We start from the raw sequence: 247,078 nt of genomic DNA, 5'->3' as shown, positions 1-247,078 counted from the left end.
TGATTCGTAAATTTTTCTATAGCATACGAACTATTTGAATTAATCTTTCTTGAGTTATGTCGAATTTGTAGGCTGAATCTTTTTGGTGGGTATACTTTTCTTTGACACTGATTCGTAAATTTTTCTATAGCATACGAACTATTTGAATTAATCTTTCTTGAGTTATGTCGAATTTGTAGGCTGAATCTTTTTGGTGGGTATACTTTTCTTTGACACTGTATATCGATGCATATACAAAATTAAATTATTTCAAACACAGTACTATAAAAACAATGTATTATTTTTTTTAATACCTTTTTTTTAAGTAGATATTCTTACATTACACGTTATTCTCCATCAACATATTTTGACATTTCCCGTTCAATTTTAAAGGACTAAACTTAAAAGAAATAAACTAAGGAGAAGGGAACATATAATATATCATATGATTGATCTAGTGGAACTTAACAATATTGATTTTATTTTCTGTCAGGTGCTACAGGCTTATAGGTTACAATATAGGCTCATGCATAGCCAAATAAATCAACAAGTATCAGGAGCCATTTCCAGAAGGCTGCCAAAAAGCCTCCAAGTCGATTTTATTCCAGTATAACTAAGCAGTAGTTATACTAAAGACAACACTATATTAAATAATATTATTTTTTATTTCTCGCTTTTATTAAAAATACTTCAAATAATTATTCTAATATTATTGCTGCTGTATATATATTTCTATTTCTTTTTGTGTCGTTATGATTAGGTGACATCACCAATAAAGTGTTTGTTATTTCTACAAACTTTCATCCCTATAACTTTTATCTAAATAGTGCCTTAGTGCTTGTCTTCCTCAGAGTTGTCACCCTCTCATGTTTTGATTTCAAGCTCAACGATGTTGTGGTTGAGTTCGTCGTATTTTTCTACTTAAAATAATTTGAAAAAGTTTTCTGCCACATTTAAGATATAATAGTTTTGTACTCATTTACAGTTGGTCTATTTAGTTTCTGTATATAATTAAAAATTGGATTGGTTATCTTTGTCGGTTAATGTCAGTTGCTATTTCTTACTTTTTGACTCTAGGTAAGTAGTACAAACGTATACGCAACTGTTTTTGTAAAACTTGTAATAGTTCAATAATTGAGTAATGATATAAATAGTCCGTTCTATATTATGCTAATATATCAGCACGGCAATATTAGAGTCATATATATAAGACTAACTTAACACCAAAACAGTTTAACTGTAGAGTACAAAATGTTATGCTCAGAAACTTTAATGTTATGATAGAGACAAAATAGATTTACAATACATACTACATATAGTCAGTAAATTATTATAAATATATTACGTAGATAGCCTCTGAAGTTTATTGGAGAGGAGAGTTGAGGTTACATCATTTTATTATTAATATTTAATAGTGATTGCCAGCACAATTATTTAATCAAGGTTTGAGAAGCAATAACTTGACTTCTACTTTCACTTTCTAACTCGATTTCTAATTTCCAAGTTTAACTAGAATTACCAAAATTTTATGTATTTTGAAGTTATTAGTAAGCGTAAGGAAAGATCGAATTGCAATATTCCGGAATGCCGGATTGTGCCTTCTTCATGCATTCCGTTTATTTTTTTTGGTCCAACTAGTCAATTAGTTGTCAAACCTATCAAACCTATTTTAACAGGCATTATAATTTTTTGCTAAAGACGCTCTTTACAAGTGGTTTGCGTGTCTATTCTCTTTTATATAAAACCCACAAATACGATCAAAATTAAATTCCAGTTTTGTTGGCTGTTAGTTCAAATGTTATAATTATCAACATTTTCATACAGTAACTAAATCGATTTTGATTGAGGTCTCCATAATCGATTTCATTAGCTTTGATAAGTCGTCCCAGTTATAGCTTTCTTTGTTTTTCATCTGCTTCCAGAATTCATGAAAATAACTTCTCCAGCTATAGAATATTCCCGGTTTTACAAACAGTGAGATTTTTTTTTTTTCAAGTTTGTTTTCTATTCATGTTTGCTAATTTGCCTGTGATTATGTGACCAGAAATTGCAAGGTAATCTGTAATTTATAAGATCTATTATTATTTTGATCAAGAGTACATAGGTTTTCAAGACCGCTTCATCATCAATCCTGCTGATATATAATTAGAATTAAATGCGTCGACTGTTTTCTGCCTATCAGCTAGAAACTATCAAATGCTGATAGTTTCATTTGAAGATACAGTAGATATTTGTATATCGTTGAAATTTTTACTGGAAAAATACTTAGCCCTGCCCTGATTTTTTTTCAAGTAGCCATTCATGTACTTTAGTACATGAATATTCAGCTTTATCTCTTTTTTTTAAGATAAACTAAAACAATTTTTTTAGTATTTATTCTTATTATTATATATTCATTTATTTATTTAAAAGATTGGGTACATCATATATATCCCATCGCAGCAAAATTTCAGGAAGTGGTTTTACAAGAATATTAAATCTTTGGATATTATTTAAATTTTGGACTAAATATTGGTCTTAATATAGTTTTAAATAAAATATTGGTATTTTGGAATTGGAATTTTAAATTTGTTAAAAATAATGTAAAAAATTTTCAGAAAATAATATTTAACTTTGATTATTTTATAATCATATTAATTTATAAAATATGGTCTAATATCACTAATAGTCTAATGTGTTAATTTGAAAAATGGACCTTGGAATTGGATGACCAGACTATATTTATCTAAAAGTAAGAAACGTATTATTTCATTCAAATTTTTTGTTTTTATTTATTATAAATTTATTCATAATTTTTAAAAAGTAACTGAGCAATAAAATATGATTCTACTATTAAAAGATAAAAAGTTATAGAAAATATGATTTAAACTATATTTACGATTTTATAAAAGATGACATATGAAACGTATATATTTGTTATATATAAGTAATAAAAGCTAAAATTTATAGGTATCCGTCTATACGTAACGTTGGCTGGTTATTAACAAAAATAAAGAAATAAGTTTACTATATATATATATACTATGTAAATATTCATTGCATATATAAGAATTAACAATTTATTTTTAATTTTCTTGTTTGAAAATTTTTTATTGATTAATATTTATTAAAATTGAATAATATTAATCAATTTGTTTTTTTAAAATTTCTTAAGCCTATTTTATTAAGTAATAAATTAGGGTCCTCAATATGTTATAAACTTTAATAGAGTAATAGTTATATGTATAATAGATAAATTGATATGTTAAACAATAATTAGTTATAAAATATGATGCTGAATGCTTATTTTGGGTCTGCTTTTTCCAATGGGTGGATATTTATGTATATCTCAAAGATGCATGCATTTTGAGGATCTATCCATGTAGATAGATATTCATGTATCTGTTATAAATGTCCTTATTCGACGTCTCTTTCTTCGTTGACTGGATTTCTCAGATTAGTGGTATTATACATATAGAGACTTAGTACTTATCTATGTAAATAATATTGGATTATGCAAATCTAATGGATTATTAACAATAACGATTATGATATAGATAAATGTTGTGGTTTTCTTAGCAAAAAAAATTGAGTCCGGCGGAGTTGAAAAGGTTTCTGATTTTCATTTTATGTTTGATTATCAAGTTCTGAATAGTTATTTAATATTTATATTAATATAAGTCTAATTGAAATAAGTATTATTTAATAAGTAGCCAACTAATAGCATAAATAGTTACATTTGAAGACCGTGTGTTTATATATCGATTAGGCTACTAAACATATAATTAGCGGTATGTATTGGGTTGGGCAATTCTCATGCAGTATTTTTTAGTTTAAACTGGAAACTTTTTTTTTAATTAAAAAAAATAATTTCAGTGATCCAGATATTGGCGAATTTTTTGTACTGTTTTTTGTAATTTTTTTTTTTGTTAGAACTATTATTCAATAACTGTGTACCCGACATAGATTCTTTTCACAATTCTCCATTAAGAAAAATTTTACTTCATGTTGTTGTAGATATTAAAATATGATTTAATTTTAAAATGTTGAACATCGGCATACAATGGATATATCAAAATAATTTAGTTTTGACTAAAACTTTTTCCAACTATTGCTATGGCACGTAATATGTGTGCAGGCTACCGTTGTCATTATGAAAAAGGTCATATTTTTCGATTGCAGCCTCTTATAGGAATTACTAAGTTAAGCTTAGAAAATACACTCAAATTTGAACCAATCTAGTATTACCATATTATTTATTATTAAATAATAGGCTGTGAATATACTCCTACTTAAAAGATCTAGTGTGCGCCTAAAAGAGCAACTACAACAATTTTAGACTATTTATAAATGTCGTAATTGCTGTGGGTTTAATTTTACCTATTGATTTGGGACTAAGATTCCGTTTCTAAAATAATTTAGTCCATATTTTGCCGTCACTGGGCAGTCGCATAGAATATGTTCTGATGTTCCTTCTTATCATGAAAGAGTTGACAGGAATCACTTTCTACTGCATCCATACTTTCATGTGGTAACTGAGTCTACATTGTCCAGTGAGAAATTTAGTGTATATTTTAATAACTGCTAAAGTTGAGGATAGAGGTTAATTTGATATGTTCAGGATCAATGAATTTCCTTAACTGTCGCATGCCTGTATGGGCTTTCCAGTGCTCAAATAGATTTTGTTTTAACTGTTCACATGTTTATGAAGCTATTTGTTATCCCGAGGAAGGACTCTGGACCAATGAAAGGAGTACATACACTCTTCTTTGCTACGAAATCTGCTACTCCATTGCCTTCATGCCCTTCATGTCCCGATACCTACATAAGAGTCACATAGTTCCTCGATGAGTGTTAAAAAGTTGAAAGCATTCCTAGACCAACTTGGATTGGAATGAAGAGTTTAGTAAAGATTTAAGAGTTATTACGCTGCCTAAAAGAATGCATATTTTTTTGTACCTCGGGTTCCTCTACATAGACACTCTCTCGCACATAGCTCTACGTACAGGCATGGACAAGCATGGATGTGGTTTTTCCCGTTGCAATTGCTTTGCGGAATTTTGGTGCCATAATTCCTGCTCATGCACTGACATCTTCCATGTTGGACCGAACATCATACCGTAATTGTTAGCCTTGTTTTAAGATAATTTAATTATTTCTCCATGTTGATTGGTTACTGATGACCACTTTGAATTCCCTGGAGAAAGCTGATCTTCACAGAGAGTTCCGGACTTCATCCAGAATATTAGCATGCCCTGTTAGATTGCTCTATTTAAGATTACGTAGACAAGGAAGCCTTAGTGCGACACAAGTCGCAGTCATTTTAATCGTGAGATGTAAGATAGTGAGTCCAGTAAGCATTGCTAGGGTTTCTGTGGGGCACGTACTCATAGCTCCCGTTATGCTCAGATAGGCTGTTTCAAAGTTTTATTTTTGTGTATGAAACTTCATCTTATTTGATCATTACTGCCGTTTTACGATATTAAAATATTAAATTTACATCCTATCATTTGTTAATAAATACTTCAAAAATTTTTAAAACAATTCTTCGCATTCAAACTTTCAATTCTGGTAGTTGATTGCGACAAAGCACAGGTTTGACAAAAAATCTATTTCTGATTTAAATAAATTAAATAACAAAACTTTGTTTATAGATTTTGTTTTACTTTTATTGATTAATTTAAAAAAAAACACGGAATCAATATGTCTGTTTCAAATCAAAACTAGACATATGGATGCATTCCAAAAGTTATACGTGAATCCTCTTGGAACTCTAACATAAAGCCTTTTCAGTGATGTCGTAGTACAGCTTTTAAAAAAATACTTAACATTCTTAATAGTGATTTAAGATTCCTTTTAATAAAAGAGATTAAAAAGATTCACCATAACAGAGCAAACAAAAAGTATTTTATGTATTTTAAGAAACGTTCGGTCGTAAATTGCCATTAAATTATGTATCAGATACTTTATAGACGATACTTTATATGTATAGATACTTTATATGTAAAGATACTTTATATTCGTAAGATAGTGACTAATTTCGAGTAATATGGAAATGATATGTTATATGTTCTAAATGTCAGTTGTGATATGTGAAAATATCGAGTACATTAAGCAAACTGTTTCAAATAATACTGAAATATCAATACAACAATGTTCAATACTATAAAGTTGATTACACCATGTTGCAATATTCTTCAGATTTACACTCTATTCCTGAAATATTCCTTTAGTCCAACAGCTGTCTTTTGATAACCTTGTACTGCACGTGCATAAGGATTGTTTTAGGTTAATAATTTGGACATCTTCCATTTTGGACCCAACAGTATGTAATACCGTAATTGATAGCCCTCTTTTAAGATAATTTAATTTAATTTAGTTCAATTCGAAAGGTTGCTTAAGATATGAAATATGAAAGTAAATTCAGTTCAAGCCACTCTAAAATTATAGATATATTTATATTGTAAATTTGTTTTATATAGCTGCTTCAATCTAGACTTGAATATTATTAAAAAAAGTCTCGCATGGACTATATTAGCTACAAAGAAAGTAAGTTAAATTAAATTAAATCTGTGGTCCCTTTTTAAAAAAAAGTTTTCATATACAAAATCATGTAAAATCTATCCGCACCTCTGCTATACAGAAAAACTCCCAGTTGATAATCACATATTAAAAAAAGTCATATATTCGGAGATTGATAGTCAGTGCTCCCTTGTTTCTACCAAATAATTCTCCTAACATTATAGATGTATACTCATATTAAATGAAATAGCATATAAAACATTTAAAAGCAATATATAAATGTAGTTTGTAAAATTATTGTTACACGTCTATAGTAGAAATATGGTAGTGAAACTAGAATATATAAATACATTGAATCCTCACATTCTTTGGGTTTATAACCCACATAATTGCTTGCTTCCGTACCAGATTTTTTTTGAGAGGAAATGCCAACCTTCCGTTTAACAATGTTTCTGCGGACAAGTATTTCGACCTAATTTTCTTCTGTAGTAATTTTTCTCATTAGTACAATAGATCTATTTAGCAAATTCGTAATATTTTTATTTTTCGAGATATTAAATTACGAATTGTTAAACGTTATCTTAAGTGAATTGAAATTAAATAGAAATATATCAAGTATTAATTGTAATATAAAAAACCTATCAGTTTTTACATATTTTTCATAAATTATTTATTTCTAAGTAATAACATCAGCTGACAAAGTGTTAACAGGTTTTCAAGAGTAGTCGTATCATCAATATCGAAGATCAAGCATTGCAGACCGTTCTCATTGGAATGGGCAACAATCACAATAACAACTGGTGGAAAAAGTGAAAAACAAAGAATATAATAATTTTTAAAATATCCCTTTTTAGCCTCACAGCCGTTTTTCAGACAAATGCTTTCTAAACCCTTTGTCTTTATAAAGTTTTAACCGCCGCCTATTTCCTTCAATCCTCTATTTATATATTCTGTATTTATATTTTTTATAAACATGCATTCTGTGCATGTAGACATCCATAGGCGAGGAAGAGTTTAATTAGGGACTTATATACATATACATATTATTTTATCGTGTATTATTTTATCGTACTCTATTTAACCTTCTTAGGTATATCTTTTCCCCTGATTACTGGAATGAGATCTCATCCAGGTGTCTTTCACACACAAGTCTGATAGCAGAATTCTACTCTGAGCTTAGCACTACCTTGTGGTATTTAAATTCGTCTATCGTATCGAAGTAGGTATTTCCTATATCGAATGTACTCTGAGTTATTACGTTACGGATGCCTTATTTAGTTTTATAATTATTTATTTTAAGTTAAACGTGAACAATTATGTTCATTAGTTTTTTTATCCGCAGTTTTTACTATGTTTTATTTTATCAATATAATCACAGATTTTTATAGTACGAACAAAAAAATGTTTTCTATAATAAATACAATAGGTAATGGATCTATTTACGACATGGTGTCTTTGAAGCATTCGCTTCATTTGTTAAATATCTTTATAATCTAATGTGTATCATAGTTGGATCTCTGCATTTGCTCCTGTTAATCAGTATATCTCAAAAATGGGATTAAATATGCTGACACCTATATATTATGTAAAAGATAGACCCCTAATCTGAATCAAACGGGAATGGGAGTTTTTTTTCTTATTCCCATTTCCCTTATTCTGAATCGAATGGGAAAGGCATTTTTTGCCATATTTTGTACCAAATTTTTCTCAAGTAAGTTTTGTTGGAGATAAGGAAGAGATAAAAATAGTTAAAAAGAATTTTAATTAATACATAAGTAACTAATAATGATCAGATTTTCAAATATATTTTAATAAAATTATTATTATAATAAAATTATTTAAATTAAATTAAAATTTTTATTTATTTATTTTATCCAAAAGAGTTGTTCTGTTTTTCGAATATATTTTAATAAAGGGGTATATAAAGGTGTATATAATAGAATATTGATAGAGTCGAACCCATTTTATCTGTTCGTTTCGTGTGATAGTCATGATATGAGTCTAGTATCTTCATACGACTTTTATGGAAACTAATAACATTTTGGATCTAATAATCTCAAGACATATATACAATATTTTTCAATAATAATAAACAATAAATTATCCATACTTTTTAAGGATTACCATATTGCTGCAGGAATAGTAGAATAGAATAGATTTGTAGGTCGCTGTGTACAACTGTTCGACTATTCCATTAATAAATAAGTTGAGCGATTGAATGCCTTGGAAACTTTAAAAGATACTATTTGACACTTTTGTTTACACTACAGCCAAAATATAATATTAAAGGCAATATAATGACATATGAAACATTTTGTTAGAATTAATTGACAGTTAAATGCAATAATAAGAACCACATAAACAATTTATGTACACCAGCCACAAGAGACAAGCAGGTGAATTATTGTATCCATTTGAGTATAACATATATAATTTTTTAGCCTGTGTGACTTGGGCCAATTTAGCATATGGCATTATTTATTTTTGTACTTTAATAAAAAAAGTGTTAATTACATCATAAAACGTCATTGCGTTGAAAACGAAACGAAATTATACACTTAAGATATACTCAACTTTCATTATCTTAAATTAACTTACACGTGAAAAACAATTCGCTGATACACACATGACCAAATCATTTCATATTTTAAGGACGCATGTATATATATTTATATATATGGTATATGATATTTGAATCTGAAAAGTATTGACTTTGCAATATTTTGCAATTAAGACGATAGATACAGAATTCGTACATAAATGTGGTGTTTACAATATATATAAAATTATCTTATCGGTACAAAATCAAGTACATTTATTACGCAGTAAAAGTAAATACATTTAATAATTTTTTTAAAAGTGATTTATTTTTTAAAATTTTTTTAATTATTTATCGTACACTTTTCATTTTTAAACTTAATTTTAAAAAAAAAAAATAACTATATTTTTTGTTATTAACTCTAACACTCTCATTTGGGATACAAACTATTATTCTATACACTACACAACAAAACTAGTATATATTTATATAAGCTATGTAATTTATGTTTGTGTTCAGTTTTCTTGTGTAAACTAAGTGTCAGTTTATGCTTCTTTATATGTGTCTATCTATATACGTTATTAATTATCATAAATCAGAAATACTGAAAACTTTAGTTTGCGTAATGCTATATTTTGTTTAGTCAGGTTTAACCCTAAAAGGTTAGATGAAAACCTTATTTAGGAATATCTTTCCCAGTTAAAAATTAAAAATGAACAACGCACAACTGCAGTTTTTTTTTGTTTGCTACTATTGGGTTGAAATTGGCAGTTTACTTAAAAATTAAAATTATTTAGGAGTTATCTGTAATAATAATATATATTAGCATATAAGATGCTTTGTGTCAACCAGAACGAAAAATAAATCTAGATTTGCATTTAAAAACTACATTTACAAAAGAACAGCAAATACTAAGACGTTAAAGTGCTAAATATTATAGATTATTCTTATATGAATTTTTTTTGTATAGAATATTATGGATTATTAGAATTTCCAGTGCTTCTAAGGTGGTATATATAACCGATATTGTATGCCTTATTATTTTATTACGCTTGTAATGATTTATTTGTAGAGAAGATTATAAATATCAGAAGTTTTAGTGCTTCGAAGATATTATATATTACCGATATAAGTTGCTTTATTGTTTTCATATATATGAAATAATTATGAATACAATTTTTAGTGCTTGCAGATATTAAATATTAATTTTATATTGGATTGATTTGTGTGCTTTACATATATATAATAAAATCTTTAAGCTTAAATATGAGATTCAATTAATCTATTATATACATAATATTTATATATATTTAATTATATAAATATATACGTTATATTTATAAAGTTATAAATAGGTACACAATAAAAGTGTACCTATATACATAAATTCAATGCAATATAATATAATATATATTCAAGCGTTTATAAATTAATTTTAAAAAAAAATTTATTAATTCTATTTCTAGAAAAATGTTTTTGCCCAGAAAAACAAATCCTACAAGTGCTATTTAAATTAAAATTTAATCTGTAGGGTTTTGAGTACATATATTTTGCATAAATAAATTTTAATATAAAAAACCATGCAGGAAAAAATAATAAATAATATATTCAAATATAAAATATTTCACTTTTTTAAGACAATATTTAGGTTAGATTGTACCGGCGATCCTAATGGCCAATTGTGAAGACCATATTTTCGCTTCATTTGTTATATATCTTTATAATCTAATATGTATCATAGTTGGATCTCTGCATTTACTTCTGTTAATCAGTATATCTCCAAAATAAGATTAAATATGCTGACACTTATATATTATGTAAAAGATGGACCCCTAATCTGAATCAAACGGGAATGTGAGTTTTTTTTTTCTATTCCCATTTCTCTTATTCTGAATCGAATGGGAAAGGGATTTTTTGCGATATTTTGTACCAAATTTTTCTCAAGTAAGTTTTGTGGGAGATAAGGAAGAGATAAAAATAGTTAAAAAGAATTTTAATTAATACATAAGTAACTAATAATGATCAGATTTGTAAATATGTTGTAATAAAATTATTATTATAATAAAATTATTTAAATTAAATTAAAATTTTTATTTATTTATTTTATCCACAAGAGTTGTTCTGTTTTTCGAATATGTTTTAATAAAGGGGTATATAAAGGTGTATATAATAGAATATTGATAGAACCCATTTTATCTGTTCGTTTCGTGCGATAGTCATGATTTGAGTCCAGTATCTTCATACGACTTTTATGGAAACTAATAACATTTTGAATCTAATAAACTCACGATATATATATCTCTTGTGGCATATTTTATATTTTACTATGTTTAAATATTAACTATTATAATATTTATTACTTTTACATCACTCTTATATGATAATAGTCGTATGCTAGCACCAAAAATTTGTTTTCATGCAAAATAAAACCAAAGATCCTACTATGGTAGTATATTTTGAGGCCAAGACCTAGTTAATTTTAATTGTTTGCGATGAATTTTTAAGAACTAAATCAATAAATAGACGGGAAGGGATGACTATAATCCTATTCCCGTCAAAATGTGTTTCTGAAGTGATATTTCATAAGAGAAACTATTAGGCAATGACACCCCACCTTCCAAACTTTGATTTGACTAAGATATTGCCACAAAAGCAAGCAATGTTGTGCAATAATTGAAACCAGATTTCAAGCCAATTATTTTCCGATTTTAATCTAATAACCTGTTTTAGAGCTTGTAAATATACTTATCTTATTCTTTTATTAGATAACATTTATTCTTCGTAAAGTTGAGAGGCTTAGCTCTTTCTTCGTATCTTGGCAATGAGAGCATGATGACATAATATATTTGTATATAAAAGTCCTAATATGCATTCGCTAAAATATGATACATATATATCTCTTAGAAGCATATGTACCGACATACGGTTATCATGTGTGGTCATGGTTAATATGATACTACAATATATGTAAATTAATTATATATATCTCTTAGAAGCATATGTACCGACATGCGGTTATTATGTGACACACAGTGCATTGTGTATGGTTATGGTTAATATGATTCTACAATATATATATTTTTATACCTTTAGGTATTCAAATATAGGTAATATCAACTGTATTTATATAAGAGTTTTGAAATGATTCTGAATTTCGATGTTCGACCGGGTCGTGTATACTCGAATTTAAACATTTCAATCGAACACTATATATATTCAAAGATATTCGAACTGTTAGAAGACGTTTAAGCTGTTAGAACATCTGATCTGTTCTATATATCTTTTTATCTTGGCTTTTTTTTATGCCAACACATATAACAGCAAATGCTTAAATTAAAATTTTTCGAACAGTGCGAATTATATTTAAAACGAACGATTTTTTTATAAATTTACCAAAAAAAATATTTCACATTTTTAAGTCAGGAACGAATATTATTAGAAAAGATTTTTTTGCTTGAATATATATTATGACAATTACAAATATTGATTTTTCGATATATATATGTTAAACTATTATTAAGATGCATATAATATTTGTTAATAAAAGTTTGTTTCATATATCAACAAAAAAAAAAAAATTAAATAAACAAGTCATTAAAAAATATAACATATATAATGTATATAATAAATATACAAACAAAATAGATAAAACATTAAATAATGTACATAAACTTAAAAATTAAATAAGTAAATTTTTTGTATATGAAATAATAATTATTTTATCAATTTTATTTTAGTAATAATATATAATAATTGAAGCACTAAAAGCACTGATTTTTTGGGGACAACGTACATATATACCAGATAATAGATAAACGTATAGTCTATAGCAGTGTATGGGTGTTGGAAGATATTTTGCAATTAATTAATAAATAATTCGATTTTAAAAGATTTTAATAAATAAGTTAGATATTTTGGAAAAACATTGCGTAATTAGTTTCCTGTTCGTTTTCATATTTGTGCACAGATTTTTTTTAATTATAAATAATTTTTTCTTTTTTTTTTTTGAAAAAAAAAACAATTTTGCTGTTAATCGATCAGTAATTCGAAATGTACTGAACCTATTCTTTCTTTGCGATCGTGGACTATATTGCGTGCCCAAGCTTTGCATTCAATGTTTATGATAATGCCATCTGTTAAAATGAGAAAAATATTTATTTTATTATTATAATTATTATAATTGTAGTAAATTATATTTACTTTTTGGGCGTTGAAAATGTACAGCAACAAGTGGACTTAAATAGCCTTCAGAGTTTTGATATGGATAGAAATAGCCAGGGAAACCTCGTATGGGTAAATAATCAACTGGTCCAATATTTTCTTGATCAGCTGGATTTTCACCTTCGCACGATACCCAAATAGTATTCATCTATCAAAAATAAATGAAAATTAATAATATTACTATTAAATATTATTGTACATATATGCATATATATTTTTACTTACTTTATGATTTTCAGTGGTCTCAACGTTTGAAATATATTCTTTCAAATTTTTCGGCATTTCCTTGGGCAAAGTTCTAGAATCATTATAATATTCTGGTATCCATCCATAAATTTTGTTTAATTTTAAGAAAACGCACGGTGAACTTTTATGATAGCTGTAGTTATTTTCTTTCACGCAAGGCAACCACGATTTGATATCGACATCACATACTTGACCCTTTGGTGGTGGTTGATTGTAATCGCAGTTATAAATGTTTTGACCACGACCAGGAGTTAAACCGGGCACTTTATATACTGTTTTAATATAAAATAATATTAAAAATATTATTATAGCAAAAACAAAAAAAATTGTTTACTTCCTATAAATTTAAAAATAAAAAGAAATCAAATAAACTTTTACAAACAATTACGACTGAGTCAGATTATAATAGATATTTAACAACATCGACAAGTTATATAGCGAACAAATTAGATATGTTTTATCAATATAACAGCTAATAAGAAACGTATGCATATATATATAATGCGGAGACGCAAAGGATCAAATGCGAGCATATAGCCATATGATCCTATTTTTACAAACAAGACTCTGATGATTCTTTGTATCAATAGCATATGGTTATTTAAAAACAAGACCCCAAACTGCTTATTTTAAAATAACATAAGCAGTTCTAATACCAAATTATTTAGTTAAAGGCCCTACCCTATAAAGAAATACATTTCTGAGATATCTATGGCTAATATTCAACAATATGTAGAATAATTTACTAATAGATTATTATTTTTATTAAAAGAAGATATCTTACACTGCGGCCTAAAATACCTATTTAGCCCCTTACTCGGGTTATAGTGTTTCTCCAATTCCAATTTCTTTAATGAAAGACAGTATAGAGCCCATATTTCCTAGTCTTGAATTCTTATGATATATGAAATACCCTCCTATGTGTTACTTTTCTTGTGCATTTGTGCCGGGCACTCTCCAAGCACATGGTATGCAGTTTCTCTCTCTTTTCTGCAGTATCTGCAGTCTGAGTTGGATTCAATTGCTAACATCGATAAGTGATTATTCAAGCTACAGTGACTGGTCAATAATCCTGCAATAGTTCTTAGGTTATTTTTTGATTGTGCTATACAATGTTTGAAGCGTTTTGCGTTACTCCTTACTAATGGAGTACTGAAGAAATAATTAATTATAATTATTTTAAGATATTTTTAAAAATAATTATAATTTATTTAAATAGATATGAAAAAAATATATGCAAAAAAGTTTTATTACAAGGACGTTTTTATAGTCCCCATTTTTAAGCAGTGTTGCTTATCCCATCGGTGTCCATTTAAAAGAGCTTTCACTGTATATTTTTATTTGTTTGTGTGTTTTATTAATTATTGTATTAAGGTATTTGCCTGAAGTGTTGTTAATGAAGCTAAATAAATAAGATTTATTGATCTAGGCTAAGAATTGATAATATTATCTATGACGTCAGAATACATTTTTGATAACGGTTTTGATGTCACATTGATAACATCAAAATTTTAATAAAAATATAAAATTAAAATTTTAAGACCACAGTAAGAAAAATATGTTCTATTTTGAAAGTACTTAAGAAACTTCAATGATAACAAAAAGTTATTTAATAATTTATTAAGTATCGTTATATGTGATGTACGTAATTGAAAATAACGTAGGTCAGATATGAATACGTAATAAAATATATGCCAGAAATAGAATAAAATTTTGGTAATATAAGAACCTAAATGGAAGTATTAGCAAATGTTTAAAATTGCGCGAAATTATTTTAAAATATTTATTTGCTGATATTTAAATATGACATAAACTTAAATACATATATCGTATCTGTATAGTCCGTTAATAATACAAATCTCTCACCAAATTGTCAAAATATTCAGTAATTACTTGATGCAGATACGTAAAATGTGAGATTTGAAACTGAATTACACTTGTTAATATTACTTTGGGCTAAGCAAGATATTGAGATTACATCTCTCTCTTGACATATGATAATCATGTTCTATAATCATGTTCTATAAGTCTCTTATTATTCCTGTACTTCCTGTGTGATGTATGGGTTTAAACAATAACCGACATAATATGAAGGGATTAGGAGCATTTCTAAGTAAATTTTTTAGGAAGATCTATGGATCTGTACGCGTTGGCTCTCTCTCTTGACATACGATAATCATGTTCTATAAGTCTCTTATTATTCCTGTACTTCCTGTGTGATGTATGGGTTTAAACAATAACCGACATAATATGAAGGGATTAGGAGCATTTCTAAGTAAATTTTTTAGGAAGATCTATGGATCTGTACGCGTTGGCTCTCTCTCTTGACATACGATAATCATGTTCTATAAGTCTCTTATTATTCCTGTACTTCCTGTGTGATGTATGGGTTTAAACAATAACCGACATAATATGAAGGGATTAGGAGCATTTCTAAGTAAATTTTTTAGGAAGATCTATGGATCTGCACGCGTTGGCAATGTATATGAAATTGGCGTAGTTGAACGTATTAATATCTTGCAGTTGCACTAAAATTTTGATAATGATTTGTTGGTCAAATCAGAGCTAAAATTTTCTATTCTATAAAAAACTATTCAGCATTTTTATCATTTTGAAAAAAAAGTAACAAAGTATGTAATTTTCACAATTAAGTCAATCACAACTTGTCAAAAACTTTGGCAATATTAAGTAAAACCATTATTGTGGACCTAACCTCGTTCCACATTTTCAAATTTATTTGAGAAATTCTTTGTAGATGTGGTCCTGTAAAATACTTCTCTTAAATACTACATTTCTGATTGAATTTAATACCCGCCAATTTTACGAATCTTGGAGTTTTTTTATTTATTACTTTTTTTCATTTGTTGTGGTTCAGTTAGTTCACATTATCCACCAGTATTAATGATTTTATCTATTCTGGTATCGTTGTCGATATCAAATCATTAAATTTGAATTGTTCTTTTAAAGAGTCTACATATGGTTCTACTTAATCTTATTGTGAATAGAACCAACAATTTAGACCAAATATTTGAGAATTTTGATGCATCCATAAAGAAGTTTATAATCTTTTACATGATTCTTTGTACCAGAATAGATGATGCAATTAATAAAGTGCTGCAATTTAACGCAATAATGCTACAAGAAAAACTAATAAAACACATTTTTATACTGTTCGTATAAATATTCCCTCAAAATAAGGGATACAGGTTAAACAGGTATTTGTAGAAGTTTGTGCGTTGATATAAAAGATAAGAATATCAACTTCATTTACATTTATCATATCCAACGTAATTTTATTGGTAATATAAGAATAAGATATATATATATATTATATAGTGTTATATAAACATATAAATTAAGTAGCCCATATTATATTATTTACATAATGAAAAGAAACTAATTACTAATAAAATCATTAATGAATATAAAGGTTATTAGGTGTTGTATATATTCAGATATAACAACGTAATCTAAATTCAGTATTTTGTTCTTTTCGGCTTTCTTTTATTATCAAATCGTCTAGGGATATTTGTTTTAAGAGTTCAAAACCACAAAACGTATAGAGAAAGAAATGTATTGTTTAAGATCTAAGAGCTTTAGTATGTGGTATGCTCTATGCATACAATTCCTGGACCTTCTCAAATGGCACACATATATCTGACCTTAACACATAAGTTTACATATATTCAAGTTTAAATATAGAATAATATGAACATGATAATTTGTGTTTAATACTACGCTATACCTTCTGCTCAAAAAGTATCCGGACTTTGTTGTTTGTTAACTACTTTTTAAGTAATAGACCTTTTTCAAAAATTTTTGTTATGTTGGTACACCCTTTCTTGACACATGGTTCTTGATATGGTATTTGAGCGCCATCCGTCAATTAGTTTGTTTACAGCAGCTGTTAATGTGAGACTACTTCAAATGCACTTAGCGATTTTTACTATGGAAAATTCTTATTGTACGCGAGTTTTTAATCAAACACAACACCACTGTCATCGCTCAGGCACCATATTCGCCAGATCTGGTTCTGTGCGACTTTTTCCTGTTCCCGAAACTAAAATTGCCCCTTCGTGGTAAGCGTTTTGAGTCGATTGAATCGGTAAAAGAGAATTTGCCGAAGGAACTTAAAGCCATACCTTCACAGGCCTACAAAAAGTGAATGGAAGATTGGGTTAAGCGTTGGCATATGTGTATCGCTTCAGAAGGAGCATATTTTGAAGGAGATAAAAAAAATTTGGAATAAAATTTAAATTCTTGTGTTTTATTTACAAAATCTGAGTACTTTTTGAGCAGAAGGTACGTATAACTGACAAACGAACAAAAAAAGAAGTTAAGTCGGCTTGTCTCTAGTCAAACGAAAATTTTGTAATGTCTGTCGTACTGAATGGTGTAGAAACATGAAAAAAACTAACAGCGACGTGAAAAAACCAGGATCGAACCGAGACTGTTATAATTAAGCTTGTTAGATCTCCAGCAAACTATATGCGTTTAAATGCGATTAGAAAAGTTGTTGATTAAGTATTTGGTGGTGAAGAAAAATGATGTGTCCCCTTAATGGAAGAGGTAGTAGACAAACATTTGTACAAATGGACATTTGTAAATGCTCTAACTAGAAAATGATTTGATTTGGTATCGTCTAGTGGAAAATGTAGTTGAGGACGGTAAAAAGACCAAGTGACGAAGGATCTGAAGACACTCAGCATTACCAACTGGTGACAGATAGCTACTGATCGAGCAAGCTGTAGGAGGCTATAGATGCGCCCAAGGACGATAAATTTGTAATGGCCAACTAAGTAAGTGAATAATCATATTAGTTGTAAAGCCTAAAGATTATAGTTAAAAGTTGTACAATTATACAACTTTATTAGGTTCGTAGACTTAAAACTTTCAAGTGTATAAGCGAAGAAGTTACGATATAATTTTTTTTTTGTATATAGTTATGGTTAGTAACTAATGGAACGTTACTAATCAAATATTTAACAGAAGTCGTTCCTAAGTTTATATAATCTTTATCTATCTTTAACAATAAAAAAGAATATTTCAAACAAATTCTGAAGAAATTAATATGGAAACCATTTTTTAATGATATATCAATGTGATATCTAAATAGGCATTGTCCTACTATGCCAAATTATCCCCCTGTGGGGGTGGGGAAGGGGTACTATTTTGAGGTCTGATTAACATTATGTGCCTCTAAATACAAATGCTGTTTTTTCATTATTTCATCCCAATTTTTACTAATATATTCGAGTTTAGCATCACATAAATGCAGCAAAATGATTCCTTTCAACGTCTATTTAAGTTTTACATGGCAAAGAAATTTTGATTTGGTGCTAATAAAACCAAATGAAGATTTTTCTTAAATGAAGTTGGACATTATTCTTTTTGTTCCTAATCATATTGTATGGAATATATATAAATGGATATTTCAGTGTACTACATTGTAGTAATTTAAATATGTCGTGTTTTTATTTTACCATCTAAGAATTTATCAAGAGAATCCGTCCAGTGTTTGTAGTTTTCATGCTGTGTGCCCTTGTACCAAATTAGAGTACTTTCAACATTGTCCTCTGGGGGTAGTGGCCTAAAACCAAGACCTGAAATTTATTAAAAAAAATATTCAATTAATTCAAATATATAATTGCATATAACAAACAAGTAAACATGCCTGGATTTGTGCCAATAATGGAGCTCTCCAACGTCCATTTTGGTATACGTGGATCCAATGTTTGGAAGAATGCCCACATACAAATTGCAACCAGCGCTGCTAAGACACCATAAAATGCAGTATAGAAAACACCAATTTTTGCTAAAATAGATATTTAAAAAAATTTTTATATTATTAAATTGTATTTCATAAGCATGCACATGGTCATGCACAATAAATAGATATACAAAAAACTAATATATATAGTTATTGTTCACTTAACTTTCACAATTTAAAAATTAAAAAAAATTGAATAAAACTGTAGTGTGAAGAATAAAATCTATTATGATACTCTGACACAAGACACAACATTTTTATGAATTTTATTTAATCATCAAAACATGAACAAGAATAGTTCAACAAAGGAAACGATTTACAGTCACTTGAAGAAATCTTTCGAATTCGCTTCCATGCTCCACAATTGGTTCTATTGAATTAACCAATTTACTTATTTGTGGAATAATGCGCGATGTTGAGCAGTTTTATTTTTTTATTGGATGAAATATGCTCAAAGTCAAGCCAGAATGGCAAAAAGTCATCTGGGTTAAATGCTTAATTGATTATACTGGGGGAATACTAGTTAAGTGGTTAATAAAAGAAGTTCGCTTTACCCGAGAACAAAAAATGAGTTAAAAAGCACATAATTAATTATACTTTTAATGCTCAAAATATGCTTCACGAGCTTAAAGGGTAATAAGCACATAATTAGAGAGGATTACTTCTAAATTTTGTAAATCAATGTAAAATCGGTTAAGAGTTGAAACACCTTCCGTTACAGCTTGTAATGCGTGTAATTGCATTACACATATAAATACAGGCGCCCAGTAACATAACGCAGAGGTTGTCGAGTTGTCGTACATTGGGGTGCGGGTTCTTTGTGACAAAAAGGCAAAAGATAAGATCGGAGTGGGTGAATGAAATAATAGCACTATTCCAAATATAAAAAAATCAAAGGAGAATACTGATACGCAAAGAGAAGAAACTGAAATATAACAACATACTGGGTTACACACTTTGTGATTCTAAAAGTGATGACATTATGGTTGCAGAATACCTTTAAATACCCTACATATGGTACCTTTAGGAGTAACTTTTGTTGACTTACCTATCGGTACTTAGCTGCGATATTGATAAAGCTACTTTTCGTCTGGCCTAAGCTGACAAAGTGTAGCTTAATTAAGCAATCAGATTTCCATTTGGCCTTTACTGATGAAAAAATAAATAACGAATCGCCAACACTGTGTTAGGAGTTGCTAGAGACAACAGTGGGAACTTGGATTAGTTGATCTAGACACATGATGGTTCGTTAGAGTTATGCTGACGACCACCATGTGAATGAGTGAACTGGTCTGCGTGAAGTGGCAGTGCTTGAGTTGTCTTCTGTTTGGCATATGTTGGCGAAGGGAATTTTAACCAGTCATCCAGACTTTTTTTTGGCCAAAAGCTGATGAAGGAATGCATGACGAGGAATGCATGACGTTTGCTCCAGTCGTCGCAACTCATTTATATGTCGAGCTAAAAGGAGCAACATATATTCAAGCAAAAAATACAATTTTCGAACAAAAATACGTTTTTAGACCGGGTATTTATCAATCCACCTAGTATGGCTGTATCACACTACTTCGGAGACAAATCGATAGTCATCTGATATGACATTATAAGCTCTTTAGATTTTTATTCTTTATATATTATATTAGACATTAGAAGCTCAATAAAATATTTCGTTAGTGCATAGTTAAATGTGGTGTCATTATATATACGTATATAGGTGTGCCTGATCACGAAAACCACACAAATTATTGTAGAAGACGGAAATAAACCTTGACATATGAATAAGTATATTCATATGAAGTTTTGAATGGAATTGCTTCTATAGACAAAATATATTCAAAAATAATTAACCACTGGAATATTCCATTATTTTATGTATGTTAGGGCTCTGACAATGGTGTCCAAAGTAAAGGGAAATATTCAAGAAGAGATGAACCCCATTTTATATATATGTATATATTTTTACCTTATTTTTACCTAAAGTGAAAAAAATTGAAAAAATTTTTGCAAGATATACCATATACAATCTTCGAAGAAAAGTGTTATCAGTGATATAGAGGCTCCCTACCATTTATAATATAGTTCTGTAGTTTCATTGTAATTTAATCTAAGTTTCATTTGCATAGACATAGTAATAACAAAATCAAAGAATTACAAATATTATAAACAAACAAAAAAATAATTGGAGAGAGCATGGATGTGAGATATTCTTCGTCTTTAAAGAAAAAACACATACATAGTTAAGATAGATATACTTTTTCACTCAAAGCGGAATCTCAAGATCATATTTATTTTTTTCTTATAATATCTCAACGATGGTGTATAAGAGGTCATTGTGACAATTTTCTATGAAAACACAAATACAAGTAATTAACTCTTTGAGTGAAACATTTAATTATCAACTCCAACTGGCTCTCCTTTACTCTTTTGCTCTTTTGCTCTTCACTTTAGACTTTGAGAGAGTCTTTTAACATATGATGTTAGTTTTGTATGCAGCTTCAAATAAAAAAATAGTACAGCACAGGTAAAAAATAAAAAATGGTTTATGAATGCCACAATTTTTGTGTAAAGAAGGGAGGACTACAAAGTGCCGTATTGGAATTGTGTATTAGATGCACAATGAGAATAAAACAAGAAATTATTTCCCTAAAGTAAGATTAAGCATTATTATTTATAATAAAGAACAATTATACTATATAAAATATATCATTATATATAATGAATTAGTGTGAGTTCCCAAATATTGCTTCAAGAAGTGTTCCTATCCATGCTTTTCCTTAAGCGCTTTCAATTAGTGGCTACTACTTGATTTACACGATAGTTTTATTTGTAATTTGAGCTGTCAAAAATTTTAAATTGACAACTGAAATCAAAAAGCATAAATGTTGATTCACACGGCGAATCATTATAATTTGATTGTCAGATTCATCGTATGTTACACTTTTTAACTACTTTCACAAAATTTGATGTCGAAATCAAGAATAATTTGATATGACAGCTTAAATTACAAATAAAACTCTCGTGTGAATCCAGTATTAAGGGTCAATTTTATAATGCTCACTTAAGTATTGATTTGCGTCGAAATTTCAAGTATTACTTTTAGAAACCAATATCGACCACTTAACAGTTATTTCAACTAAGCGTGCATTGTGAAATGTACAATGATCGAAAAAGTCAATTCTTATAATTAAAATTAAATTAAAAAAATTAAAAAATTAGAATTAAAAAATTAACATCCAATTACACACTAGTAACGTCAGATTTTATACTGTCTTAAATTATGCTTAAGTCATCAATTTTATTGACTTAATTCTTAAGTGAGTTTTGAAATCAAAGTTTGGACTGTGTAATCGGACTTAAAACTATTTAAATTATAATAGACCGTTTAAATTGATTTTATTCCATGCGTAAATTTAGTTAGAAGCTTGAGTCTTTATATGAACTTTTTATTAAACAAAGTTAAGATGTAAAATTGTTAGTAAGGTTTTGAGAAGGTGGTTGATAAAATGTAGTTTTCTTAAGGCTTTCACCAAAATGGGGATGAAGTTGTGAAATTTCTTGAATAAATATATATTAACAGGGTTGGTATTTAGGGCTAAAGAACAAGTACTCAACGTTCGTGTGACTTGGCCGTGTTATGAATTTGAAATGGTTAGCAATAACTAGCACATTTTTTTTATTTGACTGATGCCGAATTATTTTAAGACTGGTGAATATTTTACTCGAACTGGTAGTACAAGTTAAAATTAATGGCACATCAAAGACAAAGAAAATTTCAGTAAAAATTTGCTAGATTTTATAAATCTACTATGATAAAGTAAATAATACGTCAGAAGCATGAGCAAATACATATACGTACCGCTTATTAGTAAAAATGATAGTTGCTGGGTGAAAATGGATCAATCATTAAAACATCTTAAAAGCATGGGAATATAACATTTCTTCAACAATATATGTCTTATGTTTATAACCTTTATTTCATATATTCTTAAATAGCTTTTATGTAGTTTAATTAATATGGAGTGCATAGTTCTTTGCCTTGTAAGGCAAGCTAGTTATACGGACGGTATGCTCCGTTGGTCTTAGAAATAATATAAACAAAAATCAATTGGGCAACTGGCAAATTGTAGATAGAGATGAAAATACGTTAAGTGGAAAATTATCCCATTTACTTAGACCCTAAAAAGGGAGTTCTGAGAAGAACTAGCAATCCTACAATAGAAATGTGATTTTTTAGATAAGAAATGATTGAAAACCTGGGCACCATTTAGATCAATAAAATTGTTTGAAAAAATCTTTTCTGTTTGCCCAACTCTTTTTCCCCAACCCATTGTAAAACGCAAGATTTAGTAAGCCCATGATATGATGATACGCATTAACACTTGAGAACGGTTTTTAAAGGCAAACAAAAATAACAATGCAAAACCACCATTCCATCTACTTAAAGATTCCTAAATGAAGTAAAAGGTGTGTGCATTGTAGGAAATTATACATTACTTCCACTTCCACTTCTTTGCTTCACTACATACAATACTCCAGGGAAATGGATGTATTTATTTTACATTCCCAATGCAGGACGATAGTCTGCAATTTATTTAAAACAACACATTTTTGGCTGAAGGGATTTATCCCCTTCACCAGCAGCATTGTTGAGAAATAAACTAGGCCAGTCTTTTTCGTAAAATTCCTCATTGCAGGAATGAGTGTGTTTTACTTTAATGAGCTACGTTAAGTGCATATATTTCAGTTCCCTAGGCATTATATGGAAAAGTTATGATGCTATAGTGTCAGAAAAAAATAAGAGTTTATCGCTATAACAGTTTAGGTATATATTGATAGCATTCTTAGGATTTTAGTTATAGATATAAATTATTTTCAAAGGTTTGATGCTATGGTGTAAGGAAAAAAATATATAATAAATTGTTTTAATATTTTAGATAAATCTTTATTACACTACTGAATACCATTATTTCATTGTATAAAAAAGTTAGACTACATCACTATAACATTTAAGATCGATACTTACTACTTTAGATAATGCTATTATTTTAAAAGGCAAAATATTGTAATATATAGAAATCAAATTATATCGCTATAATATTCTAGGTAAATTTAGATTAGATTTTGAGAAGTTAGTTCTACTTTACTTAGTAGATTGGCAATAATTTAAGAGATATAATATTATAGTGCAAATAGAAAATATTATGCCTATCATTACGCAATTCTCAGTAGATCCTTAGTGTTAAGTGAATACCATTGTTTCGAAAGAGTGTATAAGAGAGTCTATAAGAGTACAAACAGAATTCGTGTGATTTTCAATAAGTTATTCAAGTTAAGCGCACTGACAGAATTTTTGAACTATTAAATAAATGATCAATAAATTGAGAATTTAGTTCTGTAGTTCCTTAAAGTGAACTAACTCAATGATCCTAAAAGTTCGTTTGCTAAATTATCCACTAAACTCAAAAATCGTTTTTTAATTATCTAATTCCGTAGATCTTCGAAGAAAACTATCTCAATGATCCAAATAGTTTGTTTGCTTAGTTATTCACTAAACTCAAATATAGTTCTTTAGTTCCTCGAAGTAAAGTACTTTAATGATTCTAGTAGTTCATTTGCTATATTAATCACTTAATTAATAATTCAGTTCTGAGGATCTTCGAAGTGAATTACCTAAATGATCCTAATAGTCTGTTCGCTACAGAATACAAAACTTAACGTTTTCAATTAACTATTTATATTTTTATTTCTATTTAAAACTTTTCTATAATAGAAAGAGGAAAGAGGAACTTAAGCAATTAAAAAAAAAATTCTATGTATATCAAAAAAAGTAAAAATGTATATTTACGTATAAGTAGTGTACATTAAAAATATTATTTGAATGTAGAGAGATTAGTTTTTGGCGACATTGACAGAAATTATTTTGTAAATTTAGAAATGAAAAAAAGATTAAAAAAATTTATAAAATTATATATTAGTACATAAGTTTCTACATAGGAAATTCGAAAGCACTTATCGGTTGCGATTTTAGATTTTATAAAAATAATTTATTAACATGTCGTGTGATGTGGAGACTTCTATGTAGTGTTCTTTTCTGAAACTACGTAAAAGGTTTGCATATACGAAACACATGCTTACACCATAAATATAATTTGTCATAGACTGAGGTAAATACTTATTAAAAATAAAAGTGGATAAAAATAAAAACACATAATGAAAAAATAAAATAAAAGCTGCAAACAAATTAATGGTCCCATTTTTGCTAGGTCAGAGTATGCCATATCAGCGCGACTAATGCATTGAATGAACTCCATAACTGCATCGTCCAATACATGTCAAAAAATGAGGTGTGGTTTGTGCATTCCACTCATCTGAACTTGTAATGATCACAATTTTTTAAAACTTTTTTTTTGCCAATGCAAGTTTAATTTAATTTTGCCTTCCGGATTTCGATATAAGCCCATATTTCTCTAATTTCTCTTTCCATTGTATCTTATTTCCACAAGTAATTAAAGCAATTTGTCGATTATTTCATTCTTAAGCGCAATTAAAAATTTTGGTTCACAACGAGAAACGATCGTGAAAACTGTGTGAACCGCGGTTGATATTTTTTTTCATGGACTGAAACGATTTAAATTTCGACGGCAGATCGCGCTTATCAAGAGAAGGGAGTGGTGTGAGGCACATTATGCAAGAATTGAAAGTATGATCATTAATTGTGGGTCATTTAAGTGCATATCCGATTTTTAACTTTTGAATTTAATAACAAAAAAGGATGATATATAAAAACAGTAAAGTAATTTTGATTTTAAGAGACGTCAAAAATATAACGAAGTTTAAATTTTTCCTTACTAGATTTAATTCAGAGCAAGGTTCAAAATAATAATTGAATTCGATGTATTTGAAAAACATATACGTATAGTTTTTATAAATCTAATATTAGATTAGATTATTTATCTAGATTAGTAAAAAATTTAAGGCATAAAATAAGCTATATATAAATAACATTTGAAAAAGTAGAACGCCTGGCTACCCTAGGCTTAAATGATAATTCTGGCGAAATTAGATTTTTTTATGTGTAGAAATTGAATTTATAAAATAAATGCAGTGAACTTTATATTTTTCTAATTATTAGTTAAATAATAATAAATTATCGTTAATAGATTTACAAACCTTGTATTACCTTGTTCGAGCAGTTTAACTATACTCAAGTTCAAACAATTGCATCAAACACTTTAAATAATTTAATAAGATCGATTTACTTGAAGATCTTTTAAATAAAAGACTAACCTATCTGCTTCATGTTCTATTCTATATTCGAATATATTTGATGGACAGAATGTCAGGTCATTTTGTTTGAATAAACAAAAGCATACTCGAGCATCTAGACGGTGGCAGCTTCGAATAAATCGAAATATGTAGTAGGTTCAATATATAAACATTATAATCATAACAATAATAGACCAAATATCCGAAATTCACAAAAGCTTGAGTTTCAGGTGCTCTGAGCTCGAATTTCAACATAAGCAATGCTTTTCAAACTGTCTACGATAAGTTAAAAAAAATTGTTATTACCTAGACCCTGAAAATTGACACTATTTATACATATGCTCTATCCTTTTCTGGGTATTTATTTTTTTTACGAGTTTTATATTTATTACGTGTTGATAAATATGACGAATAATATTGTTTTTGAATAAATGTTAATCAGTTTAGTGTCCAACGTCCACAAGTTAATTTGCCATTAAATGTATAAATATTTAAATATACGAACATACTTTCGAAAAGATATATTTGTTATCTCCAAACATAATTTAACAATACGTCAGAGAAGTTTTTTGATATTCTCAATAATTTCAACAAGTACTACAAATATGACATGTCAGGAAGACTATGGAGCATGTAAAGAGTGACTTGAGAAATATGTATATAGTATTCATGAACATATATATATATATATATATATATATATAAATACATAAATACATAAATATATAGATATAAAAACGATAGCGAAGGCTAAAGTTAGTTGTACTGCTATAGGGTAAGAAGAAGAAAATAAGAAAAAGTGGAGCAATTAAACATATGGACGAGTATATATAGTAAAGCTGAAGTTTAAGTTCACGTCAAGATTACATATGGTAGATTAATGCTTACCAAATTCAAGATCATACGGACTATATATTATGAAACTAGTTCCCTATAAGTTTTCAATTTTTCACTTTAGCAAAAACAAAAAAACTGATAGTGTTTCTTAAGTTTTTCTATGTATTGCAGTTGTATATTATATATAATATATAGAAAAGAATCTTTTTATGGCAGTATTACCAACTTTTATAGATATGTACGTTATATAAATATTTTAATGTGAATATGATGATGTTTGGTACAAAAAAAAGTCTTTGAAATCTTTAAATCTATTTATTCTTTAAAAGATTTCATATTTAGAAATTACAAATTCATATTTCAATTAATTAAAAAATAAAAGTTTTAGTGCCCAGAAGAATATTTAACTAAATATACTATTAAATAAATGCTTTAGGTTGTTTCTGGAAAGATGATTTCTGAACGAGAATAGTTTAATCAGTTGATAATATCACTATTACATATACATTAATATGCGTATAAAATTATTTTAGATACTATTTGTTGACTCGAAGAATATTTTCATCAATAAATGTGTTACTTTATTTTAATGAGTAATTTATATAGATAATTTATAGTGAAGTACAAATAAAAAATATCTTGAAATACTAAGAAAGCTAATGACTCAGTGATGCTTTCATAAGATACAATATATTATATATGTATAAGAGGAAAATAACTAAATTCCGTTTGTGTACCAAAAAGTTATCTAATGTTAATATTAAATTAAAATAAAAATTTTTTTTCATCATAAACAATTATATTTACATAGTAATTTGTCATTTTCAGTATTTTCCAACTTGGGATGTACTTTAAGCTTCTTTCGGAACTTCCACGTTAAAATTTCTGGTTAATGCTTGATTTATTGCATTAATTGTATTTGCTTTTTTAAAACCAATTAAAGCAATTACCTGATTATTCTAATAATTATTATAAGGGGGGTATAACAGCTGAAGTAAAGTACAGGGAGAATATAAAAAAATGTTCAAGAGAAACTAATTTACATAATTTCATTCAGCTTTAAATATAAAATAAACAGAATAACCTTAGATATAAACTAATAACGAACTAGTTAGTTATGGATGTAAAAATGATATGCTTAGTTAGTATAGTTAATAGACAATGATAATTGAATCTAAGCTATTTCCAGATAATATTATTCTAATACTGATATTCTTTTTTATTTATAACTTCTATAATAATTTGTAATCTCAACAAGTTTCTATTAAGGCTTTTGGAGTATCGGCGAAATTAGAGCTAATTATTCTATTGAATTAAGGGTTGTTAAGGTTATATACGATGAAAATTGAAGCGGTTATAAGTTCATGTAATTGATATATCATTGAGTATCTTGTTGTCTATATATAATTAACTTTATTTCATGTAATTTGTATAAACAATTTTAGCATAGTGATTATAATAATAATATGGCCTATATAAAATAAATCTGATTGCACCAACTCTAAAATGACCATAGTGTAGTTTTTATATTAAATGTCTGCATCTAAAATAGGCTGGGTATATTATATTCGATGAGACGAAGACAACACCTTTAGAGGAATATTATGGTCGAAACAGTTTGGTATGTGAGAACATCTATAGATGCGGTGGATAGTTAACGTTGATAAAAACATGAAGAAAATAAATCCATCCAAATAAAAAATAATGGTTAAAGACTGTAATCAGTTGAGACAAAAACTTGAGGTGATTTTGATCCGATGTAGGCTGTTAAAATTACTGATGAAAATAATACAGCGAAAAATAAATTTCCAATAAACAAAATATCTGATGTTTGGAAGGGTTAACTAGCACTTGCTCGTTTCAGTAAATGAGTTCCTCTAAATTCATTGAACATCGCATGATACACATCTACCTAAGTGGCCCAATAAAATACTTGGTCTTTTTGAATGACCCAACCAACAGACGAACTTAAGTTATTTTATCTCTTAAAACAGACTAAATTCAAATAACACCTTAAATTCATCCAAATTGTTTTTTCTAATCTCACGTACATACACGCATTCGATCCCAACCAACATTTTATATTTTCTGTTCTATTTGTTTTTTGAGGTCATCATAATATTAGTAACATAATATAGTGAAAAATTCCGTAATTCAAATTCCCGTTGAACAAACATTTCTCTTGGGTGAATAATTTTTTCTAAAGCTATATTTTTTTCAATTATTTGGAACAATTTAATTTCTTTTATTTTATCACCTCTTTTGAGGTGAGTAAGGATGCGAGGTGATTAACGATGTGTGTTTGCTTGAGAGAGTTTTTACTGTAAGAATGTTGTCATTATATAGTTCCATATTTAGAAAAAAAATAACAGTATTTTCCTAATATTTGTAGGTGCAGAAAATTTGCTTATTTTTAGAAAATAGTTAAATTTAAATTAAACATACTTTGTTCATGAAATGTTAGCATTATATTTTTAAAATATAATCCGTTTGTCGAAAATAGAAACAACTAATTATATTACTTTTTAAGTCGCTTTTCAATATTTAAAAATAAATTAAAATAAATTAGTTTAAATATAAATAGCTAGAAAAGAAGACAAGAATTACAATAATTACAATTTTAACACATATTTTATTACAATTATATATGTACACTACAATTTTAACATATGAAAAATTGTTAAATTTAGGCAATTTTAACATATGCCTAACTTAAATTACATTATAAAAAAAATTGATAATGATTGATAATGTCACACCTTTCTCTTTTTCAAAACACGGAAAAAAGTACGAACCTGTCATACATCCAGAACTAAACTATCACACTAGAAATTAATTTTTTTTGAATGCAATCGTCTTTTGATAGTTACTTATAGAGTCAAATATTAAGCTAGAACATTGATTATACCTAGAATGCCTTTTACCGCAGATATGAAACAGACGAAGAGAATACTTGACATCAACTATGTTGTTGTACAAACACATGTTTTGTGATTTAAACATGCTTGAAACCTAGTTTGTAGAAGATCTAAAGATAATGTTATCTGTAAGACCTAAAGAGCATATAAAGAGCTTCATAAGTGGTAGCTTCCGATTTTAATAGTTTAATATACTTTCAATATATCTTCACAGTTATATATCACAGTATATATATATCACAGTAATATGTTTTTAATTTTATATAATAAAATCTTAAAAAAGAATAGTTCCCCACAAGAAATGTAACTATCCTATAATTTGTAAACTGTTATGTCTGAAATATTTTTGCAATAAATTCTAAAATGTCAAAATTATATTGACTTATTACATAGCAAATTTGAAATAAAAAATATAAATGTTTTTTTAATTACAAATTAATGATTTTTTTCTTACTCACCCCACGATTCACTGTCGCGGGCCATAACTGTGCCATTGTCGGAGTTATATAGAAACTTGCCCAGCTTGAAGGGCTCCGCTTTTCTTGGATAGAATTCTGCATCCATATTCAGGTTTGACATGGGCTTTGGCTTAGACATTTTTGTGTTTAATTATAACTTTTACTTTTTGCTTAAGATTAATTAACTAAATTAAAGCTTTGAGTTTTGGCGCGCTTTTTATGTCTGTTGAATTTGTTTTTTAACGTTTTTATTTAATATTTAAATTTAAAATCTGTTTTTGTTTTTCAACTAATAATATAACATTTTTGTTATATAATAATACCTTCTCTATGGAAAAGCACTAAAAATACAAATAGTTTAAAAGAATATAAAAAAAGAATTTTTTTTGGTTTTTTTGACTTTAATTAAATTTTTGTTATAACACTTAAGCACATAAAATCACTAGGAGGATTCTTTAAGTACTTGCATAGGCAACGAACTATTTTGTTGTAAGAAAAGATTTTGTGTATTTTTTTTGTGTAAAATATTGTTCAATAATTCCGTAGATTTGGCAAGACGCGACAAAATTTGGCCAAAAGCACAAAATACAATTGCGGCAAAATGGTCAATGGCATGAACTTTAAGCAATATTGCAAAATTCTATATACTATATGGCTTATTTATTTATTTATAAATATATTTGTTTTTATCCGTACTTAATGTGTAAATATTGTTAAATATTTACACACAATTATATATACACATTTTTAACTGAAAGATGCAAATCAGCAAATATTTTGCTTAATATGGTTAAAAATACTTCTTATGTTCAAGTGAGGATATTTGTGAGAATGCAAAATAATTAAAAAATAATTTTATAAATAAATGCATAAATATTTAATTATGTACAATTCTTTTCATAAATAATTTTTTTTTTCCACCATAAATTTTAATAATAACTTTTGAATATTTTTTGGCCAAATTATGTGGCGTTGCGTTCATTCCGATTTTGACGTCATAAAGAGCTAAACAACCACACCTTATTCTTGTATTTAACTTGAAACTGATGTTTTCAAGTGTGACAAGGAAGACACTAAATCGACTTAGAGAGCGAGTTTTAGTTTACTAATTTTTTTGCGGCAGTCAATATCAGTTTTGTACTCTGAAGTTAGCGCAAATGATCTAACGAAATTATTAATGAAGTTTAATATTTTTATATAGTTAAATAATTAAAATTTTTTTAACACACTTTTATACAATTATTAAATTTTAATAATATTTAATTCAAGGCACAAACAACACTGCAATCTGTTTAATTTTAAACACACAATTTAAGCCTAGTTAACGTCTCAAAACAAACACAAGACTGAAAACTGGTATTTCCATACAAAACAATTCACATAAAAAACTGAAAAAATGCTAAATTTCTTTTCAAGAGAGATCGAGTGAAATGTGTTTCAAAACAAGAAAACACATACTGTGTAGCAAAAACAAAAACCTAAACATGCCCAACAAAATAAGCACACAGCAGAAACGTGCTTCTGAGTCAGAAATCAAGCCGTGGTAACAAAATGAGTAGAAATGCGCATGAGAGCAAGAGTTTGAGCAAGAGTTCGCATTCAAATTGTTTGTTCTTGCATTTCATTAAATGTGGTAGGCACAAGTAGTGAAAAGGTTTGGCTTTAGTATTAAAATTGTTGTTGCATTTGAACTTGTTTGTGGCTTTCCTTTCGTTGCTGAACGATCAAAATCATTAACACAGCGCTTTATTCACGTACGTTGAAAATTTTCATAAACAAAATTTTAAATCATTTCTCACCGCACCCTTTGTGCGTTTGATATCATAAACAGTACATAAGCAGCGATTAACAAAAGCCACTCAATCTATTCTGCAACCACCAAATGTAGTTTTTGTTTTGGTTAAGAGTAAACATAAAAGTAAAATTTCAAATAATAACTGAATGCGTCATTCACTATGAGCAGGCAAAACACTAAAAAACAATTGTCAATGAAGTGTGGTTTAGAAACAACAAAATTGAGGCAATTTTATGAGTAATGTTGGGAGCGTAGCGCTATATTCGTCAAAAAAAAAACTCATTCCTTATTATATTGTATATTTAAGTAAAATAATTATTATTAATTTTTACTTTGATAACAAAACATTTTATATAAATAAAATAGTTTTTATATAATATGTAAAAACATATTTCTACAGGTTTTATATGAAAAATTAAACTAATTATTATAGACCCAGTTAAGTGGAGTATGTGGTAGAGTTCCCCAAAAAAGTGTTCTCAATATATTCATATTCATATAAATAGTCATAACATATATCACAATGAAATAGGAGCAATAAGATAAGGTATTTATCTTAAACTATCGTACTATATAATCACAATCGAATCGAAACGTTCTTGTTAAAGTGTTAATTCTAGTTTCGGAAATAGATAAAAGTCAGAGAGTACCACGTAAGTGCGGTTTATATGGAAAATTGCAAAATTATATGTAAAGGAAAATAACATTATTATTATTAATAGCATGTTCTGTTAAATTTATTTACATTGAACTCAATTTATTCACAAAGATTTGCAATAAAATTTTTCCAAAGTTGATGATTTCTAGCTATAAATCTTAATTTGATTATAGTTTTGTTAGTTTTACTAGCAATTGCCCTGCGCCATGTTGTTCTAGGTCGACCTCTGTTTCTCTGTTCTTGGGGGTTCCAACTGAGCGCACTGTGCGTTGTTTCTTCAGATGCTTTACGTAATATATGTCGTAGCCATCCATACTTGTGTAGCCTGATATACATTTCTATGGGCCTCTGCGCTGTCACTTGCCAGAGACAATTGTTCGTGATAATACTGTGGTGCCATATTCTAAAAATGGTACGCAAGCATCTATTTAAAAAGGTCTGCATTTTTGACATAACAGCCATAACGACGCACTCTAAATTTCGCAGCCATGTAGCAGCACTGAGTTAACACACTTAACATAATCGACTCGAAACGTCTTTTTCAAAGTGATAATTTTATAGTTTCGGAAATGGAAAAAAGTCAGAGAGGACCACGTAAGTGCAGGTTATATGGTAAATAATAAAAGTATGTCAAAAGCAGAAAAGTATATAATTTCAATAAAAATAGTACTTGTATGATGCTTAATGATACTGTACTAAAGCAATAAGAATTGCGCTAAGGAAAGAATTATTATACATATGTGCATTGTAATTTGAACCAAAGTGGCTATTGTTTTAATACATTGATTGCTTTCAATATTGGCTTTTATAAGTTGAACTTTTGCTTCATGAATATATAAAATGGTTATATATAGGTATGACATTTTTATAGAAAATTGGAAACGAAATAATTTTTATATACTATTTAAAAAATAAGTACATATTTGTAAAGTTTTTGTATGAAAAATGACGCATTACTATAACATAGGTATACTCAAAAGTCATATTTAGAAAGAGCTTTACCAAAATGTGTTCCAAATATTTACATTTTATAAGAAAAAATGGGTTTATTAGATAATGGTCCCTACTTAAATTGAGGAGCAGTATTTGAGTATGTGTTCATATACAACAAATAAACAAGAATATTTTTATTAAATGTTAAGTTGTTCAATATGTTTTTACTCCTATATGTTTTTTCTTAAAATTTTTGCCAACAACACGTTTTTCAATTACGAGTTTTAATGAATGTAATGTTTAGTAATCCTTTTATTTTTTGTAATAAAAAAATGTTAAATTATGAAATTTTTTTCTTGTTTGATATATTAATAATTCCAAAAATTTGGAGTCTTAATACTTATCAACCTGCCCCGGTATGTTAAGTTCGTTTTAATTGTTATCGGTGTTTAACAAAGCTCTTAATACTCTTCATCAATTGCATGTATGTCTGAGTACAATTTTGCAGAGAGAATGTGAGTTGCATATTTTTATTGTACAAATTTGAGCTTAGCTTACAAGTAATAGGGTTACCAGTCCATTCGTATAATAAACATAAAAATAGTTTTTATTTTATATTTAATATGTATATATACAAACGTTTATTTTATATATGTTAAGAAATAAGTAAATTTTGATATTTCCTTTTGCAACAAAATTAATAATAAAATAATAAATAATAATACATTAAGACCGAAAAGTTTTCGGAAATTCTCATTTAAAATTCGCGCGCTGTATATTTTTCGATATTTTAAGTTTATGTAGTTTGGCAGCACTGTCCTTAATTACTATGCCAAAAATGAGCGCGATCTGTCAGACAGTTCGTTTACGGCAGCTGTTGAAACCAGTTCACCTCAGTAGGGCGTTGCGAAAAAAACAATGGAAAAAAATATTGAACAAAGAGTTTGCATCAAATTTTGTGTTTCGAACGAAATTTCGTGTGCAGAATCGTTGCGAATGCTACAAAAGGCTTATGGGGAATCAGTTTTATCGAAAACTCAAGTTTATGAGTGGTACAAAGCCTTCCAGGACGGTCGTACGACCGTCGAAGACATTTCGCAACGCACTACTGAGGTGAACTGGTTTCAACAGCTGCCGTAAACGAACTGTCTGACAGATCGAGCTCATTTTTGGCATAGTAATTAAGGACAGTGCTGCCAAACTACATAAACTTAAAATATCGAAAAATATACAGCGCGCGAATTTTAAATGAGAATTTCCGAAAACTTTTCAGTCTTAATGTATAATAGTAAAATTAAATTAAATAAAATTAAATATTATATTTATGCAACTAATAAGTTAAAAAAATTTAAATAATGTTCAATTACATTTTCTTCATATACCTGTATAAATTTTTCTATATATTTATTATGTACATATTTTTGAAATATTTAATTTCCACTATTTTCAAATTTGTGAAACATTTTAATTTTATTTGAACTTTTAAACTTTTGACATATGATTGCAATATTCCTTGGAATTTCTAATGAAGGTTTAGAATAGTTCGCTTATTGCGTTGGTAACACTTTTTTCTTTACTGGCCAAAGTGTTTGGTCACTTTACAACTACTTGCCTAGATTGAGAAAATAATGTTGTTGTTTTACAAATATTTAAGCGAGTATAGGTCAATAAGTTGCTGTTTTTTCCTACACTAGCAAGCCACCAAAAGCACCTATTGTAAGGTTTTCTCCAATTTCTGTGCCACACTTGCCATTATAAAAATATTAGTCGTGATTTTCCGTCTGTCAGCAGAGTGTTCATTTTCACATTCCTAGAAACGTTTCCACCTTTTTCAGCTTAATGTTGTGACTACTTCATTTTTGTCTCTAGAATGTAGTAGTACCGTCAGGTTTCATCAGTTATGAGTTTGCATAAAAAGCTTACATTGTTTGCTTTGGAACAATTGAAACGGGGGTTCTAAAAGTGTTTAAGCAATTAGGTATGTCTTTGATATGAGGAAAAATTTATCAATTGTTTTTTAATATGCAATCAACTAATTTAATTATTTTATTTTAACATTTATCTAAATATTCATATATACAAATTTAGAGTAATTTAAAGTACACTCTTAACTTTTGTTCAACTAAAGTCATACTCAATAAAATGTATTTAGCTGTCCTATGCTTTTAAAATTTAAGAAACTCTTAGATAAGTAAGCATGTTTAACATTATTGACATGAAATATATTGTATTCATTTAAGCTAGTATCTTCCCTTAACACAGCGAAGAACAAATCTCTGTAAAGGCAAAATAACAAATAAATTCAGTAAAAAACGTGCTTGTATGAAGCTTAATAGTGTTATATTAAAGCAATAAAAAACTACCGGAAAATTTGTACATAAACGTTCGTTGTACTTATAATTAAAGTGAATGTGATTTTAATATATCTTTGTAATTTTTCAATACGACATAAAATTATCAACACTCTCATAATAGTTAAAAAGGTTATATATATTGTCAAAATGATAACGACTTTGTATCTTAAATGTGTAAAGTCATCAACATTATTTACTACTCAAATTAAGTTGGACATTGGAAGAATCTTTAAATCTAGATAAAACAATTCGCATGTTTTCAAAAGTTGGTTTAAAAACGCATTAAAATTTAATTATTTCTGTTTTTCAGTATATTTGATTTGTTCTAAATAAATTAAAATCAAATTGCATTAATTATTAAAATTAAACAAACAATATTTAAATTTTTTGTTTCCATGACAAGTCATTAATTTTGGGAAAAAAATTCTATCAACGCAAAACAAGTACGACTTTGACTTAGTGGTCTAGAACGTCAGTAATCATTTTAAAATTGCAGATCTCAAATTGAATTCAATAAATATTTTTGAAGGCTTCCGGTAACGGGTTTTCGGCTATATCCAAAATAGCGGTAAGTTAAGTCAAAAAAAAAAAAAAAATAATAAGTTCCGTTGTCTCTCTTTTAAATAAAAAATAATATAATAAATGAAGTTTCATAGTCAAATTTAATTTGATAGAAGTAATAATGAAACTCATTTATACAATTACTAAAGCGAGATTGCATTTTTGCTCCAAGGTTAGTTAATGAAATATCAAATATGTGTGGAAATTTTCCATGCCTAAATTTTTATTCCAAGATTTTTAAGATATATTCAAAGAAATGCTAGTAGCATTAGCAAATCGACAAAAATCCGAGTGTATACGAAAAACACAAAACAATTTTGTGAAAAAATTAAAATATTTTAATTTTCATCCAACTTTTTTGTCAAACCTTTAGATGTTGTCAAATTTTGCACAAAAAAGTTTGACAAAAAAATCTGATGTGTAAAACGCGCTTAAGGCGACAGCTTAAATTTAGTTTAATTTTTTATATTAAAAGCATTTGTTTTTTTTTTCCGACATAATTTAAATATTTTACTGTAATTTAAGTATTGACAACCTAGAATCTAAAATAAAAAATTTTCAGTTTATTAAACTGTAAATAAGGGTAAAACTGACCATCAATATAATAAGATATGTGGTTTATATGATTATACTATAATCATGTATGATCCAATATATATTTTCAGACATAATACATAGAATATAATACTGATTTCATTTTATCTTGAAACATGATATATAATGTTTGGACACAAAAAGAAAATAAATATTTTTTAAAGAATAACGATAAAATTATATATAATATATTATAAATAGACAAAAAATAAATAAACAAAAAGCACGAAGTATTCTAATCTGTAAGGGAATGTTTACACTATCACATTTAACTTGACATATGTGCGGTAATATGCGTCATTCAAAATCTATACAAAATCCATACAAAAATTAACAAATGTTTGGACAACAATAGCGTAAAAGTTTATTATTTTCGATGTTGTTGCAAAAATCAAAATATAAGTTTTGTAATGCAGAACTAGGGGAATCCAAGAGAGTTCATTGCTCGTTAAGAATATACAACAACACTTATGTGGACTAATATTTTAAGTAAACATAAAAACAAGTTTATAACAATAAAATGGTATAAGGGTGTAAAATTTCATTACAATGAAGGAAACCACTGATCACCCCTTGTGTAACACAATTTTAAGTTAAACTTGTTTCACTTAATTATAACTGGGGTATGCTATTTCATTCAAGGGTCGAAGAAGATCCTATTATTTGTTATTGTGTTCCACAACTGTTTAAATACAATCCAATAAACAAGACAAGGATATACTTGTATGACGTCATATGCTTTCATATGATAAAAAGAAAGATATGAATGAAAGAACATATCAGTAAGAATACGATTTTTGGGAATAACTACATACGTCAGGATACCTTTGTATTTTTAATAGGCTTTTGTTACCTGTATTTTAATATTATAGCTCATAGCCCACTTATGCTATGTTAATAATGCTTTAATAACTATTTATTTTCACAATAAAATAAATTTAAAATTAATTTGATTGTCGCTTGGAAGAGTAATTAAACATAATAACAATAAATAATAAATTTAATGCATTTATTATAAGGACATACAGTGCATATATTATAGTCGAATACATAAGATATAAGATGTATGTAGATAATTGCAATATATATAAATGAAAACGATTTAATTCCAAATTAAGCATTTTTTCTATAAAATTTTTTGTTAAGATAAATGAAAGAGACAGAGAGAGAGCGAGAGAGGGAAAACAGAGAGAGAGGGAAAGAGAGAAAGGCAGGGAGAGAGGAAGATATTGAGCCCCTCTCTCTACCGTTACACAGGATGTCACAAAAAACTTACCCAACAAGTCCAAGATTATTTGACATCTCAATAATGGCTTACTTAAGACGTTGGAAAAAGCTAACTTCAACAAACTATTATACAAAACCAACACATAAAATCAGAACAGTTTTTTTTTAAATTATACGTTTAGAAAATAATCAGGTATGGATAAAAAAATATATACAAAATTTGTGGAAATTTTGAGAGATATAAGATTTTTCGGAATGATGATTAAAAATGATCCAAATAAATTAATTTCAAGCCTTCATAATATCTGATAACATTTCATAACTAAAGCATTATTAATATAACTAAATTGAAATATAAAATAACATGTTTAAAAAACCGTTTATTAATAGAGATATATATTAAAGATAATAAAGATATTTTTATGGAGATTCTTATTATAGATTTTGAATTATTTTAGAGATAATAAGTTAGGACATACACTTAGCAGAAAAACTCTGCGTACAGAAAGTAAATTTTGTTTCAACATATAAAAAATTATTAAATAAATAAATTTTTAAAATCAATTTTATTTTTTATTAGTACTTTTATTTGTTATCTTCATTTTAAGCTAAAAATTATTTCTAATAGATTAGTAGAAAAATTATAATAATTAAAAATGTAAAAAATTAGCGCTTTCGGCGGCAGAAAAAGTCTGCGTACAATAGTTTAAAAAGCGTCGAAATATATTATTTTTTAAAATGTTTTATATTTTCAGTAACTTGTTGGATAACCTTTCCTTTTTATGATCTCCATAAGTCGTTTTGGTACCAAATTGACCATCGCTGCTATTTTTACCCCATTCCGCGTCGCTCACCTTCTTCAGCCTTTCTTTGGAGGTTATATTGTATTCATGTACCCGACGCTTCAGTAAATCCTATAAATGTTCTATAGGATTCAAATATGGCAATTATGATGACGTTTTGATTTGCTTGGGGGCATTTTAAAGCAACCAAAGCTTTAACTTTGGCGTGTGCTTTGGGTCGTTATCTTGTTAAAGTAAGTAATTATTCTGTAACCCCAACTTCTTGGCACTATTCTTTAAATTACATTTTAAAACATTTAAATGATCATCTTTATTCATTATCGACTCAATGAATTCCATTTTTCTCACTCTATTACTCGCCATACACCCCCGCACTATTACCCCTCCAGTACCGTGTTTTATTGTTGGATACAAATCTTCATTATTAAAGGCAGTACCCGGGATTCGCCATATAATCGTTCGACCTTTGATGCTAAAGAGACAAAATTTGCTTTCGTCGAAAATTCTGGAGACTTATTTAAATACTCCCTTGCGAATGCTAAACGCTTCATTCTAATATCTTTGGAAATAATCGGCTTGCTTCGTGCAAACCGGACATGGTAGTGGTATTTTTTTAATATGTTGTGTACAGTATCCACGTGAATTTACTTCTGGAATGTCTGGTCAATATATTTCTATAACAAAAGTCCAGTTCACCTTCTAAAGTGAAAAATCTATTATAAAGCTCAACATTCGATCCAGTTCACCTTCTAAAGTGAAAAATCTATTATAAAGCTCAACATTCGATCCTTCTTTGTTTAACGATTTATCTTTGATTTCATATTAGTTTTCTCTGGGGGACTATTTTTCGATCTGCAAAAATTTGCTTAGTATCTGAGAACCAGATTTGGAGGATTTAAAGTTGAATTAATAAAGTTTTGTCATTGCTTTGATCGACTTGTGATATGGTGAATTTTTGTTGCTCGTTGGATCCCCTATCATTTAATAAAATCTCAAAAAGATGCTCGTGTCGATTATTGCACGTAAATGCTGAAGAAGTACAATGGGTGTGCTTCAAAAGACGTATATAAGATTGTAGTAGGTGACGAATCATGGATATATGCGTATGAGTCGGAACTTAAGAAGTAGTCCACTATACGATTAAGGATGTTTCAAGATGAATCAAATACAACAAAAGTTGTTCACGCTCAGAGCACTTTGAAACAAATGGTCGTTTGTTTTTTCGGGAAAACTGGTTATGTGACAACTAAACCATTACAGGAACGAAAAACGGTCAATTTCGAATGGTATACAATCGGAACATTTATTTACCGAAAGTGAAATACTGACAACAAACAATTGCCGTTGGATCATTCTCCATCTTCATCAAGACGATGTGAGTCCTCAAACATCTCGTCTAACAATTGAATATGAGTATTTGAATATTCAAAAAATTGAATTGATGGGTCATACGCCGTACAGTCCTGATTTGGCACCTTCTTCTTGTTCCCGAATGTTAAGAAAAAATTGCGTCGGCATCGATATTTGTTGGCGGAAGCAAGAACGAAGCCATTGTTGCATTTAAAACCCGTTCTTGCATGTTTTCGAGGTGTCTGACGAAGAATGGAAAAAATCCTTTAACAAATAGTTCGAATGCATGCAAAAGTGTATTAATTATAAGGTGAATACTTCGAGAAACAATATAGCAATTTTCAACGACAAGCAAGTATATTTTCATTATTAGACTCAAAATGTAAATAGTAACTCTCGCGTACTACATATTCCAAATTCATATTCTATATCGTTTCTAGTTCTACGTGGTTTACTGTAAGAATAAATGAAACCAATTTTAAGAACAGGTACTGATTTCAGTATTTACCATAAACCACTTTTGATATTTTGATGACTTTTAAACAAAAATCTTTTCGTGCTAAACTTTTCTTTGACACTCTTCATTTCTATTACGAAGTTGGACACTCTATTAAGTGTGGAGCCCTTCTTTAATGGTAGTTTTTATGTACCTTCGATATAATCTATTCTCGGAGCTAATGCACTTTTTCTTTTTTCTAGATTTCCATAATCAAATCATTGTTTTATTCTTGATTCTTGATTCTTCTTCTTGAGTTAGTGCTATTACGCACTTTTACTCTATAATGGCTGGGGGGCTTATCTCTACCCCACACTAGGCTAAGAAATCATATCATTTATTTGTCTTTTAATTGATGACGGACCTTAAATCAGCATATCTTCCTGAGAGTCCAAAAGTGGACTTGAGGATTGTTAGGGCGGGGTTAAGTAGCGTATCAACTTTAGTGAATAATTTTAGAGCTCTGTCTCTGATATATTTTTTCACTGAGTCAATCCTAAGATCTCTATGTATGTCTGCTGATCATTGTTTTATATGCATACTATAGCATATAATCAAAGCAATCGTTGTAAAGAGATTCTAATAGATCAAATTAACTATTTTAATATATTTATTTCTGTTTATTATATTTTAAAATTTTTATTAGATTTTTACTGATATTTTTTATGATATATTTGTGATAAGATTTTTCATTGCAAGACTTTTTTATCATTTTAAACATTTTTAGGTCATTCGTGTGGATTTTAAATCAGTGAAAATGCCACGTATTAAGCCTACAGAAAATATTGACATCATAGGTCCTCTAGACAAGAAAATTCGAGAATGCCATAAAGACTATTATGAGTCAAAAGCAAGCAGCCAGAGTATTGGGTAAATAAGAGGAACTATTAAAATATTTTATTCTACATAACTTTACTAATTTTATGTCTTAGTATAAGTTATTTTGTTGTATTATATTAAAGTTTTATTTGTTTAATATAAATGACATTATATTCCAATAAAGCAAATTGCCAAATATTAAAGGATTGAATGATAGTACCGAAGCAGTTTTTGTTCAATGTGCTAAAGAGCACAATTCATTGTTGGAGATACAACGGGTTATCATTACCGATAGTAAATGGAATGTCGTTTTGAATAAAAGACAGGAAGCCCTTATGTACAGCAGTCAATATGAACTACGTAATCGATTTATTGATATGTCCAGAAAGTTGAAAGAATTAAAAGATAAGTACAATGAGGCTTTCAGTACTATCTCATCTGAAACTGAAGAGCAGAATTTTTATAAAAAGCGCATTCAAGAGAGAAATATTGAGTACGAAACATTATTCCAGTTTCGCGAAGAGTTTTATAAAACTGTTATGGACTATGAGTGCTATGAGAAGTTACTTCAGTCTTTCGTGAAAGAAAACAAACTATACAGCTCCGTGGACGATTTCATATCACGTACTGATGCAATAAGTATAAATGACCTTCTTTGATTGTACTGACATACATTGTAAAGCCTAAATTGTATATTGTAGTGTATGCAAATACTGAAATCGTCAATATGAACTTGCATTTATCGAAGAAAATCGAAGCGTTGCAAAAGATGTTAGTAACTATAACTCGAGATATTGCTGCTACTGTTGTACATATGAAAAATGAATTAGATTTTTTCGCCCGCGCCTATAGTTTGCTGATAGCGGAGTGCAAGGAGTTAGAGGATAATCTACATAAGATAAAAGAGTTGGTTCGGATACACGGTGTGGACAGATTTCGCTTGCTTGAAGGCATTTATAATGTGTATTCACTATTATGCAAACGGATACGTAAGTTTAAATTTGGATTTAATAAGAGATTTTTAATATTTTAATGTTTTTTTTTTTTTTTTTTTTTGAAGATAAACCGAATTCTTTTAAATCAAATGAAATTGATCAAATTTGTTTATTTATAAGTGAGGAAAGCGATACAATTAAAAAACTTTTAAAAGTTTTGGAAAAAAAGCAGTCAAGAAAAAGTATTGCAAAAAAGAAAATTCAAAAATAAATAGTATTTATTGTTTTGTAAAAAATTTTGATCACAAAAAAAAATTATAGTTTTTATACAATAAATTCAAATTGAATTTTTTTAATAATTTCGTTTATAAAAAAAGATAACTACTCCATAAAATTTCCACTGGAGTTTCCATGGACAAGCATAATTGCTATAAGCTAAGATTTTTTTGTAATTCAAATTGAAAGGATTTATAGAGTTTTTCGCCTCAAAGAATAATAATAGTTATTTACCAAAAATAATAATTATTTTTAAAAATTTTACAAAAAAAAGTAGCAACAAAAAGTTATCTAAATTTTTCTTTAAAAATATAGTTATCATTCTAATGGCGTTTTTGATTGGTATATCTGAGGTAATTTTTTCCATCTAAATGCTGTTTTAACGCACTTTTAGTGCAAATTTATTTTTGATTCTAGATTCGAGATATTTTGTCAGAGTAATAAGATTATCTTAAAATTTACAGCTGTTTAATATAACTTGGCAGATAAAGTGTGATATTTTCCATATATCTATGGAAAATACAACTGTCTGCCAACATTACTATACACGACATTTCAGGTAACTGTCACGCTAATGAGCTGGTTTGTCCCTATTGTTGCGGTAAGGTGTCGTTCCTCAGCAGAACAGAGTTGAGTTTGCTGGTGATATTTAACGGGTCACTACGGACTACATTATAACAAAATGAACTAAATGAGTCCGTTTGAAGAGATAGATTGTTGACTCTGCTTAGAAGCAGATGAGACTTCCAGTCACACTCTCTGTGATTGTCCAACCTTGATCTGAGCCAGGAGGAAGTCAATGTTATTTATTTTAGATAATCATTTTTCCCTTCTGACATTAGAAGGTCTCTACACACTTGCACACTTGCACTTTCATTCGAAGTGCGGAATGTCTTCTGTTCGGTTAGAGTCTGTAGCACAAGAGACATGAAGAAGAAAAAAAAGACTATAGTGGCGGTGCTCTACTTCGCCAGGAACCGGTACCCAGTATATTTGTATTCTATTCCAACAGTAATACAAAAATATAAGATTACTCTAAAAATGTGTGTTTGGGGAACAAAGTTTGACATATGGCGAGTAAATGTAGATTGAATCCAGATTTACCAATTGAAAATTTAAATTGAGATTTACCAATGATAAGAGTTATTAGTTGATTTTTAAGTCCTAGAACAAATGATTTAAGTCCTAGAACTATTTATTAGTGCATTAGAAAATTATATTAAATATGAACAATAAAAAGTTGACAATATTTCTTTTTCTTTGTCTGATAACAAACGAAAGCGATATGCTCTGTGAACAGATGGATTTTGGGATTATATAGTTTTTAAAATATAAAAGATACTAGAATAACGAGAACTTTAATATTTCGATTATATATTAAGGCACCCATTATTATTTAAAAGGGTACTTCGGCGCTTGTAGAATATTGTGGCTTAACATTTCAGGATAGTGGTTCAATAAAGATGGTTCCTTGGAGACGTGATGGACAAAACAATAAATGACTAATCAATCATGATAAGTCATTTAGAAGAAGACAAAGATTGTCTTGCACAATAAAAGATTTCATTATTAGATTAAATTTCATTTAAAAAAATACCATAAATTAACTATAATATACAATGCTTATTCTATGGACCTCTATATAGGTGGTTTCGCATAGAAAAAAGTATAAGAACAAAATAGAAAAAGTAAAGTGAGTTTATAGGTTACTATGGTAATGTGGTTCAATCTTTTTAGAAGTAACTGTGTACTCATAAAGGTAGATTTCTGGCTATGTAGTTAACAAGTGTACTTAGCTCTGTAATTTACTTTGGTATAACTCTAACTTTATTATACTTCATGGTTATTATGAACTTTTCATTCCTAATATACCATGGTGCTTTTGCGATTATCTGTAACATTTTTGGCTGTGTTCTTTGCAGGATTTCAAACTCATAATTGCATTGTTTTCTTATTAACTCATATTCCTAATTTTTTTTTCATTTCATCTAAAATATATACTTTATGTACACACATACATACCTTTTGTATATATCTGTTCCACATTATATAAAATATATTTAACAGTATTATGAAGGCTTAAGTGATTATAACAAAATAAATTTTTTAGGTTTAACCGCAATATTAACATAGATATATGACAGTAGGAAAATATACACGGCAAAATATACCTTAATTTTATTAAGTATCTTTAATATATCATTGTAAGAAGTCGTAACTGAAAAAACAAAAAAAAAAACACCGTCTGTTTATCCAAAAGGCTGGAGGTTAGTTACTTAAAGGGTCTATTGAAAATAGGTATCTTATCCAATATAAAAGCACTTATTTTAAAAGTAAGGCTTTATTGTAACTAACTTTTGCCTGAGAAATTATCATACAAAACTTACTCCCGAACAGAGTTGCACATAACTGATATATAAATGTGTATATCTCAAAAAGGGCGCTTCGTTAAAAAGTTTATAGAGTGCTCCATTAAAAGATCATGGAGTTCTCCTTTACCTCAAAAGCATTGTATAAAAGAAAAATCGTCATTTTTAATGTAAAAGAGATCAAATTTCCGATTTAACAACAACCAATACGCCCTGAGAAATGCATTACTTAGGTCTTGTTCATGTTCTGTTGGATGAACAGTACATGCTGCTTTTATTTCGATATGAAGAATATTTTCGTCAGTGGTCCGAAATAAAACCATGCATATATTTCCATTAATGAGGAAACATACTTTGGACGGATTTGATATTCCCACTTATATTTATAATAGAACATTGAGTATGTTGTTTATAAAATATAATACTATTAAGTGATGCAAAATCGAACTTCTAGGCAGTAGTTCTGAAATGTTTGACATTTTGTTCATTGGTTAATATTTAAAAGGCTGCTTTGGGACAGACAATATTTTTTGTTTGTATTTCTTTAATTCTCATTATTCAAATGACTTACTTTCTTGTTTCATATAAATGGCTATATATCAAATAAGTCAAAATTTTACTTTCCGCTAATATTAGTAGTGCATTGCTTAGTTAAATGAGTTGTGTGTATACGAACAGACCTCAATCGCATACAAGACAACATCATTGTTATTGCAAATTTTATTGTTAGTTTTTTTTTCACTTTTTTGCTGCAAAGACCTAATTTTCTAGTGTCAGCGTAATAATATGTATTTTACTTTAATAATATAAACACAGTACTAGTAAAATAAAAAAAACAAAAACAGAAAAATTGGCGAATAAATATGTTGTTATGCTAAACATTTTTTTAAAAAAACACTATGTAAAAATTTAAAAAAATTAAAGTAATGACAAACCAATGCTATTGAAACGAAAAAAATAATATATTTTAGGAAACATTAACCATTTATAGCTTATTGGAAACCTAACGTGCGCCGTTACGCCCAGGACTGTAGAGCACGTTACACTCATCCTCTTGAGCCAACCATTGTACACAAAGCGGCCTTAATATCTTGAAGACTAGGCTAGGAGAATTAACGAAAGTAGACCTATCAGATCTTATCGTCATTTGAAAAACTCAATGGTTAAGCCAAAATAACACATAGAGTTATGGTAATATCTCTCTGTCAACTTAAAATTTGCTACAATGGTTAGTAGATGCCTTCCAAGTGAAAGTACTGATGTTTGAATCAACATGCGCTTTTTAATCGTAAGCCAGTGTTACATTGGTTACATATTATAAAAATAAATTTTATTATATCTCTACCAGATATATACACATACTTTTAATTTATAACAAAAAATTAATTAATTTTGAAAACTACTATTATTAACAATTTATATTAACTGTAATAATGTTAACTGTAAAAAATACTCGTAGTTTTTATTCAACCAGTTATTTGAGAATTAGACAAATTGAATTATAGTTTTAGATCCAAAGTTAAGTTTAGATCGATATAACTGTTATTTTTCGGATTCAGAAAATTTGTGCGAGTGAAATGTACTCAACTTAACTATTCTCAATTGTAAAATTACCACCAATGGAAATGAATATCTTCATTTGTTTGTTAATTTTATAATTTTAAGGTAATGTAATAGATCTTGTAGTTTCCTATTTGCTATTTGAAACCCTGCTCAATGAGTCAAGTTCATTTAACACTGTCTGTTTGTCGTTTCCAGTTTAAACTGGCCCCCAGTTTTTGAGCTATTCCAAAGAAACTTTGAACACATAATTATTGGACTGACTTGATTTTAAGCTTGAATTCAATTTACTATATTTTTTATTTCTTATTTTATTTTTAATAAAGATATAGAAATAAAGTTTGGCTCCGAGTATTCCTATATTTATACAAAAGAATGAACATAGCTTTATTCATGTCGGTTCAGATTTAGATAAGGTTTCGATTTCAGCACTTAAGTATAACTTATAGAATACAACCTGCGTAATAAATAAGGTTGAACAGTTTAGATTTGGATATAGCTCGCATATATAAACATATATAAATATATTGAATATGCTTTTATTATTTTCAGTAAAAATGATGTCGATCCGTTCAGATTTGAACAGAGTTGTCTTAGAAACTGCTTCCACATATTAAATTTCATCGATGCAAACGTTTTGTTATTGGTTATGTGTTTATTTAAATACTACTTAGTTTTATTATAAATTATATATGTAATTATATAGTATGTTATGAATATATTATCATGGAAATGAAACCTCATTGTGGGTTCAAAATTCTATGCAAAGTTCATCTAAGCTTCGGCAAAGCTAAGGGTAACATCTTCATTTGTTTCATTCTGACACTTTAAAGTTTTGACATACATATACAATATAGGGTTAGATATTTTTTTTGCCACTTTGTTTTAAAAGATTACTATAGATAAGATATATACCATTAAAATTTAATAAAAAGTTGTATAATAATACTTAAGTCTATTATTTATTACTAATTATTGTTATACGTATTGAGTACAATACTTTCACACAGCTCTTCTTGATCCGAATAAGATCTTTTGGACTTGAACCAACAGATTGTTATATTTACGTTTAAGAGATAGTATTATGTATTAGATTCACATAAGCCGCGCGGTAACATTGTTAAAAAAAAACAAAAAACTATAATAGTTTGAGTGGTAGCACTAGAGAAGTACATAGAAGTTACCATGTTGATGGCGTATAGACAACATTTCTTCTGTCACAAGGTAACTCTCTCTGATTAGTTAACTTACTAGTAGTTTTCTACTCGGATAATGTAACTGTTTAAAAAAAAGGATGGTATTTATTTCTGAATGCTCAATATTTAATATGAGTGGGTGGTAAGTTCTTAGTACAGCAGTTATAAAGGGCCTTGGGTCTATTTCTAGGCTTGTCATTATAACAATAAATGTGAGACGCCTATGTACCATATTTCAGAACTTTAAAACTTTATGTTTCTCATCTCTAAAAACATATTTGTATATAGTTATTACCTATTTCGATTAATGGAGGACTTTAAATAAACAATTTTTTTAAGTTAAGATAAAGGAATACCAATTTAATATTGTTATATATTAAAATATATTGATAAGCATCAGCACAAAAGATCAATCTGATCGCAGTGCTCTGCTCCGCTGGAAGCTAGTACCCCGTTTTATTTCTATTTCTATTGAGAAGCATAAGTCAAAATTATTTTTTGCAACTTACAGTATAATGAATTAGCTGAAGTTTTATTAGTCAGTACTCAAACGGTGTTTTAGATAATTTCAAAATTAAAGGAATATCCTTGATTTGTTATTAAAGTAAGTCAATAATATTATATTATATTTTATATTTTAAAATATAATTTGAAAGAACTTGAAATGCTGTATCAATCTTCTTAAATTTCCTTACAACGAAACTTCTTCGTTACTTCAAAATAGCGACACATGTCCTTACGGCACTTGATTCAATTAATCTTACTTATAATCCAATTTTCCAATTTTCCAATTTTACTTACCCCAACTTTCCACTGTTCGCCCGCAATATGTTTTCTCCTCTGGATCATATATCATTTGCTTAAATGAGCGTTTTTTGGGTCGCTCCGGTGGTCGAGCATAATATTGTTGGAATGCATCGATAGATTCTTCGGCTACGGTAGGCATTTTGCTAGCTTTAGTTTAATAAAACTTAGTAATAATTATATTTATTTATTTTTTTTTTGCGTTAACACTACTATTTGGTTTATTAATGAATATATTTTTATTTTCTTCTTATTTTTACAATAAAAGAAAATTTTAAGGATATCAATTTTATGTATTGAAGATATACTATATTTCGTTTTTAAATAAGCACAGATTAATTAAAATGAATTATCACTGCCTTAGCAACTGAATACAAAGAACGTTATTTTAAATAATATCACTCATTTGCTTAAGTAACCGAATTAGCGCTTGAAGACGCGACCGCCGAGTTTCGTGTGTGTCTTATAAGTCTGCAATCCGACGAATGATTACCGCTTCTCCATTAAGTATAGCTATACGTCTCTGAATAGAAATTCGTAAATGATCACTTTTGCTTATTTATGCTTAGCCTAAGTAGACGTTGCCGTAAATGCCTTTGTAGGCATAATATACATAAATTAATCTTTTATCTTGGCATACAGTCATTATAATAGTTAAAGTTGTACTAAATAAACAAAATTCTGGAGTCGTTTCAACTGGCATAACGTCAGCCGTCAGCCGTCAGCTGCTGTTAGCTCTGTCATCGTGATCATCACTACAGTAGCTTTGCTTTTTTCAATCTTCGTAACGTACTTGTGTTATATGTTATGATGTTGGTGATCACCTCCATGACATGTATATGGATTACTAGTGCTATAAGTGCGAATACCCAGTGTTGTATATACTTATACGTATATACTATGTTATCACTGCGATGTCACTCTTAATAAAATATAATTTTTTCCATTTAGTAAGCGCTTCTCGGTTACAGCGCTCAATTTCCAGGGGCAAAGCTTTGCTACACACGAGTATCATAGCGTTTTTGTTTAATAGAAACAAATTCGGAAATTAAAACTACAAACTACAAAATACAAATAATAATATTAATAAAATAATAATAATAACAATAATAATCATGGTACTTTTTGTATGTAAAAGTTAAGTACAGCTTGTATTACGGGCAGCCGGGGGAACTCAGTTCCATTATTATCCATACGATTTCTGTGCGGTGGCTGCGTAGGCGCATAATAATTATCATCTTTAGAACGATGAGAAGAAAACATGTAAATGTAAACAGTAAAAAATCTTAAGATTCACACACCGAAGGTCGACGTAGTTAGCTGGACCATTAAATATGTGACATAATTTTCTTTAATTGATTACCCAAAGTATGGCCTGTGTAGATGTGTAGGGTTGTAGGGTAAATTCCTTAAATCCATTAAGTCGACTAATAAGTTGACTAATAAATCTGGTGAACGAAATACTGAAGACTAAGACTAATTAAAGACATTAAAAGGATAGGACATATTTATATGTACTAATGTAATAAATAATTTAGCGTTGTATAAAAAGTATCTACAAATTTATATACTGCATGACTAATTACTTAGTAAACTACAGCAAGCTTGTGCGCGGGCATATCATTTGCAATACCAGTAGATATGTGTTCCTCAGTCAGTTCGACTTTAATTGATATGAAATATAGTTTCCTCTGGCAATGAAATCGACTAGACTCACAATGGAATTGTTTAGGAAAAAGCGGCACAGATATTTGACATTTAATAAAGTTAAATCTTTTTTACAAAATAATCAAAAAAAAAAAAATTATATTTCATTTAAACTAATAAATTTCTCAGCTACTTGAACTGTTGACTTCTCTTCGCACAAAGTAAGAAGTAGTGACATATAAGCTGAAAAGATTTAATATCTTTGCACACATTTAGCTTTTGCTTTAAATATCAATACAATTTGTATCTTTATAGTAAAAGATTTTCAGCTTGAAATTCTTATTAAACAGATTGAGTTTAATATAAAATCTGCAGAATAACTTCAAAAAAATTGAAAGTTGGATAGAAATATTAAGTGGTTTTCGTTTTTTTTATTTTTTTTTAAATTTGAAATATATTCTATTATAAATAATTTTAACTACTTCCTTTTGGTTATATTTGAACCTTTACTTATAAGTAAGAAATCATATGAATTATTCTACGTAACTTATTTTTACTACAAATTATTAATATCATTTTTAGTTTTATCAGTTTTATCAAAAGAAACTAAATTCTTAATTCTTTTCAAAAGAGAGCTTTTTATCGAACAGTAGAGAAATGACAACAACATCATTTTTTTATTACTTTTGTTGTTGCAATTTCACTACAAGTTGTATAATTTATAAATAAAATGCGCTTACAAGCCGATTAAGTGATATACATTTTATATAAAAACTACCTGTAGTTAATAGGTAGGATAAGTGAAGTCTTTCGTATCAACGAGTACGTTCTAACACTTGCCCGACGGTACCTTACCCGGTAGTACAACTTTTTCCCCGACGTCTTTATGCCCAACGCCCTCCGTACAAATTTCCACCAATCCCTTCGCTACAAACTTCTCCAGTAACTTACGCTATACTTCATCATCCCACTCTATAACTCCTGACCTCGGTTACAGAGTCTATCACTAGCCCAACCCCTCGCGATAGTGCAATAACCTCGCTCCCTTCACCAACTTTCCTTCTACTTGCGCAACGTCCATACTTTCTGGCTTAGTTAAACTTTATCCACTAGGTATTAAGCCCCTTGCTCATATCTCTCTCTCCTAATTACTGAAATGAAGTATCCATATTGCTGTGAAAATCTTTTCCATTTATTTGGTGGTTTTAGTGGGTTGAAGTCTCACACCGTAGGTTTTGAAGTTTTCCACCTACTGTAAAGAAAAAAGGGTGGGATATGTAGGTGAACGTGGCCGCCGACTCCTTCAGTTGACTGTTTACATACTTATGTCAAATTTGATTATTGTACTATCAGACATCTCCTAGTAGGACTAGTAAATCATTCAACCCCCATTGAATCATTGTGTTGATTTCAATAATCTGATCAGATTTGGTAAATAAACGTTGACAATACATGAGTTTAGCACAGTACTACCAATGTACAGATATAATTCGCGCAATATATTTTATGAATGTTCTTCAAAATATAAATAATAATAATTATTACACATTATACATCAATTCTATAATAAACAAATTCGTAGTGCAGCAATATCTATAAGGGAGTGATGGTGGTCGAATAAACTACCATGAATAGATAAATTATTTATTTTTAAATTTGAGCGAATTTGTTCAATATTTTGCTCTTAGCTGATATTTTGCACTCTGTAATGTCACTTTGTATAGGTACATAGAAAAAATACATAGAAACATAGATTAAGTACGGAATATTAAATTGTCAATCGATAACTGGAGCAGATCATCCGTTGATTTGGTCGAGTTTCTGATATTTGGTGAGAAAGTTAAAAATTGTCTTCAAGCGATTGTTGTCTATAAGACTTATTGAAGACGAAATTGCGATATCAAGAAGCACAACTTTTAAATTTTTGTCTGAGGACTTGTACAAACGAAGAGTCGGTGTGTTCTTCATGCCGCACACTCTGATGGATGACTAACAATACTGATGAGTTTAGTATTGCCAAAATGTGATTAAAATGTGTCGAAGAAATCAGTCAAGTATGTCAATCATTTTTACAAATGATTAAGCTTGGTGTTTCTAACAAATGCCGAAAACAAGACGTTAGAGTGCGGAATAGATGTCATCGGAAGTGCTGACAAAGAAGAATGTGAACCATCTGCAAAACAATAATTAAATTAACTTTCACTTAGAGGTCTGGGACAGCACCCAATGTCTGGTGACAGCAACCAATGGCTGGTGACAGTAACCAATGTTAGTGCTTGAAAATCTACTAGATTTCAGAATCTACTAGTACTAAAGAAAAAGAAGCACTTTGCAAAGAAATGTTCTCTCTGAATTGTCAACACCATTACAATTGGATATATATATTATTAAGTCCGAATTTATTGAAGAAAACTTTAAAAATGTTATAAAATTAAGATTTTAGAAGACTGAAATCAAAAAAATGCAAATTATATAGTTTTTGTATTCATACCAAATTTATCTTATAAGGTCAAACAGTGTACACAAATAATTATTTAACACTGGATCTAAGCTTAATGCGTTCGACCAGAATATTGAAAACCAGACAGTTGGTTCTTATTGTATGGTATTGCACTATTGAACAAAGTCACCATGGTAACTAAGTCCTTGTTTAAAATCTGGATCATTATTATTGATCATTCAGAAACGAAAATTGACGAAGAAGAAATTTTATTTCAATATCAGTCCAGTAAACCATATATGTTGACCTTCAGTGAGACACGAAAGACAATTCCATTCGATAAATAAAGAATATGTTACGCAAAATTTTTTGAACGTTGCTCGGGATGTTGTTGTTCCACCACTCTATGGGCAGATAGTTTAATTCACTTTGTATAAACTTCAACAAGGATATTGAACGACGATGGAAAACGCGGCGGACACATAGTGTTATTTCTGAACAATTTTGGAGCTAGAAATTTATGAGGCAAAGAAGCCTATTTAAATAAAATTATTTTATAAGTGTAAGTGTTTGTATTGAACAATACTCGTAATATAGAGACATTAACTGCTGAGCTGCATCTTTCCCTGGATATAACTTTTTTTCTTTATTTGTATGTGTACATATCAAATGATAATTAAAATGGAACCTAGTTTTAAATGCATATATAATTTTCTTATTGCAAAAAGTATTAATTAGATTAAATTTGCAATAAGACATAATTTTAGTGCTGCAAACCATTTACATTAAACTCAAAGTAAGGATAGAATTATATTGAATATATTTTTTATCACCAAACAAAGATATTACTTCTTCATTAAAAACATAATAAGTAAAAAATGTTGACATTTGTATTTTAGATATAGTAGAAATGAGTGAATATAGTGAAACGTTTTTTATTATTAAAAGACACAAGACTAGCACGATTTGTTCTCTGGTGTCATGCTCCCAAAACCTCCAAAACCTTTAGTCTCTATCTCTAGCCTAAAAAGCTTCCTCCTAGATGATACTTAATACGAAGCTTAACTTTTGCAGAAGCTTAACTTCTGCTGATCAACAGGTCACACAAATCTGTTTTGAATAGAACATCCATTTTCTTCTTATAGTGGATTATATGAACAATTTAAGTAAAAATGTTTCCTTTGATTGTATATGTCGATTGCATACGTATACAGAAATACTTTCTAAAGGATAATGAATATAAAATAATAGAGCCTCTAGGAGAATATTTAATATCTCCACCTATTTAATGAATATTTAAATTTTAGAAGAAACTGTATCAACGGTCTCTTCTTCTTGTAGGACTTCAATGACAAATGCGATTTAATGTGATTCCTGTTATGTTCGAGCAGTAGTTTTCAATATAAAATCAAACTTTTACTATTTTACAGAACTTTTTAAAAAATGTTTTAATCTTCTTCTAGTACTCGATGTAGTTAGCAAGGTTAGATATTAACAAGAATTGTGACATCAGATTACCCCTTTTTTGAAGGGGTAATATAAGTAACTATTATATAAAGATTTGGAATCAGATTTATTGTCATCAACGGCCGATGATAACCACGAGGAAGATATTGAAGAATGTGGCCCTGCAAAACTATAAATTAAAACTACTTCTATTATGTTAAGAGTGTGGTGAATCTGGTGATGGCAAATATTGGTACAATTAGAAAAGTAGCAGCAATTGGCGTTAATTTTTCGAGATCTTCACAATCTGGTATATATAAAGCCATTATAAAAACATTAGAACTTGAACAATGAACAATGAAGTTTGTGCACACTACTTCACAAGTTTTTCCCTGATGACTGGTTGTCCAAACGACATTACTTTGTCAATCGTCTAACTCACTTATACTTAATGGCCCATAATTGAAGAGATCTTATAGATGCCTGGAATATATAATAATATTGTCGTTTTATGTATTCTATAGCACAAATTTCAATGGCACGTACTTTTGCTTAGTAAACTGTGAATTCCCACTGAATGGGATTTGTAAAATCTAGGTTCATATAAGCGAAAGTTATATAAGATATATATGGGCCATATTAGGTAAAGACATAGTATTTAAGTGGAAAATATAGAATATGGATTTCTTTTGTTGAATTAGAATATATAAAGTGTTTTTCTTGTATGGAAAACATGGAATTTATGTTTAATTTCATCGATTTTCATTGTCTTCATTGTCAATGACAAATTCTAATCCTTAAATATTTACTTTAGTTCAAACTGAATACTTCAACGAAAATTGAAAACTTCTTATTCAGTTTGTGTGAGATTATGTCATTTACACACTCATTTTATTACTCATTCAACATCAACAAATAAAAATGTTATTTTGTGAGCTCTTAAAAAAGTTTCAAATTCTTATTTTATGCTAATTGCATCCTACTTTCCGGGCTTTTAGTATTTTATTTCGAATACATGTGACATCATTGTTTGTGTAGGAAAAACTAAATTTGAGTAAATCTGAAAATTCGTATAAGTTAAATAACAAACCATCTTTAAGACTCTATAATGTATGAGTATTTTGTATCTTTTATCTCTGGGCTTTTTCAAAAGATACATTGTACCAGCCTATTGGACGGTTGGACGGTTATTTTTTATTAATTTAACAGTTTTTATATTTTAACTATTTCAACTATTGGACACATTAAATTTTTTTTCTTTATAGAATTTAAATAAACAGATTGGAATAGTCAAAGAAATTTTTGGCTTGAGGTCGATTTAAGCTACAGGTAAGAGTATCTAAACAAGTGATATTTTCAATGTGAATGTCAAATGATAATACGAGTCTATAATAATGAGTCTATACACTCCTCCATGCTTAAGTTGTTATGATGGAAATCACTAACTTTGCTCTAATTTACTACCCTAACATTGACGACATCACCTTTCGTACCCCTAATCATTATTCTGATATTGTTTGTGTAGCTTTATATATTTTTATGTAATTTTATCTTATGTGTTAATTACCTTTGTATTCAATAAAAAGTACCATTTTTCAAACTCAACTATATATATCTAAACTTAACTAATTTATTTGTTAAATAAAGATACAATTAAGAATTGTCAGAGAAGTGTCGTCTTTGAGCTCTATTAATATCGCTTGCTTGGTATTGTCATGCGAATAAAAGAAAGTATTCCGGCTAGAAAGGTGTGTGATCGGTACCCACAGGTTAAAAAGGCAATAGAGTTTGTCAGCTTCTTCGGTTGAACGACCCGGTGAACAAATATATGGAGATGTTCGGTATTACCAACTGGTAGCCCCAAGCCACAAATAGGGCTGCCTGGCGAAGGCTTCTGAACGCAGCCAAGGACAACTCAAGTTTGTTATGGCCAACGAAGTAAGTAAGTAAGTATCAATATCAGAGAAGACAATATGATAAGTTCCAGTTGTTATTAAGCCTCGTGTTCTTAAAAAATATGGAATAAAAACAAATAAAAACAGGTAATACAAAATGATTGATTAGAACTTTAGAATAATATACTTTCCTATTTCGCAGTGGACCGTCAGTATAGATACCGTGGTACTGAGCAGGTTCCGCTCAAAATTAGATTAAGTAAACCTAGATATATGACAATAAGATTCATCAGCCCAAAGGATGACAAGTAGTCATACAATTCCTGCGACTTTCATTTTATTACTATGTGCGACGTATTATTTTAGTAAGTAAGTATAATAACAATGAGGTGTCAGGAATAGATTGCATCCCAATTATTATTTCACATATTTTATAAGTAAGATGAAAACATGTTTATAAGAAAGGATCACTAAAATACCATTGAATGTCTCCAAGAAAGAAAGTTGACTTCAATTGTGGTCATGACGTAACTGTATATTAAACAGTTACGTATCAAAATTTAAACAATTTATTCTTGACATGTGATTAAATTTTTTCATGGCAAATCCAGCATTAATTGACTTATGGCTTCATTTCATAGATATTACCATACCTGTTTGAAGTTGAACCTAATATCCATATATCCTTCTCAGACTCTGTCTTTGTCATTAACTTACATTCCCAACTTACATTGTGACCGAAAAGCTTTCGGAAATTCTCATTTAAAATTCGCGCGCTGTATATTTTTCGATATTTTAAGTTTATGTAGTTTGGCAGCACTGTCCTTAATTACTATGCCAAAAATGAGCGCGATCTGTCAGACAGTTCGTTTACTGCAGCTGTTGAAACCAGTTCACCTCAGTAGTGCGTTGCGAAAAAAACAATGGAAAAAAATATTGAACAAAGAGTTTGCATCAAATTTTGTGTTCCGAACGAAATTTCGTGTGCAGAATCGTTGCGAATGCTACAAAAGGCTTATGGGTAATCAGTTTTATCGAAAACTCAAGTTTATGAGTGGTACAAAGCCTTTCAGGACGGTCGTACGACCGTCGAAGACATGCCGCGTTCTGGACGACCTTCGGCCTCTACCACCGACGAAAACATTGAAAAGGCAAAGGAAATCGTGTTCCAAAATCCTCATGTGAGTGTTAGAGAGATAGCACGAGAGCTAGGCATCGGTCGTGAGAGCTATCCGCCGTAAACGGCCTCAATTGTGGAAGGATAATTCATGGATTTTTCATGACGATAATGCTCCCTCGCACCGAGCCAACATTATCAACGATTTTAAGGCCAAACATTCAATAAATACCATCGAACAGCCACCGTATTCACCTGATCTTGCACCGTGTGACTTTTTCCTGTTTCCCAAACTCAAATTACCACTCAGAGGAACGCGTTTTGAATCCATAGAAGACGTAAAACAGAATTCGCAGAGGGAACTCAAAGCCATACCGGAAAGCGCCTATAAAAAATGTTTTGATGATTGGAAGAAACGTTGGCATTTGTGTATCGCTTCTAATGGAGCATATTTTGAAGGAGATAAAATAAATATTGATGAAGATTAAGAATTTTGCGTTTTATTTAAAATTTTCCGGAAACTTTTCGGTCACAATGTAAATCAAACTTCAATTGAAAGTCACTAAACAAAAACTTAACGTTTAGCAAATCTTCCCAGGCATAAATCTTTACGATTTTGATCATTTGCAGAGAAGTGATGATGACTTATGTTATTTCAAAATAAACAGAAAACAGTTTATATTTCCAATGCTTGTAATACCGATTAAATGGTCTTTCTATTAATATTTATTTTTTAAAAGTCCTGTTTGCTTTTTATTCTATTGTTCGATGTTTAAAATTCTTCCTATAATTCTTGTTCTTTGTATTTTTGCTTAATGTTTGATACGCTCGTGTGACGTCTCTGTGTATGTCACACCGATTCGGTGGAAAACAACATGGTATAATCATTTTGAATTGAATTAAAGAGGTACAGAGATGAAAAAAATTCTAAAAAAAATATCGTGCCATGCCTGCTTTGGTGGCCGTCATTGTGAGCCAAAAACCACTCACAATGAACAAAATATAAGGAAAGTTTAAAATGTTCTTCTAGATGACATTGTATTGTCTGACTTAAAATTACAGCTAATAGAGTTTCGACCAAAAATTTGGAGATTTGAAAAGTCGGTGTTTTCTTTTTCACCCACTCTAATAAGCGATTAGAGTAAGGAGGCCTGGAAAGTTCAGCATTGCAAAGACATCTTAAGCATGTCCTGCAGTAATCCGTTTAATATATTAGTCGGTGTGACTGAAGATGCAACGTAGTGTTGCATATATCAAAAACAAAACATCAGAATATGCTGTAATAGTCATTGGAAGAGAAAAGACAGAAAAAATTACGCTTTAAAAAATAATAGTGAACGTTCTTTTTCAATTCAAAAAAGGTGGATTTCGATGATGGATTTATTCGGGAACGTTCGATTGTAGGCTAATGTTTATTCTAAAACTAATGAAGTTCGGCAAGCTCTAGGTTTATGATGCGTCATCGTAGTACATGATTTTCCTATTTTCCCAGAATAAGATACGCAACGGACCCAATATATTCAATTAGAAATAAAATATAGAATGCGACAATGAATTCGAAAGAAAAATGGCAGTTTATTATAAATAAAACTCTAATGGAATATGCAGAACTCTAGAAGAATATTCAAAATTAATATTAACTAATAGTTCAGGTAATACGGTTATGAAAATATAGAAGGTTGAGTCATACTCTACGCAAAGAAACAAACCATGCAACGCACGCCGTACTTTATCAAAACCTACAAGACATAAGAACACAAAGATTTCCTTGGTTTAGATGTACCTAGTCCGTTAGGTATTATGCCTCTTGCTCAAACATCTCTCCCTTGATTACTGGAATGGGGTTGCATCCACTGTACACGGTTGCAATCTATCATATTCATTGATAAGAGGTGGGTTCAAGTCTTATACTGTAACTTTCGATGCATTTGACTTAACGCAAAAAAAAAGAACACAAGGATGCTCACGCAATACCTGGTATAGAACTATAGAACGTGAAAAGAAGAAATCAATAAGCGAATTGAGATACATAGCCAAAAAACGACAAAATTGAAAATACTTTATAAGGAATTTATTTGAATAGGTTAAGTTACAATCTGATATTATAATAAACATGCTAACATTAATGTTAAATAATAATAATATTAATTATAATAATATTAAAATTTGCGATTTTTAAAAACAGTGAAGTACGATATATGCTCGAAGGGATAGCAAGGACTTGAGCCAATTCTCAAAGCTAGACACTAACACGGGGTTAACTATATTATTGGATGTAAGTTAAGTCAAAGTAAATAAATTATAAATTTCATTATTTATTTATTACTTATTTTTTTATAATTATTTATTATAATTTGTCGCAAAGATATATCTATTTTTTTTGTTGATTTAAAATCAATAATTTTAACACTGACATATCATTAGAAAAATATATTCAATACTTCTAATAAAAATATCAGCAAAAGTTAGAGCCATCGTTCAGAATTAATTACTGATGTCTATTAATAATTATGGACGCATAAGGGTCTAGATATTATCATTGCGTACTTATATTTTTGTGTAAAATTTACTTATTAAGTTCTAAGAAATCAATTGATCTGTAGATAGATAGATAGATACATAGATGGATAGCTACCTATTTAGCTGTAGATAGGTTATATATACTTAGCTGTAGATATGTACCTAGCTGTAGATAGGTTACTATAGAAGCCAGTAGTTGGCTAAAGTTTAAATACCACAGTCAATTGTTGATGAACTGGTAATGCAACAGAAAGCATCGGAATGGTAAGCCATTATTATAGGAATTAGTTTGCTCTACGATTGACCATTTTCAAGCTTAGATGTTGTTTGGTACTATAAAATAAATTTTTTAATTCTACCAATACAGTATACTTTGTTCCATTATTTATGCAATCAAAATAATTAAGACATTGTATTATAGTTCCGATATATTTAGAGAAAAACTCGTGCATGTCTAACCTCGTTAAGTGCTGTAAAAATGAAATTCAAATTTATGGCTTTTCTTCTGCACTAAATGTGACGTCGGTTCAAGTTTTATATATATTAAAATAATATATATAAATGTGTAATACATACATATATTAGTTCGTATATTTCATATACAAGAATATATGCGGTTCTTATGCGGACAACATTGAGTGAAAAAGCGAGCGTTCGTTGCAGTTTCATTTTTGCATATTATTTCCACGTTCGATATTATGTCGGCAACGCAATTTTTAATTATGCACCTGCTAGGCGAATATATTTGTTTTATTAATCCGTCCCTGGCCATGTCCACTGCTCTCGAATGTTTTGGCATTAGACGTCGCTAAACAGTATTAATGACGGCGGCTGCATCTGGCGTACATCAAACGACAGCATGCATTGCAGTTGTCATTGTCGCTACGGAACGACACAGTGGGTCGACAGGAAGTCATCCATTGACTATATTTACTAATATAAATGTGAAATTAGAAAGATAAATCTTTTAGCGTATGAACCACTAAATGTGTTTGCAATAAAAAGAGAAAAAAATTTAGAAATAAAAATGTATCTCAAACTAATTGTGACTAAAAGTGAAAAATGAAGAAGAAATTTTAAATATATACAGATACATATATATGTTTTATATTGATTGTTATGTGTGTACTTTGTTAATTATATACAAATATTAATTTTAAGAAAATATTTTTAATATTTCGCCGTTATTTGTTTTAAATGCCAAGACAGTCAAAGAACAAAACATACGGTTTGCAGAATTTTGAATTCATTAAATGAAAAATTTGCCATTTATTTGTGAACATTTGACATTAAAGTGCATTAAAATATAATATTTTTAGAATTAATCGAACTATTTTTGCATATGCATATATTTTATTTTTGCTAAATAGATACATGCTATTGTCAGCATTTCTAATGAGACACAGGACTCACCTACGCTCTTAAAATGCGACCTCTTATAAAACCACAGAAAGAGGTCTTACCACAGTAGCTGTTTGGAAAACTAGCCTACATTTGTCTACTTCCAATTTAAACTGCTATTTTGGATGGAGAAACCACTAGAGCCGTTCTATTAAAATGGATTATTTATGTCTGCTGATAGCGTGTAGACTTTTGAAGATTTCTGTTAAGTCATAGAGTACATACAATTACATACAAACGGATAATCTATATTAGTAATAACTTGCCTAGCACTAGAGTCGCCATACTTAGACGCTAAACGTCGGCCCATATTAGTAACACAGTTATAGATGCACATCATAGTTGTAACATAATCCCTTATAACAAAACAAGGGATCTTGTTTACAGCTCTAGTAGTGAAAATAAGAAAAGAAGATTGCAGAAAGAGACCTTAGATTGGTGATTACAAATAATATTTTTCTTATATTTTCTAAAATATGTTCCTGACAGTGCGTTGTGTAGTCATACAATAATGTCTTGTACTTTATTAATTTCTGGTGCGATTGTGTAGTACTAGAATGAGCAAGCAAGGTTAATAGTTGCATTGACACTGAATGCTAAGCTCAAAGCGCTTAATCATTAAACTCAACGCGAGTATGTATCACATATCGCATCGGTTTGTACTATAAATGGGCGTAGGGTATAGTACAAACTCATTCTGTTTTTATAGTAAATTATTAATACTCTTTTATGTTTTGGAGGCATTGTTTTTCCTTTTACAATTTAAAAGAATTGAATCAAATTTTCTTTGTTTTCTCTCTATAATATCATCTATGTATCTAAATATTCTTCTTATATCGAAATATTCACTTGAGAGCGTGTTGACTGTTAGAGCTTCGTCTAGGATGTTATTTACAACGCCAGTAATCTATAATGATGGGGTGTACATGAGTACATTCAAAACTTGAGCGAAAATAACTTCATTGTGCTTCTTCATGTATGTTGTCATTAAGAGAAGGATTTAAAACTTTTAAGATGTTTCGTTATATGTTTTCCTAACATACATTTATTACTATATTTATTTGTAAATGATTATATATATAGTGATAGCTTTCACATCCATACCATTAATCTGGCAGTAGACGTAGTTACAAAACTGAACTCTGTAGACCACGGTGGGGGAAGTCAAGTAACATCTTTAAGCGATGTGTTTAAGTGTATGGTAAACGAAAGCAAGTTAGACTATATCAGAGTTGGAATAACGGTGTAGATCAGCATGCTCGAATTAATTAACATTGGTTGATAATCAGGATCGATGGAGAGACTTGTTGTATGAGGCCATTATTCGGGTGTCCATTGTAGTGCCGATGATAATAATGTTAATGTTTAAAAAAATAAGTTTTTATTAATTATTATCAAAATGCTTAGAAGTATCATGGAAAGCATTCATACAATTAATTTTTGTTTTAGCTTGGTTTCTTAACCTTGTCTAATATATTTTATTGGTATTTGTATATATATTTTTATATCTTCATTTTTAATTTAAATTTTTACATATGCAGTTTTTATAACTTTGATTTTATATTTGTTTATTTTAAATTTTAAGATTGTTAAAAATATATTGTATTAACTGCTAGAATAACTACTCAGTATAACAATCCAATCCTTCTCCTACACATATGTAAACAACTACATAGTATTTAACAATTTCAAATGTCAGGTGTTTACTTTATTAACATGTTTCGGTATGAAGATAATAAAGCGACTAAAGTTAAATTAGATATATATTAAAATAAGACTGATCTTTATCAGTAATCAACTCTTATCGGGTTTAAAAATGGATATTTATGAATAACTTGATTCAAACATAATTAGAATTATAAAATATTTAATATTATGATATTGTTAGGAACTATTATATAGCACTACATTTAAATCAGAATATGGTACTCTTCCTTAAATAAATAAATTTTCAATTAGTAGTAAATGATCTTATTTTTAATGAATGCGAATGGAAAATCTAAAATATACTTAAGATATAAAAACTTTAAACTGCAACGACTAATTATTTTATTTGCCCTGAGCTTGAGCCACCCAAATCACGCCTTTCACTTGAATTCAAATATATGGAATATAGTAGCTAGCCATTGTAACCAGCTATTGTAGCTTATTTGTGTGCAGTATTACTAAGCTACATTTATTCAATTCTATTATTTATATTTCTACGTACTGTAGATAATTACTGTGATTTAATTTAATGAGCATCACGTTAAAAATGTATAACAAATATCTACTACAATATAGAAAAATATTGGTGAAAAAGCCAAAAATCCGGTGGGTATGTAGTCACGCTTTTAACCATTGGAAACTGATATAAAATAACAATAGACATCAGTAGAAATACTACTTAAGGATACACCGCACTGTTTCTCTTTATTGATATTGTTTTGGGTAAAATCTGCATACAGTTTAGTCAGACTTTATAATTAAAGATTTCAATTACTGTTGCGATGCTTGAAAAAATGATTAAACAATTAAAAATAAAAAAGTATAATTAATTAATAAAATTATTCTACAGCTGACTTATGATTTCTTTCTAATATAACACAGCAAGTGAGTTCACAAAACTTCAAGTTCAAACATACAAGACAAGTACGGCTTTCGGTCAATTGACTAAAGAACACTGGCTATGAGCTTAAAATTTGGCTGGGCACGAGTTCAACTCTTGATATTTGTAGTCTTAATAAAAATATTCACGATCAATTAAATGTAAGAAATAATTCCAAGACTACTGATGATGGGTCTTTGGCTATACTCGAAACAGCTGTATGGTCGGTCAAAAACTTAATTTATTACAAAAAAAAAATGTTTTTTGTTGCAATTTCACTACTTTTTGATAAAGATTGAATCACTTTTTGATTGAAAACAATAGTTTTTATTAAGAATTTAGTTTCTTTCGTCAAAACAGATGTTAGAAATAAATTTAATAAAAATGAACAAACTATAAAAATCATCAATATTTTTCTCGCTATTTTTAATACAAATTCTCTATCTGAGAAATTAATTTACTTTGGCCTCAAGAAAAAATTAATTAATCTACCGCAATTTCGATCCTCAAAAATCAATCCATATAAGTGCCTCCAAGTGCTCTGATGATCTTGCACTTAAAGTATGCAACATTTTTGGTAAACTTATTATTTTTTACACAAATGATATTTATCTCTAGCATTGCCCAGTTTTCGGCGCTCATGTTTAAAACAAAGCGGAGTCATGAAGTATGTGGATTTGCTAATTTAATTAATTGTTTAAAATTATGTCTAAGAATAACACTGTACTGTAAATTTAAATTTATTTAAAATTTAATCTATATCCAAAATAAAAAGTAATAATTTTTAATGGCATGTTTAATGAAATTGCATTCAACGATTATTTAGTACATATTTATTAGATGTGAAGTGTGTGATATATTGATTGTTTAAAAATATTTCTAAAAGAGATATATATTTAATCCTTTTGTTTCGAAGCGAAAAATAGGGCCCTAACAATTAGTTTCTATTGAACCCTATCTAATGCAAGACGTTTTGTTTAACTCTAGCTCTTTCCAGCGTTTCTTAATATGGCTTCAGTTTGTTTCTCCGCGGGTGCCCGGTATTCTACTGCCTTGAGGGTTGAAATCTAAAACTTTTCTTGCGATATCACCAGCGGGTTTTCTTAAATTATTTCCAAGCCACTTGTATTTGCGTGTCGTTATTTCTTCAGTTATAAGAAGATGATTCGTTCTAAACCAGACTTCACTTCTAGCTTTCGTCACCACATAGTAAGGTTGACCACACATTTGTATTGTACATGCGTATCCTAGTACCAACGTTGTGAGATGTTGGCTAAACGCCAGATATGCTTAGGGTTCCAAACGCTCGCTTCGCTTTCGATAGCTTGCGTTGAATGTTTTGCCAACTGACGCCATTATTCTAGATGTAGCTTTCCAGATACTAACAGATACTATCGCAAAAACATCTATATATGTCCATTAGGACATACAGATATAGATATAGTGATATCGAAAATTCTTTAGCCGCTTGAAAACTATTTTTAAAAAATTAACCATACGAGAGACCAATTCATCCCAGTCAAACAAATGTATCTATGTGACGTCTAGGTTAATGTGGTTAAAACTTGTTAGAATAAAATTAATGCATTTTCTTAGTCCACTTAGAGAGGATATAGCTAAGACCTTAATAACCGATCCCTGGCTATGTGATAGACATGCTCTCACACACTCTGAGAGATCCATATTTAGTAGAGAACTGATTAGGTAATAGGGGAACCTGTTCAGTAGTTTTCACTATTTTCGATTGTAATCATAAACCATATAATTAAGTTGGTTTAAGTTCCTGAGTCCCTGAGTTCTTAATGCGCGTATATATCTTTTTTGCAAAACATGGTATTTCCAGTTGAGCTGTTTAAGTTTATTATTTTAAGCTGAAATATTATTTTTAAAACTACAATTTTACAGTTCTCTCAATTTATTGAATTATATTTATTTATTATTTTATTTTATGATTTATTACTATAATGTATTAGCTATAGCAAGACTCCAGCATTTTAATTATATGGAATATCATAAACAAAATTTTGCATTCTTTGTATTTACAATTCTAACAGTGTATGGACCAGTTAAGATTGAGGTCCGATATATATATACTTATATAACATATTCTTTAATTTATTTTTCATATTAATTTTATTTAATTTATTTTCTAACATTTTTTGTATAAATTGAGAATAAAAATAACTTAACAATTTTCTTATATAATAGTTTGTTTTACTCTTATATAGTAAAAAAAAATAATTATAACAAATTTAAATTTTATTAATTTCACACAAGGGTAAAATTTTTTTTTAAACAAATATGTTATATTTTCTATAAATAAATCTTATACATATTAATAATAGGTTCTTTTATGTTATAATAATTTAGTTATTTAAACATGTTTCATTTAAATATTTAAATTAAGACTTATCTTAATGTACGCACTGAACCATGATTATGGATCTTAATTTCAATAAGAAATATATATATATATATATATATATATTCTTATACTTATATTCAAAAATATTATAGTATATATAAAGAAGTGAAAACAACAAAATGTTTATTTTATGGTATACATTATATATTAAAAATTAAGTTAAAAATTTAATAATACATACATTAATATATTATTAGAAAAATTAATTTAATTTAATTTATTTTTACTAATTTAAAAAAAAAATTTTCTTATTCATTGTTAATAATTTTTCTATTTATTATTGGCTAATTACATTCAAATTTCATTTTCATTTAAAGTGTATATAAGACTAAACAAAATATTTTAAAGTTAATAATATAAATTAGGAATTCAATAGTTTAATTAAATAATTGATTCATAACTAGATTTATTTAAAGGACCAAAATTTTGAGTTAATATTGTTTTAATATAATTTTATAAAATTTATTTTATTTTGTTTTATTTTATTTTGTTTTCATTTATTTTAATTCAGTTCAATATTATAAAATTTAACTTAATTGTAATTAATTCAATTTATTCCAATTTATTAAATTTAAACTAATTTAATGTAATTTTAATTGATGTAATTTTAATTTAATTAGCTATTTATTTTGAATTAATGAAAGGGACGGTGTGAATAAAAAATATATGAAAGCTTATATATTAAATTTTGTTTTTGTTTTTATTATTATATAGACGATAGTTTTATGACTACTATGTAATTATAAAATCAAAAATAAAAACTAAACTATAAACTTTTATAAATTTTTTATTTAAATCATTCTTTTTGTTAATTAAAATAAATTAAATCAATTTAAATTAATCTTGAAATTTCTTTTAATACTTTTAATAGTGGAATGGCTGCAGGGTCTTATAAGAAAAGTAGGTTTTTAATATTAAATATATATATAAAATTTATAATTTTTTTTTGTTTTAAAACAAATGGTAAAAGAGATAAAAGATTTATTATTTTTTTTATTATAAAAGAGTCATTTGTGTCTTTAATAAAATAATAATTAGTACATCATATATTTTTAATTTAATAAGAATGTTTATCATTGACTTGTATATAATTGTAATATATATATATAATATATATATATATATATATGTATTATATATATATATATAATATATATATATATATATATATATATATATATAAATATATACATTTATTTAATTTTGTTCATATAAATTAAAAAATGAATTAAATGAATTAAATGATGAAATTATAAGTTTATGATTTTAGTTATAATAAACCAAAATGCTATATAAGAAGTTATTTAAATTAATATAAAAAATAAAAATTTATTGCTTTAATGTATAATAATGTTAGGCAATTTTTTGTTATGCAAATATTAAAATCGTAATAATAATAATATAATAATAATATAATATAATAATAATAATAATATAATAATAATAATAATATAATAATAATAATATAATAATAATAATATAATAATAATAATAATAATAATAATAATAATAATAATAATAATAATAATAATAATAATAATAATAATAATAATAAAAGTAAACAAAACTAAAATTATATTAAATTTAAATTAATAAACAAAAATCTCTATAATAATTACACACTAAATTTTAAATGAAAATTTTATCTCGAATCGCCAGGTCTTTATTAGAAATTTAAAATCGGTTAATAAGGATGGAATTTAATTAATTAATTAATAATTAATTTAATAAAATAAAATATTAAGTTTTTAAATCAAATTTTTCCCATACCTAAGTTTTTAAGGAAGTTTTGTTTATAATCCAAAAATTATCAGAAATTTATTAATATATTTCTATGTGTCATACAATTGTGAAGTTCATCAAGTATAAAAAATATGAATGAATATAACAGTCTTAGTTATTATTTTAAATCCATAAAAGTATATATATAATAAAATTAAAAAAAATAATTTTAATTTTCCAATCATTGCTATACCTTTTTATTCTATATCCACACTTTTTTAAATGGTATTTTATGTTTATCTATATACATTTTTCTCAAAAGCATGCAACTTAAAGTCAAAGTTATAGGATTAAATAATGTACTACAATATAAAGCTAATTCACAAAATTATTACTTGATTTTATATAATTAATTTTGGTGCCTAACATACCATTGCATTCTTAATTCGGACCCATAAGAACGGTCTTTCAGCCAAACAATGGCTTGAAGTCACAATGAATAAAAACAATAATAAATAATAATTAGTTACTTAATGAATTTTAATTAATATATTTCTAAAGTTCATTTTCAGCACTTCTTAAGAATTTCAAAAGTTCTTCTTTCCGAGAGCATTATAATAAAAACAAGATTCCTTACTTTAATAGCTTTCCGGTTTGAGAACATCCGCCAGTGAACTTCGTTGTGAGAATACAAATCGCTCACGTTCTACTGTTAATATTGCAAATACTGTTATAGAAAGTTTGGGAGATCGTTGGACCATGTTCGACCATCTGTAAATAATTTATACAGAAAACTATTATTAACATTTTTTTGTGAAACAGTTTGCTTTTTAATTGCGTTATTGGTGCCTAAATATTATATAGAAAAGCTCTAAGGTCATAGGATTTTTAGGCAATACACATTAAAGTTTTTAATAACTTTACTTATGAGACAGAAATGATTAACTTTTCACATTTTTTAAAACGTTGATTTTGTTTCCTAGATACAAAGAATAATAATTTCACTTACACAAATTAATAGTTATCTTTTTGAATATTCTTATATGCTCATATCTGATCCATAGATTGAATTATTCGATAATAGAAAATGGCGGAGGCATTTGGTCTAAATTTAAAAAAAAAATGTCCAGGAGTATTAATCCAAAAATTCTTCTTCAATGCTATCGTAATTCAAGTAAGAGAATATCTTCGCAGAAAAATGAATAGAACTTACAAGCAGCAGTAAGCAACCTTAAGCCTATAAGTATAACTTCGAAAATGTTAGATGATAACCTAAACTTTTGAAAGCGTTAGGGAATGACAGTACTGTAGTATTCGGATAGCTATCAAAAGACTACAGTTCAACATGAAATATGAGAAAATAATCTAATGAATGAATATCTGCTAAAACGACTCAAATGAAAAATCGATTTTCTGGAACGCGTATCGAATCATGCTGTTCACATTCGGTTTTACGAACCGAATGCTATCATCCCTAAAAAATTTTATATTTATTTGTGTGATGTACATTCATATGCACTTTATGTTTTCCTTTTACTTTTGCTCACAAATTCTCCGGAAAATTTCATTGCGAAAACTAATAGTAAATCCGGATATTCGAAGACCTCTGATATACAAAACATCTGATTTTTTTTTTCAATTCCGGAAACTTTGCTGCAATCCGATTAATCGAATAATCAGAGAACTTTGGTAATATCCGAATAATATGAACAACACTAATATAGAAAGCTCAGGGCATGTTTTTTGTGAATGCCATGATCTCGAGAGATAGAGTCTTCACTAAAAAATGTTGTTAGGCATCAATATAAACTCTGGAACAATAAGCATTGAATTGTGCTAAAATTTATATAAACCCTACATATATAGAGTTAAGAATGAAGACTATGTCCAATAGATCCATTCTGGTTGTGGTGCATTTTGACCTCTAATAAGAATTGGCTTTTATCTTGTTTTTATTGAAGATGAGCTTCGAAGTTAAACTAAAAATATTCACAATAATCAAAGTTGACTCGTAATTTTATATATTAATTAAGATAAAAAACTTTTTAATATTTCTACTAAGATTAGAATGTGTTTTGCTGTTAGAAATAACTGATGCAACAAATTATAGTATTGGAGTATCTGAGGAGTTTTCTTGAATTACTAAAGGTACTAGTACTCTCAATATATAAGAAAATGTTTAATTTTGCTTTTGAAGTTCTAGGGATAAGACTTTTATGCTAAATAAATTAACTTTACAGTTGTAGTTTGAAGTAATAGGATTCCTATTAACACAAAATGTCTTATATGATGATAAGTTATAAGAACTTAACAGTTGTTTGGTAATTTTCATTAAACTATTTGGTACTGATAACATAAGAAGGTTAGAGCTTTCTAAATAGTTAGAGTAGTCGCCTGGAGGCGAGACTTATTCTGTATTTTAATCAAAATTCTTTAAGAGTTTTTTAAAATAAATTAAAATGGTTAAGAACACGAAATTCGTTACTGATTTGAAATCTTTAAAATATTAATTATCTCTTCAATATATTACAAAATAATTTCAAGTATATAAAAATTAGCTTCAAGTAATAAACTTTATTGCTCTCTTAAGTTTATAACATATTTTCTAACAAATAAATTATTCAATGACAAAATATATTCAGATTTCAAGGATTAAAAGCTTTAGTTACAAGAAATTTTATCGAGAATTACAATTTACTTTATAAAAAGTTGATGACTGTCATATAGCAACTGCAATAGTTAATTAAATTTATATAAAGTTTAATTGAAATTAATTAAAAAAACATATATTTATACAATAAATGAGATGCAAGACTAAAAATATTGAAGAATATGTATTAAAAACAATAAGTCTTATAGTTAAACGAGTACTCGTAATTAATTTTAATTAAACTCTATGTCCGGTGATATTAAACTTTAACGTATATCTCTCTACTACTCGTAACCAGAAATGATAAATTTATTAATTTCAGTAAATTTTTGTATTATTGCGCACTTCAGCAGGTCCAGTGCACTAAATTTAAGTCGGTAATACCGACTATAATTCGAATTATAATTACAATATATATGCCAGTAATACAGTAAAATTTTACAATAGTTTTTTATATAAATATTTCGTTTTTACAAATGTGAATAATTAATTTTTTTTTCTGTTTACAATTGCTAGTGAAATAATAAATATACATATTTGAGAATTAAAGAAATTAAAAAAAATTTACTAATTAAATTAAGATCATTAGTATATAGCGTATATAAATTCCATAAATTGCATGAATTCAATTATAAATTATTTATATAATTATTTAAATTATTTTAATTGAGCTCCTTTTTTTGAAAAATATAATTTAAAACTAAAGTCGTATCGTATATGACTTTATATATAAATTCCAATATAGAAATCGATATTTGAAATTTAGTTAATATGTTTGCATTTCTAATATACTATTTCTATTTCTAAGTAATTACTTTCAAATCCCTTTATCAAAAGCTCACGATCTTTAAAAATACAGTCAATAACACCTATCTTTGATCATGCTCTATATTTAATATGCGAAAAATAGGTTTTACAGTTCATGATAAGTTCAAGACTTAAGTAAAATAACTTTCTAAGATTACCACACAGAAATTGAAAACTATGGTGGACTGTGAAAAATCCTAATAAGTGTGGCTTTGGCGCAGTTTATTGAAAACAAAAACGATGCTGGAGATGGGTAGAGATGATGTTGCAGGACTTATAGGGCGGTGGTAGGATTGAAGTAGTAAGACTTGTGACAGGCCGTCTAAATCGAAAAGTTAGAAATGCTTTTTAACAAATGTAGACATTCTACAATAATTTGAGAACGAAAATAGTAGTGAAATCAAAATGGCTATACTTGTGATAAGTCATCTGAGTCGAAATTAAAACTTTTACTTTAATCAGAAAGGCAAAAGGCACAAGCTATAGGTTGTTTGTAAAACTTAGTGTCTTATATTCATAGATGTATGTTAGCTGTTGCCAATCGTCGCTGAAATCTACTAATCCAACCAAACCAACTTAAAATACGATGCCTGCGCATTGTTTGGGTACATGGAGAAGCTTTTCCATGTATATGGTAAACAAATATTTTTAAAAAAGTATTCTATATCTCCAGACTAATTGATGTATTGAGTTATGGTATGTACGATTATTTATAAATTATATATATATTATACATATAATTGAAAATTTATATTGAATTTATATTTATATTAATGTATATTAATATATAAATCATTAATACTTTGTTAAATATATATTTCCCAATTTCATTTTATAGAATAAAAAGCTTTATTATCTAATGAAATCTTAATTTAATCATTAAAAATATTTTAACTGTGTTTAAACTGAGGTGTACCATATATTGTAAAAATAATTTAAAATTAATATAGAATATAGATGCGTATATCTCGGTAGATACTTATTTACTAGCAATTGTATACATTGATGTAAATGATTCTTACAATACTATATATGTGAGTATGTTAAGATAATTTCAACGCTTTCAATAAAGGTTTAATTTGCTTTAATAATTTTTCTATAGTTTAATTTATTTTTAATTGTTCTCTTTATACTTTATATAGTATAATGCATAGTTCATAGTTTTCATACGTTACAATAGTGGAATGTATATTTGCGTAGAATTATTAATTTCAAGCTTTACAAATTTTTATTCATTCTCTTCGTTTAACATATTTTCATTAAAGTTTTCTTCAGATTTCACTTCAGATTTATAAGTGTTTAGATACTTTAGTTAAGCGTATAACAAACAATTTTTTTTAATATATTTTATTTTTAATCATTCTTAAAAGATTAGTTGATGCGTCTTTATCGTTACTTTTCCTTCTGTATTTATATTTGTTGTATATGTATATATGTATAATTGCTTTATATATTTTATTATTATAAAATTTATATTATAAACTATTTATAGTTTTTTATGTATGCGCACATGTGTAATTTGTTCGTATAGTTTAACTTAATTGTAATATTCCTGTGCTATCCTAGTTAATACATTGTATAATTCTGCACATATATATATTTTATATAAATTTGTAATTCATAATTATATATATGTTATTCTTAATTATTTAATAATAATTGCTTGCAAGTTTACTTAATTTTGTTATATGATTTTGTCTTTTGTTTAGTTTTGGTTTAGTTTCATTTTCTTTCCTTAATTTAATTTTATTTTCATTTATATATATATATTTTTTTTTTTTTGGTAAATTGGTATTTGCTTATGGTATTTGCTCATTTATTTGAATAAATGAATTTTGCATGATTTGCAGCATTTCTCTTGGTAACGATGCAGTCTGCACAAACCCATTGAACGTACGTTACGGCAGTATCTTGAAGTATCTATGCAAATTGACGTTGAAGCTGTGAACAGAAAAACGAATTTAATTAAACGTGAACTAAGCTAGATATGTCGAACATGTTGCAAGCAATGAGACTAAATGCCAAATGTGCAATTTAGCAGTTTTCATTACTCAAATGTCCAAAATTTTCACACAAATTTGTCACATCTACTAACATTTGGCAATACATGACGGACTCTTGCAGACTTTCATCACGGCCGGTCGTGGTTGATGCTTGCAGGCATTGCCTGCAGGGCGCCGCGTGCCATACCAAACACACTGCAGTATGCGATACTTGATTCCTTGTCGGTTGCAGGGCGCATTGCACTGCAAATATTAAATATTTCAAGAGTTATTTTGTTTATCAATTATCGTATACGATGGTTAATTGACTGATTTAGTGACTTACCTCTGACCATGGTTCAACACGCCAAACACCTTTGCAGCGTTCACTAAAGCATTCCTGTCTTATTATTGGTTTATTGTATTCATCGCAGCCATCCGCTTCGGTGTAGTTTGCATACTCACAATTAACTTCACGTTTCTGTACAGCTATGTTGCGGCCCAGGCAGCGTGATTGAGAGCAGCTTGTCCATTCGCCGGCAATCCATTGGGGACACTCTTGATTACCGCACGTTTCAATTGTGTCCGGTGTACTTAAACCGTAGCTCTCGCAGTTTGTGTTGTCAACAATTTCATACTTTGTCTGCTCGTCGATATTTATGGCATCATTGGTGTGGGCAGGTTCCAACAAACGTACACATGTTATGGACCGATGCTACGGGTTAGCAAAATTGAAATGAAAGGAAATTTAATTAAATGCTTTTTCCAGTGAAAATTGTTATTTTGCATAAAGTTAACCAAATGCATTCTTTGTATCTAATAATTCTTGCTTCCTGGTTAGTGGTCAACTGATAATACAGTTGACTTCGAGAAATAGATTATTTCAATTTATAAATTTATAATAGGTTTTTGAATGCATCAATTTCCTGGCAATTAGTTTCGCATGATTAAATTAAAACTAAAGCAACAAATAAAAATGCTATCAGCTTTCAAGTTAATTAATTAATAAATGGTATGTTTTAGCAATGATAAGAACATAGGTATTTTAAACACTTATATTAAATTTACTTTGAATAAATAAAAGTGTTTTTTAATATTTATATATATTTTTTGATAAATAAGTTATGTTTCATAAACCCGACCAACTAAAAATCTTTAGATCGAAGTAAAAACCTCCCCAGTCTTGTATATTTTCGAAGTTAGTGTCTCTGTGAATGATCGGCTTTGGCAACCAGAAAAAATAGGTTTTAAGGAAGTTACTTCTATGACAGTTTATCAGACTGTTTATCGGTAAAGACGAGAGACCCATTAACCATTAATTACCTGAAATCGATATATATATTCCTCGCAAGAGTCCCTACTTTAGAAGAGTAGAGACTAAATCCATCTTAACCATACTAGAGACTAAAAACACCCTAACAAAATGGAACAGTCATATATACATAGACGAAAACGATATGTATAAACGGTCTGCAATAGGTTCAATATTTCTCAAATAGAGATGAAGTAATATATAATAGAACCTATAAAAATCACTTCCTGAAAATATTGCATACCAAAAATATATATAAATTCTTTAACTCCTAGGAGGAGCATAGAGCTTACCACAAAAGAAAAATGCAAAAAATTTGACTAAGTAGTAGAAATCAAGAAGCATATGCGATGAGAAATTCCAAGGGAGAAATACAATTAATTAACATAAACGGTTAAAAATAATTGAGAATTAAGAAATAATAGTATCGAACAATACTACTAATACTAGCCAAAATCCACACTAAATCCCATAGTATATAGTGTTCTAATCAGTACACTATATACTGAGACAGATCGATATTGAGGAACACTCAAACAGCTTTTAGGTTTACCAATAAACCTGATGTTGTCATAATAGATATACTCAACATAATGTAGATTGATTTAACGACTTTCCAGGGATTTAGTGGCGATATGAAAAAATATATAACTTCAATTGGTAAATATCAATGACTTAATATCATTTTAAAATCTTAAAAATTTGAATAACACCAAGTTATTTAATGCAACAACACCATACCAAAACCAGCAATCAATAAAGTAATAATAGATCTCAATCTTAAAGAGTATGTGGTGATAGAAATGCAGGTACCGAGAAAAACAGCTTACTTTATTAAAGAAGTACTACTACTGAGGCATAAAACACATGGTTTAATGCCCGGAAAGTTTAAATACTACTCAATGGACTGTGGAAAAGTTGAATAATAATAATGACAATATATATCCAATATTGATAGAATATTGATAGAAATATTGATAGAAATGCTGTGGTACTATAAATTTTGTGGAACTTCAAAAGCCAGCTCTCAGCAGACAATCTAATGTTTCAGGATTTCTAATAAAGGAAGTAATCTATCCAATCTTAATAAGAAAGGGTATCGATAAAAACTGTGATAATATAAAGATTAATAATAAATTTCCATACCTTATACATCATTATCTTATTAGCATGCTTTAACAGAATGATTAACTAAATACTAATAGAAACATAATAGTTGTTTCAAAGTATGAGAAGTTGCAAGGAGCAAATGATTATTGAACAGGTCATTAACGGAAAACCAAAAAATAAAGTCGTGTGTAGTAAGTTTGAGTAGAAGAGACACTCATATTAAATAATAACAAACTATATATAAATTTTGAGGCCCTATGCTCCACTGGGAGTTAACGGAACAAAGAAGAAGAAGAAGATATATAAATTTTAATTTCAATTAGTTTTGAAATCTATGGTTCTAAATGGATCGATACTAGTACCTTAGAAGAGAAGATATTTCGTTAATATTCCTTCCGGTAGTTAATTAATTGGTAAAAATCTGAATAATGTTCTGCTATATTAGGATTATTCTAAGTTATTATGGTTACACTGGGACCTGCAAACTACAGGTTCGTTTTTAAGTAGTAGTACTCCAATTGCTCTGTTCTCATTGGAGATGTTAATTTAATAATAAGGAAATTGAATTATAGATGATTGTCGCCTTTTAAGTGATTAATGAATATTGACAGAGCGCATATGGATATTTTCTTCTTACTCCTCTGACCCAAAATTGTCATAACAGGCTCTGAAATATTATCTCTTTTTGATCAATATAGTTTTTAAATAGGCAGTGAACTGTTGGTACATCGTTCGTACAGTATTCTGAAGAATCGTATAGTTAAGACACAAAAGCGAAACAAAATGATATGTTTCAGAATACCATTCATTGAATGCAACTATTGTTCAGCTATTCATATTCAATAGAGGCTTTATGTACATATATGATTGCTAGCAGCTAACTAGGGGAATATCAGTTGAATATTAGTCAACACAGTTAACACAGGAAGCAGAACATTCACCAAAATTGATTTATATGCAATTATGCATAAGTATTTCTGCAAATAACCATAATATCTCACTCTCTTTCTGTAAAATTAAAATTTTCCCTGAAGTGATATTGCATATAATATATATATAGTTTATACAATTAAACATAAATGCATAAAACCTTAAATCGCATTCGCCTAAAGTGATGAAACGCTAATGTACTGTAAAAGAAAAGCAATTACATCGTTTTAAAGATAATCCCATAGATTGAAGAATTGCTTAACTAGCGGCAAATCAATTACGAAAAAAGTCAATTTGTAACGTTTTAGTAAACAAAGAAAGAAAAAGTCTTCTTTAGTTTACGATTATTCTCTTTCCTTGTCTGCTCGATTCATTGTTTCAATAAAATATTTTTATACCAAGTGGCTTGGAGCAGAACTTTCGTTCAAGGAGCTCGTCCAAACAATAGACTTCAAATTGCAATTCATCCGCAATACCGATAATCTTATATGAGAAGCTAATTTGTTGATAATTGTCAAAAGTGCATTTCTGCAAATTTTATCTTCCATAGAACATGGATGGCAAAATTTCGTAGACGAAAGAAACATGCTGACAAATCATAAAAGCAGTAATGCGGTTTAGGTACGGGGCAAAGAGGTAGCGACTATTGCTTAACTGCAACTGGCCGAATAATGTGCAGCCTTCTAAGTTACTTAGAAAAATGTAACCACATCGCAACCTACAGATTCACAGATTCAATGCAATTCGACACATTGGTACAAAAATTTTTGGCTTTTATTTATTAGACAAAGCGACAAAAAAAAATTTGAAAAAAAAATAGAGTAGTTTTACTTACTTTGAGTCCTGTGCCCGTTGTGCCGCACTTCTGTGTACATTCAGTCCAATCACTTGGTACCCATTTATATGTGATAATTTGTTCCATCTTCGTAGCAGTGCTATCGGCAACATGGCTGTCGCTCCAATGTCCTTGCCAACGTGCATGCGGCGATTGCGGTAAGTTCTGTGACTGTGTGAGAGTGTGAGTGTGCTGAGATTTCGCTATTATATCCGATGCTGCAGCATCGTCATGCTCGTTACTGGGTAATGTCGTTATGGTTTTAGTGATAATTTGAGGCTTTGCCGGCTCATCCTGCTCGAAACCCTCAAAATCGATGCCAAATTGTAAGCCTTTGTCATGCAGTAAATGCTGTCCTCGCAAGTTGTTGTTGCTGCTAAATTTCTGCCATAAGTACTGCAATCGGCAATAGACCGTCGACAAAATGGTGGCAGTTAAATGAAAATGCATTCAATGTTTTAGTAGTGCCAAGGTAATCGAAAAGTTGACAGCAAAAACATAAATAAGAAGAGAAGATATATCGAAAATGCAATTTAAATAAATACTTATATTGATTTGGATTCGGGACACCTTAAGGTTTGATGGAAAAAACTATAAAGCTTAAATAATAAAGAACTAAGTTTTTTAAGAGCGATGCAGTTAAGTGTAGTAAATTTTTATTTGCATAGATGAATTAAAAAAGTATTAATTTTTTCATAAGCTGGAAGTTTTTATAAAAAAAAATTAATGTTATTTTAACTATTTAGTTTTTACAATAATTTATATATTTGTTTGATTAAGAATAAAGTTATATATAATATATATAATATATTTTATAATATATATATAATAACATATATATACAATATATATAATAAATTATAAAAAAAGTAATTAAATACATATTATAAATAAAATATAAAGAGGTTTCTCGAACAACAACAACAACAAAAGTGCATTTTATATTATTTTAATTAATTGAATTTTTAGTTTCGAGTATTGCCAAACACCAATCATCAATGGTCTTGGAAATAACTGTTGTATTTAATTATTCATAAATAATTTTTTAAGACTGCAAGTACCAGGAATCGAACTCGTGCCCTGCCAAATTTGAAACTCAGAGTCAGCGCAGCTTAACTAACTGACCCAAAGCCGTTATTGACTTTTATCTTCGCACATTTTTCTAGAGTTTTTTTATTTTGCTGTGAAAGTTTTATTAACAAATTCACTAGCTATATTTATATTAGATAATAAAATAAAATAAAATAGAATATATGAATACATATAAATGCATATATATTTTTTTTTTAAAATTAAATAAAGTTTTAGATACATATGATAATTTTCTGAATAATGTTTCCTAACATTAGTAGACTCTACCTTAAAGACTTCATGAGATACTTTGTTGAAAATTTGTTGGACCGTTCATTGGTAAAGAAGAAGGGTCTAATAAATGCATTAAATTAAACAGGATAGATTTTTTTCTTTTTCTTTAAATTTTCTGTGAAGACTGTGTTAATGAAACAATCAATAATCTCTAATATTGGGCTGCGAGAGAATATCTGCTAACCTGCCACAGTAAACAACCAACTCTTAAAATTACATCACCTATAATATCCATAGTTTTGTCTTTTAATAAAATAAACAGATTTTAGTGAATTGACTTAGATAAGCTTTTTCAATATCGAATTTTGAATTTTTAAATAGTTACATAGGGGGATATGTGAGGCGTAAGCTTTGATTATAAATGTTCTGTATAAGAAGAGATTATTTGGTTTATAGTAATATTGAGCATAGATGAAAGAATATATATACATACAAAATTTACATAAATTTTTATACATACATATCTACACATTTCTATACACATATATAGCATTTTGAAGACTTTCCGACTGGTTTGATAAGGTTTATGTTGTGTAATAGGTATTTAAATAATATATAAAAGATATGTGTGTAAAAATATTTATATTATTTGTTAATTTTAAATAGGAATAGTAACTTATTTATTTAAAACACATATTTCGTCGTACTTCGTAGACCATTTTCAGAGCAATATTTTTTCAAAACTGAAATAAAAGGGGTAAATAGTTATTTCATCATATATATGATTTGTACCTTTAAATAAATTTAATTCAAAAAATACACTCTATTGAAATTTATAACATTTCATATGTTTAAATAACTCAATAGTCTTAATTTTAATAACGTTTTAATATAGTTTTAATAACTGTCACTGTAACCTAAAATACTGATTTTTTGGTTGTGTTAAAATAATAATAATTACACCTCTACTTTTAGAAACTCAGTAAGATTCTTCAACAGTTAGTGCTGATCTTGACTTGTAAGATGTTTCATACCTTAAACTCGATCCTTTTTATGCCTAGAAGTCCAAATTACTTACGGTAGCTGACTATGGAGATTATTGTGCAGTCAAAATAAAATTTGAAAACTAGTCTATCGATTATCTATCTTAATGTTTTACTATCTATCTTAACGTTTTGTAAAAGACTACGGCTTCAGAGCTATTTATTAATTTTGATGGGCAATAGTCACTATCGTTCATCGCCTATCACAGTCAAATGGCGTCAATATTATAACAAATGGTGGTATATGATATATTTTGACCATTCGAGGTTAATGATAATAAAGGTTAATGGTTAAATTTTAATACAACCGATTTATTAAGTGAGCTTGATAATTTCATTTCTCCAATTGAGTGGAGAATTTTTCTAATTTGAAAGTGCTTTGTTTAGACAATGTCTCTGTTAAAGACTACGGCTTCAAAGGCATTCATTAATTTTGACGAGTAATAGTCACCATCGCTCATCGACTATCACAGCCAAATGGCGTCAGTATTACAACAAATAATGGTACTTGCCATCTTTTGAATATTCATGGTTAATGATAATAAAGGTTAATGACCTAAATGACTTTATTTTATTTCTGCAATTATGTGGAGAATTTTTTTAATTAGAAAGAACTTTGTTCGACAAAGTCTCTGTCAAAGGCGAGTGGCTTCTAAAATTCACTTATAAAACGTCATGACAGGCTTATATACAAGAATAACAGCTGCCATTATTTGAAATATAGATGCAGTCTTGCTAACAGGTTCTGAGCTATAATAGATTTATATAGGGTGCAGATCTAAATAAATTACAACTATATAAACTTTACAATTGAACCAATTTGTAAAGTATCATAAAGTCATGAAATTTTCGATTTCTACTTTTCAACTCCACTTAATTTTTAATAAAATTAGTATACTTTACGTATTTGTCTATACTTCATTTTAATTACTTAATTTTGGTCTACTATTGCTGATGACATTTATATTATTATAATTATTATTATGGTAATCTCACCACACAAGGTATTGGGACTCACACATGCCAAGAGCCCGGTACGTTACTGTTGGAGAAACAATGCGGAATGAATATTAATAGCTTTCAATAAATTGAAATGATTCAACCTCTAGTCACAAGTCTTTATTGTGTACTTTCGTTATATTGGTATGGAATGAATAAAACGTTCAGCCATTATCTATTCCTATTCGCAGCTTATGTAAAAGTATAAAAGTATCGACTGGATTATAATGTAGTAGGTATATTCTGTTTGGCTGCAATGGATTTGTTTGATGGCTGAATTATGTAAATATAGCCCGCTGTATTGTTACGAATATAAACACAATGGTTTTTGTAATTAAATTTTGTAGGTTTTTGGAATTGCAAACTTACGTGACGCCTATTTTAAATTTCGACTCCGTTGAGAAGTGTTTTTGACTTACATTTTTTTATTTTTATTTTTATTTTTATTTTTGTTGATGTTAATTCAGTGCACACAATTGCTTTTACTGTTTTTCTTGTTATTGCTATTTTGGTGCCTAGTAAATTATGAAGAAGTCACAAGGCCACTGTTCAATATTTGGTTAGACGTTGTACATAACCCACAAAATAATGGCAGCAGCATGAGTAGCAAAGGCGGTAACATAAGTTCAAGTGCTTATGCAATAAGCAACAGGAGTCAAAATCGAATTCAGTGAAGTACCACAATAACAACGGCAACTATATTAGCAGTAGAAATTATAACAACAACAACAACAACAACAATAGTATGAACAACAACAGTACTGTTGCAGCTATTGCAATAGTAATGGCATCAATGAGAATTTAAGATAAATAATTGCAAAATATTTGTGGTGTTGCAGAACGTTTTAACGTAACAGAAAATAGCAATTACTGCAGTCAGCATAGCAACATGTATGCAGGCTAGAATACGTACACTTCATGGCACAACTTATGGCATTTGAGAGCGATTCTCAAATGTTTATCCGAGAGTGGCAAACATCAATTGTTTGGCCAGCAGCAATAAAACGTTGCTGCAGGGCTGTAGGGTTGCAATGAAATTGCTGCTGCTACAGTTGTTAAGTGAATTGCGAAGTAGGCTTAGAACTTTTCTATGGTTTGTTAACACCCTTTTGGGTTATTTGCTGCATTGTTATTATACAGACGTTGTTGTTATTGTTGCTTGATTTTATTTCATTTGTATAAAGTCAGCAGCATGGTGTATACGTATAAGTTACAACTACACTGTGTCGATGATTTCCCTGGGGTCACTTGTAAAACAACTACAACAACAACACAAACAACAACAACAACACCAACAACACCAACAACAACAACAGCAACTACAGCCATAGCTACACCTAAAACGAAAACAGTTTTCGTCAGTCTCAAAAATAAATACCTCTACGAAAATGCATAAGAAACAAAACAACATTTTTTGGGTTTGCTGACATTGTAGTTTCAATTGCAATTGCAAATGCAATTGCAATTGCACTTACCTCACATGACAATTGTATTTTTATACAGGATGCATTCATTCACTGTTGTTGCTGGGCAGGTGTTAGCGTAGGCTGTTGCAGTTGCAGTTGCACATGCAATTGCAGCTACACATTCAGTTCACATTCGTTCAACTGCATAAAACACTCATACGCAACATAAGCTGTTACTAGACAGTAAATACACTTGAAAAGTACATGGTGTACAAGCACACAAGCACACAAGCACACCAGCTCACAAGAACTTTACAGTGTACATGCGACCACTGATGCAATTATAGTTGCTATTTGCAAATTCGAGTATTTAACTTTGACACGCATCGTTGCTTTCAGGCTATTGGTTTCACAGATTGCACTGCCACGTATCGAGCACCGAGCGTATTTACACGGTAAAAGCAACGCAAAACCGAAGGAAATCGAAAAATTTCCCGCAATGTTTGAGGGCGTTGTGGGCTGTTAGGGACTGTTAGGTACTGTAGTGCGACGTTAGGTGTTGGCAGTAGGCAATCATTTCGCATTTCTAATTTCCATTTCACATGTAAATCGCTTATGTATGCATATATGCGGTTGGCTATTAGCGTTGTGCAAGTTGATCAATGCCTGTGCCTTGGAATGGCAATGTCCTCTCTTCGATATTCCGACTTTATGCATTTTAAGCGTAGTTGCAATTTAGAACTGCAATTTAGCTAAATCTGCAACGTATCAATAATGAAAAGTTAATTTTGGATTAGAGTGACACGTGAAGAGAAACAAGAAATGGTATGAGAGATATTCAGCAATGCCAATGATATTAAAGAGGGGTAAGTACTAATCAGTACCGAGGTTTTTGATGTTTAAAGTTTAATTAGTTAGTATAATATTATTTAGTTTTTGTAATAGTTATTATAAACTTTTCATCACGAAATAGAGATGTTTATATAAAGAAGGCGATATAATTCTTCGGCTGATAAGTTCGTAGGATGAACCACTAGAAGCAGTATGAAAGAGTAAGAGGGGTTTGATTGTTTCCAGTTAAATTAGTTGGTATAACACTATTAGATTTTGTAATAGTTATTAAACTCTTTGTTATGAAATAAATATGTTTATATAAAGAAGACGATATAACACATCGGCTGATAAATTTGAAGGATGAACCATTGGAAGCAGAAGCAGTATCAAAGAGTAAAATGGATTTGAAGGTTTAAAGTTTAATTAGTTATATATTATAATATTATTAGTTTTTGTTATAGTTATTATAAACTTTTCATCACGAAACACAGATGTTTATATAATGAAGGCGATATAACATATCAGCTTGTAAGTTCGTAGTATGAAAAACTGGAAGCAGTATCAAAGAGTAAGTGGGGTTTGGAAGTTTGAAGTTAAATTAGTTAGGTGTAATTAGTGTAACCGTTAATAGACTTTTCATAACAAAAAAAAATATTTATATAAAAATTATGATACAATACGTTAGCTAATAAGTGCATGGAATAATTAATGAATTCAAAACAATTTTATTTTTTGAGTTATAATTGCTAATTGATTGGAAAAAATATTGCAACAGCAAAAGTTTAACTTAATAAGTGCGATCTGAACTTTGCTATATCCAGACAAATGATAGAGTCTGGATAACTTCAAACGCTTCAGTACAAACATGGATAATGCCGAAGGCGCTGATCTTCTAAATATCGCTGGAGACATCAAAAAATTTAAAAACAGGTCACAAAATTATTTTGGCAAGCCGTAAAGTGAACTTACAAGAGATAGCTGACAACTAAAGATTTCAAAGAAATGTGCAGTCTTCATGTTGCATGGACATTTGTGATATCTACTCTTTTCTAAGTTTGGGTCATGTTTACTGACAGTTGCCCAAAAACAAAAAAAAAACAACTTGTCGATGATTCTACGACCTGTTTGGAGATAAATAAAATATTTTTTGAATCAGTATCGACAATACTTAGATTCATCAATTCATTCCAGAGATAAATCGACAGTCAGTTAAGTGGACAGCAGTAGTCGAATCGCGCTCAAAATTATAACGTTTACACTAAAGCTATTTTAAAGCAGTATTTAATGAACAACTATTAAATACCAGCAATAGTGAAGAACTGATCGCTACATGGCAAAACTGGGTTAGGAAATCGCAAAACAATAATCCCATATGAAGAAGAAAAAGTTCTTTTCCACCAAGACCATGAGCCGTGACCATGAGCAGTTTTACTTCGAACTGCTTCTGAACCCTCCGTACTCACCAGATTTGGACCCTAACTGTTACTATCTGTTCGAACACCTTAGAAAATGCAAAAGTCAGGGAAAGAGATTTGGATTCGATGAAAAAGTCTATGATGAATATCATGTTCTATATGTCAAAAGCCAACATTAGCACATTTATTAGAGATTTCTTTTAAGATCTAGGAACAGCAACAAGCAACAGAGTGTAGCAAAGAGAGTAGAATTCTGTATTACAAGACCAACTGTAGAAGCTAGTTTCGGAAAAACATAGAAATATATCTATATTTCTATGTTATTCTATACTTAATACAGACACGATTATGTTTTTTTTTTTTGGAAACATTTGCGTAGATGGAGGGATATGGAGGGATATTATACGGTGAACTTACAACTCATAGCTCAACCTCTCTAAAATTATGTGTATTTCATATTTTTTGACTAAAAAGACGGTTTGTGTTTATATTTATTTATTTATTTATATGTAACAGTTTGCTTTTCTTTGATGGTGCATATTTTAATTTTTGGGGCGTAACACCAAAAAGTATTTTTTCGATAACTTTAAATAGAATGTATATCTAGTATGTATTTGAATAAATTTTTTTTATATTTCAATTTGCAACCAATTCACTTCTTCGTTAAAATATTTTGCAAATAAAATATATTGATTTTTAATTGGATGTTCCATCAAAATTAACAGACCAAAGTTTTGCACTCTGAATGAAAATTACAGACAAAAGTAAGTACTTTTGAAATGAAATAAAAATAAGTATGTGATTTTGTATTAAAATTTTAGTTTTCGTATCTTCAATTTGTTATTTGGCAAGTCATAAAAAGGAAAAAAAATAAATAAAATAAGAAAAAAATAGTTAAATTTTAAGTATTCTGAATTATTGAAAAATAAAGTTGCGAGTGTAGACTACAGAACATGCGTCCATTTGATCCTTTGAAGATTCTATTGATTAATTGACATGTCCTGTATTCTAATGCTTTAAAAACTAAGCTTTAAACCATTGTGCTTTGTTTAATAGACGAACATACATAACTTTCAAATTGCAGAATTTGGTTAAAATAAGCCAGTGGAGAAGGTACAATTCAAAGGAAAGAACACTTTTTAAAGATTGGTATTTATACTCAGATCAGTTATTTTCAATTGAATTTGTATTTGCTTCGATAAGGTTAATTTTTATCGTTTATATATAATATAATTTTAACTGTATATTACTGTTAAAATTTCATGATATTTGGTTCAGCAAAAGTTGAGTTATTGCTTCTACATTCAGATTTTTCAGGCAGAGGTCCATGCCTTAGAGCTATGTATGAGAGCGTGCCTATGCAGGGGTATCCGAGATACCAAAATATGCATTCTTTCGGACAGTAAGTACCTTTAAAATCTTAAGCAAACTCTTCATTCCAATCAAAGTTGGTCTGGAAATGCTTTCAACTTCTTAATACTCTAGCATGGAGGAACTATGTTACTCCTATGTGGGTACTGGCACATGAAGAGCATGAGGGCAATGAAATAGCAGACTCCCTATCAAACAAGGGTGCATGCATTCCTTTCATTGGTCCAGAGCCCTTCTGCGTGGTAATAAAAAGCTTCACAAAAAACTTATTATGTGAACGGGAGAAACAAAATATATTTGAGTACTGCAGAGCCCAAATGGACATGCGACAGTTAAGAAGATTCATAGATCCTGAATACATCAAATTTAACGCCATCCTTAATCTTAGCAGAAACAATATTGACTTCTTGCAAGACATTGTACACTCAATCACCAAATGAAGAATATAGGTGTGGTAGAAAGTGATTTTGGATCTTTGGGCAAAACAGTTTTTGATCAAATATAGGGAATGAGTTGTGATTATAGTAGTTGTTTTTGATGTATTAAGATAGTTTATGGTAATGTAGTAGTCTGTGGCTTATGGTAGCAGTTTGAATGGAAACAAAATATTAAAATAACATGTTTTTATTTTGTTTCAATAGCTTTTCTGCAGCGCATAGTTCTATTAACTATTGTTATAGACTGTGTTTTGTGGTTAGTGTTTGTGGTCTATGGTTATGCTGGTAGTTTGAATGAGTAAGATATATTAATATAGGTAATTTGTTTCTTTCTTTTGGTCATTAACGTTTTTAACAGAAATTGAAATACTCAATAATGCCCGCCTTAACGTTGGAAACATGGTATTTTTATTGTAGCGTAATATTGTGTCATATTTTTAGAGAGTTGATTGCGGGCTATCATTCTTCAGTTTCTGTAGAAAGTCTCTTTGTCATAGTGTTACCAATATAAAAATATGTTCAAAAATTGATTTTTGCCATTTTTTAGAAATTCTTATTTAAGTAAAAAATATTTAAAATATTATTCCTTACTTTGCACTATTAATAAAGTTTTAATTATTCCCTATATTATATTATAATTCTAATAAATTCCATAATTTGTGGGTTACCTTTATATAACTACTCAAAATTATAGGGAAGCAGAAACGATGTCAAATATAGAAATCATAATTAATTATCAGTCAAACAGAAAACTTCTCATTTCCTGTGGTTGACTTAAATCCTTGCGTTATGCTGTTGCCTTTCTGGCAACATTCAGCGTAGTGCTTATGAGGAACAAGATAGAAGATAGAAGATACTAGATACAAGATATGCAACATAAAAATTGTATTAAAGGTGGCAGATATGATTAAATATGGATTTCAGACAACTTGAGCGTATAAACAAATTTTTTTTTCACATCCTTCTAGTGTCTGTCATATCAAATCACACATTTAAACTGCAATTGTCGAATGCATGTGTGCGAAGGACATGTTTGCGTTGTTTGTTGTGTTGCATTTTCAGTTCGTTTAAGGATTTTAATATTTTAGTTGTAAGCTGACGTTAATTATGTGTACGTACTTTTTGTGGCAGATACAAGGATGTGCGTACATTTGGTGGTGTCTATGAGCACCTAATGTCGTTATCGTTTCCTTCAAAGCATAAAAAAGCGTTACGCCAGCACGATTTTTATTGCACAAACCAAACATACCAATTTCAAAATTTTGATATCCTTGCAACTGCAACTGCAGTCGTAACTGCAAGTTCTGTTGAGTGTGTATATATCTCCGATGTTAGAACGCGGTGATGTGTGCAATGGCTTAGCTTTTTACGTGGTTTGTTTGTTAAGGAATATTTGTACAGTTACGACCATAAAATCATTGCTAGTTAGCAGAGAGAATCTTATGCGCTTAACGATGTCATAAACAATTCAAATAAGGTAATCATTTTCTTTATCTTTATTCCATTATTTTATGTAGTTTTCATATTTTTTTTTTTTAAATTCCTAATGGTAAAAATAGTTAAAATTTTTTTTTTTTACAGCACTGCGTTTGGATTGAATATATCTTGAAGCTGCGACTTACTGCAGTTCATGGCTTAATGTGCATTTTTTATATAAAATTTACTGCAATACAAACAACGACGTTTTGTCAAAATAAGTGAAATAATTTTTGAAGCTTATGAAGAGATGGGAATATCTTCATTTTTATCGGTTCGTTAGACTAAAATTTTTATAAAATTATTTTGACAAATAATAAAACTACTCAGAAAATATAGTTGTTCATTTTGTTTTTTTAAATTAAATCTTTGAATGCAATAGTGAATATTGAAGTGTTGGTATAAAATATTTAAAAAAACCTGTGATAGGTAAACGACTGATTATACGATTTTTAAGGAGCACCAATATTTAACCAAATATCACTAAATATTATGCATTTTCATATTTAGTATTAATTATGCTTAGTACTATATGTAGCGGGTGACAATAATAAAGATAACTTTTAGCAGCCGAATTCTTCAACTGTGGTTGATCCAAAAGATATAGAAGTTAATTTTGAAAGATGTAGACCATACGTAATACGAGAGAAATTTAATAGAAATTCTAGACATTTCATTAGGCACGGCACAGTAAGATACATAAAATTCTAAAATTTAAAGGTTTTGGTTTCAAGAAAATCTGATATACTTAAGATGTGATAAAAAATTCCTTACTGTAAAAGGAATTTGGGTACATCGTCCCGAGGTTTTTCAGCTTTAAAGTAAGTTTGCATCAAGCAATCTCCAGGGAAGTTTTAAGTATTTGTGTTGTGTTATATAAATGGAATTTCGATAAAACTGATAGAACTGATAAAATAATAAACCTAGATGTTTATTGCTATCTTTTAAAATGATTGAATGTAAAAATTTATGAAAATAGACATGGTCCGTTGAAATAAAGTCATTTTCTACTAAGACATCGGTGAACACAATGTGATTTGCTTATTAAATTCTCTCTAATATTTGGTTCTTGTCAAATGGAATATGGAGTATGAAGTTTCATAAAACGAAGCGATCAAAGTTATCAAAACAAGATATTTTAAAGAATATTCCGAAAACCATTGCAGAGGCTTAATTTATAATTATATATATTTAAGTATTTATAATTTATATTATAAATTAAGTATACAAAAGTTTATGGAATTTATATTTAAAACAAATTTTTTTAATTAATGATTCATTAATAATTCATTAAACCTACTAAACTTATTTTCAGCATTTGTTTAGACTAGAAGCTGTAATATATGTGCCAATATTTTTAACCATTCTTTTTGTGAGTTGACCTATGTGTTGTGATTGATTAGTTCAAAAACTAAGAGACAAATTTCCAAGATGAGGAAACGACCATGCACATTCTTTGTGACTGTCCAGCTTTAATAACGCACAGAAGAAACCTGTTCATAAAGAATTTCTGTCACCAGAGAGCAGCTTAAGAACTCTTCTCTAGATTTAGTTCTAGACTTTATTCACAAAGCTTTAAGGGGCTTTGTTTAATGAATAGTGAAACTGATGCAATAGGACTTTTCTGGCCGCAGTACCGGCTGTGGGGCAATTTTCACGTCTAGTCTTTTAATATTAATATTAAGAGACAAATTTATTAACAAAAGAATTTTGTCAATTTATCAAAAGGCAGGAATCGTTAGACTGATAGAACTCGTTATGGAATTAACATATATTCCTAACCACGTGAAGGATATCATAAATATACAAAATATTCTAAATTTGAGAGTTATGTACAGTTATGTCCCAGAGAAATGTTTAAAGCATTTAAAAAATTACACATACAACATATAATTTTTATCCTTTCATCTATGCTATTATCTATTATAACGCAATCCTATTAAGGAAATTTTCAAGCAATGTAGAAATTTAAACTCTTTCTGATGGGTCTTAAATTCTTTCGTTCGTTTTTATAGTTGATGCAATGAAAATATCTATTTATATTGTGATAGACATAGGAAACTCGGCTACACTTTTAATACTTTTAAACATGTCATTATGTCAAAGTCTTTGCTTAAAGGTGCCCGCCAGATACAAGTGCTTCACAAGTGACAAGTTACGAAAAAAGTTAATGCTAATTTACCTATGCGCTTCCACTTTGACACGCATCAGTACATGAGACAATTTCAAACGTAGAAGTTGGATTCCTTCCAGCCGTAAACTAAAACTAAAAAATTTGGCCTAAAATTTTCCAAAATACAGAAAAAAAAACTGAAGACAGGTAAAGCCTGATTACATGCCAGGATAATTTAGTGCACTAATCTGCAAATGCCTTTTGTCTTTTACCAGAATTTGCTTTAGTTTTAAAGAATTCGCTTAAATTCCGTTGGATTAATTTGTCTCTTCGTCAGTTTGGTTCAAAATTATTTAAATAAATTGCAGTTTAGTCAATACGTTGAAATTCGTTAAAAATTTAAGCACCAACTGAGCTATTCAGTGCTGGTAAGTGGGTTGTCATTAGTTTTAATGTAGCTAAATTTCTACATTTGCAAGTGCTTCGAAGTCACAAAAAACAAGCAATTAAGAATTGTTTCTGCCGCAGTTGAACTTTTAGATGTCCGTAATGTACTGATGCTGTGGTACATTCACGAGATACGCGTGAATATCTCGTAGTGTGGATTTAAAAAAATTTTTCGAAATATGTCACCTTTACGTTTGGCTAAGTATTTCGAAGGGAATTTATTGGATTTACTTCTGCGTGAACTTTTGAATAAATTTAGTTTGCTTTAATCAGTGTTTCACCCATTCAATATAATTTTATTCTTATTCGACTTTCTATAGATTTAAGTTTTCTCTAAAAATGTAAGAGATAGTTGCGTAAATTAATTTCTCTATCAAATTTGTATGTTTTCATAAGTGTTGACGACAGTAAGGAAACTGGTAAGAACGATTAAAGGCAGAAAACGGATAAAGGATACAGTGATATCAAGGATGCTAAGAATACAAAATACTAACCATTGAAAAATATATTTGAAGGTAGTATAAAAGCAGGATAGGTGTGAAATCATAACAACATCTATTGCTTTGAAGTAGACTCAGTTAGGGCCGCATATTGAAGATCTGATATATACAACACTAATAATAGAAAAAAACGCTGACATTTTAAGTGACATAGTGTGTAGTAGTTATAGTTATTTTTTGACAAAATAAATATTTCTTTCTCCGGGTATGTTTTGCATATTATATTTAATATATCGTCAACATAGAACTCTGTGTCTCCCTCTAATTATAATGTGATTGAAATAGTAAATAGTCAAAAATAGTCGTTGCTATAAGTACGTCTAAAAATCGAGAAGTTTCACTTACGCTTCCATTTTATCAATTTGTGAATACAGCTATATATAAAACAAAGAGTGATCAAAATGAGAAATTCCAGTCTTTATATAGCTCATGCGTTCTGTTGATGTCTTTACTATATCAGCTATACTTGGAAATCGCTGGTGTTTTCCACAGTAACGGCGTGACCATAAAAAGTTCAGTCTAACTATAATAATTAGTGGAAAAGTTGTAGCGAACACGTGCTGAATTTAAAAAGAAGGAATATATATATATATGCTGAAACTAAATAATATTGAATAAGTATATAATAATGCTGATTGAAGTTGCAAGTTTATAACTTTGAAGTTTTTTATATCTTTAAACACTAGTTTTTTAAGATATCTCGTGTCTTTAAGCATGAATTTTAAATTGATTTTTTTGAAATACATTGTAAGATACTACGAGTAATATACTTGAAAATACATTTTTTTCATTGTTTTTTTTCGAAATCTGATAAGTTTCAACGGCTTTGTGATTGAAATCAGATTTGTACGAATTTATTTCCTTTAAAAAAAATTGCTTCTAGTGTGTCTTTCTAAACTCTAAAACATCTGCCAAAACGTATACCATTTTTTGGAAAACTATACTTTATTGGCTTCTATTAGAAATATAAATTTGATATTATAGTATATAATATAGTATATAATATGGTATATAATATATATATATATTATAGTATCTGAATTCAAAAGAAGTTTTAGACAAATAATTAATAATTGTATGCTTTGTGATATAATCTGTTATCGTAAAATACCTAGACATTGTCAATGTTATTTTCCTTTATGGTCAGATCTCAAAAAAAAGTTGATATTCATTAGATTTTGCTTTATCACTTTTGTATATATAATATTCTGAACAATAAATACAATTACTATAAATTATTTTATGTTTTATCTAGCTATCTCATTGAGTTACCCGGTTATTGCCCGAGATATTAGTATTATAATTGATTCAAGACAATTCCCTGCAATGACCTTTTCTTTAGGTGCGAGAATTACAGAAAGTTTTCCATTTGATTTAAAAATCTTAATAAATTGTAAAATTTAAAGAACATCTTAAACTTCATTGAGATTGTTTTGTCTTGAGAGTTTTATACGATAATACATAGTGAAATAGGACTTAAGTGGATTACTAGAATTTTTGCAATAGTTTACCCTATTGCAAAATATATAGATGTCAAGAGACTATCTTGTACCTTTTTAACTTGTTGATCAGCATTTGCCTGTATTTAGAACAGTTTAGTTTTTTTAACAAATTTATCTTTAAGATATAAAGTTAAGTTAGATATTGGTGAGGTGAATCTTTCTAAATGATATTTTTTTTGGTAAGAACAAGCATTAATATAAGCAGTTTTTCTTTAATATTGTATTATTTATATAAATTTTTAAAATAATCTTGGAACACTAAATTAATATCAATAAATTTGATATCATTTCTGGCATTAAATCATTGCATTCTTATTTAATATAATCTCTTCATTCAATGATTAATGCATTTAGCTCATAAATTAAAAGACCAGTTTATATATAGTCGGACACCCAGCCAAGCAAGTAGACATAAGCATATATACATATAGAAAGTTGTGACCCTAACTTTTTCGTTCTGAAATAAGTTCACATCCAAAACTTTTCAAAAAAGGTATTACCATATATTTATTTGGAATGCAAAAAAAGTTTTGTTAAAAGATTATCTCATTTGTATTATTATTATTATGACTTGTTAGAAAAATTAGATCCAAGTGCCTAAGAAAGAAGATTAATTTTGTATACGAAAGAAATGTTTTATTCTTAAGATAATGAATTCGTTCATACACAAGAAAAAAAAACAATCATTGGGAATGACTTTAACAGTGACTATAACAGTGAATTTAAAACTGAACTTAACAGCGTATTTCACAATAAATTTAACAGTTAACTTAAGCTCAAACTTTTATAATAACCAGCAGGTAGTGACGGGCGGTTGCTTATGGAATAGATTCTTTTTTTGGCTCTTTCAAAATATAATACGTAATCAAAAATTTATTGAACAATAAAAATTCTGCCAATATTTTGTAGTATATTAGCTTAACTGCAAAGTTAAGCTGCTCTGTTATAAGCAGCTTATTCGTCCTCTCTTCACTTACGCGTTCGCTATTTGATCAGCCATCACTTCCGCTCAGATGGAAAGAATCCTGGAAACTTCTTCGCTATTGCACAAACTATAAGCGCAAGCCTAATGACAAGTACTTCTCCATATCAGCTCTCTATAACAATGCCAAGATCACTTGTGTTGACGAGTATCTTCTGTCAATCGCCCGTAGGTATCTCACCCGGGTCCATGACCTTCCCCCCGACGTCTCTACTCTTCTCACCCTCCCAGAAGACCTTGTTCTGGCATTGCGCTATAAGCCCCCCAATACCTGAGCCACTACTTCGATCAAGTGGACCATAACCTCTCCACTATCCCCTTCAATAACCGCGGCTTTCGTGACCCTAGTCACAAAGTATATTGTTGATCCCACCCCCGCTAGTTAGCCGGAACCTCTCTCCCTTCTATATCGCTCATCGTATCTAGTTCATACGCTTGCTTTCTGATTTAGATAAGCCTAGTTCACTAGGTATTAAGTCTATTTTCTCATTCCTCTCTTCCATGAATACTGGAATGAAGTTTCCACATTGCTGTGGAAATCTTCTCCTTTCATTCCTAAGAGGTGGTTTTAGTGGGTTCAAGTCTCACACTATGGCTTTCGATGCTTTCCAGCTACTGCAAAACAAAAAAAAAATATAAATAAAAAAAAAAAAAGTAGTATATTCGACTTCTTAGCACAATATTAGGTAAACTACTGATAGCCAGCTAATCAGTTGCATCATACTCAATTTTACATTGTGACCGAAAAGCTTTCGGAAATTCTCATTTAAAATTCGCGCGCTGTATATTTTTCGATATTTTAAGTTTATGTAGTTTGGCAGCACTGTCCTTAATTACTATGCCAAAAATGAGCGCGATCTGTCAGACAGTTCGTTTACGGCAGCTGTTGAAACCAGTTCACCTCAGTAGTGCGTTGCGAAAAAAACAATGGAAAAAAATATTGAACAAAGAGTTTGCATCAAATTTTGTTTTTCGAACGAAATTTCGTGTGCAGAATCGTTGCGAATGCTACAAAAGGCTTATGGGGAATCAGTTTTATCGAAAACTCAAGTTTATGAGTGGTACAAAGCCTTTCAGGACTGTCGTACGACCGTCGAAGACATGCCGCGTTCTGGACGACCTTCGACCTCTACCACCGACGAAAACATTGAAAAGGCAAAGGAAATCGTGTTCAAAAATCCTCATGTGAGTGTTAGAGAGATAGCACGAGAGCTAGGCATCGGTCGTGAGATGGCTCGTTTGATTTTGGTGGACAATTTGTGTATGCGACGTGTCAACGCCCGGCTTGTTCCGATTCACCTCAATTTGTTCAACATTATCAACGATTTTAAGGCCAAACATTCAATAAATACCATCGAACAGCCACCGTATTCACCTGATCTTGCACCGTGTGACTTTTTCCTGTTTCCCAACCTCAAATTACCACTCAGAGGAACGCGTTTTGAATCCATAGAAGACGTAAAACAGAATTCGCAGAGGGAACTCAAAGCCATACCGGAAAGCGCCTATAAAAAATGTTTTGATGATTGGAAGAAACGTTGGCATTTGTGTATCGCTTCTAATGGAGCATATTTTGAAGGAGATAAAATAAATATTGATGAAGATTAAGAATTTTGCGTTTTATTTAAAATTTTCCGGAAACTTTTCGGTCACAATGTAGGTCACTTTAGGCTTCTCTTTGTGTAAAAATTGTTTTATTAGATATGATTTTTATTGAGTACTTTGTGGACTTTCCAGGAAGTCATAACAGAGATGAGATGTATTAATTGAATGATAGTTTAAATAAGTGATACATCATATTCAATTTAAGCTCACTTTAGGCTTTTCTTGGTGTAAAAATTGTTTTATTAGATATGAGTTTTATTGAAAGAAATACTAGCAGTAGAAAAGGCGTACTTTGTGGGCTTTCCAGAAAGTCATAACAGAGATGAGATGTATTAGTTGGATAATAGTTTAAATAAGTTTTAGGAGGTGGCTGAAGATTTTATTGAAAGAAAAGTCATTACAGGTTCCGTCAAATTTAGGAAATAACCATACCACTTGTGTTGTCTTTTCAATAAGGATTATACATAGTTCTAATGGTGTCCAATACACTTTTTAGCTGTTTGTGATAAAGTAGAAGATATAGTTTATCCATCTTATACTGAAGTGGTACTTGCATATAGAAAAAGTAGAATTGATTAACTCTTTACCAAATTGCTAAAAACATATACTCTTTTTAAGGAGGAAGTAAGAAGATAATTATTGCACCAGTTTTCTTCATAGTAATATAAACCGTTTATATTTGAATTTATATTTCATTTAATAATTCTTCTAACTTAAAGAATATTCGGTTTTCTATTAATTTTATGAAAATTGCTTATAATTTGTTTTATTTAATTAAAAATTAAATTAATTTTCGTGTCAAAAACTGTTTGCAAATATATTGCTGTATATTTTAGCAACTTTTATTAATGTTACATTGCATTGGGAAAATTTTTTCTTCATATATGGGATATGGTGTATGGTATATGGTATATGGTATATCATTACTCTCTCCAACACTTTTTCAAATACTTAATTTAATTTGCCCGCAAACGTTGTGGCTGTGCCTGGCCCTGTAGCAAAATTGTAACTAACTCAATCAGTAAAACAAATAAACACACATTTCGAGATACATCCAATAAAAATAAATAATTAATAAAATTAAACAGAAATTGAAATAACAAATGTCAGCAACAGCTCGCTTTGAAATGAAAACTATGGAATGCCATTGGCCAGAACCAAATACATTAAGGCATGTTTGACATACGGCAAGCGGTGAACAGTAGGTGGAGTTGGGTGTGGGAGTGAGTGGTTATTGTGGACTGAATAATTGAAAATTTTACTGGAAATGGCAACAAGTGTTGCGAATCTAACATATAACAAATGATACATATAACAAATTATTTATCCGCCGCGCTGATTGCAAATAATCGCCAGTTATATGTTGATTTTAGCCACACACTGCCTGCTCTTTTACGTCAAATACAAAAATTCGAAATATTTTGAGAGGTATTCGACCGTCCAGTGTCACAGATTTAATGTGTGAGGATAGGATTGTAATAATTCCATTGCTGTGTTTGTCGCAATTTCGTTTCCGGATAATGTCGATGACAGAATGAATACTAAATTTTGGTGCAGAGATATTTGTGTGAAATTATTTTTAATTTGCACTTTGAAACGCAAACGGATTTGTTTGAGGTTCATATAATCGAGGGGAAACATAAGTACAAGGCATTATTTTATATGATTTAAATGACTCTAATCGCAGTAGTTTATTACCACCATAGACAGTAATGTTAGCCAAGTTTGCAACTAGATAAACGATTTCAGCGATTAGTTAATCATAAAATATGTAGCTTCATTTACCTAATTGAGGGAGAACTCATTAATGGAAATATGAGCTGTATTAAAGGTGTTGCATGATTTTGTTAACAGTTTAATGTAATATAAACAGTATTTTAGTGCTCATTGGATGAGCTGGAAAAATTTTTAAAAGGAAATCATTATACTTCAATTGTGACTTTACTTTTTATAATACAATATTAGACAGATACTTTATAAAATCAAAGTCAGCAGTTTCGTTTGAAATAATGACACACACAAGTTTGTTGGCTTAAGTGGCATATTAATACGTAAGTCGAACGCCCGGTTTTGGATAATACCTTAATCTCAACAAACACTTTTGAATGCAATCTCTGTTGGTTAAAAATGTCTGCAGGTTGTTAATGTAAGCTGCTCCCAACTCTCCAAAATGATTGAAGTATGATTCACATAGGGTAGGCGTTCTTTATTTCCAAAGAGCACGACATGTTTAAAAAAAGCAAAAGTCATCTTTTCATCTACCTCACATTGCAGCAGCTATAACTATGAATATTAGTAGAGATTCGTATTTTTGTCAGATGCTCTACATTATTTAAAAGATGGTTCTCGTATTCTCACTTATCAGCAGGAACTCTATTTCTATTTCCTCTCTTTCTAACCAGTTCTATATTAGCCAAATGTTTATAATAACAGAAGTTGGTTTAGACATGACCCACGCATTCCAGCTTATCAACAGGAACTCTATCTCTATTTTCTGTTTTTGTCACTAGCTCTATATTAACCAAAAGTGAATAATAACAGTCTTTAGTTTAGAGATGATCCTTGTATTCCTACTAATCAGCAATAATGTATGTATAAAGTTGCATTCAAGTCATGACACTTGCCACAAAGCTATTGTTATGAGCTAGAAGAATAGGATTTAGCACTCTTAGCGAGCTGCAAATGTGAGACCCTAAGTAAGAAAGTCTATATCTTGCGAAAGCAGGACACTATTACATGCAATGTCTGCAATGCAAAGAGGTCCTGATATTGAACCTCACGGCTTGTCCATATAACAGTATCTAGTAATAATTTTCACTATCTTAGATAGATTTGTTTGAGATAGGTTGATTAGTTTCCCTGTTCTTCTCTTATTAATTTCTGGCAAAAATTCCTTGGTTTTAATGCAGTTAGTCACTATTGTCCAATCTTCTCCTAAAACTCCATGTATCCATAAATTTATTCGATGTCGACAGGAAACAAGTGGTATAACCACACTTTCTTTTCCCAAAAGAATTTGCGCGGCCATACTATACCTTGCTTATATTATTAATGATAAATTTACTAACTAATGATAAATAGACACTCTTTCTTCCGGCACACTAAGAGTCTGTATTTAAGTAGGTAAATGCTTTACATGGTCGAGATATTAATGGAACTTTGAAAAAATTGTAGCTGATATGAAAGCATATTAACATTTATAAGTCCATTAAATTAAACCTTATTTATTTATTAAATAGGAGTAATGTAAAAATATGTGACTTATTTAACTTCATTATTGCATACTACGAGTAAATATATTTTATGTGGAATGCATTTCGTTTGAACTATGACACATTGGTTATATTAAATTAAGTTTGAAGCTATGCCGCAGGGCAGTATTGGTCTGAAATTGGCTGGCTGTACTTTCATAATATTTTATTATTATACTGCTTTTAATATTTTATTTATTTTAGTAGTGCCATGAAGTAGAATGGATTATAGTTATTTAATGTATTATTTGGTTTTTTTTTTCGATAGAAAAAGTATTTCTTTTTTATCCCAAAACCAATTAATAAATAGCAATAAACATTTCATTTATTTTTTTGAAGTTTAAATTTTAATTATTTGTATTAGTAAAGGATTGCTTTATTTGCATTAAAAACGAGTGTGAATGACAGATTTGAAGACCGATAAAAGTTTAATTTTTAAATACACATTAAATGGTTTTTGTAAAATACATTTAATATATGCAAATCCACTACTCATTGTGTTTTAAATCTGATATTGTTTATATGCTGAAAAGGCGACTGTAAAAACTACAAAATCCAAAAATTACACAAAAAATAGAAGAGAATAAAACGAAATAATATATGATAACAACAACAGCAAAAAAAAATTAAAACTATTGCTTATATATATATATTTAACAAAAATATATATATATAATATATACTTTAATGTATCAGTTCATATGTAAGTTAATACATATAACAAACTTTTATCTACTCTAGCACACTATAAAAAGTTTTGTAGTAATTACACAAAAAAAAGAGAGGATAGTTCGGCTAATAGGTATATATATACAAATACGGTGTAAATAAATTGAATGCCTTAGGAATTTAAATTTAACAGTTGTCTTATTGTTTATAAATTGGAACACACATACATAGATGTTTACTATTTTCTCCTACATACAAATATAGGTATATTCGGTAATTAGTGAGATCGATGACAAGATAGCCTTCTTGCTATCTGCTAAAACTTTTCAATTTGTGAAGCGGCGGACATGGATGAATAAGTAATCGGAATATATGATACGTTGGTGGTAATTGTTTATGGGTAAGGCTAAGGCCTTTTTGTACTGCGAACAGCTTGATCTATTGTGCACCCCTTTGTAGTTAGAAATTAAGTATCTCGAAGAATCGAACTGCTCTTTCGGAGGGAGTTTTTGAAAGTCTCCATTTTCTAGCTGATATGCACCTAATGGCCTAGTGCATCACAGCAAAATCTCTAAATATTTGTGTCGGATATACTTATTTTGCGGCGTGGCTTATTTTTTACTTATTTTTTATTTATCCGTCTTCATTCTCTAGTTGATATAAAATTTTGTTTCTTCTGTTGCTTAGTGCATGACACCTCGTGATCCGATAATCCATAGACTCTTCCTCAGTAAAATCTGCAAATATTTGTGTCGGATATATCTATTTTGTGTGACGTGGCCTGCTCGTGTACCAAAGAATGAATTAGACTCTTCTTGTTTAGGTTGAGAACGATGCTTGCTGTTTTGCCCAAAAAAAAAATCAATGGTTGGAATGGTTTTTAGACCGTCTGTGCCGTTCCAATATTTAATGATACTTCGTTAGATCAACTTTTTTGATCTTCTGCTTTACGTTATATATTAAAACTAAAGAAGGAAGTTGGTCCGATGAATGGCTCTTTTGCCCATTTTGGCATAAAGATCTGACTTTTCGTTGTCTTCGTGTCCTTCATGTTTGGGTACCCAATCAGAGACACCTGATTGTAGGTGACCAATTGATTGAGTGTATTGCTACGCTTTATAAAGACTTTTGATGTGAATGTATAGCTGTTTAGAGCTTTGAGTACTGATTGACTGTCCGAGAATATTTTGATTTTAATACTCCTAAGTCCTCTTTTGGATAAGATCTTCACAGTTTCTATTATAGCATAGAGTTCCGCATGGAAAATTGTTGAGTCTGTGCTTATTGTAATTGATCTGTGTGCTCTGGGTCCCATTATTCCTGTTTGTGATACGTTGTTTTTATCTAATATGTAGCTTTTAAAGACTCATTCGATGTGTTGGATGGATTGTTATAGGAATTCGTAGATATATTTGAATCGATGCATACAATTGTATACACTGGATATAACAGCCTGTCTTAGTAATTAATATTTAACATTTTAATGTTACGTTAACAAAAATTTGATAATGTTATTTTCTGATTGATATTATATATCATTTTTTTTTATTTAACTTAGAAAAGTTTTTCGTTGACGGTGTCAGTTTAGTACACTGACATTTCAGTAAGAGTAAGTAAGTATGTACATTATGCAAATATCATACAGAATAATAGTTTATCAACTTAACTTTTGTAGTGTTAATATAATCACAGATATGTCAATTTTAATTTCACTTTAACAAAAACATTTTTTATGCCCTTCAACTTGTACTAAATGAATCAAATGTAAAGTTTAGTAACATATTTGTAACGTAAATAATAAGTGACATTTTCCAAACAAATTAAATTTGATTCAAATTATCTGTCTAAATGCGAGAAATATAATATTATGTATCAACTTAGAGTGTATTTAATAGACTAAAAATTCGTATAACTCGTGAGCTATTTGGCTAAAGTATATTTGATATGTTGCTAGTTTTTCGGCTAAACTTCTTCTTTGTGTAGACTTCTTAGTTACATTCTGTATCTTCTTGAAAATGCAAATACACCCACAAACTTACCGAATGATTTTTCTCACTTCTTGAATCAAGATATTAACTTTCGCAGAGAGGGAACTTTAAGATGAAACAACTAATTTATGAAAATAGGTTATGGCAACTATACTTGCCATAACTTAAATATAACTGAAAGTATTTCAATATATTCTTCTATTATTTAAGTAACTTTTGAATTAATAATGTCTTTTTATAGAAACATAGAAAAAGAAACTAAGTAAATCGAAAGTGTGTGTATGAAAACTTTCAGCCAACAACATAGAAAAAACTGAAATATTGTAGTGTGATTTAGCATCAAGTTGAGTTGTTCCACCTCGATGCAATAAGGCAAGCACACATTACAGAATGTTTCACCAGCTCCTCAATGGGTTTATTTCGATGTACCAACTAGTCCATAGCGTATTCTTATGGTATTAGTAGTATAAAAGAGGCAACGATGGACAATCAGCGCAACCATCGCCTGTGTGTGTACTTGCCAAGTACGGACCATAAAAAACGTTACTAATATATATGAGGCGGTCAGCAACTACAATATGTATCTGTACACCTCAACCAGTAAATGCAGACTCATGTAAGTTTATGTGGCGCAATTTTCATTGCTTTTGCAACAATAAATTATTTTAACTAATCTGCGCTGTGCGCTCTTTCTGGTTCCTGCATAGGACATTACTGAGCTGCGCGTATTTAAGTCTTAAAAAGGAACGAAAATATGCGGTACGCCATGTTTCTGCAGCTGCAAGTGTTTTGTTCTGGAATATAAAATAGACTAAAGGACTTATATATATAAATGCTAACGTCTAACATTTAGTCATTTACATTAGTTGGATTGTTTGAACTAATGAAAGAAATTTAGTTATAACACAAGATTTGTCTGGTGTTTGTCTCATTTACTGTGCTTGGGCATAATTCTGTACTGTGATTTAATTTGTTTTTAGGTTTACATGGATGCTAACATACAATTTTGATTACATTTAGTACGGTTGAAGTAAATAATATCAAAATATTTTTCATTAAAATGATTGCATTTCAATTAGAAGATAAAAATATATGCCAAAAGTCTTAATAGTTTTTCCAAAAATTTGGCAGGGCACAAGTTCCGACTTCTGGTACTTGCAGTCTCAAAAAATAATTTACGAATAATTAAATACAAGAATTATTTTGAAGATTACTGATGATGGATATTTGGCAACACTTGAAATATGGTCAGTCAAAAATTCAATTAATTGAAATAACATAAAAATTTTTTTGTTATTGTAGTTCTCTACTTTTCGTAACTTCTCTAGTGGATAGTGGGTATAAATGGGGATAAGTGTACTTTAACTCCTTGAAATCCCTTTCTTCTAATTAGATATAATGGATTATGACACTGTAGTTTTCAGTTCGTTAGACATTGTTTAGCTATTCTCTCGAGCTGGATTTTTAATTTGATAACAATTTTATCGATTTTTAAACAAGCTGTTATTTGAATCTTTCTCCGATGTATAAAAAGCTAACAGAGTCCCACATCTAGAGAATAGAGTGGTTATAATATTACAATAATATTGTGTTTCATCATGAATTGTTGAATAAATAACAAATGAACAGAAAAAATTTTACGGACACTAGTTTTGTGACCATTCTCACTATACACAAGTCGGGAATATTCCTTCAGTTTATAATTGCTTTATAGAAGTTTATTAGAATTTTAACACATAATTTCACACAAATTCTTTTAGCTGATATTCTACTATAAAAAAAAATCAGCAAGCAGATATATATATTTTAAGCTTTCAAAATTACATATATATAAAATGCAACTAAGATTGAGATTTGGTATTAAATATAATGTTATTGAAATTAAAAGAATGTGAATTCTAAAAGAAAATATAATATGTAATATATTATAATGTACAATATAGTAATATACTGGATATTGAAGGTTATTACATATGAAGTCATGTTCTATCTTATATTGTACTATTTTCTATCAAGAATGTGCTCGGTTAAAGATATATAATGGCTATAAATAGCGGAAGATGATTTTAAGAATTTTTGAAACCACCATCACAAGTAAATGGTTGACCCATACGATACAAATGCGAAGACTTCTTAAGAGACACAAGGCTGGTTTGTTGGGACTTAGCAACGACGAAAATATTGTTAAATTTATTCAAACTCAAAAAATAATATAGATTTCCCAAGTTTTTTAAATAAAAGACAATTATACCCATAAAATGATTCAGGACTGCATGAAACTATCAACATTAAATAAGAGAAATGGTTGATAAACTATTTTGAAAATGGAAACACATTACAATGGTTAATTTAATTTTAAATAATAAAACTATATCAAATATATATCACAATATACCAAAAACATATCAAATATATATATAATATAGAACTGATGTCAAGTTTTCTTAAAGTGGCTTATGAGCTTGATTGTTTGACGATATGTATCAACACCTGGTATTTCTTTTAGCGTAACTGACTGTATTGATTTATTATCATAGATAGAGCATAGATCCATTAATAATGGATATTCGCTCAAAACATTAATATTATTTGACTGAATAAAATGTAAAGTAAATAAAGTTATGAAGTCAACTGAAAACTGAATCCAACTGGTCACAGTTTCTTCAGATGCACATGGTATAAATGTTCTTTACATAGATTATTTTTGGTCAAAGTCATTATAATGGTTATTACTAAAAGTCTATTAGATAATTTTAATAATTTATTAAAAAAAACTGTGCTATTTTACTAATATATTGAATCGATTATTTTTGTTTTCTAATTCAAGAAAACAAGAAAACAAAATTTTTTTAAATCTTAATGAAAAACCTATTTTACTTAAAAAAAAGAATTCCTGTTTTTTTTTGAAATACAAATTATGTTTTTTTTAAAAAATAATCCTTATGTTTTTTGAAAAAGAAACCATACTTTTTTAAAAAATAAACTATATATTTTTTTAAAAAAGAAACTATGTTTCTTTTAAAAAAAACCTTTGTTATATTTTTAAAGAAACTACGTTCCTTTTAGAAAAGAGCCTACTAACGGGGCACTGTGCCTCGTTGTAGCGCCTATGCTACAACGGTGGCGAGTTCCAACAAGTGGATTATGCAGGAATTATCAAGATGAGAATTAGGTAGAATTCATCAATCACTTCCTGTGTCTCTGTCCAAGACTGCAGACAAGGCGACTTCAGTGTCTTAGGGATCGCTTTTTCACTCTCTTGAAAGAGATAACTAAAGCAAATTTGTCGAATCTCTTCAACTTCATCTGAAAAATCAAAGGGTTTAACAAGAATAGTACACGAAGATAACAAAGGTTAGTAACCTGCCTCTCCCGGCAAAATCTATGAGGGCACCACAATTGCCAATAAATGCCTCCGAGTAGAAAAGCTGATCAACTGTTAGCACGCGCCTTCTTAACTTTACCTAATCTAACCTAAAAAAGAACCTATGTTTTTTAATCTATGTTTTCTTTTTTGAAAACCGCGTTTCATAGAATTTGTTGTAAACTTGATTAATATTTTTCATTATTAAATCTATTTTTAAAAAATATATGAAAATATAACAGTTCATTTCGGTTTTTAAAACCAACTTTCATATGTTATTAAACCACGTAGTTTAAATTTATTATTTAAAATCTAACATTTATTTTGCAGAACACTAAAAGTGTTTTTTAATTTTAAATATCTATTAAGAACAAAACTAGGTAATTTTCTTCATAAATAAAATGTCACTCATACGCCCGGGTCATGTAAATTACTGAACTGCTTTCGTATCGTTAATATATGGTATATTAATAAAATGTCTCGATAGTTAAAGGGGACTTTTTCATTCAGGATAATTGCTTATTTTGCTGCCAACAATAACTTATTTTAAATATTCCCAAAAAGTTGAATGGCTGAAATCTGTTTGAGATTAAATTATAAATGTATGTAAGAAATTAAATATATTTATATGCTTTATGCCAAAAAATATTTTAGAAATTTGTTGTCAATGAGCAAATTAAAATTGCATTTGCCCAATTAGTATAAAATATTTACTACACTTAAACTGCTTTAAATAAATTGGTGAATTGATGGTAAATGTTTGTTTGTTAAAATTTATTGCTATGTGTGATATTCTGTATTCAAAAATAAATTAAATTCTATTTAATTTAATTTAACTCAATTAATTTTAATTCAATTCAGTTTATTTCAACACAATCATGCTAATAACATGCTTCATATATCGCAATGCATACTGCAATACCCGCGCAGTAATTAAACTTTTGTTCTGTAAATCTACATAAATCTACAATATATATCGAAAAATTTCATCATATAGATATATATATATAGATAGACATATGAAGTATATATACACAAATATTTGCGAAATATGAATTTAATGAAAACTAATAATGTTAATATTTTTAAGCGGAAGTTGTTAATTGTAAGAAATTAATAATAAAAATATGCATGCATTTACGCAAAATGAATGAATGTCAATAAATTATTTACGTGAATAAATAAAAATGGATGAAAATCAATTGGTATTTAATAACGTTAATTTAATTTTAGTAATTAAAAATTCCTGTACATTGTCAAACGTGTGCAAGGAAGTTTAAATCACTAATTTTTTTTTGTTTTCAATTGGAAATTATTGACGTGATATCGCCTTCAGGAGAATAAATTATATTTACAAATTAATGCTGCAATGATATGAGTTTAATAAGTTCTTGTAATTAAAATGGTTAAGAATTTGGTTTTAAAATTAAAAATGTTGAAAAATTATATTAATTCTCTGTAACAGTTGAAATGACTCGTAAGAAGAAATCAATCCTTTAGCAGAACAAATAACACATTTTGTCCTTTATTTAATAATAATAGTGAAATTATGTTAATAATAATAGTGAAATTATGTTGAAACCTTGCTTTTCAAGCAATAGCCATATTTAATCATTTTTAATTACATCGCTTTTATATAAAAAGGTATTCAGGGAAAGTAATATAGGACGCTTGTCAGTATAAAAAAAGTCCACTCAAAAACATCGCCTTTGTGTTGTAATATTAACAAAAATTAAAGTGCTATATACACTCAATAATGGTGATATTTTTTATTTACTGTATATCCCGACTGTACTGGTGCAATTCAATTATTAAAGATATTTTCTGACTTTTACTCTATAATATTTAAACCTTACGAAGAAATCAGGAATCAAATCAGGATAAATGTGATAGTAGAAGTCATAACGTAATGACGTAATGAGTAATGCTACTCCCACTGGTGTTCTGACTTTTACAATAATCGATGAAATGTTATGGATGAGATAACATGAGTTACGAACACGACCTTGAAACTATATTAAAAGTTTCCAAAATATCCAGCTATAAAAATTTTTTGTTTTTAAGAATATGTGAAGTAATCTGAGATTATTTCTCAACTATTAATCTATTACTATTATAGATTATTTCTAAACTATTATATAAAATAATCCCGGCCATCCTACCACATAATATTACAGTAAGCACAGTTTATTTATAGGCTGTTATACGAAAAATCCCGTTAATTCTACTACATAACCTCGCAGTAAGCACAGATTATTTCTAAACTATCACACACAAAAATAGTCCCGGCCATCCTACTACATAACATCGCAGTAAACTTCTTTTATTCAACGTTTCCATCCAAACGTCGAGAGCTTGATCAACATTTTAAAAACAAAAATTTATATTATTCAGAAAACAATTCTGACAGACATATCAACACCGCGTTATCAAATCTCAGAATGGTTGCAAGCTCCTCGGGGAGGTATGCAAATCTGAGGTCAATTATTGCTTAGTCTGATGAAGTGATAAACAATAATGCAGTCAAAGCGTAGAGTGGGGTTTTGAAGAAACCTTGCAGTTAATAGAGAGTAACATTGCTCAAGAGCTTCAACATAATAAGAAAGCAATTCGACCGATTGAAAAAAATCGGTAAAAGAATTCAACTTAAATACCAAATCAAAGATAGTTTAACAATGTAAAATTCGGCTTAGTTCATCTTAGATTCTATAAATATTCTCAGCATAACGGTATTTACGAATGAATAATATTAGATGTATGGTATACACTTTATCAATTAACTATAAGACTTTAGAGAAATTACTGGACGATTGACTGTGACTTGTTAGTTTCTTTATACTAGAAAGCTAGGACCAAATATCGAACTCCATTTTAACTGAACTTCTTCCGGTTTTCTTAAATAGATAAATTATTTATCGTTTTTGGAACGATAAACAGTTTAGAGATTTTCGGAATCACCCATAAGTACTATATTGAACTTGTTGTGTCAAATTGGGGACATTCGATTTCGAGAAAGTGAAGATTTTGAAAAAATAATAGAATTGTTTTTAGTATACCATATATGTAGTAATTGCTATGAATATATTTCAAACAAATTCGAGAAATGTGAACAGAACGTTTCGGGAATAAGTACTTATTTAGTTAAAATAACACAGAAAAGATGAAAATGCTATGATTTGTGTATGAAAACGAATATATGTTATGTCACGGATGTGGAGATTTCGTTGATGTTATGGGCATCAAAACTCTAAAGATAATGTATGCTCACTGCTGCCAATGAACAAAATAAGTTACAATAAAGTTCTTTCAAGCAATCGCTCTATGTAACATAGATATATCAAAGACACCTATTGACGAGAGTACTGCGATGCTAAAAAGCAAAGCCTTATGAAATTGTTCATTAGTTACTTCATTTAACTTAAATCAAATATAGATTAAGTACAATCTATGGTTAATAATTGCGATTTTATCTGGTTGTTATAACTAGAACAGATAAAAAAAAGTACTTTGTTTAAACATAAAAACTAGGAGCGAGCAAGTTTTCTCGGTTGGGGAGAGATGTGCTCCTGCTTAGCAGCGTTTCCACTGTACTATATCGCTCTGTTTAGATGTTGTATGCACGGTTGCCACTTATGGTACTTTAGTACCAAAATTGGTACTTTTTTTTCCGTTTGGTACTCTGGTACTCATGTTCAAAAAATGGTACATTTTCGGCGACCCAAAATGTATTGTATTGTTTTATACTTTTTGTACATTTTATATAAATTGTATTTTCTTATAAAAAGACAATAGAAAAATTTTGGAACTTTTTTTACAGAAATGGTACCTTTTTAAACCAATTTTGGTACAGAAAAAAATTTTCAAGTGGCAACCGTGGTTGTATGGATGGAAAATTTTTACTTGAGTTTGTAGAAAAAACTGTATAATGATATACTATATGCTTCGACTACAACTCTTTTGTTCAATATTATTAAAACCTTAATTAAATGTTAAAAATTTCACAAATTAAAACAAAAATGTGTACTTAAAATAAATTAGCATTTAAGAGTTAATGATATATAAAAGAAAATATTAATATATGCAATATGAAAATCTCTTAAAAATTAGCAATTCTTCCAGATATACATTCATATCAAAATTATTTTAATAATATTTACGTGAAAGCCGTGCCTTCTCCAATATTTTTACATGCATAATTTCGTTCTCCGATATAATGCCTTATAGCGAACTATATCGAACTACTGTCAACTACTTTTTGAGCATAAATAATCTAATAGTTTAGTAGTGTAATAGAAATTTAGTTGGAAATTATAAACTATGATCAAACAATAATAAGAAAATAAATTAAAAAAGTTACCTACGTAAAAATTATGTAGAAACGTGTTGACCGGTTCCCGTTTTCAGTGCGGTTTGTTGTGAAAGATTGGCGTATAAAAATCATAAAGTAATTGACATTTACGAGTTGTGTTGAGTGGCGATAATTAGTATTATTGATACCAGAATAATATTTTAATTAAAAATATTAAAAACATAGAAAAATACACAAAAAGAAAAAATTAAATAAATTATTATGCACACGAATTATTTCAATTTTCATATAATGATGCTTGAATCACATTTTAATTAAACTAACTTAAAGTAGAGATTTTATGAGAGTAGAATAAAATATATTATTTCAATAATTACAACTTGTTATACGATGTCAATTTCAATAATATATTTCAATTATATATTAATTGCCATTGAATATTTTAAACTATTTTTCAATTATTTCAATTGGTTTCACTTGGATTTCACTGCAATGCTGAGTTTCATTCACATAAACCGCTAAACAGTTAATAAAATAGATATGACCCCATTTACATAAATGATTGATGAATAAGGTGCAACCAATATTTGGTATCACCTCATTAGTCTGCTATAAATACCAATAAAAAAATGTCTCAATTATGTGCAGTATGCAATGATAATCAATAACAGATTATTGTTCCTTTGACAGAGTTATGACTATAAAAAAAAAGAACTTTCATCGCTCTTACACATCTTTTTATCTGTCTCGGTCACCCGATCCCAGCTTCTATCGTTATTATTGAAATTCATCCAACAACGTATTTCTCTACGTTATTTTTTTTTTTTATTGTTATTCAAACCCTTGAGAATCCATTGAGCTGTGTTTTTTGCAATATTATTATTCGTTTAACGGCAAGTATTAGGTGGACTGATAAATAGCCGGCCTAAGTAATAAAAGCGCATGTTTTTTTGGAAAATTATATTTTATGCTTCACACCGAGTCCAATGATCTCTCGAAATTTAGATACCTTTTAAATAATACAATTTATCGAGTCCTCCAAAATATATTCTAGTTTCCCATTCCTCTTTACCATTTAATGCGACACTCTTTCATTGAAGCCATCTTTTCGAATTTGGAAACAGATAATAGTCACTAGGAGAATACGGGGGGTGAGGAAGTCATTCATATAATTCAGCCATGGTAGATTTTTAACCCGACTATTTTGACATTACGTATCCAAAAAACTAGTTTCTTTTTTATATTCTTGCGACTATGGCTGTGTTGATAAATATCATGAACATATTACTCCATTTGGTATTTATTGCTAAGAACTCATTCGATGTCTTCATAATGATGTTTAGTAATACAAATATAGCAAAGGTGACAGAATACAGATGATTTGTGGGACTCATATGTTCGTAGTACCTTTATTCAACTCTATATATGAGTATACTGAAATTTACCTAAATTCCTGTTCAGTATACCGAAAAGTTATATGAAAGTGTGGAATTTTACTACATGGTCTCATTAATGATGCAACAAAAACAAAAACGTCTCTCGTTTGAGAGAACTACTGGATCTTATTTGTGGTTATCTTTCTGTTTGTCGTTTGAAACTCTAGAGTGTGTATTGTGTTTGTTTGTTTTTGAATTATTTGATATAATTATTTCCCTAAAAAAAGAATATTAATATTCCAAACAGAAAATACCATTTTCGTCAAGTTTTATTACGTTATTTCATTTAAAAAATTGGTCCAGAATCCCATGGTTTGGTTTAGATAATGTAAGATGAACTTTATGACTGCCATTGATGAATTATATGGTTTCTTCCAAGAACTGTAAGTATGTGTATTATTTCAATATACAATTTTACCTAACCAATCGTAACTCAATGAAAGGAAAGTACTATTTATAATAGCAATAGAAAATTATTTCTTTAAAGTTAAAATTAATTTCTGAAAAAATATGGATTTAAAACCTTTTAAAATATTACGTTTTTATTTTTAACACCAGTATATAATAAGAAAAAAAACATAAAGTAATGAAAATAACCATAAAAAAGTTTATGAAAACAATAAAGAAATTTCTTAAGAGAAATATTTGTGAATATTTAAAAACTTAAAATATGTACCTATAAAGTAAAGTACATCAAATATAATGAAATGAAAAAGTTTTCTTAGTTTTAAAATTAAATTAAAAAATAAAAAAAAATGAATTTATTAAAAATAAAAAAATTGACAATAATGACACAAGCCATAACAAAACTGCTTACTGCAAACTACATTCTAATAAACAAAAAAAAAAAATAAATAAAATAGTTTTAAGATAAAAAATTAAAAGGAAATAGGAAACAAAGCTTATAGAAAAATAACAGAAAAATCAATTAAAAGAAAAATTTCTATGCAGATAATAAAACTGAGCTGGTATTTCTTAGACATGATGGAAGCAGGTTCGGAATTTTAGTGTATTGTCCTTTTATCTTTACTACACTACAAGGAATTCATTAGTGTAATAAGTGTAAAATTATGAGTGATTTCGTTATTGAAATATATTTTAGGGTTTTTATAGTAAAAACTATTTTCCAGAACTACAAACTGTGAGATTTTTGTTGTTAAGACCGAATTCATGTAGAGATGGCGTGTCCCTGGCTTACAGAGTAATATTAATATGATGTACGGATGTTTCCCTTTCCGAAGACGAAATCAGGGAATGTGTATTTATTCAGAGTTAATACACTGATGAACGCTGGTAAAAATACAAACAATTATCAAGCAGAAATAATCTGGACAGAGAGGTGTGATTCTTGTAATTTTGAATGTGACTATAAAGATACAAGAAAACTTGTCCTCAATGAGAGCCAGGCAGCAATTGTAGTACGTCTCTCAGATTACAACTCAACAAAGCTAATGTTCAAGTCAATATTTTTACGCAAAATAATCAGGTATGAATCTTTTAAAGTTTTACATCACGTTGGAGTTATCACATTTGTGATAGCAAACGAACCTTCTTGAAAAGGAGCTATCTAGTTGCTTATAACACTACAAGATTTTGTGGATTACGAATATCTCAGTTATTCAGAGAGTATTATTTACGTATCTCTATAGTAAATAAATTAAAACGATTTCTAACGTATAAAGCGGAAAAGGGGTATCATTCTTTTAGTACATGAAATTGTTGAAGTGAAGAAAAGTTAGTTATTTAGTTGTGGTAGAGGTAGTACCGAATACTACTCAATTAGCTAAGATAGCCATTATGAATTCACAAATCCTCATAATAATGGGTAGTAAACAGAAGATCAAGCTAGAACCAGTCAGAAGTATTTATAAAGTCAAGAACCTGGCCAATGGTAAAGCTAGAGATACTGCTGAGTGTGTTGAAGAAGGGGGCTCTCACAAACTTGAGACTTCTGGCGAAGTCTGGACATAAACACAGCAGATGTTCTGGTGTTCTTTCTTCGTTAGCTGGTTCCATGCCGTCCGAAGGTCCACTGCCCTCTAAAGGCAGATATTAACCTAGATACCTCGAATTTGCTTCTGTGTAATAAGTCAGAGGCTCTACATTCGGAATAGATTGGCCATGTAGTCCTTGACCTGATTGCTGAGGCTAATTGCCTGTTGTTAAAAATTAACATAAAACAACCTACGATCGTAGCCAAATCACCCAAATTTCAATAAATTAACTAAAATTTTTGTTGTTGTCTTTACATTTCTATTCGAACTTTTCTTAATAGTTTTTTTTCGTTATAAGCACATCACTTTTGACAAAAAAAAATTAACATTAAATTATAAATTGTTATTTTTTAAATTAAAATATTATTGTGTGGTTACATATTTTCATATTTACTACAGATGGGTTTCATTTTGGTAATTTGTTTAGAGGACTTTAGAGGACTGTATTCGAATTGTATAGTCACTAAAAGGACATTGCAGAGAATGAAAGAATAATATTTTTTAAGCTATTTTATACTATTTTCTAATTATTAGTTTTAACAACCAATTATAAGAAATTTATGTCCCATTGTTATTGAGTAAATCATATCATAAATGGTACGTCTACCTTTTTAATATTAATATTGTATCTGTAGGCATCTTACCTAATATACTCGTATCGGTAGTAAAACCGAAAATTGGTGGTGCCACAGAAAGTTATTTTATTTAGTAAAAATTAGTGATGAAACGCAGCATAGCGTATAGCACCAAGAACCAAAGCAATAAATACAATTTATTTTAATTTAAAAAAAAAAATGTAATTGTATTATAGTTTATATTAATATAGCAGTATTTATGTTATTAACAAATAACATTTGTTCTTAAATTATTTTATTTTGTTTTTCGAACGATTTAGTTTTTTTTATAATTATATCTGTTAAGTACATCGTTATCTCATTTTCATTAATACGACTTTGTATTTTTTGTTATATTTTTCGTGCGCTGTGGAAAGTACAAGGAACGGATATATTTTATTATATTAAATATTTAAAAAATTAAATTAACTTAAAGCTGACCCTGAAAAAAATAACTTAATTAGAAAATATTTAATGATAAAAAGTTTTAAGCATGCGAAAAGTACACTAAAACTAAAATAAACTTCATTTATAGATTAAAATCAATTTTTAAATAATCTTTTGAATATTAAGAAACTTATGAGAAAGTATATATTATATATTTAATTGTTCAAAGTAATATTCACACTTTTAAGACAACGTTTTGTATATCATAATAAAAGGTAAAATTTATAAAAAGAGATACAAAAGAATGCATATTTTCATATTTACAATACATAAATTGATGAAGAAGTTTTTGAAATCGTCGTGCAAATGATGTTTTAATTGATTCATTTGTATTTAATTTAAAACAATAAAGTATGTAAATTAATTTAAAATAACATTTTGTGTTAATGAGTTTGATAAACATGTATCAGAATATTTATTGCAATTGATCCATTAAATTTTCATTGAATATCACAAAAAATTAAGGCAACTATACAAATATTTGATGGGATATAGTATTTTGTGATAATACTCTAATAGGTAAAGAAATCTCCTACTATTTCAAAACTATTAAGACATGGAAAAACAAAAATAGAAATCATTTTAATATATGTGGCTAGTAATATTTGCAGTTTAGATTATTTATTATTTTGCAAGATATTAGAACAATTTTAATAATTTAAATATTTTGTATTAAAATTTTTATATATATCAGAATCAAATAACTCTAATTAAATTGATTGAAATTGTTTTTTATATATATTGTAATTTTTACTAATCTATTTATAAGTATTTGGTAACACAACGGGCCAATATTTGAGCTTTCTTGGTACACAAGGCCGCCACTTCAATCTAACCTAACATAAACTATTTGCAAATATATGCTATATTTCACACCAATAAACCGGAAATAAAAGTTTAATCAAAATCTTAACATTAATTTATTTTTTCTTTTGAAAACACAAAATAGATAACCCTATATCGATGTTTTTGAAATATTTTTGTAAGACCATAAAATTGCTGTGTATCGGCAGTAAGTGCAGAAACACAATTAACTAGGTGATTATATGTAGAAATCTCTGTTGAATATGAGGCATATATTTCAAGAACCGAGAACCCTACCTTGATATGTCATATACTAACTTGAAGAGCTTATGTCAATATAAAAGTCAAACATATGATGATTAAATACTTAATTTAAAAACAGGAGCAAAAACAGGATTCTAGCACGATTACTGTTTTTGGAGGTAATGACTTTCTGATTGCATTAATAACTACTCTGTATCAGTTTTTATTGTAACCTTGTTGAACATGTCTATTGACAGTTTCTAGAGCTGGTACCACATTTAGTGATAATCACCTTATAAGTTAGTAGCGCATGGACAAATTTGAAGAGTTTATCTTAGTATAAACGTCCAACGTATGACGATGAAATATTTAATATAAAAATAAGATCATTGAAATCTAGCACGATTACTATTTTGGAGGTAATAACTGTCTGATTTCATTTATAGCTACTCTGTATCAGTTTTTATTGTAACCTTATTGAACATGTCTATTGACAGTTTCTAGAGTTGAAACTATATTCAAAGATAATACTTGCCGGATTTTATTAAAAATAACATGACATGATGTCATATTCTATTGAAAACTTGCTCTACATATCTGTTGCCAGTTTTTATTATATTCAGAACTTTATGCTGTATCCAATTAACATATGGTCTTATTTATTATAATCAGGTGTACATTATGAAGTGTGTAATTATAATTAAATTTTTTATAGTTTCATTTTTCATAAAAATTATTCAAATTATTTGTTTTTATTTGCTGCACTTAACGAAAATTGTCAACCCAAAGTGTGTTATCTTGAGTATCTCAAAGACCTTTTTTTAGCACTCTAACTTCACTTTATCGTATATGGCTTTTAATTAAGTTAATTAAACAAATTTATTTTTACGACATTGCACAAGCTTATGGCAAAATGGCAATGAAACAGTGGCTTCATGTATTTTATTTTCATTTAGTAAATGAAAAAACAAAAAAGGAATTGAAATTAAAATTTTATTTTAATAAACACAAACATATGCGAAAAATGTATTCCAGTGTCTCAGTGTTGAATGGATTATTTTGGTTAATATAATAAAAAAAAAAAAATAAAAAAAATACCAAATACCAAGTACCAAAAAAAAAAAAAACCAGAAGCTCGTCCTTTATTTTTCAATTTAAATTAAGTAAATAAAATCAGTCCAAATTATTTTGTTTCCTCTGTTTGTATGAGTGCAAGTAACTGTGAATTTTTAATGCGGATGTATTCTGCTTATGTTTATTTTAAAAATGAACAGCACGAAAATTGAAGTGAAAGAAAACATTTCGTGTGGTGGAAATTAAATAACGAATATAATTAAAATAACAATAACAACAACAACAACAGCAAACAAACGAACCAACGAACAAACTAACAAACAAACTAACAAACAAACAAACAAACAAACAAATGAACGAACGAACGAACGAACAAACAAACAAATGAACGAACAATTTAATACATATAATTAAACGTAAAAGCGTGAAGGAAGTTCGCTTTCGCAATCGAAAACGTAAGAATATTGCGAAAAACAATCGAAAGGATTTCTCACCTGCAAGTTACTTAGAAGCGCTTGGAAGTATGGCATTGCCAGTAGAGCGTTTGTGCGACGACTCCCACCGCTGCTGGCGTTCGGAAACTGCAGCATACTATCTTGGGCCTGCTGCACTAATTGCGATTGCTGTAAAACGGGCCAACAAATGCCAATAAAATTCATTATTTTATTACTTTTATTTTTATTTTTATTCTTCTTCTTATTCTTATTCTTATTAATTTAATTTAGATATTATTTTAAACAAAACTTAAACTCTTAATTGATTTAGCTGTAAGCTGTCTTAATTATATTTATATCTTGAATGAATAGCATAAAGGTAAAGGTTTTACATATTTTTTTTTAGTATAAGATACTTAAGAATATAAATAAAAAATAAATAAATAAATAATAAATAAATAAATAAATTATTTAAACATATATACATATATATACATTTATCTATATTACAGTTACATAGACTTGTTTATTAGTCTATTCAGTCTATTTTTTCAATATTCGATAGTTTTATGCAATATACAGGGTTACAGGGCAATTGAAGTGTTACCTATTCAAACGACTATATGTTTTTTGTGTGAAATTATTTTTTATTAATTCAAATTACAAAAATTTGTGGAAATAATCAAAATTTTAGAATAATGACTTTCTTCAGCGCATCCATATATTTTAAGGTCTCACTTTGCTTTCCAAAATGGCGCAGATGGAATAGTCAGTCCATCGAATTTGCATCTGTCGAATTTGAAAGCCATTGTGTGGACGAAATAAAATGTGGAACATGATTTTTTAACCTGGGTTCATACGAGCCAGGTATGATATGGTGCCGAATCATTTTGGAACGTCCATGATCTGCGTCCGAAATGTTTGCGTGCACACGGCTCTAGAGCAACTTCCATAACATGTTCCATTTTTACAAAAATAAGTCGCATTATCTTCAACACTAGGCTTAATGAAAATGATTGGAGAGGAAGGAATATTACTTCGGGTAACCATTCGTAGTGTCAAATGGCAGTGAATGGCAGTGCGTTCAGTTAAATAAATATGATCATGATCAAATATGATATGAAATTTTTCTCATCAGAGAACATAACATATAGTTTGGAAATTCGCCACGTTCATCTCGATCGCTTTTAGAGTCTAACTTTTTATTGGTTTGGTGTAAGATCTTGAATCTTAAGATAACTCAGAAGGTAGAAATCTATCTTCGTACTATCACAATCGTATTTACGATCAATTAACTCCTAACAATTCTTTTGAGAGAGAGTGCCAAAAATAATAATAATAATGTCAAGTGTTCCAACGACTTATTAAAACGACTCATTAAAAATATATTTATTTAAAGAGAGGTTTCAAAAAGTAGAGAACTACAACAATAACAATTTTATTTAAATCAATTGAATTTTTTTTTATACAATTGTATAAACCTATATTGGCATTTTTATTTTGTCCTCCTGTCTTCCGGCGCTAAGGTTAGTTTCTGGTATTTGATAGATTAACGTAAGGTCAGAGGGAATTAACAAATATAATTAACAAATAAAATTTGAGTTTTTAAATAGTAGTGAACTACTATTTAATTTTAAAATTTTAATTACTTACAATATTAAAAATTACTATTGAATATATAAATACAACAAACATTTCCTAAAGAACCAACGATTATGAATATTTGGCATTAATTGTTTCAATTAGGTGCTGATGATTAGTATTTGGAAATATAGTATTTAAAACCGTTTCGTATGCTAAGTTATAAATTCAATTAATTGAATTATAAAAATTTTGTTGTTGTAATTCACTATTGTTCATTTAGCTACGCATTCATTTCAAAAATTTGATTAATATATTTTTAAATTAATTTTATTTAATTTGTAACTGACCGTACAGTTATTCGAGTAGTACCAAATAGATATTCATCACCAGTAGTATTTGTAAATATTTGTTGCTTTTATAGTTAGTTAGTTGAAGTGGAGGAAGAAACGAGTCCTCATTCATCTTTCGAATTCTAAAACCAGCCAGAAGCATTTATTAACGCGAGAGTTTGGCTAATACTTATACTGGAGATATCGCTTATAAATTAGTTTTTGTTTTTATTTTTATTGTAATTTTTATTTTAATTTTTATATAATCCTCTATATAAATATCGTCGACATTTCAGTTTGCTTGATTTTTTCCGCAGAGTGAATTATAATTATAACTGCTCTCGAAAACATATAGAGCGGTTATATATCCTGAAATATGTATACAAATTCAGTTTTATATAATAAACAATAAATAATAAGTAAATCGGCATACTAATAAATATTGCTTCATTTTCCCACGGCAGAGCTTAAACGATTTATTCAGGCTAAGATCTGAGACGCATGAAGAGACATACTGCCGGGTAACCGGGTAACGGGGTGTTATGGTCAAATAAGTATGCAAGTTATTATTTTGCTTAATTGGTATTAACCCTTTTATGGAAAGGCAATCAACGCACAAAACGATTTTATTTTGTTTCTGTTAATTTTGTCAATTGTTCAAAAATTGTGGCATTGTAAATTGTTAATTAATAACTGGAATGCTATTAATATTGCATGTAGCATCTTTTAGAAGTCGGATCTGTGGTATACTGAAATGAATACTATTAAAAGTTGCCTATTTAATGACACATCCAAAACTTTTCAGTTCATAGGTATATGGACATAAGTCTTAATATAACTCTTATGCCTCTTACTATATTAATTCGTATACATTATATGATATTTATAAGATATTCTGATTGTTCGGATGCTGGATGTTTAATGTCTTAAGCAATTCTTTTTATTTCGCGCATATGATTAGTGTCTTAGTTAATTATTTAATTTTCATGATTATCAACAGTTATCGTTAAAATACTTATACTACCATGTTTATTGATTTAAAAATACTTTAGGTTCCTTTTATGCATATTCATTCAATATATATAAATTAAAAATATTGCAGAATTAATGTTAAAGTTGAAACTGATTTCCGAGCAAAATAAAAAAAAGAAACTAAATATCAGAGAAGAAACTATTTTCTTACTTTATTAAATTTTGAAATAAAACAGTGATATTGTGGAAAATCACAACAAAAAAAAAAAAACAAATCAGGATAAAAAAACGACAAACAGGCGAAAGCTGTTGAAACCTTAAATCAGCAACCTGCTGCGCAAACTTGATTTCGGACATAAAATCCTGCCGACAAATGAAGAAGAAAACTATCGAATTACTTTAGTAAGGAAAATAAAAACAAACACAAATATAAACATTTTAAACCTGTTAAATGAAAAGTGGACAAACACACTGTGTAGCGCGCAATATCCTTCGAAAATCCAATACACTAAGCAAAGAAGTTAACTTTGCTGATATAACAATTCCGCAAAGCTAAATAATATTTAGAGAGCAAATATTAAAACATTTCCTGCTGACCGAATTTCATCGAGCATTAGTAAAGCACATTTAATCATAAAAATAGGATGGAAAAGATAAAAATTCAAAATAAAAAAAAACAAAAAAAAAAACAAAAAAAAAACAAAAACAAAGAAACCACACAATAAAGATATATATATATATAAATATAGGAAAAATGTTCATAAGTGCTCACCTCGTCTTCCATGATGCTGCTGTCCGCATGTTGGACTTCACCAGATTTAGGTCGCCTATTGCGTTCACGTCCATTGTTGTGTTGCTTTCTACGTGAGGTTTGGGAACTGTAAAAAGTCGAAGTAAAGAGAATACGAAATAAATTAAAAATAAATAAATAAATGTTAAAGAATGTTTAAGGCAAAATGTGATTTTGTGTCATCATATCATCGGAGTTGATGGACACAATGCAACTTTTCATACTTGCAGTACACAAACTTACTTGCCAAGGGAATTGGCTAGGACAAGGATACCAAATGTGAAAATAAAATGTAAAAGTGTAACTTTATCAACTTGAACGTTGAAGACGAAAGCAATCCGGAGAAGGGAAAAAATTGTATTTTTAGGGAAAATATTGGGTTTGTGAAAACTAAAAAATGAATTAAAAATAAACTAGAAATATAAATATGAATATATGTAGTGGCTAAGTTGGCCACACTTGATTCTTCTCCAGCAAAATACAAACAATAACTATACGGACGGACAAATAAGCGAAACCATTTCAAAAGATATAAACGGAAATTGTTACTTTCAAGAGGTCAGCCTGCAATGTTGGCTTAGAAATGCAAAAATGTATAACAAAAAGGGTAAAAATGAGAATGCGGGGGTATGCAACAGCGCTTATCTTGATAAAATGAATGTGTTGCAATTTTTATTAAAAAAAAAAAAAAAAAAAAAACAACAACAACATATTGCATGCGACATAAACAGACAAGCTGACTGGCAAGCAAACGTTAAACAAATTTCTACAAAAGATTTTCCCCTACATTATATAAAATAAATGTATATATATATGTACATTTTTAAATAAATAAATATATATATATTTATTTATATATGCATATAGTGAAATACAGTTGAACATAAGTAAAAATAAAGTTCTTGCGAACGCAAATAGATGTGTACTTGGATTTATCTGCATATAGCCGAGAGCAACAGTGCGTATACGTATTTTCTTATATATGTTATATCATTCAAGTGAGCATTTAAAATATTTGATTTAGAAAAATACTACAAGTATTTCTATAAAAAATTCAACTTATTTTTCAATTGGAAGCCAAAGGAAATTTAATTTTCATTTTAAATTGATAACATAAATAAGTCGAAATTTAAGATATGTTTAGTTTAATAGCAATTTAGTCTCAAGCGGTGATCAGTATTAGTATTGAGTTCGACTTATAGTACATAAAAGTCATTGAAAAATTAGAAGATGTATAGTAAATTATTAAATCGAAAAATAAAGTATTTATATACTCTCACTTAAGCTATCTTGAAATGTTATCATAAGCTGAAAAAAATGTACTTTTGCTCTTGAAAAAGTTGACTTTAAATATTTCTTATTAAATAACCTTAAGTTATGTTATAGTAAAATAGGTCAATCTTTTTTTTTCTTGTTTGATTGGTTGATAAATTTTTCTTACATTAATTGAAACACTTTTACTGAAAAAATACACGTTTATATTCTAAAATATTAATAATGGTATATTGAACAGAATAAAGAATATAGATACTACACTGGAAAGATTTATTTTAAAATTTAAAGGCATTGCAAGGAAATATAAAAAGAATTGGTTGTTGTTACCTATTATAATTAGTTTTTCAACATTATAGTATTTATAATTCAAATATTTGAATCAAAAACTTTGAAAACCTTTAAGAAATACACGAGTATTAAAAAAAACAAATCTTACACAAATACTAGAATAACATATACAATAGTTATTTATATACAAAAACAAAGAACTATAAATGAAATATTTAGCAGATTTGCTATTTGAGTAGTTGTGATCTATTTTAGATATACAAACATATTCAAAGAGTTTGAACCAAATATTCGAATAAGTTTAAAGCAGTTTGCGTTACTCGGGAACAAGTATATTCGCTCATCAGCATAAATAAGCTGGAATATTTGTTTAAGCTTCATTTAAAATACTTTAACCACAAAAGGCTCAATTCAATGTATATGAAAGAATGACTAGGATTGATTGATAGCTTAAATAGTACTTCAAGCTTCATTTAAAAAACTTTAAGTTCAACTCAATGAATATGGAAGCACGACTGAGATTGAGTTTTTATATTACTTGGTAAGGTTTTTATAAAAACTAACGAGTTGGCAAGAGTTGACATATTGTTTTTTCCGTTTCGTCTCTCTCTGGCTACCCAACAAAGCATCAAATTAATATCATTTTAATATTATTACAAAACTCAATTATTTTTATTTAAGCTATTGCGTTTAGTATACACAATCAAATTTCTATTTTTTATAAATAAAATGACGCATTGTGATTTTAAAAATTTGTTCAGAAGATCCTATATAGTGCCATTATAGGATATTATAGCTACAACTGCTACCAGCTTAAGGAAGGTCTCTTTAAATCAGACGAATGCAGAAAATTGTGGTATGTTTAGTTCTTTTCTTGGTTCGTCGACTGGATTGGATAAAACGGATTGTTAAGAAACTCAACCCGCGAAAACACTCCGCAACAAAATAAGAAGTCTATAAGATTTATACGCCAATACGCCAATGTGTTTATAAGTAAAGAGCATCTTTGGATGTAATACCATTTGTACTGATAAAAAAAATAACAGTGAATGGATTGAATGCTTAAAAAATATTATAAGGAAATTTATTGTTTAACTAACAAAATAATGACGATTTTAAAGAGTGCAATTAATCTCAAATTAGCAAGAATTTTCAAACAAAACAATATTCTATAATGCAGTAAAAATAATTAAATTTGTTCCTTGGTGGTATAATTGCAAAATATTGTGAAAAAGAATATTTATTTTAATTTGTTATATTAAACATGTATTGTAAAATAAAATTTCATCAATAAAACATTACGACATTACATTTTTCTTGACGTTGTCTTGTTGCTACAATATATTATATTATTACTTAAAGATACTCACCTATTATTTCCTTCGATAGCTGTCATATCGGCTGATGTGAGAGGCTCAGTACCACTACGTTCACGTACAAGTCGATCTGTAATACATATATATTAATTATTTCTTTAATAGCAAAGATTGTTATCAACTTTTTAATATTTTTTTATCTACAACAGAAGATATTTTTCAAATTTATTTTATTTAAACAGATTAAGCTAATACATGAAAAATACATGAAAAAGAAAATACATAAATACATGACACCTATATACAACAATACTAAAATGTTTTCTTATATTTGTTAACTTAAAACCTTACTCTTAAATAAAAGTTATATGTATTTTAAAGTAAGAGTCCCTCCCGTAAAAATATAAAAATACGTTCTACATATGTATGAGTCGTTTACTTTGAAAGTGGTGTATGGTAAGTCCATTTTGATAAAAAATCAGTTACTGATAAAAATGAATATATTGTATTCATACTATAAACTTCTTATTTATAAACTTTTTCCAAAAAATCTGTTAAAATTTTTATTGTTTTTATTATTACAAAACTTTGATAGTTAATGTAGTAGTTATACAATTAAAGTGTAAGTCCACTTTCCTGAAGGACATACTATGAGTACTATTTAGTTCAAAATTATGCTACATGATTTCATTAGTGCATTTTTTTATATACAGAAAAATATAGAAATTGGCTTTAATGTAGCTTTAAGTTATTCTGTCCGCCAAGAAAGTCACAAAAATTAACGACTATAAACTTTTATATTCTAGGCAGTCATATCTAAAAAAGTATGCTAAATTTGCAATTATCGAAAGTACTATATGAAAAAAGATTTATTGTGTGTATGTCCTTAAAGACTATTAAATTATCATAAAATAATGCCGAATATATAACAAGTTTATTTTGCATGAAATGAATCAAGCTGATTTAGATTCTATAAAACCCTTAGAAGGGTTTTAAATCTAAAAACGTGAAAATATATTAGTAGTGAAAAATTAAATTAGTTGAAGATATGTTGGACAAGGGTTTCAAAAAGCACAACATATACAATGTTCAATAAAACTTTATTAAGTGAGAATACGGATCTTAAATCACTAAATTTATTGACTATAAGGTATAGACTAAAAACTTTGAAATTATAGTACTAACAGATGGAAAGCATCATTTCAGACCTATCACATTTGAATAATTAATAGATGTTAATGATTTATTATCATATATCTCACCAATATATCAAAACTTGATCATAATGAAAAAAGTTGAAATATATTAATTGTGAGAGTATAAATAATTTTAAAATAAAGCCCTTCTATTGTGATATTTTTTTATTTTTATTATTATTGAGGTATATAATAAAAATTTCATAAAAAGAAATTGGTTTGTTTTAATTGAGATCTTTTGAAGCCATTAAAGTATAAATTTTTAATAATCAGATTTCGAAAATGACTATAAATTTAAATTTATCACATAAATTTATTATTTTAAAAATACAAAACAAATGTAATAAGATATATACATATTTTTTTAATTAATCAAAGGCAAAACCTTATTTTTAATATTTCCATAAAAAATAAAATACACTTAAACCAGGAACTGTCAGGTTGGTTTTCCTCTACCTAATGGGAGAATGGGAGAGTCGTTACCTTCTTCGGCGTTGGCTGTATACTGATTTAAATCTATATACATACCAATGCCATTCCTGTGATACCAGAATGGGCCATCATTTGAGCTCAAGTGGGCTTTTTGGAAACAAGGCCGCCACTCCAACCTACCTACCCTACCAACACCAATTTCAAAGAAAACGGCTTATATATCACTGCTATGTTATTATAAATATGCAATATATTTAGTTAAATTTTTTTAGTTATTAAAACAATTATACAAAATTTTTATTACCAATTATTTGAAGAAAAAAATGAATTGACTAAATAGATTCTAAGTTGTATATCAAGTTAAACATTATTATTAAAAAAAAATAATAGTTTATAACTTAAATACTGACACTCAATATATAATACCATATATATTTAAATAAAATCATATAAAATAAATATTTTATAGAATATTTTATAGAAACTTTGTATGTGGGTCCTCTTCTGCCTTCATCTATGCTTTTTTTAATTTGTTCATTTGAAAAGTGAAGTGAAATTACGAGATTTAAATTCCAATAAATTTTATGATGAAAAGTGTCAACAGCAAGCAATTTTGTGCGGTTGCGGTATTGCATTAAAGGAGGATTTACCACACTTTTCACATATATGCATACTTAAGATAAAAGTCCATTCATAGTAAAAGTTTGTCCTTGTTAAAGCCACAGTGAGATCATAAACTCGATTTGGCTTCCTTAGAGTCTTAGAAGGAATCATTAAATTATGTTGCTTTAAACTTTAAACAGAGGAAAATGTACAAAAGTTAACTTTATTGAGTGAGGATTACGAGCATGTTAATGCAATGACCACAAAATTTCCCATTACCCTACATTTGCATTATAAATGTATGTATATTTTTAGAGTACATTTGAATAGTGATCAAATTATTTTGTTGTACACTTGAAATATTAAACTTTTTATTTACGAAATATATATACCCCAACCCAGACAACATGTGTCTCTCAGACGCATTCTTCCATATAATTATGGATTATAATGAAATTAATCATCCTATCGCTTTAAAATTTAGGAGGTATTTTTCAAGAATTTTATAAACTGTAAACACTCCTTCAAAACAAAAAAATTGCATATCATATTTATATGCCATATATCACTTAGCCATACAATGTTTGTCGGTCGGAGACATTCCTAAATTATATATTATATTGAAACAGAAAATCAGGAAGAAAGAATAGTAGTAAACTGAACAACATATATGAAAAAACTGTTTGATGATAGGACAGAACTAATTTTAATTTTAGAAAATATTACATGATTTGAATAAATATCAATCTTGACCCACAGTAGTTGTCACAGACATAACTATAATGTCTGTTTACGGCAATATTTGACCTTAAATTCCGATAAGTATGAGATCAAAATATGATTGTGCGACTCTGTATCTCCAAAAATGTTTACGTTACTTGGTAAAGGAAATTGGAGCAAGAATCCAAAAATTGATTTCACAGGAAGTTAAAACTTTGACAAAACAAATTTTTTATTCGTGTTTAGAGCGGCAGAATTTTCATTCCGAAGAAGTTCTTTTCGAATATAATCGTTTTTATTTCGATTTTCCAGAAGATGTACTAAAAGATGATCTTTCAATTGCCAAAATAAAATAGTATTGATTTTATCAAGCACCTCTTGTAGAGGACCAAATATATATATATATATATATATATATATATTATAACGAAACTCAAGGATCAGCAGAATAAGCTGATCAGCTGTATCAGGAAAAACTATGGAATTCGCACAACATTTACGGAATAGTGTTTTATGTAACTTCAAAGGTAATATATCTCGACTGAAATAAAACAAAGAAATCAAGAAGAGAATATTCTTGAAAATTATGACACAATAATAAGCGATTTCAAAGACTAAATGAATAAAGAAATAAGGTGTATTACAAGATAACATTTTGAAGAACATAGATATATTTTTAAACATTCTGGAAAGTTTCTAACTGCTTCCAACTGCTAACTGCCGGCAAAATCAGTTTTAAATAAAAAAACATAAATTATGCTACAAAAAATTGAAGTTATAGAAGCAAGTTTGTGACAAGTATTTACATTTTAATAAGATAAATAAAAATTTAATATACATTTATTTTCAACATTTGTGTTTGTTAATATTTTTTAAAAAATATTCATAATTTTTTAAATAAAAAAAAATTTTGATTGAATTTTTAATAATTTTTAAAAAATGGTTTTTGTTTTCAGGTGTATTGTCGAGAGTTCAATTATCACTTAACGCAAATTTATAGTGCTTGTGGTGCTTTAACAACGTCATAAAAAAGAAAAAAATTTGTAATTCTCATAAACTTCTAATATGGTTTATAATATGAAGCCCCAAAACTTGATGGTTTGTGTATATTTTGTTTAATAGATTAATTGCTTACTAAAATAGATTAGATATTCATATTAAATATAAGCGGTTTTTGCTTAAGGTCTATGTATTAAAAATTATTAATGAAACAGAGAACTGATTTCTAAAAAATAGCTTCGTCTTTTTTTTTTACCATAAGAAAATGTTTAAAGGTTTTACGACTTGATTGTATAAATCTTAAAAATTTTGATGAAATAAAACTTTAATATTACTTCATATGAGTAGTAAATTGCATGGTTGAAATCCGATTTGGTTTTATATTCTAGTGTCTTTTGATATCGCCGTTATCCGAAATATCGATTGATCAAAAGTTCCTATTATGTGTTGAAGTTATGAATGCTAGAATTGGAATTGCAACACATTTCAGTGCATAGGAAAACTTTAAAGCCCAGTTCACGTCTTTCATAACCATAGCAACAATTGGGAAAAATATTTAACTAAATAATTTTATCATTCAAAACACTTAATCAGATTTTATTTGAATGTGGTTATTGTCATTGTCTCTAGTAATTGTCATTGTGTGTGTTTATTGTCATTGTATGTGGTCATTGCAAATGTGTGTGGTTATTGTCATTGTATGTGGTTATTGCCATTATCATGTTTTTTTTTTTTATTAAAACTAGCATAACGAAATAGCAATTTAAAGTGTAAGGCACTGTCCAAAGTAGAGTTAATGCATTAGAACCCTTCCCAAATCTTTAAATTTTCAGTGTCAGACCTAGTGCAAAGTAGGATTAAAGTATGAAATCCGTACTTTAATCGTACATACTTCTCTTAATTGATCAATTATCTGATATAATGCACGATCAACCACTTCTGAATTATATATATACTAAGTTTTTTTCTATAAACAAAAAATGTTTCTTAAACAAAACGATCGAAATAACGGAAGGCTTTGTGTTTTGATAATATATTTAGTTTTACGATAAGTAGACTGTATATATACATGTTTTCACACCACATTTACATTAAAGTTTACTTAGCATATAATATAGCAACACATCCACATCTAATTCAGATGAAGAATAATATAAGTTAGTCTTCTTTATACTTTAGATACATGTATCCTATATATATATATAAAAAAATTCAGTTAATGAGCATTTATCATAATTTAGTCTTCATTTACACTTACATTCTATAAGTTTTATTTTCAAAAATTAAAATTAAAAATTTTAATTCTATAAATATATCTATTAAAATAGTAATAAATTAATTAAATTAAAACTAAGAAAAATTATTTTCTGTTACTTATAAAATATCCCCAGAAATATTTTCACTATATGTTTAAAGAATTCATAACAAGCATTAATTGTTATCTGAGAAAATATATGCCATTATTAAATTAAGTTAATAAAACTGTAACACATACCAGATTCCTGTCGCTCCAGATCCGTCACCTGCTGTCCAGGCTTAGCTTTCACCTCAATATGTATCTCTGCTGAACTTAGTCCGGCATGGCATGAATAAATACCAGCATCACGAAAAGTGATGTCTAGTATACGCAGTGCACCTTTCTTAGATATTTTAAATTTTCTAGAGCGTGCCAGTGGTTTGTGATCCTTATTCCATTTAATTTTGGTACGATTATATCGTTTTACTGGGCATTTGATTTTGACTTGTGTGCCAAAGAAAACAACTCCGGCACCACCCACTTTCAAAGTAATTTTAGACTTTTTTGGATCATGTTGTATATGAGTTGTATTACTGATAGATATAACAGGTTTTGGATCTTCTGGTGGGCATGATTTCACGTTGCAGGGCTTCTTATCTGGAGGCTTCGCACTAGGACACATTGTTTCAGGGCGCTCAATTTTATGCTCTTGTGCCATTATTTGTTTACATTCAACTTTTCTTTCTTTGATACCAAAGCCACAGGTATGCGAACATTTCGACCACTCACCTACTTCCCAACGTACAGGACAATCGAGTACATTGCAATACTGTCTATCGGCAGGTGGTGGTTGAGGGCACATGCTATTAGGCACAACCATTGTATTTTCACCACCACGTGTCACTTCATGTATGCACTGTACTTCACGTGTCTTTATGCCAAATCCACATGATTTTGAACATGGTGTATAATCAGAGTAGTTCCAACGTGGTGGGCACGGACGATCATTACATGTACGTACACGTGATTCTGGCTTCGCTTCAGGTGAACATAAAAATGGTGATACCACACGTCCATTATCTTCACGTACGCAATTTATTATTAATTCTTCAACACCACCTAAGCAACTGGCGCTACATGAAGTGTAGCCTTGTTCTCGCCAAACATATGTTTTGCCAGGTTCCGAAACGCCAACTTTAATTGAATCACGTGGATACTGATCATCGAAACTATGTGAGGGAAGCATGCAAGGGTCTTCAACACAACGTTCAACTTCATCATGTGGTTTTGGGCCATCACATAAAGTGTCATTTACTGTTGCAATAGTTCTTGAATATTCTAGAAATATCTTACATTTGTATGGACGTCGTCGTATACCTTCTCCACAAGTGACACTGCATGGTGACCATTCGGTTTCCTTTATAAAACTGAAAGTAGTATAATTTTTATTTTAAATCATATATCAGTATATCAGTTTATATATTAAATAATAAATATACTTAATTCACATATAATTCACATATATTCTAATATATTCTAATTTTGTGTAGGTTAACATACATTGGTTTGCAATGGAGAATAAATACTTTGATTATTTTGAGTAATTAATATATTTAATATACATATGGACATATCCCGCCATCTAGATTTATGCGACTGTATACTGCGAAGAAACTTCAGAAAGTTTTTTGAAACCGTAGTTAACCAAAGATTTCAGTAAAAGTGACTAGACGCCTTAATAAACCAATATTGATTAAATGTTTTAATGACATTGTTCGAATCTTTATTTCAATTGCATAGTGGCATCTATGATCATCAGAATATCGCCTTGATTTTTCAGTATATAGTATATCGAGCTAAAGTTAGTACTAAAAAATTTAGAGTGCTGATTGGTTTATAAAAGGCTCCTTGAGAATGAATGGAGACTTCACAGTTTTGCATATGTGCAATGTTGACTACGCTTTTGTATTAGAAACCATACTTCATACTTCATTAGAAACCATGATAGCTTCATCCTTTGATGATTTTATAACTTTACATCCATATAAGCTATATAACTTTACAAATTTGTTATAACTTTGCAAGCTTTCTGTTGCGATTTTCAAGCTTTGTGCGAATTTTGCCAGCTACTGACCGCTAACTAAATGATTACTTCTTCTAATGTCATAAAATTTTAATAGCAATTATTTGAAAGTTACTATCTTTAAAAATTTCATAAGTGAACTTTCCATTAGTGTTACTCTCAGTATCGTCCAGAGTTAAGCGTCTTGAATTAAAATCCGATTTACTACTAGGGTTGACGTAGGCACGTAGAGAGGCTAGAGCTGCTGACCTGTGCTTATATATATATATATATATAGATTTCTTCACATGTATGCAGTGTTACGTTTTGGTTACCGCAGTTAATAACTCTCTTTAATGCTGTATAGTATCTTCTGATACTATAATGTATGTTTATATATATATGACTAGTGGTATAAAAGAGTCAAAATCATAAATCTGCTAAAACTACTTTTGAAGTACACTAATTTTTAAATTCGTAAACATATCACTACGTGACTGAAAGTTTATAAAAAAGTTCTTACAATCTGAATTTTAGCATTGAATTTTAATTGCAAATATATACTTTTTGATTATAAACTAAGAGCTTGTATATAAAATTTATATAGTTAACAAAAATGAATATAAAAAAATGCTAGTAAATATCTAACAATTTATAAACTTAACCGCAATAAAAAGTAAAAAATATTAAAAGCCATGTAGAAAGAATGTACGAGTATAAAGATACTAAAGCAAATGGCAGCCAAAACTGTTGACGACATGGAGTCGCGTCTAGCTGTCGACGCCGCATCCTACCACGACTCAAATAAACTATGTTATAAAAACAATGAAAAAATGAAGGAAAAAAATTGAGAAAAGAAAAATCAGAATTAGCCTATTTGCCACGATAGCTGTTTTATCCATTTCCATTAAAGCGCAACCGAATCGACCTACTTTCCAAAAACTTCGCCAGCAGCAGCATCAGCATCAGCACCCAAAATCAGCAACAGCAGAAACTACATCATTGCCATCACACACAATCACACGAACATAACCAAAATATAGCAGAAGTTGATACAATATTTGCCAACTAGTATCACGAGTAACCAATTCGCAAGGCATCCAAGTCAACCGCCATACCAACAGACATATGCATAAATACTGATATATGGCCTAATGCCAGAACGAGCAGAGCCTGATAGATACGTAGAGAGCTGCTGACAAGAAACTCATAAAAAATTATATTTACTACATTGTCTATATAGTTCCTTTGGTTGTATATTTGTATATATTTATTTATTTTTCAGAGATTTCATTATAAATTTTTTATTACAAAAATCCAAAATACATTGGTTGTCCGAACAACTTAAACGGAATGGTTTTTATGAAATCGATAATACTAGAATTCAAAAGTCGCCACGTTGAGTGAACTCAACTATGTAAAGTATCTGCCATAATAATGTATGCCTGCCTGCCTGCCTGCTTGCCTGTCTGTTTGCCTGTCTGTTTGCCTGCTCGACTATGACTCACAGCAAATAGCGTAGAAGTCGTAATGAATTGTCGCTGGCGACAAATTCCGAAACAAAAGACGTCACAGAAACAGTAGCGGAAATGGCAACAGAAAACAGGAACAACAAAAAGTAACAATTTAAATAAAGCGGAAGCTCTGAGGAAAATGAGGGAAAAGTACCCATAATGCTAATGTTCATCGCTTTGAATAAAACTAGAACAATTAAAAGCATTGAAATGAAAATGAATTGCTGGATTATTGTGTGAACTCGCATTATAGTCAGTACTCACTACTCAGTAGTCAGTAGTGAGTAGTCAGTAGTCGGTAGCCTCTAGTTCGTAGTTCGTAGTTCGTAGTCCACAATGTAGTTCTATGCAAATTGTTGCGACAGTATTTAGTACTGTGTATTTGCTTTTAATTTGTCAATTAAGTGAGATTTTTGATTGGTTTGACTATTATTTCATTGCCCCTCATTCTGTGTATTTGAGTTAATTGAAGGCGAGAAAAATACTATTTAGCAGTAATGAAGCTTATCACACAAATCACCTCACTCGCACTTCTCGCAGGACGCTCAGGACGCTGCTTGCTCTATGGACTTATTAAGCACTCTTATCCATTAAATAACATTTCCTAACACGTCATCGCAGATACTCATATACAGACCGAAATCAACACAAACCCATAGACCACGTCTATAATCGTAAACAATTGCACTGAGCACAGCAAACAAATAAGCGTACAAGCCACTTAAGTTCATTAACAGCACTTAAGTGTGTTTGTTGCCTGCTTAGTGATGATTGTGGATTGTGTATGAAAAAGTGATTAGCCACTGAAGGTGTTTTGCTTTAAGTACACACTTCCGACTCAAGCTCCGTACGTAAATTACACAGACATAATTTCTTGCGCTTAGATGCTAATCGATTGAAATTAGGTGACTTTATGCTTAGAGTGCAATTTGAACTAATTCAATAATTTCGTAAAAGTAAATTCATATAAAAATGCTAATGACAAACCAAAAAAAAACAAAACAAAAAAAATTTGTTTTCTTTCCAGGTTGTTGAAAGCTTTAACTTTAATTAGTTACTTCAGAGTAAGTTCGGTTGGAAAACATTGTGATTCTAATGAGAAATTCTGCAGCTAATTAGTAGCATTCTGTATTACTAAATTATTAAATTGGAAATTAAAGTTTTATCGAAGAAAATATTTAAGATGCTTGAGAAGCTATAATCGATTGAGTCTATTTACAAACTTTATTTATAAAATATTGCCCATCGAAAATTATACCCATTTCTCCTCTATTTAGCAAGTTAAAGGTTTCTTGCCAAAGATTAAAAGTTTCGATGTCAAAAATAAATTTTGCGGATTTTCAGCAACTTGAATACAACTGAATCGTATGTCAGAGATATCATTCGACATTTAATAAAATGGACGATAATCGGTAAACGTAAGGGAACACTATTTATGGTGTTCTAAACGAGATGATTTTTCAGCGATAGAGCAATATGCAACCGACCATTGTGATAGTGGAAAATTATATTTTAGTATCTGGTAGTCTATTCCATTGGTCATTTTTTTCCATCATAGCTTTCTTTGAAGAAATCAATTGTTGTCTATACAGTTTTTCTATAAATTGTAAAAACAAGGAATAAATGAAATACTACATCCCAGCGGAGGAGAGCATTACATCGTTAACAGATCTATTGAAGTATGATTTGAAAAAACTGTCTGTACAGTTCTCGTGCAACTTTTAATATCGAATATTAGCTTCCATCGAAGCAGATTATTGCAACCCTTACAGATACTACTAGTCTCTTGTAATAGTAATAGCAATATTTTAAAGCACTTTAACCGAGGATGTGATAATTTTGGTTCTATATACCCAAATGTTACGAAATTTCGATAACACATAAGTGAAGGATTAATATACATGCCTTCTCCGAAATAAACCTTACGTATCTAATAATAGCAGTCTTTAAATAAAATTTTTTGGCTAATCGAATAAAAAAATGTGATTAATTTGTAGGATGTTGAATCCTTTTTATATGTTTGCTGGAATTATTTATGAAGATTTTTTTTGCTCACATATTAAGAATAAGTATTTAAATATTAAGATTCCTTACAACTACACTATAAAAATATGTTGCACGAAAAAAGTTAAACGTTGATTACAACAAGTAATTCGTATGCTACGACTCTGTACTTAATTATAGAAACTTGAATAATGATTATTGGACAAAGATAACTGTTAAGAGACACATTATCCTTAAATAGGTGGATTTTGTGTTCTTGCATAGAAAAATAAGGAAGAGTGGAACAGAAAAGACTGAAAAAATAAAAATTATATATAATAGATTTATAGATCAAATTAGATCAATTGGTTTTTCCTTACAATTGGACAGTTTGATATTCTCAGGTGTCTAGTCCTACACATAGGTTTTCTACACATGGCGAGATATAGGTCACTGTTAACTAAGAAGATTAAATCTTTTTTTCAATCAAAACTGTCGCAGTTGTGGGGAAGACGATGGGAGTCACTCTCATCTACTATGTTTTTGCCCAGCTCGTACACAGCGGCGATTAATTTCTTTAGGAGCCTCCTTTTTTGAGGATCTTGATTAAGACTTGATATTGCATAGATATTAGCATAGATACTTGTAGGATTTTTGTGATTTTTTTTCTTATTTTTAACGTAAAATTGTACTTTGGTTGTTTCGTTTGTTATTTTAAATAAGGTTTTCAAAAAGTTCTATTATTTAATGCACTTGCATTGCCAAATAATTGAAGTCCATATGTACAAATTGATTTCATGCAGTATTTAACAAGGATTGGGTTCTGAGCAGGCAGTGCACCTTTAGTCTATTTATATCTATTTAAATAGATCTATTTATATGTTTTAGACTTATATATTTTAAAAAATTAAATTTTTAACACAAAATCCAATGCATATATAAAGTCCTTAAAACTAGTGGCTTTAGAAATCATGATTTGTGTAAAAAAAGTATTTTATCTTTTTCTCGACTTAATCTGTCGGCATGTCAAAGTACAAGGTTCTATTCGATTTTTTCAAAAATTGATTTTTCAATAGGCAAATAAATGCCAGTAAGTCAATTAAACCGTAACTTATTAAAACCTTAAATATTATTTGAAATTTAATTTTATTGAACAAATAAATATTGTTCAAAAACACTATACATTTTTTTTAAATTAACACTGAAGTTGTGATACAGATGTTTTTAACACGAACTATGGCTTTCGGGCTTAGTTTGGATCAGTGGAATGTTTTCCTTTCAAGAATAATTTTTTAAATAAATCCATACTTTATTTTGTATTGCTGATTTTATGCTATGATAAATCCAACACCAAAATTGAACACATTCTAATCTTCTATTAGCAACTAGACACTTGAGAGTTATTCCAATTATAGAATCACTGTAGAATATTCTTAGTAGAGCTCTTCGAAAATATGGTGGTTTTAAAACTAAGAGTGATAAAAACTTCAACTAAATCAAAAATCTGTTGTTTCTTCTAAGAGTTCTTGATAGTTGGTTCAAAAAGACCACATCTTATAACGGTTCAATTTTGTCCAAAAGGAGCAATGAAATTATATATATTGTGAGGTGACTCTGCCTGTCTCCAATCAAATATGTAATATATTAATTTGTATAAATTTTAATGTCTTAAAGAACTAAATTTATTTTTTTGAAATAATGAAATCTATGACTATCTATAAATTATTATGATTACTGTATATACCATAATACATTGAGATTAATATTAAAATTTTCCAAATTATTATTGGTGCTTAAAACTTATAAATTATTTCAGGAGGTTTAATACTTTGCAGCTAACTGTCATATATTTAGATGTACAGACTTTGTATATACTAGTTTCAATAGTAAAAATAGGTTAAACTTACGTCGGATCTGCAGATGGTTGTAGTGGTTCTGAGTTTTCTTTATATGAACCGCGTCCATTACTGGTCAAGCGTTGAGTTTTAGGTTCAGACATTTCATCATGATACAAACGATTAACCGAATGTTGTGCATATAGTGGTGGTTGATCATTATACGATATCGTTTCAGTATCCTCAGCACCACCAGATTCATTTTCGTCCATATCCACGTCCTCAGCATCATTATCGTCTTCCTCATCGGAGTCATCAATGGCAGAACTATCGCCAAACTGTTCATTATTCTTAAGAGTAAACAAGAGATAATCATTAGCAATTCAAAATGCAACAGCAATAAATCATTTTACAAAAAAGTGTGCAGAATTGTAATTAAGTTACTTACCGTCGAAATGGGATTACTACTTCCTATAATAATTTGACCTCCCGTAACACTGCCGCCTTCACAGGATATCCCAGTCGCGCATTGTTGTACGCCTGCCGGCTTTGTGTTGGGGTCACATTTTGCACTTAAGCTGCCATCAACTGATTTACATTCAACACCTCTCATTTGAATGCCATGACCACAGGATACAGAACACTAAGCCAACCGTATTAAGTTCAGCATACGCAGAATCGTCAAGTCGCAATCCAGAATTTAGTCATGAAAATCATGAAAGGAAAGAAAATATCTACATGAGTGCCACCGTCATAAACAATTTACTTAGAATTTTTATGCATTGTGGAATAAAAAAATTTTTTTTTCTTTAAACTTGAGAGAGTGAATAAATACATTTGGGTATGGCCATGGGTTATTTACTGAATTTAATGTACTCAAAAACACACCTAAGAGCAATTGTAGATGTACTCAAAATGGTAGCCTAAAAGAATCTGTTAATGTAAATTAAATGCTTAACAAGAATTGCTTTCCTTTTTCCTTAGTTGGGGAGAATAAAACTTATTAACTAGAGCCGATTATAGGAGCCACTCTGTTGGATGAAACGTTTCGTTATTAATGCAATTGCCACAGGGTCAGAGAGGATATTCACAATTCATTTCAGCAAGTTGTCCTTATGAGTTCTGTTCTTCTTTCCTTAAATGTTGCTTTGGGCAGACGATTGTTAGTCAGTATCGCAAATATAATAAGAAATTCAAACATAAACCAATATAATAATATAATTATTTCAAAATTTTTTGAGGTTGTTTTTACAAAAACCAAGAAATCATGAGTACATAAAAATCTATTTGATTTTATTACAAAAGTTGTTTTAATAGTACTTATAAAACCCTAGTGTAAAGTAAACTACTAAAAATTATTATACTAATTAAATTAGTATAATTAGTATACTAATTAGTAAATTAGTATAATAATTAATAATTATACTAATTAAATGTTGATTCTAAAATATCAGTTATTATTGAAAGTGTTGATTGAAATCACCCAACAGCCGGTACTGCGGCTAGAAGAGTTCTATTGTACCAATTTCATTATTGATTACACAAAGCCCTTTAAAGCTTTGTGAATAACGTGCAAAACTAAATCTAGAGAAGAGCTCTTAATCTGTTCCTGTGACAGAAATTCCATATAAAACAAGTTTCTTCTTTGCGTTATTATAGCTGGACAGTCACAAAGAATATGCATAGTAGTTTCTTCATCTTCGAGGAATAATCTGCATTTCGAATTAGCAGATAATCGTAGTTCATGAAGGTGTAAAAATTTGTATTTAAATGATTAAATGATTTCAATTAAATATGTATATATACAAATTCTTTATACATATCTTTAGAAAGTTCATATAAGTAACTTTCATGCAACGAGAATACAACATACGATCGATATTGAACTGAATGCTTTAGGAAGCCTATTCTCTAAAACCGAAACTGTGATAGGATACGTGAAATTTATATCAAAAAGTATATCCTTTATATGATTAAGTTATCAGTTTATCAGATAACAAAATAAACCAACATTACTGGATCTTATTACTATTATATGTTACTTCACTTTTCAACTGCACTAAGAGATAATCCTTACTTAGCTATTTAAAATAGCTGAAATATGGATTTACATATCAACATACATGTTTTCAGATTTTGAGTATGATGTGTCCATTATAATGGATATGTATTTATTATATTACGTGTCAGGCAATTTGTATTCATGAGTTTTATGACTAACTTTATTCTAAATATTTTAACCAGTTGTAATTTTTGCACGTTCTTCATGACTGTTACAAAGATGTCAATATGAAAGAAATCAGCTATGTTCTGAAATTTAAATTAAGGCTATTAGTGGTTTACGGGGCAAATTTTCTATTTCTTGACCTGCGTATTAGACAAGGGACTTAAGTAAAGTCGCTTATTCAGAGAAATTTTTTTTAACTGCACTACATATGTTATAAATCGATAAAGTGTATATATAGTTATAGATCTCGATATAATTGTAATTGCAATTGTAATTGCACTAACAAAATACACACAAATTATTGAACGTCAACTAACGCATGAAATTTTTAAATTATTAACACAAAAAAAAGATTTCTTCCTAGTTTCTACAAGCCTTATTCCACAGATTTCCCCAATCCATTGTTCTCTACTTCGACGAGATGGTTCGCTTTCCCCACTCCATTCAGCTGTACAATCACGGATATCTTACTCCTCTTCACAGACTATACCGATAGTAGTCTCCCTACCTCCCTAGGTTACGCTCTCTAGGTAGATATCATTCATCCCATACAATTAACGCTTATGCGTCCTTACTCCTAGCTTAAAGTTGTGATTACAAATACTAAGCTCCCTTGAATGGGAATGGGATTGGCATCCACTGTATGCTGTGATCTTCCACAACCATTCCTAAGAGGTGAATTTACTGAGATAAAAGTCTCAATAGAGTAATAACAAATATAACAATAGACAGAGCGTCTAGTATTTGGCAAAGGTTTTTATGAAAAAAATGTTAACGTTAAATACCGATATTTAGAAAACTAGACTATACTGGCATATAGCGCAACCAGATATGTTGTTTTAAACAGACAAAGAAGAAGTGTCATCATAGTTATGATAAACATAATTATCATCAAGCTCATATAAAATCATTGAATCTTCTAGTAAATAATAATTTGAATATATACATTCTACAATTTTTAACAACATCCAATATACTTGTATATAACTTAAAGACTTTGGTTTTTAAGTCTTAGGATATAGTTCTTCTATTGAAACATTTTATATAATTCATTATTAATATTGTTAAAAAGGGGTAATGCACTGCGACCTAAAAGATCTATTGTGCCCCTTAGTTGGACTAGAGTGTTTCTCTTAGAGCGATTTTTTTTTAATGAAAGAAACAAAGTTCGAACCCATTTTTATAACTGATTTATTTTTAATATTTGCTAGTCAATGGTTTTATCGTCAATAAACTCTTTTAAGTAAACTCACTTCATCTGACAATATTTCTCTAAGCTTTAAAAAAACACATTAACTTAAATAATTGATTTTTAATTTTTATTTCTTAAATTTATTCTAATGCAATTTTGAATTCTCCTTTTTTCTTGTCCTGCAGTTGCACTAAAAGTGCAAACAATTCATGTTCCTTTCCATTGCTCTCCATTTTTATGGCAATTTCTGTAACAAATTACTTTTGCTACCAAATCCCACTTTAAAGGATTTCTACAAAGTTGACCTAGTGGAATTTTAACACCTTTAACAGTTTGACCATAGTCGTGCTTATATTAAATATTTAAGTTGCACACTTACCCCACTCCACTCTTCCGCTTCCCATTTTGGACACTCCTGAACTATGCATTGTTCCTGTGCTGGCGGCTTTGCTGTTTTACACATGACATCCGAAACCTGCAATGCAGAAAATAAAATCAAATTAAAGTGAAGCAGGGAAAGCAACATTTACTTTAGTAACAGCGATTTACTCAGGGTGCTGAGAATGCTGTAATTTCATGATATTAGCAAGAATTTTTAGTGGCGTTAAACAGCAATTACCTACAATGAAGATGTGCTTGTTAGCAACGGAGTACAAAAAACAAAAAAAAAAACAAAAAATAAAAATAAGAGCAGCTAAAATTTACAGCAAAATCTTTCTGTTAGTTTGCCCAAAGCATTTTGGTACTACAAGTAGATTTGCTCGCTGTACGTTGTCGTATTATTAAACATTAAAATTTAAATATTAAAGTGTGCCTCAACTTGAGACAGCGCACGAGTATTCATATACGGAAAATTAACTCGTACATACTTCATAAGCCAAATTACTCACCCTTGTTTTCATGCCATTATTTTCTTCAGCACAGACGACTATGCGCTCACGATAGCCGGGGCCGCAAAGACGACTACACGCGCTCCACTCATCAGCAATCCACCTGAAGCAGAATAGAAATAAAGAAAATTAGATGCACAATACGACAAAACTGTGAGGTATGCAAATTGGGTACATCCAATCAGTAAACCGGCAGAAGTTACATTCGTTGGCATACGGAGTCGATGCTACAAAGGTAGGCAGTCAAATTAAGTTAACTCAAATTAAGTAACGTGCAATAGGAATATGAACTTGGACGAGGATAAAAAATTCATATCTGCACAAGTACAGAAGATATTCATTTTTTAGTTTCAAAAATAAACAAACAAATTACGAGAAGGACTTGTGGAATTGTGAAATTTAATTCCAGTCCTCTAAAATATTGTTTCTTATTCACCACAAAATGTGACTACTAGAGTTGCGACTGAAAGTATTCTTATTTAGATGCAGATAAAATAGATAAACCAATCAAAAGGGAATTACAGGTATAAACATTTAAGTGTATTAGGTTTAAGTATTTCCCTTTAATTAATCTGTTATTTTTATATATACAGGGTTAAACACATCTGCTATTCAGATTTTGATCAAATTATTACATCAATATATCGTTTAGTACTGGGTCTTTTAGCTACAATTTTGAAGATTTGTAGCTAGATAACTAGCACAAACCAGTTAATTACCTAGCTGATATATAAGAATTCTTTGTATATATATGATCCTATGCTAAAATTAAAAAAAAAATCAAGCGGTGACAGATCACATGATCTTCTTGACCCATTTACAACAATAAAACATGAAATCACGAGTCTGTAATATTTCTAGCGCAACGAAACCAAAACAGGGCATATTGTGTGAATTGTTACATCATTATGTTGAAAGCATATATCTTAATAAAAAATATCTTAGAATCACACTTCAGAAAACAAAATTGGTTATCTTGTAGCTCTACACTCTACACTACACTCTACACATACTAGTTATATTGCTCTGATTATTTTATTAGAGATATCTTAGTTCATGTAGTAAAAAGATATGAAAACCAACATGCTATATAATTGAACCAACATAAGTCGAGCCGAGTAAGTATATTCGGACCTGAGATCTAGTTAATATATGGTTAAATCAATCAAATTATTTTTCTGAGTGTAACAACCGGATTAGTTATGACACAAACCGGAATAGTTTGTGTCATAACTTCTTAAGTTTTAAATCTGGGGTGGTGGTCTGGGATTTTTTTCTATAGCATATACTCATTCTTTGTGGTTGCAATAGGACTCCGACTGTTATTAGTGGATTTATGTGGATATGTCCTCTTAGTAAAAAATATTCCTCATCACTGAAGTAGTTTCGATATAATAAATTTTCATCAACCCCTCTTGTTCGAGTATCAAATACGAGGGTCACTATTTATATTTTGAGCCTTGACATTACTAATTATTGTAAGGTGTGATCTGACGTTTCCATACGAAAGTTTGATATTATTAAACCTACCTTAGAGTTTTTGTCAAAAGAGCGTTATTTGCATTATTCTCAGGGACTAAAAAATGGATATAACGCGAGAAGCACTGTTCTCATTTAACATAATACCGTGTAGTAATTTTTTTGTTTCCGAAGCGAAAATTTTAACTTTTTTTTAATCGAATTCATCCGATATATCGCAACCAGACTATATAAAAAATATATTGAGAATAATGCGACAAATAGACGTATTCTGCATTGCATGCGTTAGGGCGCACTTTTAAATGGAGAAAAATAAATTTTGACTAATTAATGACTTTCTTTGGTTTTATGCATTAATATATTTTGATCGAAATGTCTTAAATAGGACAATATCTACCTGAAAAAAGTTCATTATCATTATTCTCAGGGACTAAAAAATGGATATAACGCGAGAAGCACTGTTCTCATTTAACATAATACCGTGTAGTAATTTTTTTGTTTCCGAAGCGAAAATTTTAACTTTTTTTTAATCGAATTCATCCGATATATCGCAACCAGACTATATAAAAAATATATTGAGAATAATGCGACAAATAGACGTATTCTGCATTGCATGCCTTAGGGCGCACTTTTAAATGGAGAAAAATAAATTTTGACTAATTAATGACTTTCTTTGGTTTTATGCATTAATATATTTTGATCGAAATGTCTTAAATAGGACAATATCTACCTGAAAAAAGTTCATTATCAATAAATTAAAGACAGGGACATAGCAGACAGGAACCCACAGCAAAAAGTTATCTAAACACTTATTGAAGTATAAAGTTTTTATTGTAATAACTTTTATTTTTGATATTAAGCATATTTTATATTCACTTTAAAAACAAAAATTCAAAAAATACTAATTAAATTTTTCTTTAATTTAAAGAACAATTGCCCAAATGGGTTTTCTATTCAGGGACATAATTAATTGAAGTAGAAATTGCTTTAAATTACCGCAAATTGAAGTTGAAGGACACGTATTTGTTATAGTTATATATCATTGTCTATTTCGTGAATTCTCTAAATTCTCCATTTGGAAAGTTGTACTCATAAGCTCATTCGATCTTAGTCTTCAGATCATCAAAACTGAAGACTAATGCAAAACTTAAAAAAGAGAAAGATGAATCTTTAGACGAAATTAATAAAATTGGAACTAAGAATGATTGCATTTTTGCAGTGATAAATATGCATAGGACTATTTGCTGGAAAAAGTGTTGGAAGCTAGAAGACCAATACGGCTAAGCGACACAGAACTTAAGAGTTTAATAAGGAAAATTAAGAGAAATCAAACTTCTCAAGTACAGTCAAAATAGTCCAATAATCCATGTTGGTCATTATCCAGTTAAGCAAAAAAATTAAATTAAATTCTAATTTTGCAAATGTTGGTCAATAACAGAGAAATGGTTCAGCCTTCTAGACCAGATTGAGAAATCAGACCTGTGATGAAACATATAGAGTCGGCAACCTTACAATATATAAAACATCATGCTTATTTAAGGCTGTATGCTATCTTATTGTTCGTATTAGTCTCATTAAATTAAATTAAATTATTAAATTATTGCTTATGTAGTGATGAGATATTTTAGCTTACATTAAAAATTAACTGGTGAACTAAAACTAAGCTTTAATCGTATAATAAATTATGGTTTAGCTAAAATTAAATTATCTTAGCGATAAGTCGATCAAATAATTTGCTTTAAGAAACTATAGTCTGATCCAGTCATGATGAAAAGTAATCTTCTTGGTAATCCAATTGATTACGTTTAAGGTATCGTTCATTGAATCACCTAACCGTAAAATGTTGTAAGGATTATTTATTTTGTGCTCTCTTAAACATTCTTTTTTTTTGACAATAAAAGACAAGTAAAACTCTTTTAATACTTTATCTTATGTACTTTTATTTCCTTACACAAGAGGAATTTCTTTAATCTACGAAGATATTTTCGTATGCAGACCGCAAAAATCGATACCAAGACAATATGCAAATATGAGCATATTTTTTACTAAATTTTTCTTTTCAAGAAAAATGTAAAAATAAAAAACAAAACCCAAGAAGTACTTATCATAGGCTGAAACTTACCTTGGCGGACATGTATGTGTGTTGCAAAATACTACAGATGGCTCCGGCTGGCTAAGTGGATTACACAAGGAATCTTCAACATCGGTTCCAGTAACGCGACTCCTGCACACAGGACGAGACATCTTATAACCTTGCGTGTGTATGTCGATAAGTAGTAAAGGTTATACATGAAAAGATATAAGGGAATAATTTTAATATTAAATCAATAAGAAAATTTACATCAAATAAAAATAAAAAGTTGAAATATACGCACCGAAATAATCATCTATGATATTTCGAAGTATTAAGCAAAGATTATTTTTGTGAAATTTTAGAAAATTCAAGAAAATTCAAGAAAATTTAATTTGTTCTCTTTTTTATTTGTACAGTACAAAAATGAAATCATTAAAGTATGAATTAGACTTTGGTGTGAAAATTGTTTAACAAACATATCAGCATGTAGACAGGCACACAACTGCAACGTCTATGGTAGATACTTCTAGCGTATCTCGCGACGCAAACCAACAGTTAAGTTAACAAAGGTAACAAGTTATAGTGACAACAGCAATAAAAAGCAAACAGAAGAGGAGGGTGGAAGTTTCTTTTTCGTACACATAATATAGAATGCAGAAATCTCAAGCGTACTTTAGCCACATACCTACCTACATCTCCTTTCACAAGTGTTGCTTTGAGGCAATTATGTTCTATTGAGTTGAGTAGAGTTTTGCCAAGATGAACAGATAAGAAGTAGACTCTATATGTCGCTAACCATAATTCGATTTCATTTAACACAAACAAATGTTCGTTCCAATGTAGTCGGATTTTATTATATGTCTGCTTGTCTGCTTGTCTGCCTACCTTTATTCCTACCTCTTTTTCCGTCCATCACTTAATGTAACCGTCTTAAATACAGCCTCACTCGTTTTTATACATTCGATTAAGCGAACTGTGCTACGTCCTTTGTTGGTATAGGAAATAAAAACGTTTTGCAAAAACTTTGTTCCATCTTCCGTAGTGTGAATTCATGTTCTTGAAGTGGCGATGATAGCATGGAGCTGTATTCTGGAATAGTTGCTACGACTTTTAATAATCAATCGCTTAACCAGAGAAAGGTATAATTTTCATATTCCATAATTTTTACGCTTTCACATTGACTTTTTTCCGTTTGACACAAATGTAGAGTGACTGCTTCCACTAAAGATAAATACGAGCACAAAAACTTAAGCAGTATGTTCTGTGTGTGGATTATCTCAGCTGAAGTAGTGCAAAGCGATTTCAACTTAGATTTACTGTGCTTATACAAATCAGAACGCAGATATGCAAATCGCTTTATCATTTCAAGGGAATATTGGGTTGGTAAAGTAAGCGTTGTGGAAAAATCTCAGATATGAAATAGAAAATAAACTTTTTTATAAACGCAAGGATTTCAGGAAGTTTGCGGTGCTTTCTTACTTTAATAGTTAGCTTTAGCTTTAGCTTAAATCGTATTTAGGTATACAAGTATTATAGCATAAGTAAGTTTTATTTAAAGATATTTTAAAAATGGAGAGTACATATATCTCTAGAACGAAATATTATGTTTTTCATTGCGTTGATAAGATATTTAAAGGTTTGAAGAAAAACTTAATTGTATTAAAGTCTTATAAATGATAAGCAAATAACTATGAAGATAGTTCTAACTATATAATATATTAATTAATTAATAGATTAAAGTACTACTATTAAACTACAACGTAATTTTTGAAAACTGATGCCGGTGAAGGTTCTCATATAGCGAAAAAGATTTTGTGTGTAGCATAAATACTACTCTGAACTTAACTTAAAATGTTGAAGAAAACTCAATTGAGTTCCACAACGTAAATCAAACTTCCCATGGCCTACTTTCTTACTTTTATAACTTTTAAATGGTATTTACGATAACAAAGAAAAGTTTTTTGAGGCAAAGACACAATCTCATTGTATTATATATTGGACTAGGTTAATTTTAAACTATTTCCTTTTTTCTTAAAGATAGTTTAAATCAATAGAATATGTATACAATATAATACACACAAGTTCAAGAAAACATGTATTTTAAACTATAATAACAACTTATTATTATAATAAATGATTTATACTTTTCACATAATAATCACACTAAATTTTGTTTACCGATATAGCAATAATGTAGTGTAGAAAATTATGAATACTCTATTAGCGATATTATATTCTATGGTTGGTACTGATGAAATCTTATGCATCACTTCATCAAACTGTGTACGAGAGACTGTTTTAATAGTTTATTGGCTGACTGATAAAAACAAATTATATAGGAAAAGATTAATCCTATTTCAGCACTATAACGATTTACTTATATATATGTATTTAAGATTTTCAATATATTTTTCCTTATTCAAAGCATCCTTTTAAGGTGTGCGAATGACTAGTATTGCTTCAGGTTAAATCTAAAGAATATGCCGGGCGATGAAGCATTTTTAAATGTATTCCTATTATTTTAGCATAGCTACTATCGAAATTTTACATATAACATTATTAACAAAAATACACTTTCTTGTACTCTCTTCAGAACAAGTTCTTGTAATCATGAAACACATTGGAAATACTATTTAATGTAAGTTCTTGATAGTTTAAAAATTTAATTAAAAAACCAATTCTTGATTTCAACTGATTCCTGGGTTTTTGATCACTTCGGCTAGTGATCATCTGGCTAGTGATCATCTGGCTAGTGATAGTGATATGGCTAGTGATATATCGCGTTTAGAAATTCCTTTCATTATGCATTATTATATCTTAAAAATGTTTAGAACCATCAATGAGTTTTTGCTGTTGATCGACTTTAAGCAAACGTAATATGCATTGTGTCAACACAGTTTCTTTTTAGTAAAATGTGTAATCCCTATGCTCTTTGAGGAATTGGAGTTAAAACTGTAAAATTTTGTATCAAAAGAACATATATTTTAGAACGTTATGTGACTACATTCAGTGATTTACTTGCATTAATTTGATCTGATATCGAAATCCTCTTAAATGTCAGTACTGACGAACTAAAAAATGTCACAATGAGTGATTTTATGACTTGATACGCAACCCAACAATTAATTAGTTTTACTCATCATTCGATATTCGATATAATAGCCTTACTGACGGTAGACATGTCGACCGATAACGAGTTCTTTCCAATGAATATTGATTTAGCTCTTTGGACAAATAAAATGAGGAGAAAGTTCTTTACTCATTGTAGTTGTATCTATGGGGCAAAAAAAAAATGAGGAAAATTTTCTCACTTCTTCCACTTGACAGAAAATGGATATCTTCGCTAGGCTCGTACTTAGTCATATATCTATTTGATATCACTAGAATAGGGACTAAAAACATTGCGTGCTTTATCAAAGCGACAACGTGGTTTCCTTAAGGTCATGTTGTGCAAAAACTCATTGGCTCGTCAAAATCGAAATTGTTGTTGTTTCCAATACAAATTATAAAATTGAGAGTGTGAGAAAAAACAAAATGTCGATTTCAACTTGCTCATGAGAGCCGAGGCTATCTCTATCAAAGCAGTGTGGTTCAGTAATAATTGTTAACATTTTTGACTTTTAGGATCACATTATTACAATTTCTGTGATAGTCTGTATAATATGCCAACGATAATGTTCTAGTGGAAACGAGTCTATTTTGACTAGCCTATGACTTTTTACACAACACGGCCCTCAGTTTCTTAGAACGGCTAGCACTCTCATATGTTATTTATCTACGACTAATAGCTATTTAATATTAAATCAATAATAATATGACAGATTCACGATATCTTGTTTCAGTTATATTGGATGTTGTAGTTCATTTCAGTAAAAAAGGATAGTGTCACAACAAATAAATACTTTATAAAGCCGGTTTCAACTATTATTATAGTATATAATAATAGTTGATGTGCAGTGACCGTTTTTTGAAATGTACTTTAACAAGCAATGTCCTTTAATTCTTCGTGGAATGTCTGCCGTTTTTTTTATTTTGTTCTTTCTTTTTACTAAAGTATTTTTAAGATACATATTTATTTAGATACGGTTATATACTCGCATAAGAGTTTATAAAGCCACGACATCTCTTTAAGCTAATTCAAATGAGATTTTAGGCAACTGTGTTTCTTCGGCTCTACTACCGCAAACAGGTAAAAAAAAAGATGCGATTATTCTGAATAACAATTCAACAAAAATGTTCATTTTCTTACAATCTGCCGTAAGACAATAATCCTGATTGTGTCCTATGAAAATCACAATCAACGATGAATAAATAAATTCGAATCACATTGTGTCGTTATCGAAAAACGAACCTGTATTGGAAATGAAATCTAAAATGTATCTAAAAGCAAATAACGAGTATTTGTCATATCATAGCTACGAGCACAGCCGCAGAGCCGCAGTTATAGCAATAGATGCACTACTCACCGCAGCGGCAGTACGGAACAGCAGCGATAGCTTCACTTACATTCGAATGCTCTTTGCAGGACCGTACATAACTACATAATGTAGTCTTACCTGCTAGCAAGCATAGTCATAAATTGCTAGATGGCGTCCTTACTACCCTACATGCCCTAACATGTACAAGTATGATATTATATATGCCGTATGGTTACCATGTATACTACTGAGTGCGTGCGTGTGTGTGTGCCGGCGGCTTTGTATTTGTGCTAATGGGGATGTTATCGTGTACGAGTAAAACAAACGAGTACGTTGTAACCATTTGCATTATTTATGCAGCCTCTGGCAATCGAAGTTCATATGAATCCGTTTCTAGTAGACCATATACATACATGAGGCAGGCGTAAGAGTGTTTGTATAAGTGGCAACAAAGACGAAAACCCACAACGCCAATAGACTGGGAAAAATAAATTTATATAAAAAAAATACTTAAATGGAGGAAAACAAGCGAGTTCATTGAATTCACACTCTCATAATTGTATTTGTATTTAAGCTTTCATATTATTTACGTATGCAGCGGCACAGCGCGATTGTCATTAAATGCGCCATTATTCTATGCAGGATTAAACTATTTACTTAAATGGAAGGAATCATAATTAAACGTTAACGAGTAGCAATACGTGGATATTTCATTTAACTTTTAATTGTTTAATACCAGTGAGAATGCATAATTTTAGTTCAGTTTGTTTTCAATTGTCCTGTGCCCTCAATGACCTCAATGCCAACTATGAAATCCGAATTCATAAAATTTAAAGACCTCAAGTGAACAGTGGATGTGTGTCAACTGAATACATTATTTTTATTATTTTTATAATATTTCCGAACTTTTAAATGGACTTACAAACAGAAGTGAAAATATAATATGATAGCTTAATGAAAGAAGTACATTATGACCTTTCTGAATTCATCAACAATTCAAGCTGAAAAATATGTTTAAAAATATGAACTCAAATGTGACAAATATTTACCCCAAACTGTCAGGAAAAGTAATCAATGTCAATAGTAAAGATGAACAAACTTTTGCGATGTATGAGTTGCAAAGCAACAAAATTCGTTTATGAAGAAGAATTATCTAATATAATCCTCTTAAAAAAGCTATATACTACTTTAGAACATACACAAAACTATTTACTTTTCAAAACATGGAAATAGATAAAAACTTAACTAGTTAAAACTAATCCAGTTCTCTGTCAGGCTTCCATTGTACTTCTATATGTACTATAATTTAAAGTATCAATATCTTCATATGAATTTGAAGATATTTAGTTTTAAAGCAGAGCAGAGCAAGCGGCTCAACAACGCAACATCAAAGCTCTGTATAACATTTTGTGTAAGATTAGTGGCATATATAGCACAGCATCACTTCCAATAAGAGTGAAAGATGAGACTTTAATCACGACAAAAACTGAACAACTTTGTAGGTTCAGGCAACATTTCACCAAACTATTTAATCCCATAAACCCCAAAGAGCTCGCCTCACGTATACCACAAAGTTGTAACTGATCTAGTCTCAAAATAGAATAAGTTCGCAACCATCATCTTTGAATGAAAGCATCACTTGTAAAAATAGCAACTTGTAATATAACAAATCATCGGGTTATGACAGAATACCTGCTGAAATTCTGAAAGTGTGTACATAGCACATAGCGAAACAGCTGCTCGAAATATTCAAATCCATTTGGATTGAAGAGAAGGTTCCAGCGGACTGATTACAGAGTCGCTATGTAAAAACTATTGTGAAGACATGCTACTCTCTATTACGTCGAAAGTTCTGTCGAGCATAATGTTAAACCACATTAAATTGAAACTTGATCAGCCGCTGAGGAAACAGCAAGTTGGATTACGTCCAAAACATTCGTGCAGTCCATACTCCAACTTGTTTTTGTCGACTACAGCATAACGTTTGACACCACTCAGATCCAAAGGAGTGCTTGACAAATTAACATCATTAATTAGAGCTCAATACGCTGATTTTAAACCTATAGTGCTTTAAAATGATGAACTCTGAGAGTATATCGTAACTAGCGGAGGAGTATACCAAGGAAGCTTACTTTCGTCTATCCTTTTTGTCATCGTCATCAACGAAATTCTGAAAACTCTATGATGAAAAACGAAGAGGCATTGGAACTCTACAGCACAACTTGAAGACGTGGCCTATGTAAACGACAGTGAAACACTCCGACAACAAGAAAAATTCCAGAAAGTTTAGTTTAAAATTTAACATCGATAAAACAAACTCTATTAAAACTAACACCAAAAATGATTTCACGCTGCATGGCAAAGCAATCCAGCAGGTCGAAAATTTTACCTATCTAGGTAGTATAATAATAGCAAGGCAAAGGGCGCATATTCGCAGTTACATCAAATATGGAACTCAGCAAAAATATCCTTTTTTGTAAAACTGAGACCATTTAAGTCAAACGTCATCTCAGTATTGCTCTATGGATGTGAAACCTGGCTTTTCACCGCCTTATTTATAGAAAAAATTTGAAGTTTCATCAATAGATGTCTTCGACGATTAAATAAGTTAAAAAAAAAAATGAAGTTAAAATATGCATTATATGTGATATATCATGTCATGAAGTTATATGTTGATGTATACCTGCTATATAATATAAATAACTTATTAGTACAAAAATAGAAATTATAAGTACAGCATTTTTCTTTTAGTTTGGAAATACAATGGAACTGAAACTATATCACAAATTCTAACTATTCAAGGAACTAGCAACATGTTGCAACAACATGTTCTGTAGCAAATTCGAGAGTACTGAGCGGACAAATTTATACAATACCAAGCTCCCGGATTGCTATCTATTTAGTAGTTTCAAAGCCAATTCAGTTTTAAGAGCAAAGGTGTAATTGTATTCCAATCAATTAAGTTATTCATTGGTTGTTAGTCATTTGAAGTTAACCTGTTAGTGCATATTTAAACAGTGAAAAAAAGACTTAAAATACTCGAAACAAATTTCAATAAATTAATTAAAATTTTTGTTGTTCTTGCTTCATTACTGTTCGAGTATTTCAGACAGAAATTTGATAAAATCATTCCTTAAAAAGGACCAAAGGCACTCAAAATTTTTAATATTATAGTAAATATACAATCATGAATTGAAAATTTTATTTGGTGAACCTAATACAATAACAGTTACTAAAACAAATAAGCTTAGATGGGTAGGACATATTATTAGAGCAGAACAAAATTACACCCCAAAACACATCATAAACAAACAGTGTACAGGAATTAGAAGCAGGGGTCGTTCAAACCAAGATGTGTAGATGGAGTTGATCAGGACGCAAAAGATTTAGGTATGAGATGTTGGAGGGTGAAAGCGAGCGATCGAGACGCATGGAGGCGTATACTACAGTAGACAAATACCCATGAAGGATTGTCTAGCCAATGATGATGATGATGAATGGGATTTTTAAATTTAGTAACATATTTAAACATACGTAGTATAGAGTCTCTATGAAATCTCTTTAAGGTGGCGTTATTTAACATAAAATATATTCCCATTAAGCACTGGATCTTAGTATACTATATTTTTATATGATTGTGTTTTTATCATCTGATTTCTTTGTTGGTTAGCCGAACAAAGAAATTAGCCGAGTAGTGCTTAATTTTTTGTAAAAGCTAATAATTTAGTTTATAATTATCTTAATTAAAAATTTTTTCAAACAAAAAAATGTTCAAGAAATTGTTTAAATAATTTTACTATAGTTTTGATTATTCTGTTAGTTGGGTCATATATCTTGCAAGATTGGGAGTGTAGATTTTTGAGACTAGTGAGCAGAACTCACTTTGTACTGAGATTTTATGTTATAGGATAACTTTGAAGAGAAACGAAAATTAATTAGATACTAATTGTCAAAAAGAAGCATAATAAGAACACAAAAATAATAAAGATATAACAAAATTTTGGGTTGAGTCCTTTGCAAAAAAAAAGCTCCTTTAATTTGTGTGTTAGTTTTAGTTTTAATGCATGTGAAAACACTTGCAGTTGAAATACCAATTAATTCGTAATTACTGCCACCAATAGCGGGGTGTGTTTGTTGTCCTGAACACGTAGTCGCTGTCCGACTCGTGTCAACTTATAATTTCTCGTAATTACTCCTGTCAAATGTGTAATAATTAGCAGTGCCTGCAATTGACGCTGAAATGTTTGAAGCATTTTTCTTACTTGCTCACACCATACCACCGGTAGTATGGTATCACTAGGATACCGCCGCCATACCATGCCATACCATCCCATACCATCCCATACCATCCCATCCCATCCCATCCCATCCCATACCATCCTATCCATTCATAACCTACCACTCACCCACCGCGAAGGTGACACATTTTTGAGTTATTTGAAGCAGTTAAGTTGGCTTGTAATTGATTTTGTCAATCGAAATCAATCAATTCGGCTGAACTTGTCGAGGGCTACATGCGTTCTTTGAATGCATAAATAAGGCTGCGTTTGCGTTCCTCGGTGTCTCGGTGCCTCAGTGTGCGGCAGTGGCATTTATCAATGCTAAATTATTGACTTTGCTGATAATTTAATACGAGTATACGAAAATATGTAAAAATGCGATAGAATATAAAATACGAGTAAAAAAGATAAAATAGTACGAAAACAACCATTAACAATTTATGTGAAAATTTCTTTCGATAATTCAAGTTGTTTTCATTGTTGCTGCTGATTTTGTTATTCTTATTGGCGCTGTTGTCTTTGTCACGCCATTCGGTTTATCTTTTATTTATAATACCAAATATCTAAGTAACTCCTACTCAGGCGGTATGTATACTAGTCTAGCTATATTGGTATGGCATATTTTTCCTGCTAAACTCGTATGTGTATGGTAATTTTTTTTTTTTTTTTTTTTTTTGTATTATACAATAGTCATGGTCCTAATTGAACTTGTGCCTTACTTGAATGTGCGTGTTTAGAGAGTAAAAAAAGCCAAGAGTGAAATGAAACCTTCTTAAATAATATATAGACTTTGTGTCGACTTTGACTTCTACAACTCCTACGACATTCAAGATATATTGTTCGGCGTACGGAAGCACGCAAATGTAAATAAATTTTTATCGCAATTGAAAAATCAATGATTTTTCGATTACTGGATTATGTATTTGTTTGCTTTTCATTAAAATATAGAACTCGATACTTACAAGTATCGATAATAATGTTATTATTACAGTTTAATTAAGTAGTCAGTAGCTGAGAATGTGTTAAGTGCACCGAAGTTGATAACTCGTGCCTACGAATAAACCACACAAATTATGCATTTATTTTGAAAGGGAAAAAAAAGTTGAATGCGATTCCTGTCAATATATTTGTGAAAATTTATATTTATCTTACACATTAAAAATATACATTTATAAACATATAACATAATTCCATTTAATTTAATTGGTTTTGAATTGAGATTTTTTAAAGAGGAGATTCTTTGCTCTTATCACCTAAGATAGAATTACAAAACTTTTACTTTAATCTAAATTAAAATCTAATCTATATATATATATTTAATTAATCCTATAACTCCTAGGAGAAGTATAGGGCCGCTTTTAAAACAGTTACTAGTATTACAAAAAAAAAAAAAAAATTATAGTGGATTTCAAAAAAAATTGTTTTACACAGATATTTATTAAACTGCATTTGCTACTCATTAAACCAAAAATGGATTTTACATAGAGAGTCTTTAATCCACAAGGCTTCCTCAAGTACTACCTAAACTTACAATTGACAAAGGCATATATTAGCCCAAAGAGTGTGAAAATATATGTGTAGAACTAGTTATTTCAATAACCAGTATTCGGATTGTGGATCTTAAATTATTACTCAATAATATTATGACTATACAAACTGGGAAACAAAGTCATATATTGAGCCAAAGAGTGGGAAAATATGTGTTTAGAATTGGGTCTTTCAATAACCAGTATACGGATTGTGGATCTTAAATTATTACTTAATAATATTATGACTATACAAACGGAGTAACAAAGGCATATATTGGGCTAAAGAATTGGAAAATATGTGTTTAGAACTGGGTCTTTCAATAACCAGTATTCGGAGTGTGGATCTTAAATTATTACTAAATAATATTATGACTATACAAACGGAGTAACAAAGGCGTATTTTGAGCCAAAGAGTGGGAAAATATGTGTTTAGAACTGGTTCTTTCAATAACCAGTATTCGGATTGTGGATCTTAAATTATTACTTAATAATATTATGACTATACAAACGGAGTAACAAAGGCATATATTGAGTCAAATAGTGGGAAAATATGTGTTTAGAACTGGGTCTTTCAATAACCAGTATTCGGAGTGTGGATCTTAAATTATCACACAATAATTTTATAACTTCATACAAAAGGAATGAACACGATTCCTTTGTTGTGAATGCTAGGTCGGTATCTCATAACATTTACCCACAGCTGCAATATGGCATAGTTTTTATTACGAAAACACTTTCAAAATCACATGTCAAGAGTACTTTTTAAATGTAGGGCCGGACTTTTTAATTAAAACGCCAGAGCATTTAATATACCTGAACGTGATTGTTCTTTGTGTAATCATCGTGAAATAGAAAATATATGGTAAGTTATATTATTGAAGTATGTTTGATTTCCAGAGAACATAGACGTCTTTTTTTTTTTTTTGATAAAACACTTCTGTCAGAAGAAGAAGTTAAAGTCTTGTTAAGTGTTAGCAATACTAATTACCTATACAAATTTATGAAAAGTGGTTTAAGTTACAAAAGATTAATCATTAAAGAATTTATATAAATAATAAATAATAATGTTAATAATATGCAGATTTGTATGCCAATCTGACAGAACAAATATGTTATTATCAATTTAGTTTTTAAGTAAAGTTCTATAACAGGAATAATTTCTGTTGTCTGCTTTCTATAATTTTCTACAATTTGGATCATTTGTCATTAACGATCATATTGTCTTACTATCCGTGCTTAATTATGAAATTCTCTCCAGGAATGGAACGATAGATCTTACCTATGTGCTTAATTGCCTCTTTTGATGGCAACAACAATAATATCTCATATTTTAACATTAAATATTTCTTCGTGTTGTGAACTCTAATTATGTAAACTCTAATTAATATCGAAATTGGAATTATTATATGTATATATTATATATATTATATATTATATTATATTATATATTAATATATAGTATATATTATATTTATAACTCTAGGATATAATTTTCCATTTTATATAGTCAACTTCCATTTTTTATGAAACTTCCATTAGATTGAAATATATAAATCTCCAATTTATCTTAAATTGTCATAAAATTTCTTTTTTTGTTAAAATTTTTAAATATATAAATGTCCAAATCTCTGTAAATGCTGTGTCTAATGTTAATGTTAATGTTAATGTAGAGCCTTTTCCGAGTTAGTGCATCTGAGCACTTTTACTCTTTGATAGCTGAAGGGTTTCTGCAGAGTACCACCAATCTCACTGACTCATTTGTGTATTCTCGCCCCGTCCGGTTAGTGATTACTCTGAGATTAGATAGTGCTAAGTAGGGATGTGTTGTTAAAAAAATTAATTAAAAATAATGAAACATCATTCAAACGATAACAAATCCTTTGTAAACTTTAATTTTTTGATTTGTATCTTACTTAATACCATAGAATTAATTAGATATGGCAGATATTTTAGAAAACAATATCAGTTTTAATGACGAGTTAGGGAAATTGTGATGTAAAAATTGCTAAAGGACTTAAATATTTTTAATTTCAGACTAATATATATATACATGCATTAATTGCAGAGTTCACGTTATATGTAAATTATTTAAAAAATTAAATAAAAGTTAAATGAAACGAGTTATTATTTCCTATTATGAATTTTGTTATTAATTCAAATTTATTTCTTTGGCGTCTGTTTTGAAATATTTTATATGTATTTTTTATAAGTATTTAAGCTTACCTCCACCACAGGAGACAGAACACAACGACATCGGTGCCGATTCCCAATTATAAAGTGTTTGAGAACAGGAGCTGCCATCTCCACCGCATACTCCACAACCATCAATTTTTTTCGTTGAGCTAATTTTCAAATCGCAGCCAACACGCTGGAAGGAAATGAAATAATAAATGAATAAATAAATGTTAACACAAATAAATAATACTTGAAACATATCTAGTATTTACTGTTATTTATTGGCAGGAATTTCTCAAACAACGAAGCAAAATCGAACAACAAAACGCTATCTATACTTAATAAAATATAAAATCTTTCTACTGGAGAAAAATAAAAATAGATAAAAAAATTAAAAAAAAATTAAAGGAAATAATCAGCGATTTATATATTTGCATATGTACTTAGGCATATGAACACAGAGGAGAACGTGACTCCGGCTATGACAATTTTCATGCCATCGAATACCCAACAAGCAAATACGTTTTAAAATATGACTTCACAATCGAATTGCTGCAACCAAATACGTTTAAGTATTGGACTTTATAAAGTTTTGGGTATCATTTCATTTTTTTATTACAGGAATGGAAACGTATTCATTTAAACGACCTAAGTGATTCTTAAAGAGATAATCTTATGTATCTAGGCATACGTTTAAACAATACAAAAATTAACATATGAATTCCATGTTGATTACTTTCATTGAATATCAAACAACTAATTGATCTGTGGATTGGTAAATGAAGTTCTTTTATATTATAGCACCAACATACTAATTAAGAAATATGGTCCTCAACAATCTGATCATCACAATGGAAATTTTGTGAAAATTTGCTAAATAATATTGAAATTTTACAATTAAAAAAAAAATATAATTAAATAAATATTTTACTGCTAGTTTATAATTTCGTTCTAATATATCACACAGCAAGTGAATTTGTCAATAAAAACTTTCACAGCAAATTAACAAAACTCCAGAAAAATGTGCGAATATAAAAGTCAAGTACGGCTTCGGATCAGTTGGCTACTGAACGCTGACTCTGAGTTTCAAATTTGACAGGGCACGAGTTCGATTCCTGGTACTTGCAGTCTCAAAAAATTGTATTTATTAAATACAAGAAATATTTCCAAGACCATTGATGTTCGATAATTCGCAATACTCGAAACAGCTGTGTGGTCAGCCAAAAATTCAATTAATTAAAATAATATAAAAATAATTTTTGTTGTTGTTCATTACTTTTCGACTTGAATATAGAAAAAATTATTTATAAAATTTTGTTAAGCATTTTAAGCTGAATTAAAAAAACATCACGGCACATCAGAAATGAGAAGCTTTACTAAAATCTTCAATCACTAATGAAAAAGTCAGGAGTCTACAAAAGTAAAAAAAAAAATTGCTTTCATGTGATAAGGCATTAATCTACAAATACGAAGAATCACTCTTGCCTTAACTGATTAAACAAGACAGTAATTATTCTTACTCACTTTCAAATTTGATCTGTTTTCATATTCTTATTTTGGAAACTTTAAGATGTATAGGAACTGATTGGTCTATCAATTTAAGAAGCAATAAAAAGTACCACTGAAACGCAGCTTGCATCCCATATTAATAATGAGGTTACCTTACCTGGTATAACCATAAACTCAATTCTCCGATGGATATAATAAATTACAACTTTATGTAATTCTAATGAATTTGAAGAAATAAAAATACGTATTAAGTGTGTTTCAGATCTCTTCGGCACTTCGGCTCTTCGGATCTCTTATTTATTGGTTAAAAAAAATAAAATGGAATGGTTGGGCACGAAATAAAGATCCATTAGAAAAACAACATGCTCTGTTAACTATTAACTGGATCTTGATATATCGTTTAATACTGCCAATGCACACACCTCTAGTCACTTATGATTTGGTTGATTGTTTCCAATAGATACTCCGATTTAAAAGATACTCCGATTTGCTATAGTAAATGTAAAAACAACTTCGATGTCGTTTAAAGAATCGTTGAGTTTCTCGGTGACATTATAATGTTTTCCAAGCATAAAAACGTAAAATCTACCTTTTTTGCTTGTTGGGTGCTAATGCAGTCAGAAGTTCAAGCACTGCTGGTAAATACTTTTGCTCATGTCATTGCCGCCACAACTAACGCCACTGTTGCTGCGCAGCTTTGACACAAACAACACAAATAAATACTCTTTGCTGCATTGAAAATTAGTTAGATTTTTCGTAGCATATTCTTAGGCGCATTATATTTTATAGTATTTTTTTTTATACGCCGCTTCAGGCAATAAATATACAAAACGTAGGAATTATTTTGTTATTTTGTTACTTTTTGGTTTGTTGTTATTTTGTGTGTGTTTTTTTTTTGCTACTTTTGATTTATTTACGTTTATTTGTGTCGCCTCAGTACGTAAAATTGGAGCAGCTCGGAAATGCGTAAGAGCAGCTGAAATATTTGCCTACGAATTTATACACTCAACTCTCTAAGCCACTTGAAATCCGATATTACATGTAACCTGTGTTGCTCAGCCGAGCCAACAGTGCGTACACCGTCTTTACAGACGAAATATTTTATTCCTATTTGTGTTTGTATTTTTATTTTTATTTTTATTTTACTTTTCATTTTATTTTATTTTTATTTTTATGCTTTTTTATTGCTACGTTGCTTTTGGTTTATTTACAGAAAACCACATGACATATTGGCGTTTATTGCAACAAATTGGGGCGATGATTTGCGGCTTAACGAACTCAATGACTCATCCTTGCTGGATAGCACCAACCAACATACTGACGCAGGCCTAACCATATAACCAGGAATTTCTTCTTATTTGCCGCCTAATCCGTGTGCCTTAGTTATTGTGTAGGCTTACAATATAGCCAAGCAGCTATCGCTGTTGTTGTTGTCATTTAAGTCATTATTGTTGCTGTGGGGCGTATTTTATATTGGAATTTCCTTAAATGCCACAGCGACATGTGAATGCGCCACAGACACACAACTGTGTACACAATCGCAGGCACATAACCGCAAAATAAACAGAAATCCTCAATACTTTGGAATGCCTTAAAAATATAAATTTTTTCCAAAGTAACTTCAAGTATTTGATTTATTTGTACCTTCAAGGAAAACACTGATTTTAATAAAATACAAACGAGGATGGCAGGTTCAGGAATTCACAACAAATAAGTTTAAAGAACAAGTTTGAATTAGTTAAATAAAAAAAAATTGTTTAAGAAAACGAGATACTTTCTAGGAATTTCATTTATATACAAATTTCATTAGCACAAATAGAACAAACAAACAACGAGTTTTAATAAGAGTTAGTTACTTTAGAAAGAAATTTATAATATAAAAAAATTTTCTTTAAACTGATTCTCTCACAGAAATAAGTTAAAACGAACCAAAGATTTCATTAGATGGATTACTCTTTATATTATTCATTTCAAACAGAAGTTACTACATATATAAATAGACATATTTTAAAACCAAGTTTACTATTCAAAAAAAAAAGCAAACTAGAATTACAGTCTACCCCCAGATCGGTTAAGCTTAATCTCGACTTCTTATCCCTGTTTATTCACAGTAGTCAACAAAGCACTAAAAATGTTAAAAAACTTGTTTTATGACACTACACATTACCGTACAACAAGATCTGCCCAATCATCTTTCTACAATTCCCAAATAAATGTAAGATTCTGCATTTACTTTCTAATCTTTTGGGATGCATCGTCTGTTAACTATGCCTTTTCAGTGGAAGAGCACGGTTAGTATTATCTTGATTTGGATTTTCTGAAAGTGTTCATTTTCTTTGTTTTAGTTTTTCTGATGGTTTCTGAAGGCAGTCTGAAGTTTCATTATAGACTCTTATGGGAAACATCACGTTTCATAATTTGTTCCAATTACTGCTGTATTACACAGAGTCTTTTTGGAATTTTGAGTTTAGAATATTTTTAAAAGCTTATCTTTCTAGACATATTGAGCATTCACCAGTGTGTATGGCTCGAGTGTGTGTGGTTCGCAGAATTTACAGACTTTTTCTTTGCCAAAATTATTGGTTAAAACTTGGTACACAGTACTTTTTAATTCCCCTTTCGATCAGTATCATAGACACATAGCAATCGCTTAGAAGATTTTACTTCTTTAATATATTTACTTTTTGATTTACTAAATCTTTAGTAAATTTCATTGGAATGGTCTTTGGGTCCATTATATTCTAGGTCGTTAAGATAATTAACGGATCAGCGAAAAATATTTATAGCAATAAGTAATTTAATATTTGTTCCTTCGTCCGTTTGTTTCATATTATTTTTTTGACTGTTAGATATAAAGTAATATCATTTAAAATGCCAAGTAATAACGGAGTTCTAAGGAGAATAGATGAAGTGCACACAGTTCAATTAACATCATATATTCATAGATGTCGCTTTGCAAAAAATTTTTATTAAATTAATGCTACTTTATGCATTACAATAATAATACCAGCTGCTATAGGCTATTTACTTAATAATTACTTATCATATATATGGCCATTTATTCCTGATATAAACTTCAAATCCAAGTCGCAAAGCATCATACCTTTGTTCAATTGTTTCATTACCCAAAAATATCAAAACCTAACTGATTTGTGTATGAGTTCCGTCTAAGCGAAAAGCTTTAGAATAGTACAGAATGTATTCAGTCTCTTTATTTATTTTCATAAGTTATTTACTATTCTCATCCACAGTCAAAACAAGTGTATATTAGATTCAATCTCCGCATTTCTTCTTGCAATTTTTCATTTATTCTTATTGAATCTTCACATCACTCTCATTACAAAATCTCTTCTATTTCTTAATTCCATTCATTCTATTTCAAATATCATCATTTTTCCTTATTGCCATCGTTATGCTATGACAATGCAAGCTATATGTATATTCTGACCATTGGTCTTCTATGGGATCAATGGAGACCCGTTAGGGATTACTCCAATATTAAGTTCAAAATTTTTTGACATGAAAAAAGAAAATGTATAAAATATTTTGATTTAAACTAAGCAATGGCTTAGCTAAGGGTGTATATGCATACACTTCTATAGTACATTATTAGTTCACTACTATATTATTTTTTTTTTTTTTGTTTGTGCTGAGAAGGAGGAATGCTGTATGCGCTGTCAAATAGATCATCGTCCTAATGGTGTGCCCGACTGCCTAACATACTAATATGTAATGCAGGAACGAAAACACTCTCTCTTCGGAGGTACTTATTCCCTCCTCTGAAACCGTTATTGTGTTATTAAAATGTAACTATTTGCATTTGTTACCAGTAATGATCAAAATTTTTGATATGGTTAAATGAAAGGGGTAAATGCTTTACAATTTATCGGTGTAATATCGGTGTAATGCTTCTCACTTTTCATATAGACATTAATGTAAATACAGAGAAAAATTTTAAAATATTTCACTTAATTCTCTATACTTGAGTAATGCTATTTTAACCTCTTGGTATCTGGATGCAGCCATCAAACCGAAGCCGTCAGAAGGAGTTACTTCTAAAAGTTATGTTTGAAATGAATTCATAAATTAAATCGTTTTCTGTTTCATTATTAATTTGCATACGAAAGGAGACATTAACATTAAACAAAAATGTATTATTTATGATTCAAGGCTCCAGGCGGCATCAGGATATTTTTATTTAAAATGTTTCTCTTCACACATTTCAAAGCACTTTTTTTAGCTACCATAAAATGTACTAAACACATAAACATGGAACATGAATTGCACTATTTTTTCGAAAGGCTCCACCAGATATGCTGAAAAAGAACTGTGTAAGTGCTGTTAAGTGTATCCACCCACAGACATGAATCAATTCCCCAATGCAAACATATTAACGTTGCTAACAGCATAAAAAGCAACTAAACAAATTGCTTTTTATCACGACAGGTGGAGTGTAATCTGAGCATTACCTTGTTTTCATTGTTCGAGTGATTTGCATATATTTTGTTTGTTTTTCCAGCAAATAAACGGGAATAATAGGGAGAATGCGAATAAAAATCAAATTTTCTACACCTTTTGGTTGCACTCACCTGACACTTTCCCTGTATGCACATGTCAAGGCTGCCAGATCTGCATCTTGTGCCATCCTGCACTCGTGTGGATAATTGCACAATTACATTGGGTTCATCGTAGTGTTCAGCATCTTCACTACCCTCAGTTTCTGGGGAAATGTCATCTGTTAGATGAGCTGGTCGGCCTCTGGAAAAAATGTACGATTTTCAATTTCATCAAATTTTTTTTGTTTTAAAGAAATGTTGAATAGAAAGAAAAGAAATTATTTTCCACTCTAAAAGGTCTAACGAAAACAGATATAACATTTGTTTTAATAATAAAAATTTCTTATATTAATCCTTCTTCTTCTTAATTCCTTTATTTCCTTATGGAGCTTAGCACCTCAACATAAGGAAAGCAAATTACAGTCAAACGCATTCAAAGTTTTGAATAGTTGGCAAGAATGGATGGAATTGAATCATTTGTGAGAAGAGCCTGATAAAGTTTAATATTCCAAAAACTATAGAAAGTATTGGAATACATTCACCTTTCTAATCACAAGAATTTTTTAATTGACTAAATATCCTAGACCCTAAGATATTTAATGAATCTACTTTATAACATGGAAGCCCTTAACTAATACTTAATAATGGAACTATATCCTGCTCTCTAGAAAGTGCACAATGTTCTTAATCTTACTCATGAATACTTTTGTCAGAGAGCTAAAGATCTAATTTCCTCAAACTAAAGATCCAATTTTATACATCTAACTGGAACTGTGCAGTGACACTCTGCTTCTTCTTTACTACACCTACAATATTCATAAGGGAGAATTCCCAACTGAAGAGTATGGCTACTAAATAGCCAGTGACTAGTAAAAGCGAAATGGTAGACTTGTAGCTAGACAGTTAGCTAGCTTTTAGTTGTTTTCGGGTTCTGTTTATTTCTAAGCCCAATTAGAGAAAGGGTTTTTTGCTACGTAAGAGGGAGGAGCTTTAAGCTGCTTGTAACTTCATGTAGAGATTACTTAAGTTTTTTCATATTTAAACAATTTTTTCTATTTTGATTTTTGCGTTTTATAACTTTATATATCCTTTACATGAATATTGCGGAAATTCTAACTTATACTTGTGTATATGTTTGTAATACTGTACAAGATTTGTCAGACATCACTTAGGTATTATTGCCTTTTGATTAGCAAGGTGAGGATTTTAAAAAAGATAATCTATTAACTGTTCGTTTTCTAGTTTAACGTTATTGAGCTATTTTTCCATAAAAGTTCCATTCATATTTTAGTCGAATCAAGTGATACTTCCATAAAAGTTGCATTCATATTTAAGTCGAATCAAGTGATACTTTGCTTACGAATTTGTTTACTCAAATCGATAAAACCTTGGGGTGTATAAAATAATGATTTTATAAATTATAGTTCACACACTTAATAATATAATATAATTATAATTATTATAATTTATGGTAACATCGTAAACATAGTGACAATTATAAGATTTCAAATAATGGATTGAGTGATATAAATGACTTGGAAAAAATTATGTTCGACCATATGTCGATTTATAGATCGGCTTTGATAGTATAGCTTTATACTATCAAAGCTAATAAAATAAAAATACAATAGGGCATGATTGTTTGAACTTTCTAAATATATCACCGAATTTTAGTATTATGATGTATCTCAAGACAAAAAGGAGAGACAAAAGTGTCGGGGACTTTCTGTGCACTCAAATGAATCTATACCGACTTGAAAGGGAAAAAAATCGTTACTATATTTTATGTCTATGTCTAATGTGATGTTATACTTCGTCCCTTTGTTTAAGGGACAAGTTTTATGTACATTTTGTTATTAAGAAAGGTCTGTTGCTAATATATATAACATAGCAAATTAAAAACATAAATTGAGTTGTCGAAATTTGTTCGTTTACTTACCTACATGTCAGCGCACATGGTTCTATATAATCATAATGCGGTGTCCATTTGTACAATGTGCCATCATATGGCACATCGTTGTAGGCAGCACATTGGTGTGCCCGGAAGTCTTGCTGGTCTGGACATGGTTGCATATTGCATATGCGATAGCGTACATTTTCACCTTTACAGCCATTTATATTATTGCAACGGCGTATCTGCTGCATGATGCCACCATCACATGTGCGCGAGCACGTAGACCACTCTGACCAACCGGACCACTGACCGCCACCGCCACCGGCAAATGCAGCAGCGGTAGAGCCTTTCGCTCTCTTTTGCTGCAACATGCACTAAATTAATAAAAATTGATGAAATTCAATTTCTTACTGAGCGCTACTTACTTCTAATTCATTTTCCAAATCCGAAGCGGTATTCCATGTGTTGTCGAATGCTTGACTTGCATTCAACTTCCTCGCTGCTGAACCATATTGAATCAAGATTGTTAACTGCAAGTGGTCAAAAGCAAAAGGGTATTTTTTAATATTTTTGTAAAAAGTATTTAAGAGTTGCAAAAATAACCGAAATGTGAAAAAAATATAGAGAATGAGTAAAAAGTTGAAAATAATTTTTTTTATTTTGTTTTAATTTTTGCTTGCGCTACTTGTCCATCGGGTGCAGGTTTTAAACACGGCAGGCATTTGAATAATTGATTTTCGTCGTTTACTGTCAGTCACGTTACCACTTTGCATGTGGATATTATATTATATTATATGCCGAGAACACATTAACCCACTGTCACAAGTTGCCACAGTACTGCCAAACAGCCAAAATACACCCAATGAAAGGAGAATAACGTAAGAACTTCTCATTGTGCAAAAAGGTAAACTCACGGAACGCATTGAAACCAAAACTAACACACGACGGTAGCTCAACCTGTGGGTTTCTGGTTCACCCCAAACGCACACGCAGAATTCTTGTCATGCAGCCATCCCGGCAAGCTGGCAAGATATCTGCTCCTAATATTTCCACCTCGTCGTATACCACGACGAGGGCAATAATCGTGACATTTTTAAAGCATTTGCGAAAATAAAAACTACTATAAAAAGTAAAAATAAAAAATTACACGAAAAATTGGCTCCTTTTGGAGTTGCCTCAACGGTTGACTTGCAAAAACGTTGAGCTTGCCAGGAAATATTTTACGACCTCATGTGCAGCTCTGCTGGAACATTTTAACACTACGAATGGCCACATTAGATCAAAATTTAAATTTAAATATGTTAACCATCGTCAAGATGAACCTGATACTACCAAGCACTCTCAAACACAGACACACTCACATACGTTCATTTTCATATGGAACGAATTTGGCAGGGATTCGGCACGTGTGTGGCGTCTGCGCTAAATGCCTTATTAACCTCAAATTTAATTCGTTTCTGTCCCCATGAGTTGTGCTGTCGCTTGAGGATAATTGATTATGTTTATATAAAATTAAGGCGACTGTCTAAAATTAAAGAAACTGTAAAAAATTATAATCAAAAATTACACATTCACTTGAATTGACTAATTTCAACATTTCATAAGATTTATCTTTGGCTGACAGTTCTATGGATGACGTTTCATAGAGACATATAAAAAATAACAGGATACTGGGCTTCTAAAGGAGTGGAGGTCTACGAACATCACAGATCTTTTATGCTAGTACTTTTGTAATCTAATCTAATCTAACCTAATATGCGGAAATGTGGAGTTTCAGTATAAGGGAAGAAATAATGTCAAAACCTTTCGTTTGTCCGAATGCATTTTATACGCAATATTCCTTATTTTGAGGATCATTTTCATTAATGAAATCGGACTTGGAGAAACACTCTAATTCGTCTAAAGGGCACAATAGGTCTTTTAGGTCACAGTGAACTACCCGCTTTTGAATAATAATATGTACATTTATACTTAAATCAGCCTAAATGTATACTATATCATTACACTTTGTTTGGGACTACTTATGAACTAATGGCATAAAAACTGAAGACTACGTAACAGAGCTATGAATAAAACTAAGTATCCACCTAAACATACAGACGAGTCAGTTTTCATAGCTATTAATTTACAAACGGATATTACTATATAAAATGTGTATATAATGTGAATTCTTAAGAACCCATGGGTATGTGTCTGCTTCAAAAAAAATTTAAAAACTTTTTTGAGATATAGGTTCATTTATTTTAAGAATAGCTTATAAAAAAACGTCAACTAAATCAAAGGTGATGAGGTCACAAGGTTTGCCGTTTATTAAAAATATCCAATATATCTGTATTTACTAAAATTATCTCGCATAATGTTTCTATAAGAAATATATATATGATCATGCCATGTTAAATCTGAAATTGTTGTTATTTTCAATATAAATAAAGTTGAATATTTAGTACTGAGAGCAAGAGAAAAGCTTTAATTAAATATAGTCAATATATTGACTATAAGCTTCAATATAGCTTTCAATATAGCTTAGCCGGCAGACGACTAAAATGCCATAGCTGTAGACTTTACATATATAATATAATTGTTATTAATTTCAATGTAATACAACAAATTTAAAATGAAGTAAAAACAAAGCTAATAATACTATACCATACTATATATTGATGCTTCATATACTCCTGCATATAAGTCAAAACTATGCTACTCACTAATATATCCATTTTTTGAAAGCAAAAATTTGAGTATATTCATACAAAATCTATCCAATAAATTTATGCATAACTGAAAATGCAAGAGTAACAGTACAAAATTGCCATTTGGGATTTAACTGTCTACATAATAAGTTTCCATACTCAGGTTTAGCAAAAAACTAAAGTGGTTATTCGTTTTATCACGGTAGGCATAGTTTGACCTATAGTAAAAAAAATTTATCCAATTTCTTCAAATAGACATAATATAACTTATTGTTCACATTATAAACTCTATATGAGATATTATATTTATAAAGTCCTTTAATTTTTTCGATGGAATGCAGTTTAGTATGTCTACTTAACTATTTTGACAGCACCACGATAATCAATTAAATGTCGGTATCCTTAAAATAAACTCCACAAATGAATAAGTCAACTTTAACCAACACTCAAGTGTTATCTGCCTTATAGTTGATTGTTTTATAAAAAAAAAAAAACATTCATTTATTGAATTAAGGAAGTCACTGGTAATATTTGGTTATTCCAAACACGTCCATATCAAATTGTTTTACTGCCTAACGGCTCGTTTCTGCTAAGTCCTTTTTAAGTTAGTCTAATCGAAATGTAGTGAATGTACGAGTAGAAAAAAGTTTATTGGTTTTGGATTTTAGCAGTATTACCAGAAGGTATGCATATAAGAATGAAGTTCAAAGAGTTTGTGCGTCTTTTTTTATTTTTTTACTCTTAGTACAAGCGAAAGGATGTACCAATATCTCAATCCAATAAAATTATGTTATTATCAAGCCGGAGTAATATTACCGCTACTCTATCGGCAGAAAAAATAAATTTCTTCAACGATTTTTTAACGTACTGTATTAATAGGTTAATATGTCAGGTTATTTTTTCAACATCGACATATTTTTGCATATGAAAAAAAAATGTATGTTCTGGATATAAACGGACATTAAAAAACGGAGACTAATATTTTAATTTGAGAGTAAAGAGATGAGACATCATACCATGTTTCATTAATAGTGCTTAATCTGCGTAAACTTTAATAAAAGATTTAATGCAAGGTAGGTAAGCATGGAATCCAAAATGCGGATACGATTTCGTATTTTTAAGTTTTTAAGTGTTATTTTTGCATCTGAATGAAACAGACAACTATAGCCACTGAGACCTTTTTCATTTTTATTTCGCAATCATTTAACACTTTTTTTAGTCTTCCAATGTTTTCGGTACTGGAAGCAGTTTTCAACTATTTGATATAGTTTGGTCCAACAAAAATCTTGATCTTGAAGCAGAAGGTAAATATATATGTCTAATAAACAAACAATAGTAATTAAATTTGTTGTATATAACTGAACGTTATTTATGGTAAAAATGATTTGCTATTCCATGTGCTTTTTCTACAACTTTGGACGAATAGATATAGCATTATCGAGATACACCTACTTCAATTATATGTTTGAACAAATGTATTGAACACCTTATTACTAACATATCTATTCAATAGTTAATAATTGAAATATCATATACAAATTGTTTTAAAACTTTAAACCACAATAAAAAGATAATCAAGCTATATCAGTTAAGAAAAAATGATTCAGAATAAAAAATACACCGAAATCCGTCGTTTAATTCAGGTGTGCATGTAAAAAAAAGTCGTGCCTAAGAAATAACAACAATGCAAGGTTTATTTCTGTAGATTTTTTCAAGAAGTCACAAATTGAATTTAAAACTTGAATAAACTTGATGGAAGAAATTGACTTTACAAAATACGAAATAGTTGAAGAAAAGCTATCCTATGAAACTAAGAAGGTGTTGAATAAACACAAAGCAACCAAATAAAAAACAAAGAGCAGAACACATTTCAAGGGTTGATGAGAATAATGAGCTCCTTATTATGAGCTGCCTTACAAATAAAGTTACCAAATATTGTCAATGCCAATGTCATATCAAATTCTTAAATCTCCACTAATTAAGACCTGAGTTGTTAAAGAACACAACATACTATATCCAAGGATTATCAAGCATTTTAAAAGAGATAAGTTTATTGTACTTCAACAAAAGAAAATCTATAAGAAAAACATTCCCGATAACAGTGACTACATAAGTCTATTTCCCATTAAGTCAAGTTTATTGATATATACATCATGATAAACAATCTCATCCTATTAAAATAATGGTTAAAATAATTCATTGCTGCTGCACACCTGCTAAAGTTCGTCATGATCTGAATCGAAGAGATTATTTTAAAAAGCAGTATAAAAGCTACAATGGAGATCCAAAAAGTTTTTTAATTATTTCAGATTTAAATTTTAATCTTCAAAATATACAAACAAGATCTTAGGCATTTTAAATATTCTTAACACTGTATTATTATTAAAATTGATTAATAAATTTTTAATAAAATTGATTAATCGCTTATCTAACATCAATCGTTTGCCTATGATATGCCTGTTTAATATGGGTTCCTTATTTCTTCTGTCGCTTTGATATTTGTAATTTTTACCTTAAACATCATCATCATTTCGAAACGCATCATTAGAAAGATCGTGAAATGGGTGATCTACAATATTGTTATACGCAAATATTCTGCAGTTAAAAAGATTAACCGATCCAAAGTAAATCAAAAGCCAATGTGAAGCTATCTGTTTGGTTGAATTTTAAAGCAATTAATTTGTCTTCTTAACTTTCTATCGTATTATATGAGTAATTCTGAAATGATGTGTCATTTGCTAGACATATCTAATGATTTACTTAAACGGAGAAGACTATACAAGGTATAGTGTTCCACTGAGATAATAAGATAACCCATACAAATTTGGCACCTCATCAAAACTCATTACAGCTTGGACAAGATGAACTCTATATCTACCTTAGGGCTATGTTATACACACAGATATATAACAAATGATCACGGCAGTTTTAAGCCCTTTTTGGTCATGATCAAATGGTGTCATATTATAAGTTTCAATTTTTTACTTTTACTACCATTTTGATACGTTACTTTTGTGCCTAAATTTAATAAATATTTATTAGGTGTAAATTCTGACATTTTTTACTGAGTAACACTGTTTTGACCAACATGATGAGGCCTCATCAACGTGACCAAATTTTAATTGAAATTTTTTTTTTCTTATTCTTAATTTTTAAATTTGCATTAAAAAGAACAACAATTTTATAATTAACGTGATCATGAGTTGCTGTATAACTTTACTTTACTTTTCAGATTTGTCTCCTTCTATTTATTATATATTCCATTCTCTTTTATTTTATTTGTTTCTTCTCAGACAGTAAAATGCGATCTAAAATTATCTTCATCAGCTTTTTGCCAGCAAAAAACTAATATTTTTTGTCAAATAGTGCTACTGTCAGAAATGTGGCAAAAGGTATTGGACCAGAAAAAATATGTGATATATAATAAATTATTTATAATATAACATAATTAGTGAATTTTAACGAATTTTTACAGCAAATTAACAACACTCCAAAATTGCGAACATATAAGTCAAGTAAGGTTTTGGATCACTTGGGTAATAAAAGCAGGCCACGAGTTCATCCCTTGGCACTTGCAATCTCAAAAACAAAAATTATTAACGAATAATTAAATACAAGAAATAAGTCCAAGACCATTGATGATGAGTATTTGGCAATGCTCGAAATAGGTGTATGGTAAGCCAAAAATTCAATTAATTAAAATAAAATAATAAGAATTTTTGTTGTTGTAGTTCTCTACTTTTCGAAAACTCTATATAAAATATTTATACACTATTAGAAAACCGACTTATTTAATTGAAAAAAAAAGGGAAAATTTTTTTCGAAACAAACTTATATATTCATGAAATATGGCTATTATTTTTCACTTTCTGATTACTGGTATGCTGTTTCAACCGGAAGTCTATCATAGTCTGATGGCTGGGATCTTCTTAACGCATTCTTAAGACGAAAAAAATTGTGTTTGTTGAAGGAAATTTAAATTTAAAGTCGGTCTGTGATTTTTCTTGAGTCAAAGTTTTCCAATTTTACTTATGATGCCTTATACATTTTTGAAATAACAGCGAGCCTGACACTCACTACCGCCTTTACCAATGAAATTTATAATTAATTAGTTGTTTTAATGAAAAGAATTTAACACCCCGTACAATACGTCAAGCTGTGCTAGTCATATATGGAGAGTACATAATAGTCCCATAAAAACTGATATTCCACTTACGAAAGGACCTAAAATATCATCAACGTAAAACTGTGGCTATGCAAAAGCTAAGCGCATAAGTAGCCATTCCATATAACATTATAGCCAATTGTAGTGAAAGGATACACGGGCGAACAGGAAGAGCAGTAAAAGCGGTGACTGTTAGTATGCAGGGCACATAATGCTTTATAATTGAAAGGGAGTAAAACAAAATGGGTAAAATGGTTTAGCATAAATGTAAGTAAAATGCGTAGCACCATAAAGACGTATCTGCGAATATGTTAATACGCGGGGCAGGTCAGTAATACGTCGCTGACTCCATGCTAAAGTTCATGAGGCTACAAATGAAAGCATTCACAAGTCAACTTGCCAATCTGCATGAAAGTTGTCGGGGTATGGGCAACTTCATCAACAGCAACAATACAGGTAAACACAATGCCCGTATATCCTGGTAAATATTCGTAAGTGGATGTGTGCTTGAGCGTATCCTTGTATCTGCTAGTATGGTATACGTATACGTATTTGATTGTTTATGTTTGGATTTATGTGCAAGATAAAACGCGTAGTATGCGTATGCGAATAATACTAACAAATGTAGTAAACATTTTTTGTTACGTTCTGAACAAAAATAGTAGCAGAGCACTTTGCTCCATTTTCAATTTGGTAATTATTTATTTATGAGTTGAAACAGTTTCAATAACTCACTTTCATGGATTCGATGTCGAATTCTTCACAGCGGATTTTTGCTACCGGATGCCAAATGCCAGTTGCCAACGATCCATTTAACGTGAAGTTACGCTTTCCAGTGAGTATAAGTAGAGACGGGCGAGCAGTGTACGAGAAACAGACAATAACTTTGAAAATGACAGCGGTGGCTAAAGTAACTGCAGCAGCCGCAACAGCAACAGTAATATCAGCAGCAGCAGCAGCAGCAGCAGTAGCAGCAGGAAGAGTGACTGCGGTAAAAGTGGGTGGACAGGTTAGCAATTTGCATTTAAAAATAAATTTGAGTTGGGTTTTGCAGAAAGCACTTGGCAGTTCCTACTAACAAATATCCAAAAGCTGTGCTAAGTATGCAGACAGGAGGCAAACAGTGGGTGGATGGCAGGTAGTGAACAAGTATCCGTACACAATACGTATGGAAGTCATTGCAAAATATAATTACATGTCTGCTAGTATCTGTGTAAGTTTGTATGCCTGCCTCAGCATACTTATTCTTCAGCCTTGTGTGTTGTCAGTCAACTATTCAAAGAGACAGCAAATGTCAATGAGAGATGAACAAACATAACGAAGGTAAGCGCGTTTTGTCCAAAAAAAAAACACAAAAATCGTTGTTTTTTTCAGAGATTTCAGCTTCGCTTTTTATATTTTCTTAACTGAAAGATACGCATTGTATTTGTATGTCATTTATTGTAGAATCGTACATGTTTAATGCCTATGTTATGCCTTTCACTGCCGCACCCCGTCGATGTGTCAGCCGGAGAAGCAACCTTGACAGGGGATGAACGTTAAAAATGGAAAGTTTGTCTGTTTGACTGACATTATTTTGTCATTAATTTTCGATGGGTTCAAAGCAAGGATTCCATTTATACAAACAGAACAAAAAAAAAAAAAAAACAGTTGTAAACAGGCACAGTTACATATGCATTCATACAAATGTATTTGTATACGATTGCGATATACGAAATATATGCGTAGTACTATATAAAAACCGCTTTATAGGCGAAACAAACGTATTTAGTTTTATGTGCATTTTTATGTGTATTTTACGTAAAACAATATTCAATTGCCTTATCAATCCTGTACCTTGCCTGCCTATACAATCCAGTCAGTACCTTGCCATATACACCATATTTATATATCACTTCGCAGATGTAAGCGATATGCATGTGTGTGTATGTGTGTGTGTGAGCTTTAGTAAAGGCATTCCTTACATATCTATGGTTTCATGTTTGCACGTCCATAAATTTTTATTTTTATGTTACATTATGTCAAATAATATGAAGGACGTTGCTTTCACTACTTGAAACGTTCAGTATATCCTGTGATATTCAAAAAATAAAAATGAAAAAAAAATAAAATGAAATAGTGTAAAACACATACCAACCACATCACGCGCGTTACTAAAGCAAACTGAATACGACATATTTGTACTTTTAAGCTAAAAACACACTCTAATATAAATTTGTCCGTCTGTCGATCTGTCTGTTTGCCTACCCAACATCTAGCCGTATTTGCATGTTTCATACTACAAATGGCAAATACCTTAAATATTTGTGTTTTAGCATTTGTAGGCCAACAGTTGTTTATCTCTGCTACTACTCGCAATTTTTGTCTGGTTGTATGTAGATTCGTTGACATATCCAAATACGAGAAAAAAATTCTTTTTTTAATTTATATACAATATAAAGAACTTCCTGTGAAGGGCGAATTTTATTAGAAAAAAAGGGTGATTTATAAATTAGCTATTTTTGCTCAAAGGACACAAATATGTACACCTTACAACAAAAAGACTATGTTAAAAAAAAAAGATAAGTAAAAATAGAAGTGAGTTTTCAACAAGGGAATAGGTAGTACCTACATAAAATATCAATTACTTATCATTCTTTTTAAACTTCTAAGCATTCAAAAACAATTAATAAATCAGGTATATATGTAAGAAGTATTATTAAGAAATAAGGTAAATTATTAAGAAAAAAGTGGTTTATTAAGAAGACAATATTTTAGGCAAGACCTAGCTTAAAAACCGTACATAGCATAATTTATTAAAGTAATTGAAACATTGGGTACAATAGACCCGACGGTCGCAGTGCTACATCGCATAGCATTTGAATCGAAGATTAAAAATATCAGTATATGAATTAGTTTACTAAATTCAATTCATATTAATAATGAAGCAAACCTCCTTCACTTCACCCGCACAAGCATTCAATGCTTAAACTGTCTTTAACACATATTAAGTGTTGAATATTTTGTGGTACTGATATAGTTGTGTCTGTATCAGTGATATAAGTCAAAGAAAAGATATTATATACTTTATTTTTTTATAAATACTAAACGCATTTATATTTTGAAAACTTTCTATTCTATAAATATTTTGCAATCGACTTTTTTTTGGTGTTGGATTTCATTTTTATCTTTCAACGACAAACAAAATTGTGATATCTGGAACAGTAAAAATCCATAAATTAAATTCAAAACTATATGTTGCGGCATATGGATTTTTACTTGAGGTTTGATAAGCCCATACTATTTTGAAATTAAGTAAAAACTGAGACAGTTAGTTCTAATTGGTATTACCACCATTTGCTATGTACACCATTTTTTTTCTTTGCGTGAAGTTGAAGATATAATAACGCTAAGCAATACATCCTTTTTGGCCTTGCTGTACGAGATATATCCTAGAAACGAAATTCACGATTTGGTGATAATAATTAGGATCGAAGATCAAGTGATTTATTACTGCTAAGATTCTTTTGAAAGTTTACACAAAGGATTAGATCTTGTTAATGTAGTTAATTCTCAAACTCTCGATCCCTAAAAAACTAATATAGCTCAACGGCGTGTTATGGCAGAGCTATTGCCAGCTATTCAGCTGCAAGTCGTTATAAATTATCTCTGATACGACTCAGTAGTGTGGAATGTTCCGTAGAGGTAATTAGTCAATATTAAAGAATACAATAATTTTTTTAAAATTGGTCTTAATATATATATTATTGTTAACGATATTTCGATTATAGTTTATAGTCATTTTTAGGTTACTAATATAATACAAATTTTTGTTGAAATATATACAATTTTTAAATTAATTTCAAAAATTTATGTGTTATTTAATATTGACCAATTAGTCCATTTAAAATACATAACTAAAAAGATGTGTAATAAAATTTTGTGGTGCTAGTCAAAACGGACCAAATATTGAAATCAAAGGAAACAATTTTTTTAATCTATATGATTCTCTCCCAGTTGATATTTCATGGCAGAAAAATTTAACTTCGATCACTTAGTTTATACATCAGATACGGTGAGTATTAGTGAATCTCTGCGAGATTGTTTGTCAACATGTTTTATCAGAATCTAAGCAAGACAACTGGATTAAAGAAAACTGATTCAATCCTGATATGAATTCGTGAAGTTGGAGTTTTCGTGAAACAAAGCTCACTAGAACACCCGACCAATACTAGACTTTTAATACAATCTTCCGAATACGTTCCGAACTGCAATCTTAACAATTCCTTATGGGAAGATTGTTTGTCAAGATTTATGTATTCAAAAATACAAGTTGAAATTTCAGAATGTAATTTTCTCTAAAGTAATAACTTATTCAGATCTTAGACATTGAATTATATAAATTGGAAATTGGAAGCAGACACAAGTTGGTATATATGAATCCTTCAAGTTGGGGTTTTCTTACGACAAAGCTCACTAGAACACCCGACCAATACTAGACTTTTAATACAATATTCCGAATACGTTTCGAACTGTAATATAAACAATTTCCTATGGGAAGATTATTTGTTAAGATTCATATATTCTAAAATACAAGTTGAAAGTTCAGAATATAATTTTCTATGGAGTGATAACCTAATAAGATTATAGACATTCAGAATTATTCGATATTGTGAGTTTATTTATTTGTTGAGATTTGAAATTATTTGGTGATTTAAATACTAAACAAAAACAAAAATAAATAATTACAGTACCAACAATTTATTTAAGTATATCTCATATCTTAAGTGATAAAATTTTGATTCTTTTTTTAATATCTAAATAAACTCTTTATTTAATTTGCTTCACGAAGGCGTAAAGCATTTCTAGCATTAAAAATTTGCTCTGAAATCTTAGACGCACAAATCGACAATGGCATCAAACGCCAACTAATCTAACGCCATTTAACAGACATAAGTACCCATAATATAATCTGTTATTATGGCTTACTGCCTTTGCTGCGCGTATCGGTGTTAAACACAATGGCGGCGCTGGTAGGGCTTCTTTTGCTTTTCGCACTTGTGTATTATCCAATTGCAGCTTGTGTATTCGGTCCCGGGTATGCACTGAGCAGTGGGCAGTGAGCAGTGAGCAGTAAGTAGTAAGTCTGTCTGTATGTCTGCGCATAGTCGTCTGAGTAATTGTTTGTAATGCACTGCCCATTAGTTCAGAGCTTTTTAATGTGCACGCAGACAGAAGTGGGATAACTTCAGTTTGGGCGCCGCTGGTTATTTAATATCTGCTTTAATAGATCTTTCTGTAAGTGTAGCCGAAATCCAAATTAGTATATTTTGTTAAATGAAACGAAAACTTACCATAAGTCTCCAAGCGACTTATTTAGTAAATATTAAATGCAGTTTCTATTTGCAGTAAAAAGCACAATACAAAATATATACCAGTTATCTATATTTAATATATGCATACTACATACTGTCACTAGTTATTACCATTTCTTTATGGAATTTTACTTTTTAAGTTCATATTGATATATTAGTATATTTTTTTATAGCCTATATGGGTTTTATATTGAGGAATATTACATTCTACAGAACTACTGTGTAAAATTGTATGTACGAGTTTTGCACTGCAGATTCAAGCTCCATAACTCTTAAGTATTTACAATTGATTATGTTGATTATGAATGTGTCATTTTATATATGAATAAAGGTTATTTTAGTGTGAAATCGTCATTTAAGTTCTATCATAAACTTAACTATTATGAGACAAAAACTTTTACAATGCAAATCATTGTAGATCCCTATCATTGCAGATCCCTATCATTAACTAAGACTGATGTACCTCATCAAAAAAATTTGAGTAAATGATTTAGAATTACAGTGTATCAATGCTCTGTATGAAACATTTACATTATCGATAAGATACATTAAAGAACAAAAAAAAAGTATGTTAAGTACGATGGTCTGCCCTAAGGTAGATCTGACAAATATATTATGTTCAATAGAAATAATTATAATAGAATAGAATGTTTGGACAATGAGAAGTTAATATACAAAAAGCATGGGTGATATCAATAAATTTGTAAAAATATGGATACCTCCATTTAATAATAACTAGAAAAAGGTAAAACCAAATAGACGCAAATAGTTTTAAAATTTTTAATCCACCAAACAACCCTTTTTATCAAAAGTTGTGCGAAGAGATGCACTTGCAGCTTTTGTCAATAAAAATACACAAATTTATTTATTATTATTTATACGCATCTTCACGCCCATGCTTTCTAGCTTAGTTGAAGCCAGTCCGCTAGATATTAGGCCTCTTACTCTAACCTCTCTACTTTGATTACTGGAATGGGGTTATATCCGCTATACACGCCTGCAATTTTCCATATTTATTCCTAAGAGATGGTTTTAGTGGGTTCAAGTCTCACATTGTGGCTTTCGATACTTTTGACCCACTAAAAAAAAATTTTAAAAAAAACTTTGAATTTTTATCAAAATAGCACTAGGTTGGTTGTAAAGAATGAAAAGTTATTAAGAAAAGAATAATTATAAAGCATAAAGGTATTAGAATACCAAATCCTATTATATTGTATATTTTGTTACATATCCATAAGTTGAGTACGTCATTGTGATCTGTATATATTTATATATTATTAAGAGGGAATGTGGCACTGCGACGATTAGGTCTACTATGCCCCTTTCTGGGATTAGAATAAATCTCTTATTTTTGCGTCAATAAAAAGTAGTATATAACCTATTTTACGGAGTTTTAATGCCACTTCTCTAAGTATAAACATTTCCAGGAGTATATTTTGTGTGTGCATTAGCGTAGGGTTTTCTAATAGCACATGTGTGGCTGACTCTTCATGCTCTTCGCCGAATCTATATTTTGCATCCATAAACCCAGTCTTGTGAGATATAAAATATATTAACTAGATGTCATTACTTATAAAATAGAAAAAATAGAGGTGTTTTTATATTACTGGCAGGCACTATTATCTTCTGAGTTATTAGACTTCTAGACTTGGTATATGTGTGCTATATGTGTTAAGTATATTTCTTTTCAATAACCTAAGGAAACTATGAGAATTAAATAACTAATGCCAAATCAGAATATGATATGACACGAAATTTGGGTGGAGTTGTTAATTGAACTCATAGATCGATCCTCCATAGCCGACCAGTCAGTTGTCTGTTGGTGATATTTAACCTTTCGCATAATAAAAACTATCGATTTTTTTCAATTGAGTTTAAATTCGATGCAACATACTTCTATTTAAAAAGAAATCGTTCTAGACCAGCCTTGTGGAAGTTAAGTTAAGGTATTTATTTGATTTTAATATTGTATTTCATGTTGTTTTTTTTCTCAATTTTTTTTTTCTTGTCAATACAATGAATATAAGTATTCAACTGGCTTTCGCAATATATTTAAATTCAATTGATTTGCCACAAATATATTTTTAGACAAATCAATATAGTGTGGCAAAAGTCCTTTTTACATTTCATTTCCTCGGTTAGCGAAGGGTTGGAGCAATTGAAAGATTTAATCTTGAAACCAATTTGTCCAAGTGTTGCTATCCTTAATGAAATGAATTGAGTGAATGCTCCAAACACACAACTAGACACGTAGACGCATATCAACAAAAAAAATAAATAAAGTTGGAAACAAAAAAATAAAAGGGTAAGTTAGAGAGAGAAAAAAAAAGAATTATCTAAGAAAAAAGGATTCGTGTTGTACGCAATCAAGTGGGATTTGAGTTTAGAATCCTTTGTGTGCCTTTTTTGCTTCTCTAACTGAACACCAACCAGCCAAGCGGAGCAACTTTTTGGAGTGGATTTATTATTTCGAGTAGTAAATACTTTGTGCGAAATTTCTGCGATTTCATCTTATTTTGTTGTTGAGTTGGTCTTAACCTTTTTGTTGTTGTTGTTGCTGTTGTTGTTGCGCCAGTACTTTTCCTGTTGCTGCTGCTGCTACTACTGCTACTATTGCTGTTGCTGCTGGTGTTGCTGGTATTTTTATTTTCCTGCTGTTGCAAATCCTTTTGAATGATTGGTGTTACTTTTCCTTTTTCTTTGTTTTGTATCCTTCTTTGTGGGACGTTATTTAACTTAGTATTGCGTCGATTTTTCTTCTTATTTCAATTGTTCATAACCTTTTTTCTCGTCTTACGTATATTTAATAATTTTTTTATATATTTTGGATTGTTTCATGAGTAGGTAAACCTAATTACATTGCAAATTTACGTAATGATGAGATGGTGAAGTTGGACAATATTGGATAATCCGTTTCTTCAACATTTATTTCAATATTTTCCAATCGAGTTAATGACTGCACGACATGGAATAATTTTGGACATGCTAAAGTAAAGTCTTTCGTGTTGTCGTGCTCGCAAATCTGACAGGATAAATAGTCGCACTATCGATAGAAACTTCGGTAGAAAAGTAACGAAAATGACGAAAAACAATAAAATGGAATAAAATTTATCTGCAGATAACCTCACAAATAGATTCGAGTACATGTATCCAAATTGAAAAGTACAAACAAAATAAAATTGATACAATAAAAAAGAAAAGAAAAATGTCAACTGTAGTCTTCTCTACCCATGTATGTTAATGGGAACAAGAGTTTTTTATGTAGTCTTGCATTGCATTTCGAGCAGCACTTTTACAAAATTATTTTATCAATGTCAACAGCAATGATTACAATTCTTTTGATTTGACAACAATGGATCTGTTTCGAAACTTCGAATGAAACCAGCAGCAAAAAAAAATACAAAAAAAAAAACAAAAACATTTGTTAATTATCTGAATGCAAAAATGTGTACTTGGTCATACGTATAGATGATTAATTATTCCGAACCTATTCAAACCTTTTATTACTTGAGTCTATACTGGAAAGTGTTAAGGATACCAAAAACTTTTCAAAAAAAATCTTTAAAAACGTCAAAAATTCCATTAAGTCATTACAAAAAGTTGCAAGAAACTTATAAAATTATATCCATTTGTTTGTCGGTTAGTGCAATTGGAGTTAAGTTTCAGATCTCTTAATATAAAGGTTATAAGCATTTGGGTATCCTTCTAAAATCTATTATTTAAAACTTTCTAATTGTTTTGTTTAAACTTTTAATTTTGTGCAGTATTTGAATCTGCCCAAATTTCTGTAGAAATAAATGGAAATTTTCACAATTTACAACCTAGATTAGTAGATTTATTTTTAGTAGCAGTTTGTGTGACAGAAATAACTCATTATCAATAAGATAACAAAAAAAATTGTGCCCTATATACCACCTGTAATCAGTAAAGAAGACATCTAACATATTACTTTGTACATATCCTTGGTTAAGATGCCAAGATGAATCAAGTTAAAGTGTGTCGTACTGAATATATATATATTTGTCAGGTGATATTCATTGTTTTTATGTCAATAGATACTTTCTTCAATCAATGCATGAGGAATCAGTCATGAAAAACAAAATATGTATTCTTTAAAAAAAATGATCGCACCGCCTTTCGAGATAACAGACTTTCTAATCATTAAAACATTTTTCAAACGGTTTTATTGGAATCGACTTCAGTACTAGTTGTGAAAATTTTTTTATGTCATCTACCAACTGATGACCGTTTCCTCCAAGTGGTAACTGCACTCAGACAACTGATATTCCTATGGGACAAAAATGAGATGTCTTTTTCAAGTTTTTAATTTTTTAACGGTTTCAAGTTAATTTCGGTAAGACCCAGTAGGTCTTAACTTTATATTTCCATTTTTTTCAAGATATCTGGATCTCTGCCAATACTGGGCTTAAGTTGAAAAATTTAGATTCTAAAAAATTCTTCTTTTAAAAGATGGAAAATCGTGTTTGCAGTAATCTTGCTCCAAATAAATAGATCAAAATTTTTGCTTTAAACATATTTATCCAAATTTCCGTTCCTTCTTTTTGAAGAGGGATGATTTTACTTTTAGCAATAAAAGAAGTATTAAAATTTATGTTTAAGTCTATTAAACAACACCATTCGGAAGTCATCAAAGCTGGAAATATTTTAATTGTGTACACATTGAAAAAAAAAGGATCCATTTGTTCAACTCTAAAAAAAATTATCCATATAAGTTAAAGAAAGAACATATTTGAGAATTTTCCTCGATTGTGAGTTTAACTGAAGAGGGGATATTTTTGACAAATAGAAATCCAATATACTTGTTTTCAGTAGTCAACTGATGTCAAAGTGACTGCTGATGAAAGACTCAATATTAATCTGAAACTGAATAGCATTAGTTCTTCAAAATGCTTATTAGACCTGTGTATCTAACAAGTCTAGAAAGAGTAAAACTTAATGCCGGAAGAAAGGTTCAGTATAAAATATAATAACGAACGTTCACTCTTGTCTTTGTTGTCTTTCGTGTCAAGTGAGTGTGACATCTTGGATTTTCAAGTCGAAACAGGTCCTTGAGTGTTATAAGCTTCTACAGTTAATTGCAACTCGGAATAAGGTAAATTTTTACTGGGTTTCGAACCACAGAGGAGTTTTTGGAATTAAACAAGCTGATGAGCTAACCAGAACTGCATCAAAAACTGCTTTTATAGGCCTTCAACCCTTTAACGTTTGATTTGTGTCAATGGATCTTAAATTTTTGACACTTGCAGTCGAAATATTATATACCGATAATTAAACCAATTAATTTTTTCGAATAATACTGCTGAAGGATTTTTGACGATATCCCAAACGACTGTATGCCTAGCCAAGAAATTTCGAGACTAAAAATATATTTTTGGTTTTGAAAGTTTCTCACCATTCCCCTTCTCCGTTTGAAATTACTTTTTGTCATTGCACATTATATTTTCAATTAAAAATCTTTAAATTCCTATATGTTACCATGAACTCAGTTTAGGTAATACAATTTTAGTCAGACCCCTAATTCCGTGAGGTACCATTTGAAGTACCACTAAATTTATTACAAGAAGTGAAATTATTATTTCATTTTCGTTTGATATCTAGGTATTCTTCAAATCAATAAGTAATAAAAACAAAATTTAAGCATATAAAAACCTAAAAAGTTTCCTTGCCCGACATCAACCAGTGAAACACAAGTATCGCCTTTAACGGAAGGTGAAGCAGGACACAAGGATAATAAGTGACTAGAAATTAATGAAAAAAATTATGAAAAATTCAGAAATGCTGGACATTTACTAATTTTAATGGAATAAATAATTTGGGTTTAGTGTGCGTAACTTTGGTTTCGGTACCCAATTTAGGTTCCTTTGAATGTTGTTTACAAAAGCGTATTAAGTGCACGGCAAAGACATTAATTTTGCGTAAATGAAATTAGTGATTCCAAAGTAGAACCTTTTTCAACTCTGATTTCATTTGTTGTGTTGCTTATTTACATTATTTTGTTTCTTTATGGACTTGTTTTGTGTTCATTTATTTGTATAAATTTCATGAAATTTTAATGAATTTTATTAAAATGGAAGTAATTTTATTTGCGCAAGTTTTGAGGGTGTGTCGCAACGCAAATTGAACACCAACTATCAGCTACTTGAATTGTGCTCACCTCCATGACAACTCTCATTAATGATTTCAACAGCACCCAACAAGGCTAAGCATCTACTTATCGCTTACTTACATTCTGTTTACTTAAGTACCATTAACTACAAGTCAGTCAAAGCCAAAATATTAATTACAACAAACGGTCGTGCCTTATTATTTCCTTTTATGTTCTCTGTTCGTAAATGATTAATTTTGGGTTTTAATTTTCCAGCTAAATCATTACAGGCGAAACTTTTTCTCGCAACAATTTCAGCAATTCCATAATGACTTCAGCAACGATAATAACACTCAATAACACTGGATTCCCTTGCACAAGACAATGACCACGTCTGCGCCAATGCCATTGCCAAAGCCAACGCTAAGCCAACGCCACAGTCAAAACCCTTGGTAGCGCCATTTTACCACCATTGTTCTTTGGCGATATACGTCAATAATAGTTTAACTCGCAAGTCGTTGCGGTTCAGGTTGCGCTTGAATTCATCACAAACTTTTTGACCAGAACTCAAGTGACATTATGGTTTCCCTAACAAACTTTTGTGTTTGCTCAATTTCAATTAAAATTGCTAAATTAATTTATCATTTTGCAAAAAGAATAAACGAATAAACGAATAAACGAATAAATGAATAAATAAACGAACAACGAAAACAAAAAGCTCGAAAAATAATTTCTTCTATGCACGGCTAGAAGTTCTTAGATTAAACCAACAAATACGAAGAGGAAGTTCCATTTTGTTTGGGAAATGTTTCGAATGCTTACCTTCAGCATTAAGTCTGTGTTAACTTTAAACTTACTAGCCATTGTCTCAATGGATTGGGTAAAAAATATTGAGCGTTATTACTTAAAATTAGTGCTCCTAATATTATTTCAGCTTATGCGAAACTTCAAGTAGAGTGCTTAAAATTATTAGAACACGATTGATTTCGAGACTTGGTTTTCATACATACTTAAATGAAATATAATTATATAAATATAAAACAGATATGTTAGGCTCCAAAGTATGTTTCCATAAAATCATCTCAATAACTTATTATTACTTTGTAAAATGCCATGTCTGGTCTATACTCCAATACGCTATGGAAACCTGGACTTCAAAACTTGCTGATATTAACACGCTTGAAGCTTGTCCATTATTTAAATTTGGGATTTTTTGAAAAATTTTAAAAATTCCATGGACGGATCATGTTACAAATAATGATAATGTTCAAAAATGAATGAAATGAAATCGTAAATTTTAAACAACAGAAGGAAAACAATCCATCTAGGGCATATTATGAGAACTTCAAAATATCAGTTACTTCAAATTAGTATTCAAGTAAAAATCGAAGGAAACGCGGTATTGGTAGGAAACAATTGTCATGGCTGCGAAATATACGTCAATGGACCCGAATACGAGAGGTCGGCAAACTTATACATATAGCTAGATGCAGAGAAATATATCCATAAATCGTAAAACATTTGTAATTTTGTTTATCAAAAATTATTTTAAATATTGTATTTTTATGTTATATGTTCACCGATATTCGAAATCGAATTGGGAAATAAAGAAGAAGAGTTTATTATTAAAATTCGATGGAGCTCTTATTAAAGTGGATCCTCCAAGTGAACACAGACACTATTGAGTAAAAATGTTTTAGACTCTAACCCGTATTTAATCAACCAAAGAAGAAAAAGAAAGTGAAACAGATAACAGTTTTACTCTTAGGCTAATTAATATATAATTAATATAGTTAATATATAACTGCGCTAATGTGTTTTAATATGCGAAGTGTTTAAACGAAATTTTGGAAGTTCGATGATATTCGAATTGCTCGAGTTTTGTAATGTTCAAACATTCTCAAAAACACTAGTTACTACTGAAACAATCATATTTATTTTAAAGTGACCTCACAGCATTTTTTATATTTTAAACTATTTAACATATTCCTCGAAGACAATTACCAATAGCAAACATATCTGAATACACAATGTTAATTTTTTTTGCCAAGAATGACACTTCTTATAATGAAAATAAAATATTTAAAAGTTAAAAAGGTTCGAATAAAAATGAAAAGACAACAACAATAATTTTAATTAATTTATTGAAATTAACTGACCATACAACGCTGCCTCGAGTATTGCTAAGTACTCGTCATCACTGATGATGCAACTTTAATTAATTCACTAAAAAATTTTTGTTGTTGTCTTTTCATTTCTATTCTAATCAACATATATCATTGTACTGTCTATTGCAATATTTTCGACACAATCTATCCATTTTAAGCGTGTTCTTCTTCTGCTATAATCTAAAAAGCTTGTTGAGAATAATACAATTCACAGCGGGTAGTCATTACTTTGTCTAATTATGTGGCTGACGTATCTTAAGATTTCGATTTTTATTATTGTTGCAATATACGCTTATTCCCTATATAAACTTTTCAACTGGTCATTGTATCGACATCTCTGAGTTCCATTTTTATTTACTGAATTATATTTTTATTTGAGCAAATTTCTTCTCAGAAGGTCTTTCTCAGACCTTCGTTCTCATCGGCGTTATCAAATCTCAGCATGGTTTCAGGCTCCTCGGGGAGGTATGCAGATCTGAGTTCAATTATTGCTTAGTCTGATGAAGTGATAAACAATAATCCAGTCAAGGCGTAAAGAGAGGTTTTGAAAATACCTCGAGTTACGAAAGAGTAAAAGTGCTCAAGTGCTCTGGCTCAAATAGCTTCAATATAATAATCGGCGTTAGTTAGGACAAAGCGGTTAGTGTTTGCGAAAGTCACATCTCTATTTATTTGCACAAATTCTGATTGTAATTCTAAGGTAGTAAAATATCCAGTAATATGATTCTTTTGTAATGCTTAGTCTTATTATTGCTGGAGTTTATATTTGATTCTATATATGTTAATTTTTTCACCACCACCAAGCTATATTTTTTTTATTTTTTCAGATGCTACAAGTGAACTTATACCTGGTTTTTCTCTTTTTTGAAGGAAGCATTAATTTCACGTTGATAAAATAATGAATAAAATTTTATTAATAAAATAGCAGATGCATAAAATGGGATATGACGTTAATGGACGATGCAAATTTGACTTCATTAAAATTACATAAAATTTGAGCGATTCCCTTTTGGGGTTTGGCTTGAAACATTTGGAAATATTTCTAAAACTTTTATTTAAAAATTTTTTATGTCTTTTTGTTGGAAATACACAGTTTATCTTCAACAGGAGTACATCCAGTTAAGCTTCATTATTATTTTATTATTACCTGCATTAAACTGAGTTACATTTCGGTAAATATTTACGACCAAATTTAAAATTCCATAAGCTTCCGTTTTGGCTCAAATAAAAATTGTTGGTAAAAAATAAACTCAAAAACAAAGAGAAAAATTGAGATACATTTTAAAATCGCTTTACATCCGCTTTGGGTTTTATTTTCACATAAGCTGCGACCATAACCATAGCTGACATCCATTTAGTTGTATGTCCAGCCTAACTGAATTTACTGGTTCAGTTATATTTTACATGGCGCATAAACTTTTGGTAACCAAATGCACGTTGCAACTGGGTTGCATTGCAAACGTAACTGAGCAATAAAATTTTTCTGCATTAAGCATTAGTCTTCGGCCTTTAGGGACCGCTTCCCGTTTTGACAAAGCTTAAAAGCGGTCAAAAGCGAATTAGTTAATAAAAACGGAAATCGGTATCAGTAAACTGGCCATTGCCTTACGCTGCACTTACCGGAGGTGCAATGCGTTGCATTAAATCGCACGTTCCAAAACTTTTGTACAACAATAAAATTTTAATACCAAACCACTGTAATGACAATTTCGTACTCATTGTATCTAAGCTGCATTAAGGACTGCACACACTAGTATCTATGGTTGCACACGCTTCTGATTGCATGCATACGGCAAATAGGAACGTCAGTGTGCAGGTGTGCTTCGCTATGATTACACACCGAAGTACAAATGCACATGCACAAATTTGTGCAATTGTTATCTACCATTTTGTACTGATGACGTGAAATGATTAGATTACGATGCAGTTGTGTGTAAACGTTCAGATACAGATGCAGATATGTAGCTGCCACAAATGCTTGACTGTATGGATGCATTTATTTTAGTCGATTGTCGATTGTCGACTGTATCAATGCAGTTTTAATTCCGTTTAAACAAACAATAATATAATTTATTATTGATCAAATTTAAGAGTCAAATTAACTATGAAGTCAATAAAATAATGCAAAATAAAATACTTCGATAATGGTTTTATCTGCATATGTTACGTATTATGCTCTGTGGCTACAGAAGTGCATTTCACACTCGAGCATATTTTGTGGCACGTTCACATATTTTCCGAAGTTTTTATGTAACATTTATCATCATTGGCAGAATTTGGAATATTTTGATAAATCGCACTTCATACTGCAATTTAAAACATGCAAGAATCATGTATTTATGCTTGAGAAAATCAATAAAAATGTAAAAATTTAATGCGATTAAGCTAATTTAATTGGAGCTTATATATTACAAACCCAACAAGTGGTTATAGTAAATTTTCATAATATTAAATAAATTATTTAAAGAGCTAAAAACATGTCATTGTATCAATAAAGATTTGTCATTTCAAAAATATTTAATAAATAACCAATCATATTACAATATTGTTAACTATAAATATAAATATACTATATACTATAAATATAAATATACTGGCAACACTGGTATACTGGAAGATAACGCTAGATGTGTTAAAGAAGGGGCTCCAAAAAACCTAAACTTGGTTCTGGCCAGGCCTAAACATAGACGCAACAATATTGTTAACTATAAAAATACTGAAAATGTTAATATTGGAGATATCGCTTAGTGTGTTAAAGAAAGGGTCCCAAAAAAGCTAAAATTGGTTCATACGCAACATAGACGCAACAGATGTTCTGATGTCCTTTCTTCGAGAGTTGATAGACATGCATTGCTGGAGATACCTTAAGATTAGCCCAGTCTAGCTCCATGCCGTTGTATAACACACTGCCCTGTAAAGACTGATATTAAACTAGATACCTCTAATTTGCTTCTGTGTATCAAGTTAAAGGTTATGCTGAGGTGGTATGGGCCCACCTACTATTAGTCTGTCCCAAAAAATGCTCATAAATCAACCTCCGACTGTAGCTAGCAGAGGCAGAGATTTAAATAGGGGTAACTATAGAAGAGACGCCTAGTCTAGCAAAGCCATCTGCGCGCTCATTTTTTACTATATTAAAACATACATACATTATGAAAGTCATAATTTTAATTTATAACTATTAACTCGACAAATTTGTAGCATTAAGTGTCATTTCTTATAAAAAGACTATAGTGTGAGATACAAACATTTCGTAATGAATTAATCCACCAAATTGAAACACTAATATATATTATATAGTGGTAATATCAAATTTGTTCAAAGGCGCAGTCTTTTATAAGTCCAGCTTAAATATAAGCATAAATCACAAAATCGATTTGTTGGCCGGATCGCCTTATAATAAATGTCATAAAAATGAGTGTACAAGATAAGTACTTTTGGATGTTCTCAAATAAAGTACATATATTAAAATAGCTGTTTTTGTACTTCATGCCAGAAATATTTTATATTTCTTTATAGGTCATATTGTTAGTGCAATATTTTTAATTTATTTTTTTTTTCATACGATTTGTTTAACCCTCATACTTATTGACATTATTCGGTGCCACAATCTTCAATTCACTTTGAGTAGTACTTAAAATCAGAATAGAATCATGGTTTTTATTGAGTTCCTTGGTTTAGCAACGCTACTTAGCTTTACCGAAGTTTTTGTTGATTCAGATACTTTTTTCTAATCATTGGTGTATAGAAACCCAGGCAGAAAAACTGTGCATTCTTTATGGTTCTCAGAACCCACAGAAGTTGTGAAAACCTGGCGGAAAAAGAAACCATTTAACACTTTTCCTATAAACGCCCGGCTTTGACGTTCAGAAGAAATAGGTTTTTAGTAAAATATTTCTTTGAAAGCTTATCAGACTGCTTATCGGTAGAGATGAAAGACCCTTAAAATTATCGTAATTCGATGGGATAAATTAAGACTGTATTCCTCTATCTGGAATATCTGTCACTGTAACTAACCAGACACTTCGAAATTTGAGTACAGAATTTAGTGATAAGTTTCGTTTACCGGTTTGTCTTGGACATATGTTAGTTTTTCTAAAGTTCACAATTTTAAATAATTTATTTACAGATATTTAAAATGTATAGTTTTAAATGTTGAAAAATTATTATTGTTTTTAAATGAAATAATTGTATACATAGGGTTTAGAAGAAAGTATTCACTCCACAATATTTTTTTTAAATATTGTTTTTTATTAAGTTTCATAAAAACACAAAACGGAATCAATATTTATAAACAAATATCTTATGCCAAATTTTATATAGAGTTTCCATGAGGTAGGAAAGCCTTATATTTGTAGATAATAAATGAAGTTCACTTCTTAATTAGCAAATCGGTTCATGAATATGTCATTAGTAAAGCAAATAGAACAAAAATAAGGGTTGTAAATCAACAAAATTATTTTAATAAACATTTATGGTAGAAAAATTATAGCTTTTCTATAAGAAAATATATATATATGTTTATCATTCTTATTTTCTTTGACTAATACATATAACAAATGTTTTCTAACAATATATTTACTAGGGTAAGAATAAAAAAAGACACGATAATTTTTCTAAAGAACTATATGCAAAAGTGAACTTCTGATTGTCAGAGGATTGTACTATTTTAAACACAGTTGATACTGAGATCAACTTAACAACTAATATACTTCGTCACAATCAAATATTGTGACAGCCACTTGGGTCATTTTTAAACCATGTTTAACAACTAATATACTTCGTCAAATATTGTGACAGCCACTTGGGTCATTTCTAAACCGTGTTTAATTAATAAGAAGATCTATGTATATTGTATCGCTGAAGTTAAAATGATTATCTAATTATTAAGATTTTTTAATATATTATTTCGTATATATTAAAATAATATATTTTATATATAATATATGCACTAAAGTGATATTGTGTTATTTAATATATGTTTTGTGGTACAAATCATTAATCTATATGTATATTTCTATTTTATATAATTCTTCGATATGACGTATTATATATTATTGATTTTAAATTTTATATTTAGTATATTATATATATTATATTTAGTATATTTAGTATATTAAACTAATTATATTAAAAATTATGTATTATGTTTTATATATGACATATTATATTTTATATATGTATTATTATACGCGAATATAATAATATACTATATTTCATGTTACTTATGTTACTTATTGCATATTATGTATTTTATATTATTTTATTTAACAAACAGCATTTGAAATATTTCTGTTTATAATTATATATGAGTAGATGACTTTTACTTACCAAGAAAACAATTGACCAAAAGGAAAATTTAGAATCCATTATTTTTATTTCCATGTTCTGAGGATCATGATTTATTCTGAAAGAGAAGTTTATAAAGTTAAGCATTAAATATAAATAAAATAAAATAAATTTTAAATTTGGTATATAATCTGCTACTCTGCTAATATATGATTTAAGTCTATTATGGGGAATGTCTGAAAGTAACTAGATAACAGGGCATTACAATTTGCTTACGTCAGTTTAAAAAAAAGAAAAATTTGAGATATAAGACAAAACAACGTCTATTTCTAAGAAAAATAACATATTCAAAGCCATTTTTCTGAGGTAGTCACTATGCTTTTCAAGACATGAAATGAATTCACCTTTTAAATTTGAAATCACATATAATATATATAAAAACCTTTCCAAGTAAATTTCTTTGAAAAATGAGTAAAATGAATAAAAAATAGATATAAATACATAAATTTAAAAAAAAATATTGTTTGATTGCCAGTGTCGCCTGTACGAATAGTAGAGTAACATTAATACGACTTTCTCCGTATGAGGTTCCAAGATAAGGTTATATACACAAGAAAGAATAATATAAAATCATGCAATAACTAAAGCCACCAAAAAAGAATAGTCTTGAATTTTAACAATTAAAAAATAATTATAAATAAATAATTCAATTGTTCTGTTATTCAATTGCTTCTTTATGATTTCACTCTGAAGAGAAATAGTAAGTGAAATTATTAACAAACTTTCACGGCAAATTACCATAACAAAACCTTCAGAAATATGCGAACATAAAATTTAGTCTGTATATCATTCCTGCTAATAAATTATCAAGAGCATCTCGATCTTCCATGCAGTGTTTTAATTCTGGTAAAACATCTCCATATTCTTCTATTTCTAACGTATTTATCAAACACTTAGAGAACAAGTACTGTAAATTATTCACAAAAGTATGTACAACATCCCGAAGTTGAGATTAATATGATTGCTCCAGACATGCCCAAAAATTTTGATAGTAAGTCATTCAAATCACGTACAAAAAATGTAATTGTGTCTTCAATAGATATATATAAATATTTCATCAGTTTATTCGTCAAATTTTTCTAAATGGCTTTTTCGAACAGTAGTAAACTACAATAACAAACACTTATTTTATATTATTTTAATTAATTGAATTTTTGACTGACCCTACAACTGTTTCGAATATTGCTAAACACCCATCATCAGTGGTCTTGGAAATAATTCTTGTATTTATTTACTTGTAAATAATTTTTTTAAGACTGTAAGTATTAGGAATTGAACTCGTGCCCTGCCAAATTTGAAGTTCAGAGTCAGCGCACCTTAACTAACTGACCCAAAGCCGTACTTGACTTTTATGTTCGCACATTTTTCTGGAGTTTTCGTTAACAAATTCAATTTCTGTGTTTATGTTAGAATAAATTCATAAACCAGCTGTAGAATAATTGAATTAATAAATAATATTTTTAAATTGAACTGTTAAATTTGAACACAATGCTGTGTATAGAGGCATTATTTGTTGTATGATTTATAAATTTTTCCATAATCTCGTCAATCACTCGTTTGGTACAAATTTGATCATTATTCATTATATTATTTTTTTTAATATCTCTTACTACTTGACATTGGATCGAACAATTTGTTTTGAATATAAGTGGTTAAACAATTCGCAAATTACTATTTTTAAATTATTAATCAATAAAAATCTAAAAATTCAACAATTTTGTGCCTTTAACTGCTTTGAGACTAAAACGTCAGTGCTTAAACGCGTTTTAAAAGTTGCATTTAATTTGTATCTCATTACTTTTAAAATTAGTGTTTGAATTTTGATAAGTTATCAATCAGTAGCTTAATTTCATTTTAATTACAATCATTTCCCTTTACGCCTGGTGCTCAATCATTTATTTTATATTAAATGATAGTCAATAAAAGACATAATTATCTTCGCGTACCGACAGAAATGGCCAGTGACGGTTATGATTACCGCCAACGCGAGAGCTGGAGTGTCTATAAAATTACTGCCCAGAAAAAGTGTTTGAACGTACATTTTCCGCCTTTTTTTGTAAATAAACTGGAAATATTTTTTTAACAACTCTCAAGGGTGCGATAGAATGCAAAATTGGAAAACTAAAAGAGTTTGGACGTTGGCAGTTAATGTTTAACGAATGTTGGCAACAAAAAGCGTTTCTACACTGCAGAACTGGAGGAGTGGGAGTTTTTGTTGGATGTTCCACCAAGGAGGGAACACTTTAGCATAGCAATTTTTAATTTACATACAAACAGATGTGCATACGACTATATGTAGTCCTTCGACTATATGTAGAATTATATTCTATAATGGCATAAAGTGCGTTACATATTTTAAATGACACGTTAATTTTAAAATGAATTTAATAGCATATATTTCGGCTGAGAGACAAAAAAATATACTTTTTCTTTAACTAAAATTTTCTATTTTAGTTTTTTATAACCACAAATAATTCTTACGTTTTTGTTTAACACAAAAAAAAAAAAACTACTTTCAAATTCAGCCATCATAAATTTCTTTTGCGCAAAATTTATCAAAATTTTAGCGCCTTCAAATAAATAATATCTTCTGCTTGCTAATATCTTTTTTTGGTGCTTTTATGAAACCGCATATGTATGCTTTCTTACGTTTCATGCAGAAATAAAGCATAGAGTTTTCCATACGTTTTTCGGTTTTTCGGTTTTTCTTTCCTTTTGCTGAATGAATTTACATCTCGTATTATCCTGCACTTCCTTCCAAACTGTGGAATACAAATGTACCTAAGTGTAAACTTATGTTTCGTTGCGCAAACAGATCAGATGAATACGTACATATGTTGTGCTGTTGTGCTGTTATGTTGCTCATTAATCAGGCTAATATCCTACGGCAACAGTACTCATCTTTTGACATCATTTTTTGTTCTTCTTCCTCCTTTTGAGGTTGCATATATCAAATCCCATGTTTGAGCATGTGTAGAATATTTTATCTCAGAGCCAAATACAATAATGGAAGAAGCATTACAACGAATTTCCTTTAGCTTTTCATGTGAATTTAGCAACAAAAACTTGCTTACGCCTTCTTCTTTAATATTCCTACGCAAAATTTCTGCTCAACGTATTTCAAAGGATAATATTGCTGCCGTCAATTAAATAAACATATCCTTCCAGATATCTGTAGCTCACGGTACTATAATATTAAAAATTATATGACGAGTAAAAGAGTTGAGAGACTGCAAGGGTTTTATTAACTTAATTACGTCAAGGCGTGCAAAAATGTTAACTCGTCTATAAATTTTAATTGATATCCCAAAACAATCGTTATCCTTTTGGAAATTCTTAAGTGTGCACACCTAGTTCCCACCTACCGAAATTTCTGATCAGGTGTGAATATACATAAATTATGTGTGCAATTAAAAGTTAAATCTCCATTTAACACTTAACTGATACAAAATATCAGGCTTAACATGGTCGTCGCCTAGGGTATGCGTTAAGGGCAATGCATTTATTTTCTCAATTTCCACAAAAACTACAATAAAATTTTCCATGACATGATTTTGTTCGACATATGGATTAAACTTTACTAAAGTATTTATAGTCTTAAAACTTTGAAAGGAAATTTAAAAACATAGTTTGTCATTATTTTTATGATGTCATACATAGGATATATTAACTTTTGAATAAAATTCACTGAAACCATAAAAAACTAAAAACCATAAGCTTTCACAGTGCATATCTTCCAAAGACAATAATTTTTGCAATTAAGGAAGTTATTAAATAAATTGTTATCACAACCAATTTTCAATAAGTTTTTGATTATTACTAGGCTTAGCTCACTTATTTAGAACATAAAATTATGAAAACCTTTTTTCTTAATAAAAAATCACAATTATTAATTTGTGTTAAGTATTTAATTATAAATTAATTTCATATAAAACTGCTCAACGGACTCAACTGATGTATTGCAAGTTATGATAGATGATCTGTGTTCGTGAAATAATTATTATTGATTTATATATATATTTACTCTTTCTTAACGCGAGATATTTTTTAAACCTCGTCTTTACACCTTGACTAGATTTATGTTTATCACTTCATCAGACTAAGCAATAATTGACCCCAGATCTGCATGCCTCCCCGAGGAGCCTGTAACCATTTTGAGATTTGATAACGCGGTGTTGGTAAGTCTGTCAATTTTCGCAACTAATTGCAGGGCTCTATCCGTTATGTACTTTTTGATCGGATCAATCTTGAGGTCCCTGAGGATGTCATTCGTCTTAATGTACCATGGAACTTTGAAAAGTCTTCTCAGAGCCTGACTTTGTGCAATTTCTAGCTGGCGAATAGTAGTGTTTGAAGTTTTGCTAAACGCTACACAACCATATAGAAGTGACGGACAAATTATTTGGTTATATCTCAATTTCCTGTTCTTAGCATTGAGATTTTCATTTCTGAATAGCGGTTGGAGGTGATGAAGAATTTTGGCACAGCTCTTTTCAGTTGAAATGAAAGTTGAGATATTAAAATGGCTTTAAAGTTTTATTATTATAATTAAGAGTATTAAAAGGGATTCTGTTTGAGTTCATGAAAAAAAAATATATTATATTGTGGCATTATATACTGTCACAATATATAGAGATTCTACAATATGTCCTACAACATTCAAAATGTTTAATGAAGTTTGGTAAAAAAAAACTGAGCAAACTAAATTATTTAAAAATTATTTTTTGTATGTATGTGAATTGTTTTAATAAATATTTTTTGTGTCTTATTTGATTCTAAATAAATAAGTAAATAAATATTTAAATTCTGCATTTCTGTTATTTATGTTGCTACATTGACATTAGCGCAACAGTGAGAAGTCTCCATTTGAAGGTATATATATGAAGGTGCATTTATAGTTCCACATATCTATCTATAACGTATCTATGAAAATAAAGTAATTTTTGTTGTAATTTAAGCGAGTAGTGTCAATGTAATTAAACGTTCAAATAAAATCGGATTGCGCTTGATTGGCTTCAATAATAGAAAAATTATCACGTGTCACAAACGAAGCGAAAACACGCCAACAAATCTCACCTAAGCAGTGAATAAATGAAAGCACACCCACAGACCCGTTGTAGGCGTTTGGGGGAGTTGGGCGACACCAGTTGTTCGCATGTTAATGGGGAACACATTTATGACTTTAAGTGCGAACTACCTTTTTCACACACATCAACTTCATTCAGTCCGCCAGATTGCGAGCGGAAGTTGTAAAGACATAAAAACTTTTTACATTTATTCGTAGACGCATTAGTATATAAAAATACACACACATCCCATCCAGTAAACGTAAATATGAGTACTCGTACGTATCTCTGGTACGCATAAGAAATTGGTTACTCGTAATGACCACAGCGTAAATTGAGGCACATAAAATATTAACAGAAATGTACTTTCCCTCATTTCTTTTTTTTGTCTAATTTGTATTTTTGCTGACTCGTAAAATACCAGAAATTCGGATGATTTCTGCCAACATAGAACCTTGGCCACGTCTCGTGCTTGGCGTTTTATGCGCCAATTTATTCCATAATAAATTTTAATTTTAAATACTCGCACTTTTAGTCGAAATTTTTAATTGCGTATTTAATTCATATCAAAATGCTTAAATTTGATGCAGTTTTGTTTGTTGTTGGCACGAGAAGGAAGGACTGGCGCCACACGGGTGATATTGTTACATTTATCACAAGCGCTGCTCACTTCAGTCTGATTACTTAACGAAAAGCTATATACAAACCTTTTTTATTATAATTGATTTTATTTTACAATTTTATTCAACGATTTATTATTTATAAGACGCAATTCAAGTATAGTTAATATCTACAAAAAATCACAGCACATAGAGTAACAATAATTATACTTTTGTGGTGCTATGTCAAGGAAGCAAAACTCATCCGTAATAAATTGGAATTCAATCATATATATATATAATAGTATTTATAGGTTCATTCTACTATACTATAAACTATTTGAAAATATTGATTATAACAGGGAAGTTTATCAATCAATATAAGTTTACTTTATAACCTTTGAAGTTGCTCCCAGTAAGTATAATACAATTATGTCAGCTCTTGATACAGCCCACCATAAATTTTTTGCATACTGGTTAAGTTGTGGCCTTCAACTTCATCTTCACATAATATTGCATAATGACAAACATCTCGAGTGGCCTACCTCAAAGCTATTATTTGAACTTTGGGAACAGAGTAAAGTCGTGCTTGTTTAATTTCTTAATAAAAATTCTTGCGCAACGAGAGCATTGAGCCAACGCAGAACTCTCAAAAGTATAGTGACAAAAGAAACCGATATGTACACACTAAGTAGCAAGTTGCGATCAAATCTCACATATGTTAGTAATATAGTACAGGGCCACTAATTTACAAAAAAACAAGTCTACAATCATTACGCGGCAAACTAAATTAAAAATATTTAATTCGTGTATTAAATCAACCTTGGTATATGGTTGGGAGAGCTCTGACACACTTCATGCACTATCATACACAAGCTGCAATCCTTCATCAATAGAAGCCTAAGACATATTTTAAATATCTGGTGGCCGCGAACTATTCGCAACGAAATGCTGTGGCGAATCTGTTATCCAGAAAGCATCAAAAAGGAAATCAACAAGCGATAATGTGGATGGATTGGCCATACGCTCAGGAATAGTTTAAACGAAATACCTCCATAGGGTCGGCGAGGAAGAGATAGGCCGAAAAATACTTGGCACAGAACTTTCACAAGCGAAACAAGAAAATCTTTTAACGATCTTAGAGCAATAGCTCGTCAGCGCAATAACTGGAAAGCATTTGTAAGTATCTATAATGTAAATTCGATGTACATAAAATGTTCTTTGTAAATAGACTAAATTTGTAATTTTGTTAAAATACAAATATGTCCTAATAGAGTAAATAAAAGAAATTTTATCTATTCAGTTGGGGAATTTAGTACTGCAGCCGAGATATCTATTGTGTTTGAACTAAATAAGACAAAGTTTATTCCTTATTAAAAATTTTTAGGCTATTATCATTGGATGAAGATTAACTTGGATTCATTTTGTATAAAGTATTTGTATCTGTGAAATCCTTAAAATGTAACCGGTATAGATTCGGCTGCAACATATGAAACGCCAAAACTCGTAGTTTATAACATAAACTTCGGTTATCTGTTCTTCTTGCTCTGTTCTTGTTGTGATTTATATAAAAGATACCAAGAAGTTGACAAGATTTATATTAGATGCAGCACAATAAAGGTTGGAACACAGTTTAAATAACAAACTTTGATTCCAATTGAAGATACGGCAGTTCTTTAATAATTTAATAATAATATATATTATAATATATTACATTAATATATATTATATTATAATATTTTATTAATTAATAATAATAGTTTAATAAATATTTTTCTAATTTTCGCTCGAACTTATAACAATAAAAAAACTTTGTTCATATAATACAAGTTTTTTTCAAATCTATTTAAAAACTTAATTATTTCTTTTTGATAAATTTACTTCTTATTTATAATATTAAATATAATAAATTATATTAAATATACTAAATTATATTAAATATCTATTTATAACCATTAAATTTAACAAGAGCCTAATTTTGACACTATCTTATAAAGTTAGTGCTTCCAAAAACCACCATGAAACATTGAAATAGATTTCTGGTACATAAAAATCTAAAAAAATTTTAAACTAATTCGTATTGTATTATATAAAAAAAAATCAGCACATATTTTTAAGGTTTTCAGTGTTGAAAAAAAAGCTGCTGAAACTTCAGACAAAGTATTTAATTAAAATTTATATTAAAAGTATATTTCTCAATTAATCACTCCACACTACATTTCTTATATAGAACTAAAGCTAAAAAAGTAAAAACAAAGTTGCTACACACAAGTACTTTCATGCTTGTTTATAGCACTATATTTAAATATAAGTGAAATATTTTAAATTCTTCAATCATATGCCACAAAAAACCACTTTAATTTAAACCTAAGCTTACTAATAATTAGAAATTGTTTTTTGTTTAAGATTTACAGTGGGTTGATGTAAACAAAGTCTTATAAAATAATATATGAAGTTTGCATGCAGTACCAGAAGTACTATTTATATTTTGAGCCTAATAATGAAAAAATACTGAGTTGTCGTTGAAAATTGCTTTATTATTTCTCGAAGTATTCTTCTCCATGATTCATACACTTTCAAATGCGTTCGAATCATTTGTGAAAGCATTTTTTCCAATCGTCTTCAGACACCTCCAAAATATGCAACAACGGTTTTAAAATGTAACAATGACTTCGTTATTACTTCCGGCGACAAAAATCGTTGCTCATGCAATTTATTCTTGACATTCGGGGACAAGAAGAAGTCATTGCGTGCTAAATCAGGATCCATCAATTCGATTTTTTGAATATTTAAATAGTCGGTTGTTAGACAAGATATGTGAATACTCGCATTGTCTTGAAGTGGAATCATCCGACGACGCTTATTTGTTTTCCCTTCTTCACCATATATCACTGAAGATTTCTGTTAAACAAATGATTATATACTCCTACCATTCTGAGTTGACTGTTTCTTTCTGTAATGGTATTCGTCTAGTTGCCACATGACCAGTTTTCCCAAAAAAACAAGCGACTATTTGTTTCAAACTGCTTCAAACGCAATCAACTTTTGTTGGATTTGGTTCCTCTGGAAACCAAACAGATTTATACAGGCTACTGCTGTTTACATTCCGGCCCATACGCATATATCCATGATTCGTCACTAATTTTAATCTTATACTCGTATACGTATTTTGAAGCACCATCATTGTACTGGTACTTCTTAAGCATTTGTGTGGACGGTACACCAATCGACATAAGCATCTTTTTGAGATTTTTTCAAATGATGGGGAGCTTTTAATGGAGTTATTTCCATCAATGTAGGCATAAACTCCTTTTTTATTCTTATAATTGCTTAATATTATTATTTTAAAGTACTATAAATAACTATTATTTTTGAATACATGTTGGCTACAATCTCATTATCTCATATATTAGAATTCTTGGAAAACTACTATTTGCTTTTTGTGAATAGTATGTTAGAAGAAATACTATTTATATGATTTTAAACGAGCTTTTTAAAAGTTATTGGAACATAAAAAGTGATTAATCAATCAAAACTTACGTTTTGACTTTAAAGTAGCTCTGATCAAGTGCAATACAACTACGCCAGCATACCACGAAGTCATATATATATTTTTTGTAAGCTCGTAAAGATGGGGTCATCAACTACTTCTTTGAATATTTTAATTATAGCAAGCAGTAGTGATAGGAATAGATACAATAATATACAAACAACTCTCAGAGACATTAATTTTTAAAATAAAAATAAACTTTTATACTTAATCTGGTAGTATATTTCATACTTAACAATTCTACAAAAAGATATAAATTTGTAGATATGATCTTTGGAATGGAAAGATTATAGATTAAGAAACTTGCTAAAAATTTATTCAGAGAGTAGAGTACACCAATGTGTTTCTAAAGTCAAGAACACTATCGGTAATTCGGTAAATCTTTGTAGTTAAATATAGCTTCGAAACTATTAAACACTTTATTTATTTGGTTGTGATAGTTTTTAGGACCAGTGATTCTACTGCGTGCAACTTAAAAGAGAAATATTTTTAAGAATCACAATTTAAGCCGCACGTACTCACTATTTATGGTTTGAATTTTGATTACTTTAACAGTTTTATAGAAGTAATATAAAAATTAATTTTAAATAATTATAACTGAAATAATAACAGCAAGTTTAATATTATAGGTTTTTGCACAAATAATCTTTGACCTGTCCAATAAAATTAATATTATAGGGAATATTCAATTTTTACGCTTAAACATTTCTGACATATTTTTACGAATAAATAAAAGTTTCATTGACTTTTATCTGCAATATAAATATGAAAAAATAAAAAAAGTACTCAATCGTATTTATGAGCAACATAAATATCTTATAAGAGTCTCAACTAAATGCGTTCGGAATAGTACGAGTACATAGCATAGTATTATGCTTCTTAATATCCATTGTAATTATAAAAATGGCATAGAGAACTTCAGAGCACATATCACACAATAAATTTATATGACGAACGAATTGTTGCAAAGCCAAATCCCTTCTAACCGCATCTCAATCGTATCGATTTGATGTGAATCGTATCGAATCAAAAGGCACAAAATCAACTAAAAGTGAATACTCTATGGAGCACGCTTCAAGCTGTCGATTTCTATTCACAAATAATAACAATACAATTTGATGTGACAGATTTTGATGGGAAAAATCGACTACGAAAAGGTCATAAATAATAAACTAAGAAGGAGGGAAACAGTCCCAATAGAAGGAGTGTAGAAACTTGATGTATGTAAAATGAAATATAAAGAAGTCAATTGTAATCTCTATGATTTTTTTATTATTTTTGTTTTTGTTGTGGTAATGCATAATATAATTTATGTACTACTTAAAATAATATTTTTATATTGTATAAAATTATTTCATTTTGTAAATATTTTTAAGAATTCTTATAGATCTATAAATTTACTGATATTAAAGAGTTGCTCAAAAATATATTTTCTTTTAGAGTTCATCGGTGAGAACAATAGACCTATTAAATTATCTGAATTCGACGAAATGGATTTAGTCTCTACTTCTTTGTACTAGGGATTCTTACGAGGGATTTAGTAGCAAAACGTCAAAAAGTCGCTAATTGAGGTACTAATGAAATCAGCGAAAAATCTAGGCGTCTTGGAGCACATGGCACCGCAACAAATGAAAACAGAGCTCTAACTTTATAGGGAGATCAAAATGAAGTTAAGCGATTAGTTTTCAATTGAGTTTTGCGAAAATTATTTATTAGGGCCTTGTGTGTTTTGTCAAAATGTGATGATTTATTTATAAAAGATTTGACTAGACCCATTTAAAAATATTTTGTTTACTTCTTATTAAAATGTATATCTATATTCTTATATTATCTTTTTGTTTGCTTTGTTACTTCTGCACATATTTTATTTAAATTCACTAAATATGATTTTATAATCCGGTAAAATATTTAGAAATAATTCCACATTCTCCTGACCAGTCTGCTGTTAAAACACTATGCTGAAAGCTAGAAACGGTCCATTTTTGAGTTTTGCTACTTAGGAAGAAATCTGCATTTTAGAAAATTATGCAAAAACAGGTATTCACAATTAGTAAACGAAATGCTTTCAGTACCGGTAGGTGTGCTCAAGATCATGTCTGATAAGGAAAATACAAATTATTTTAATTTACTTGCTTCTGCATTGAATGCATACAAATTTAAATCCAAATGTATCTACTGTGCGCTTATACAAGCGTTTAGATTGTTTATCATGCAGCTTTGTGAGGGTTTGTGTTCGAAATGTAACATGTAAATCAGTGCTTAATACATTAATTAATTTCGCAATGAATACACAATGAGGACCTGAGTACATAATGCAGTGCACAATTCACTCCATTGTGCCGACAAACAGACAGTCGAGCAAAAAAGGCAAACAAGTAAATTCCTATGTAGCAGCCCCGAACATTCCAGTAAACCGTAAAATTCATAGTATCTCTGCATGCTTTGTTCGGTATGCGTAATCAGTAGAAAACCAAAAAACTTTTTTAAATATTTCAAATAAAAATAATCAAAGTTAATGAATTAATTGCCGTCCTGACTAAATCATGTGCTGCAATTTATTCGTTTCCATGGAACTAACGTAACTAACTTTTAATGGGCACGACAATATGTATAAGAACTATATGGAAAAATGTCTAAATTTTTTAATGAGCAGTAATGAATGAGATAGAGCAATGCCTTTTATTCAAAGAGTATATTAAAAACAATATTTATATACCATATATATAAATTGTTTCGTATTACAGCGACTAATCAACAATGCTTCATAAATACAGTTTTTTTATAATGAACTATTAATAGATAATAAGAGAAAGAGATAGAAAATAAATGGACTGAGAGGAGATATGGTGAACAACCGAAAATACGATAAGAAAACAAGAAAACTACAGAAACGAATAAACGTCAAAGCTATAAAAAAGAGTAGTTGCACAAAGAATATTGGCAACCATTGGACAATTAGGACAATCTTAGCGACAAAAACGACAATTGGACAATTAGGACAATGGATAAATCAACAATTCGACAAAGTTATTATCATGCCCAAACTTCTATACGGATGTATAACATTTGGCACAGCAGCCAGAACCAGTATCCAACTACTGCTGACTTACCAAAACAAAACACTAAAAAGAATCGCAAAGGCTTTATGATATATACACAACAAATTCATTTATAAGAACCTAAACACAGAAAAGTCGAGGTATATATCAAGAAAAAAGCGAAGAAACAGTTCAACAAGATAGGCAATTATAAGAACCGGACCCTGCGTAAACTCAAATAGCAGAACAACATCATATGGACAGGTAAACACAAAGATCTTCGAAGCCTGATAATAGACAACTGATGACAACAAAACTCAAATTAAACAAAAAAAAGAAACCTCAAGAAGATATAAGACAGCAAACAAACCGACCAGTAACTAATCGGACAGAGCTACGAAAGACAAGGGAGCAATAATGCTGAAATGACACTGACTTCATACCAGTAACAACCTAGCAATAAGAAAACAGAATATGAAAGAGAAAGGCGGAAAGAGAGAGAGAGCACCAAAGAAAGAGACTGTTTGCATACAGCGAGGATCAACTGGCTCTATTGGTCTCCGATTATAATAAGATTCGGAGACCATCATTGAATGTAATACATAATATAAGTAAGAGTACATTTTCAAAAAAAAATTCGTTCCAGAGAAATGAGAAGTGATAAATGATTTTATTATTTTAAGAAACAATGGTGCACTGTAATCTGTAATCTGTATATTGTGCTATGCTATAGAGTATGCTAAGCTTACCCACACAAAATACTCTTGATTCAAGTTATAAGATATCAAAGTTTCATTCTGAAATTTTCAGAATTTCATATATTAATGTCATTTAATCTCTGACACTAAAATCTGCTTAGAATAAGAAATTTGTCAGCATTTTTAGAAAGAAAGAAGTTAGGAACCTATGAAATTTTTTGAGTAGTTTGTATTTGGTGATCTGAAACTGAAGAGATTTGATAGTTCTTTAGCTATCCAAATATATGTGTAAAAAGGCTTTAATTTAATTGAACGAGCAATATTTTTTAAGCGTTACTTCACATTTTAATTTCGGAAATTAACAATTAACGTTCTATATTAAAACTGGACCGTCTTTTGTCAAATTAAAGAAAGAATGCAGTCAATCTTCAAACACTCGATACAGATACTTTTACAATGAAGAGCTGTTATAAGACAAGTTATAAAGGAGTGAAAGTGAAAACCGCAACTTTCCTTTCTGTGTATGCCCTAACATGGTGAGAAAACGAATATAGAGTATCTTCATAGGGTTTTCATTGAACTAAATAAGAACTAAAGTCTTAAATTAATTTTAGCTGTTGGATTTAACAAGGGCTTGAAGACTTTTTATAAATATGAAATAATATATCTTTTAAGTAGTGGTCTATAATTGCTCCTTCTAGCTAAATAACACTTTTAATTGCTATTGCTTAGAATGTAGCGACCTATAATAGTTGTGATATGAAAGGATATATCATCACCATTTCTATTTATCCTAGTGGTAGATGAAGTGATGCGAGCGTCCTTAAAAAGCAACAAAGGAGTCCAGTGGAACCCATTCATATAATTGGAAGACGTAGAATACGCAGACGATGTTTGTCTACTCAGCCATAACATCAGAGACTTACAAGAAAATATGGAAGCACTTAAGATAAATGCAGCAGTTGCCGGCCTAGAGATTAATTAATTAATTATTTATGGTGGCCTAACTGCATATAAATCAATCATCTGCTACTATGAAGATAAGAAGACGTAAATGTTGCTGGTTAGGCCACAATCTACGCAGACACAATGGAAATATTGCACGTCAAGCTCTGAGATTGAATCCTCAAGGCAGTCGTCGACCTCGAGCGCCGGCTAAAACTTGGAGAAGAACATTTGAAGAAGAACTAAGAGAAGCGAACTATTCCTGGAGTGATATATGCCATGAAGCAAGTAACTGAATACTGAGAGATAAGGATAAGAGAGATATAAAACGAACAATAGATAAACTCTTATATTATTATGAAAATTCAGTATTTTCAGTTAATTTCAAAATAAATATATAATTTAATTAATATTCTAATATATATATATAAAATCATAGCAATCAGTTTGTTAATAACTATCAGAATGCATAACTAAATCGAGAATTTATTAAATGGGGAATTTATTTCATTCATCTGATGACATTTAGTTTGTTATATGACCTCAACAGCCAAAATTCATGAAAGAGCAATACCTTATATGGGCGAAAAATCAATGATTATTCCATTGAGATACATTACATATAAGGAAAAAAATCAAATTCGGAGAAAAAATAAATTTCAATGCACTCAACTCAGTGGGTACCTTTCACGTAATGAATTGTTCACTGGGTCATTGCGCATTTATGTGCATTCAAATATGAATAAAGCATGGCAGAAGAGCCATATTTCAACTCAACAATAACTCAAGTTATATTATTAAATTATTGCGAAATTTTTCATCAATTTCTCTATAGAACTTTTATTGCTGGCTATTGTTGGCCACAGAGGCAGGCAGCCGTGCATGGAATTACTTTAATGCACGTTTGTGTACACATGAAGCCTGTGTGCAGCCGGCAATGTATCTGCGTAGCCGTGTAGCGCAAAGATACAGAAGCTGTTAAAATGCAAAGTAGCCAAAAGAGCAGAGCATTCCTTTAAATTAAGATTGATAGAACTTTCAGCTTTATCAATATGCATTTGTGTTTGTCTACCGTGAAATCTTTCATTAACGCCAATAATTGAATTGAATTATTTCATTATTTGAGCACTTAAATTAATTGAAAATATGTGAGTGGGTGAGAAGATACTTTTTTATACATGTTTTCGGGGTTTCCTATGTAAAGCATTTTATGAATTGCGGTTACCGTGCATTTTTGTGCTTGGACCAATATCACCGATGTGACGTCTTTAATTAAGTAAAAGCTTTTACGATGATAATTTAAAGCTAATTTAGACAATTCTATGAATAGTCTGTCCATCCTATAAAAATGTGATTTACTCTTTGGATTAACAATATTGTGGGTTTCATTTCATTTTAGTATATATTCTCTATATCACTAATGCACAAAAGAGAAACTTATTATTTTCTGTCATTATTTAATTGTCTTACTTGTAAAATACTTATGTGGATCAAATTTATCTTTATCATTTACTATCTTTCTCATCGGATTTAGTACTTCGTTAAAAATTTGATAAAATGCGTTGAATTATTATATATCGATGCTTACTGATACGTAAATCAACGAGAGTACGTACAATGATATAACATTTAATATTATTCTCGTAATAATTAGTAATGACATCATGAATGTATATGTACACATGAGCTTTGTAGTCCAAATGTACATATGTATGACTAAATTCTTTATACAAGATATTTTCTGATAAAATAACGAAAGTATATAGTATAAAGGAGGTTCTTAATAACCAACATACAGGCTATTAAAGAAAAGTCTATGTTAAACAAAATCTTCAATCGATAAACTGCTAATGTTTCAAAATTAGTTCATTCATAAAGTTTCAATCGCGCATAGGGTTCGTCCATTGAAAGATTTTTTATTTGCTACATAAAATGTATTTGTACTTAAATGGGTTTGGTATCACAATGGGCCTATAGGCCTAAGTGGATCCCCCTGGGATCGCCGATACAAGCTAACCTAAATGGGGTTGGAATTTAAAATAAATTCAAGTCAATTTTTTGTGCCAAATTTAGTTTATTCACAAAGATTTAATCATGTAGTAGGTGAATTGCTAAGTATCCGAAGTATCCAACAGGTGGCAACGCCAAAACAAAGTTAATTATACTTTGTATATCTCGCATATTTTAAACGACAGAGGTAATAAATTCCACTTCATATGATGAGTATATCTTGGTAATTTTTAATAAAATGGAAATGTTTCCTCACCCACGGTATTCTGCAGATTTAGCTCTCAGTGTCCATAACCTATTGCCAAACCGGAATAGGTGGCTCCAGGGAAAGAAGTTTACATGAAATGTAGACGTGGAATGGGAATTACTGAGAAACTTACTGAGAATTATTTCATATTTTGATTTTATGGTACTTTAAAGCACAAGGAGCACTAAATATTGTGTTATGTGCTTTGACATATATAACTTTAAAAATTATTTAAAACCATGAGGGAAAATTATAATTATAATGTTAATAAAACACATTATAAGAATATAATACAAAAATGCTTAAAATAATATTAGAAAACAAATATTTATAAAATTACACATTTCACTTTCAAATATAGCAGTTCCTTTTATGTAAAATTGATTTCTTCTGCAATTGCTACTTAGAAGCTGGGTTTTCCAGTGTCTGTTCAAATACGTCCATATTTTGTACCTACAATATTACCTTGTAACCAAACTTTCTTTCAGAAAATGAGATCACTTAATATTTTGCCATGATTTACAAAAGTAATTTTCTTTTGATTTTCTTTGATATGTTCCATTTGAGAAAGACTACAGCTAAATCACCGAAACAGCACCTCTGGAAGTGAACTGACAGTTCCAAAATAGACACTTGGCCATTGGTTAATTTTTGGATGACTTCTTTATGACAAAAATGAACAATAATGAATTTTCAACTGAATTTAATTTTTTTTCTGACTCATATTCAATCATTATTAACAGATCCGTTGTAGTGTACCGCATATCATACTTTTGGCGATACTCGAAACAGCTGTATGGTCAGCCAAAGATTTAATTATATGAAATAACATAAAAAAATTTTTGTTGCTATAGTTCAGTACATTTCGAAGCCTTTCTATTAAATACAATAGTTTCTATTACGTAAAATAGTCACTACCGTCATATTGACTTTAAAATCAAATTGAGTAACAATTTAAGCATATCTTAATTCAAACATCTTAACTAGTCTACAAAAAAATAACTGAGCTAACTTTGAATTATATTTCTTAATATTATGTATATTATTAAGAATTTCAAGCACTTTTCTATTTCTTGATTTCAGCGAGAACTTTCCCTTGACGTTACTTTGGAACTTCACGAACAAGATTTGGATCAGATTTAAACATTTCTGCTTTATTATCCACGATTTGTTATACAGGGCACTATTAATGAAGACGCTTTTATTTTGGTTAAATATTTTCCAAAATCTGCTTTTCTCAAAAGCGGTAAAAATTTTTAAAAATGCGGATTTATTGATTCTTTTCAAAGCAATTACTAGATATCACACCAACCACATCCCAATATACACGTGTTATAGTTTTGTCGGACAAGTGTTCCGTTCTTGGTTGATTTGGTTGTATTTCGCTGGTTGTGGTCCCAAAAACTAAGATATGAAATTCAACGACGAATTAATAACCACCTCTGAATTGTGGTCATAGGGCAATGCTTCGTAATATGTCGATACCAAAACCAAAATATTTTCTCACTATCTATTTACTTAAATCAAATACTATTTTAATTCTGAACCATTAAAAAGAAGAATTAAACTAATTATCTTAAAGTTCTGCGTAGCTTTAATATCTCCTGCATACGAATATTAAGAACTTGCAAATTATTGCAAATGTTTTTAACACGGTTATTTGGTTACACTATTCGAGCCCTATTCTAATTAAAATTAATTCTATTCTAATTAAAAGCCCTATTCTAATTAAAATAGGAGCAAAACAGACTGGGATTTCCTTACTCAAAAAGTTTTCCGACATGATTAAATTCGAAGCCAGAAATTGTTCACTTTTTCTAACTCCATTTAGTATGCCTAGCGACTCTATAAGATTTTTAACTGCTTCTCTACTCAAAAAAATAATGAGATACACCTTAACAGTCTGAACAGTTCCTTCGATTATAAAATTTCATATTAAAAGTTTGTAAAAATATTTAGGAAACGTAAAACATAATTTGGGACAATGTCAGTTACTGTAGAAATGGTGAAATATATGAGCACCTATAGATTATTGTACCGATTTCTATTCGACAAATCCAATGGCGCTTGTGTTATTTGGTTTGTCACTGAACATTTTATTTTTTTGATAAATGTACAAAAAAAAAAAAAAATATTAAACATATTTTTGGCATTTTATTATCGTTTCTTTATTGTTTCAATTTAAAGATGAGGTTTCCTTTAGCATGTGCTTTCTTCAGGGACTATAAGCTGTATATCCTCTGCAGCAGGTAAATCACGAGTATTTACTTCTTCGCGAACAGCATCAAAAACTGGAAAAAAGGTTCTGAAGTATTGTTTAATAGCGGCTAAAATCTTGATGATTAAAGATCCGAGAGTGAATAATGAGAGCGCAATCATTATAGTACAGAACTGAAACCCATGGCTTCGAACCCAGTTTGAAAAGAGCGACATATAGTGACGGACGGTATTTTCATTCAAATCCTGTATAAAACGTCCGAAATCATTGTTTGCATACATGAGATGTCTTAGGAATGGAAGCCACACCACATAGATATACTGGTCCACCAAGTAACATAAGTAGAACACCTCTGATGCGTAAATTAAAACTTTAAGCAGGTTATTGGAAACATACGACTTTATTAACCCAGACCACCACCTTCGCAGATTTACAAAACTGCAGATAATGGCAAAAGTAACGACGCTTGATGTGAAATCCGGAGCCCATTTCATAAAAGTAGTGTTTCCAGAACATGCAAGGTGCAATTCCATAAAATGAACCAAGAATCCAGTTATTGTAAGCACCAAGAAAGGTAAGTTTGAGTTCTCATATAGATTAATCAACGGAAATAGAAAATTGTCCATGATGAACGTAGTAATCCGATAGGAACTGCCGAAAAGTGAAATATTTTTTGAATTTGGTGAATTTTCCTTTAACGAAAATTCGAAACGTTTTTGACTTGAAATAATTTTTTATGCTTAATGAAATTTTAAATTTTACAAGAAAATTAAAATCTATAAAATATTCACAAAGGTAAATTGATTTATTATTATTTGTGCCGTAATTTATATATGGAGGGAATATTTAAATGTAAGTTATTATTCGAAATGGACATATGTATTATGTATTATTGCGTTAATTATGTACATATTAGGCATGAGATTAAGTAGCTTGCTATATGACGTCACCTAATTGTTTTTACTTAAAAACGTGATTGTTTGGCTCTACTAAGTTATAAATCCGCTTTATTACGTTAGCACGATTTCATTGTCTAACTGAAGGTTACGTTCAACATTTTTATCATTCTCTGTGCTTGTTTCTACTCCACAGCTCCTTAGTTTCCCTTTATTATTTTAATTTGCGCGTTTTGACGTCCAACAATGAGAACAGCAACATCAAATGCATGACAACAACAAGATCAATGTACTACCTACCCTTTTCCTATCGATCACAGAATTTTGTGTAGGCGACCAATGGAATTGATCGCAAAAACAATTCTGGTTATGCTCCAAAACCATTTGTCTGATTAAGTACCATTCCTACTTCTTACAGCAGGCTCTCAACAGACAAGTTCTTTGGAAAGGTTACAACTACAACAAAAATGTAATTTTATTAATAATACAACCAGGATGAGTTCTATTGAAAAATCGATAGCTAGACATTATTGTTCCACGGTAAGAAACTATTGTACAAAGCTGTTATGTGAGGTCACTTCTTGACTAAAAAAAGACATTGTTTTTACAGGCCTTCTAACGTATTTACCAGATTTGATTTTATAAACATTTATTAACTCTATTGTAATTCAAATTGTATAAAACCGTAACTTTTCACTTTATAAGTTTTATTATTTCATCGTATCGTTTTTGTTTTCAGAGAGGTTTTTGGCTATTTTTTAAGCCATATTCGATGTCGAAAAAATATTATTTCCATACAATATCATTTATCTAAAAGGCTCGGATTTTGTAAATAAAACACAAATTTAAATTTTATGCCAAATTTATTTTATCTCCTTCAAAATATGCTCCTTCTGAAGCGATACACATATGCCAATGCTTAACCCAATCTTTCATACACCTGTAGGCCCGTGCAGGTATGGCTTTTAGTTCCTTCGGCGAATTCTCTTTTACCGATTCAATCGACTCAAAACGCTTACCACGAAGGGGCAATTTGAGATTCGGGAACAGGAAAAAGTCGCACGGATCCAGATCTGGCGAATATGGTGCCTGAGAGAATATGGTATCTGAGCGATGACATGTTTGGGTGTTTGGTCAAAAAATCGCGTATAACAAGAATTTTCCATAGTGAAAATCGCTAAATGCACTTGAGATAGTCTAACATGAACAGTTGCTGTAAACAAACTAATTGACAGATGGCGCTCAAATTTGTAGCATATGTCAAGAAAGGGTGTACCAATAACCAATAACAATACCAACAACAAAAAAAAAATTTTTGAAAAAGGTCTATTACTTAAGAACTACTCCTAACAAACAACAAAATCCGGATACTTTTTGAGCAGAAGGTAAATGCGACTTTGATTAATGAATGTGAAAAATTTTCAAAAATTGTATGAGACATTTCCAACGTTGTGTAGACCTATTAAAAAGATTTTGTGTATAAACAGGAACCAAAAATTAAATTTCATCAGTTCTAAGACAAATTATGTACGATAGTGTCTTTTGCACATTTTTACAGGTAAATGTTTACTAGTTCCAATCCAAAAGCAATGCTCAAAATGCTAAATTTATAGCTAAACACGTCGTTAAGAGTAAATAACTGCATTCTTGGCAACATATTTTTGGTGTGGAAATAAAAGTATCTTGACAATGGACAGAAAATGAAGACTATGGGTTCTGTCTTATTGTCCACAGCAATCACACTTAAATATTCGATTTATGACGTGCACACATTTGCAATCTCGATTGAGTTTATCGTCTCCAATACGTTTTTGGTCAATAACTTGTCGTTCTAGTCTCTTCTAAGCGTCGTTTGTATACTGTTTTAGTGCCTTAATCTATGTAAATTATTAGACGAGCAATGCTGCTAAAGAACTTGAATTTAAATGTGCTATAAACAGTGATGCCACGGCATTGATGTATGCTCTGAACCGAATTGAATACTAAAACATTTAAATGCACATTGACTTAAAAGTGTCCATTCAAGGCAGAATTGATCGCAGAGGACGGTAAAGACGGGCCAAATATATCGCCGTTTAAAACGTTTAATGCCTTCGCTTTAATTCCTACAGTGAAGTGCTTGTCTATTTCTGTCTGTCTGATTGTCAGTCTAAGTGTCTGTCCTTATATGTACACAGGCACTTGTACATCCATTTGACATACGACAAAGTTAAAATTAAATAAAAGAGAAAGCTAGGAGAAAGTAGCATACAAAACAAAGATACGATTACACTTCGTGTCATTCACAACAATGCCAAGTAAACGCAACAATGGCACAACACCAAAACAATAACAATAACAATGACAAGCATAAAAAGTTAAATAAAAATTAAAAAATAAAAGAAAATAAAAGAATAAAAAAGTAAAAAAATAACAAAATAACAAAATAAAAAAATGGAAAGACAATAGAGCAGGCATTTTCCATGCCAGAGCTTTGCTATCATTGACGCGGACGCTTCTGCCAGGCTGCCAGGCTGCCACCATCCATAAGAACGTTCGTAAAGTAGCACGATTTTTTGGTTACATTTCAGTTTTTTCATTGTGTTTAAATAGGACAATGCAAGGAGGTGAATGTGTGGCAAAGGAATTGTAAAGCATTAAAAAAGCTGAGCAAGAACACAATAAAAAAATACGTTTGCTTAACCCATTGAAAGATTTATTTCGAACTCAAGGATCAAGTTGCATTGCAGTCGAAATGGCAGTACGGGTGCATGACAGTCAGTCAGTCAATGTAACGGAAGTAGTGGGAGTGCGGAAGATGGTAGAGTCTTAAGTCTGAAAGAAGTTGCTGGCTTTATTTTAATTTCTGTTTCTGTTTCTTTTACACACAAATTTTTTTGTTTGTTCTTATTTATTCTTATAATATTTAACGTTTCTTGTTCCGTTGTTTTGGTGGCTGGCTTTCCTTTTAGTCTAATAAATCCCTTCCTCAGTGCACTTATGCACTCACTCAACCCCCGACTCTGCCATTATATTACCGATTCCACATTTTCCATTGCAACAGAAAGTCATTCACAGTTTCAAGCAATGAAGGCAACACTCTTCTTACTTCTTTCGTGCTGTCTCTGCTTCTGGTCTCGTTTCTGTTTCTGTTTCGATTCATAGATTCATATGTTTAGTTTATATTTCTGTTTTTCTTTCTTTTTTTATTTTGATGATTTCTTCTTACGTTTGCACTTAGTTCTTGTCTACGTCCTGAAAGGATTGGATACTTGCACTTTGTTGCATTGAAAATATTCTGTTTCAAGCGGTTGAAGTAGAAGAACTGTGAGTATTTCAAAATTTGTGCACTGCCACATTCAACTAGGCACTCGTACATGCTGTCAGGCGTTTCTATGTATCGGCACTTTGGAGTTCTGCTTTTTGTTGGCTTAATGGCACGATATGGTGCTGCTGGTACTCTGCTATTTCTTTCACTTCTTCAAATTCAAGTTGCCTCTGTTGCCTCTATTGCCTCTGTTGTTGCTGTTGTTTTTGCTTTCCTTGATGATAGTGTCTTAGTCTTCGTCACATGCTTTAATTTCTTGTGCTGGCGGAGCTGAAGTGTGGTTCCAACTTTACTTATCCGCTCCCATAGTTAAAGTGCAGTACATCTCACAGCTGTGGCGTGTGGATGCGGATATAAATTTAATGTCGGTTTTACTAAATTCTTAAGTAATTCGATAAAAACAAAAGGGGCAAAACATCAACAATAAAAATCCAAATAAAACCAACGAGCAAGAAAGTGCAGTGTTTTCTGTGGGACTTGTAAGCGTTTGAAGAAATATAATAAGTAACATTAAATGCACTTATATTACAGAATAAAAACAGAATAAGTGATATTTAATTGAAATAAATGCCGTTAAAATAATAGCAATTAACTAGGTAAACAAGGGGTGTCATTTAATGAATTGAAGTTAGAGAAAAAAGAGCACTTCAATAGAAATGTCTCAGAAAGACTTTTAAAGTTTTCAACAAAATTAAGGGTATAACAAGAGTTTGAAGTCAATGCTAAAGCACAAAAACATATTTATCCAAAAATTTTACAAGTACAACAAAAAACAACAAACAACAAAGGCATGCACGCTTTCTCGAGTCTATAACATCAAGTGTGGTTAGTGCTTCTTCAACTTGATTACTCCATCAAAGATACCGTTTAGATCTATGTCTTCTTTCTTCCATAGCGCTTCAAACAGTGTTTGGCAAGACCAAAGTCATTAATCTTTATGACACGACAAAGTCAACGAAGTTGTTGGATATAAAATTCCCTGAATTATATCAATATCCCGATAAAGCACGTACAGCTCATGGCTTACTCGGAGGTAGTAGTCATCACCAACTTCTAGATGATCAAAGATCTTACAAAAAACTTTTCTCTTAAAAGCTACTAGTGCAGCTTTATCATTCCGTGATAGAATCCATACATCTGCGCCATACAAACGTACCTCTAGGCAGAACGACCTAAAAAATGTGAATTTTGTCTACGTAGAGAAGATCCTATTCTACATCTCAAAATCCTACTGAATTGGAAATAATAAGTCTTATAGGGACGAGCAATTTAACAACCAAATCAACAAAAAATAAAAGAAAATTCTGTCAAAAATTTATAACAAAGTAGGAACGCAGTCAAATACTGGGTCTATAATAATTAGAATAATTTAAGAAATAAATAATTAAAACAATTATTGTAATCACTTAAGGTTAGAGCAATCTGGACTGGATTGTAATTACCTTAAGCAGTTTGTTCCATCTACTTCGATCGCTCACTGTTGCTCTACAGTTAATTAGGAGCTTTAGTTCTTTATCATTATTATAATATTATATATTATATATATTTAATAATTTGTTGGATGTATTATTTTTATTAATTCTGAGTATATTAGTTGATAATGTCCAATTTGAATGAAATATCTTAATGTTTGTTATAAAAACTAGTAATTTTTGTTGCTTTATCGTATATTTTACTTATTATATTTAAAAAGCTCATCTTCGTAATTCTTCTAAAACCTTGTAGTGTGGTTATACACATCCATGTTTCGAATAAATTAAAAGGAACTGGTTTTACAGACCATGTGTAATCTGTGTATGTAGAATCAGTTACTGATAGTTAAATAATTTACTCAATTACGATCATTACATTTACAGAAATAAATGAATTAAAGAATAAGAGAATTTTATGAGATCAACGTACAACTTATGGATATAAAAGCAATTTTCTACTGTCCAGAATATCGAACAACTTTATATTTCAGCTATGTGTAGAAATACTGGTTTAACAGGGATCAATAAAACAAGCTCATGATATTCTCTTATTAATTAATATATTTATGTTAGTGTAAACTTTAATTGTTGATCGGAATTTATATGACTTAGCTTGCTTAATATTGTTATTTATTAAAAAGAACATACCATTCGAATTTAGAAATATTTATTGATATGATCTCATTATATATCACGTTTTTTATTTTCTAACTGGAATCAAAGCAACAGATTTATTCTTCACAACGGTTTCATGTTTCACTCTCCACTCTCTCGAAGCCATTTATGTCATCTGTTGCAACAAAATGGAGTTAAATACTTTGAACAATTAGATATAATGCCATATATTTTTAATATTCGTCACTGAAATGTTTTACAGATTGAGCAACATTCATTCAACGTGAAGTTCCATCAAATAAGTTGACTGATAAGTAAACAAACAGGCAGACAAATAGATAGATAAACAAACAGGTTAACAAGTAGACTGACAGACAAATAGACAGACAAATAGAAACACAAATAGACAGACAAATACCTAAAAGGACATACAGAAAGACTGCAAGCTAGACAGACAGACAAACAAACAGATTAATAGGCTTACAGACAAGCAGATACACAGACAGACAGGCAGACAAACCCATAGATAAAAATAGACGTGCTTGGCCAGATCGATTCTGCTCATTATGTTGATGAATATATTCTTATGAATTCTTCACTGCTTTCCAAATAACTGGAAGAAACTTAAACTATTTTTAAACAATAAAAATTAGTTGAGAATGAGGTTATGTAGATATGCTATTAATTAAATTAAGACGGAGTAAAAAAAAATATTTTTGCACCCAAATATTTTTTACTCTATTCTAAGAAAATAATAATTTAATGATTATCAAGTAGGTAACAGTAGGTATCAGTAGGTTTCAGTTACTTCATTGTTTAAATGTTAGTATATATATAAATATACCTATATATATATCTAACTACTACAAATTTCTGCAGTTTTGTAAGATTGGTAAGTTGAGTGATCCTTTCTGCATAATTCTCTTCGTGTTTTTTTTGTTGGAGTAGTTAGTATTCTAACTAGCGCACATTTTAAGCAGACATTAAGTTTATTCCGTGCGATATTTATATATATTTGAACAAGCTAGTGGATTAAAGTTAAATAATAAACAACTTTTTAAATTAGTCTTAAAAAATATGTTTTTTTTTATTTGCGCAGATATTTGGACAATATTCTATAGTTGTCTTAAGGGTGCTCAGCTCGATTGTGAAATATTGAAATAACAGAGCAAAACCTCTATTGCAGTTGAACCCTAGTAAGTTAAGATACTATCAACTAAGTTAAATATCTATATTAAATTTTATTAGATGGCTTATGTACAATTGCACTTCATGTTTGCTTGCAAGGATTCACAAGTACAACTAAATTTTTCCTGGTTGCTATAGGCAATTGACACCATCAGCACCATTACTGCCAACGATGACCAATAAATTTTTGAATAATGTTAAAGCATTATTCGTTAAGTTCAGATAGAGTTTGGTGTCGTTATGCCGTGCATAGCTGCTAACTAATACCGAGGTAACTAGAAGAAAAACCAGGCATGTATTATCTTTCACATTTAAGCCATTAACACTAAGTTTTATATTTTATTTGATTTTTATTTTGTGAATCGTTTTTTTTTTTTGTGTTCAGCTTGCTTAAAACGTTTTTAGTAAAACTAATGATATATAAACAATTTTTCGTTTGGCTAAGTGCAATAGTGCGTTTCATGGGCATTTTACACCACACTTTTGCAATGGTTTCACTCCGCTCTGTGCAACAAAGTAAATTTATTTTACGATGTGGCAACATAAGCCTTTACATCGCTACAAATCTACAAATATAGACATATACGGTACTGCACTGAGACATGTGATAACATTACTGCTTACATATGCATATGTGCTGCTATACAGCATAAGCTTGCAAGCATGTAAAATGGAAAACGATTTAAGTTTTACTTTCAAATACAAGTGCCCTTACTTTGCGGGACTGAAATGGAGTGGTGAAACCTTGGAAGAGAGAAGAAAAAAATGGCGCCAGATGAAGGCATTAAAGCTTTACTGAAGACATTTTTTTTTATATTTAGAGTTTGGGAAAATGTAATACTCTTACTTATTTGTTTATATAATAATATTTTAAGCTTACGAAAAACGAGTGAACTAATGTCGAAAATTTCACAGACAGTTTAATTTCTCCTATTAAACCGGAAAATTCTAATCTCTTCATTTCAAATAATAACAATTATACACTAACATAAAAATTATAAAATTTTGAACTTATTCATATTCACTCGGATGGCGACTAAGAGTAATTTTTCAGTAATTCAAAAATAATTAAAAATAATATATAATTGAATAATATATTATTAATTAATAAATAATTAATAAACAATTAATTAATAAAGAATTAGTTAACAATTAATTAATAACTAATTAATTAATAATTATATAATAATAAATAAATAAATAATTAATAATGGATAGATAATGGAAATAATGGAAATACTTAATCAATAACAAATTAATTAATAAATAATAAGTAATTAAGTAATTAATACATAATTAATTAAAAAATAATTAAAAATAATATATAATTATATAATATATTATGAATTAATAAATAACTAATTAACAATTAATTAATAATTAATTAATAAATAATTAATTAACAGTTAATAAATAATTAATTGTTAATTAATTAATAATTAATTAACAATTAATAATTAATTAACAATTAACAATTAATTAACAATTAATAATTAATTAACAATTAATAATTAATTAACAAATAATTAATAATTAATTAGCAATTAATTAATAATTAATTAATACATAAATTATTAACAATTAATTAATAAATAATTAATTAACAATTAATTAATAAATAATTAATTAACAATTTATTAATAAATATTTAATTAACAATTAGTTAATAAATATTTAATTAACAAATAATTTATAAATAATTAATTAATAATTAATTAACACATAAATAATTAACAATTAATTAATTAATAATTAATTAATACATAATTAATTAACAAATATTCAATTGATAATTAGTTAAAAATTATTAATTAAATAATTTTGTAATTAAAATCAAGTTTGAGAAATAAATTGAAGATCTCTGATTATGGCAATACTTGAAACAGCTGTAAGGTCAGCCAAAAATTTAATTAATTAAAATAATATAAAAGAATTTGCAATGACGTGGTTTATTATTTTTCAAAAACTTTCTAATATTGCAGGCATAAAATAAGTGGCAAAAAAATTTTGTCCCATACCGCTAGCTTATCCAACAGACCGTAGCTAAACATAACACTGTTGTAATACCGTTACCATCCTTTGCTTAACCTATAGTATCCTACAATTTTTTATGTTCTCCAATTTCAACAGACACTCAAAGAAACATGTTTTTTTACAGTAGATGTAATATATATAAATAGGTCTCTGGGTCAGTGTCCAGTGAAATCACAGGAAGAGACCAAGAGAATACCCAAACGGGAGTTTCAGAAATATTTCTTATATATATTATATCAAAGACACACGATATAATTTAAATTTATTTTAAATTAATTAAAAATGCTATTACATTTTAGATGAACAACTCTTGTATTTAAAATTAATTTCGGACTCAAATATTATATAAGTTAAGCATTATTTATTTCCACCATATCAATAAAATGAAATAAAGACCATCTTAAGTAGTGAAAGAAACTTATACCAAATACCGTGGCAGAGGTGTTAACCAAGTCTATCATCGAACTTCAACAGATTTATTCTTACTAATGGTACAATGATAACTCTACTTTCCCGAAATATTTGTTAGAGTTATACTCGTATTCCCATAGGTGTATATTTAGTAACTTTGTTTAAATATTCAGTTCAAAATTTTATATTTTATAATTACTCATCTCAAAGGGTATAGTAACTGAATATTCTCAATCTTAAATATATTTTTCCATCCTTTAGGTGAGCAATAAAGATTCTTCACAAAATTCATTTCTTACTTGGTCCAACTAAGAAAATCAATTTACTTCAACTTAAGTGGAACGTACTCAGTATTAAAGCATTAGCGATGGCAAGTCATTGCGTGCTAAGGACATCAATGAGACTTTTGATCTATTTTATAATAATATTGTAGTAGTTATGGCTCTGCCGAAATTTTCATCTACTCTCAGAGCTTTGGAGAGTAGATGATTAAATCTCGCTATAGATGATTATGTAGATGATTAATTTAAATTGAAATTGGGAACTCAATTCTGTTTTCTTTGTCATTGTTTATACGTCAATTACTAAAGTCTCCTAGTTTGTGTTGTGTTCCACTAGTTTTATAATTTTAATAGGTGGGACAACGTACAAGCAATTATGGGACAGAATTTCACCTAACGTGGCTTTGAGATGTATATTTTATGGTTAATATTTTGTACATAATGTATATTTATATTAATATATTTATACATATTTGTATCTATTAACTATTATAAATTTATATGTTATATTTCAAATTTTTTTCTAAATTATATTTGTATTTTTAACCATTAAAGTTTGAAAAATATTTAAAATTAATTCGTTTTATTTGTACAAATTGTGGCTTTTAAAATTTGATTTGCTTAAAGTTAAAAGTTAGAAACTAATAAAAATATTATTTACAAATTATTTATTTTTATAAAAAAATCAATTGAAAATAAATTAAAATAAAAAATTTAAGCAAAAATGAAGTGCATATATTTAGTTTAATTTTTTTTTTTAATAGAATAAATGCACAATAAACACAGTATTTGCATAAAAAATTGTGCAAAATTACTTGAATTTATTTAAAATATTTTTATTGAAAATCAGAAAAAATCATTTTGAAGAATTTTTATTAAAACCTACACAAAAATTTCGAAATTTTGTGATTTTAAATTAAATTAAGTTTTGTTTGCATTTGATAAAATAAATGTTTACTTAAAAATGTGTAACTAAAATATACAAAAACTAATCTAATATCAATACATTCATATCCACAAAACTCTACGTCAGCATACAAAATATTGTATCTCAGCTCATGGAATATTTGTTATTAATAAATTAAACATAAGCAAATCAATACCTTCTAACCTCAATTTAATTGATAAAGATATTTCGAACATGAATAAAAGCACTTAAATGCTCTATAATTTATTGAATGCTAACGAATTTATTTAATAAATTATATATGTGGATATATTCGTATGCGTGATAGTCTTTCCTCTGGCTTAAATGTGACATTAAAATGGATAAAGTATGTTTCTCTATTGCAGACATTTTTATTTCCGATGGAATTTATTACGAAGTAATTAGAATATTCATTAAATTTTTAAGACCCCACATAGTGAACTTAAACAGGTTCGTAATGGAAATTAATGAGGATAATAGAGAAAGAGCTTGTCATCTCCAAACAGAAAATCATTACAGAGGTTATTAATTTTCAAGTCCTGATTTGATTTTTAGCGTCAGGAATAACTACTGCGTGAGCTCATTATAGATTGATTGAAAATAATCATTACTACATTCTGTAGTAATGAAATCTGCGATAATGAAAATCTACAAATAACTATCAAAAGACCATTAAAACATCAAAGGATCACATCATATGTGGCCTTTGGTCTAAAGCTATGACATGCCCGCACTATTTCTAAAATAATGAAGGTGTAACAAAAATCGTCTATTCAGATCACTATAGAACAATAATAATAACCAATTTTGTGAATAAGGAGTGAATGAAAATACAGATGATGTCATGAACTTAAAGAACGATATATCTCTGAATAACGATGTCAGATTCATTACGCTTCAATTTTGTTAATAAATATTAGTTTAACAGCATATGAATGCTATCTAAATTCACTATAAAAAATCACAACTGAAAGGATATAACTCTATAAACTAATGATTGTTACAATTGTCTTTGATGTGAATATTATTAATAATACTACTGTGTATTGGATTTAGATACTCTTTTCATTTACTGCCAATCTTTCGTTTTAAATCCAAACCAATCTAAAAAATTGAAAATAATATACAGTTGTATTTATATATAAAATTGCAACCATTGAAGGAAAACTATATATAGGGTTCAAACTGATTATTAACTACATAATTTGTATTTATGTGACATTTTTTTTCTCTTATTATTGTATTGTGTTTTTGTTGAAATTAAAAAATGCACATTTTAATAATGTGTAACTTGAGAACTACGGATTATTAATGACAATAACCATTAAGTTGTCTGCCTCGTGATTATTAACTATTGCTTTTAATTTGAATGACAGTATGAGATTATTTTTTAAAGCTTAAAGTACGATTTGTAAATGCAGATACAGATTCCCTTTATAACCATATTGTGAACTTAACACCACACTAAATTGCTACTACTATAGATGTACTATAGTACTGACATATGTCATGAACACTAAGTGTATTTTCTGAATTCCAAAATTTGAATATATATATCATCATCATCATCATTGGCTAGACAATCCTACACGTGTCTTTGTGTGTTGTAGTAAATGCCTCTATTCGTATCGATGTCTCGCTTTCACTCTTCAACATCTCAAACCTGGAATGCAGAAGATGCATCCTGGACCACTCCATCTATCCAATTTAGTTTCAGACTACTCCTGCTTCTACTTTCTGCTTACTATCCGATCATGATGTGTTTGGGAGGGTAATTTTGTTCTGTTTTAATAATATGCCCTGCCCATCCAAGCTTATTTGTTTTAATAACTGTGATTATATTAGATTGATCAAATAAAATTTTTTATTCATGTTTGTGTCGGTATCGCCAGATAACGTACCCTTGCGTGACTCCGAAAATTCTTCTTAGTATTTTTTATTCAAAAAATATAAATTTTATTTTCATTCTCTCTGCTTAGGATTCACGTTTCGTTCGCATACGTAATACATAGCATATATATAAGATATTTATAGCTTATGAAACATATAAGACTTCTATAAGGACTTCTTCAAAATTGATCTATAAATCAATTAGCAAAATTTTTACGCTATAAATGGTCATTTAATCAATTTATATATCTAAAAATATAAATCTTTCGACGTATAGTGCTTATAAAGTACCAATTTTACCGCTCTCCAGTTTCTTTGTATAAAGTATGAGTTGAATGTACTAAAAAATTGTACCGGCCAACAAATATTAAATGCATAAAAAGTTTATTTCATGCTTTTTAAAATTGTTCTTTTATTGCAACTTTTGGTTTAGTATGAACCACTTTCAATAGCCCACCACTATCCTTGAATATTTATACAGTTTCTGTGTAGCAGATTCTGATTTCCAGCATATTTTTATAATTCCTGAAATATTTTGCAGTTCTTAGCTCTTATAAAATTGTCAACTGTCTCTTTGCAAGATGTTTCTAAATTAACTTATAAAATATTATTTATTTTATATATTTTCATATACATACCTAGACGTGTATATATGTCTGTGAACTGTATATTTAGGTGGATTTATACTCTTGTATTACTATTGACTATACACAGAATTAATAAGTGCACAGAATTCGTTTCAAAGCGCACAACTTGAATAAGCAATAAAGTTCGTGATACTCATGACTGCGCACTGGTTGAGGATTTCACTGTCAACTCGTAAGTTTTTGTTATGAAATAAAGCCACAAGTGCAATTGCATTTTCCATAGCGAATGCAAAAGAAACAGCCAAGAACTCTTAATATATGAATATATATATTTCAGTGGATTAATATAGAATTTCTCGCAAGAAAAGCTCAACAAAATATATCAATTTAAGATTTTAAAAAATTTTGCAAAAAAGATACACACAAAAAAAAACAACATTATGGAAGAGTAAAACATTTTAAAAGCAAGCTTACAAACGTAATTTAAATAATTCCAACAAATGAAAATATATATCAAAAATATTACAAGAACTAACCAGTAACTCATCGAGGTACAGCAAACCCAGCCAAGCCCATTTAAATGCGCACAATTGCAAACTTAACAACTTTTAATTTGTTTTCGGCAGAAACTTTAAAGTTTTCCGTACTAAAGTAAATATAAAAATAAAAAATAAACGGAAATAAAATAAAAATATATGATAAAAAAAAATATTACAAAAAAATAGAAAAATAGAAAAACAGAAATAAATAAATACTAAATGCTAAACGTTAGCAAAACCCCAGCAACCAACAGTTAACAGCTAACAGCTAACAGCCAACAACCATAAACCGTAAACCGTAAACGGTAAACGCTAATACACCCATAAACGTAAACGGTAACTTTAACGTAAACATATATATTCGTATACGTAATACGTAAATAGACATTGCACCGTTACGTTACAAGTGTAATAATTGCAATTGAATTTTCGGGGCACTACTATTCGTACAGTTGGCGGTTACTTGGAATCATTTGTCAAGAAAACTTTTTCAATTAAATTTTAAAAGATTTTATCTTTATTGGATCAAGATCCAGGAAGTTCAAAATTTCCAAGTAATCCAAAACCCAAAAAACTTACATAAATAAAATGGAACAAAATAAATGCGATCTGAAAAGCAAAATAATTTTATTTTATTTTTTTTTTGTTTTTTGTACATTTTTAAACAAACTAAAAAGTGTGAAGTTTGTTTTTATAAATTGCAACTCTTTGGTTTTTTTTTTTTCGGTTTTGAGTTCAAAGCCAACGGTCAAGTTACACTGTTGCATTAAAGTTATTCATAAAATTATTAAGTGTTGCACTTTTGTGTGAAAATGAATATAAAATACATTTGAGAAGTAAAAGGTTTAAAATTTTTGAATGAATATTCAAAAGAGACTTAAGACCTACAAAGCTGTTTCAGATAACATTCACACAAAGCGAATCCTTCAAATATGTATATATACATTTAATATATTTTAATAGTATTTAATGTAAAATAATATATTATAGTAAATAATGTTTAATAATATTTAATGTTTCATAATATATAATATTTAATAATATTTAATTTTTGATAATAATATTAATAATATTAAATGTATTATAATAATATGTGATAATAAACCATGTTTAATAATATTTAATTTTTTATAATATGTCATATTAAATAATGCTTAATAATATTTAATGTTTCATAATATATAATATTTATTAATATTTAATGTAAAATAATATGTTATAATAAATAATGTTTAATAATATTAAATGTATTATAATAATATGTAATAATAAACAATGTTTAATAATATTTAATTTTTTATAATATGTCATATTAAATAATGCTTAATAATATTTAATGTTTCATAATATATAATATTTATTAATATTTAATGTAAAATAATATGTTATAATAAATAATGTTTAATAATATTAAATGTTTAATAATTAATATTCCACTGTCACTATACAATAACTACTTTACTGCTCAACTCTTTTTAACAACTGCACTGCATTCTGGGTCGCATAGGTACATACATGTATGTATGTATCCATAAAGACGTGCTAAGCTTTCCAACTGATATAAATGGTGATTCCTTAAAAAAAATCCATTTCTTTACATAGTTTTTGGATTTCTTTATTTGTTTACTAAATCAAGAAAATATTTTCGATTATAATTATGTTCATTTAAAAAAGATAAAAAAATTTTCTTGTAATTTAAACACCGCACACAATATTTGTAACGAAGTTGAAGTAATGTATCTTAAGTTGCTTAAAAAAGTTGTCCAATTTTTTTCAAGCCAATCAAATGTTAGATATTTAAGAGCCAAAATAATTGTTTAAATGCAACACTGTTAATTGACGTAACTCATACGGCATGTGTGCCTGTAATATCTTGTTTTACGACGCACGGTGTGACAAAACAGAAATTAGCCGATCAAAATTCGATATTTTCGGAACCAGTAGTTATATTGATATGAAATTTTAGTTTTTATATTTGTTACTGAGCATAGATCGTTTATTTAACACATGAATTTATAAAAATGTAAAAAAAAAAACTAAATATTTAAATATTTAGTTATATATTAATTTTTATACAAAATTATTTTTATTACAAATATTGCGATCTACTTCGTAGACCATCTTCAGTGAATAATGATAATAAACAAAAAAGAAATTGTTGTAAAAACTAATTGAATACTGGTCGTAATAACAATTTATTAGAGATATGAAATTTTCCTAAAATATAGTTTTTGAGATGGTCTTTCTTTTAAATCAAATTTGAGCCCAATCGGTCTATCAAAGTTCCCGAAAATTTTTGGGTGAAACATGGAACATTTAGTGGTGTCCCTTGTTCCTTTAAAGATTATGATAGGTTGCTCCAAATTTTTCATGGTTTCAATTTCACTACTTTATCAAATTTTATGAGTGAAATTGCACAAAAAGTCAGCAGTATTTTCATGGCCATTTTGACTTCTATCTCCATACCTAAAAAAAAGTTTCCAAGTTTTTTCATAAAATTTTTCCCGCTAATAGCTAAATAGTAAAACTTCACAAGAAACAAAAAATTAGCCTGCGTATATTATGTTTTATACCTACTTAGGCCCCAGAAATCACTGAAAAATGACGAAAAATACTACCCTCAATAAACCTTATTTATTTCAACAACAAATTCAATAAGTAATAATATAAAAGCTATTGTTTTATAAATATTCAATTTATTTATATTTCAACTTTCAACCAAATCGGTTAAAAAATAACGAAGTTATAACACATTATGAATATTATTAATAATACTATTGTGCATTGCGTTTACGTACTCCTTTTATTTATTACCAATCTTCAGTAATAATTTAACTATTAACGTTTAAAGAAAACACATATAATATATATAATATATATATAGATAAATCTTTTATTGGGGTAAAACTAAGGCATATATAAATGTGTAATAGTTTTCTAGAAATTTATTTTATGTTGATATTGTGTGCTAATTCTATTTTAATCAAAATCTTGTAACATTTTTCCCATTAGTGAACATTTATAAACAAGTCAACATATCTTATGCGAAGCCATAAGGGATAGCTCAAATCATAAGGATATCAAAAAGAAAACTGTTAGACGAGGTATTCACTTTATACAAACTATGCTTACAGCTGGTTAGTACGCAGTTGATTCTAATCGAATAGATGTGCATCCGTAGAGAGCAAATTTATCTTAACATCAATGTTTAGAAATTCAAAAGCAATATCAAGAAAACCCTTGGAAAATTTTATTGTCCAACAAAGAAATGGTCTTCGTCTTATCAAGTTCGCATGAATAGCTATCTGGCACAATATTAGTATATTATTTTACTATATAAGATTTGATTTTCAACGTCAGTTATGATGAAAGAAATAATTATTTAATATGAACTATTTTTTCAATAGAGAGATTTTTATAATTTTATTATTTATAATTAATTGAACTTTTTGGCTGACCATACAGCTGTTTCGATTATCGTCAAAAGTATGATATGCGGTACACTATAACAGATCTGTTAATAAAGATTGAACATATGAGTCAATAAAAAAACCGCTCATTTTTGTCATAAACAGGTCAGCCAAAAATTAACCGATGGCCACTTGTTTTGATAACCGATGGCCAATTTAAAACGCCAATACAAAATGACCCACCGCTTAGAAAACCGGATGGTTCTTGGGCTCGCAATGACGAAGAAAAAGGTTGTATTTTAGCAGAACACCTAAAGGGTGTCTTTCAGCCAAACCCACAATTATCAGATTTCCAACCTAACATCGAATCTCCTTCTATTGTTGAAACTCCCCTTACGTTGTGTTTGGATAACGTCAAGGAGACTATTCGAACATTTGCAAATCCCAAAAAGGCACCTGGGTACGACAAAATTACGGGTAAAATGATACAACAATTGCCTGATTCAGCAATAACTTTTCTAACGGTGATATTTAACAGCATCCTCGCTTTTGGCTACTACCCGAAGCAATGGAAAGTTTCAGAAATAAAAATGATTCCAAAAGCAGGAAAGGACCTAACTTTGGCATCATCATATAGACCAATTAGTCTTTTGCCCCAGTTATCCAAAATTTTTGAGAAAATGCTCCTGTCATATATTATGCCAATAATAACTCAAAACAATGTGATCCCAAACCATCAATTTGGATTTCGAACAGGACATGGCACTATTGAGCAAGTTCACAGAATTGCTAAAGAAATACATACTGCCTTTCAACACAAACAATACTGTTCCGCCGTTTTCTTGGACGTAGCCCAAGCTTTTGATAAGGTTTGGCACGAAGGTCTTATGTATAAAATAAAACGTTATCTTCCTGAAAATATGCATAAGCTATTGTATTCATATATATCTTCTAGAAAATTTAGATTGAAATACAATACCTTTATTTCAAGAGAAATCGACATAATGGCTGGTGTTCCTCAAGGAAGCGTATTGGGGCCGTTTCTGTACATAATCTATACAGCTGATCTCCCACTACTCTCAAATCACACACTTGCTACTTTCGCGGACGACACTGCAATTCTTAGTTCTAACAGTGACCACATAAGGGCGTCCCAAAGTCTCTCGACTCACTTAAGTCTATTGGAGAAGTGGCTAACAAAATGGCGCATAAAAGTAAACGAAACGAAAAGTGTGCATGTCACGTTTACTCTGCGAAAAGAAACGTGCCCCCCTGTTAAGTTGAATAACATCATTATACTTCAGTCACATGATGTAAAATATCTTGGCATTCATCTTGATAGAAGGCTGACTTGGACTAAGCACATTGAAAGCAAAAAATCTCAAATTAAATTAAAATCACAGCAGCTCCATTGGCTTATTAATAAAAACTCTAAGCTAACTCTGGAAAATAAAGTCTTGGTATACAATTCAATCTTAAAACCTATCTGGTCCTATGGTATAGAACTCTGGAGTGCAGCATGTGCTTCTAATATCGAAAAAATACAGAGAGTTCAAAACAAATTACTTAGACAAATAACAGGTGCTCCTTGGTATCTCAAAAATGTACATATCCACAAAGATCTTGGAATCCCAACTATTGCAGACGTCATTACAACATGCGGCCAAAAATATAAAGTGAAACTTCACCAGCATAGTAATCCAATGGCGCAACAGCTACTTTCTGATACCACAATATCTAGACTTAAGCGAAAAAGCTTCGTACCACCTTAACGTAATTTTACTAAAAATGTTGATATAAATTTTGATAATAATAATCCATTTCATTTTATTATAAAGTTTAAACTCCTTTTTTGCACCTGCTAATTGCATTATGTTTAGTTTTTAAGATTTGATTACATAATTGTCAATTTCTTATCAGAAAGATACAATTAAAAAAAAAAAAAAAAAAAAAAAAAAAAAAAAAAAAACTTGTCTACTTTGAAACTGACTGTTTGCTTCCAGAGTTAGTTTTCGGTGATTTGACCTATAGTCTTTCTCAAATTAAACAAATCGAATAAAATCAAAAGAAAACTACTTTTGTAAATCATGGCAAAATAATAAGTGATATCACATTCTGAAAGAAGAAAACAACTGTTTGGTTACAAGCTAGTACTGTAGGTACAAAATATGGACGTATTTGAACAGACACTGGAAACCCCACCTTCTAAGTAGCAATTGCATAAAAAATCAATTTCATATAAAAGGAACTGCTGTATTTGAATGTGAAATGTGTAATTTTATAAATATTTGTTTTCTAATATTATTTTAAGCATTTTTGTATTATATTCTTATAATGTGTTTTATTAACATTATAATTATAATTTTCACTCATGGTTTTAAATAATTTTTAAAGTTTTATGTCAAAGCACATAACACAATATTTAGTGCTCATAGTGCTTTAAAGTACCACAAAATCAAAATATGAAATAATTCTCATTCACTTTTAAGTTGTTAGTCAATAAAGGCAATAAATTTTGGTATACGAATTATTTTATTTTAATATAATATGGGATAATAATTGTAGATAACATTTAACGCGCTTACCCGGCAAAATACGCATTGTGTTCAAATAGATTTATAAAATATGAATTCACAAAGAAATATGTAATTAATCAATAAAATGTTAATAAGTATTAGTTTTTTTTGTGAAGGTGTGTTTTTGATGTATTAAACCTTTAAATTATATGAAAACTTTGTTAACACTGTATTCAAAGAATTGTAAAACAAAAATCTGTCTTACCAAAAAATAAATATAAACAATTATGGTTGATACTACTGTTTATAAAAATTTAAACCTTAATATATTAAATCTCCTGAGGTTCATCGGTGTTCTTTCAAAACTATATCTGGTATGACCTCAACAATTTCTGAAATAATGCAATTTTTGAAAGTTCTGTACGTGGATAATCTTTAATTATTGTAGGTCTACTATAATATAAACTAACTCACTTCTAAACCATTGTTTCTGATGGAGTGTACTTATCTTACATAATTTTTAATCTCTGTAATGACTGCACGACCTTCAATTGTTTTTTTGGTTTTTTTTTTCACTCTCTCTCTCCTTAAAACTGCACCGATGTGTCAACTTCAAATAGTTTGTGAACAAAGAAAATACATTAACAGATCGATGTTTAATAATAGACTCACATCCATATTTAATCCTGCTATTGATGAATAGACAATGCTTCACAAATTGGGTGAGCAACTATAAGTTTTAAAATAAAATATGTTTAGGTACTTAAAATTAGAATACATAACTGGACACCTATTTTATTATACTACATATATTAAGCTAAATCCAATTTTACAAATCTTCAGTATATTAGTAAAACTTGACTGTATCTTTAGTATGAATGTTAAATTTATTATTATATAAAAATGCTATAATTAACTTATATTCTATTGAAATTTAATTGATATTTGGTACTGAATCGTTAGATTATAACTCTTACTATGCAATTGCCATCGATGAACAACAAAATTTGGTGTAACATTTCTATATATAGTCAGCATAGAGTTGGCTGACTATTTGAATGCTCTTTAAATACTCCACTACTTCTACTAATAAGTGTGTTAAAGTTTAACAATTCCAACTAAATAGAGGTGTTAAAAGACGTTTAAATTAATGAACGCTTCGGAAGAAATCAACAAAAGGATATGCCGAAATTGATTGTAATTTCGCGGAAATCACTTTTGATTCAATTAAATCAATACAATCCGCATGATGTCTCATAAAAATCTACTGCTTTCATAAGTCACTGACTGTTTTCGTTGACTTAAATAGACATGTGATAATATCTTCCACTTCAACGAAGAGTCTAACATATGTATACCTTTGTACATCTACAAATGACGTTTGCAAACAATTGTCGACTCCAAATTCCAATCTGTGGGATGTAACTAATTAATCAACTGCTTCTATGGACATCTGTACGCGAATTGTCCCACGCAAATATTGTTCTACAGGTGGTAAAATTAATATCTTAGGGTATTTGTCACTTGAAATCATCAAAGAGTACTTTTGATTATACAGATATATTAAACAGTGTTTGGTTTATATGTTATGCAAATGCACAAATATATTTTGATATATTTTCTAAATTAAACTATTAAATGCTATATTATTAAATAAAGAATATGGAATATGAAATATTTAATTTATAAATGTGCAATATTTAATTTATTTAATAATTATTTGATAAATAAGTATTTTGTTTATATTTTTAAGTAAACAATATACAAATTATATTGTTTTTTGATTTTAAATATTATCGATATTTTCTTTTATGATTGTTTTGAACTAAGATAAGACTGGATTGGACTGGATAAGACTTTCATTTACTTTTTTAGAGAAATATTTATTAACAACATTTTTATCATCTTCTACCCCCTTATCTAAAATGCTTCACAAAACTTTATATTGTTCTATTCTTAATGAAAACCTGTCTTTTATATAAAAGCATGTTAAATATATAGATATCAAAATATCATCACTTTATTAATAATATATTGCAAGTCATTGTTTAATGACGATTTAAATCCGCGTAGCATTTAAAAATTTGTTATGTATACATTCAAAGTTATGAAGCAGTAAAAAAATAAATAACAAAGAGATCCAAAGACGAACTATCACCCACTGATAGGATTTAAAAAATAGAAAACGCATTTTTTGATGCTATTTATGGACTATGGACTAGTATTGCTGTCACCGATATAGTAAACCATTTTAAACGAATTTTTCTAAATGTAATATCTTTAGAGAAATCTAAAGCAAGTATTAGATGATATGTTTTTAGAAATGGAGTTGTGATATAATTTCCTATATTGATTAATTTGCCGGCGGTAAAGCAATTTTTGTGAAAATAATTTATATTTTAAGTCGTTGATCTATACGAGAATCAAAGTTAATACTGAGTGTATCATCTGTTGGATGCAGTCTAAAGTATTAAAAAACATATTAAAAAAAACATAAACAAAATGCATTTGAAACTGCTGTACTTGTCCAAAAAATATTTTGGATTTGAAAGCTTTCTATATAACCTCTATTTGTCAGGAAACTTCTACAATTGGCAATATTCTTTGTAAAACCATTATACGTAGTTGTAGACTTACTACAATTTTTCCAAGATTTTCTAATCGAGATGACTTGATTTAGTTGATTTTATTCCTGAAATACTTTTATGTCTTCCACATTTTCTGGCATTTATACTGTATGAATAAAGTGTGAATCCCACAATAGCTCTTAAATATTTTGATACTACAGTTTTATAACAAGTGGACACAAAAGTAGTTGAAAGCTTATGTTCCGATAAGCTTATATCGCATTCACGATTTTTGAAGAGAAGAAAATTTTTTTACAGTATTAGAAACATAGACTTTACAAAATCGGAAGCTATAGCAACAAAATATAAAGCGATTGTATTAACACATATAACAAGTATTAGGGTTTCTTACTATGACTTAAAGCTAAACTAATAGAGTATATGAAAATTATATACAAAAGTAAATGGAATCCTTCTATACTCTAATTTAAATACTTAAAGCTATGTAAACTAAGAACTGTCAGTTGAACTCATTATTTATGTAGAAACTATATCCAAATTTGAACAGATCAAAATATTTATTTGTGTACGATATAAACTACAACTAATATAACCATAATTACTAAAATTCATTAAAAAGCAAAAATTGTTTCTCTATAATATATTGGTTTGGCAGTTATAAAGTTTTTTAAACCGAAAATTTGACAAAGATTATAATATACAAATGCCTTTTTATTTACACAATTAAAATTAAAAAATTAATTAAAATAAAAAAAATTAAAAATCATGGACCAGCACATAGATATACTAATATACATACTATGAACGTCTCCTAACAATATTGAGTCCCATTCCGAAGAAAGGTAGAAAGGTTGAAAAAAATTTACTAATCTAAGCTTTGATTTTTGTCTCGATTTTATAGATATTTTCATATATAAGAATCAGTCATATTTTTATATATAAATATATATATTTTTATATTAAGCTAATATCTTTTTGTAATGACCGGTGTAGGCATATGCCGCAAGGCTGGTATATAACATATATATAAGTCCGTACCTTATAAGATGCCGGACATATGACGTTAGCTATAAAGACGTTATTAAATATAATTAACAGTATTTTAAAACACCTTTGTCCAGTGAATTGATTCAGTTTTCAGTATTGTAATTTCAGATCAAAATATCATATGAGGATACATATTTTTAAGATCACAATCTAATCAGTTAGAAAAAGTTAGTTTTATTTATTTATTATTTATTATCCTTTAATTATTATTTTCCTTTAAAAGTTTTCATAACAGATGATTATGTATCGATTTATTAGTTCATTCATATAGTTTTGTTACACTCTTACCATTAAGTTCTGTTATTATTGAGTTAGAAATAGAAAAGTCTTTAAAAAAGAAATATAAGAAATATTCGTATCTGGCATTCAAGAATAACACTGTAACATTATATAAAAAATTATATAAAAAAGCAATGATTTTTGTTGAAATATAGTAAAAATTAAAAAATTGATCTCAAAAAATAGAGAATACATGGGTTAACATAATTAGTATTAAAATTAAAAAAAAAATAATATATATAGTATTTTAGCTTAAAATCTCGAATCTTGATTCCTGTCTAAATCATCAAATCTTGCATGTTTTTATATGTCGTATTTGGTATCATTAAAGCTCGTTATTCATTATTACTCATTTCTATAAAAGTTTCAATTATCGTAAACCAAGGAGTAGTTTTCTACTTAGTTTGTATTTCAGAGGGTTATGGTATGACGTCACACTTTCAATAGTTATATTGTTTTTAAGTAAACTTGATTATTATTTAGTAAAATAAATTTTTGTGTTAAAAATTAACAAATATAAAGTAAGCAAAAATCAAAACATATAAAAAAAATATTGTTCTTTTTTAAAATAAAAACTTTAATTGCAAAAACTAAATGGATTTTTCTGACAAAAACTGGCAATTTCAGAGCCTTTTAGAGTGTATCATAATCATCTTTAACATGACATATTTATGGAAAGCATTCAGCGTAAATGAGATACGTTGATACTTATTTCCATTCTTTATTAAAGTAAAAAATAACATTATTCAATTTTCTTTATCATAATTATCAAAAAAAAATATAATTTAAGAAAATTGTTATACCTATAAATATATACCATATATGCATATATATTGATGGATAGTAATGAGTTGTGATGAGTTTTCTGTCGAAAAAAATGTGAACATCAGAAATTTCCTGATGCTGACCTTACCAAACACTTACAGGCCAGAGTTAAAATGTTGAAATCGGTGTATAAAATAATTTAAGCGATTGTTAAATAAATTAAAGTTAAAAAATTATAATTTTAATTAAAATTATGAAGATTAAAAAGCAAAAGTTAGCGCAAGGACAACAAGGAAACATAATTTTCCGCAAAAGAAAAATACAAAGTAGAAGGATTGACATTGGCTCTAGTGAAATATGAACATCGTTGCAAAAATATAAGATTACAACTAAAAAAAAAAATTCAGAATTATATTTATGTAATTCAATAAATATCTAATAAAAATATAGAAAAAATTTTAAAAATATAAGTGCATATGACCGTCGCGACGGTGCCGTTGCGTTCAATTATATTTATTTTCAATAGCGAATTTATGATATCGCTTGTACTTAGAAGTCCGTGTGCACCAGGACTTTACTCTATGGTATAAATCTATAACCTAGCAAGTAGTTTATATACTTATTATTTGTTACTACTAATATTATCTGACAATTGATTAAGTGCGATACGTTTTAAAATTTGTGAGACATTTAAAACATAAGCCATTAGCTGATTTTTTGAAAACCTTGTAGTCGTCCAATGGAAATAGTTTTTGGTTTTATAATAAGAAACAATCATGTGCTAGCCAATCAAACTATCATAAACGTCATAATTAGTTATCGAAAACGAATTATGACCACACCTAATTGTTAAAAAATATGCCAATCAATTTATATAAAATGGTGTATAGATTTTGGTTCTTCATCCATACAATAGGATTAGTAGGACACATAATCGACATAATTTGCGAATTTGTATCAAAATAATATATGTATAATAAAATTATTTTAATCAAAAATCAATTAATTTTTAATTGATCTAAACTGATTTTAACTGATATTTGTTTCTCTGTAAGTACGCAGACAGAAATTCAATTCTGCGGGAACTTTCAGTTAGGTTCAGTCATTTAAAAAATATTTATCTCATTATATCATCATGATGCTTTAAAAATGAATTTTCATATATACGTGTATATACTGTAATTATTGTCCTTCGAATCTTTTTGTGGAAGGGCTTAAGCTTTCTAGGTTCCAAATGCTAGCTATTGAAATCAGCTTTATTTGATTTGTTTATCTTTTTTAATTCAATAAAACTTACAATATTCTTATCAATGTACCAGATAAACAAACGTTTGCTTTTAAGAAAAAAAATGAAATATAATAATATTAATATAAAATATAATAAATATAATATATCGAAAATTTTTTTTGCAATTTTCGTTAAATCATACATATAATATATATAGTTTTGGAAGAAAGATTTTGAATATTTTTTAGTTTTAATGAATTTAAAAAATTAAAATACTGAACTTTTTATATTTCAAGCACTTATTACTGGAATGCAATTTCAGCCGTAAGTCTTTCACAGTCGAATGGATAAGATCTTCTCAATTCGTTCTTAGGAGCTGGTGTTGGGTTAGGTTAGGTTAGGTTGTACCACCGATCCCTAGTAGATCCACTAAGAAAAGACTTATGACTTAAAACCACCTAGAATCTTTAGCGAAGCATAAAATGCTATATAGTGTCAGGTTCTGTAATTGGGCAAGGTCCTTAAGAAAGGGGGCCTAGACCGCTTTAAGAAAGGAAGTGCATGAGCTGGGCCAAAGCATAGTAGATCAGAGGCACTCTCATCGTCTTCCCCACAGCTGCGACAGATTTGATTGAAAGAGAAACCTAATCTTATAGCATGTTTCCCTCAGTGGTGTTAGTAGGTTCTATTTACCGCAAAAACAAAATAAAAAAGGTGCAGAATAGTAATAACTTGTGTTTCACTTTTGTATGACCAAATACGCATTATTAGCGGTTTTAGGGATTATTTCTTGTACTTAAATATTTATAAATAGTTTTTCAAACTACAAGTACCAATTATGACTTTCTTCATTAGTGGCTTTGAAAACAAATTTGAATTATATATGACTTCATTTATGTGTTTTAAATTAATATATGGTATATTAATTAATTAGATATTAATATTAATAAATAATAATAATATATTATATTATTTTATATTATATTATATTGATATTATTTATTATACATATTGATATATATTTAATATTTCATAAATATAAAATAATCAGCATATATTCTATTTAATTTTTGCTCAACAGAATTATAAGTTATAAGCCAATATATCTATGCGTTAGTAGCGCAGACCTTTAGCAATGCATATATATAATTTAAGATGAAATCAAGTAACATATCAAACAAAAAATAAGATATAGTGCTGTTAAACTTATTCAATATAGCAACTAAAACAAGTCCAGATAAAAGTGTTTCTAACAATTATCTAATTTGTTAGTAGTTTATGAGAGCAAAGATTATTTTAATGGTTTTGTAAATAAGTAATGTAGAAAATGTTAGTTTTATACTAAGTAATTAAAAATTGGACGTTTAAAAATTATATTTTAGTTCAATTTTATTTCGGAATAATTAAACATTATAAGAAAGTAATTTTAAAATTAGCAAAAATATTATAAGAGTAACAGAAATTACTTAGTTTTGTAATAATATATGTCTATTAGTATTTATAAAATTAATATATTAACTATAACAAATTATAGACTAGTTCTTTTAGCCTAGTCTATCAGTATAAGCCTAGTATAATATCAAACTCTCTGTTCAAGATTAGAGGTATGATTGGAGTAGGCAATAGTTAGGTTAAGCTGATGACATTAGATCATAGCTTCAAGTAAGTAATGTATAAAATATGAATTATTATTATATGTTTTTTAAATAATTAATAAAGAATACTACTATTAACTTACGCTAGCATCCAATGAAATTTTAATCCTCATAGGGATAACGAAGAGTGGTTTATAATATTATTTTGAGTTCAAACACAATTCAAATTGTTAATCCTTTGTAAATAATTTTAACAAGTTTTGTTTTTTTTGTTTTAGTAATATCATATAATTCAAAACACTCTAATTAGATAGCTCTAATATCTAAAAATATAAAACTCTTAATATTTTTTGATTCAAATCATTTAAGAGAATTTACTTTAGTGAAAGCTAAGCAGATTGCTGAATTAGTTTGTTTAAATATTTTATGTTTGCTTAAAGAAAATTTAGTTTCGATATTATTTGTTGTTTTTAACTTTTATTGCACTAATATGGTTCTCCTTTTCAAGGACTTTACAAACTACCACAAAACACTTTTCATGCAACCGCGTTGGCGGTACTAAACTATTTTGTGCGTTTAAACTGAAACTTTGGCTGAAACCGTTTTCAAAACGTGGCAATAACGAAACAACCTCTTACGGCAGCAATTAATGTTTATTCCAAAAAAAACCAAACAAGAAAAATATAAACAAACAAAGGAAGCGTGCACAGGTATTCCGTCTCGATGTCAGCTAATATCCTGATTTCGGAAGCCTTTAGCGCACACTGTGAACAAGCACTGAAGTTCAGTGAAAACGCAAAGGACTTGCAGTCAAGTTTACACGACGGCAACAGGCGCCGCCACAAAAATTACGTAAAATCACGTACACAATTATTAGCGAACACAAATAAATAATTTTTATTTAATTAAAAATATTTTATATAAACAAAATTGTTTAAATTTTTAATTAGTTTTGTTTATAATAAGTGTAATAAGTGAGCGCTGAACGCCATTCAAATAGTGCGACTGACACACAAGCACATCGAGTAGTTCACGCCACTTCCGACCGTTGCCAACGACCGCACAACTTAAAAGTCACTAAAAAACTGACTAACAACTCTCACGCACATTTCACGTTGAGTCGCCGTGTGTCGTAGTTCGTTTGAGCGAACAACGGCAGGATTTATTTGCCGAGTCCACACGAAATATGCACGATTGGCAGAGAACGAGTTTGTGCAAGCGAGTTCGTCGTCTTACGAAGCAGTCTGCAGGAAAACTTTATGTGCGCTTCCGTTGCCTATCGCGTGATTTTCGTATCGAATTCATTTATTTTCGTTTTGCGGTAAAACGTTTTCACGTTTCCAAAGCAGCGACTATCACACACAACCAGCTCGCTGCAATCTCAACGAGTGAGTGCTATGCCGTATGCATTATTATTTTTGCACAACTGCAGATGCTGTGTGCTGTGTGCTGCGTGAAGCCGAATTTTAGAGTGAAATGTAGCTGTAAACATGTTGCTGCAACATTGACTTTATTACATGCAATAAAGCTATATATCGATGTTAAAGTCAATTACGAAAGAAACTCTATTTTCTTCATAGAAACTATTTTCTTAATAGAAAGGTTTTTAAATTGAAGAACAAGAAGAATTGAAGAACATTATTTTATTATTTTTAATTAATTTTTATATTTGTTACTGTGTTTAGGTCGTTTATTTAACATATAAATTTATAAATTTATGTTTTCGATTCCTGGTACTTGCAGTCTCAAAAAATAATTATTTACGAATAATTAAATACAAGAATTATTTCCAAGACCATTGATGATGGGTATTTGGCAATACTTGAAACAGCTGTATGGTCAGCTAAAAATTCAATTAATTAAAATAATATAAAAAATAAATTTTTGTTGTTGTATTTCACTAATGTTCGAAAAAACTTCTTTATGAAATATAACAAGTTTGCTATTAAAAATAATAGTCACTTTCGTCTGGAATATTTGACGTTAAATTACAACTTACATTCACAAAATATTGGTCTCGCCCGTGCGACTAGTGGAGTAACATTAGTATGACTTTCTCAGCATTACGTTCCTAGATTAGGTTCTATACATAAGAAAGAACAAATCGTACAACAAATAATGCCTCTACGAACAGAATAGTATTGAAATTTAACAATTGAAAGTAAAATTATAATTAATTAATTAATTCAATTATTCTACAGCTGGTTTATGATTTCGTTCTAATATAAACACAGCAAGTAAAATTGTTAATAAAAACTTTCATAAGTAATAGTAACAAAACTCCAGAAAAATATGCGAACATAAGAAGTCAAATACGGCTTTAAATCAGTTGGTTAAGGTGCGCTGATTCTGAACTTCACATTTGGCAGGACCCGAGTTCGATTCCTGGTACTTGCAGTCTCCAAAAATAATTATTTACGAATAATTAAATACAAGAATTATTTCCAAGATCACTGATGATGGGTATTTGGCAATACTCGAAACAGCTGTATGGTCAGCCAAAAATTCAATTAATTAAAATAATATAAAAAATAAATTTTTGTTGTTGTATTTTACTACTGTTCGAAAAAACCTCTTTATAAAAATATTTTGAAATAAAATAAAAATTCACACTTTTTAAACTGTGTTAAATATTAAGTTATATTTTAATTTTTATACAAAATTATTTATATTACAAATATTCATAGACCATTATAACATGTACACACTTTATATACAAATAATTCAGTTAAGTACTTATATAAATGCATATTAATATGCATATATATAAGTGCTGAATAGAATTATTTAGTGTATACATACTATAATGCAATACATTCCTTTTTTTTCATCTGTTTAGGTTGAAAATATATGAATAAACATATATGAACAGACGCTTATAGATCATTACGCGGGATCAAAGTGAAGATTTTTTTGTTTTGATTTTTCTTTATATTTTGTGATTTTTATGATACATTTAATCATATTTTTTTGTAAATTGTAAATTATTTACTAAAATTTAATTTTTAATTAATTAAATTTAGAATTTTAAAAATATATCATATATTTTATTATTCATAAATAATTTTATGGGACTGCAAATACCAAGGGTTGATCTTGAACTATTTTGTATTATTTTTAATTAATTAAATTTCGAATAATAAATATATTTCATATATTTAAATATTCATAAAATCCAAGGGTTGAATTTGTACCCTGCCAAATTTGAAGCTCAGAGTCAGTGTCAAGCAAACACTTACATAAATATACTTTTTTTTTTATTTATTATTTGTAAATGCAATCTCTAAAACAACATTCAGTAAGTATTACTTATGGACACAAAACAGAATAAAATGATATGAAGATATATGCAGGACACTCAGTAGTAAATTCCATTAAAGATTAAATCACAACTAAAAATGAATAACTAATTGGCTATAAATGTTTAATGGCATCAAATTTGGTGAATTGTATATATAAAATCGTCTTAGTCTGCGTGAATGGTTGATATCCGATAACAGCTCTTGTGCAAGAGAGTTCAGGTGAACTGATAGCCTTGTTCGGTAGTTCAATTTGTAATTGCGAATACGCAGTGTTTATTGCAATATTAATTGAATTAAGTTTTCTTTACACACACAAGTGTAGTACCTTATTTACTTTTCCAGGAGTACTTCGAACGTATAATATTTTAAAAGGACAACGTTTCTGTTTAGACAATTACCTGTCATGTCACGCTGGCCTAAGTGAATTTTAGACAATGAAGAGAAGTTTAAATGGGACGTCTTATATGTGGGCAGGTGCAGATTTAGATACTACCAATGGGTGATATCCGAAGAAATAAAAGCGGATCTACAATTATTTTGTACATTATCCAGGTAATATATGAGTTAATATACACAATTAGAATTATTGTTTACAGTTCCCTATAAGAAGTAGATAAATATTTTCAACATATTTATTTACTCTCAATCTAGAAAATCCTAAAACACATCACATTAAAATAGGAGATGAGCAACATACATTAATGTTAATCACTTCCGTATTAAAATTAAAGTATTTATTTTTTTTTTCAAAGATAATAATAAACATTAGTTAACACGGTGACAAAAATAAAAGGTGATGTTGTTCATGATTTAAAAATTATTACTTAATCTTTTAAATCTATTCTGTCACCTTTCAAATACTTCCTTCGGAATATAATGCACTTATAACTATAATTTTTTGAACTCTTATTATTATTATTATTATCAGAATCCTAGCTTGAGCTCTTTGCAGGATTTCTACGTCTGACGAATAGGCATTGCCATATATCTGTAAACCACACATCTAGCTTGGCTTGATGAGTTGGTTGTATTACCTATACAACCAACTCGCAAGACTTTATACTCTAAACATAAGGGAGACTGACACCCAATTAGTCAGCGAAGGCTTATAGCCTTCAGCTTCATTTGAGTCCTCTTAGTTTCGATATGCTTTCGCTAAGTCAAGCGTTTGTCAAGCTGAATAGAAAGGTACGTCATAGTTTCTGTTTGCGGTACTATAATTCCGTTGAGAGTTAGGACGATATGTTAAGAGAGAATGTTATATGATGATATTTTTGCCCATTAACTTTAATTCACCATAGTGACAACCATCTTTCTACAAAGCACAAATGATGTTGCAGTTGACTGGAAGCGAATGTGCCATTTTAATGTCGGCGCAAAATAGCTGTATCATCCTAGCTGTATGTTGATGTTACGAAATTGGTATTTGTGGGGATATCCGAAGTAAATATGAGGTACAAGAATGAACCATGGACGCTGCCTTGAAGAACACTTGAACTTATTGGGAAGTCTTGGAGTATCTGTCGTATTTTGTGGACATTAAAGTAATATTTTTTTAACGGTTTTACTCATCGAAAGCAAATCATAATGTACCACATCTTGATTTTTTTCGACTTTGGCAAGATATTTTTGGAACACCTTTCACACAGTATACGATTAGTTGGTGATTGTTTCCAGGTCGTATGTATAAAATCAAGCTTCATTTCCAGTTGTTATGAGTTTCATCTAGCTATACTGACAGTCAGGAAGCCATGTTTGACAGGCTTCAAAATATCACTGTTCTTTCCAAGAAACTAATGTTTTTGACACCACACAAAATTGCACTATCACTGATAATACAGGCAACCTAAACAAAGGGGCTTCTAGAAATGAATAGTGGTACCAAAACTACTGAGCCAGACGAAGAAGGTATTAGAATTTAATAGCTCGTGTGTTTTAGGTAAAGAATTTGACTTTATTTTTTGATCACAGTTATATTTTGACTTTAAATCATATTTATTTAGTAAAACTGCTGTATTTTCTTCATTTTCTGTGACTTAATTTTTCGACGTGGGGTTTCATTCTATACGCATACCACTAATGATGGATATTAACATCATAATGGAGTTTATGGGACATCATTACTCGGATTTACACAGGTCCTTACATAGATCCGAAATTGTGTATAGCTTAACTACATACTTCAAGCCTATAATTACAATAACTGTGTGGCTTTCTTTCATTTGGTTAATAAACGCTTTGGACATTTGTTTCAAATTTCACAGTTTAAAGATTTTAGGCTGGACAGTTTAGGTCTACAATTATATAAGAACATGGAAGATCGGTGAATATATCCAAAGGCTACTGATGATAAGTAGTTGATAATATGCGAAATTACTATAGGATCAGCTAGAATAAAAATTTAATAAAGAATTGACTAATTATTTTTATTAATGTTAAATAAGAATTTTGTTGTTAGAGTCACACTAAATATTAACGTTCTACACAATCTCATCAAGCGAAGTATCTGGTGATATATTTACGGAACACAAGCAACTGGGTCTGAAAATGCGCTCCATGTACTGCCTTCTTAGTTAAAATTCAATGCTATTATTGAACAACAAAGCATTTCTATAAAAAGTTCTTTTAAATGCAATATGGACTTACGGTGTCTTGATCTGTGAAACAGCTGCGAAATCTAATATAGCGATATAACAGTGATATGAATCAAAAATACTTCATTTATGTGTTGCTTCTCCATGGTGGTGTCCCGAATGGTTCTTCACAGCGCGATTTCCACGTGGCTTCAGTGTTTGAAACAATGCAAACAGTCAGCAAAAAATGTCAAATAAGGCTATCAAATCAGTTGAACTCCCTTGTACACGAGCTGTTATCAGATATCAACCATTCACGTAGACTAAGAAGATTTTACACTTTGGATCTGCCAAATAGTATCCAAAATACAATTCAACAAATTCGATGATATTAAGTATTTGTAGCCAATTAGTTATTCCTTCTTAGTTCTGATTTAATCTTTAGCGGATTTTACTACTGAGTGTAGTAATATGTAATACTTAATGTTTTTTACAAATTGTATTTACAAATAATATAAAAAAAAAAACAAAATTTTGTTGCAATCTGTTGACAGAAATCACTTCTCATAATATGATATGAATTACACCACGTGCATCACACATAAACTGTAACTATTATCTTTCCGATCAGCATCTCAACCCTATTCTCTAGAAAATGAAGTCATATAGTTTGGTATCTGAAATATGAAATCAATACAAAACTGTGATTGAATTAATATATCAAAACGAATTATAATAGTTTATTAAACCTGAGATCTGTCTACCGCATAGCCTGTTTGCACAAAACCACTTCTTATTTATGTAAAATTTATCAATTTATAGTGGATTGTGACTTCAACAATCTCTCGTACTTTAACTCGCCAGTCAAGCAAAACTATATCTTAGATTCCATTTAAGGATTTTGATGGAACAGTTTTAATCGAAAATCTAAAACTGTTTGATTTTGAAATGGGTATAAAGTACATTTACCTACTTCGAATATATTCACCCTATAGTTCGGAGTTGTAAATACGGGTATATGCACATTATATATAATGTTATATATAATGTTATATACTATATATACATTATATAGTATATAAACACTATTTAATTTTTTTTAGATATCTTTTGATTTTAAAACCATACATATTTTTTAATCATTATCAAAAAAATTATGGCAATTAAATTCTATTACTTCTAATGCTGCTGAGCCTACAACATGGCAAAATTAAATGAATTACGGTACGAATTGCTTCCTCACCCTCCATATTCTCCAAATTTGGGTTCCAATGACTATTACGTGTTTCCAGACTTGAAAAGGAAGCTCTAGCAAAAAAGATTTGTATCAAATGGTAAAACGGAATTGGAAACTGAGATATATTTTGGAGAACTTGATAAATCGTAATAATTAAAAGGTATCGAAATGTTAAAAGATCGATACGAAGTCCAACGTGTCGAACTAAAAGGGACTATATTGAAAAATAAAATAAAATTTTTCAAAAAATGCATTTTTATTACTTAAGCCGAGTATTAATTAATCCACCTTATATAATCATTCACACTAAATTAAGTTTCACATAAAATGGTTCTAAATGGTCAAAAAGTATCCGGATTTTGTTGTTTGTTAACTACCTTAAGTAATAGACCCTTTTCAAAAATTTTTTTTGTTATGTTACAGCAGCTGTTAATGTGAGACTACCTCAAGTGCATTTAGCGATTTTTACTATGGAAAATTCTTGTTGTACGCGATTTTTTGACCAAACATTCAAACACGGCACCACTGTCATCGCTCAGGCACCATATTCGCCAGATCTGACGCCGTGCGACTTTTTCCTGTTCCCGAAACTCAAATTGCACCTTCGTGGCAAGCGTTTTGAGTCGATTGAATCGGTAAAAGAGAGTTCAAAATTCGAAGTCTTTTTGAGCAGAAGGTATAATTATTTATTTGGCGAATATTTTAGATATATAAGTTTTGTACACGGCAATATTGCACTATATATTTAACAATCATAAAGATGTTTATATGAATGAAAAAATTAAGCCAGAAATCTTTGATTTTCTGTACCTGAAACTACCCAGACTTTAAGCGACTTTTGTGTATATTTTCTTATGTATCTTTTGTGAAAAAATAAAATACTCTGAGTTAAAATATTTTCACTTATTATTTTAATTTAACTGATATATATATATATATATGAGAGCTAGCTTTAATTCCGATCAAGCTTCCGAGCTTTCTAAAAATTGTATGTTTAGTTCGCATATATATATAATTTATTTATATGTTATTGCTTGCTTTATAAATAGATTTTCATTATTTATGATTGTAATACGAAGCATACGACAGAAACAATTTTCCTTGATCTATCCTGGCCGTCAGTAAGTGTTTGGAACCATTATCATAATTATTATGAACAAATCAGCACCTTTCTTGTCCCACATAATTTTAAACTTTCCTCGTCTGTAAGAGCTCTACGGACTTCATTGCAGTGTTCTATTTTTGTGAAATTAATATTTTCTAAGCAATTAATCTAATCCATCGCTATTTTTTAAATTTTATATTTTTTCATATTGTCTTAACGTCGGGGTAAGGAATCTTTATTCTTATTCATACTCTGCCGAATTATACAGTTTAGCTCAAATCTGAGATACTGGTTTCTGCTACGAATTGAACTCCTATATCTGGACTCTAAAATCTAAAAGTCATCTTTATTACATTTTCTAGTTGCTAAAAAAAAAAGGTTTAAAATTTTAAATAGTGTTGCCTTTGAGTTCGAACATTTTTTACTCGATTTTACGTAGCCAATGGGATGCAACGAACGCCCTCTATTGGATTTTTTCACAATAATTTTCCTCGTTTGCTCATATATATTATTTTGATTCGATGATGAAGTCAAACCGATGGTAGTGACCGAGTTAGTTTAGGAGTAAAAGTTGACATTTAAACATTGTAAAGTTTTTTAATTGTCTATATTATATTAGCAAATAAATTATTACACACGGAATTACTTATTATATGTAGGGCAGTGATAAGTAATGTAAGAGAAAATTAGTGCTAGTGGTTTGCATGCTGTAAGGCATGGATCTGCAATATTAAAATAAATATGAAACAAAAAGTTGTGTAAAAATGCATTCACTCAGTTGGAAACTTTTTATTACGTTTCGCATATCCGGAATAAATTGGCAGCCCAGTCGTATGGGAACGTGCGCTCCACTCTATTAATTTGCAAATTTGTCTGAACAAATGAAATTATTCACATAAGTTGCTTTCTGCTTTCTTTTTTCCCTTTAACTTGCTTATATTCGTTTTTTTGTTTTTGTTTTTTGTTGTAATTGTTCTTGGTTGTACTTTCAATTTAATTTTTTTATTATTATCTTTTTTTAACAATTTTTTGCTCTTTTAATAGTTTACAGTGCTGTTGTGAGTTTTTGGAACGGTGGGGCTCAGCGTGCGTTAAAACAAATCAGCGTAGAACAGGGCATGAATTCGATAAAAACCGTGACCAGCTGAGACGAGGTTAGGCGGGAATGTATTCGCATTTATTTCGGTAGTCATACGGCCATGAAATTGATTCGTTAGTACTGAGGGCTCAATTGAGCTTAGGGCAAATCTGGAACATTGCCCAGTGCGCCTGCAGGCAATAGTCAGTTACTAGTCGGCAGACAATTGGGCAGTTATTGGCCGGTTAGTAGGTTGCTATTTGCATACCAGTCAATGGCGAAATAGTCGATATCACCACTGCGCTCGTATGGATTCTGAATCGTCATTGACGCTATCATCCTTGTCATCGTGAACAATTGCGAATGGTTATAAGCGGCATGGCATATACGTAAAATTTTGCATCAGCAAGTTTGCAGTTGCTTGCATAATGATAAATCGAAGAATATCCACATATGCGATATATGCATAAATGCATATATATCAGAAAATCTGCATCTTTGTATGCCACCATGTCCGTATCTTACTGGCGAATTGTGCACAGGTTTATTTGCCACTGCGAATAGAGCACTTATGCTGTGCAATTTAATACTACGCTGCTCATTTCGTTGTGAAGTTATGCCTTTTTATGCTTCCATTAACTTTAAAATTGAATATATGGACAAGCAGATTGTGTTGGCATATTGGTGAGTGGTGTACGCTGACATTTACACTACCATGGTACATTCCCTTGCTGTCTCGAACGTTATGAGCTCAACAATTGCTGGATTGACGTACGTATGTGGAAATAAATTACAAACATTGCGGCTGGCAACGCTCATGGGATACACGTTTAAATGGCGCTTATGTCTACTCACTGGAGCCGAGGCAAAAAGTTCACGTGAAAAATTGTAGGCTGGCAGGAGACAATTAGGTGGCATTTCAATTCCCATAAAATCTCACACGTGCGTACGTATATATCAAATATAAATCATCAAAAATATTTTGTGTGATTGTGTTCCTGCCTCATATTTAGCACAATAACACTAATGTAAAACATATTTGTGAGCATAAATAAATTTGTAATAACAACAACGGAAAAAAGATAAAATATTTCACGTTACGCACAGCCTTTCCTACTTTCCTACTGCAAAGAATGTCCCTCACCAATGTTTTTTCACGCATTCGACCATATTAATGAGCCGCAACAATACGTTCATTACGATAATTGCAAATTGTGTGAATAATTATTTTATGGTTGCCACGTATTCACTAAGAGGCTGGCATTAAAAAATAAATAAATCCGTAATATGCAATAAATTATATAAAACAAAATATGAGCGAGCAATTAATTGAAAATAAATGAGTTTATTTATTGCAATAAGGTTCAAGCAAATCTAACCACGCAAAATTTATCCTTTAACATAAAATTGAAAATGCTCATACATATATATATATAAGTTTATTAAACTATATAAACACAAATGAACTAAAAATATGTTTTTGTTTTTACGGAAGTGTCAGATAGTTTATTAAAAATATATTTAAATGTTTATTATTACGATTATCGGATTAAAGGTTCAACACAAAAATACTCATTGTAAGGATGATGATTATGCTAATGCACTATAGCATAAATACTTAGATGCAATATCAAAGAATTAGTGAATTTAGATGCTCAGTAATTCACCTCGCCTAGAACAAAGAATTAATCGAGCCCCTACTCATTGAATTTAATAGCATCACTGTCAATACAAACATTACACAGAATGTTTAGTTAAGTAATCAACCAGGCTTGAGGCTATAATTACGAAAACCTTGTAAGTCTTCAGCTTAAACTATCTTCCCGGGTAGATTTTAAACGATGGAAGATTGTTAAACTAACCTTTAATAATCCTCAAACTCAAGTTAACTATGCTAACTTGAAACCCAACCAACCAATCTTAACTTATCATGTGAAACAAGGTTTGATTTAAATAGACTACGCATATCAACAGCAAGAACTAATGCAGTTACGACAAAACGGGGTCTAAGAGGTGAAACGATAGGTGCAACTATCGACTGCCGCTCACAGTCTTTGTGAGTTCACAATGAGTTAATGCTAAGACGCGATGATCAAATTGTATAATAGATGTTAAATATTTAATATTGTACATTTTCACTACTGGTTTGTAATAATATCAATAATCATTAGTCCCTTCAGCCACAGATATGGTACATCAAATTTTATCGCATTCCGAAGGGTTTATAATTTCATATGTTACGCCCTTCGTATTTTAACATAAATGGTAGAAAAAACATTTCAAGTTTGCTACATTA

General features: G+C 29.4%; 2 protein-coding genes across 5 annotated transcripts; both read right to left on the bottom strand.

The window, feature by feature from the left end:
- Nucleotides 1-12,756: 12,756 nt before the first annotated feature.
- LOC119662644 (sodium/potassium-transporting ATPase subunit beta-2) lies at nt 12,757-50,078 on the bottom strand. 2 transcript variants are annotated; one of them, XM_038072310.1, is made up of 7 exons: nt 31,752-31,898; nt 30,733-31,073; nt 19,161-19,301; nt 18,970-19,089; nt 13,466-13,758; nt 13,220-13,388; nt 12,757-13,152 (listed from the first exon to the last, which is right to left on the bottom strand). In XM_038072310.1, exons 2-7 carry the CDS (start codon nt 30,869-30,871, stop codon nt 13,049-13,051), a joined length of 966 nt encoding a protein of 321 aa, XP_037928238.1. In that variant the 5' UTR covers nt 30,872-31,073; nt 31,752-31,898; the 3' UTR covers nt 12,757-13,048. The 2 variants fall into 2 exon arrangements, with proteins under 2 accessions (XP_037928238.1, XP_037928237.1); XM_038072309.1 differs by lacking the exons at nt 30,733-31,073; nt 31,752-31,898 and adding an exon at nt 49,460-50,078.
- A 23,781-nt stretch (nt 50,079-73,859) lies between these two features.
- Nucleotides 73,860-189,592, bottom strand: LOC119687942 (protein madd-4). 3 transcript variants are annotated; one of them, XM_038102504.1, is made up of 18 exons: nt 189,523-189,592; nt 164,134-164,238; nt 163,754-164,070; nt 161,848-162,016; nt 155,798-155,942; nt 143,396-143,525; nt 139,795-139,897; nt 139,284-139,379; nt 135,934-136,128; nt 135,558-135,835; nt 128,350-129,518; nt 122,959-123,034; nt 120,008-120,113; nt 116,411-116,539; nt 78,289-78,672; nt 74,448-74,816; nt 74,215-74,365; nt 73,860-74,060 (listed from the first exon to the last, which is right to left on the bottom strand). In XM_038102504.1, the coding sequence occupies exons 1-18, from the start codon at nt 189,574-189,576 to the stop codon at nt 73,936-73,938; spliced, it is 4,101 nt and encodes a 1,366-aa protein (XP_037958432.1). In that variant the 5' UTR covers nt 189,577-189,592; the 3' UTR covers nt 73,860-73,935. The 3 variants fall into 3 exon arrangements, with proteins under 3 accessions (XP_037958432.1, XP_037958433.1, XP_037958431.1); XM_038102503.1 differs by having other exon boundaries at nt 73,861-74,060; nt 78,289-78,684; XM_038102505.1 differs by lacking the exon at nt 116,411-116,539 and having other exon boundaries at nt 78,289-78,684.
- Nucleotides 189,593-247,078: the final 57,486 nt, after the last annotated feature.

Source organism: Teleopsis dalmanni, chromosome X (genome assembly GCF_002237135.1).
Source record: "Teleopsis dalmanni isolate 2A chromosome X, ASM223713v2, whole genome shotgun sequence".
In the NCBI taxonomy this organism is placed as follows: Eukaryota; Metazoa; Arthropoda; class Insecta; order Diptera; family Diopsidae; genus Teleopsis; species Teleopsis dalmanni.
This window is presented reverse-complemented; position numbering and strand designations above follow the sequence as displayed.

Excerpts from the sequence above, each read along its gene's own strand:
- LOC119662644 (XM_038072309.1), bottom strand. The coding sequence starts at position 49,604 with ATGCCTACCGTAGCCGAAGAATCTATCGATGCATTCCAACAATATTAT. Across the intron at positions 19,302-49,459 it reads GCGAACAGTGGAAAGTTGGG|CAAAAATTGGTGTTTTCTAT; the intron begins GTAAGTAAAATT and ends TATCTATTTTAG. Across the intron at positions 13,759-18,969 it reads TCTTGATAAATTCTTAGATG|TATATAAAGTGCCCGGTTTA; the intron begins GTAAAATAAAAA and ends ATATTAAAACAG.
- LOC119687942 (XM_038102503.1), bottom strand. The coding sequence starts at position 189,576 with ATGGAAATAAAAATAATGGATTCTAAATTTTCCTTTTGGTCAATTGTT. Across the intron at positions 155,943-161,847 it reads GCATACAGGGAAAGTGTCAG|CGTGTTGGCTGCGATTTGAA; the intron begins GTGAGTGCAACC and ends ATTTCCTTCCAG. Across the intron at positions 120,114-122,958 it reads GCTATCGAAGGAAATAATAG|TTCCCAAACCTCACGTAGAA; the intron begins GTGAGTATCTTT and ends GACTTTTTACAG.